Source organism: Myotis myotis, unplaced genomic scaffold, assembly GCF_014108235.1.
Source record: "Myotis myotis isolate mMyoMyo1 unplaced genomic scaffold, mMyoMyo1.p scaffold_m19_p_24, whole genome shotgun sequence".
NCBI classification, from domain to species: domain Eukaryota; kingdom Metazoa; phylum Chordata; class Mammalia; order Chiroptera; family Vespertilionidae; genus Myotis; species Myotis myotis.
The window spans coordinates 2,254,522-2,536,717 of NW_023416329.1; the positions used below are offsets into that span (position 1 = coordinate 2,254,522).

General features: G+C 45.9%; 6 protein-coding genes across 16 annotated transcripts; 4 read left to right on the top strand and 2 right to left on the bottom strand.

Moving 5' to 3' along the window:
* Nucleotides 1-4,146: 4,146 nt before the first annotated feature.
* Nucleotides 4,147-190,417, top strand: BMPR1A (bone morphogenetic protein receptor type 1A). Of its 5 annotated transcripts, none has more exons than XM_036355988.1 (14): nucleotides 4,147-4,467; nucleotides 107,529-107,644; nucleotides 127,183-127,354; nucleotides 143,211-143,432; nucleotides 150,311-150,473; nucleotides 157,122-157,224; nucleotides 157,895-157,991; nucleotides 158,156-158,255; nucleotides 170,815-170,959; nucleotides 180,970-181,162; nucleotides 182,374-182,671; nucleotides 184,895-185,070; nucleotides 186,474-186,604; nucleotides 186,691-190,417. In XM_036355988.1, the coding sequence occupies exons 4-14, from the start codon at nucleotides 143,366-143,368 to the stop codon at nucleotides 186,814-186,816; spliced, it is 1,599 nt and encodes a 532-aa protein (XP_036211881.1). In that variant the 5' UTR covers nucleotides 4,147-4,467; nucleotides 107,529-107,644; nucleotides 127,183-127,354; nucleotides 143,211-143,365; the 3' UTR covers nucleotides 186,817-190,417. The 5 variants fall into 5 exon arrangements, with proteins under 5 accessions (XP_036211881.1, XP_036211880.1, XP_036211878.1 ...); XM_036355987.1 differs by lacking the exon at nucleotides 127,183-127,354 and adding an exon at nucleotides 142,127-142,172; XM_036355985.1 differs by lacking the exon at nucleotides 127,183-127,354.
* Nucleotides 184,772-216,309, bottom strand: MMRN2 (multimerin 2). 6 transcript variants are annotated; one of them, XM_036355980.1, is made up of 8 exons: nucleotides 216,059-216,305; nucleotides 202,956-203,084; nucleotides 202,769-202,875; nucleotides 202,587-202,667; nucleotides 201,493-201,720; nucleotides 199,642-201,351; nucleotides 196,908-197,059; nucleotides 184,772-185,234 (listed from the first exon to the last, which is right to left on the bottom strand). In XM_036355980.1, exons 1-8 carry the CDS (start codon nucleotides 216,214-216,216, stop codon nucleotides 185,223-185,225), a joined length of 2,577 nt encoding a protein of 858 aa, XP_036211873.1. In that variant the 5' UTR covers nucleotides 216,217-216,305; the 3' UTR covers nucleotides 184,772-185,222. The 6 variants fall into 6 exon arrangements, with proteins under 6 accessions (XP_036211873.1, XP_036211877.1, XP_036211871.1 ...); XM_036355984.1 differs by lacking the exon at nucleotides 196,908-197,059 and having other exon boundaries at nucleotides 216,059-216,307; XM_036355978.1 differs by lacking the exon at nucleotides 184,772-185,234 and having other exon boundaries at nucleotides 195,857-197,059; nucleotides 216,059-216,303.
* A 1,501-nt stretch (nucleotides 216,310-217,810) lies between these two features.
* Nucleotides 217,811-222,192, top strand: SNCG (synuclein gamma). The gene is made up of 5 exons (XM_036355966.1): nucleotides 217,811-218,048; nucleotides 218,741-218,782; nucleotides 219,098-219,225; nucleotides 221,680-221,745; nucleotides 221,915-222,192. The coding sequence occupies exons 1-5, from the start codon at nucleotides 217,928-217,930 to the stop codon at nucleotides 221,933-221,935; spliced, it is 378 nt and encodes a 125-aa protein (XP_036211859.1). The 5' UTR covers nucleotides 217,811-217,927; the 3' UTR covers nucleotides 221,936-222,192.
* A 2,957-nt stretch (nucleotides 222,193-225,149) lies between these two features.
* Nucleotides 225,150-227,217, top strand: ADIRF (adipogenesis regulatory factor). The gene is made up of 3 exons (XM_036355967.1): nucleotides 225,150-225,305; nucleotides 226,800-226,862; nucleotides 227,023-227,217. The coding sequence occupies exons 1-3, from the start codon at nucleotides 225,245-225,247 to the stop codon at nucleotides 227,127-227,129; spliced, it is 231 nt and encodes a 76-aa protein (XP_036211860.1). The 5' UTR covers nucleotides 225,150-225,244; the 3' UTR covers nucleotides 227,130-227,217.
* A 10,919-nt stretch (nucleotides 227,218-238,136) lies between these two features.
* Nucleotides 238,137-248,629, top strand: FAM25A (family with sequence similarity 25 member A). Of its 2 annotated transcripts, XM_036355971.1 has the most exons (4): nucleotides 238,137-238,657; nucleotides 239,891-239,979; nucleotides 246,733-246,795; nucleotides 248,448-248,629. In XM_036355971.1, the coding sequence occupies exons 1-4, from the start codon at nucleotides 238,503-238,505 to the stop codon at nucleotides 248,579-248,581; spliced, it is 441 nt and encodes a 146-aa protein (XP_036211864.1). In that variant the 5' UTR covers nucleotides 238,137-238,502; the 3' UTR covers nucleotides 248,582-248,629. The 2 variants fall into 2 exon arrangements, with proteins under 2 accessions (XP_036211864.1, XP_036211865.1); XM_036355972.1 differs by lacking the exons at nucleotides 238,137-238,657; nucleotides 239,891-239,979 and adding an exon at nucleotides 245,141-245,335.
* A 5,242-nt stretch (nucleotides 248,630-253,871) lies between these two features.
* LOC118679313 (phosphoglycerate kinase 1-like) lies at nucleotides 253,872-256,193 on the bottom strand. Its single transcript, XM_036355900.1, is given in 4 exon segments — nucleotides 253,872-255,088; nucleotides 255,091-255,357; nucleotides 255,360-255,454; nucleotides 256,171-256,193. Coding segments are annotated over 4 exon segments (1,266 nt in total). The 3' UTR covers nucleotides 253,872-254,207.
* Between the last annotated feature and the right edge of the window lie 26,003 nt (nucleotides 256,194-282,196).

Genomic DNA, 282,196 nt, shown 5'->3' on the forward strand with positions numbered 1-282,196 from the left:
AATCAACCAAAAAAATGAGTTCGCGTGTCACCTCTGACACGCGTGTCACAGGTTCGTCATCACTGCCCTAGACTGACCGTTCGTAAAGATAATTGGTGCTCATTTTCATCATTGTCCACCTTAAAGTGATAATCTTTGTTGGCCTTTAGTTCACAACCTAAAAGATAGTTCTGGGGCCTCAGAGGGCTCTTGTCCACGTCCATAGAATCTTCCATGGGGTGGTAGCACGTGCTCAGGGGAGAGAGAAGGTGGACGGAGATGAATGGCTCTGTGCTGCAGAACAGACTCGCAGGACGGAATCGCACCAGGGCCAGGGGTTGGGTCTTATGGCACAGGGTTTATGGATAGTAGGGAGAGGAGGGCTGGAGACCAGGGACTAGGTAGGACCAAGTGATGGCTACTTTGCAGTGAGGGCCTCAGTAAAGTGTCTTTTAACCAAAGTAAACAAGTGCTTTGAAGCAAAGAGAAATGAAAATGGAAATGGGAAAAGAAGCAAGTTATTTAGAAGTAAAAATAAAAGGGAAAGTAAGATATACGATTATAAAGAAAAGAACAAATTTAGATTTTTAAACTTTTCTCTGTGTTGTGCACTGAGTTATATTTATATGCAATCTTTTTTTTTTTAAATATATTTTTTATTGATTTTTTACAGAAAGGAAAGGAGAGGGATAGAGAGTTAGAAACATCGATGAGAGAGAAACATCGATCAGCTGCCTCTTGCACACTCCCTACTGGGGATGTGCCCGCAACCAAGGTACATGCCCTTGACTGGAATCGAACCTGGGACCCTTGAGTCCGCAGACCGACGCTCCATCCACTGAGCCAAACCGGTCAGGGCTGCAATCTTTTTTTTAAAACATAATTTGTTTTGGTTTGGTCCTTCTAAACCATGACCATATTGTTAACCAATGATGTAGTCGTGTCCATGCTGAAAAATGTCCGTTTCCTCTACTCTTCATTATGCTTTTGTCCACTTAACACTAGGCGTGGAACCAACCTCAAGCATCCCCGCCAAGGGCATCCCTCTCCATACCCACAAAGACTTAGCACTGCCTTTGCCTCATAAAGTCTCTACAACAGGAAAATGACTTTGGATGGATTAACTTGATTTAATCTATTGAACTACTGCCTTCCCTGAAAGTAGAAGTCTCCATTTCACTGAAGAATGTATAATCCATAGCTTCCCTGACCTATCCTCATCCTTTTAAAAAATGTTTATTTTTATTGATTTCAGAGAGGAAGAAAGAGGGCGAGATAGAAATATCAATGATGAGAGACTCATTGATTGACTACCTCCTGCACACCCCACACTGGGGATCGAGCCAACAACTTGGGCATGTGGCCTGACCAGGAATCGAACTGTGACCTTCTGGTTCATAGATTCACACTCAACCACTGAGCCATGCCAGCTGGGACAACCTCACCCTTTTCAACATAGATCACGCCACCCTCTAAAACTGGGTCTTGATGACAAGGTTCAGAAATGCTTAGAGGAAACTCTATCCTTATCTCTAGGATTTTACAAGTGTGAGTATTTGTTATGTGCCAGGAACTAGGCTTTGAGGAACCAGTTGAGAACAAGCTTGGCAAGGTCTTTGCTCTCATGGAGTTTACATTCTAGTGGGGCAGAGAAATGCAGATCAGACCATAAGTAAATAACTAAATGAGGAAGGTAATTTCATAGACTAAAAAGTGGTATAAAGAAAACAAGCCCTAGCCAGTTTGGCTCAGTGGTTTTAATTCCCAGTCAAGGGCATGTATATTGGATGGAGGCTCAATTCCTGGCTGGTCAGGGCGTGTGTGGGAGGCAACCAATCCATGTGTCTCTCTCACATGGATGTTTCTCTCTCTCTTCCTTTCCTCTCTTCTTTCCACTCTCCCTGGAAAAAAAGAAAAGAAAGAAAATGAAATTGGGTGTGTTGGGGTGCTAATTTAAGACAGGTGAGCCCTGGCCAGTGTTGCTCAGTGGTAGAGCACCAGCCCTGGAACCAAAGGGTCTTGGGTTCGATTCCCCGTCAAGAGCGCATACCTGGGTTGCAGGTTCACTCCCTGGCTCCAGTCGGGGCCAATGCAGGGGGCAACCAATCCATGTCTCTCTCTCTCTCTTCACCACCTCCCTCCCTCCTACTCTCTCTAAAAGCCAATGGAAAAAATATCCTCAAGTGAGAACTGAAAGAAAAAGACAGGTGATCAGGGAAGGTGTCCTTGAAGATCTCAGAACTGTATGAGAAGGGTAATTTTCAATTCCAAATTAATGCTCTATGATTTGGGCATGCAACTACCACTCTTGGGAAACGTGCCCCAAACTAAGTGAGCACAGAAGAAAGGTCCATTTCAGCCCATGCTGTTCATCTACTTGAAAACACACACAGAACCACCAACCCCTTCACATGAGAGAACGTTAAATTTGGGCCTTGAGATGTTTGTTGTCTTTGAGTTTGGGGGCCCGACCGTTTGCCTCCTTGGTCTTCCTGGCTGCTCTCTGCATTTAGCGGGCAGGCAAACGGAGGGGCAGGCGGGCATGCAAGAGAACCCCACACCCTGCTCAATCAGCAGGCGGCAGGAAGTCCACTGAAGAAATAACGCAAAGGATTTAGGTGTGGGCACTAGGTAGTCCTTATCGAAGGAGAGCAAAAGGATGTCAGGTAAAAGTCCCAAAGACTTTAAAAGAAGACCCTTTTGTAAAGAAGAAAGACATCACTTAAAATGCGATGCCTCCTTTTCGCTCTCCCTTTCAGTGGCATGTAACCTCCCAGGCAATACTGACTGTGCCTCTCAGAAACCTGATGTCCTCAAGTTCCAGCCTGAGGCCTGTCCACTGTCCAGGCTGATCCGTGTGTCTGCACAGGGAGGTAGGCCTGAGGGCATGTGGACTCACCCGTCATGGTTTCACCTGTCGTGGCCACCACTCGCCATAAGCAGTGAGTTCTCTGGCCAACCAGGCTAACTCTCCTCGAGCAAAAGGTTCCGCTTCTCCCTAACACGAAAGCGATGTACACGTGGGAAACCGGAAAAGCGACACATTCTAGTTGATGGAAGGAAACTCAGGAACCATTCATTCCTCCTGCAGAGCAGCCCTACAGCCCAGGTCTCCGCCGCGACAGTGGAGCTCAGGATACACACACGCACACGCGCACACACGCGAATACACACGCACGCGCGCACACATACGCACACACACGCACACGCACACATACGCGCGCGCGCGCGAATACACACGCACACACGCACACACATACGCGCGCACCAGTACGCAGAACTGGAAGAGAAACGGAATTACAGCGGGAACGTGAGGCAGGAAGGACAAAGCAGGTAGAAGGAGAAAAGGGCAGAAGAAAGATGGACAGCAAGTCTTTGAGCAAGACTACCAGGGACTATTCTGGAATCTAAACATCTTAGGAAGAATGTGGATAAAAACAAATATTACTGCCCGGCACAGTCTTTCCCTTCCCTCTTTCTTTTACTCACAGTTTAAAAGGTGACTTTATAAAGGGAACTTTTTAAAAAAGTATCTTTGGTGAAGAGACTTGACACATTCTTTGCAATATTTACCAGAGTAAGGTCCCCCGGGTAGGAAAAGGGGCCTGAATCTTTCCTCACGCGCGGGGAGGGCACCGAATCCTTTCAACGAACGTCCAGAGACGCGGCTGCGGGAGCAGCAGGGACGGCCACGCACATCCCCGCGGGGCGGGCGCCTCGCCCGGCCGAGAGCCCGGAGAGGGGAGCGGGGGAGCGGGGGCGCGGGGAGGGAACAGGGAGCAGTGCGTCCACACGGCTCCTCTCCAGGCGGCCGCCGTGGGCTGCGGATTCGGGGCGGTCGGCCTTCTGGCACCCGCCGACCGACGGGCGCTCGCATGGAGCCTGCGGGTGTCGGAGGGGCCACGCGAAGGGCCCGGCCGAGCGGCTTCCAGAGACCAGCCGCCCCGGTGAGGCCCCCCTCCCAGCGCTCCCGACGGCAGACCGGCGCCCCCTTGCCGGCCGAGGGCTCTCCTCCCCGGCAGCGGGGCGCCAGGACCGCGGGTCCTTCGGGCACTTCCGCCGCGCGCTCGGCTCCTTTCGCGTCCGGGGCGGGGCGGGCGGGCGGGGTGCGCCCAGTGCGCGCGCGCAGCCGGGTCCCGCGGAGGCGCCCCCGCCCCTCCCCCACCCTCCCCCGCGCTGTGTCTGTGGCGGCCGCGGCCGAGATTGGAATCCGCCTGCTGGCGCTCGGCGCGGGCGTCCGAGGAGGAGGAGGAGGAGGAGGAGGAGGAGAAGGAGGAGGAGGAGGACGACGACGAGGGAGCCAGAAGGCAGGCCCGGCTCCGGGGCGTCCGTCCGCGCGAGACGAGAAGCGCACGCCGCGCGAGGGGCCACCGGGCCGGGGCCGCCGCACGCCGAGGGGGAGGCCGAGCCGGGCCCCGCCGCCTCCCGACGGCTCCCGCGCGCACCCCGCTTCGCGCCCGGCTGGAGGATGCGTTCCGCGGGGTCCGGGTGAGTTGGCCTCTCGGGAGGGAGGGTGCTGCGCGTCGGGGCGACCGGCCGGGAGGCCGCCGCGGACTCCGAGGAGTTTCGGGGGGAGCCGGGCGCCCCGTGGAGTCCCCGGCGCCCGGCGTCTCAGGCCGCGGCCCGCTGGGCCCGCCGTCCCGCACCCCCACCCGGGCCCGAGCCCGGCCGCCCGCCCCTCCCGGCCTCTCTTTTGTTCCCACCCCCGGGCTCCGGGCTCCGGGCCGAGGTCGGGAGGCGGTGGACGAGAGCCGCCTCCGTGGCGCTCCGTGAAGCCTTACATGGGAAGCGCTCGCGGCCCTCCCTCGCCCGCGAGCTGCGAGGCTGATGGTCGCGATTTGTCTCCTGGCGCTTCTGCCAAAAAGGGAAGAAGCGCGTCTGCTCCGCGGGTGGGGGCGCCGGGGGAGCGGCCGGCCCTCGGTTCACCTGTTGTGCTCGCGGCCGCGCTGCCATGGCGGAGCGGCTCCGCTCACCGCGTCCGGAAACTTTTCCTTCCCCGACTCTAGCGGGAAGGCTGGGAGAGGGCTGCGTCGGAGGGAACAGGGTGCCGCGCGGGGGGCGCTGCGCCTGCACTCTGCGGCGCCGGGATGTCGATCCGTCCGGGTGGAAGGCTCCCCGGTGAACGGTGAGCAGCTGCTCCGAGCGCAGTGCGACCTCGGCGCTCACCGTGCGGTCGGGGCCGGCGATGGCCCTTGTTCTGTGTTAGACGAGGAAACTGAGAAGGACGGCGGTGGCGGAGCGCGTCGGGGCCCCGGGACCGGGCCCCGGACTTGAAGTTGGGGCGCCGGGCCCGGGCCTGCGGTCGGGGCGCTGGGACGGCGAGGCGAGGCGAGGCGCGGGCGCGTCGGCACCCAGCCCTCCTGCATCGCGTTAAGTTCGGAGCACTTTTCAGTTACTGATGCTTGAAATGGTCGCTGCTTTGTTACTTGAGTTGAAAACAACTCTTTTATTGTGTTTACTTGTAGGAGAAGAACTTACGGCTAAAATCCGGGCTTTCTGAGCTAGGAATAGGTTGAGTTTCCGAAAGGCTGGCTGAAATGTAGGAACTCTTTTCCGAGGACAGAGCCGCTGCTCGCGGCGCCCCCCTCACCCCCCGCAGTCCCCGCAGCTCCGTGCAAACGCGTCCTTCTCTCTCCTCTGTCTCCGCTTCTCCAGCCTCACGGAGAGCTCCTCCCGGCACTCGCCGGAGTCCTCCTCTGGTCGGCTTCTTTCCTTCCAGCTCAGTTGGGAAAAAAATTTTTAAGTTCTTTCTATTGACAACTTTTTCATTTTTCTTTTTCCTATTTCATGGAGTATGAGTTGTCCCCTCTTTTGTCTTAGGGTTCTTGAAAGTACGAATGTGTTTAAGATTCCAATAATTCACAAGTAAGAAGTACAAATTGGCAATTACAAAATAGTCCCAGGGATGTAAAGCACAGCATAGGGAATACGGCCAACGTAATAACTGGTGTCAGCTGGGTACTAGGATTATCAGAAGAATCACTTTGTAAGGTATATAAATGTCTAACCACTATGACAGCACCTGGGACTAATATAATACTAAATGTCAGTTGTAATTGAAAACTTTAAAAATATTTAAAAATGATTCCCTCAATTTACAAACACCTTCCCTTGAGTCTACTACTTGCTATTGCTTCTCCTTTTCAAATCATATAAAAACTAAAAAATTTGTTCTTATAAAAGTAATACATGTTCATTAAAGAGTAATTGTAAAATTAAAATTGAAGTAAAATTAAAATTCAGTCCTTCATAATCCCATCTTCAGAGATTGCCAAGAATAGTCCTCTTTTTCTACTGTTACTTCCTGGCCATCTATTCACTTCTTAACCCCTTGTTATCTGGATTTCACCGCCAGCTTTCTGTAGCATTTTGAAAGCCCTTTTCTTGGCTTTCATTTATCTTTTAATTTCATTCAACAAATACTATCTTCTAACACACCATGCAAAGTAATAGGCTGCAACAACAGGTATGGCTCTTGCCCTCATGGAGCTTAGTCTAGTGGGGGAGACATACATTGCAGAATGAATTCTGTAATTAAATATGGTAATTAAAGTATAGCATATTATAAGAGCTTAAAATGGGAACCTGATCTGGTGCTGGTGATGCTGGCAGAATCTGAAAAGGCCTCCTTGAAATATGACCTTGGGACCCTGGACAGTTCTGAAGGATGAGGAAGAACTAACTAGATGAGAGGAGGGCTTCTTTGCCTTAGTACTAACTTTGTTTCTCATTGCCCCTTTTCTGCTTTCTGTTTTTCCTTTCACCTGTTTAAAATGTGTTCTCCAAGTTTCACCTTCAGTTCACTTTCCTAGATCTCTAGTCCTTTGATATTATTGTTTAGACCAGTGGTTCTCAACCTGTGGGTCGCGACCCCTTTGGGGGTCAAATGACCCTTTCACAGGGGTCGCCCAAGACCATCGGAAAACACATATATAATTACATATTGTTTTTGTGATTAATCACTTTGCTTTAATTAGGTTCAATTTGTAACAATGAAAATACATCCTGCATATCAGATATTTACATTACGATTTATAACAGTAGCAACATTACAGTTATGAAGTAGCAATGAAAATAATGTTATGGTTGGGGGTCACCACAACATGAGGAACTGTATTAAAGGGTCGCGGCATAAGGAAGGTTGAGAACCACTGGTTTAGACCCTTCTGTCTGAATAATTCTCAAATCTCTGTTCTTTCTCTTCTGCACTTGAATCCCTGTATAACCAACTGCCTATGCATGTCTCTGTCTGGTTATTCTGGTTTAAACTGAACTCTTCTTCCTTACCAAACTTGTTTCCCTGGTGTTCCTTATTTCTGTTGATGTCATACCAAACCCATTCCATCACATCTTGTCTGTAGCCAACATCTGTGGGTTCTTCTCGTTTCCTGCTAAAACTCTGGTACAGTTCTTAATACACGTTGGTCTCAAGGTTACGATAGACTTATAAAACGAGTTGGATTCTCTTTTCAGGAGCAGTTTAGACTGTGGTTATCTTTTACTTGAGAGTTTGGTGGACCTCACCTATAAGACATTCAGGTTTCAGTTTTTGTGTTTTATTTATTTTATTTTTATTTTTCCTGAAGAGGACTTTGCATCCCATTTTAATTTGTTCAGTAGTTGTTCCATGTAGGTTTTCTATTTCTTGTGTTAATTTTAGTATTTAATCCACAAATTGTTTTTGTTTATTTTCCACAAATTTATTTATTGAGTTTTTAAATTTAGTGTTACTTGGTTTTCACAGTTCTTTTTTCTTTAAAATTTTAATTTGATATATATTTGCATATCATATTATATATGTGTATATATTTGTATATTTGATACTTTCCCCTTGTCTATTTATATGTGTCTATTTCTAGCTGAATCAGGTTCTCCTCCCACCTGAACAGGTGTGATCTTCTTGCCTTCATTTCCACCTTTATGCAGGTTATCTTACGCATTTCTGCCTAAACTAATCTTGAAGCTCAGTTCTTGTCACTTCTTTACTCAGAAGTTTCCAGGGTCTTCTGTTAACTGTAGACCTTTCCATGGGATTTGCCTCCTATTTACCTTATTCTTATTCTACTATTTTTGCTTCCTGTACATGTGTCAACCCCCCCCCCCCATACTTTTCCCTCTACTTGGATTGCATATGTCCAAGTCCTTCAAGTTCCATTTCAAATTCTGTCTTTCTATGATAAAAGTGTATTAAATCCTTATCTATCAAACCAAGAAGTCAGCCCTAGCCAGTTTGGATGGGTCATTAGAACTTTGGACTGAAGGGTCTCAGGCAAGGGCAGGCTCAATCCTTGGCCCCTGTCTGGGCATGTGTGGGAGGCAACAAATCGATGTTCTCTCACATCGATGTGCCTCTCTCTCTGTCTCTCTCCCTCCCTTTCACTCTAAAAATCAATGGGGGGCAAAAAAAATCCTTCCATGAGGATCAGTAAACCAAAAAAAAAAAAAAAAAAAAAAAGAAACCCCAAGAAGTCAATAGTTGATATCTAAATTATGTGATTCTTGAAATAGAAGTTTAGTGAGCTTATTTGTAGATAGATTTTCACTAGAGGCATTAAAATAATATTGTTTAAAATTGTTATCACTAGTTAGTGACACTACAGTGGAGATGGACAGGGCATGGGTTGGTCAATTTTCTTATAGGCCGTCAGAATGCTGATATTTAACCCTGTGCATATATTACTCTGAAAAAAAATCTGCAGTTCATAATATTGTAATAACTATATGCTGACAAATGGAATTAGATTTATTGTGAGGGTCATTGTAATGTATATAAATTCTGTATCACTATGATATACACCTGAAACTAATAGGGTATCAGTTATACTTCAAAAATGTAATAAGGTAAAAAAAAATCTGCAACTCAAAGACTATGTAAGATAAAATTACAGTGAGAAAAATAAATAAATATAAGTAAACAAGTGAATAAAGTCCATCTCTCTGAAGTCGTCCCCAGTGTCTTCTGAGTAGAATCCCTTTGGAAGGAAGAGATATTTTTAAGGGATGAAGTTTTTTATCTAATATTTTCTTACTGCACTTACTCATTTGTCTTTTTAAAAGAAATCAACTCTATTGAAGTATAATTTATATACAGTGATATGCACACGTTAAGTGTGCAGCTCTGTGAGTCATTTAGTCTTTTATAACAATTTTATACAAATACTAGTTCTGCTACTAGACCAAAGATTGGGTCTGTAACTGACTTTGTTGCATATTAAAACGAATAAATGGAGAAAGGCCCCTGTCTAGCCTAGCAGTTGACATTAGTTACAGTAGTACTGACCTGACTTTTGCATCTTGGGAGCAGGGAATCAGAGAGAGAGGAAAATGGGTTTCCTCTCAGGCTTAATTTGAACTACAAAGTCTTTTCTTCTTTCTTCTTCCACCTTTTATTAGTGTGTACGCTTTTCGAATGCCTTTTTAATAACTCAAGATTCATAGCGAACAAGTCAGTTCAGCTCTTTAATTCTTAAAATATTAACTGTTGAGTTGTATTGAATTACATCAATTGAAGATGCACTATAATTTTATAGATCACTTATATAAAGAAAATATGCTTCCAGTTAACTTAAAGAAGTCATTGATTGTAGATACACCCTAACTTCAGAGATGCTAAACTATAACAAAACTATGCATATTAGGATTGATGAAAAGAGGTTCTCGTTTATCGAAACTACTAGAGGCCTGGTGCATGAAATTTTTGCATTTTGCGGGGAGGGGGTTCCCTCAGCCCGGCCTGCACCCTCTCGCAGTTCGGGAGCCCTCCGGGGATGTCCGACTGACGGCTTAGGCCGGCTCTCTGTGGGGAGCGGGCTTAGGTCCAGCCGGCAGTCGGACATCCTTAGTGCTGCCGTGGAGGCGGGAAAGGCTCCCGCTACTGTCGCTGCGCTCGCCAGCCAGTTGTGAGCCTGGCTCAGGGCTTCTGGCTGAGCGACCCTCCTCCTGTGGGAGTGCACTGAACACCAGGGGGGCAGCTCCTGCCTTGAGCGTCTGCCCCCTGTTGGTCAGTGTGCGTCATAGCAACTGGTCATTCCGCAGTTTGGTCGATTTGCATATTAGACTTTTATTATATAGGATCATTCCTTTAGGGATATTGGGAAGGAGAATTTAAATCACACATGTGGGAGTGACATAGCTTCACTATTATTTTTTAAAAAAACCATTAAAGATTTTTTTTATTTTTAAATATATTTTATTGATTTTTTTACAGAGAGGAAGGGAGAGGGATAGAGAGTTAGAAACATCGATGAGAGAGAAACATTGGTCAGCTGCCTCCTGCATACCCCCTACTGGGGATGTGCCCGCAACCAAGGTACATGCCCTTGACCGGAATCGAACCTGGGACCCTTCAGTCTTCAGGCTGACGCTCTATCCACTGAGCCAAACTGGTTAGGGCATTTTATTATAATGAAAAGTTATTTTTTAAAAGAGGATGCTTGTTAAACCTCTTTAACAAGTAAAATGTTACAAGCAGTATAGAGAAATATTTATTTTTGGATGGGGGAGCTCCCACAACAGCTTTCAGTATTTTTTCTCCTTGATTTTTTGAACTCAGATCCTCAAAGAGCTAATAGTTTTCACAAAATGGCACAAATTATGTAAAGGGAGAATTGTGGGAGAATTGTGATAGCTAATTTTATGAGTTATTTTAAAGACAATATTGAGTATTTATATAGTCATCATCAATCATATGCCTTTAAAAAAAGTAAGTATAAAAATAATTGTAAATATTTGGCTATTTTACTAACTCATAATTATGTGTATCAATTTTTGTAGCCAATATTTTAAAGGCTATCAAGTCTTTAAAAATAGAAACAAAATGATGTGCTTGGAGATCCCCAGTAGTGTTTTTTGAAGAAAACACTTGTAGTGTTTAGGGAGATGAGATGATCAGTGAGTGGAATACAACTCATGGTGGGTCCACTGGACCCCTAAACCAAGTTCATATAGATGATGAAGACATTGGATAAGGAAATTATTCTTGAATATCTTTTTTTAAGAACCAGTGAATCTGAGCTACTCTGATATGGTGGATGTTGTTACTCTTATAATTTTGTTTATACCACTAAACATCAGAAACATTGGAGCTATTGCTCTATCTCTATATTGCTCTAGCTGTATGTAATTGCTATTGACTTAAGCAGTAGGCTAGTGGTATGTCAAATGTAGGGATAAAATAATCAGATTTGCAGTTTATGGAGATTAGTCACGTAGTGGAGAATCAACTTGAAGAAAGTAAGACTGGCCTGGACTAGGATGGTGGCAGGTAAGTAGCACCTAGAATGGACAAGACTTGGTCATTCACGTGCTACTGCTCTTTCATTAGCCTACATCACCTAAATATCCTATTCTGGGTTTGAGTTCAGAATCTTTAAACCTGTTACTGTGGATGGCTTGGTTAATCGACAAAATTGTCGCATTAGGGGTTCAGAAAATCCACGAGTGATTGTTGAGAAACAAATGCATCCACAATGTGTCACTGGTGCGGATTTTGGGCTGGAGGCATCATTGGACCATTCTTCAAAAATGCGGCTGCTCAGGCAATAACAGTTAATGGTGCTTGCTATCGCGACATGATAATCCATTTACCCGATATGCTATTCCATACATAACCCTATACTGTATACTTTATGAATCAATAAAAAAATTTACAATTTTTAATTATAAACCTGTGTTTTCTATCAAAATTACTTCTTGCATGAATTTTGGGACACCTTCTATATTAGATTTCTTTAGTACAGGCCTTCTCAGGATTAACCTAGTGAAACTCCAGATAGTTTCCCTAACTGTATATTACCATAGAACCCAACTCGGTTTCTTCTGTTTACATAAGTTACACATATTTGTGGTTGAAACTTCAAACAATATGACATGGAGTAGAAAGTGAAAGGCTTCTGCAATCCTACCCCACCCCACAGGTTACAACTGTTAAAAGTACAGAGATAAATAGAACCTTTCTTTTCTATTATCTTCATTTATTTCTTTCTCTTAATCTCTTCTCCTTTCCAAAAATGGGGCTGTACTATGCACCCTTTTCTTTTTTTAAACAAAATTATTTTAAAAAGTATATATTAAATAAAATAAAACCAAAATATTTTCATTGCTTTTTAGAGAGAGAGAGAGGGAGAGAGAGAGAGAGAGAGAGAGAAACATCGCTGAAAGCAAACATCGATCCGCTGCCTCCTGCATGCTCCCTACCCAGGATCATGCCCGTAACCCAGACCTGTGATGAGCAGGACCAGCAACCTTCGATACATAGGATGACATCCAACCAACTGAGTCACACTGGCCAGGGCAAGGAAATATTTTTATTGACTTGAAAGAAAGAGGTAAAAACATTGATATGAGAGAAACCTATCGGTTGACTCCCATGTGCACTCCAACCGGGATTGAACCTGAAACCTAGGTATGTGCCCTGACAGGAAATTGAAGCCCCAATCTTTTGGTGTAAGGGACAGTGCTTCCTTTACCAACCCAACCTCCCTGCCAGGGCTGTGCATCCTTCTCTTTAAGTTTGTTTTCACTGAATATATAGGTGAACGCTTTATGTCCATAAGTGTAGCTTTCCTCATTTCTTTTCTTTTTCTTTTTGGCATTTATTTATTTATTTTTATTGTTTAAAGTTTACATATGTCTTCTTTTTCCCAATTGAGTCCCCCCCTCTCCCCTTCCCACCCCTGGGGTCAAGCCCCCACTGCCCCAGTGTCTGTGTCCATTGGTTATGCTAATTGCATGCATACAAGTCCTTTGGTTGCTCCCTGACCTCCCCCCCCCTCCCCCCCCCCCCCCCGTTTGTCTCTGGATCTATTTTTGTTTATCAGTTTATGTTGTTCATTATATCCCACAGATGAGTGAGATCATGTGATATTTATCTTTCTCCGACTAGCTTATTTTGTGTAGCATAATGCTCTCCGGTTCAATCCATGCTGTTGCAAATGGTAAAAGTTCCTTCTTTTTTATAGCGGCATAGTATTCCATTGTGTAGATGTACCACAGTTTTTTAATCCACTCATCTGCTGATGGGCACTTAGGCTGTTTCCAAATCTTAGCTATTGTAAATTGTTCTGCTATGAACATAGGGGTGCGTATATCCTTTCTGATTGGTGTTTCTGGTTTCTTGGGATATAGTCCTAGAAGTGGAATAACTGGGTCCTTTCCTCATTTTTTTTAGTAGTCAAGTAATATTTCGTTTTATTTACCAGTCCCCCATTGATTAATACTAAGATTGTTTCTTTTTTGGGGGGTGGGGTGCATTACTGTGGTGCATGCACGTATCCTGTGAGAGCATTTTTATTTTATAGGGTGAATTCTTAGACTTGCATTTCCTGTAAGAGGAGCCATGCAGATCTGAAGCAGTGCCAGACTGCTCTGGAGAGTCTGCAGCCATTTACATTCCAAGCAGCAGTGCTTGAGTGAATTCTCCCCACGCCCCCCACTCACCAACACAGTAACTCTTTGCCAGTCTGCCAGCTGAAAAAACAGTGCTACAGTTTTAATCTGTGTTTCTTTGATTGTGAGTTGAGCAGGGTTTTATATGTTTGTTGGCTCTTTGCATTCCTCTGTCCTTTGTTCATTTTTCTAATTTAGATTTTTCTTACTTATTTGTAGGAACTTTGTTTTGAGGTATGTTGTATTTCTTAAATTAGTCACTTGTTTTTTATTTTTGTTCATGGTATATATAAAAATTTCCTTGCTGCTGTAAGAATATTGAAAAACAAAAAATAAAAAGCTAAGTTATCTTATACTCTCAACTTACTATATAAGCTCTTTGGTGGCTGAATTTGCCCTAAAATATTTTGTTTAGTCAGCTAATTCAGTGCTTTGTAAAGAGTAAGTGTTCAGATAGCTGTATGTTTTGGTGGTGAATAGGTATAGAAGATGCCACTGGCATAAAAATTATTTTCAACTGCAGGCATTTGACAATAGGCCTTTCCTCCCCTCCCCTCCCCTCCCCTTCCCCCTCTCCTCTCCCCTCTCCCCTCTTCCCCCCTCCCTCTCTCCTTCCCCTTTCCCTTCTCCCCTCTCCCCTCTCATATCTGCTTTAAGGCAGATATGAGCCTCTCAGAAGAAATCATTTATCATAAATTTTCTCTCTGGAGTTTTGAGACCAGGAAATATCAACTCTCATGAATAGAGAGGAGAAGAGATGAGAAGTGGGTAGCACACCTATACTGACATTGTCATAAAGGGACCATATTTCCCATCTATTTATCTAGGGATCCTTTTATCTTTCCTAAAAGTATAAGTCCCAAATTCTAACTGCCTTCTTGAGTCACATTTTTCAGTTAACTCTGATAAGTGAATAAAAGTCAGTTTTTTCTCTTGCTAATCTGTTTTTTGTTAGTTTAATTTGCAGAGGGTAGAGTTTTTCCTTCTTGACAATGGCCAGATTAATTGTTTCTGGCTGTTGGGGCAAGGGATAAAATAAGCAAGTGGAGTTTCTATGTCTAAAACAAAGTTAAGTATCCATATATATATAAAAGCCTAAACGACCATTCGACTGTCTGTTCGATAGCTATGATGCGTAATGACCACCAGGGGGCAGATGCTCAATGCAGGAGCTGCTGAACTGTGGTGACTTGGCAGCTGCAGTTCTTGGGTGACGCATCTGGAACCAGAGAGGAGGGAGCCTGATTCCAGGGTGCGTCACCCGAGAACCACACTCTTACAATCTGGGACCCCTTGGGGGATGTTGGAGAGCCGGTTTCAGCCCAATCCCTGCATGCCAGGCTGAGGGACCCCACCAGTGCACTGGGCCTCTAGTTTTAAATATAAAGGGCATAAATCAAATTTCTTTAAGCTATATTTTTTCAAAATGTGTTCCTCAAAGTTAAAAATTTGTTAGATGAAGAATATACTCTTAGAGAAACATCACTCCCCTTCCTGAATATATTCCTACAATAATAATTGCTAGTTGTTAAGTGGCATAATTACTCTAATTGTATTGACTAAGCTTTATTCTTCCTCAAGTTCTTCTTGTTTTCTGTTTTTTCTTATCATCTTATCAATTTGCGTAGAAGATGGTGACAGGTTCTAATGGTCATGTCACAGAAGGTTAAGTAAATGAAATCTTTATACAAAGAAAATGCTAATTTCTTAAAAGAATAAAGGAATCTTGATATGATTACAGTGGCTTTTCCTTATCTGAATTCCAGATAACTAAAAAGGTTCATTAAATGTTGAATTATTTATATTTTTAGTTATCCATTTATATGTTTATTGTATTCTGTACTTTGCAGGCTTCTGTTTACTAGGTTTGTGACCTTTCACCAAAGTAATTAGTTTTTCTAAACCTTATTTCCTCATACACTAGATGAGGATAATAGTAGTGCTCTCTCCAGGGTTACTGTGGAGACTGAATGAATGGATGCAGTTAAGCACTGAACACTGCTCTTGCCACATAGTAATGCTTATTAGTAAATGTTCATAAAGGTGAATCTTTGTGTAAGAGAAGTTGAGGTCAGTGTTATCTTCAAAAGCATATTTGAGTGGCTGTGGCTGTGGACCATATATAGGGTCCTTCAAAATTAAATCTAATCCTGATTTTCTAATCCCTTTTGAAAGTATATGTTATTTTTGTTTATATTGACTTTTGAATTTGCAAAGTATCTGTATCCCAGTAGTGCTGGCAACTTGATATAGGAGGTTTTGCACCTTCTTTTGTACCTGAAGAATTCAAGGCTAATGAAGGTGAATTGTTCCACCAAGGTCAAACAAGTAAGAGCAGAAAGGATGTAGAATCAGACCCTTCTAGTTATGTGAGAATGGGACTAGGACTGTAGAGTGAAGTATAAAGGGAAGTCAAGACCCCAAAGCCCAAGCGCCTGGCTAGTGTGGCTCAGTGGTTGAGCATCAACCTATGAACCGGGAGGTCATGGTTCGATTCCTGGTTGGGGCACATGCCTGGGTTGTGGGCTCAATCCCTAGTGTGGGGTATGCAGGAGGCAGCTGATCAATGATTCTCTCTCATCATTGATGCTTTTATCTTTCTCTATCCCTTCCTCTCTGAAATTAAAAAAAAAAAAAAAGAATTAAAATAAAAAAGAAAGCCCAAGCACTTAGTGGCCTGAGTCCTCTCCAGGGCTTATTCACATGCGACAGAAACCCACCAGAAGGTGGAGGGGAGGGGACTTGTGCACAGTGTAACAGCAGCAGCTGGCTTGCCTTTGGGGAACACTGTGATTTTTGGCCCCTTCTTCCTCGTTTGGGGTAGCTTTCCCTTAGAAGCTTAGTGTGGGGAGGTCTAAGAAAACCAATCCTAAAGGTTAGGACTACTAGCTAAAAATGAAGCGGAACATTTCATTACCTAGATGATAGTCATTATGCAGTTGATTGGTTTATCTGTGCATATTTGAGCAAGGGATAAAGAAAATTGGAGGGAAATCTCAATATGGACAGAGGGGGTGGCAGTGGAAGGAACAGCCTGTATTTGTTTTGAAAATCTGTTAGTGCAGATGGGTAATACAGAAGATCTCAGCCTCTTGACAGGGCTGGCTCTGCTGGAGAAGGGAACAGAAGTAGTAGCTGTTGAGTTGAAGCAGATCTTCAAGTAGGGAAATGTGCAGTAGGTTAGAGCCCCTCAGTCACCAAAGAGCTCCAGCTTGTCCCCAGGAAAAAAGCTGTCATCTGGCTGCCTGTGACACAGATAGTAAAGCCAGTCAGTATTAGGGAAGTGGTGTCAGAAGACTACACAGTGCTTAGATGTCCAGACAGTTTATTCTGTTCTCCCTCAGGCTCCCTCCCCTCCCCTCCCCTCCCCAGTAGATCAGACCACACCCCTTTCTTAGACCAGACCAGCTAGAGTTTGCAGAGGAAGGAAATGATTGTGAGATTAAAGGTTAAATTTTTATACAGTAGTAAATTGGACTGGACTTTCTGATAACTGAAAGCTACTGGAAAGCTGTAGGAATTGTTCCAGATGTCATTCAGGGGTAGGAAAGGGAAATTGGACCAACTGGGGAGTAGAAATTAGAGAAAAATAACCTTCCTTATGATTGTATCAATTTTAGACTTTTTATTAAAGTTACATACTGTATAGTGTAAATTCCTGCTAAAGTCTTTCTGACCTAGACGTCATTCTTGTCTCTGTATAAGGCTATTAGAATAGTGTCCAGTCTTTACTGTATGCCACTGATGATAAGTTCTGCAGCTTTAAACCAAACGATGTATAACAATTTTGCCAGAGGCTTAATGATACAAACATTTTAGTTCCTATGGCATCTCATCAACGTTACAGTGACAGGACCTTGGATGAAATGACATTATTTGAGGACCTGCTGCTGTACATGGCCATTTGATCTTAATAGTTCTATTTCCAAATGTGTAACGATTCTGCTCAATATAATTTTAGCATTAAGCATATTTTATATAATTCTAACTTTCAAGTTTATAAACTATGATAATCTTTTTAATTGGACATTACAGAAAATATCTTATTCCTTAGTTTTTATGGAGTTGTTGGGGTTTATCAAACCTTGGAAACTTTAAATAAAATACAAAGCACTAATAAAATATATTAGTTTAATTTATTTTATTAATATAGAAGATTTTGAATTTATGAAGCTTTAATTTTCAGCCATTATCACAAAAAGAACAAAATAAACTGATGAGCAAAATAGGTCCAGAGGTATAGATGCATTGCACAGAAAGACCTCGGGGTGGGGGAGGTAAGTTGGTTTTATTTTAAGAAATCTAGAGCAATAAAATACAAGACTGAGGTGGATTGATTAGATAATGCCTGACATATTTTCCTTAGTATGTGCCTGGCTCTATTTTAAGCACTTTACACATATTAAACCATTTACTTCTTATAAATATTCTGTGAGGTATTCAATAGGTATTATTATCAGTTCCCTTTTACAAACAAGGAAATGGAGGTTGCAGAGGTTGAATCACTGGTCAACACAGGGAGTCTGACTTTAGAGTCTATGGTGTTGTTTTTGTTTTTGTTTTGTACTTTTTAATCTTTATTGTTGAGAGTATTACAGATGTTCTTCCTGTTTCCCCCCCTCCACCCAGTTCCCACCTTGCCCCAGGCCTTCACCACCCTATTGTCTGTGTCCATAGGTAATGCATATAGGCACATAAATCCTTCGATTAATCTCTTCCTACACCCTCTCCCCACTTCCTTATGAGATTCGTCAGTCTATTCCATGTTTCCATACCACTGGTTCTATTTTATTCAACACTTTATTTTGTTCATTAGATTCCTTTTTCGTTTATTTTTATTTTTAGATTCAATTGTTGATAGATATGTATTTATTGTTCATATTTTTTAGTCGTCTTTCTCTTTCTCCTTCTTCTTAAAGAATACTCTTCAGCATTTCATATAATACTGGTTTAGTGGTGGTGAACTCTTTTAGCTTTTTCTTGTCTCTGATGCTCATTATCTGACCTAATTCTAGATGATAGCTTTGCTGGGCAGAGTAATCTTGGTTGTAGGTCCTTACTCTTCATCATTTTGAATATTTCTTGCCACTCCTGTTTGTCCTGCAAAGTTTCCATTGAGAAATCAGCTAATAGTCATATAGGTGCTCCCTTGTAGGTAACTGCTTTTCTCTTGCCTTTTAAATTGTTGTTGTTGTTAATCCTCACTGAAGGATATTTTTTTCATTGTTTTTTTTTTTAGTTTTGTTTTTTAGAGAGAGTTGAAGGGAGGGAGAGAGACACACAGAGAGAAATATTGATGTGAGAGAGACACATCAATAGGTTGCCTTCCACACATACCGTGATTGAGGGCCAGCAATCAAGCCTGCAACGAGGGTACATGCCCTTGACTAGAATCGAACCTGAGACCCTTCAGTCTGTGGACTGATGCTTTATCCACTGAGTCAAACTGGTCAGGGCTCTTGCTGCTTTTAAGATTCTCTCTTTGTCTTTAACCTTTGGCATTTTATTTATTTATTTATTTATTTATTTAATATATTTTATTGATTTTCTGTAGAGAGGAAGGAAGAGAGATAGAGAGTCAGAAACATCGACAAGAGAGAAACATCGATCAGCTGCCTCCTGCACATCTCCCACTGGGGATGTGCCTGCAACCAAGGCACACACCCCTGACCGGAATCGAACCTGGGACCCCTCAGTCCTCAGGCTGATGCTCCATCCACCAAGCCAAACCGGCTTCGGCTAACCTTTGGCATTTTAATTGTGATGGTTCTTGGTGTGGGCCTCCTTGGGTTTCTCTTGTGCTTCCTGGACTTACAAGCCTACTAGAGGCCTGATGCTCGAAATTCATGCAAGGGGCTTGGCCCTCACGGCTCTGGCTGCCTTGTGGCCCTGCCCACTGGTCGTTCCAGAAGGTTGTTCCACTGTCTGGTCTAATTACCATATTAGCTCTTTATTATATAGGATTTCTTTCACCAGGTAGGGGAGGTTTTCTGTTATTATTTCTTCAAATAGGTTTTCAATATCTTGCTCTCTTCCCTTCTCCTTCTGGCATCCCCATGATGTGAATGTTGGTACACTTGAAATTGTCCCAGAAGCTCCTTAAACTATCTTCATATTTTTGGATTCTTTCTTCTTTTTGCTCTTCTGATTTGATATTTTTTGCTTCCTCATATTCCAAATTGTTGATTTGATTCTCGGCATCTTCTGCTCTACTATTGATTCCCTTTAATTATTCTTCATTTCAGTTAGTTTATCCTTCATTTCTGACTAGTCCTTTTTCATGTCTTTAATGTTCTCACTAAGATCCTTGCAATTCCATTAAGTCCCTTGAAACTCTCATTAAAAACCTTGAGCATTCTTATAAACATTCTTTTGAACTCTGTATCTAGTAGTTTGCTTGCTTCCATTTCATTTAGTTCTTTTTCTGGAGATTTCTTCTGTTCTTTCATTTTTGACATGTTTCCTTGTCTCCGCATTTTAGCTGCTTCCCTGTGTTTGTTTCTATATATTAGGTAGAGCTGCTATGTCTTTTGGGATTGGTAGAGTGGCTTTGTGTAGTAGGTGTCCTGTATGGTCCAGTGAGCTGGGCACACTCTAGGTGCACCCCTGTGTGCACTCTCTTGTAGTTGAACTTGATTGCCGTTGGCATCACTGGGTGGGAATTGACCTCCAGGCCAATGGTTTTTGAGGACCAGCTGCAACTGCATTGGAAGAGCTGCTGTGTAGGAGAGACCCCTATGAAATAGGACTTGCTTCAGTAGGGCTTTGGTGGTCACCAAGTCTGCTCCTTGAATGTGTCGCTCATGGATGTGTAGAGTTATAATCTGGTGTGGACTGAAGCTGTCCACTAGGTGCACTGGCTGGGGCCTCCTGGGAAGTGCAAAGTCAGCCACTGCCTGTGCTCTGCCTGGGGCAACCCGGCATAAGCTATAGAGTGATTTGCAGATGGCTGCTACTTGTGTTGAGCTTGGAGGTTCACAGGAGAGGCCATACTGTGAACCAAGGCAGACTGTTGCTAGTGCTGGGCCTGGGGCCACTTATCCAGAGGTATGTAGCATGCTGAGTCTAGCTGCTACTTGTTTGAGAGGTTTTAGGAAAGTCGGAAGCCTGAGCCAGGACAGGCCATTCATATGGGAGAGATGCTGCAAACAGCTTGGGTAGGGCTGCAAATTTGGTGGGGTGCTAGCTCAGGGAATCACCAGGGTGGGACAAACAGTATGAGTCTGATTGATGGAGATGCAGCTATAGTGCCTGCCAGTCAGCTCTGTGGTAGGGGAGGTTTCAGCATAGGAACAGTGACCTCTGCAAGCACTTTTGTCTTGGAGAAAGCTGGTCCTGAGTTCTTGCCCTGATGTCAGACAATTTAGTTCCTCCCTGTATATCTCTACTAGTGGCCCGGTGCACGATATTCGTGCACGGGGGGCGAGGGGGGGGGTCCCTCAGCTCAGCCTGGGACCACTGGCTCCTAACCGCTTAGCTGCCTGCCTGTGTGATTGCCCCTAACTGCCTCTGCCTGCCTGATTGCCCCTAACTGCCCTCCCCTGCTGGTCTGATCTCACCCCCAACTGCCCTCTCCTGCAGGCCTGATCTCACCCCTAACTGCCCTCCCCTGTCAGCCTGGTCGCCCCCAACTACTCTCCCCTGCCTCTGCCTGCCTGCCTGATCGCCCCTAACTCATCTGCCTGCCTGCCTGATTGCCCCTAACCACCTCTGCCTGCTTGATCACCCCTAAACCACCTCTGCCTGCCTGTCTGATCGCCCCTAACTGCTCCCCTACCAGCCTGATCGCCCCTAACTGCTCCCCTGCTGGCCTGATTGCCCCTAACTGCCTCTGCCTCACCACACACCCGGGACCCAGGCTTCCCTCCCTCTGGCCAGCCACAGGCACCCAGGACCCGGGCCGGCTTCACCCAGGCCAGCCACAGCTGCAGGGGACAGTGGGTGGGCAGCTTCGCCCAGGCTGCAGCCGCAGGCACCCGGGACCACAGTGCGTGTGGCTTGTTCCTCTTCTGGGCCGCAGCCTGGCTGGTCCCCATTCCTCTCTCCCCAAAGTTGATTGTCTGAGCTGTTGTGTGATGGCAAGAGGGTGTGATGACTATTTGCATATTAGCTCTTTATTATATAGGATTTTAACTTGTCAAGTGGATATTATACCACTTCACATCTTGTATAGAAACTTTACTGTAACAAAATTTCATTTTTCCCAGGCAGTCTTTGTGCTGTTGGTGTCATGTATTTTACTTTCACAGATGTTATAAAACTGACATTACATTATTATTTGTTTAAATAGTTAATTATCTTTAAATATATTTAAATAATAAGAAACTTCTATTATATTTTTTCCTATACATTTACTGTCTTTGGTGTTTTCCATTTCTTGGCATAGATGGTTATTTCTATCTGGCAAAATTTTATTTCTGCTTGCAGGATTTCTTTTAACATTTCTTACACTACAAATCTGGTGCTAAAAAAATTCAGTCTTTTATATATGAAAAATATATTTTAACTATTTTAAAAAATATTTGCACTCAGTCTAGAATTATAAATTGAGAGGGTTTTTCCCCCACTTGTGAGTACTTTAATGATGTTGCTCTACTATCTTTTCCCTTACACTGTTTCTGATGAGAAGTCTTTTGTAATCCTTATGTTTATTCCTGTCTATAGTGTGTCTCTTTTCTTCTGACTACTTAAAAGATTTTTCTTTTCATCATTGGTATTGAGCAATGTGGTGTTTATTTTAAAAAATATATTTTATTGATTTTTTTTACAGAGAGAAAGGGCAAGGGATAGAGAGTTAGAAACATCGATGAGAGAGAAACATCGATCAGCTGCCTCCTGCACACCTCCTACTGGGGATGTGCCTGCAACCAAGGTACATGCCTTTGACCGAATCGAACCTGGAACCCTTCAGTCCCCAGGCCGATGCTCTATCCAGTGAGCCAGACCAGCTAGGGCATTTCTTCTCTTTTTAATATTTAAAATTTGTTAGAAACTTTTCATGGGGAACTTTTTGATTGATACTTTATGACTTGCCTAATGTTTCATTTGCATTGTAGAGAAAATATTAAAAGGTCAGTGGAATACAGTTGCTTTTTAAATATTTATCCTGAACCCTTTCTATAAATAAGTATTTTTTAAAATAGTGTTTGATTACATATCTCATTATATATATATATATAATTGTTGATGGTGATCACACACAAGCCTTATTTTATAGCTTTACCATGGCTATTACTCTTTTTTTTTTTTTCAGAGAGGAAGGGAGAGGGAGAGAGAGAGAGAAACATCAATGATGAGAGAGAATCATTGATCGGCTGCCTCCTGCATGCCCCTACTGGGATGGAGCCTGCAACCTGGACATGTGCCCTTGACCAGAATCGAACCTGGGACCCTTCAGTCCACAGGCTGACGCAATGGCTATACAAGTTGTTGAAATTGGGTAGATATTTGCATAGCCTAGTTATATTATTTGTATTGTTTCTTAGAATACTGTTGTTGTTTTTTAAATCCTCATCTGAGGATATATTTCTTTAATGATTTTTAGGGAGAGAAGGAGGGATAGAGGGAAACATTGGTCAGTTGCTTCCTGTACGTGCCACAACCAGGATCGAACTCGAAACCTACATATGTGCCCTGACTGGGAATCGAACCTGATACCTTTTTGTTGTATGGAGGACGATCCAACCAACTTAGCCACCCAGCCAGGGCTCTTAGAATACATTTAAAATTACCCTGTGAAAGAACAGGAAGAAAAAAGATTATAAAATACTTGAGGCCTGGTGCACAAATTTGTGCACCAGTGGGGTCCCTCAGCCTGGCCTGCAGGATCAGGCCAAAACTGGCTCTCTGACATCCCCCAAAGGGTCCAGAATTGTGAGAGGGTGCAAGCCAGGCCAAGGGACCCCACTGGTGCACGATAGGGCCTGGGGAGGGATATGGGAGGTTAGCCAGCCGGGGAGGGACCACGGGGGGCTCCAGGGTGTGTCCCACCCGTCTAGGTCAGTCCTGGTCAGCCAGACCCCAGCAGCAAGCTAACGTACTGGTTGGAGCATCTGCCCTGCAGTGGTCAGTGCACATCATAGCGACTGGTTGACTGTCTGTCCCCTGGTGGTCAGTGCACATCATAGTGAGCGATTGAGCAGCCTTAGCATATCGTTAGCATATCACGCTTTGATTGGTTGAACAGATACTTAGCATGTTAGGCTTTTATTATATACGGTTGCTGTATCAATTGAAAATCAAAGGAAATAAACCTATCTATGGAACAGTTTTTGGAGCCAAATAGGTTAAGAAATGAAACCAATTTTTACCTGTCAGTGATGCTGAGATTGTCTTTTAGAATATTATTAAATTGCTTATGTTGTTCTGTAAAGTCATTTAAACATAATTTACTATGTCAGGTAGATATTAAAAATAATCTCTTTCCTTATAGGTTTCTCTTCAAAACAAAAGCCCTTTTTTTTTTGCCTCCTGATTATAAAAGTAATGCTCACTGAATAAATTTAAAACACAGAAAAGCCCCAAGGAAAAAAGTTAAATCCCTCATATTTGTAGTACTCAAAGATAACATCTGTAAACATTTTGGTATATACAATGTAAGTTAAAAATATCTTACTACTTAATATTTCTGCCATAACTTATGAATTTGAGGAAATTAGGCGAGTAAAGCTGACATTCTGTTTGTACATTAAACACGAATGTGTGAACCTAAAATATCAGAAACCTTAGAATGAAGGAGCTAAGAGGGGAGTTATTTAAATGGAACTCACTGTGTGGGAGGTGTGCTACATGAGGGGCAAGTTTTTCGCCAACACCACAGGGGTCTGTGGCCAAATGAGTGGAGTTTGTTAGCAATCCTTGTTACAAGTGAAAAAATAAAAACAGGTAAATGGAAATGGAAAGTTTTTGGAATTTGGCTGTCTTGTTCTAATTATGTGATCATCTTTTTTTCCTGTATAGCCTCCCTCCCGTTTTCATCTTTGCGTTTTTTAGGCTTTAAATAAAGCTAAGATGTTTCAAATTTGATGTATTTTTCTGTAATAGTGGACAAAAATAGAATAAGATGTGGGGAGGTAGAACCTAAACTGAGGGAGGTCAAAAACCAAATGGAAATAGAAAATTCAAACCCTCTCTAGCACAGCGGTTCTCAACCTGTGGGTCGCGACCCCTTTGGGGTTCAAATGACCCTTTCACAGGGGTTGCCTAAATACATTCTGCATATCAGATATTTACATGACGATTCATAACAGTAGCAAAATTACAGTTACGAAGTAGCAGTGAAAATAATTTCATGGTTGGGGGTCACCACAACAGGAGGAACTGTGTTAAAGGGTCGCGGCATTAGGAAGGTTGAGAACCACTGCTCTAGCAGAATGAAGCTAGAAAGAATGGAATCTAAACACTGAAACTATCCATCTGGGAGGCAGCTGTGCATCTGTCTTCACGGGGTCTGTCCCAGAAATGGCAGAGGAAACTGAGAGGAAGACAAACCCTAAGTAGACTGAGCATATATTCTTATCACTTTGATAAGTACATTTTCAGTTACACAAGTATGTGCAATTCATCTTTAAATAAGTTATTCCTTTTCTTAGGAGTTATAAATTTTATTTCTCAAAAGAACATCACTTTTGGGGGTTAAATTTAGGTTTTCTATTTTTATCACTGAATCAACATTTTATTAAATTACAGATCCAGGATTTTCAGTGATACTGAAAGAGTGTGATGTTTCCATTTGTTGTTGCTTTTCTTTTTGTCAGTATTTAGGGGGTATGTAGCACTTTAATCTTTGCTCTTCAAATATCAAGTCTTCTGAATTTGTTTAAACAAAATATTTAAATTTTAAAATGACAAGGCATTTTAAAGCAGTTGAAATTTAAAAAGGGAAAGAGCTTAAAAGAGTTTTTATTTTATTTAGTCCTAGAATGCTTTGTAATGACTAACATTTGTACTGTACAACTCTGGTTTACAAAGCAGTTTTATGTCCATTTTCCCCTGTGATTCTTTCTCATTGTCTTGTTAGCATTTTTTATCTCTTAAATTGAAAATGAAGACAGAGCACTGTCCAGTCAGTGATTATAGAACACTCTTTTGTTTTTCCTTATGAGAAAGGTGATATCTAGTCATCATTTAGAAAACATGGGAAAGTAGGACAGCAGGAAAGACATCTCCAAATCTCATAATAACCGGTGTTAATGTTAGTATGATTCTTTCCCATCTTCTTTTTTCTTTTCTTTGTGTTTTTTTCTCTTTTAATCTTTTTTATTTATATATATTTTTGCACAGTTTGCCCTGAGGATGCAATATTTGTGTTCTTTGATAATACACATCTTGCCCTAACCGGTTTGGCTCAGTGGCTAGAGCATCAGTCTGGGGACTGAAAGGTCCCAGGTTCGATTCCGGTCAAGGGCATGTACCTTGGTTGCGAGCACATCCCCAGTAGGGGGTGTGCAGGAGGCAACTGATCAGTGTTTCTCTCTCATTGATGTTTCTAACTCTCTATCCCTCTCCCTTCCTCTCTGTAAAAAATCAATAAAATATATTAAAAAAAAAAAAAAAAGCCTGGCCAATGTGGTTTAGTGGTTTAGCGTCCACCCAGTTCGATTCTTGGTCATGGCACATGCCCTGATTGCAGGCTCAATCCCCAGTAGGGGCATGCAGCTGGTCAATGTTTCTCTCTCATTGAGGTTTCTATCTCTCTGTCACTCTCCTTTCCTCTGTCTATAAGGTCAATGAAAACATATTTTAAAGAAGAAGAAGAAAAAAAGAAAATACACATCTTAAGTATTTTTGATAAAAAATTGCTCTTAACCTTTTTTAAAGGGGGGGCACTGTTTCAATAAAATGTTTATTTTATTTTATTTTGAAATATAGATTTGCAGGAAGTTGCAAAGATAACTGAGGCTCTGTGTACTCTTTACCTGGTCATCCCTCCCCCCCCCACCCCCCAAATAAAATGTTTTTTTACTTGAGGTAAAAAATTTTATCCTAGGATCTATATGTATATATCTATATGTATATATATCTTTATATCTATAGCTCTAGCTTTAGATCTAGATCTAGCTATCTATATATAGTGGTTAAGAGCATGGACTCTGCTTGGGTTTAAATTTCTGCTTATAATCTAATGCATAGTAAGCACTGTGTAAGATAAAATTTTTAATCAGGGACTGTTATTATACTGTAGACAAAAAATTAGTAAGGATATAGAAAATGGAAGACACAGTGAAAAACTTAACCTAAAAAACCCCAACAAAAAAAATTATATAGAATAACATACCCAGTAAGGACAGAATAGGATCCATTTGCTGGGTCATAAAGCAAGCCTCAACAAATATCAAAGGATTGAAGTCATTCATAGTGTTCTCTGGCCATAATGGAATTAAGTTAGAAATCAATAATGTGAAAGATGAGAAAATCTTTTAAATTAAACAGTGCACTCCTAAATAATCCATAGATCAAATAAGTTACAAAGCAATTAGAAATTATTTTGGATTCAATAATAATGGAAATATGTCATGTTAAAATTTGGGATATAGTTAATTCTATGCCTAGAGGAAATGTTACAGCTTTAAGTATATGTATTAAAAAAGTAGAAAGCCTAAAACCAACAGTTTAAATGTCCATTGTAAGAAATTAAGATGATTGGGATTTCCTCTTTCTCAATTTTGATTGTAGGGAATGTGGGGATATTTAAGTTTTATGTTTTTACATCAGATTCTTTTTTTAACAAGACAGGAGGAAAAAGATATGATTGATGGAAATCGGTTTACTTTGCTTCCCTATTAATGTGTTTGAACTCCCCCAACCCCCCAAGCTTGATTCCTAGTTTACTTGGTTTCTAGGAGGCTTTATTTTAGTACCCTTTATGATCTTTAACTTTTCTAAATAGAAAGAAACAGGTTTTCTGAGGAAGCAGAGACGAACTCTTTGAGATGATCAGTTTTAGTCTTGGTAATTTCTAAGTCTTTAAGGCTTGGAAAGTTTAAATCAACTTGATAAGTTTGTAATGACCACCTGTTCAAAAGCCAGCAGATTCTGGGAGAACCTGATCAAGAAGAAAACAAGCTCGAAGTAAACTTTAAAAGGGAGCTAGGGACCTGTCTATAAATACCAAGATAAGAATCTTAGAATATAATGTATAACTATATACCACACATCCTAGGAATTGGATGAATGGATTATTTCTTAGGAAAGTAAAAATTAGTGAAATTGTCAGAGGAATAAAAAAGCTTGATAGTCCAGTAGTTGCTGATGAAGAAATAAAAATATTGTCAAAAATATATGTACCTTTATTTATATTTTTAAAGTATATTTTGATTTTTTTACAGAGAGGAGGGAAGAGGGATAGAGTCTTAGAAATATCGATGAGAGAGAAACATCAATCAGCTGCCTCCTGCACACCTCCTACTGGGGATGTGCTGCAGCCAAGGTACATGCCCTTGACTGGAATCGAACCTGGGGCCCTTTCAGTCTGCAGGCCAATGCTCTATCCACTGAGCCAGACCGGTTAGGGCAGTGGTCGGCAAACCGCGGCTCGCGAGCCACATGCGGCTCTTTGGCCCCTTCAGTGTGGCTCTTACACAAAATACCATGTGCGGGCGCGCATGTACAGTGCGATTGAAACTTCGTGGCCCATGCACAGAAGTCGGTTTTTGGAAAGGAGATAGACGAAATAAGTATACAAAACGAGTGTGGATGGGAGAGTTAGAAGGGGTCGACCTCAGCGAACGTACCTCAATCAAATTGAGCACGTTTTTAGCAAAGGCCAGTTTAGGAGTAATTAAGTTAATAACAATGTACCTACCTATATAGTTTAAGTTTAAAAAATTTGGCTCTCAAAAGAAATTTCAATTGTACTGTTGATATTTGGCTCTGTTGACTAATGAGTTTGCCGACCACTGGGTTAGGGCATATATGTATCTTTTACAACGGTGAGATGTTTTTATAAGACTTTGATGATTCCTGTGTTACACTTTCTATTGGAAAGAAAGAAAATGCAAGGGAGATGAAAATAATAGGCAATTCCCATTTATCACCTAATTCTAAAATCCAAAATAAAATAACAGCAAACGAAATCCAACAGTATTTAAACTATAGGGTAAAGCTAGACCAAGGAGATAAGGATGATTCGACCTTAGGAAATCTATTAGCATCTACTACACTATTTTAATAAAGAAGAAAAACATAACGATCATCTCAATTGATGACAAAAATAATAAGATACTAGAAAAAATTCAGTAACCATTTCTGATAGACTAAGTTTAGGAAAAGAATAGAAGTTCCTTAACCTGATAAGGGGTAAAATTACTTGAGGCATATTATAAACCCAGTTGTTAAATATTTGCCATGCAAAAAAGAATAAAAATCATTTTTAATGCTAGTGTTCAACATTAAACTGGAGGCCCAGCCAATGCAATATGGGAGTCTGAAGAAAAAAAGTATAAATATCTCAAAGGGAAGGTCAAAACTTCTACTCTTTGCATATGCTCTTTGTAGAGCATATAAAACACAAGTGAAGTGTTTTGAAGTTTGACAAACTTCAAAAACGAAAAGTAAAAGTTCAGTAAAAGAAGGTTGAATACATGGTGAAAGAAGATACCGGTAGGTTCCCTATACACCAGTGATAGCCATTCAATTTGAGAAGCACTAGCAGTGTTGGCTACATTAGATAAGTGCCTTTTGATCCTGGCCTGTTGGCAGTTTCCTGTCCCAGACATGCCTGAGAGAGCTCTGATTTCCTGCTGGCTCAACAGAAGTCAAGTGTTTGAAGGCTAACACAAGGCTGATTGCTTTATGACAGCCCAAATAGCTAAAACGATTCCCTCCTGTGCCCAGCTCACCCTGCTATAAAAAAGTGTGGTTTGGACAGCATTCCTTGAAAGAATGTATCCATGAGTTCTCTGGGGAGCCTGGAGGCCTAGCCCTTAGTGTCCTGCAAAGATTAAAATAAGGAAATTAGAAGGGGGTTCTCCTAAAAATAACTTTGAAAAATGTAATACATGCTTGCAGTAAACAATTCAGGCAGTGCAGAAAAGCAAATGTTTCTCTTGCTCTCCTTCTCAGTTTACTTCTCATTGGTAACCACTGTTGCTATGTTATGTACCCTTCCAGAATTTTCTCTCCATTTATAAAACTATACTTTCATTCTCTGTGTGTTTTATGTTAATGGTATCTTGCATTCGATATGGCAGCTTGTCTTTTTCACATAACATTTTCTGTATCTTCCTCATTCTTTTTAACCTCACACTGAGTTTTACTCCCCGTAAGGCTCTGTATAATCTCTCTGCAGACTCTTCTCCCACTGCTCTTCAACCCCTGAAGCCTTTTCATTGGGCCTCTTTTTCTGACCATCTTGCCCTCAAGTGTTAAGTTTTTTTGAGCAGTCTGTGTCCCCTTTCTCAGACTACTGTTTTTAAATATATGAAATAAAGTCCATTGGATTACAAAGGAAACCACTATATTGAAATCCAGCTATTAAAGTCATTACAGTTTTTTGATATAGTAATATGTATGTTCTTTTATTAACTCATTAAGAAACCCAGTGATGAGCCCTGATCGGTTTGGCTCAGTGGATAGAGCGTCAGCCTGCGGACTGAAGGGTCCCGGGTTTGATTCCATTCAAGGGCATGTACCTTGGTTGCGGGCACATCCCCAGTAGAGGGTGTGCAGGAGGCAGCTAATCGATGTTTCTCTCTCATCGATGTTTCTGACTCTCTGTCCCTCTCCTTTCCTCTCTGTAAAAAATCAATAAAATATATTTTAAAAAAGAAAAAAAAAAGAAACCCAGTGATGAGTTTTAACTGCCCTTTTTTTTTAAATCCTCACCCGAGGATATTTTTTTCCATTGATTTCTAGAGTGAGTGGAAGGGAGAGAGGAGGGGGAAAGAGAAAGAAACATCAACATGAAAGAGACACACTGATTGGTTTGCCTCCTGCACACAACCCTACAGGGGCTGGGGAACCTTGCAACCGAGGTACATGCCCGAAATCGAACCCACTACTTTTTGGTCCCCCGGCCGACACTGTAACCACTGAACAAAACCACCTAGGGCTAACTGCCCTTTCTTAAAAATAATGATAAGCATAAATAATACTTTGAGTTTTCTACAACAATGTAATTTATAATGGTAATATCCAATATCTTTTGATTACAAAGTTACAGGTAGTACTAATTCTACTGTGGGTTTTCCCTACTCTCATAATGAAGTACATTTAAATTTTAGTTAGAGGCTAGCGAAACCAAAGAAATAATCCCCCCCCCCCCCAAGTTTCTGGACCTCTTGAATTTAATGAGCCCTGCTGCAACTGACACTTGGTTTGCTCTAAAGGACACCAGTTCTTCTGCCTTCCTCTCAGGTGGTAGGCTTTTCTCGTCCAGACCACTTCTGCATTGAACCTGGAGATGGGGTACCTCCTCGTCCCTCTTTGCTACTTCTTCAGCACTCTCCCTCCCACCTCATTTAATATCAAACAAAAACGTGACTTTGAATCTCCTGATCAGATGAGCACCTACTACTGCTGCTCCTTGCAGTTTCCCAGGGAACCTTGGCTGCTTCTCTCCTCCTCTCCCCTTATTCCATGAGACTTTCTCTTATGGTGCTCTCTCCACTACGACTTTATTCTAAGTCTTGATAGTTAGTTTCATCATCCAGTTGGGTACCACTTCCACTGCCTTCATGGCCTCATGGTTTCTTGACCTTCTCCAGTGTTTTCCATTCTCCTTTTGATTGAAGCACTTAATCCATTTACATTTAAAGTAATTGTTGACAGATATGTACTTATTTCCATTTTATAATTCACATTTTTAATCTTTTATTTTCTTCTTTTTTTACTTTATTTGTATTGTTGACATTATTACAGATGTCCCCATTTTCTCCTCTTTTGCCCACCTCTACCCAGCCCTCATCCTGGCCCTTTCCCTCTGGCCATCACCACACTATGGGGTGTGTCTATGGGTTATGCATAGATGTTCTTTGGCTTATAATACTGGTTTGGTGGTGATGAACTTTAGCTTTTTCTTGTCTGGGAAGCTTGCTATTTGCCCTTTGATTCTAAATAACAGCTTTGCTGGGTAGAGTAATCTTGGTTGTAGGTACTTGTTTTTCATCACTTTGAATATGTTTTGCCAATCTCTTTTGCCTGCAAAGTTTCTGTTGAAGTAGAAATCAGCTGACAGTCTTACAGGAGCTCCTTTGTAGGTAACTAACTGCTTTTCTCTTGCTGCTTTTAAGATTCTCTCTTCATCTTTAGCCTTTCTCATTTTAATTATGATGTATCTTGGCTTCATCTAATCGGCTGTTGATTCCCTCTAATGTGCTTGGGTTCATTTGTTTGGGACTCTCTGTTCTTCCTGGACTCATGTATCTATTTCCTTCACCAGGTTAGGGAAGTTTTCTGTCATTATTTTTTCACATAGTTCCTTGGTCTCTTCTCCTTCTGGTACCTTTATGATGGGAATCTTGGTATACTTGATATTGTCTCAGAGACCCCTTAACCTATTGTCATTTTTTAAAAAAATTATTTTTTCTTTTTCCTGTTCTGATTGTTTTCTTCAGAATTTCTGATTTGTACCTTGGCTTCATCTAATCTGCTGTTAATTCCCTCTAATGTATACACACACACACACACACACACACACACACACATACACATACATTATTGATTTCAGAGAGGAACTGAGAGGAAGAGAGATATAGAAACATCAATGATGAGAAAGAATCATTGATCGGCTGCCTCCTGCACATCTCCTACTGGGATCGAATCTGAAACCTGGCATGTGCCCTGATCAGGAATCTAACCGTGACCTCCTGGTTCATCCACTTGGCCACACTGTCCTGGCCCTTCTAATGCATTCTTCATTTCCGTTACTGTATTCTTTATTTCCGAATGGTTCTTTTTCATGTTTCTATCTCCATTTAGATGTTTTCTGTCTCTTTGTTGAAGCTGTCACTGAGATCACTGAGCATCCTCACAAGCAGTGTTTTGAACTCTGCATCTGATAGATTGCTTGTCTCCATTTTGTTTAGTTCTTTTCTGGAGTTTTGTTCTGTTCTTTCATTTGGGACATGCTTCTTTGTCTCCTCATTGGCTGCCTCCCTGGGTTACTGTGTTTAGGTAGAGCTGCTATGGCTTACAGTCCTGGTAGAGTGGCTTTATGTCGTAAGTGTCCTGTGGAGCCCAGTGGTGCAGATTCCTTGGTTACCTGAGCCAGGTGCTTCAGGGGTATCCCTCGTATGAGATGTGTGTGTCCTGTTGTAGTTAAGACTTGATCGCTGTTGGCATGTCAGGGGCAGGGATTGACTCTCAGGCTGATTGGTTGTGAGTCCTGGACATGACCATAGGAAGGAGCTGTTGTGCAGGAGTTGACCCTACAGAGCAGGATTTGCTTTAGCGGAATCTAGTGCCTGTCAAGTCTGCCCTTGGAGTGTACTGTTGGTGGAGGTGGTTAGGTGATGCTCTGCTGTGGTCTGAAGCTGGCCACCAGGTGCGTTGATTCTACGGCAGCCGTGGGCAAACTATGGCCCGCGGGGCCGGAATGAATAAAACTATTGAAAAAAAAGACCGTACCCTTTTATGTGATGATGTTTACTTTGAATTTATATTAGTTCACACAAACACTCCATCCATGCTTTTGTTCCGGCCTCAGGTCCAGCGGCCGCCTGTGCCCTGCCTGGGGCCACCTGGTATGAGCTACAAAGTTGTCTGCAGATGTGCTGGGCTTGGGAGGTGCCTGAGGCAGGCTATGCTGCTAGTGCTGGGTTGGGGCTGCTTAGCAAGAGGCCTGGGCCCATTGAGGCCAGGTGCTGCTTGTGTTTCTGGGTTTCTGAACCTTTGAGAAATTTTAGGAAACTCTGCAGCATGAGCCAAGAAGACTGTTTGTATGGAAAAGCCATTGGAAGCAGCTTGGGTGGGCCTACAAGTCGGGTGGGGCAGGGTCTCAGGGAATCACCAGATGGGGGCACATGGTGTTAGCTAGGCTGATAGAGATTCAGATGTTGTGCCCGCATGCCAGCTCTCTTGGTGGAGGACTAAGCAAAGGAACAATGGCTTCTGCCAGCACTTCTTTGTGGCAGAAAGCTGCCCCTTGAGCCCTTTCCCTGAACTAGACAATTCACTACCTCCCCATAAGTCCTGGTGCCTTTCTAGCTGCTTCCCTAGCTCTGGAACTCAGAGCAAGTAAATCCATGCAAGTAAATCCTTGAAGAGAATCGCCCGTGACTCCAACAACCCTCAGTCTCACTCAGCCACAATCCCCGCTGGTTTTTACAGCCAGGAGTTACAGGGACTTATCTTCCCAGCTCTGGAACCCTGGGCTGGGGTGGGACTCCTCAGGAGGGACCTCCACAGCTGAGATTTCCATCCTGAGTTTTAACTGCCAAACATGGGTGTGTGACCAGCTCATTCCGTGTCTCCACCCCTCCTGTCAGTCTCAATGTGGCTTCTTCTGTATTTCCTTAGTTACAGGACTAGACTTAAGGTGGTTCTGAATGGTGGATGTTCTGTAATTGAGTCATAAGTTTGACGTGGTCGTGGGTGAAAACAAGTACAGCATTTATTGGTGCTACCATCTTTAAAAAAATTTTGTTGTTGTTAATCCTCACCTGAGGATATTTTCCCCTTTGATTTTTAGAGAGAGTGGAAGGGAGGAGGGCGGGGGGTGGGGGGAGGGACGAGAGAGAGAGAGAGAGAGAGAGAGAAGAAAGAGGGAGAGAGAAACATCAATGTGAGAGAGATACATTGATTGTTTGCTTCCCACACCTGCCCCAACTGGGGCCAGAGATCGAACCTGCAACCCAGTTATGTGCCCTTGACCGGGAATCGAACCCATGACCCTTCAGTTTGTGGTGCTGACACTCTAACCACTGAGCAGCAGCAGCTAGGGCCGGCACCACCATCTTGACCAGAAGACCCTGTATTCATTTATTGGTGGAGTTGTAGGTTGCTTCTACTTTTTAGCTATTTTTAATAACAGTGCAGTGAACATGGCTGTGCAAATATCTCTTTGAGATCTGTTTTCACTTCTTTTGAATATATTCCCAGAAGTGAGATTGATGGATCATATGGTGGTTTTATTTTTAATTTTTTGAGGAACTTCCATATTGTTTAACGTAGCAACTACACCATTTTATAATTCCACCAAAAATGTATAGTTTTCTAATTTCTTCATGTCCTTTAAACACTTACTATTTTTTATTTTTCTGATAGTGGCCAGTTTAACATACTAAATGGTATCTTGTAGTGGTTTTGATTTGAATTTCACTGATGTTAGTAATGTTGACCATCTTTTATATATATAAAAGGCTAATATGCTAAGTGTCCAACCATCTGACCAGTCACTGGTGCCCACTGACCATCGGGGCAGATGCTCAACACAGGTGGAAACATTTTACATTTTAACTAAATGTCTGTGAAGCGTTTTCCCGTGCCTCATGTCATTTGATCCTCACAGAAGTCCTGGAGTAGGTAGATAGGAGACTCAGTGGAATCCTGTTTTCATTTAATTAGCCGGAAAATGGAGATTTAGAAAGCTTAGAAACTTGACCCAACTGAAAAGAAATGGTGGACCTTGAAAATGACTTCAGGTTTTCTCACTGTGCGGAATATAGTCAAACACTGCTGCCGTTAAATATTACGCCCTTTGTTCTCCCTGTGTGATCTACAATAATAATCTGCTTCATGTTGATATTTACTGCTGTATTGCTGACAATTACCTGAAAGAGAAGTTGGGGTGCTTCACTGGGCTGGAAAAAGTTTAGCTAAATCAGAAAGCAGGTATAATTAAGCAAGTTTATCCTATATAATAAAAGGATAATATGCAAATAGACCAAACGGCAGAACAACCAACCAATCAAAGTGTAATATGCTAATGATATGCTAAGGCTGCTCAATCACTCCCTATGACAGCCGTGGGCAAACTACAGCCTGTTTGAAATGAATAAAACTAAAAAAAAAAAAAAGACCGTACTCTTTTATGTAATGACTAGAGGCCCGGTGCACAAAAATTTGTGCATTCGGGGGGGAGGGGGGTCCCTCAGCCCGGCCTGTGCCCTCTCGCAGTCTGGGACCCCTTGGGAGATAACGACCTGCTGGCTTAGGCCTGCTCCCGTGTGGCAGAGGGCAGGCCCAATCCCTAGGTGCAGCCCCTGATTGGGCTCAGAGCAGGGCCGATTGGGGAGTTGGGGCACTGCCCCCTGTCATGCACAGAGCAGGGGGGATTGGGATGTTGCGATGCCACCCTCAGTCACGCTCAGGGTAGGGCCAATTGGGGGGTTGGGGCACCGCCCCCTGTCACACTCAAGGTAGAGTCGATGGGGAGGTTGTGGCGCCACCCCCTGTCACGCACAGAGCAGGGCCAATCAGGGGGTTAGGGCGCTGCCCCTTGTCACACACAGAGCAGGGCCCATCAGGGGGTTGGGGCACTTCCCCCTGTCACGCACAGAGCAGGGCCCATCAGAGGGTTGAGGAGCTCCCCCCTGTCACGCACAGAATAGGGCCAATAGGGGAGTTGGCACACCGCCCCCTGTCACCCACAGAGCAGGGCCGATCAGGGGGTTGGGGCGCCGCCACTGTCACACTCAGGGCAGGGCCGATGGGGAGGTTATGGCTCTACCCCATCACACACAGAGCAGGGCCTGTGGGGGGAGGAGAGGTTGGGGCGCCGCCCTCTTTCACCCACAGAGCAGGGCCAATCAGGGGGTTGGGGCGCCTTCCCCTGTCACGAACAGAGCAGGGCAGATAGGGAGGTTGTGGCCCCACCCCCTGTCACACACAGAGCCGCAGGGCAATCAGGGGGTTTGGGCGCTGCCCCCTCTCTCACTGATCCCAGTGCCGGGAGGCCTCTCAGCTCCGCTGATCCCAGTGCTGGGAGGCATATTACCCTTTTACTATATAGAATAGAGGCCTGGTGCACGGGTGGGGGCCAGCTGGTTTTCCCTGAAGGGTGTCCTGGATCAGGGTGGGGGTCCCCACTGGGGTGCCTGGCCAGCCTGGGTGAGGGGATGATGGCTGTTTGCAGCTGGTCACACACCCTTCAGGGTGGGGTCCCCACTGGGGTGCCTGGCCAGTCTGGGTGAGGGGCTGAGGGCTGTTTTCAGGCTGGGACTGAAGCTCCCAACTGCTCCTTTTTTTCTTTTTTCTTTTTTTATTCTGGGCCAGCTTTAGCTCTGAGGCTCCAGCTCTTAGGCCTCCGCTCCTGAAAGCAGGTATCTGGTTTGTTTCGGTTCTGGAAACTGTGTATCAACTCCAGCTCTGAGATCCCAGCCGGCTGAAAGCTGGTTTCTGGGCATCTATATTTGTTACAATGTTTGAAACTGCAGGCTCAGAGGCCTGCAGCGGCAGGCGGGGAACATTGGAGTCCTCTGTCACTGAAGCAAGCAAGCCTCATGTTAGTTTCAAGCTGCCTGGCTGCCGGCCGCCATCTTGGCTGACATTTAATTTGCATATTGCCCTGATTAGCCAATGGGAAGGGTAGCGGTCGTACTCCAATTACCATGTTTCTCTTTTATTAGTGTAGATGTTTACTTTGAATTTATATTAGTTCACACAAACACTCCATCCATGCTTTTGTTCCGGCCCTCTGGTCCAGTTTAAGAACCCATTGTGGCCCTTGAGTCAAAAAGTTTGCCCACGCCTGCCCTATGATGTGCACTGACCACCAGGGGGCAGACAGTCAGCTGGTCAACTGTTCACCACCAGGGGCAGATGCTCTGACTGGTAGGTTAGCTTGCTACTGGGGTCCGGCCGATTGAGTGAGATGGATTACTTCTAATGTATTCTTCATTTTGGTTACTGTATTATTTATTTCTGAATGGTTCTTTTATGGTTTCTATCTCTTTGTATAAGTTCTCACACCTATTCTTCTCCCAAGTTGATTGAGCATCCTTATAACCAGTGTTTTGAACTCAACATCTGGTAAATTGCTTGCCTCCATTTTATTTAGATCTTTTCTGGAGTTTTGCTTTGTTCTTTCATTTGGGGTATGTTTCTTTGTTTCCTGTTTTTGGCTGCCTCCCTGTGTTTGTTTCTGTGTATTAGGAGAATTGCTACAGTCTTGGTAGAGTGGCCTAATGTAGTAGGTGTCCAGTGGGGCCTAGTGGTGCAGACTCCTTGGTTACCTGAGCCAGATGCTTCAGGGGTGTCCCACCCTTGTGTCGGCTCTTCTGGTATAGTTAAGCTTTGATTATTGTTGGCACATCAGTAGGTGGAGTTGGCCCTTAGGCTGGCTGACTGCGAATTGAGAGTGACTGGAGCGGACCACCAGTTGTGTGGAGGCTGATCCCATGGAGCGGGATTCACTTCAGTGGGGCTTTGGTGCCTGGTGGGTCTACCCTTTGGAGGTGTGGTTTTTGGAGCTAATTGGGTGATTCTCTGGTATGGTTTGAAGCTGGCTGTCATGGTTCTGGGGCCTCTTGGAATGGGCTCCAATGCAGGCCCATGTCAACTGCTGCCTGTGCCATCCCAGCCACCTCATAGGAGCTACAAAGTGATCTGCTATTGGTAGCTCTTTGCGCTGGATTTGGAGACGCCTGGGAGAAGCTACTGCTGCCAAAGAGGGCAGCTGCCTCTTGGGCCAGGGGTGGTTAACAAGAGGTACAGGGCACACGGAAGCCAGCTGCTACTTGTTTGGGTGTGTGGACCTTTGAGAGATTTTAGGCAAGTCCACAGTATGCGCCAAGGCTGTCAACTTGTAAGAAACAACTACTGAATGATGTTTGGACTGGTGTGGGGGGTGTGTGGTTTGGGGGTCCCAGGCATCACCAGGGTAGGCCGAGCAGTGTTAGCCAAGTTGATTGAGACTCAGATTGGTACCCATCTATGCCTGCCAGCTGGGATGGTGGGGGTGAGACTCAACAAAAGAATAATGGCACCTGTCTACTTTTCTGCTGTGGCCAAAGCTATTTCTCCAGCCCTCACCCTGAAGCTGCTGCCCCAGTGCTGGAACTCAGAGCTAGTGAGTTTGTCAGTAAGTCTTTGGGCAGGCCTGTAAGAGGATGCCTAAGTCTATAGCAGCCCTCCCTCCTGGGATCCCTGCTGGTGTTCACAGCCAGATGATATGGGGACTCTTCTTCCCGGCACTGGTGCTCTGGGTTAAGGAGCCTAGTGTGGGCATGGGACCCCTGCTTCTCAGGGTGCATCTCTGCAGCTGAGATATCCCTCCTGATTCTTGACTGCCACATGTGCATGTGGGATCAGCCCATTCCTCTTCTCTGCTCCTACCAGTCTTGACATGGCTTCTTTTTTGTATTCTTGCTCATAGGAGTTTTGTTCAGCTAGTCTTCAGGTGATTCTGAAAGGTGGTTGTTGTATAAGTTAGTTGTAATAAAGTTGTTGTGGGAAGAGGAAAACACAATGTTCACCTACTCCGCCATCTTGACCAGAAGTCCAGTGTTGTATTCTTTTTGATACTGTTGTAAATGGGTTTATTTTTCATATCCTTTTCAGTGTGTTCATTGTTATTATACAGAAAGACAACAAATTTTTACATGTAGATTGTCTGTCTTGTAACTTTGCTGAATTTATTAGTCCTAACAGCTGTTTTTTATGGATTGTTTAGGATTTCCCACATACAATATCATTGTAAACAGAGATGATTTTACTGATTTGAATGACTTTTCTTTTTCTTGCCTAATTGTTCTGTCTAGGGCAGGGGTCCTCAAACTATGGCCCACGGGCCACATGCAAATACAAATATTGTATTTGTTCCCATTTTGTTTTTTTACTTCAAAATAAGATATGTGCAGTGTGCATAGGAATTTGTTCATAGTTTTTTTTTAAACTATAGTCCGGCCCTCCAATGGTCTGAGGGACAGTGAACTGGCCCCCTGTTTAAAAAGTTTGGGGACCCCTGGTCTAGGGCTTCCAGTGCTGTGTTCAATAGAAGTGGTGAGAGCAGTCATCTTTGTCTTGTTCCTGATCTTAGAGGAAAAGCTTTCAGTTTTCACCATTGAGTATGATGTTATGTTTTCGTATATGACCTTTATTATGCTGAAGTACATTTCCTTCTGCTAGTAGTTTGTTGAGTGCTTTTACATGAAAGGTTGTTGAAATCTGTCAGAAGCTTTTTCTGCACCAATTGAGATGACCCTATGTTTTTGTTCTTCATTGTGTTAATGTGGTGTAGTATATTTATTGATTTTCTTATGTTGAACTACACTTGCATCCCAGAGATAAACCCAATTGGGTCATGGTGTGTAATACCTTAAACAAGCTGTTTAATTCAGTTTGGTAGTATTTTGAATATTTTTGCTTCTATATTTATCAGGGATATTGGTCAATAATTTTCTTTTCCAATGATATCTTTGTCTGGCTTTGTTATCAGAGTAATGCTGAATTCATAAAATGAGTTAAGAAGTATTCTCTCCTCTTCAGTTTTTTTAGAAGACTTTCAGAAGGATTAGCATTAATTCTTCTTTAAATGTTTAGTAAAATTCTCCACTTAAACTATCTGGTCCTGGCCTTTTTGTTGTTGGGAGAGTTTTGACTCAGTCTTCTAACTAGTTACAAGTTTTTCAGGGTTTTTTTTTCTTTATTATTTAGTCTTAGTAGGTTTTATGTTTCCAAATTGTTGATGTTGATATATATATATATATATATATATATATATATATATGTATATTCTCTTAAATCATTTTCATTTCTGTGACATCAGTTGTAATATCTCCTCTTTCTTTTCTGATTTTAGTTCTTTGAGTCTTCTCTTAGTCTAGCTAATGGTTTGTCAGTTTTGTTGGTCTTTTCAAATAACAAATCTTAGTTTTATTCACTTTTTTCCTATTCTACTAGTGGCCCGGTGCACAGATTTGTGCACATTGACAGGAAATTAATTAGAAGTTGGTTGGTGGGGCGTGACTGGCTGAGATGGGCTGGACACGCCCTGGAGCCAGCCTCCCGCAGTCTGGAAGGGCATCTGTGGAGTGAGCGGAGTCCCTTCAGCAGGCCAGGTGGGTTCTCTTGGCCTGGCCTGTGGGAATCAGGCTGAAACCAGCAGTCCAACATCCCCTGAGGGGTCCCGGAATGCGAGAGGGTACTCTGCAAAGTTGCTGTTGTACAGGGTGTGGAACATAAGTATGCAGTAAACCAGATTCGGGCCAACAGTGCTCCAGCAACAACATAACCCATGGCTGAAGGTGGAATCGCACAGCCCCGAGAGGAATCAGGCTCCCTCCTCTCTGGTTTCGGGGTGCGTCGCCCAAGAACTGCCGCTGCCAAGTCACCACAGCTCGGCAGCTCCTGCATTGTCTGCCTGCTGGTGGTCATTACGCATCATACCTACCGAACGGTCGGACAGTTGGACGGTCACTTAACCTTTTGTATATATATATAGACTAGAGGCCTGCTGTACAAAATTTGTGCACTGGGGGGGGGGGGAGGAGGGGTCCCTCAGCCCGGCCTGTGCCCTCTCGCAGTCTGGGACCCTTCGGGGGATGACCACCTGCTGGCTTAGGCCTGCTCCCCAGGGGATTGGGCCTAAGGTGGCAATCAGACATCCCTCTGGCAGCCCGGGAGCCCTCGGGGGATGTCCGCTTGCCAGCGGGGAGCAGGCCTAAGCTGTAGTCTGACATCCTTACTGCTGCTGAGGAGGCGGGAGAGGCTCCCACCACCACCACTGTACTGGCAGCCATCAGCCTGGCTTGTGGCTGAGCAGAGCTCCCCCTGTGGGAGTGCACTGACCATCAGGGGGCAGCTCCTGCATTGAGCTTCTGCCCCCTGGTGGTCAGTGTGTGTCATAGTGACCAGTCATTCCCAGTCGTTCTGCTGTTAGGGTCAGTTTGCATATTATCCTTTTATTATATAGTATAGAGGCCTGGTGCACGGGTGGGGGCTGGCTGGTTTGCCCTGAAGGGTGTCCCGGATCAGGGTGGGGGTCCCGCTTGGGTGCCTGGCCAGCCTGGGTGAGGGGCTGATGGGTGTATGCAGGCTGGTCAAGCCCCTACCCCCCCCCGTGGGAACCCTCACCTCATGGAGGTCTGGCCAGCCTGGGTGAGGGGCTGATGGGTGTATGCAGGCTGGTCAAGCCCCTACCCCCTCCCCCCACCCCCCCCCCCGTGGGAACCCTCACCTCATGGAGGTCTGGCCAGCCTGGGTGAGGGGCTGATGGCTGTTTTCAGGCTGGCCAAACCCCCTTTAGGGTGGGGGTCCCCACTGGGTTGCCTGACCAGTCTGGGTGATGGGCTGAGGGCCGTTTTCAGGCTGGCCAAGCCCCCCGGCGACGGAAGCTCCCAGCCTCTCCTTTTTTTCTTTTTCTTTTTTATTCTGAGATTTATTTAACTTCTATAATTGAAACTTGGTTGCCTTCAGTGGAGCTCAGAGCTGGCCAGGACGGGCGGGAAGCTTGGCTTCCTCCATCACTGGAGCAACCAGCCTCCTGCTTGCTCCAGCTTCGTGGCCACAGCCGACTGAAAGCAGGTATCTGGGGTTTATTTATCTTCTATAATTGAAAATTTGTTGCCTTCAGTGGAGCTCAGAGCCGGCCACAGCAGGCAGGAAGCTTTGCTTCCTCCATCACTGAAGCAACCAAGCCTCCTGCTTGCTCCAGCTCTGTGGCTTCTGGCCGCCATCTTGGCTGGGTTAATTTGCATATAGTTGCTCTGATTGGCTGGTGGGCGTGGCTTTAGGCATAGTGAAGGTAAGGTCAGTTTTCATGTTTGTCTTTTATTAGATTAGACTAGAGGCCTGGTGCACAAAAATTTGTGCACTCGGGGGGAAGGGGGCGTGCCTCAGCCCAGCCTGTGCCCTCTCGCAGTCTGGGACCCTTCGGGAGATAACGCCCTGCAGGCTTAGGCCTGCTCCCGGGTGGCAGAGGGCAGGCCCAATCCCTAGGTGCAGCTCCTGGTCAGGCTCAGAGCAGGGCCGATTGGGGAATTGGGGCGCCACCCCCTGTCATGCACAGAGCAGGGCGGATCAGGAGATTGCGATGCCACCCTCAGTCACGCTCAGGGTAGGACTGATTGGGGGGTTGGGGCACCACCCCCTGTCACACTCAAGGTAGGGTCGATGGGGAGGTTGCGGCGCCACACCCTGTCACACACAGAGCAGGGCCAATCCGGGTTGGGGTGCTGCCCCCGTCACACACAGAGCAGGGCCCATCAGGGGGGTTGGGGCTCCTTACCCTGTCACGCATGGAGCAGGGTCGATCAGGGGGTTGGGGAGCTCTCCCCTGTCATGCACAGAGCAGGGCCCATCCGGGGGTTGAGGAGCTCCCCCCTGTCACTCAGAGAGTAGGGCCGATAGGGGAGTTGGGGCGTCGCCCCCTGTCACACACAGAGCAGGACGGATCAGGCGGTTGGGACGCCGCCACTGTCACACTCAGGGCAGGGCCGATGGGGAGGTTATGGCTCTACCCCATCACACAGAGCAGGGCCCGTGGGGGGGGGGGGTTTGTGGGGCTGCCCTCTATCACCCACAGAGCAGGGCCGATCAGGGGGTTGGGGCGCCGCCACTCTCACACTCAGGGCTGGGCCAATGGGGAGGTTATGGCTCTACCCTGTCACACACAGAGCAGGGCCTGTGTGTGTGTGGGGAGGGGAGGCAGGTTGGGGCGCCGCACCCTGTCACACACACAGCAGGGCCAATCGGGGTTGGGGCGCTGCACCCTGTCACACACAGAGCCGTAGGGCGATCAGAGGTTGGGGAGCTCCCCCGTATCAGGCACAGAGCAGGGCTGATCTGGAGGTTGGGGCGCCTTCCCCTGTCACAAACAGAGCAGGGCTGATAGGGAGGTTGTGGCCCCGCCCCCTGTCACACACAGAGCTGCAGGGCGATCAGGGGGTTTGGGCACTGCCCCCTGTCACGCTGATCCCGGTGCTGGGAGGCATATTACCCTTTTACTATATAGGGTAGAGGCCTGGTGCATGGGTGGGGCTGGCTGGTTTTCCCTGAAGGGTGTCCTGGATCAGGGTGGGGGTCCCCACTGGGGTGCCTGGCCAGCCTGGGTGAGGGGATGATGACTGTTTGCAGCTGGTCACACACCATTCAGGGTGGGGGTCCCCATTGGGGTGCTTGGCCAGCCTGGGTGAGGGGATGATGGCTGTTTGCAGCTGGTCACACACCCTTCAGGGTGGGGGTCCCCACTGGGGTGCCTGGCCAGCCTGGGTGAGGGGCTGAGGGCTGTTTTCAGGCTGGCGGGTGACGGAAGCTCCCAACCGCTCCTTTTTTTCTTTTTTCTTTTAAATCTTGGCCCGCTTTAGCTCTGAGGCTCCAGCTCTTAGGCCTCCGCTGCTGAAAGTAGGTATCTGGTTTGTTTCGGTTCGAAACAATGTATAACTCCAGCTCTGACTCCAGCTCTGAGATCCCAGCTGGCTGAAAGCTGGTTTCTGGGTTTTCTTTTAGCTTCTATATTTGTTAAAATGTTTCAAACTGCAGGCTCAGAGGCCTGCAAGGCAGGCGAGGAACGTTGGTTTCCTCCGTCACTGAAGCAGGCAAGCCTCATGTTAGTTTCAAGCTGCCTGGCTGCCTGCTGCCATCTTGGCTGACAGTTAATTTGCATATAGCCCTGATTAGCCAATGGGAAGGGTAGCGGTCGTACGCCAATTACCATGTTTCTCTTTTACTAGATAGGATTCTCTATTTTTTTTTTTTTTTTGCTGTCATCTCTATTAGTTTCTTCCTTATTTGAATTTAGTTTAAAATATACATTTATTTATTGCAGAGTGGAAGGGAGGGAGAGAGAGATATAAACATCAATAATGAGAGAGAATCATTGATTGGCTACATCCTGCACATCCCATGCTGAGGATCGAGCCTGCAACATGGGCATGAGCCCTGACTGAGAATTGAACCATGACCTCCTGGTTCATATGTTGCTGTTCAACCACTGAGCCACTGGGGTTTCTAGTTCTTTGAATTGTAAAAGTTAGATTTTTGATTTGTGGTCTCTCTCTCTCATCCCTCTTAAAACTGCTTTTGCCATACCCCATACATTTTGGTATATTCTGTTTTTCCCTTCATTTGTCTCACCATATTTTCTAATTTCCCTGGTGATTTCTTCCTTGAACTTTAAGTTGTTCATGAGTGTGTTGTTTAATTTCCACATATTTGTGAATTTTCCAGTTTTCCTAATATTGACTTATAGAGTCATTCTATTGTGATTAGAAAAGATAGTTGGAATGATTTCAGTATTCTTAGCTTTGTCAACACATGTTTTGTGTGGTCTAACACATGATCTGTCCTAGAGAATATTCCCTGTATGCTTGAGAGAATGTGTATTCTGCTGCTCGTGGGTGGAGTTTCCGGTATATGTCTGTTAGGTCCCCTTGGTCCATATGTTGCTCATATCCTCTGTTGTCTTATCAGTTTCCTGTATGGTTGTTTATCCATTATTGAAAGTGGGATATTGAAATCTCTTCTGGTTATTGTTTTACTGTCTATTTCTCCTTTCAGTTCTGTCAGTGTTTGCTTCTTGTTTAGGTTCTTTGATCATACACTTGCACTTTTGCTGGTGTCAGTAGCTGGAAATCAGTTTTGCTCATTGGTCTTACTTCTGGTTAGTGACCACTAAGGTCAGATGAGCTTCTTAATGTTGCTTAGCAATAGTTCCTAGTCCATGTAGTTTCTCAGTCTCTAGTCTGTTTCGTTTCCCAGTCTGACCTAGATGGTGATCATAAACTAAGGAGTGGGGAACGTCCAGCCTCCGGGCCATATAAGGCCCGAGAAATCATTTGGTCTGGCCCCGCCAAAGCATTAGGGGTGAGTTAATTAAATGTTTGACCAAATATAGCAGGCTAATTTTTAAGTTGTTAATTTTGTATGGCCCATGAGGATGTTATAATACCCAAATGGCTCTTGGCAGAAAAAAGGTTCCCCACCCCTGATTTAAACCTTCTGAAACCTCGGACACCACCTTCCACATTCTTTACTCTCAGTACACAACTTTGCTTTCATCTCACTGAGACAGTAGATGCCATCCATTAAGCTCCTGTTACTACATCCATCCGTCTTCATCTGTGCTCCATATTCTGATTTCTGTTATCATGCAGTGAGCTGACCATGTGCTGGCAGGGCCACAACCTCTGTGGTGCTCTTTCACCCCCTTTCTCACCTGATGCAGGGTGGTTATCATGAGCACCCCAGCATACTCTTTCTTCTCTCCTCTTAAATAGCAAAACCTCTGCTGTCTCTAATTTCCCTTCTAACTGTTGCTCCATTTTCTCTCTCTCTCTCCCTTTTTTTTTTTCAAAAGAAGTGTCTATACTTTGTTTCTAGCCTTTCTCTTCCAACTGTCATGAATCCTCTCATTCTAGGCTCTCCCACGCAGCACTCTGCCTCAACTGCTCTTATGAAGGCTACCCAGGACTCTCCCTTTCTCATCCTTGAATTATTTGACCTGTGAACAGTGTTTGACCCAGATGGTTACTTATTCTGTCCTCTGGAGACACTGTCTTCACTGTACGACTGCCTACTCTCCTTAGTTTGCATCTCAGTCTTTTTTATCCTGGTGTGCCTCCAGGGCTCATTCGTATCCCTCTTTTTTTAGCCATACTTATTCCCTTGTTGATCTTATCTGACCTTAAAACTTTGAAACTGTGTGTGTATTGATAATGCCCAACTTTTAATCTCTACCCTGAACCCTTTCTTAGAAATGCATATTTACACTCTATTTAGATGTCTAATAGGCAGCTGATATGCTTGTACTTTTTCTTAAAAGGAACTTAACCATTCTCTCCTCACTAACTTAATGTGTCATGCTTAGATTGTAGTATTCTCTTGTCTGAGAATACCACAAAGGCAAAAGCAAAATTATTTTCTTCTACTTTAAATATCTTACCAATCAACAAATGATTTTTGGCCTAAGGAGTGAGGTAGAGCTCAATTTCTTTTAAAGCCAATGGGTAGCCAGTTTTTCAAAGTCTTAATTGAATAGTCAGTTTTTATTTGGTTGAAATATAATCTTTATCATCCTGTGAATGATATAAGGGTTAAAAATTACAAATAAAAACACCATCTGCTGATTGCATTATAGATTTCATACTTTAAAAATAGATGTAGCCCTGACCGGTTTGGCTCAGTGGATAGAGCATCGACCTGTGGACTGAAGGATCCCAGGTTCGATTCCAGTCAAGGGCATGTACCTTTGTTGTGGGCACATCCCCAGTAGGGGGTGTGCAGGAGGCAGTTGATCGATGTTTCTAACTTTATCCCTCTCCCTTCCTCTCTATAAAAAAATCAATAATATATATATTTTTAAAAGATATAATCTCAATTCAGAGCACAACCATGTGAAGTAGAATAACTGATACTGGGTTAAAAAAACAACAACAACAAAAGAAAGGAATAATTAGCCCTGGCTCGTGTGGCTCGGTTGGAGCATCATTCCATACACGGAAATATTATAGTTTCTATTCCTGGTCAGGGCACATACCTAGGTTGAGGATTTGATCCCCGGTCCAGGTTTGTGTACAGGAGATAAGTGATCAATGATTCTTTCTCTCTCTAAAAACCAATAACATATCCTGGAATGAGGATTAAAAAGAAGAAATAAGCCCAGCTGCCATGGCTCAGTGGTTGAATGTTGACCCATGAATCAGGAGGTCATGGTTTGATTCCTGTTAAGGGCACGTGCTGGGGTTGCAGGCTCGATCCCCAGTGTGGGGTGTGCAGGAGGCAGCCAATTAATGATTCTCATCATTGATGTTTCTCTCTCTCTCTCTCTCTCTCTCTCTCTCTCTCTCTCTCTCTGTCTCTCTCTCTCTCTCTGAAATCCATAAAAATATATTTTAAAAATAAATACAATAAAATAAAGGAATAATTAGACAAATTGAATAAGAGCATAGAAATAGAGTAGTTTTTTCAATTTGTGTAATAGACCAGGAACAACACACCAGTGGAAGAAGGGGTCACGAATTAATGCTTGGCTACTTGGATTTTAGTTTGAAAAGAATAACTTTTACACTGTCAAAACCAATAAAACTAATTTTCTTAACATTTTTTTTTCCATCCTTACCTGAGGAGGCTGTGTTTTTCTTTGAATCCAGAGAGAGAGAAAGTGAGAGGGAAGGAGGGAGGGAGGGAAAAAAGGAGGGGGAGGGGAGGTGAGAGGCAGAGAGGGGGGGGAGGGAGGGAGGGAGGGAGGGAGGGAGAGAGAGAGAGAGAGAGAGAGAGAGAGAGAGAGAGAGAGAGAGAGAGAGAAACATAGATCGGGTTCCTCCCTTTTGCACTCTGACTAGAGATTGAACCCGAAACCTAGGCATGTGACCCGACTGGAATCAAACCTGCAACCTTTCAGTGTACAGGACAATGCTTCAACCAACTGAGCCACACTGGCAGGGCACCAATAAAATAAATTTAAAGTGGAAGACAGCAGTGGTGTATGAAATATATTATTGGTTGGAAGCTTTTAATCCAAAATGAAGTATACAAATTCGTTTGTAAGTACTTAGATTAGAATTAAAAAGCAATGAACAGTTAGTTTACATGGGTAGAAATATTTAATAAATCATTGCAAGTAAAAATACTATCTATGTTTCATCCCAATTAAAGGCATGGGGAAGTGAAATAACCCCAAGGTTACACTGCACATCTATTAAACTGGCATAGTTGCGTGATAGACTAAATAGCACAGTCTCATAAATTGCATCAATCTTAGGGGAAAAGGATTTGACTACAGATGCGCTTTAGGGGAAAGGTAAGTGGTGTACCATGGGCCTGAAGGTTTGGTCTTAAGTTTTCCGTTTAGTGATGGCATACTATATCCCTAGTCTACCTAGGGTTTGTTTCAAGGACCCTATGCATAAGATGAATAAACTAGTGGACTCACAGAAAAATTTCCTAGTGCTTTTTTTGGTTATTATTACTTTTGCATTAATGAAATAAAAATTTTCAAATTTTTCATTCCATTAGTGCATACATTGAATCAAATGTGTTTCATGTAAAATGGGGAATGGAAATGAACTTTTCTATTGGGCTGAGTAGTGTGGGGTGAAAAACCTGTAGGCTTCCTCTTATCACTAGCTTCATCCTAAGCCTGTCTCATTTTATTATTCAGACAATTGAAATACAAAAAAGTTGTTTACAAGTGATATTCCTTCCCGCCAGAGTTTAGGCGGCAGTAGTGTAGAGCCATGGTCGCCAGCCGGTGGTCTGCGGACCACTGGTGGTCCGTGAGGTCCGAAAGGTTGGCGACCACTGGCCAAGAGCAGTATTTAAACATTATTAGTCTTGGGTCTAAAGTGGAGAGACAGACTCCTGGAGGTACACAGGTACATGGATAGTTTTAAATGAATCAGTTTCCAGACCCTAAACTCCCATATGTGCTCTTTCCTAAAATTGATTTTCCTGTGAACCAGTCTTTCAGGTAGTTTCTTCTTTCCCACATCCCTTTCCACTATTGTCCTTTTCCATTTTACAAAAGAATGGGTGGCATAACTCTTCCCCCTGACCCTATTCATACCACGATGTATCTGCCCTGTGGTGGAAGTACCTCAGGAGAAAAAAGGATAGCAAGACAATTCCAAGACACCAAGACAGTGGTGCTGGGACAATTGGATATCAATTGCAAAAGAATGAAGTAGGACCCTACCTCACACCATATACTGTATAAAGGTTAACTCAAAACAAATCAAAGATCTAAATGTAGGAGTTAAAACTATGAAACTCTTAGAAGAAAACAGGTGTAAGTTCTTGGGTTTCTTAGATATGACATTAGAAGTACAAGCAATCAAAGGAAAAAATAGATAAGCTTGACTTCATGATTAAAAACTTATGTACATCAAAAAACACTATCAGAAAGTGAAATGATAAGCCACAAAATGAGTGAAAACATTTGCAAATCATATGCCTGGTAAGCAAAGGGAGAGTCCTTTGCTTAATAATATAACAACCAGATACATAAAGAACACTAGCTATGTAAAGAAATATGTATAGTTCTATAAAAGAATAAATAACTCACAGAATAAAACACCCTGAATTTAAAAATGGACAAAGGATCTGAATAGATGCTTCTCCAAAGATGATGTACAAGTGTTCAATAAAATAGATAAAAGATAGATAAATTGCCCTAACCGGTTTGGCTTAGTGGATAGAACGTTGGCCTGCGGACTGAAGGGTCCCGGGTTCAATTCTGGTCAAGGGCATGTGCCTTGGTTGTGGGCACATCCATAGTGGGGAGTGTGCGGGAGGCAGCTGATCAATGTTTCTCTCTCATTGATGTTTCTAACGCTCTATCCCTCTCTGTAAAAAAATCAATAAAATATATTTTTAAAAAAGATAGATAAATGGTCAGTATCATTAATGATGAGAAAAGTACTAATGAGAACCACATGGGATTACACTTCACACTCACTAGGATAGCTGTAATACAAATACAGGTAAGTGCTGTAAGGATGTGGAGAAATGAGAACCCTTAGACACTGCTGTGGGAATGTAAAATGATGCAGCTGCTTGGGAAAACAAACTAGCAGTACCTCAAAAAGTTAGACATGGAGTTACCACGTGACCCATCAATTCCACTCCTAGTTATATACCCAAGGGAATTAGAAATATGTTAAATTGCGGACAGATCATGAGAATTCTCGCTTCATATTACACAGCATTTTACAAAGTGTCATACTTTAAAATGATATTAGCTTGTAAGAACATGTAGTAAGTAACTTCAAAATGCAATGGGTATTTAATTTTAAAGCATGCTTTTAACATTTATGTAAAACATTTTTTGTACTCGTTCAATAGAAACTTATCTGGCCACTGGGTAAAGCTAGCAGTAAAATTACTGGTCCACAATGTGTTAACACAAAACTTGTACATGAAAGGTCATCTTCCTATATAATAAAAAAGAAATATGCAAATTAACTATCCCTCTGCTACGCTCACCAGCCAATTGGAGTGAGTATGCAAATTAACACAACAAAGATGGCGAGCCTGTGGGCAGTGAGCACATGCACAGGTGCTGAGTGGCTGGGGGCAGGCATCCTGCCCCGACTGATCCGGGAGGATGGGCAGCATGCCCAGGGGCTGCTCCAGGCCGGTGTGCAGCGCATGGAGGCAAGGAGCGGCCGTGGTGGGGCAGACGCCTGGCTTCCGCCCCACCCCCTCTGGGCAGGTGAGCAGCATGCTCCAGTGTCCCGCCCCGCCCAGGCTGCTCCCAGCCTGTGGGCAGTGCACAGGAGCCTCTGGGCAGGGGAGGCGGGCCAGCGGAGGGTGGCCTTTACTCCCACATGGCTGCAGTGGCAGCCGTGAGCGTGCCAAGTGGAGCCTGGGGGCCGAGCTGAAGTAGCACCTGCAGGCCATCAGTGCTGAGGAGTGGTTGCCCAAGCCCCGCCTCCTGGCCCAGAAGGTGCGCGATTGCAGGGACAGCCACCGTGGCGGGCCAGACTGACGTCTTCCTGGCCGTGCCACAGGGGTTTGTGGATCTGCAAAGCCACAGGCCTCCGTTGCACACATCCCCCCCCCCCCCCATGTGTGAACATCCCCCACCGCACTGTCACCCTCGCACGCCTGCAACATTCCTGGACCAAGGCACGCACAAGTTTCCCCCCCCGTCCCTCCGCCGCACTTCCATCAACCCCAGCATGCCTATGTCCCCCACCGGATGTACACACCTCCCCTCCGGCATGCTCACGTCCTTTGGAGAGTGTCTGGGTGTTCTGGGTGCTGAGGGTGGGCGCCTGTGAGATGACACTGAGGGGGCAGAGTGGTGATGCTCTGTTCCCACGGAGGCCAGTGCAGCGACGAGATTGAGATCACCTTTGTGGGGCTAATGCAGGTGCTGAGGCGGGAGCAGGTGGAGACAGACACACCTGGTGGGCGTGGGCAGCCCTCGCTGAGGTGCCTTCGGTCAGCATTCAAAATTTGGAACCCAGAGGAGGCGAGGAGTTCCGTCCTCTCAGTGACACGGTGGGATAGTTGGGGTGACTGCAGAGGAGGAATGTGTACTTTGGGTGCTGGCACCCATGAGCAAAGGCTGCCCTGACTGAGCCTTGCTCGCGTGGGTCCTAGTGCACTCCTGCCAGGCAGTGGGTGACAGGTCATGCTTTTCCGAGTTAATGAGAGAAAACGTTGATTCTCCCGCTGCCCGTGAAGGTGGAAAGTGAAGTGGGGAGACATGCGGGGAGTGAGCGAGGTTCCCTGTCTGGGGGTTCCAAATCCCCTGTTGGTTCCTTTCACCGCTGACCAGAGATATACAAGGTGTCCCCCCAAAATGTATACACACTTTGAATACATACTAATTCCAATGGGTTTAAACATGAAAAGAAACAAAAATGGAGCTGTCATCTGTTAAAAGTGCGGGCACAAACAGGCAGTCGGACATTTCCCGAGGGGTCCTGGATTGGAGAGGGTGCAGGCCAGACTGAGGCGTCCCCTTCCCCCCTCCCCCCCCCCCCCCCCAATCCACGAATTTCATGCACCGGGCTAGTAGTATATAATAAAAGCCTAATATGCTAAGTGTCTGGTCAACTGGTTGGCCGTTTAACCAATCAAAGCGTAATATGCTAATGATATGCTAAGGCCACTCAACTGCTTGCTATGACGTGCAATGACCACCAGGGGGCAGACACTCCGACTGGTAGGTTAGCTTACTGCTGGGGTCCAGCCAATTGGGACTGCGTGAAACAGGCCCGGACACACCTGGAGCCCTCCCGCAGTCCCTCGGCCTGGCCTGTGCCCTCTCGCAATCTGGGACCCCTCGGGGGATGTCGGAGAGCCAGTTTCGGCCCAATCTTGCAGGCCAGGCTGAGGGACCCCCCTGGTGCACAAATTCATGCACTGGGCCTCTAGTTACTTATAACAGCCAAAAAGTGGCAGTAACCCCAGTGCCCATCAACTGATAAAGAGATAAAATATGGTCTATCTATACAATGGAATATTTACCCATGAAAAGAAAAGACATACTCATGCTACAACATGGATGAACTTTTAAGACATGCTGAGTGAAAGAAAGCAGTCACAAAGGACACCATATTATATGATTTCATTTTTTGAAATGCTCAGAATAGGCAAATTCATAGAGAAAGAAATTAGTGAACTAGGTGGAGTGGGGAGGAGTTGGGTGTGTTTGCTAATGCTAATTACTAGGTTCTTTTTTTAAATGGTGATAAAAATCTTCTGGAATTAGATATGGTGATGGTTGCACAAGTTTGTGAATATGCTGGGAACCACTGATTTGTACACTTTAAAAAAATTTAATTTTATGGTATGTGAATTATTTTCCCCAAAACAAACAAAACCTCAGGGGCCCCTGGCAGTGGCAATTCCAAATTTTAATATTGAGAAAAGTGTAAGTAGTTCTAATCTTTGGGTAACAAATCCATTGATGGTTTCCAATTTTCTTCCAAGAAAATTGAAAGATTTTTCAATTCCAGTATTCAAAAATAATGAATTTGTTAGCTGCTAAGTTATTAAACATATTTTTGATGGTAAATCACTATGGGAATTTTCAATAAAAAACGCAAAAGGAATTTTGAAAATTGTGCAACACTACTGCCAAAATTCCTTCCGTTCCTGTTTACCTCTTTATATGAACAAGCAAACACAAAACACAAAAACCAAAAGGAGAAAAGTGGGAATATGCTGATCATCTCATTTTAGCAATACTTATTCAAACATTGAAATGAACTGACTTTAAAAAGCCTCATCCATCTTTTTTAAAAAAATACATTTTTTAATTGATTTCAGAGAGGGAGAGGATGAAATAGATATAAACATCAATGATGAGAGAGAATCATTGATCTGCTGCTTCCTGCAGGCCCCTCCTAGGGATCGAGCCTGCGACCCAGGCATGTGCCCTTGACCAGACTCGAACCCGGGACCCTTCAGTCTGTAGGCCGATGCTCTCTCCACTGAGCCAAACCAGCCAGGGCCTTCATCCATCTTATTAACAAACACATTATCAGTAAAATTTCTATATCTAATGTTAATTACTTGTCAAATCTTTCATATGTCATTTAAATCAATTGTATATATGAATAATAATGATAATTGAATCGCAAATAATTTTTAAACACTTAGAAGCTTACTTATGGTCAAAGATAATTGTTAAAAGATTTCTGTTTAAACTGCAGACATGTATGACCGAGTGATTAATAATAGACATAAAAATATGACATACAGGGCAAATGGAATGATAAGAGGAGCTCAAAGAGAAAAACAACAACTATGTGAAATTGTTTTAAAATGGATCATGGTGGATGTCAGATCCCAGTGTTTGTATTCTCTTGAACAGATGAGTCATGCTACTGATTTAGTTAAAATGTTGATATTTACAATATGCCAAAAATCATGTTCTTTGCAGTTATCTGACTTTTGAAAAATTTTAGATGTTAACTTAAAAATATGTGAGGAATTATGTAGGTTTTCACAATTATATCTGGGGATACTGGAGCCAGAAACACTAGTGACCAGTAGTGAGGTAAGTCCCAAGTTAGAATTGTCTGTCACTTATTGGTTGTGTTACCTTAACCTCTCTAAGCAGTTTTCCCATAACCAGAAACAAAAAAATTTTTCCCTGGACTGTGGTGAGAATTAAATAAGATCAGATAGGAAAATGTTTAGCATAGCACCTGGCACTTAGTACTAGTCACTAGCATTTATTGAATGATCCTATATAATAAGAGCCTAATATGCAAATAGACCAAATGGCGAAATGACTGGTAGAATGACCGCTCGCACAACTGGTTGCTATGACGTGCACTGACCACCAGGGGTCAGACATTCAATGTAGGAGCTGCCCACAGGCCCCAGCCAGCCAAGGTGGTTGCCAGTGGGGGGGGCCCCCCATCGCCCCACCGGTCACCCCACAGATCGGCCCTGATCGTGGCCAGGCATAGAGACCGTACCTGTGCACGAATTTTGTGCATCGGGCCTCTAGTTACTATATAATATACCAAGCACTTTTAAGAGTGCTTTACACATGTTCTCTTTAATCTTCCTCAAATCTATGAGGTAGAAATTGTTTCTGTTTTGCATAAAGGGGTTAAACAAGATGCTCACACTCTGGAGAGCAACGTAATTTACTAGTTAATTGCACTAGCTCTGAAGCCCAAATAAGGGCATTTGAATCCTTGTCTTGGCCACTTGTTAGGTGTGTTACTTTGCTAAGTTACATAATGGTCTGTGTTCAGTGTACCCATTTGTAAAATGGGATGGTAATGGCGCTAAGTCAAGGACTAATGTTCATTATTACTATGTCTAGCAAATATTCTTTGCGTTATATTCAGCACTCCAGACCCTCTTCAGTAGCCTGCTGCCTTCTTTCTGAAAACCCTTCTGCTGCTTCTGTTGGATTGATCCCATTCTTTTTTGGTCACCACTGCAGTTTCTTCCCCAGTTATTCTGTGTCCTTTGATGCTCCCTTGACTTTTGCATCTGCACGAATGCTAGTTTGGACAAGGCAAAAGAAAGTCAGTTGGATCTGTGCTTTGGGATTTCAGAATTTTGTATTTACATTTGACTTGCTGGGAAAGGAGGAAGAAGAGTTAAAAGGTGCTATTGGGCCAGAATGTCATTAGCAACAAAATCACATCCAGGTGTATAGTGACAGGTACCTGTGTTTTTATTTCATGTATAGGTGGGGCAGGATGTCTTATCTTTTTCTTCTTTCTCTTTTTTTAATCTTCACCCGAGGGTATTTTTTCTATTGATTTTAGAGAGAATGGAAGGGAGTAGAGACACAGAAAGAGAAACATCGATGTGAGAGAGACACATTGGTTCTCTCTTGCATGCACCCTGACCAGGGCTGGGGGTGAAGCCTGCAACTGAGGTACATGCCCTCGACCAGAATTGAACCCCAGACCCTTCAGTCTGCAGGCTTATGCTCTAGCAACTGAGCCACACTGGCTAGGGCAAGGATTTCTGATAATACATTTGCTCACTGACAGATTGTTGTTTGTTTTGTAAGACAGTTTTCATTTAATTTAAAATATATAGAATAGTCAATTCTCTTAGTCCATTCAGGCTTCTGTTACAAAATACCATAAACTAGGTGGTTTATAAACAACAGAAGTTTACTTTTCACACTCTGGAGTCTGAAAAGCCCAGAATCAGGATGCTGACAGATTAGGTGTCTGGTGAGTGTCTGCTTCCTGGTTCACAGATGGTGTCTGTTCACTGTATCCTCACAGGGCAGAAGGAGCAAGGGAGCTTTCCTGCATCTCTTTAATGAAGGTTCCAGTCCCATTCATAAAGGCTCCACTCTGGTAACCTAATCCGTCTCCTCCCAAAAGCTCCACCTCCAAATCATCACCTTGGGCGTCAGGATTTAACATGACTTTTGGAGGGACACAAACACTCAGTCTATAGTAGTCAATTATATGTATGGTTGGTGTAGTAGTTTCCTATTGATGCTGTAAGATAAATTTGTGCTGTTCAAACTACTGAGTTTGTGGTTTGAACAGCACAAACTTTATTACCTTACAGGTCAGTAGGTCAGAAGTCCAACACAGATTTCATCAGGTATCAGTGGAACTGCATTTCTATTCTGGAGGCTCTAGGGGAGAATTTGATTCTTAGCCTTTTCTGGATTCTAGAGGCCAACCACAATCCTTGGCTCTTAGCCTCCTTCCTCCTTTTCTTCAGAGCCAACAAGGTCTCATCTCTCTGACCCTTTGTCATTTTTTGTTTCCTCTTTCTAACCACAGCTAGGAGAGTTCTTTGCTTTTAAGATCTCATGTGATTAGATTCAGCCCAACAGGATAGTCTCCCCATTGAAAGACTTGTAACTTAATTATATCTGCAAAGTCCCTTTTTGAACCTCGTCCAGCAGGGTCAGTGGTGAACCTTGAGGAGGGTTGGTGAAGGATTAAAGAAAACTGACAAGAGAATATAGTTGGGGCCAGGTTGATCACTGCACCTGGATGAGGACACAGTGACACAGCCTGTAAGCTGAATCTTTATATTTTGTAGTCAGATCACACAAAGCAAAAATAAGAGAATGGTCAATGCCAAAACTGGTTTGGCTCAGTGGATAGAGTGTCGGCCTGCGGACTGAAGGGTCCCAGGTTCGATTCCGGTCAAGGGCATGTACCTTGGTTGCGGGCACATCCCCAGTGGGGAGTGTGCAGGAGGCAGCTGATCGATGTTTCTCTCTCATCGATGTTTCTATCTCTCTATCTCTCGCCTTTCCTCTCTGTAAAAACTCAATAAAATATATTTTTAAAAAAAGAGAATGGTCAAGATGTTTACAGTGTTCTTACAAGTTTCATATCTACTACTTTCCTGTTGTTGCAATTCTCTGCACTCTATCAAGCTTTGTTTTGGCAGCACTCGCTGCACCTCCTGCAGCCCACATCCCTCAGCTACCTAGGGATGGCTACAAGGTCAGACTATTAGGTCAAGCTTACATACAACCATAGCCTTTGGCTATAATTGTCCTGGGAAGGCTTTACCCTCCAAGCTGGAACTTGTATGTGGCTTTGCCACAAGAGGACCGGGCCCTCTCATCAGTCCGAGGCTTGATCCTGTCCAAATGCTGTAAGCCGCTCTCCACACCTTTTGCCATGCAAAGTAACATAGTCCCCTGTTCCAGGGGTTAGGGCATGGGTGCCTTTGAGAGGAGCATTATTCTGCTAACCACAGTTGGCTTCAATCAGTTACATAACATTAAACTGTTCATTTTGTTTTGATAAATTTTGGTCAGTGTATGGACTGTTGTAGTGGTCAAGTGGCAAGATTTGGAGTTGGGCCGGTTGTGGATTAGCATAGTGACCTTAGGCAGTACTGAAATGGCATTTTGAAAGGTTAAATTGCTTTCTAAATGTTGCCATGGAGGAGGAGAGAAGGAAAGCGATCAGGTTACACATTCTTTGTTGCAGAGCCTACCCTGCATTTCAGGCTTGGAGACTAGCTGGCGAGGCCGGAGTCTGCATTCTCCAGTGTCTCATGCTGCCCTGCTTAGGGAGCAAGAGACAGACATTTTCCCTGAGAGGGCCCCCAAAAGAGAACTATTTTAACAAGTACTTATAAAAAGTTACATTTTAGCCGAAACCGGTTTGGCTCAGTGGATAGAGCGTCGGCCTGCGGACTGAAAGGTCCCAGGTTCGATTCCGGTCAAGGGCATGTACCTGGGTTGCGGGCATATCCCCAGTGGGAGATGTGCAGGAGGCAGCTGATCGATGTTTCTCTCTCATCGATGTTTCTAACTCTCTATCTCTCTCCCTTCCTCTCTGTAAAAAATCAATAAAATATATATATAAAAAAAAATTCACTTTAAAAAAAAAAAAGTTACATTTTAATATTGAACTTAAACATAAATTTAACTCAAATTAATACAGTGAATTAAATTTAGAAAGCTTTTTAAATTTTATTTCGAGAAAGAATAACTTTCTTGGCATAAAATGACATGGACTGTTTGTATGTTTCAGAAACTTGATGATAAAAATGTCCCCATGTCAGTTACAGTATTTCCTTTGTTCTGTTTCCTTGCTGTTCTTAGATAAATGAAGATCTTAAAAAGGTTTTTCACATAAACACTCATAAAAATCTCAGTGCCACATTCTTAGTGTTAATTTGATCATTTTATGTTAATTTTCCCCAGTTCAGATGTAGTTAGAATATAAGCCTTTAAAAAATTTTGGTTATTAAAATTTGAATGAGGATTTAAGAAGCTTAAGCATTATTTGTAAATTTATACCTCTGTTAAACATTATCAGTCCATTAAAAAGTATTAATGTTTTCCTCATTTGTATTACTGTTCATCAATTTGTATAATACTTTCTGGAGAAAGTCACTATAATTAGTAATCAGATTATGTCAGAGAAAATAGGGTCACATTTGTATCAATCTTTTTAGTACTTTGGGAGAAGGTGTCATATTTTCTAAACAGACTATTTGTCCCAACATACTTTTTCCAAAAAGAAAAGCTACAGCTTATAAAAATTAGTGGTTGGACATTGGGACTTGATGTTCTGTTTTGGCCTGTTTATATAGGTTTTATTCTCTTTAGCTCTTGAGTTTTAAGTAATTTACATATTTTTGCTCAATAATATGATAGTGTATTTGGCTTTCTGTGTTGTGGTCCTTATTCTCCAGTCTTGTCTGTGCTTCTATTAATCCCTGCCTCCCCCCTTCTTGTCTAGATCTTCTTGGTAGGTTCAATCTAAGTCTTACTTTCTCCAGGAAGCCTCTTTACTTTCATCTGGGCTCTTGGTTATTTCTTCCTTTTCTGTGCTCTGTAGGGCTTAGAATGCCACTTTGTACTGTTATTTTTCTTCCCAAGTATTTGTTCTCTATTTCTGATTTGATTTAAAATATTTTCATTAGCTACCGTTTGCTTACCTCTCATATGCTAAGTACTGTGTCAATATCGTGGATCTTTAAAATAACCTGGCAGGTAGGTTTTAGCCTATTCCTGGGGAGAGTGGAGGTCAGTTACACTGTGCCGGAGCGCCAGTCACGTCCTTTTCTCTTAGCTGCTATCACACATGCTGCATACCTCAAACATAATTAGATTCTGAATAAATATGGGGTGATTAAATGACTCATACCTTGTTTGGTTTGTTCTTTCTCTTAAAGGTGGTTTTGGGAAGGGGCGAGAGAAGCGGAGCCTGGGATTTGTGAATTTTTCACTTTTTTAAATCACATGTCATTGTCAGGCACCATCATAGGCTTTAGTTCTTTTAAACTTCCGTGTGTAAATATGGACCTTGTTCCAAAAAAATTGAGGTGTGGCTCTCTATATTGTTAAACATTCTATGACTGCATGAAGCAGGGAAAGTTATTTGAAAGTGACTAGGGAGAATAGAGCATGCTAATGTAGGATGCTGTTATTTAAATCATTAAGTGAATAGATTTATATACTCAAAAATTAGATGTAGATAAACCTCAAAGAAATGGGAGAAATGGAGATAAGTCTCATGATACGTTTTTTACTTTTGAATCTTTTATTGATTTGAACACTGTTTGCTATATTTATTATCTTCACATGAAAATCATAATTGCTTAGTGAGATTTGAGATACATTTTTGACACATTTTCTTAAGCATATTTTGACAATTTTGGTGTCTGTTACTTATGGGGCCAACTTTTTACTAGAAAACTATGACCCGTTTTAGTGCTTTGCTTTTGTAGTTTCCTAACCTATGTTATTTTTATGTCTTTGCAAAAACCAAGTAATTAACCCATTTATCAGAGTTTCCATACTTGAAAAATCAATATATCTTTTGCATGTTATCAATAAAAGTATATTTTTAACCATCTCTACATTATTTGATGTTATTAGTCTTGTCTGCTTTTTAAAAGAAATATATAATGTGCTTTAATTATTTTAAGTGTTCATTGAGCTTTTTTTTTTTTTTTGTAAATATATTTTATTGATTTTTTACAGAGAAGAAGGGAGAGGGATAGAAAGTCAGAAACATCGATGAGAGAGATCGATCAGCTGCCTCCTGCATGCCCCCCAGTGGGATCGTGCCTGCAACCAAGGTACATGCCCTTGACCGGAATCGAACCCGGGACCCTTGAGTCCGCAGACCGACGCTCTATCCACTGAGCCAAACCGGTTCGGCTCATTGAGCTTTTGACTTAAGTCCTGGTAAGGGTTTTACTTTTTAAAATACTTTACTTTTTATTATTTATTAGAGGCCCGGTGCATGACATTCGTGCATGGGGTGGGGGGGGGGTGGGGGGGGTGGGGGGGGTCGGGGGGGGTCCCTCAGCCCCGCCTACGCCCTTGTGCAGTCCGGAAGCCCTCGGGAGATGTTCACATCCCTCTTGCAGTCCGGGACCCCTCGCTCCTTACTGCCCGCCTGCTTGCTGCTCCTTAGCACTGCCGCAGAGTGGGAGAGGCTCCTGCCACCACCACTGTGCTTGCCAGCCGTGAGCCCGGCTTCTGGCTGAATGGGCACTGACTGCCAGGGGGCAGCTCCTGAGTTGAGCATCTGCCCCCTGGTGGTCAGCATGCGCCATAGTGACTAATCGTCCTGCCATTAGGTTGATTTGCATATTAGGCTTTTATTATGTAGGATGTGTGTCTTATAGGGAAATGAATAATTTTCATTCATTTATTTATTTATTTATTTATTTATTGCTTAAAGTATTACAAAGGGTATTACATATGTGTCCTTTATTTTTTCCCTCGCCCTTGACAATCCCCTGGCCTCCCCTACCCCCCAGTGTCTTATGTCCATTGGTTATGCTTATATGCATGCATACAAGTCCTTCGGTTGAAATGAATAATTTTTAAAACATCAAAATTGCCCTGGCTGGTTTTGCTAAGTGGTTAGCGCATCGTCCCTTGCAATGAAGAGTCTTGGGTTCAATTTCCAGTCAGAGGGCTTGTGGGAGGCAACCACTCGATGTGTTTCTCTCACTTCCTTGTCCCTCAAACCCCCCCCTCCCCGCCCACTTTCCTCCTTTCTACTCTCTCTGAAAAGCAGTGGAAAAAATATTCTCATGTGAGGGGGAAAAAGCAAAACATCAAAATTGACTTAAACATAGAAACTTATGCTAGGTTATATAAAATATAAATAGAATTATGTATTTATAAGGTTTAATATAAGCCTTCAGACTGAATATTTTTAAGGAGCCTCTTAACTGGAACACAGCCGTTTGTCTTTCTGTCTTCTGAGTATATTGAGATTTTGCACAATAATGTCTTTTTACTTAAACTTACACACCTTCGTGGAGTTATTATCTATACCCCATTTAAATTTCCTTTGTAATACTTATCATGATTGTAATTAAATTACAGTTTGTATGAACCTTTCATTAAGATCTGCTTCCATTCTTAGAAACTGTCAGCACTTCGTGAGGAGAGAATCTAAGTGGGCTCGTTGTGTTAGTGGCCTAGCCCAGCGCCCCGCATTGTAAGTAACGTGTGTGGCAGCAGCTGTGATCTTTTTTTTTTTAGTCCTCTTTAATAAAAATGGTTTGGTTTTTGTAAAACTTTTTAGAGGAAAAAACATACCAACCAAAAAGCAGAGCTGACTTCAGTATTAGTTGTCTTAAAAACAGCTATGACTATTTCAATGTTTGGAAGATCTATGAAACTGATCAATTTAAGGAGTTGAAATTAAGGTTCTAGCTATTTTTTCAACACCTTTTGCATTTTTGTTAGTGACTTAAGATGGTTATAATTATTCTTTTGGTTTTTTTTTAAGGTCTGTCATCTTCATTTTATAGATGTGGGTACAGGAGTTCAGAGAACTAAGGGTACTTGCTCAGTTGCTAAATTCATGGTGAAGCAGTGTTTGGATCCAGATCTGCAAACTTCAGACCAGGGCTCTTCCCTATGGATCTGCGGGGTCAGGATTACCTGCTTGTACTTATTCTTGATTGATGGTACCTGTCAAAAGAAGAGGCTAACCATTTTTGTTTGATTCCAAATGCTGAGAAACAAACACTGAGAACTTTGTGAACTCTATCGCAGGTTGTCTGTGAAATGAGATTATTAAATACTAGAGGCCCAGTGCATGAATTCATGCACAGTTGGGTTCCCTTGGCCTGGCTGGCGATCGGGATTGATTGGGGCTGGCCGGCTGGGGGGAGGGACTGCAGGAGGTTGGCTGGCTATGGGAGGTTGGCTGTGGGAACACACTGACCACCAGGGGGGCAGCTCCTGCGTTGAGCGTCTGCCCCCTGGTGGTCAGTGCACGTCATAGCAACTAGTCATTCGGTCGCTTAGGCTTTTATGTATATAGATTCCTTGTTTTGGAGTTGTCTGACATTTTTTCATTGTTAGATTTACTCTTGGCCTGGTGCATGAAATTCGTGCATGAGGGGGTGTCCCTCAGCCTGGCCTGCACCCTCTTCAATCTGGGACCCCTCGGGTGATGTCCCTCTCGCAATCCGGGACCGCTGGCTCATAACCACTCACCTGCCTGCCTGCCTGATTGCCCCTAACCACTCTGCCTGCCAGCCTGATCGCCCCCCCAACTGCCCCCCCTGCTCTCCCCGCTGGCCTGCTCGCCCCCAACTGCCCCCCCCACCCCCGGCCATCCTGCTCGCCCCAACTGCCCACCCTGCCGGCCTGATTGCCCCTAACCACCTCTGCCCCAGCTCAGCCACCATGGCTTTTTCCAGAAGGACATCCGGAAGGTCTCCCAGTCTAATTAGCATATTACCCTCTTTTTTTTTTAATTGTTTCATTGCTTAAAGTATTACAAAGAGTATTATATATGTCTCCTTTTTTTATTCTCCCCTTGACCTTCCCCTAGCCTCCCCTACCCCCTAGGGTCTTGGGTCCATTGGTTATGCTTATATGCATGCATACAAATCCTTCGGTTGATATCTTACCCGCCCCCACAACCCTCCCCGGCCTTCCTGCTGTAGTTTGACAGTCTGTTCGATGTTGCTCTGCCTCTGTATCTATTTTTGCTCATCAGTTTATAATGGTCTTAATTATCCATAAATGAGTGAGATCATGTGGTATTTTTCTTTCATTGACTGGCTTATTCCACTTAGCATAATGCTCTCCAGTTCCATCCATGCTGTTGCAAATGGTAAGAATTCCTTCTTTTTTACAGCAGCATAGTATTCCATCGTGTAGATCAGTGATGGCGAACCTTTTGAGCTCGGAATGTCAGCATTTTGAAATACCCTAACTTAACTCTGGTGCCGTGTCACATACAAAAATTTTTTGATATTTGCAACCATAGTAAAACAAAGACATATCTTTTATATTTATTTTATATATTTAAATGCCACTTAACAGAGAAAAATCAACCAAAAAAATGAGTTCGCGTATCACCTCTGACACGCGTGTCATAGGTTCGCCTTCACTGGTGTAGATGTACCACAGTTTTCTCATCCATTCATCTGCTGATGGGCACTTAGGCTGTTTCTAGATCTTAGCTATGGTAAATTATGCTGCTATGAACATAGGGGTGCATATATCCTTTCTGATTGGTGTTTCTGTTTTCTTGGGATATATTCCTAGAAGTGGGATCACTGGGTCAAATGGGAGCTCCATTTTTAACTTTTTTAAAAAATATGTATTTTATTGATTTTTTTACAGAGAGGAAGGGAGAGGGATAGAGAGTTAGAAACATCGATGAGAGAGAAACATCGATCAGATGCCTCCTGCACACTCCCTACTGGGTATGTGCCTGCAACCAAGGTACATGCCCTTGACTGGAATCGAACCTGGACCCTGAGTCCGCAGGCTGATGCTCTATCCACTGAGCCAAACTGGTCATGGCCATTTTTAACTTTTTGAGGAAACTCCATACTGTCTTCCATAGTGGCGCACCAGTCTGCATTCCCAACTGCAGTGCACGAGTGTTCCCTTTTCTCCACATCCTCTCCAGCACTTGTCGTTTGTTGATTTGTTGATGATAGCCATTCTGACAGGTGTGAGATGGTACCTCATTGTTGTTTTAATTTGCATCTCTCGGATGATTAGTGACTTTGAGCATGTTTTCATTTGTCTCTTGGCGTTCTGAATGTCCTCTTTTGAAAAGTGTCTATTTAGGTCCTTTGCCCATTTTTTGATTGGATTGTTTATCTTCCTTTTGTTACGTTGTGTGAGTTCCCTATAAATGTTGGAGATTAAACCCTTATCGGTGATAACATTGGCAAATATGTTTTCCCACGCAGTGGGTTTTCTTGTTGTTTTGTTGATGGTTTCTTTTGCTGTGCAGAAGCTTTTTATTTTGATGTAGTCCCATTTGTTTATTTTCTCTTTAGTTTCCACTGCCCTAGAAGCTGTATCTATGAAGAAATTGCTTTGGCATATGTCTGAGATTTTGCTGCCTGTGGATTTCTCTAATATTTTTATTTTTCCCCATCTTATGTTTAAGTCTTTTATCCATTTTGAATTTATTTTTGTGTATGGTGTAAGTTGGTGGTCTAGTTTCATTTTTTTTGCAGTATTTGTCCAGTTTTCCCAACACCATTTATTGAAGAGACTGTCTTGACTCCATTGTATGTTCTTGCCTTCTTTGTCAAATATTTTTTTTTAAATATATTTTATTGATTTTTTACAGAGAGGAAGGGAGAGAGATATAGAGTTAGAAACATCGATGAGAGAGAAACATCGATCAGCCGCCTCCTGCACATCTCCTACTGGAGATGTGCCCGCAACCCAGGTACATGCCCTTGACCGGAATCGAACCTGGGACCTTTCAGTCCGCAGGCCGACGCTCTATCCACTGAGCCAAACCGGTTTCGGCATTCTTTGTCAAATATTAATTGAACATATTGGTTCGGGTCGATTTCTGGGCTCTCTATTCTATTCCATTGATTTATATGTCTGTTCTTGTGCCAGTACCAGGCAGTTTTGAGAACAGTGGCTTTGTAATACAGCTTGATATCTGGTATTGAGATCCTACCTACTTTCTTCTTCTTTCTCAGGATCGCTGCAGCTATTCGGGGTCTTTTTTTATTCCAGATGAATTTTTGGAGTGTTTGTTCTAGGTCTGTGAAATATACCGTTGGTATTTTAATGGGAAGTGTGTTGAATTTATAAATTGCTTTGGGTAGTATGGACATTGTAATGATGTTGATTCTACCAATCCAAGAACATGGTATGTTCTTCCATCTGTTTATATCTTCCTCTGTCTCTTTTTTCAACGTCCTGTAGTTTTCTGAGTAGAGGCCTTTTACCTCTTTAGTTAAGTTTATTCCTAGGTATCTTAATTTTTTTAGTGCAATGGTAAATGGGATTGCTTTTTTCGACTCTCTTTCTGTAAGTTCACTATTGGTGTATAGAAATGCCATAGATTTCTTGGCGTTAATTTTCCTGCTACATTGCTGAATTCATTTATTAAGTGTAATAGTTTTTTGAAGGAGTCTTTAGGGTTTTTTTATGTACAATATCATGTCATCTGGGAGTAAGGACAGTTTTACTTCTTTTCCAACTTGGATGCCTTTTATTTCTTTTTCTTGTCTGATCGCATTGGCTAGTACTTCCAGTACTATCTCGAACAGGAGTGGTGAGAGTGGGCATCCCTGTCTTGTTCCTGTTCTTAGGGGAAATGGTTTTAGTTTTTGTCCATTGAGTATGATGTTGGCTGTGGGTTTGTCATAGATGGCTTTTATTATGTTGAGGTATGATCCTTCTATTCCCACCTTGCTGAGAGTTTTTATCAAAAATGGGTGTTGGATTTTGTCAAATGCTTTTTCTGCATCAATTGATATGACTGTGCTTTTTTTCTTTCAGTTTGTTTATGTGATGTATCACATTTATTGATTTGTGGATATTGTACCATCCTTGCATCCCTGGGATAAATCCTACTTGGTCATGGTGTATGGTCTTTCTGATGTACTGCTGGATCCGATTTGCTAAGATTTTGTTGAGGATTTTGGCATCTATGTTCATGACGGATATTGGCCTGTAATTCTCTTTCATTTTGTTGTCTTTACCTAGTTTTGGTATTAGGGTGATGCTGGCTTTATAGAATGAGCTTGGAAGTGTTCCTTCCTCTTGAATATTTTGGAACGGAGGATAGGTTTTAGTTCTTCCTTGAATGTTTGGTAAAACTTCCCTGTGAAGCCGTCTGGCCCTGGGCTTTTGTTTGATGGAAGCTTTTTGATGACTGCTTCAATTTCTTCCATAGTTATTGGCCTATTGAGATTTTTAGATTCTTCCTGATTGAGTTTTGGAACGTTGTAATTTTCTAGGAATATGTCCATTTCCTCCAGGTTGTCTGGTTTGTTGGAGTAGAGTTGTTCATAGTATTTTTTAACAATCATTTGTATTTCTGTGGGGTCTGTTGTTATTTCGCCTCCATCATTTCTGATTTTATTTATTTGGGTCCTCTCTCTTTGCTTCTTGGTGAGCCTGGCCTATAGGTTCATCAATCTTGTTTATCCTTTCAGAGAACCAGCTCTTGGTTTCATCGATCTTATGTATTGTCTCTTTGGTCTCTATGCCATTTATTTCTGCTCTAATCTTTATTAAATCTCCTTCTGCTCACTCTGGGGTTTTCTTGTTGCTCTCTTTCTAATTCTTTGAGATGTAGCGTTAGATGATTTACTACCATTTTTTCTTGTTTTTTGAGGTAGGCCTGTAGAGCTATAAACTTCCCTCTCAGGACTGCTTTCATTGTGTCCCATAGGTTTTGGATTGTTGTATTTTCATTGTCATTAGTTTCCAGGATGTTTTTAATTTCTTCTTTGTTCTCATTGGTAACCCAATTAATATTTAATAACATGCTATTCAGCTTCCAAGTGTTTGAGTGTTTTGGGTTGTTTTTATTGTAGTTTATTTCTAATATTATGCCACTGTGGTCTGAGAAGATGCTTGGTATGATTTCAATCTTTTTGAATTTGGGGAGACTTTGCTTGTGACCCAATATGTGGTCTATCTTTGAAAATGTCCCATGTGCACTTGAGAAGAATGTATATTCCATGGCTTTGGGGTGAAATGTTCTGAAGATGTCAATGAAGTCCATCTGATCTAGTGAGTCATTTAGGATTGCTGTTTCTTTGCTGATTTTTTCTCTAGAGGATTTATCCAGTGATATCAGTGGTGTATTAAAGTCCCCTACTATGGTTGTATTGTTGTCGATCTTTCCCTTGATATTTTCCGGGAGTTTTTTTATGTATTTGGGTGCTCCTGCATTGGGTGCATATATGTTTATCAGGGTTATATCCTTTTGTTGTATCTATCCCTTTAGTATTATGAAGTGGACTTCCTTATCTCTTGTTATGGCCTTCACTTTGAGGTCTATTTTGTCCGATATAAGTATTGCTACCCCAGCTTTTTTTTTTTTTTTTTTTTCATTTCCGTTTGCCTGAAAGATATTTTTCCATCCCTTCACTTTCAGTCCGTGTGAGTCCCTTATTCTGAGGTGGGTCTCTTGTAGACAGCAAATATATGGGTCTTGTTTTTTTATCCATTCAGCCAGTCAGTGTCTTTTGATTGGAGCATTTAGTCCATTTATGTTTAAAGTTATTATTGAAAGGTACTTGATTGTAGCCATTTCTATTTTTGTGTGCCTGTTTTCTTCCTTAGCTTTTTATTTCTTCTTTTTACACCAGTCCCTTTAGCATTTCTTGCATTGCTGGCTTGGTGGTGATAAACTCCCTTAGCCTTTTTTTGTCTGTGAAGCTTCTTATTTCCCCTTCACTTTTGAATGATAGCCTTGCTGGATAGAGTATTCTTGGATTCAGTCCTTTGCTTTGCATCACTTTGTAAATTTCCGTCCATTCTTTTCTGGCCTGATGTGTTTCTGTTGAGAAATCATTTGATACTCTAATGGGAGATCCCTTATATGTAACTTTCCGCCTCTCTCTTGCAGACTTTAAGATTCTCTCTTTGTCCTGAACATTTGCCGTGGTAATTATGATGTGTCTTGGTGTGGGTCTTTTCGGGTTCATCTTGTTTGGGACTCTGTGCTTGTGTGACTTATTTCTTCCCCACCTCTGGAAGTTTTCTGACATTATATCTTCCAATAGGTTTTCTAACCCTTGTTCCTCTTCCTGTTGTTCTGGCACCCCTATTATTCGTATGTTGCTTCGTTTCATGTTGTCCCATAGCTCCCGTTGGCTCTCCTCCTGTCTTTTAATTTTTTTCTCCAATTGCAGTTCAGTTTGGGTGTGTTTTGCTTCCTTGTTTTCTAATTCGCTAATTCGGTCCTCCGCTTCTCCTAGTCTACTGTTGAAACTTTCCATGGTGTTTTTTATTGCAGCTATATCACTCTTCATTTTTTCTTGATTCTTACATAAGTTATTGATTTTTTTTTCATCCATTTCTTCTTGATTCTTACATAAATTGTTGATTTTTTCCTCCATCTGGTTTATGCACTCTAGGAGCCTTAATCTGAATTCTTTTTCTGACATGTTGCATGCCTATGTTTCTGTTAGCTGCTTTTCTGGCGAGTCCTCCTTTTCTTTCCTTTGGGGGTTTCTTTGTCTACCCATGTTTGATCTCACCGACAGATATAGATGTTGAGTCATTCAGGGGCTGCTCCTTAGGTGGCAGTGGCTTCTCGGGCTGTGGTTGCTCCTCGGGCGGTTGTGGCAGCAGCTGCTCCTCAGTTGGCAGCTGCTCCTCAGTTGGCAGCAGCTCCTCTGGTGGGTGGTGCTCAGAGCCGTGGTGGCTCCTCTGGCTGGTAGGGGAGGCTTCTCACACAGATGCTGTTCCTCAGACAGAGGGTGTGCTGATCACGAGGCTGCTGTTCCTTGGATGGGAGTGGGCTACACACGCAGCTGCTACTCCTTGAACTGGGGCCGACTGCTCACGTGGCTGCTGTTCCTTGGATGGGGGCTGGCTGCACGCTGCTTTTGTTCCTCTGATGTGGTGGGCTGCTTGTGGGGCTACTGCTCCTTGGACATGGGCAGGTTGATTACAAGGCTGCTGCTCCTCGGATGGGGGTGGGCTGCTCGTGCGGCTGCTGCTCTTCGGACGGGAGTGAGCTGCACGCGTGGCTGCTCCTCCTCAGATGGGGATGGCCCATTCACCTGGCTGCTGCTCCTCAAACAGGTGCAGGCTGTGTGTGGCTCTGCTTCATGGACCCGTGCGTGCTGCGCAGGGCTGCCGCTCCTCGGACATGGGCGGTCTGCTTGTGTGGCTGCTGCTCGAATGGGGAGGGGCTGCTCGCAGAACTGCTGCTCCTCGGATGGGGGTGGGCTGCTCACACAGCTGCTGCTCCTCGAGTTGGGCAGGCTGCTCGTGTGGCTGCTGCTGCTTGAATGAGGGCGGGCTGCGCAGGTCTGCCACTCCTCAGACGTAGACAGACTGCTCGTGCGGCTGCTGGTCCTCGGACAGGTTGGGCTGCTCGCGTGGTTGCTGCTTCTCGGACGGGGGAGCAGGCTGCTCACACAGGTGCTGCTCCTTGGACAGGGGCAGGCCACATGAGGCTGCTGCTCTTAGGCCTGGGCAGGCTGCTCGCGGGGCTGATGCTCACATGGTTGCAGTGCCCTGGACTAAAGCGTTGGGCTAGTCAGAGGGGAGCATGCTTCAGAACTCACAGGAGCCTGCACCTGGAAAGGCTGGAGACTCGGTGACCCCACAGCCGAGGTAGCAGGTCCCTGGCAGGGCTGGCTGTAGAGTCCTAGGTGTTACCTGAGGGCACCCTGGGTGGAGGTGAGGCTGGCCTCTCAGTTACATCAGCTCTCCCCTTTGAAAAGGTGAGACCTCTGAAGAAGAGCTGGCCTTCGTGTACTGTTTGCAATGGTAGCAGAGGCTGCCTAGTTAGGCTAGCCCGGTTAGCCTGTCCCCGAAGGTCCTGCGGGGTCTAACTGTGTCTCATTCACACACACACACACAGACACACACCACACCACACACACAACCACACACTCCTCTTTTGCTCCCTCGCTGAGGCCTTCTTCCTGCCTCTGTAGCTGGGTCTAGGGCAGCCATGGGCAAACTATGGCCCGCGGGCCTTTGAAATGAATAAAACTAAAAAAAAAAAAAAAGACCGTACCCTTTTATGTAATGATGTTTACTTTGAATTTATATTAGTTCACACAAACACTCCATCCATGCTTTTGTTCTGGCCCTCTGGTCCAGGTTAAGAACCCATTGTGGCCCTCGAGTCAAAAAGTTTGCCCACCCCTGGTCTAGGGTGTAATTGTCCCGTTCGTTAATGAAGTTTCCTCTCCAGGTTATGTGGCTTGCTCTCTAGCACTTTAGCCAGACAGGATAAAATTCACCTTAACAAGACATGACCCAAAGGGAACAAAGCATGAATGTACTCATGACACTGATAACCCCAATATAAGTGATCACCTGAGAAAAGAGAATTAGGGGAGAGAAAAGAGAGTACAAATGATATCTAAGAGAGAAAAAAAAGATAGGAGAGAAAAGAAAAAGGAGAATATATATATGTATGTATGTGTGTACATGTACATATATATATATATATATATATATATATAAACACCCACATATATATGTATGTATGGCAAAAACACCACAGAACCAATAGATAAACCAAACAAATACAAACACCAAACACCCAGTAAAGAGGGTGGGGGCAGAATCTGTAGAGGCTGAGCTGATATACAGGAAATAAGGTTAAGAATTGGGGAGAACCAAGATGGCGGCATAGGTTAACGCTGGAGTTTGCTGCTTTGAACAACTACTTCAAAAGTGAAACCAAAAAACGGAAGGGACATCACCCAGAACCACAGGAACGCTGGCTGAGTGGAAGTCCTACAACTAGGAGGAAAGAGAAACGCATACGGACACTCAGAGGAGGCGCAGTGCTGAAGTCAAATTCTGAGGTGCGGAGTGCGCAGAGCGGGCTGGCGGCGGAGGGCGCGGTTGGCGTTTTCAATCGGGAGGGAGTCGCAGACTCTGAGCTCCAGATCCGGGCGAGTCTTTAGGGACCCAGACTCAAACGGGAGAAGCGGGACTGTCTGGCTTCGGTCAGAGCGAGTGCAGCTTTCTCTCTGAGCTTTGCAGCGGGTGCTGGGACTCAGAGAGGCAGAGCCCCTGGGGACAGGACTGAGAGCCGCCATAACTGCTCTCTCTGGCCCACCCTGTTGATCCTGTGCAACCCGCCCCGCCCAAGCCCTGCACACAGGCATTTATCGGATAGCCTCAGGCAAATGCCAGATTAGCACCTCCCTAGAGGACAGAAGTTCTCTCACTGCTGACACAGCTGATTCTCATAGCCACTTGGCCTGGAGGTCAAACCCTCCCTGGAATTAGCTACAACAATCAAGTTTTAACTATAAGACTTCGAACAAAGACCACTAGGGGGTGCACCAAGGAAGCATAACAAAATGCGGAGACAAAGAAACAGGACAAAATTGTCAATGGAAGATATAGAGTTCAGAACCACACTTTTAAGGTCTCTCAAGAACTGTTTAGAAGCCGCCGATAAACTTAATGAGATCTACAAGAAAACTAATAAGACCCTCGATCTTATATTGGGGAACCAACTAGAAATTAAGCATACACGGACTGAAATAACGAATATTATACAGACTCCCGACAGCAGACCAGAGGAGCGCAAGAATCAAGTCAATGATTTGAAATGCGAGGAAGCAAAAAACACCCAACCGGAAAAGCAAAATGAAAAAAGAATCCAAAAATGCGAGGATAGTGTAAGGAGCCTCTGGGACAGCTTCAAGCGTACCAACATCAGAATTATAGGGCTGCCAGAAGATGAGAGAGAGCAAGATATTGAAAACCTATTTGAAGAAATAATGACAGAAAACTTCCCCCACCTGGTGAAAGAAATGGACTTACAGGTCCAAGAAGCGCGGAGAACCCCAAACAAAAGGAATCCAAAGAGGACCACACCAAGACACATCATCATTAAAATGCCAAGAGCAAAAGATAAAGAGAGAATCTTAAAAACAGCAAGAGAAAGAAACTCAGATACCTACAAGGGAATACCCATACGACTGTCAGCTGATTTCTCAACAGAAACTTTGCAGGCCAGAAGGGAGTGGCAAGAAATATTCAAAGTGATGAATACCAAGAACCTACAACCAAGATTACTTTATCCAGCAAAGCTATCATTCAGAATTGAAGGTCAGATAAAGAGCTTCACAGATAAGGAAAAGCTAAAGGAGTTCATCACCAACAAACCAGGATTATATGAAACGCTGAAAGGTATCCTTTAAGAAGAGGAAGAGGAAGAAAAAGGTAAAGATACAAATTATGAACAACAAATATGCATCTATCAACAAGTGAATCTAAGAATCAAGTGAATAAATAATCTGATGAACAGAATGAACTGTTGATTATAATAGAATCAGGGACATAGAAAGGGAATGGACTGACTATTCCTGGGGGGGAAAGGGGTGTGGGAGATGCGGGAAGAGACTGGACAAAAATCGTGCACCTATGGATGAGGACAGTGGGTGGGGAATGAGGGCGGAGGGTGGGGCGGGAACTGGGAGGAGGGGAGTTATGGGGGGAAAAAAAAGAGGAACATATGTAATAATCTGAACAATAAAGATTTAATTAAAAAAAATAAAAATAAAAATAAATAAAAAAAAAAAAAGAATTGGATAAATATGGGGAGGACCTCAATTCAGTATAGAGGAAGTAAAAAAGGGATGAGTGGATAAGAAGAGACAGAAGGGGAACAAAATAATATATTTACAAAAAGACTGATTTAAAAAAATGGTATAAAAATAGAAAATAGCAAGTAAAAATAAAAAATTGAATGATGAAAAAATGTGAAAAGAAGTAGAAAATAAAGCAACAAACAAAAAAGGAAAACAAAAAAGCAAAAAAAAAGCAACAAACAAAAGGAAAGCAAAAAAAAAAAGAGCTAACAAAATAATAATTAAAAAATAAAAATGAACAATTGAAATGTCATTCCTTTGGCTGGCTTAAGATCCCAGTTTTCTGGAATGTCCGTAATTTTTTTTTTTTCTGTTGCTGCGACTGAAGGCCTCTCCACGGTTGAGTGTCTGTATCCGAGTTGTCCTATGAACAGGGTTCAGTGAAAAAATACAAACAAACGCCGGCTGCAGAAACGGGGAAGACTGAGTCTCTCTGAGCTCCTCTCTTACCAGCACTGCATGGTCTGGTCAGTGCTTTAGGCTGCCCCCTCTGGGCTCAGTCTTCCATAATTATGGAACCCAGATCTCAAATCCCCCGGCACCAACAGTCCTGCGGATCTCCTTTCCCCAGTCAGAGGCTGTCCCTGTCCCAAAGGACACGGCTGGGTGCCGCGCAGTTTCCCTCTGACCCTCTGGGCTCAGACATCTGGCAGACTTTCCTGCCCAGATCCCTGGTTTTTGCCTTTCCAGGGGAACTCTGCCCTTCCCGGCTGCAAACTGTCTCACCAGCTGAGTCTCCTTCGCCACCTCGGGGTGGATGTTACTCATTTCAGCTGCACATTCTATTTGCTCCGGGACAAGCCTTGGGACACGTCTGCCTATTCCGCTGCCATCTTGTCTCCTCCTCTCACATATTGCCCTTTTATTAGTATAGATTCCTTGTTTTGGAGTAGTGTGACATTTTTTCATTGTTAGATTTACTAGTAGATGATGCAGAATTATGCATAAATGGTGGTGTCCTTTCTCATGGTATCACATTCAGAGACATAATATGCTTGTCCTACTTGTCATTGGTAATATTTTGATCAACAGGTCAAGGTGTTACTCAGTTTCTCCACTGTATAGTTACTATTTTCTACATAGACTGTTATGTCATCTGTAAACAAAGATAGTTTTTTTCTCTTCATTTCCACTCTACCAGTATACCATTTATTTCCTGTCTTATTCCATTAGCTAAGACTTCCAATATGATGTGGAAAAAGAGTGGTGAGAGGGAATAGATATATTGTTGCCTTGTTCCCGATCTTAGTGGGAAAGCTTTGAATGTCTCATTAAGTGTGATGCTAGCTATAGATTTTTGATAGATGTTCTTTATGAATTTGAGGAAGTTCCCCTCTATTCCTAGTTTGCTGAGAATTTTTATCATGAATTGGTGTTGAATATTATCAAGTGCTTTTTCTGCATCTACTGGTATAATCCTGTGATTTTTCTCTTTTAGTATGTTGATGTGATGTATTATTGTATGTATTGATCTTTTGAAATGTTGAACTAGCTCTGCACACCTGGGATAAATCTCACTTGGTTGAAATATATCATTCTTATACGTTGTTGGATTCTAATATTATGTTCAGGATTTGTGTGTGTGTGTGTATTCGTGGGAGATACTGGTCTGTAGTTACCTTTTTTTGTAATGTTTTCATCTGATTTTGGTATTAGGGTAATGCTGGCCTCAGAACGAATTAGGAAGTATTCTCTTGGCTTCTATCGTCTAAGTAAGAATTTAGAGACTTCGTATAATATCTCCTTAAATGTTTCCTAGAATTCACTGGAGAACCTATCTGAGCCTGCTGCTTTCTGTTTTGGAAGATTATTAGTTAGGATTCAATTTATCTAATATATATAGGCTTATTCAAGTTGTTTTTTTCATGTGTGAGTTTCAACAGACTGTGCCTTTTAAGGAATTGGTTTGTTTCATCTAAGTTATCTAATTTGTGGGCATGGAGTTGTTCATGATATTCCTTGATATATTTTTTTTTAATGATCATGGGACCTGTAGTGATATTCCCTATTTCATTTCTGATATAGTAATTTGGGTAATTTTTCTTTTTGATCAATTTTATTGATCTTTCCACAGAACCAGCTTTTGGTTTTACTTATGTTCTACTTTCAGTTCATTTGTTTTATTATTCATTTTCATCTGCTTAGCTTGGATTTAGTTTTGTAGTTCTTTTAGATGGCAGCTTAGATTACAAAGTTTATATGCATTTAATCCTATCAACTTCCTCCTAGCAGTGTTTTCAGTTTATCCCACAAATTTTGAAAAGTTTTATTTTCATTTAGTTCAAATTACTTTTAAACTTCTCTTGAGAGTTCTTCTTTGGTACATTATTTATTTATTTAGAAGTGTATTGTTTAAACTCCAAGTATATTTGATTTTTTTAGGTATTTTTCTGTTTTTTATTCTAGTTTAATTTCATTGCTGTCTAAGAGGAGACATTGTATGATTTCTATTCTTTTATGTGTGTTAAGATTATTTTATGGCCGAGTGTGGACTCCTGGTGAGTGTTCCAAGTGAGCTTGAGAATAATGTGTGTCTTCTGCCGTTGGTTGGGTGAAGTAGATGATAGGTATAAATTATTCCCAATTTATTGATGGTGCTATGGAGTTCAACTGTGTCCTCAATTATTTTCTGCCTGTTGGAGCTCCCCATTTCTTAGAGAGGGATGTTGAGGTCTTCAACTATAATAGTGGATTCACCTATTTATCTTTGCAGTTGTATCAGCTTTTGTCTCATGTACTTTGATGCTTTGGTGCTAGAAAAATGCACAATACGAATTGGTGTATCTTTTTACCATATCTGTTACACATTAAAAAAACTATTTTCAGTGGTTGCCCTAGAGCAGCCGTGGGCAAACTACAGCCCGCAGGCCGGATCCGGCCAGTTTGAAATGAATAAAACTAAAAAAAAAAAAAAAAAAAAAAAAAAAAAAAGACAGTACCCTTTTATGTAATGATGTTTACTTTGAATTTATATTAGTTCACACAAACACTCCATCCATGCTTTTGTTCCGGCCCTCAGGTCCAGTTTAAGAACCCATTGTGGCCCTCGAGTCAAAAAGTTTGCCCACCCTTGCCCTAGAGTCTTCAGTATACATTTTAATTAAGTCCACTTTCAAATACAGGCATACCTTGTAGATATTTCTGGTTTGGTTCCAGACCACCACAATAAATAGAATATCACAGTAAAGCATCCCATGATTCCCAGTGCATATAATTTCACTATGTATGTTTTGGTGCTGGTTATTTTGTGTCAGTGTTCTCAAGTATGTATTGTATGTCTTAAGTTTGTAGTTTAAAATTTTTTTCAGGAAAGTTTTCTTGAAGTAGTTTTTAGAATTTTATTATAGCTTTTATTATTTAGTTCTTCTGCTTAGGCTTTCTTCAGTGACTACTGTTGTATAAAAAATTAAAACAGTTTTTGTCACTTTCCCTAGAATCTATCTATCTATCTATCTATCTATCTATCTATCTATCTATTTATTTATTTTGAGGATTAGACTCCTTTTCACTTTCTATTTCTCTTAAGGCAGCGGTTCTCAACCTGTGGATTGCGACCCCTTTGGCGGTCGAACGACCTTTTCACAAGGGTCGCCTAAGACCATCCTGCATATCAGATATTTACATTACGATTCATAACAGTGGCAACATTACAGTTATGAAGTACCAACGAAAATAATTTTATGGTTGGGTCACAACATGAAGAACTCTATTTAAAGGGCCAGAAGGTTGAGAACCACTGTAAGGCATCATTACATGTTGTGTTTCTTTACTTCTGTGTTTCTTTGTTTTTAGGATTTATTTATGAAATAAAAAATTTTAAGTTCTAATTGTTATTTTAGTTATGTTCTCACATTTCTGGGTTTCTCCAGTTCTGATGTTGTTTTTTCATTCTTTATATAATTTCACTAACGTTTTTAGCATTCTATCAGTTTTCTGTTTCTGCTCTTCTGGCATACTTTAGTTGTGTGTAGGAATGACATTTTGCTCTTTTTTTTTTTTTTTTCCATAATAACTTGAGGTTTGGATCTGAAAACTTTTCCCATAGGTCATCTTAAAATTAGTTTTCCTGAATTTTTAGAAAGAAATACAGTGATTCAGGATGGCATATTTACTTTGATGGGATTGTTTTCCACTATGTTAAGAAGATGGCTGACTTCCTTCCAAGATCTCCTAGTTCTAGCAATGTCCCTTACTTCAACATGGGCCTTTTCTCCATTGTCCCTGTCGTCCCTTCTTGTTCCATTTTGTTTTCACCCCCAGCAGTTTCTCCTTCCATTCAAGGCTCTGTCCTTGGAGGGAGGCCTGGTTGTTCTTTTTATTAGTTCTGAGAGGCTTGACCCCATGTATTAACTTGAAACCTATTGCTTGTAAGCCCCTGGCCACCATGTGTAATTGGTGTAAAACTACCCTCCCCAGTTTTACTTGTATTTTCAAATTTGCCTAGTGTTCTTTCCAGTGAATACTTATTTCCTATTTGGCTTGTAGAGATACATGCTAACAAACTAACCAGTTTTTATTGTTCTTTGAAGGCCCCATAGTTACAGGAATCCATTTGACCTAATACAAGGATAAGAGTTAAAAGTCCCATATTAAGAACCAGTTGACCATGGAATCTAGGACTGAGACCTCATCCCACACTTGTCCCCAGTGCCTGCCTGTGGTAAGGACTTACAGTGTGCCTTCACATCCAGCTCTTCACCAGGCCTCTGGGAACATTTAATTCCTTTGTTTCCTTGAAGTGACTTTGAAGGAAAGTGTATGTTCTTTCTGGGTTGGTATAGTAAAAAGCCTATGAAGATTCTCGGCTCTGTTTCTTTACCTGGGAAGTACCTAGCCTTGTGTTTCATTTGGTAACAGGAATAAGATGGTCAGCCTAGGTCACCCATGGTGGACATCTTACATGAGACAGAAGTAAACTTTTGCTGTTTGGAACTGTTGTATCGCAAATCAGCAAGCTAGGCAAGATGTTTTAATGAGCCAGTTAGTTAGGAGTCATCTTTATTGTGCGCAGGTTCAAAGCAGATTACCTCTGTCAAATTCTGAACCCCTAAAGAAGGAAGTATTCTCTTTTTATATCTTTTCAGGTCCTTGTGTAAGTTATTTTTACAGACAATTTGTAACCTTGAGTACATATCATATCTATACAGACAGCTGGCATGGGAGTATTATCAGTATCAGTCCCTTACGTTAGATGGCTAGCTTGCAAGGTCAGACAGTTAGGTTTATCTTTTCTGTTATTTAAGCTAAAAAACAGTTATTTTACAGAATAAGAGACTATCTAAAAATAACAGGGTTGACCTACAGAATAAGAGACTATCTAAGAATAACAGAGTTCAAACAGCAGTTTTCCAAAGGAGGGATTACTATGCTTTAGAACCATTGAAGTTTTGGAGTTATTTGTTACCACAGTATAATTTAGACTGTGCTAGCTAATATGATAGCCAGTAGCCACATGTGGCTATTGAGCACTTAACATGTGGCTGGTCCTAATTGAGATGTGGTGTAATTGTAAAGTACACACCAGGTTTGGAAGTCTAAGTATGAGAAAGAATGGGCAATATCTTATTAAATTAAGTTTTTATACTTATGACATTGAAATAATATCTTGGATCCATTGGACTAAATAAACTATTAATTCAGCTCTTTCACTTTTGTTCATGAGGGTACTAGAAAATTTATATTTATCACATGTGTCATATTTGTTGGCATTATATTTATCTTGGACAGTGCAGAACTCTACCTGGACTAATTCAGTAGTCCTGGCAGAAGTTGGATGTTCAGTTGTCTAGAGCAGTGGTTCTCAACCTTGGCTGCATATTAGAATCACCTGGGAATCTATTTAAAATCCTGATTTCTGGGCCTCATCCTCCGGAAATTCTGTTTCTTTGATACTAATGTTGTGGCCTCACCCCATAACAAAGAAACAGAATTTCTAGAGGATGAGGCCCAGAAATCAGGAATTTTAAAAGATTCCCAGGTGATTCTAATGTGCAGCCAAGGTTGAGAACCCCTGGTCTAGAGCTACTACTAAGCTAGTGAAACTCCAAATTTGGAGAGAATACAGTAGAAGATTACATTGTAAATGGGGATTAAGCAAAAGTCTACTTGCTGGATCAGGAGATGTGCCCTTAATTTCTGTCCCATGTCCCTTTTCCCACTTGTTTCCCAGAGCACCGGTGGTCTTAGATGTCTTGCCTCCATCAGGCACGACTCTTCTAGACACTCGTATGTTGCTGAGGGTCTCCATATTTGCACAGGCAGGTGACTGCCTACTCACTAATTTGTAAGGCCTTCTAATTCCCACAGCATCGTCCAGGCCGTCTCCTGTGCTTCACTCTTACATAAACAGTATCCAAGTATCGCCCGATATTTTTTGCAAATTTCTAACAGGAAAGAAACTCCTTAAAGGAAAGACAATAATAACAGCGGCAGTGAGTTGTTTGTATATTAAGATAATTCAGGTAGAGAATACAAATAAAAGGAAAAAACCAGCACATAGTCTTTGTGATGAGGTGCCTCTCCAATCTCAGCCCTACACCCTTTGCCTCCGGTATGTTAAGGAGTGTGCTGAAGCATGAACAGTTCTTTGGTTATCCAATTTAAGGGAGCAAGCAAGGAGATCTGATTTCTTTTAGTTGGGTTATTTTTTAACTTTTTAAGATTAATTTTTAGAGAGGGAGAGAAAAGGAGGGGGGGAAACATCAATTTGTTATTCCATTTATTGATGCATTCATTGGTTGATTCTTTCTTATATGTGCCTTGAGGGATTGAACCCACAACCTTGGCGTGTGGGGAATGCTGCTTTAACCAACTGAGCTATCTGGCCTTGGTTATTCTTTTGTTTTAAAATTTACAAAGTTGATGGAAAGAAAAGTGTGCCTATAGTGAGGGCAACAGTATGAACAAAATGGTACAATATTTAAAATTCTCAAAGTAAGTGTGATTCTTTAAAAATATAGGTAAATGTGAAAGGTATTTCCCCTCTGTTGAGCAGTGGTTTGTATATGCTGGGATCACAGTGGGGGAGTGGAAGAACGTATTGCAGGCTGGATCCCCAGTGTGGGACGGACGTGCGGGAGGCAGCCAATCTTTCTCGTCATTGATGTTTCTATCTCTCCCTTCTCCCTTTCTCTCTGAAATTAATAAAAATGCATTAAAATAAAATAACATGAAAGTGTTGTCACTTTATAACATCCACTTCATAGATTATTACAGTGGTTGTTATCTTAGAGAGTACTAATAGAGTAACAGTTTTAAGACATACCATGGATTCTATTGTTTTTGTGTGGTGTACCTTAACATGCATGCTAAGTGTGGAGAAGAATGATTTTCCCAACTTCCTCTAACAGTGGTCGGCAAACTCATTAGTCAACAGAGCCAAATATCAACAGTACAACGATTGAAATTTCTTTTGAGAGCCAAATTTTTTTAAACTTAAACTATATAGGTAGGTACATTGTTATTAACTTAATTAGGGTACTCCGAAGGCTTAGGAAGAGCCACACTCAAGGGGCCAAAGAGCCGAGCCGCATGTGGCTCGTGGGCCGCAGTTTGCCGACCATAGCTCTAGTACTTTCTTTTATGGTGATGTGATAAAAGTGGGAATTCTTTATTGGAAGGAGAACTAAGATAAGTGTCGATGTCTGCTATGGACGTAGGCTTCAGGGTTGCTGTGTGTCCATCGTCTGGGTCAGACCATGCATTGACTGTCCTTCTCCATTGCTATAGAATCCCGGCCCCAGTGGGGGACAGTGGCCGCCCAGTGCATGTCCCTGAGCCTCCTGGCCCCTCCATGGCTCGCCCACTCCCTCTTTGCATACTGTCAAATCTGGCCATTTTTTGGAAGGCCTCTTTAAATTCAGCCCACAGTGCCCTCTTTGATTGTGAGGCAGTCGTCTACTTCTCAGTTAATCATGGTGTGTGTTGGTATGAACATATTTGTATTATCATCTGGTACTATTTAAACTTTAACGTATTTATGGCTTGAGTCCTTGAGCTTATTACATGTTCTTGTCTGTACAGAACTGTTTCTTAAATTATTTAAAATTTACTGTACTGCCCTCAACAGTATTATCAAGTGATCTTTTTTCTTTCTCTTTCAGTCTCCTTGCCTATTGATAATAGAACTGTTCTCTGAAATTGAAGCAAATCTAGCCTCACTAATTAGTCCCAAAAGTATGTGATACGTTTGTAAGAAGGTGAATAAATTAGTAGTCAGGCTATTGGGTTATGTGCATAATATTGGGACAGTTGCTTCTAATTGTCTGTCTCAAACTTCAAATCTGTTGTTGCTTCTTTTCGAAATCTTGCATGATTGCCCTGATTGTTGTTCATCCTGCATACCAGCCCCTCCCTTTTAAGCACGTGACTCGCTGATGTAAAAGACAATGCTACTCAGTACTTAACTACCTGCCTCATCATATATGGTAGAGATATGAACTTAATTGTGGGCTTCCCAGCTGAATCGTTCTTCCCTCTTGCTTACCCCCCTGCAGATGCCCATCCCTGCCTTTGGAGAAAATGTCTGTAGTCCATTTCCCCTCCCGTTGGAAGTGATTTGTTTACATGTTACTGTTCAGGTGATACATGTAATGTGGGTGCTGTTAATTGAAAATAATTTTATTTTCTGTAATTTATAGAATGCCATTTGTTTAGTCTCATTGATGCATATATTTGGATGAATGGCAAATTGGGTTTGTAGTGAAGTTAGTTTTAAGTTTTTAGTAAATAATACTTAAGCAAAATATTATGCAGCAGGTTAAATGAACTAAATTCTGACATAACCAGTACATCCCTTGCATCCTTGAAGTGTAGGTAGAATTATTTTTGTAGGAACTACCCATGTTTTAAAGGAATTTATTCCTTCTTGACTACCTTGCCTTAGCAATCCTGAAAAATACAGGGATGCATCATTAGGAAATAGGTCTGTTTTGAGAAAGAAATTTTAAAACAACCTTCTATTTGCTACCTAGGATATTTAAAAATATGTTCCAATGTACTAGTATGGTTATATCTACTTCAGCAGTATCAAGTAAAATCTTGTAAGAAATTGTTAAGCCCATATGCTTTCAGATTGATGAGGATACTGTTTCTGAAGCATAGCTATAATCTTTGACTTCTTAGGCAAGATGTAATGTTTTATCCTGTTAAACAACTTATAATTTACAATTTCTAGGAAAAATGTTTTAAAATTTGTTGATAAGAAATAATTTTTGGGACTTCCTTGTAGATCTGTCGGTATTTGATTTTAATAATCGCAGCCACACTAACATTCTTTACTAAAATTTGTGTGTAAAATTATAACTCAGAATTGGTAAAGTACATATTTCCCCCGAACGTTTTTACTTTAAAAATGTTTAAATTGTGATAAAATGTGAACAGAAAGTAAATACCCATTTCAGCTATGTTCGCTTGCTTAACATTTTGCCTCATCTGCTTTTTCTCTCTGTTTATGAAAACACACACTTTTTCTGAGCCATTTGAAAGTAAGTTACAGACATCTTGACGCCTTACCCCTAAACATTTTAGCATCTGTATCCTAAGAACTAGGTTGTTTTCCTTAAGAACTACATTATCATACCCAAGAAATACAATATTAATAGAATAATGTTATGTAATGTACTGCCCTTACTTAAATTTCCTTTATTTTTCTTCCAAAAGAGTACTTTATAGCTCTTTTGGTTTTTGACTCAGAAACCTATCAAGGAATATGTATTGCATTTGGTTGCCATATTTCTTTAGTTTCTTTTATTTTAGAATAAGCCACTATTTGCACCCCCCACACCTATTCCCTCACCCTCACAGTGGTCTTTTATGCAATCTCTAGTTGGTTTTTAAAAATAGAATATCCCATAATTTGCTTTTTGTAGTTTTTAATTTCATGACTAGATTGAAGTTAAAATTTTTTTGAATGAATACTATGTAGATTGCATTGTGTATTTTCCATTACATTATATTAGGAGGTGAAGTAAATTTTTTCATTTTATAATAGCTTAGTATTTGTTTTGACTTGTTGCTCTAAAGACTTATGATATTTTATCTTTAGATTTCAAAATACTTGTAGTGCTTTACTGTTAATTTTTTAAAAATTAAGTTCACGATAGATTTCAAAAATATAGGAAGTGGTGTACACATAGACATCTCTGTGCCTGATGCCCAGATTTAGAAAATACTAGCATTTAACCATATTAAATGATTACAATAAAAGTTTATTCTAAAATCTACCCTACATACAAGGATATAATGTAGATATACATTTTACAGAAAAATAATAAATGGATGTGTCTGTCTCCACCTTCTGTCTCAGGAATGTAGTGGCATCTTTGAACCCTCCAGACCTCAGGACAAGTTTTTCCATTACTTTTCCTTAAGTTTTTCCACTTTTATATTTTCCTTTTAATATACAATTTTACTGATTCCTGTTTTTGAGTTTTATATGAATAAAACCATACTGCATACATGGTTCTTTTTGGGCTTGATATTTATTTTCTTTTGTCCAACACTATGATTCTGAGATTTCATTTATGTTGACATATTTATCTGAGGTACATTTATTTTCACTGCTCTGTTCTAATTTCATTATATGAATGTACTACAATTTACTGTTGTTGGGTAGACAATTGAGTTTCCTCTAGTTTTTGCTATTACGAAAATGATGATGTAAATATTCTTGATTATGCTTTCTGATAGATGTCTGCAAAATGTTCCCTTGTTTATATACCTATAGCTAGAATTTTTGGCTCTTTGGATATATACACTGTCAACTTTACCAGGTAATGGAAAAAATTTTATTGCAAACAAGTTGTATATTAAGTCAAATAAAAACTTTAAGAGGTCATACTCCATGGCAAAAACTAAAACCATTTCCCCTAAGAACAGAAACAAGACAAGGATACCCACTTTCACCACTCCTGTTTGACATAGTACTCAAAGTGCTAGCCATAGTGATCAGACAAGAAGAAGAAATAAAAGGCATCCAAATTGGAAAAGAAGAAGTAAAATTGTCATTATTCACAGATGACATGATATTGTACATAGAAAACCCTAAAGGCTCCATAAAAAAACTACTAGAACTAATGAATTGGGCAGTGTAGCAGGATACAAAATTAACACCCAGAAATCTATGGCTTTTTAAAATACATATATTTTATTGAATTTAGAGAGGAAGGGAGAGGGAGAGAGCGATAGAAACATCAATGATGAGAGAGAATCATTGATTGGCTGCCTTCTGCACGTCCCCTACTGGGGATTGAACCTGCAACCCAGGCATGTGCCTTTGGCCGGAACCGAACCTGGGGCCCTTCAGTCCACAGGCTGACGCTCTATCCATTGAGCAAAACCAGCTAGGGCTCTATGGCTTTTTTTATACGCCAATGATGCACTCACAGAAAGATAAGCTAAAAACATAAATAAGTCCCACTTACCATTGCAACAAAAAAAATTAAGACACCTAGGAATAGATATAACCAAGGAGGTAAAGGACCTGTACTCAGAAAATTACAGAATGTTGAAAAAAAAAGATAGAGGAAGACATAAACAAATGGAAGAATTTACTGTGTTCATGGATTGGAAGAATCAACATCATTAAAATGTTCATACTGCCCAAAACAATCTATAGATTCAATGTAATCCCCATTAAAATACCAGCAGCATACTTCAAAGACCAGGAACAAACTCCAAAAATTCATCTAGAATAAAAAAAGACCCTGAATAACTGCAGCAATCTTGAGAAAGGAGAACAAAGTTGGAGGGATCATAATACTACCAGATATTAAGCTATACTACAAAGCCACTGTTCTCAAAACTGCTTGGTACTGGCACAAGAACAGACATATAGATCAATGGAACAGAACAGAGAACCCAAAAATCAACCCAAGCCATTATGCTCAATTAATATTTGACAAAGGGGGTAAGAGCATACATCGGAGTCAAAACAGTCTCTTCAATAAATGGTGTTGGGAAAATTGGACAGATACATGCAAAAAAATGAAACTAGACCACAAACTTACACCATACACAAAAATAAACTAAAAATGGATAAAGGACTTAAATGTAAGACGGGAAACCATAAAAATCCTAGAAGAAGCCATACATTTGGGAGAACCAAGATGGTGGCATAGGTTATATACCTGTATGTGCTGCCCCCCACAACCATATTGAAATTACAACTAAAAGACAAAACGGCTATCATCCAGAACCACGACAAAGCTGGCTGAGTGGAAGTTCTACAACTAGGAGGAAAGAGAAAAGCGCATTGAGACTGGGTAGGAGGTGCGGAGGCTCCAAGAACAGAGGTACAGAGGCGCGCGAGGTGGGCTACAACTGGGTGCTCGGTTTTTTTCAATTGGAAGGGAGATACAAGCTCCCGACTGCTCTGAACTCGTTTCCTGCGAGACTCTTGGGACCCAGACTCCTACGGGGAGAAACTGGACTGTCTGGCAGCGGGTTGGAAAGCAAGGGTGACTTTCTCGCAGAGCTGCTCGCAGGGATCATTCTTACTGTGGGGGCGTGGGACTTGGGGACGTGGAGACTCTGAGACGCGGAGACCCGGGGATGACTGACGACAGCCATCACTGTTTGCTCCGCCCTGTTGATTCTCTGAGACCCCGCCCCACCCAATTTACAACCCCACCCAAGCTGTGCACGCATCGGCGCAAACAAATCGCCTGTCTTTTGGCAGCCTAACCTAACAAACTGCAGCTGGATCAGAGAGCTCCAAAACTTCCAAACCCCAAACAAAATGGAGAAATCTGCAGATCTCGCTGTAGCTCCTGCTGGGTGGACTCACACGGTGGCTGACTTTGCACCTCCTTGGAGAGCCAGAGCCAGTGTACCCCGAGGTCAGATACCAGATTTCAACTCCTCACATCCATAAGTGACACACTCAAGAGGCAGACTCTGTGAGCACCAAAGTGCTGGGGTTCTTGTCCCAGCATCAAGAAGGGTTCAGGAATCTGGAAAAGGCTGTGCGTAGATGACACAGGAATCCAGAGACTAATAGAGTCCGGAGACGAGATATAATTTTGAAAGGCATAGGGGGTTCCTTCAGCTAAAGGAACTGAAGACTCCCTCCTTGTCTAAGACCCTTGCTTTTTATTAACACAATTTGTCCTAAGGCAAGGTAGAGATAATACACTTCAAAGGGTAAGGTTTCAAAGGGTACAGAAGCATTGTCAGTTTGCGGCAGTGGTTGACAAACCGCGGCTCGTGAGCCACATGCGGCTCTTTGGCCCCTTGAGTGTGGATCTTCCACAAAACACCACATGCAGGTGCACACGTACAGTGCGATTGAAACTTCATGGCCCATGCGCAGAAGTCGCTTTTCAGCCTGGGCGAGTCTATTTTGAAGAAGTGGCATTAGAAGAAGTGGGGGGTGTTGGTTGGGCGACAGGAGACGAGGCGCAGGGGAGGCACGTGCGATTCATGCACGAGTTGAGTGAGCCAGTCAGTCAGCAGTCTCATTGTGCAGTGGTTAGTGCTAGTCGCGTCCGCAAACAAGTATACAAGACGAATGTGGATGGGAGAGTTGGAAGGGGTCGACCTCAGCAAACGTACCTCAATCATATTGAGGACGTTTTTAGCAAAGGCCAGCTTAGGAGTACCCTAATTAAGTTAATACAGTGTACCTACCTATATAGTTTAAGTTTAAAAAATTTGGCTCTCAAAAGAAATTTCAATCGTTGTACTGTTGATATTTGGCTCTGTTGACTAACAAGTTTGCCAACTACTGGTTTGGGGGATTTAGCCTATGGCTGTTCAGGTGTTTGGCCATGTAGATTAAGAAGCCCTTTAGCCGAAACCAGTTTGGCTCACTGGATAGAGCGTCTGCCTGCGGACTGAGAGGTCCCAGGTTCGATTCCGGTCAAGGGCATGTACCTGGGTTGCGGGCACATCCCCAGTAGGAGATGTGCAGGAGGCAGCTGATCGATGATTCTCTCTCATCGATGTTTCTAACTCTATCTCTCTCCCTTCCTCTCTGTAAAAAATCAATAAAATATATTTAAAAAAAAAAAAAAAAAAAAGAAGCCCTTTAACTGTCTGGCAGCCACAATCAGTTTCCTATTCAGGTTTGGGGAAATGCCTTTAGCCATTCCCAACAGGTGACTACATGTGTGACTCAACCCTGTTGAGTCCCCAAGTCTCATCAACCTTTTGATGAAACTCTTGAAATTATGACATGCTGGAATTGGTCGCCGGCACCAAAGCCCCACTGAAGCAAGCCCTTCCCCATAAGGGTGTCTCCAGCACAGCAGTTCTTCCACTACAAACACAGCGAGTCCTCGCAGTCATTTGGCCTGGAGGTCATTTCCTCCCAGGGATACCAACAGCAATCAAGGCTTAACTACAACAAGACTGTGCACCCAGCCCAAAAAGGGGTGCACCAAGAGTGTCAACCTCAGATGATTGGGGAGGCTGAGCCACTGGCCCCTATAGGACACCTAGCACACAAAGCCACTCTATCAACACAGGGCAGCAGCCAAAATCCGGAGAGAAAGAAAGATGTCACAAATGAAAGAAATGGAGGAAAGCAAACTACTGGATATAGAGTTCAAAACCACAGTTATAAGGTTACTCAAGAATCTTCTACAAACCTCCGAGGAACTTAGTGAAACCTTCAGGGATCTTAATGAGAATGCCAAAAAAATGGAAAAGAACCAGTCAGAAATTAAGCATACACTCACTGAAATAAAGAAGAATAATATACAGAGATCCAACAGCAGACTAGAGGATCCCAAGAATCAAGTCAAAGATTTGAAATACGAGGAAGCAAAAAACACCCATCCTGAAAAGCAAAAAGCAAAAAGAATCCAAAAATATGAAGATAGTGTAAGAAGCCTCTGGGACAACTTCAAACGTCCCAACATCCGAATTATGGGGGTACCAGAAGAAGAGAGAGAGCAAGATATTGAAAGCCTATTTGAAGAAATAATGACAGTAAACTTCCCCTACCTGATGAAAGAAATAGACTTACACGTCCAGGAAGCGAAAAGAACCCCAATTAAGAGGACTCCAAAGAGGACCACACCAAGATACATCATAATTAAAATGCCAAGGGCAAAAGACAAAGAGAGGATCTTAAAAGCAGCAAGAGAAAAACAGTTACCTACAAGGGAGTACCCATACGACTGTCAGCTGATTTCTCAACAGAAACCATGCAGGCCAGAAGGGAGTGGCAAGAAATATTCAAAGTGATGAATAGCAAGAGCCTACAACCAAGATTACTCTACACAGCAAAACTATCATGTAGAATTGAAGGTCAGGTAAAGAGCTTCATAGACAAGAAAAAGCTAAAGGAGTTCATCACCACCAAACCAGTATTATATGAAATGCTGAAAGGTATTCTTTAAGAAGAGGAAGAAGAAGAAAAAGGTAAAGATAAAAATTATGAACAACAAAGTGACATAAATACATACCTATCAACAAGTGAATCTAAAAATTAAGTCAATAAAAAAGTCTGATGAACAGAATAAACTGGTGAATATAATAGAAGTGGGGGCATAGAAAGGGAGCAGACTGACAATTCCCGGGGGGAAGGGGGTGTGAGGGGTGCGGGAAGAGATTGGACAAAAATCTTACACCTATGGATGAGGACTGTGGCAGGGGGTAAGGGCATGGGGTGGGGTGGGAACCAGGTGGAGGGGAGCTATGGGGAGAAAAAAGAGGAACATCTGTAATAATCTGAACAATAAAGATTTATTTTTTTAAAAAAAGAAGCCATACATTTATCGTAGCAATATCTTTACAGATAACAGCTCCTAGGGCAATGGAAACTAAATAGAAAATAAGCAAATGGGACAACATCAAAATAAAAATCTGCACAGCAAAAGAAACCATCAACAAAACAACAAGAAAGCCCACTGCATGGGAGAACACATTTTCCAGTGTTATCTCTGATAAGGGTTTAATCTCCAACATTTACAGGGAACTCATACAACCTAACAAAAAGAAGATAAACAATCCAATAAAAAAATGGGCAAAGGACCTAAATAGACACTTGTTGAAAGAAGACATACAGAAGTCCAAGAGACATATGAGAACATGTGCAAAGTTACTAATCATCCAAGAGATGCAAATCAAAACAGCAATGAGGTACCATCTCCATCTGTGAGAATGGCTATCAACAAATGACAAGTGCTGACGAGGATGCAGAGAAAAAGGAACCCTCTTGCACTGCTGGTGGAAATGGCAGACTGGTGCAGCCACTGTGGAAGACAGTATGACGTTTCCTCAAAAAATTAAAAATGGAGCTCCCATTTGACCCAATGATCCCACTTCTAGGAATATACCCCAAGAAAACAGAAACACCAATGAGAAAGGATATATACACTCCTATGTTCATAGCAGTACAAGTTACAATAGCTAAGATTTGTAAACAGCCTAATTACCCATCAGCAAATGAGTGGATTAAAAAACGGTGGTACACTTACACAGTGGAGTACTACGCTGCTGTAAAAAAGAAGGATTTCTTACTATTTGCAACAGCATGGATGGACCTGGAGAGCATTATGCTAAGCGAAATAAGCCAGTCAGAGAAAGATAAATATCACATGATCTCACTCATTTGTAGAATATAATGAACAACATAAATGGATGAACAAAAATAAAACCAGAGTCATAGATGCATTGAGCAGACTGTCTAACCTATGAGGGAAGGTAAGAGATCAACCACAGGACTTGTATGCATGCATATGAGCATAACCAGTGGACACAGGGGGAGCAGGTGAGGGATATGTGCTGGGGTGGGGGGTGGGGGCGGCTGGGGAGAGGTCAGTGGGGGGAAAAGGAGACTTATGTAATACTTTAAACAATAAAGAATTTAAATAAAAATTAAATAACAAAAACTTCAAGAGGATTAGGTTTGTGAGAGCACGGAAAACAAAACAATGAGGTGCTTTTTTAGGTATGTTGAGTTTTAGCATCTTGTTAGAAATGTTGAATAGGCATTTGAGATGTGTTTACAGTTTTTAGCTCCACACAATTTTTGTTTTGTTTTTTCTGGGTTGACTCATTCAGGTGTCTCATTTTTCCCTTCTTGAGTAGTCTTTTAAGAATTACTATTGGAGGGAAACCAAGATGGCGGCATAGGTTAACGCCGGAGATTGCTGCCTCGAACAACCACTTCAGAGATATAACTAAAGGACAGAATGGACATCATCCAGAACCACAGGAAGGCTGGCTGAGTGGAAATTCTACAACTAGGAGGAAAGAGAATATCATACCCAGACTCAGAGGAGGCGCAGTGCTGAAGTGAAATACTCAGGTGCAGAGTGCGTGTGCGGAGCGGACTGGCGGCGAGGGCACGGTTGTTGTTTTCAATTGGGAGGGAGTTTCAGACTCTGAGCTCCAGATCCGGGCGAGTCTCTGGGGACCCAGACTCAAACGGGAGAAGCGGGACTATCTGGCTTCGGTCGGAACTCGAAGGCAGCTTTCTCTCCGAGGTTTGCAGCGGTTGCTGGGATTCTGAGAGGCAGAGCCCCTAGGGACGGAACTGAGAGCAGCCATAACTCCTTGCTCCGCCCGCCTTGTAGATCCCCAGGGACCCGCCCCGCCCAAGCCCTGTGCTGAGCCATTTGCCAGATAGCCTCAGGTAAACGCTAGATTAGCACCGCCCTAGAGATCCAGCACAGAAGCTCTCCCACTGCAGACACAGCTGACTCTCATAGCCAGTTAGCCTGGAGGTCAAATCACCCCTGGTATTGCCGACAATCAAGGCTTAACTACAACAAGACTGCGCACAAAGACCACTAGGGGGTGCACCAAGAAAAGATAAAAAAATTCGGAGACAAAGAAACAGGACGCAAATGTCAGAAATGGAAGATATAGAGCTCAAAACCACACTTTTAAGGTCTCTCAAGAACTGTCTAGAAGCTGCCGATAAACTTAGTAAGGCTAAGGCCCTCGAAAAGACTGGTGAGACCGCCGATAAATGTAGTGAGATCCTCAAGAAGTCTAATGAGACCCTCGATGTTGCGATAAAGAACCAACTAGAAATTAAGCATACACTGACTGAAATAAAGAATATTATATAGACACCCAACAGCAGACCAGAGGAGCGCAAGAATCAAGTCAAAGATTCGAAACGCGAAGAAGCAAAAAACACCCAACTGGAAAAGCAAAATGAAAAAAGAATCCGAAAATACGAGGATAGTGTAAGGAGCCTCTGGGACAGCTTCAAACGTACCAACATCAGAATTATAGGGGTGCCAGAAGATGAGAGAGAGCAAGATATTGAAAACCTATTTGAAGAAATAATGACAGAAAACTTCCCCCACCTGGTGAAAGAAATAGACTTACAAGTCCAGGAAGTGCAGAGAACCCCAAACAAAAGGAATCCAAAGAGGACCACACCAAGACACATCATAATTAAAATGCCAAGAGCAAAAGACAAAGAGAGAATCCTAAAAACAGCAAGAGAAAGAAACCCAGTTAGTTACCTACAAGGGAATACCCATACGACTGTCAGCTGATTTCTCAACAGAAACTTTGCAGGCCAGAAGGGAGTGGCAAGAAATATTCAAAGTGATGACTACCAAGAACCTACAACCAAGATTACTTTATCCAGCAAAGCTATCATTCAGAACTGAAGGTCAGATAAAGAGCTTCACAGATAAGGAAAAGCTAAAGGAGTTCATCACCACCAAACCAGTATTATATGAAATGCTGAAAGGTATCCTTTAAGAAGAGGAAGAAGAAGAAAAAGGTAAAGATACAAATTATGAACAACAAATATGCATCTATCAACAAGTGAATCTAAGAATCAAGTGAATAAATAATCTGGTGATCATAATAGAATCAGGGACATAGAAAGGGAATGGACTGACTATTCTTGGGGGGGAAAGGGGTGTGGGAGATGCGGGAAGAGACTGGACAAAAATCGTGCACCTATGGATGAGGACAGTGGGTGGGGAGTGAGGGCGGAGGGTGGGGCGGGAACTGGGAGGAGGGGAGTTATGGGGGGGAAAAAGAGGAACAAATGTAATAATCTGAACAATAAAGATTTAATTTAAAAAAAAAAAAAAGAATTACTGTTGCCCTGGCTGAGTGGGTCAGTTGGTTGGAACATTGTCCTGTGTACTGAAAGGTTGCTGGTTCGATTTCTGGCCAGAGTTTATATGGGATGTTTCTCTCTCTTTCCCTTTCCTTTCCTCCCTTTCTAACATTATTAAAACAAAACAAACGAAACACATACCCTTGAGAATTAAACAAATTTTTAAAAAACATCTCATTACACCATAAAAATTACTGGGTCATAATGGAAGATCAGTTCAGTTTTTATAATTTTTTTGATTGTGGAAATGTTTTTATTGCTTTGAGAGAGAGAGGCGGGAAGGGGGGGGAGAGAGAAAGAGAGAGAGAGAGAGAGAGAGAGAGAGAGAGAGAGAGAGAGAGAGAGAGAGAGACATCCTGTATCTACCCTCACCAGGAATCGAACTCTCAACCTTTCAGTGCCCGGGACCACACTCCAACCACTGAGGCACACTGGCCAGGGCAATGTTTTCAGTTTTTATACCCTCAGTCTCAGGCTATCATATACAGCCTTTTCTTTTTTAAAAAATAGGCCCTGAACCACAGCGCTACTAGTTTTCTGGTTCTCTGGGATGGTACAAATGAAAAGTGTAGGGAGTGCTGTTTTTATTAGCAGACATGGATAAATCAATAAACACAGCATGCTTCTGGGGCCATTTTAGAACTGGAGCAAACAGCACTTCGTTTTAATAGTCCCTGACGATTTCACTGTATTTGTTGTAGCGTAACTCTGTGATTGGTGTTCATATTGTTAATTCTAAGTAATCTTTATACTTCTTTTGAGAAGGTGCAGCAATACACATTTGAGAAGAATTGGTGAAACCTAAGCAATTTAGAATCATTTCCTGACTATTCCTGATAATAAAAATTTTACTATTTATATGTAATAAAACTAGTCAAAGGAATTTGTTCCATGCTGCTTTTACTTATCAGGGGTGGGCAAATTTTTTGACTCGAGGGCCACAATGGGTTCTTAAACTGGACTGGAGGGCCGGAACAAAAGCATGGGTGGAGTGTTTGTGTGAACTAATATAAATTCAAAGTAAACATCATTACATAAAAGGGTACAGTCTTTTTTTTTTTTTTTTTTTTAGTTTTATTCATTTCAAATGGGCCGGATCCGGCCCGCGGGCCGTAGTTTGCCCACGGCTGTATTAACTAATGAAACAAATAATCTATTCATAATTTCTCAAAAATCTACAGGAAAAAGAAATGAGTAATATAAATTTCTCTACTGACTGAATTGGATTTACTTGGAAATGGAAAGGAGATGTATCAAATAATTTAAATATCTCCCTGTGATCATTACTGTATTTATTATACAAATTCTAGAAAAAAAATGAAAACATAGAAGTGGTTTTCATGCTTCCTTAACAGGATGATTATTTAGGGGTTCTTTCTGCTGCAGGTGGCTGCCTGAAACTCATTGCATTTGCTTCTGTAGATGTAGACAGCTCGGCACTTCCCAGCCAGAGGAGAGGGAGACAGAGGGACTCGAAGGCCCAAAACTTCATCTAGGAACTGCTGGTTTCTTTAGGACCTCTATTGTGGGGACTCTTTATTCCCATAGGATACTAGAAACCACTGAAGTTTCTTAGCTGATTTGAAAAGAATAATATTTCTTGAGTAGCCTTTGAACAGTTATTTTGCTGTTTGAAATCCAATTTAAAGCAGAGATATAAAACATTTTTAGAAAGTAGAATTTGTAAAATTTAAAATTTTGAAATAACTATACATTCATAGGAAATTACAAAAATAGTAAGTAGAGATCCCTATTACCCTTCCCCTCCCCCCAGTGGTTATGTCATGCTACACATGGTACAGTATCAAACCAGAAATTGTAATTGACACATTTTGTGTGTGTGATTCTGTACCATGTAAACATATATGTAGATTTGTGTAATCACAGAATTAAGAAACACATTCCATTCCCTCAGAGGTCTCCCTGTGCTACCACACACCTTGCCCCCTGGGGCAGCCATTAGTCTCTTTTCTAGCTCTATGGTTTTGTCATTTTGAGAGTGTTCTGTAAATAGAATCTTATAGTATATGATCTCTTTTCACTCCGCCTGATTCTTTGAGATTCATCTAAGTTGTGTGACTCAATAGTTCATTCCTTTTTATTGCTGAGTAGGACTCCATTATATGGACCTACCACAGCTTGTTTTACCATTCAACAAAAAAGTTGCAAAATATATTTTAATTGATTTTAGAGAGGAAGGGAGAGGGAGAGAGATAGAAACATCAATAATCAGAGAGAATCGTTGATTGGCTACCTCCTACATGCCACTCACTGGAGATCTATCCTGTAACCTGGGCATGTGCCCTGACCAGGAATTGAATTGTGGCCTCCTGGTTCACAGATTGACACTCAACCACTGAGCCACGCTGGGCAGGCCAACCGTTTACCTTTGAAGGACATTTTGTCTTTTCCAGTTTGGGGCTATCCTATATAATAAAGAGCTAATATGCAAATGGTCATCACACCCTCATGCCATCACGCTCTAACGGCTCAGACACTCAACACTGTGGAGAGAGGAATGGGGACCAGCCAGGCACAAATGAGCTCACGAGAGAGGAATGGGGACCAGCCAGGCTGTGGCCCGGGAGAGGGACAAGCCACCTGCCCCGCGGTCTCAGGCGCCTACGGCCCAGGCAAAGCCACCCGCCCACGGTCCCCTGCGGCTGCGGCCAGCCCCGGGCAAAGCTGGCCTGGGTCCGGGGTGCCTGTGGCCAGCCAGCGGGAGGGAATCCTGGGTCCCAGGTGCATGTGACCAGCTGGAGGAGGGAATACTGGGTCTCGCGTGAGGCAGAGGCAGTTAGGGCGATCAGGCCAGCAGGGGAGCAGTTAGGGGCTATTGGCCTGGTAGGGGAACAGTTAGGGCGATCAGGCAGGCAGGCAGAGGGGTTTGGGGCGATCAGGCAGGCAGGCAGGGGAGCGGTTAGGAGCCAGCAGTTCCGCATTGCAAGAGGGATGTCCTGGATTGGAGAGGGTGCAGTTTGGGCTGAGGGACCTCCCCTACCCCCCGTGTATGAATTTTGTGCACCGGGCCTCTAGTTAAAAAATAAAGCTGCTGTGAATAATCATGTTCAGTTCTTTGAAACAGAGACCCGCGAGTATAGTTGGTAACCTATAAGTGTATATTTAGTTTTGCTTGCTTGTTTGTTTAAATACACATTATTTAATTTTTTTTAAATTGATTTCAGAGAGGAAGGGGGGAGGGGAGAGGGAGAAGGGGGGGGGGAGAGAGAGAGAGAGAGAGAGAGAGAGAAACATCAATGATGAGAGAGAATCATTGGCTGCTCCTACAAGTCCCAGATTGGGGATTGAGCTTGCAACCCGGGCATGTGCCCTGATGGGAATCAAACCCTGACCTCCTGGTTCATAGGTCGATGCTCAACCATTGAGCCACACTGGTTGGGATGTATATTTAGTTTTTAAAGAAACTTCCAAACCATTTTCCAAAATGGGCGTGCTATTTTATATTCTCACAAGCTGTGTGAGAGATTTGTTATCTTCTCATTCTTGCCAAAACTGGGAATTGTCACTTTTTTTTTTTTATTTTAGCTGTTCCATAGGTAGGTAGGGATATCTCAGCATGGTCTTCATTTGCGTTTCCCTGATGGCTAATGTTGTTGGCCATGTATTTTCATGTGCTTATTTGTCATCCAAATATTTTCTTCACTGAAAGAGCTCTTCATATTCTTTGTACATTTTCTATGTGATTTTTAAAAAATTTTGAGTTCTAAGATTTCTTATATTTTCTAGATGAGTCTTTTGTCAAACATATGGTTGCAAATATGTTTTCGCAGTCTGTACCTTGTTATTTCATCTTCTTTACAGGGTCTTTTAAAGAGCAAACATTTTGAATTTTGATGGAAGTCTAATTTACTTTTTTTCCCTCTTTATGGATTACTCCTTGAGTGTTTTTTTTCCATTACCACTCTCTACCCATAGTCCCATATAACCATTAATCTATTTTCTGTCTGTGGAATTACATATTCTGAGTATTTCATGTCAGTGGGATCATTTAATATGTGGCCTTTTGCATCTGGCTTCTTTCACTTAGCTTAATATTTTCAAATTTCATCCATGTTGTATCAGAATTGATTCTTTTTATGGCTTCATTTATTTTTTTGGCTGAGTGATATTCCATTGGTTGGATAGACCCCGATTCATCAGTTGAGGGACATTTAGGTTGTTCCCACTTTTTTGCCTACACTCAGAACAATTTGTGTGTATCCTTTTAGCCCTTCAACTTCCTCACATATGTTACTCACACACAACACTTCTTGTATGTGTACAAATTTTCTTTTAATAATGGAGGATTTGATAATTGGAACGGTGAGCTGAGGTTTTTGTCTCGCGATGCCAAAGAATGAGCTCCACAGACCAGAAGATTTAAGCAAAAGAATGGAAAATTTAGTACAAGCAGATTCAGACTCCCCTCAAGAGGAGAGGGGCCCAATAATAGGCTGCCCCCTAAAGCCTTGTAGTTCAGGGGCATATATTTGCTACAAGCCTGCTTCTATATCTACTAGAGGCCTGGTGCACGAAATTTGTGTGCTCGGGGGGCGGGGACGGGGGAGGTTCCCTCAGTTTGGCCTGCGCCCTCTTGCAGTCCGGTACCCCTCGGGGGGTGTCCAATTGATGCCTTAGCGGTCAGTCGGACATCCTTAGCTTTCCTGCCTCCACCACTGTGCTTGCCAGCTGTGAGCCTGGCTTCTGGCTGCGTGGTGCTCCCCCTGTGGGAGCACACTGACCACCAGGGGGCAGCTCCTGCATTGAGCGTCTGCTCCTGGGTGGTCAGTGCATGTTGTAGCAACTGGTCATTCCACCGTTTGGTTTATTTGCATATTAGCCTATTATTATATAGGAATAGAGGCCCGGTGCACAAAAATTTGTGCACCTGGGGAGGAAGGGGGAGTCCCTCAGCCTGGCCTGTGCCCTCTCGCAGTCTGGAACCCCTCGGGAGATAATGCCCTGCGGGCTTAGGCCTGCTCCAGGGTGGCAGAGGGCAGGCCCAATCCCTAGGTGCAGCCCCTGGTCGGGCTCAGAGCAGGGCCGATTGGGGAGTTGGGGCACCACCCCCTGTCATGCACAGAGCAGGGTGGATCAGGGGGTTGGGGCGCCACCACTGTCACACTCAGGGCAGGGCCGATGGGGAGGTTATGGCTCTACCCCATCACACACAGAGCAGGGCCTGTGGGGGGAGGGGGGTTGGGGCGCCACCCTCTATCACCCACAGAGCAGGGCCGATCAGGGGGTTGGGGCGCCGCCATTCTCACACTCAGGGCAGGGCCGATGGGGAGGTTATGGCTCTACCCTGTCACACACAGAGCAGGGCCCATGGGGGGGGGGGGAGGGTTGGGGCGCTGCACCCTGTCACACACAGAGTAGGGCTGATCAGGGGGTTGGGGAGCTCCCCCGTATCAGGCACAGATCAGGGCTGATCAGGAGGTTGGGACACCTTCCCCTGTCACGAACAGAGCAGGGTGGATAGGAAGGTTGTGGCCCTGCCCCCTGTCACACATAGAGCCACAGGGTGATCAGGGGGTTTGGGCGCTGCACCCTGTCACGCTGATCCCGGTGCCGGGAGGCCTCTCGGCTCCTCTGATCCCAGTGCCGGGAGGCCTCGCGGCTCCGCTCATCCCAGTGCTGGGAGGCCTCGCAGCTCCGCAGATCCCGGTGCTGGGAGGCATATTACCCTTTTACTGTATAGGATAGAGGCCTGGTGCATGGGTGGGGCTGGCTGGTTTGCCCTGAAGGGTGTCCTGGATCAGGATGGGGGTCCCCACTGGGGTGCCTGGCCAGCCTGGGTGAGGGGGTGATGGATGTTTTCAGCTGGTCACACACCCTTCAGGGTGGGGGTCCCACTGGGATGCCTGGCCATTCTGGGTAAGGGGCTCAGGGCTGTTTTCAGACTGGCGGGTGACTGAAGCTCCCAACTGCTCCTTTTATTCTTTTCTTTTCTTTTTTTTATTCTGGGCCAGCTTTAGCTCTGACTCCAGCTCTGAGGCCTCTGCTGCTGAAAGCAGGTATCTGGTTTGTTTGTGTTCTATAATCGAAACAATGTATAACTTCAGCTCTGAGATCCCGACTCACTGAAAGCAGGTTTCTGGGATTTTGTTTAGCTTATATATTTGTTACAATGTTTCAAACTGCAAGCTCAGAGGCCGGCAAGGCAGGCAGGGAACTTTGGAGCCCTCCATCACTGAAGCAAGCAAGCCTCATGTTCGCTTCCAGCTGCCTGGCTGCCGGCTGCCATCTTGGCTGGCAGTTAATTTGCATATCGCCCTGATTAGCCAATGGGAAGGGTAGTGGTGTTACGCTAATTACCATGTTTCTCTTTTATTAGATGGGACTAGAGGCCCGGTGCACAAAAATTTGTGCACTCGGGGGGGAAGGGGGAGTCCCTCAGCCCGGCCTGTGCCCTCTCGCAGTCTGGGACCCGTCGGGAGATAACGACCTGCTGGCTTAGGCCTGCTCCCAGGTGGCAGAGGGCAGGCCTAATCCCTAGGTACAGCCCCTGGTCAGTCTCAGAGCAGGGCCGATTGGGGAGTTGGGGCGCCGCCCCCTGTCATGCACAGAGCAGGGCGGATCGGGAGGTTGCGATGCCACCCTCAGTCACGCTCAGGGTAGGACTGATTGGGGGTTTGGGGCACCGCCCCCTGTCACACTCAGGGCAGGGTCGATGGGGAGGTTGCAGCGCCACCCCCTGTCACTCACAGAGCAGGGCCCATCAGGGCGGTTGGGGCTCCATACCCTGTCATGCACAGAGCAGGGCCCATCAGGGGGTTGGGGAGCTCCCCCCTGTCGCGCACAGAGCAGGGCCTATCAGGGGGTTGGGGAGCTCCCCCCTGTCACGCACAGAGCAGGGCCCATAGAGGAGTTGGGGCACCGCCCCCTGTCACACACAGAGCAGGGCGGATCAGGGGGTTGGGGCGCCGCACCCTGTCACACTCAGGTCAGGGCCAATGGGAAGGTTATGGCTCTACCCTGTCACACACAGAGCTGGGCCCGTGGGGGGCGGTTGGGGCATCACCCTCTATCACCCACAGAGCAGGGCGGATCAGGGGGTTGGGGCGCCGCACCCTGTCACACTCAGGTCAGGGCCAATGGGAAGGTTATGGCTCTACCCTGTCACACACAGAGCTGGGCCCGTGGGGGGCGGTTGGGGCATCACCCTCTATCACCCACAGAGCAGGGCTGATCAGGGGGTTGGGGCGCCGCCACTGTCACACTGAGGGCAGGGCCAATGGGGAGGTTATGCCTCTACCCTGTCACACACAGAGCAGGGCCCGTGGGGGGAGGGGGTTGGGGTGCCGCACCCTGTCACACACAGAGTAGGGCTGATCAGGGGGTTGTGGCCCCGCCCCCTGTCACACACAGAGCCGCAGGGCGATCAGGGGGTTTGGGCGCTGTCCCCTGTCACGCTGATCCCGGTGCCGGGAGGCCTCGCGGCTCCGCTGATCCCAGTGCTGGGAGGCATATTACCCTTTTACTATATAGGATAGAGGCCTGGTGCACGGCTGGTTTGCTCTGAAGGGTGGGGGCTGGCTGGTTTGCCCTGAAGGGTGTCCTGGATCAGGGTGGGGGTCCCCACTGCGGTGCCTGGCCAGCCTGGGTGAGGGGCTGAGGTCTGTTTTCAGGCTGGCGAGTGACTGAAGCTCCCAACCGCTCCTTTTGTTCTTTTTTCTTTTATTCTGGGCCAGCTTTAGCTCTGAGGCTCCAGCTCTTAGGCCTCTGCTGCTGAAAGCAGGTTTCTGGCCTTTGTTTACCTTCTGTATTTGAAACAATGTTGTGATCCTTCTGTCTGAAGCCCGGCGACTAAAGCAGGTTTCTGGGGTTTTGTTTAGCTTCTATATTTGTAACATAGTTGCTTAGAGTTGCAGCTCAGAGGCCAGCAGCGGCAGGCGGGGACCGTTGGAGTCCTCCGTCACTGAAGCAGGCAAGCCTCATGTTCGCTTCCAGCTGCCTGGCTGCCGGCCGCCAGCTTGGCTGGCAGTTAATTTGCATATTCCCTGATTAGCCAAGGAAGGGTTGCAATCGTACACCAATTACCATGTTTCTCTTTTATTAGATAGGATTCTTGTCGTCACCTGATTGATTGTCTCAGTTGTTCTTACCCAGCAGCAGACCTGAACTTTCCCTGTTTCTATGTGTTCTTTCTCAGTTCCTATGCTGAACTTTCTGTTTCTATGCGTTTGTACACCTTGTTGCTGTAGGCACTCCCTTGGTTTCCCATGCCTCCTGCTTTGAGTCCAAAAACATTTTATTATTTCTGCTTGGTTGGTTTCTGTGATTAGGCTGCTCAAACTGCCATGTCTGCCCCTGCCTATGTTCCACCCGCCTTTGTTTTCCACTGGACCCCTGCCCTGTCTGCCTGCGTGTCAAGTTAACCCCCTCAGTGTGACTTATTTTATACTTCTTTTAAACTTAAGGGTATTTGGGATATCTTTCTATGTCAGTACAGATAAATAAGGTATATCTCATTCTTTCTAATGACTATGGTTTTCAGTGTGATTGTTAACTGATCCTACACTAATAAACATTTAGGTGACATTAGTGACTCCCTATTTTTCATTCTTATATAACATCCTTATACACATGTCTTTGTGGTACAGAGCCCATTTTACCTATTTTAGGATTTTTCTCTTCACTGTCATTCTTAATCACTTATTTGAAAATATATAGATTGTCTTTTATATGCTGGTCACTGGACTGTGCTTAAAACACAAGTGAAGTTCATTTGGCATAAGAACAGTTTGACTTTTTAATTAGGCGAGTTTGAAGAAAGGTAGAAACTTGAAATAGCCTGGCACGTTTAAGAAATAGGAAATAGTTTCATATGGCCAGCGGGAGGCTTTTGGGCAGAGATTGAAGCAGAAAATAAAGCAAATTAAATAGATTAAAAGCAGCAATCTATGAATGCCCTCCTAAAGAATTTGGACTGCATTTTGTACATGTGTGAAAATCATTAAAATTTTAACCTGTATTTTTTTATTTTTAGTAAATTCTTAAAGTTGTTCTGTGAATATTTTGGGATATTTTGATCACTGTCCAAAATTTCCCACTTCTCACCTTATTCTAGACAACCACTGCTTTGATTTCTTTCTCTCTAAATTTGCTCTTCTCTGAACATTTCATTTACAGTCAGTTCTCACTTAATGTCATTACAAGTCTATAGGTATAATGAAACCAATTTTACTGTAGACTATTTGATATAAACAAGAATTAGGTTCCTGTGGCATCTCATCAACATTATAATGAAATGGTGTTAATTAGAGCACCTGCTGTAATAACTATAACGTAATATTTTGCGTCTATCTTTTTTTACTTAGCATATTTTTAGGGTGCGTTTATGTTATAGCATGTATCGGTATTTTGTTCCTTTTTATTACCTGATAGTATTCCACTGTGTGATTATGCCTCACTTTGTTTTGGATTGTGTCCAGTTGGGACTCTTATGAATAATGTTGAGAATGTTTGTAAAGAAGTCTTTGTATATATACATATTTTTATTTCTCTAGGGTTATTATAGAGGGAATTTGTGATCATATGGTTTAGTTTATATTTTACTTTTTAAGAAATTGTCAAACTGTTACCTAAAGTGATGGCATCATTTCACAGCAGTGTGTGAGAGCTCGTTTCTCCACATCCTCTCCGCCATTTGGTATTGTCTGTCTTTTTTATTTTGACCATTCTGATGGGTAGGTAGTGGTATCATTATAGTTTTAATGTGTATTTCCCTAACGACTTATTATGTGTATAATTTTTTTCATGAGGCACAGTTGTATTTTAGAAACACTGGTACAGTGAAGGTGATAAGAGTGGAGGCAGGCTGCATGCAGGTGAGTGTCCGCACTACATGTGTATAGAGATGAGGGAGACAGGTTTTAAAGGTAGATCAGAATTAGAATAAGCAACATTTAGTAAAGCAGACGAAGGTAGAGGTAGGGCCAGTGATCCCAAGATTTCAAACTTTGACAGTTGGGTAGATGGTACTGCCATTAGAAAATGGAATACAGAGGCATAAACACTTTTTGTGATGGCTTTTATATTAATCCTGTTGTCTTGATGTGCTACTGGAAAAATATATTTAATATAACTGTTTGGTAGTTTGAAAATATGTATCTAGTTCAAAAGAAGGATCTGGATTGAGATACAAATTTAGGGGAGTAGTCATTGTTTAAATAGCAGTTGAGTTCATGAAAATAAATGGTGTATTTGTGCTTAACTACATCCGTGGGGTCACTATTGATAATTGAAAACTATTTAAACAGTGAAGGATATAATCCTATATAATAAAAGCCTAATATGCAAATCGACCGAACCATGGAATGACCAGCTGAATGACCAGTAGCTATGATGCTCATTGACCACCAGGGGGCAGACTCTCAACGCAGGAGCTGCCCCCAGCCTGCAGGTCCCAGGCCAGCCAAGGTGGGTGCGAGCGCCCCCCCTCCAATCGCTCTGCTTGTCGCCCCACAGAGGGAGGCAACCCGCAGCAGTGGCGGTGGGGGGCGGGGCTGGCGAGCAGGTGGTGCCAGGCCGGCCAAGTCGGGTGTCAGTGGGGGCCTGCCAGCCAGGCAAATTGACCCTGATCGCTGGCCAGGCCTAGGGACCCTATGCATGCACAAATTTTGTGCACTGGGCCTCTAGTATAATATAGTTAATATAATCCTATCCAATAATAGACAAACATGGTAATTGACCGTACCTTTGCTACGACTCCCATTGGCTAATCAGCATGATAAGCAAATTAACCGCCAACAAAGATGGTGGCTAATTTGCATACTGCAGGCAGGGTGGGACAGCACCATCCCGCCTGCCCCGCTGCCATCTGGGCCTGCTATTTGCCACCCTGGGTGGTGGGGCAGGACAGCGCCATCCCGCCTGCCCTGCCGCCATCCGGGCCTGCTATCTGCGACCTGGGGCGGCAGGCTCCCGTGTGCGACCCGACCCGGGGTGGCCGGGCGGTGCAGCAGCGATCGGCTGGCCTGCCTGGCCGCCATCGGGCATCCAGTGTGCGACCCGACCCCGGGGCGGCCGGGCGGGGCAGCGAAGGCTTGAAGGCGGCTCTGGCCGGAGCGAAGGCCTGGGTCCCGGGTGCCGGAGGAAAACCGGTGCCGGCAGCCAGGGGAAGGGAAAGCCTATTGCACGAATCTTTTCGTGCAACAGGCGTATAGTATAGTATAGTACGATATAATATAATTAATATAATTAACATAATTAATATAATTAATACAATATAATAATACAAGTTAATAAAATGGTTCAAGGATTAATCTGTCTGAGCATAAGAACATCACTAAGGACCTGATTCTTTCCATCTCTCAGTGCTGCCCCTGTGTCTGCTGGGTTGGCCTCCGAGGCTGCTTCCTTCCTCATGGTCCCTAAGATAGCTGTCATAGTTCTGCTTGACAAATTCAAACCCACAGTTGCTCAGAAAAAAATGGATGTTTTCATCTGGGTGTCTTTTTTTTCATCAGCCAGGAAAACCTTTCCCAGAAGCTCCCAGCAAACTTAAGTTTCTTGTCTTATTGGCCAGAATTGCATAAGATGTGTATTGCTAAACCGCTCATTGGCAAGGGGAATGGAAGGTGCCACAACTGACTTAGACCAGAGTGTTATAACCTCAGTGTTAGCAATTTTTTCTTATCTCTTTTTTGGAAGAAGCTTTTTCCGCTTGCTTTGCTTTTTGGTTCTCTGCTATAGTTCAGATAGGTAAGGTTTTCTAGACTACTCGGTTTCACATAATTGAGTTGTTGTTATTCAATACAAATCTGCGAGTATTGTTGAAATCCTCTGTGTCATCTACTGTGTTAGATTCTAGGATACAGCAGTAAGAAAGTTACAGTATCGTTTGGAAATATGCTTAACAGAAGAGTGTTTTGATAGAATTGTGCACTAAAGTTAATTTGTATTATGGGTTTAATACCATTGTTTATATCTTTGGTTTTATGAGAAAAATCTTGAGTTTCAAATTCAAGCTTATATTTAATTAATAAAAGAATCTTTTGGAATATTTCAAACACAGTTGTTCTTAAGTTGACCTTCCCTTCTGTGTTATGTGGTCACATGCTTTATTATAGAAGTGCATGAGAGCCCTGGCTGGTGTAGCTTGGTTGGTTGAGTGTCATCCCGTGTACTGAAAAGTTGCCAGTTCCTTATCTGGGCACATGCTGGGGATTGTGGGCTTGATCCCCCTAGGGCCGTGGCTCTTCCACAAAATACTATGTGCGGGTGTGCATGTACAGTGCGATTGAAACTTTGTGGCCTATGCGCAGAAGTCGGTATTTTGTGGAAGAGCCGGTATTTTGTGGAAGAGCCACACTCAAGAGGCCAAAGAGCCGCATGTGGCTCGCCAGCCGCGGTTTGCCGACCACTGCCCTAGGGGCATGCAGGAGGCGGTCAATCCATGTTTCTCGCTCTTGATGTTTTTCTCTTTCTCCCTCTCTAAAAATCAATAAAAAATCTTTACAAAGAAAGAAGTGCATGATAAATTAACCTAAATGAAATTATTCAAGTTACTTACATCTAAAACTGTACTATGTGTTTCTGAAGCATAATGTTTTAATTTTCCATTTAATGTACCAAAGGTTTTAACAGTAATACCTTTAGTTTAAAAGCCAACTGAAATGTTTTGTAAGATATTATTTGGTAATTTGGTTCTTATTTTTATTGATTGCTTTTTTTTTTTTTTTTTTTAGAGAATGAAAGAAAGAGGGGCCGGAAGGGGGGGTGAGGGAGGGGTTTTATGTTCCACTTATGCATTCATTGATGATTCTTGTATGTGCCCTGATCTGGGATTGAACCCACAACCTTGGTGTATCAGGACAATGCACTAACCAACGGAGGTAGCTGGCCAGGGCCAGTTCTTTTTTTTTTTTTAATGGTTCTATAAATGCAGCTGTAGTGTTTACAACAGTATTTGTACAGTACGTGTGGGGTGCTTCTTATGGGTGCTAAGAGAAGGAAAATGAAGATGAGGCAGACGGGATTTGGAGTGGTGGAAGGAAAAATGTATAGTCAATATTACTGATTTTGTGAATACTAAGAAATCTATTTTTTGACATCTAGTACAAAATCAAAAATCATCTTAAAGCTTTCTTAGACTTAGTATATTTATCAAAAGCATAGTTATGCTATTATTTTCTAGAAAGTAAATCTTGTTAATATAGAAGTTAATGGGTGATGTTGTAACACTTCAGAGCTAATTGATGTTTGTCACTGATGGGCTCTTTAAAGCACTTGTGAGGTGATTTTTAAATCACCTCAGTGGTTTAAGATTTAATCACTTTAATAATTTGGAGAACCAAAAAGGATGTGTACATTTTGATGGCAAAAGAAGATATTTTGTAAAGGCAGTGTGGGTTAAAATGAACTTTCCGTATTTGTTTGTAGATGTTCACTGAGTAAAAATTCTAATGTTAGGTTTGTATTACAAAATATTAGACTGTATATTTGGAAAGGTTTAATTTTCATGAATTCTGAGTCATTAAGAAGCTCTGGCCGAAACCGGTTTGGCTCAGTGGATGGAGCGTCGGCCTGCGGACTGAAAAGTCCCAGGTTCGATTCCGGTCAGGGGCATGTGCCTGGGTTGCGGGCATATCCCCAGTGGGAGATGTGCAGGAGGCAGCTGATCGATGTTTCTCTCTCATTGATGTTTCTAACTATCTCTCTCCCTTCCTCTCTGTAAAAAATCAATAAAATATATTTAAAAAAAAAAAAAAAAAAAAAAGAAGCTCTGATGTGTTTTTAAAAGAATTACCTTTTCCTTAATATGTTCCCTAGAACTTACAGGCTTGAAATTTTAGACATTAAATCTTCGATGAAAATTGTATTACTTATACTAGCTTTAGTGTTCAGTCTTGACTGGATGTCTTAGGGTCGTTGAACACAAGTTCATCATGCTGAAAGCTTGTGGTAAATTACCTTGAAAGCTAAGTGATTAAAGTTGTTGGGGACATTTTGCCCATGTAAATCTCATTTCTGCATATGTGCGTGTTTACACCTCGGTTTATAGGACTGTAGCACTGTACTGCAAAGTAGGGAAAGCTTTTCTTCATTCACAGAATTTCTGGTTTGCAAAAAGGGATTTGCAGATCTGTACCTTCTGTGAAGCACACTCTGTCATTTTAATTGCCTTTATTTACCTCTTAGTAAAGAAGTCCAGTGTGACTTAGCTGGTCTGAAACAACCCTTAGGAAAAGTTTTCTGAAGTTTATGTTTTGTCATAGATTTGTACATGTAAGAGAATGGAGGGAGGATAGATGATTCAGGATCTTGGACTTTGAAGACAGTATATTTCCCTTTATTATAGACTTTTCAGCCTAAAGCTTGAAACTCTTTTTTCCACACCAAGGAAACTGTGTTGTAATAAATAGTGCTGTAATAAACAGTGATTGGTAAGTGGTTTGCATGTTCATTTTATTTATTATTTGATCCATTGGAAATATCTGGTGGAATTAGAATCAGTCCATATATTTTTATAGTCACTTTAATGGACTGTGTTAACCTTTATGAGAATAGGTTCATCTGCTCCACTCTCTTTTTCCATACACACTCTTAGGGAAGAATGGAGTTGTTAGCAAAGAATGAGTTTGGAGGAAAATCTTTATGCCATTTCTAAAATGGAAACACAATGTATTTATTTATTTTTAGTATAAGGGAACATTTTAAGACTGAATGTCTCAGAAAAAAATAATTTAAAAGACCTTAACACCAAGTCTCCATTCCAGCCCTGGGTCATTTTTCTGAGTGATGGTTGGAGTCTTACCCAGAAAAATGTTACGGACCTGGTTAAGTTGTAGCTAACTAGTGCATTGAGAAGACTGTTAAGGCTCCTGAACGCAGGCAAAGCATTCCTGATTGCTTTCCCTGGAGTCTGTCCACGGGTAAGATTTGCACAGCACTGCAGCAGCCTTCCTGCTGAGGGGCGACGCTTGACTGTAAGAAAGGCTGTTATCTGATATGGAGACAGGTTCAGATTGCCCATTTACATGAATTTAGTCATTATTGGTAAGACTACTTACCAAAGCTCAGTGTGACATACATGATACTTCTAAATGGACTGGAAGACAAGGGCACTTTGACCTTGCAATGGGGCATAGATAATGTTCATACAGCGTAAACTTTTCACTTTTTAAATATGAAACAGCATTTGCTGTTTGAAGTTTTAGTTAAAAGACACATTTGAAGGAACTATTTTTAAGACCTCTAAGGAAACAGCACACCTATCTTTAACATTTTTGTTTCCATTGTTTAGATTTATGAATATTGTCTCTCAATGCAGGGGTGTACTAATGCAGAAGGGTAGTCTTGTAGTTGAAACCTATCCCATGATTTAGACACGCTGTGCAATTAATTCTTAACCCTCACAATTCCTAATATTCTAGGTGGAAGTTTGACAGAAATGAAAAAAGTGTTTACTGAAACTTTGTGATAAAGAGTGAAAATAGGGCCCTGGCTGGGTGCTTAGTGGTTAGAACTTCAGCCCACGGGACTGAAGGTCATGTACCTTGGTTGCAGGTTCCCCAGCCCTGGTAGGGGTGCGTTCAGGAGGCAACCAATCGATGTGTCTCTCTCTTTCTTCCCCTCCTCCCTCTCTTCCACTCTCTAGAAATCAATGGAAAAAATATCCTCGGGTGAGGATTAAAAGAAAAACAGTGAAAAAATAGGGGTACTAGCTAGGTGTTCAAATATATTTTTGTCTAGGGAGGAATCTGAATGTTGTAGAATTATAAATGTTGGTGCTGCTTCTAGCTATTTCTGTTTTTTCAATTTGAGATGATTTTTTTTTTAAAAGGCCTGAGCCACTTCAGAAATTTTACATGTGAGTAATTTTTTCCATGGAACTATTACTTTTTTTGTTTTAAATACACATGGTTCTTTTAAATCTTCACTCAAGGATATATTTTTATTGATTTTAGAGGCGTGGGGCGGGGGAAGAGAATGAGAAACATTGATGTGAGAGAAGCATTTATCGGTTGCCTCCTGTTCTCGCCCGCCAGGGATCGAACCCAAGACCTTTCGGTGTACTGAACAACACTCCAACCATCTGGCCAGGGTCTATTTAAAGATAAAAATACTCAAAATGGGACACTTCTTTGGGTAGAGGTTGGGAAATGGTAAAGTGATAAGTTTCTTAAATACTGTCAAACTTTTCATTGAATTTACATCAAAAGTATATAGTTTTACACATGATGAATTTTTAGTATTGTTTCTGTGTGTGTCATTTTGACAAATAAAAGTTTTTTCAGTCTGAAATAAGTTCTTTTTTCCTAAACAGATTTATGAAAATATGCATCAGTTTAATACTGTCTTGGAATTCATGAGATGGAAGCATAGGTCAAAGCTGCTTGGAGAAAATTGGAAGCACAGTTTTATCTCTAGTACATCTCTGAGGTAAGGAAAAGACTTTTAAGAAAATAATTAGAATAATGTGAAACAATCATTTTTTAACAATTGAAAATAGTTCTAAATCACTGCTATACCTTTAACTCAGTTTCTTTAATCACCTTCCTTATGAATCATAAGTAGTTGTAATATATTCTCCTCTCCTAATAATGTTGAACCTCTTCAGGAATAAAAAATATTCATTTATTACTAATAACACTTTCTTTAACTGTAGAAAATAAGCATTAAATTATGTATATAATTATATACTAGATTCCTGGTGCACGAAATTTGTGCATTGGGGGAGGGTGTACCTTAGCTCGGCCTGCACCCTCTCCAATCTGGGGATCCCTCTCACAATCCGGAACCACTGGCTCCTAACCGCTCACCTGCCTGCCAGCCTGATGGCCCTAACTGCTCTTCCCTCCTGGCCTGATTCCCCTAACTGCCTAACTGCTTTCCCCTCCTGGCCTGATCCCCTAACTGCCTAACTGCTCTCCCCTGCTGGCCTGATCGCCCTAATTGCTCTCCCCTCCTGGCCTGATCGCCCTAACTGCCAATCTGTGCTCCCCTCCTGGCCTGATTCCCCTAACTGCCTATATGCTCTCCCCTCCTGGCCTGATCCTCCTAATTGCCTATCTGCTCTCCCCTCCTGGTCTGATCACCCTAACTGCCTATCTGCTCTCCCTTCCGCTCCATGCCCTTCGGACACCCGGTGCAGGCCTGCTGAGAACTCTCTGCTGCAGCCCTGCCCCTGCCCCCGCCCCCGTCCTGATTGGTCGTTATGTGACGGCATCCTAGACAATTTGCATATTCCTCTATTATTAGTATAGACTAGAGGCCCGGTGCACAAAAATTTGTGCACTCAGGGAGGCGGGAGGGTCCCTCAGCCCGGCCTGTGCCCTCTCACAGTCTGGGACCCCTCAAGGGATGACCATCTGCTGGCTGAGGCCTGCTCCCCAGGGGATTGGGCCTAAGCTGGCAATCAGACATTCCTCTGGCAGCCCAGCAGCCCTCGGGGGATGTCCACTTGCCAGCGGGGAGCAGACCTAAGCTGCAGTCGGAAATCCTTAGCGCTGCTGAGTGGGCGGGAGAGGCTCCCACCACCACCGCTGTACTGGCAGCCGTCAGCCTGGCTTGTGGCTGAGCAGAGCTACCCCTTGTGGGAGCACAATGACCACCAGAGGGGAGCTCCTGCATTGAGCATCTGCCCCCTGGTGGTCAGTGTGTGTCATAGTGACCAGTCATTCCCAGTGGTTCTGCTGTTAGGGTCAGTTTGCATATTACCCTTTTACTATATAGGATAGAGGCCTGGTGCACGGGTGGGGGCCAGCTGATTTGCCTTGAATGGTGTCGCAGATCAGGGTGGGGGTCCCACTTGGGTGACTGGCCAGCCTGGGTGAGGGGCTGATGGCTGTTTTCAGGCTGCCCGCATCCCATTTAGGGTGGGGGTCCCCACTGGGGTGCCTGGCCAGCCTGGATGAGGGGCTGAGGGCCGTTTTCAGGCAGGCCAAGCCTGCAACTGAAGCTCCCAGTCTCTCCTTTTTTCTTTTTCTTTTTTTAATTCTGGGATTTATTTACCTTCTGTAATTGAAACTGTGTTGCGGCTCCAGCTCCGAGGCCAGCTGTCTGAAAGCAGGTATCTTGGGGTTTGTTTAGCTTCTATAATTGCAACATTGTTGCATCCGGAGCTCAGAGCTGGGCCACAGCAGGCGGGGAACCTTGGCTTCCTCCATCGCCAGGGCAACCAAGCCTCATGTTAGCTTCAGCTGTGTGGCTGCCGACCGCCATCTTGGTTGGCAGTTAATTTGCATATCGCCCTGATTAGCCGATGGAAAGCGTGTCTGAGGTACGGTTAATTACCATGTTTGTCTTTTATTAGATAGGACTAGTGGCCCATTGCACAAATTCGTGCACATTGAAAGGAAATTAATTAGAAAAAAGATTCATGTGGTTATTACATTACTGCAAAAAATTACATGTCAAAATAGTATATATAGCATCCTATATAATAAAAAGGTAATATGCAAATTGACCCTAATGGCAGAATGACCAGAACAACTGTTAAACCAGTCACTATGAGGCACACTGACTACCTCTTGGTCCCTTTTCTTAGCCAGCAGGCTCCTATTGCCTGATGGCAAATGGAACCAGGAGTGGATGGCGGGGGATGCCGGTGGTGCCAGGCCAAGGCCCCCACCCCACCAGTTGCCCCACACACACAGGGCAACCCGCAGCAGGGGCAGGTCCAGCGAGCAGGCGGGAATGGCTGAACTTTTGGTTACTCCCCCCAGCCAGCAGGCTCCCATCACCCAATGGAAAATGGGGATCTGGGGGGTGATGGCAGCAGGGGTTAGGGCTGCCTATGGGCAGCCAGGGAAGATGGCTCTGATCGCAGACCAGGCCTAGGGACCATACCCATGCATGAATTTTGTGTGCCAGGCTTTTAGAGTATTATAAAATTAAAACATGTGCGTGATTGGCAATAGTGAGAGATTTATATATATCGTGCATGCGCTAGTCAATGTTTATTTTTAAATTGTCATTGCACCGATACATTGCATATGTATCGGTCGGTCGGATAGGTGAACGGTTGGTCACTTAGCCTTTTATATGTATAGATTCCCGCTAAAGATGACTAAGCAGAGTTCAGAATGGAAGATTATGTTAAAATGAATGTTTTCTGAAACATTCAGACGTTTAGATTTTAGGATAAAATTATCTTAGAATATTAGATCTTTGGAGATAGAATGTATTTAATTTAAAGAAGTAGGAACTGTAATAAGACCAGGGATAGGAGAAAGAAATCATTCTAAAAGAATATGTACAGATAAACCATATTCATTATTTTCAAATTCATTTTGAGACTCAAATTATCAGGTAGAGGTTTGAATTCTTCAGGGATCTACATTTTAAAAAATAGATAAGACATACACGTTAAAAAAAATCCTTACTGAGGATAATTTCCCATTGATTTTTAGAGAGAGTAGAAGGGAGGGAGACAAGGAGGGGGAGTGAAATAGAGAGGGAAAGAGAGAGGAAACATCAGTATGAAAGAGACACATTGAATGGTTGCCTCCCACATTCACCCTGACCGGGGCCAGGGATCAAGCCTGCAACCAAGGTATGTGCCCTTGACTGGGAATCAAACCTGTGACCCTTCGGCCTGACACTCTAACCAATGAGCAAAACCGGCCAGAGCTAAGGATATGCTTTTATTGGTTTTGAGAGAGAGACAGAGAGAGCACCGATTTGATGTTCCACTTACTATGCATTCATTCTTGGTTGATTCTTGTATGTGCCCTGACCAGCAATTGAACCTGCAACCTTGGCGGTCGCCAGCCGGTAGTCCGTGGACCACTGGTGGTTCGTGAGGTCCGAAAGGTTGGCAACCGCTGGTTTAAGGAAACCTTTGGAGCAGTGGTCGCCAACCAGTGGTCTGCTAGTAGTCCGTGAGGTCCGAAAAGTTGGCGACCGCTGCTCTAACCAACTGAGCTACTTAGCCAGGGCCTCAAAGAATATGTTTAGAGATGAGTATGCAAACAGTTCACTCTAGTGCAGTTTGGAAAGTGCTGTATGAAATTGGAAAGTGTAGTGGCATCACATAGAAAGGCTCCACCAATATTAGAGGAGAAACTATCAGGCGGAGAGGGGGCGGTGCCACTCACCCGGAAGCCAGGCTCATGGCTGGCGAGCAGAGCAGTGGTGGCAGGCGCCTCTCCTGCCTCCACAGCAGTGCTAAGGAGCAGCAAGCAGGCAGGCAGTAAGGAGCGAGGGGTCCCGGAATGCAAGAGGGACCCGCCCCCCCCCCTTGCCGCTCCAGTGCACAAATTTTGTGCACCAGGCCTCTAGTCTAGTATAATCTAATAAAAGAGAAACATGCAAATTGACCACGCCCATCAGCCAATCAGGAGCAAATATGCAAATTAAACCAACTAAGATGGCGGTTAATTTGCATACTAAGCACCAGTGGCCTGGATCCCAGAAACATCGTAGGGCACCCAGGTCACTCCGAGGAAGGCCCATGTGGGCCCTGAGCAGCCTAGGAAGGGCCTGAGCCAGGGGGCTCCTGGGTAGGGCCTGAGCCTACAGTCAGAGCTGAGGGAGCCCCTGCATAGGCCTAAGGCTCGGCCAGAGGCTTGAAGCCTGGGCAGGGGCGGAGCTGGTGATCAGAGTGGGCTAGGGGTCCCCTTCCCAAGCCTAACGCCCCGGCCAGAGGCCTGAGGCCTGGGCAGGGGCGGAGCTTGCGATTGGAGCAGGCTGGAGGTCCCCTGCCAGGCCTAACGCCCCTCTGGCCTAGGCAGGGGCGGAGCCAGCAATGGGAGCAGGCTGGGGGTCCCCTGCCCAGGCTTAACGCCTGGCCAGAGGCCTGAGGTCTAGACAGGGGCGGATCCAGGGGATTGGTGTGAACTACAGAGGAAACAACTTTTCTGACCGCTCATTGACTAAGCTCCCTGTATGCCACTGGTAATATTCTTAGTAACTTGGATAATAAGAATCCAAGAAGGTGATGTAGGGTTTTTCCACCACACTCCTGGAAAAAAAAAACGAAGGTCCACTGCTGGAGGGCTAAGAAATGTCATATCCTGCCCTAGCAGGTTTGGCTCAGTGGATAATGCCTCAGCCTGCCGACCACAGGGTCTGGGTTCAATTTTGACTAAGGGCATGTACCTAGGTTGCAGGCTTCTCCCTGGCTAGGGCCCAGGTCAGGGCTCATGCAGGAGGCAACCAGTCAAAGTGTCCCTCTCACTTTGATGTTTCTCTCTTTCCTTATCTCTTCCACATTCTCTAAAAATCAACCTCAGGTTGGGGTTAAAAAAAATAATAATAAAGAAATGTCATATCCTATGAAAGACACATCTTGAAAATGCCTAAAGATAGTTGTCATTTTTTCATGGTAAAGGGACTGGAGCCCGTGTTGATGAAAACACCTTGGTGGCTGCAGTGACTGGCAGTGGCTGCTGCAGCGGGGTGATGGAGCTGGTGCCTTCCCCTGACCAGCCCGGTCGCCTCCCACAAAGGGAGGCCAGACTGTGGCTTAGGCCCGCTCCCCTAGGGGAGCAGAGAGTGGGCCTAAGCTGTCAGTAGGACATCCGCTGAGGGCTCCCAATATGAGAGAGGGGGCAGGCTGGGCTGAGGACCCCCCCTCCCCCCATGCATGAATTTTGTGCACCAGGCCCCTAGTCCTATCTAATAAAAGAGAAACATGGTAATTGGCGTACGACCGCTACCCTTCCCATTGGCTAATCAGGGCGATATGCAAATTAACTGCCAGCCAAGATGGCAGCCGGCAGCCAGGCAGCTTGAAGTGAACATGAGGCTTGCTTGCTTCAGTGACGGAGGACTCCAACATTCCCCGCCTGCCTTGCCGGCCTCTGAGCCTGCAGTTTGAACATTGTAACAAATATATAAGCTAAACAAAACCCCAGAAGCCTGCTTTCATTGAGCCGGGATCTCAGAGCTGGAGTTGATACAGAGTTTCGATTATAGAACCTAAACAAACCAGATACCTGCTTTCAGCAGCTGAGGCCTCAGAGCTGGAGCCAAGCCTCAGAGCTAAAGCTGGCCCAGAATAAAAAAGAAAAAAGGAGCAGTTGGGAGCTTCAGTCCCAGCCTGAAAACAGCCCTCAGCCCCTCACCCAGACTGGCCAGGCACCCCAGTGGGGACCCCCACCCTGAAGGGTGTGTGACCAGATGCAAACAGCCATCATCCCCTCACCCAGGCTGGCCAGGCACCCCAGTAGGGACCCCCACCCTGATCCAGGACACCCTTCAGGGCAAACCAGCCGGCCCCCACCCATGCACCAGGCCTCTGTCCTGTATAGTAAAAGGGTAATATGCCTCCCATCACCGGGATCAGCGGAGCCGAGAGGCCTCCCGGCACCGGGATCAGCATGACGGGGCAGCGCCCAAACCCCCTGATCGCCCTGCGGCTCCGTGTGACGGGGTGGGGCCCCAACCTCCCTATCGGCCCTGCTCTGTTCCTGACAGGGTAAAGCGTGCCAATCCCCTGATCGGCCCTGCTCTGCGGGTGATAGAGGTTGGTGCCCCAGCCCCCCGACCCCACGGGCCCTGCTCTGTGGTGTGATGGGGTAGAGCCATAACCTCCCCATTGGCCCTGGCCTGAGTGTGACAGTGGTGGCGCCCCAACCCCCTGATTGGCCCTGCTCTGTGGGTGATAGAGGGCGGCGCCCCAACCCCTTGATCCTCCCTGCTCTGTGCATGACAGGGGGGAGCTCCCCAAACCCCAGATGGGCCCTGCTCTGTGTGTGACAGGGGGGAGCTCCCCAAACCCCTGATGGGCCCTGCTCTGTGCGTGACAGGGGGGAGCTCCCCAACCCCCTGATGGGCCCTGCTCTGTGCGTGACACAGGGGAGCTCCCCAACCCCCTGATCGGCCCTGCTCTGTGCGTGACAGGGGGCAGTACCCCAACCCCCTGATTGGCCCTGCTCTGTGCATGACGGGGTGGCGCCGCAACCTCCCCATCGACCCTGCCTTGAGTGTGACAGGGGGTGGTGCCCCAACCCCCCAATCGACCCTACCCTGAACGTGACTGAGGGTGACATCACAACCTCCCGATACGCCCTGCTCTATGCATGACATGGGGCAGCGCCCCAACTCCCCAATTGGCCCTGCTCTGAGCCCGACCAGGGGCTGTACCTAGGGATTGGGCCTGCCCTCTGCCACCTGGGAGCAGGCCTAAGCCAGCAGGTTGTTATCTCCCAAGGGGTCCCAGACTGCGAGAGGGCACAGACCGGGCTGTGGGACGCCCCCCCCCACCCCACCTAGTGCACAAATGTTTGTGTACCGGGCCTCTAGTCTATATATATAAAAGCCTAGTGACCGCAACCGCAGAATGACCAGAAAGACCAGTGGCTATGACGCACACTACAGCAGCCAACCAGCCTGATGGCACCCCTCCCTCCCAGGCCAACCTGCCCCCGGTCGGCCGCCAACCGCCCACAGCCCCTCCCTCCGGCCGGCCCCACCCTCGATCAGCCCCCATCAGTGGGGGCCAGCCGGACCCCACCCATGCATGAATTCGTGCACTGGGCCTCTAGTAGTGGAAATAAAAAAGATTAAATGGAGTAGATACTGTGAAGGCAGAAGAAACTGATTTGTGACTCGATTTATGAAGAGGTGATGATGTTCATATTTTTATCTTGATTGTAGGAATAGTGCTGAGCATCATTAATTGCAAACATAAGTAAATTCTTACATACAATAAATGTTTTTATACATTATTTTTCAAGCCTTAGCATATTGAAAGGTACTAGTATGAAAAAAGACAAGTATTGTCTCTTATAGAAGAGCACATTATAGAAAAATACTGTTCTGTTCATATTTATCTCTTTTGCTATAGTTTTAAATGCTATGTAAGAGTCAGTGAAATTAATGTTTAAAGTATTTCTACAGCCGTAGCCGGTTTGGCTCAGTGGATAGAGCATCGGCCTGCGGACTTAAGGGTCCCAGGTTTGATTCTGGTCAGGGGCATGTACCTTGGTTGTGGGCACATGCCCAGTATGGGGTGTGCAGGAGGCAGCTGATCGATGTTTCTCTCTCATTGATGTTTCTAACTCTCTATCCCTCTCCCTTCCTCTCTGTAAAAAAATCAATAAAATATATTTTAAAAAAATAAAAATAAAGTATTTCTACAGGTGTAAATCTGACACTTAATGAAGGATGGTATCTTGTTTTAATAGAATTACTGGTAAATGAATACGGCCTGTGGAGAAATTTATTAAAATGTGATAGTTCCACATTAACAAATAAGCGTAGTATGGTATTGTCCTTAGAGAAATACCTTGTAGTGAGTTAATAAGTTACCTTGGATAAAACTAGCTAGTTTTGATGCTTTTGTTTTTTTCAACTCAATTCATGACTTAGGACTTTGCAATATTTAGAGAAAACCCAACACTGTATATTGAAAATAAAGTAGTCACTGTTTGCCTCCTAATTGTACATTGTGTAAAATCAGAACACATTACATTGTGGAAAAAAGAAAGCATTCATGTTAAGAGAACATTGGACTTTGAACTATTATCAAAGTTATTTCCTCTCTAAATAAATTCAGTTAAATTCTCTGCCTAGATGGAGTAGTTCAGTGGTTGAGCACCAACCTATGTACCAGGAGGTTACAGTTCAATTCCTGGTCAGGGCACATGCCCGGTTGCAGGCATGACGCCCGGTAGGGGGCTTGCAGGAGGCAGCCAGTCAATGTTGGGGGGACCAGGCCAGCAGGGGAGGGCAGTTAGGGGCAACCAGGCCTGCAGGGGAGGGCAGTTGGTGGTGACCAGGCTGACAGGGGAGGGCAGTTGGGGGCAACCGGGCCTGCAGGGGAGGGCAGTTGGGGCAACCAGGCTGGCAGGGGAGGGCAGTTGGGGGCAACTAGGCCGGCAGGGGAGGGCAGTTGGGGGTGTTCGGGCCGATTGGGGAGCAGTTAGGCGTCAATCAGGCTGGCAGGGGAGTGGCTAGGGGGTGATAAGGCTGGCAGGCAGGTGAGCCGTTGGGAGCCAGCAGTCCCAGATTGTGAGAGGGATGTCCAACTGCCGGTTTAGTCCTGAAGCAGTTGGCAGTTGGACATCCCCTGAGGGGTTCCAGATTGGAGAGGGTGCAGACTGGGCTGAGGGACACCCCCCCCCCCAGTGCACAAATTTTGTGCACTGGGCCTCTAGTATATTTATATTTAAAGATCCCCTCTATCATTCTTATCTCAGAATAGTCACAATAGTTTTTCCCAAAGCGTGGAGTATATACTACTGGTAGTATTCAGAATGAGTTTAGGTAGTACTCAGGTGAATTTTTTTTTAAATATATTTTTATTGATTTCAGAGGGGAAGCGGGGGGGAGGGAGGGAGAGAGAGAGAGAGAGAGAGAGAGAGAGAGAGAGAGAGAGAGAGAGGGAGAGAGGGAGGGAGGGAGGGAGGGAGAGAAAGAAACATCAATGATGTGAGAGAATCATTAATTGGCTGCTTCCTGCATGCCCCACATTGGGGATCGAGCCCACAGCCTGGGCATGTGCCCTTGACCAGAATCAAACCCAGGATCCTTCAGTCTGCAGTCTGATGCTCTATTCCCTGAGTGAAACTGGCCAGGGCCACAGATGAATTTTTTTTTAAAGTTCATAGCTATATATTTATTTTTATAACTTCCATTGATAGTAACATTTTTTATTTAAGGTAGTGACAATATGTTCCCTTTGTTTTCTCTCTGTTTTGAACTGTGGTTCAGAAACTTGAGTTAATCAGACTTTCAGTTTATGGCAGTAAAATTACTGTCTTTGTTCTTTATAAGGTCCCTCATTTATTTATCTTATCTCTTTTATTCTTGATCTCTGCTCCCGTTTTCCTCTCTTCCTGCCAGAGCAAACCTCTCTAGTTTGTAAGCAATATGCCTTTGAATGAATATATCTTTGTAGGACATATAGTGTTGTTGGCGTGTGTATATGTGTGTAGTTGATTTAACTAGGTTTTTGCTACAAATATTTTGCACTTTTCCCGGTTTTCTTTAACACTAGAAGGATAAGATCTCTCCATGTGGCTTTGTGTACATTGTTCATGGCTTTGGACTTATGTTTAGTATCCCATACGTGCAGCACCACATGCTGCTGCTTTAAAGAGGCAACCCACTCTTGTCAAAAGCATGGATGCTGCTTCCTTTTGAACCCTGACTGCATCACTTCTCAGTTGGGGATTCTTTTGAAAGTAGAGCTTGAGATAAGGACTATGGCTGAGTAGTTTATTTGGGAGGTCATCCAATGAAGCAGAAATGAGAGAATAGGAAAAATGAGACAGCATAAACTTACATAAAGTGTGTTAATGAACTAGTTATCATTGGGCAACTGGGATTCCATCATCCTGGGGATCCTCAAAATGCACCTCAATATTGTCCCACCAGAGGACACTCACGTGGTTGTGCCTCAGTGTTACAGAAAACCCTGAAGAAAGCCTAGCAGTGCTTGGGCTCACAGTGCTCCCCAGGTACTGCCAGGTAGTGCACACAAGCGCAACGTGGCTGTAATGAGATGGCAGCTGTGCTGAGGAGGTATGTGCAGAGCACCCTGTGTGCCTGCTTGGTCCACACCTATTACTACTTAGATCACCGCATGTCCATTAAGTGTGCTCTGTCGGTGACCCTTCAAAGTGGTGCTGGTTATAATTGCTAGAAGAAATCTCTAAGGCAGGAGGTTAGTGGGACAAGCGGTAGTACCCATAACTGCTTCTAGTCCTGGACCATAGTTGTTGTTCTCTGTGAGACACTATAAACCTGGCGATAATGGAGCTGGCAATAGGATGTGCTGTAACGGGGATTGGGAGGGAGGAGGCAAGCCCACATTTGAAGTAAGTGTCCGTTCTGCACCTACATGTGTCAGTTGGCATTCCACACAGGCAGTCATTAGGTCACCTTCATCAGAAGGAACCTGTGCTGTTGGCCTGTGTAAAGCATTCCTCAGGCACTGTGGCTGCTCCACTCATGGCCATGTTGGTCAAGCTTTGAGGTGGCTGAGGTCCACCGATGAGTTATCCCATCTGTAGCTGGGATGTCGTGAAATGCCTCCTCTGTGGTTGGTGGGCATTAGCATAAGACATAAAGATTGGCACTTTGTGCATCCACATGGCTGTTCTCCAGCTTTCTTGTCTCTTTATAGTTCCTCCTTCTGTCTCCCTAATCAGTTAGCCCAGTGGTCGGCAAATTGCAGCTCGCGAGCCACATGCGGCTCTTTGGCCCCTTGAGTGTGGCTCTTCCACAAAATACCACGTGCAGGCGCACATGTACAGTGTGGTTGAAACTTCATGGTCCATGCGCAGAAGTCGGTATTTTGTGGAAGAGCCACACTCAAAGAGCCGCATGTGGCTCGCGAGCTGCAATTTGCTGACCGCTGAGTTAGCCTATCCCACTGAGAGAATTTTCTCCTGACAGTTGTCTCAGATCCATCATGTAGGGCTGGAGAGTAGTACACTCACCTGTGACTTGAATCTGATAACCAGGCCCCAGGTTTGTTTCGTCATTGGTACCAAGGACCTCCCATAGAGCCATTGGTGTGAGCAGAGTGAAGACAGGAGAGTGACACGGGTCAGTGACATGAGGCTCTAGCCTCTTGTCATTTCCTGTCCCTCTACACCTGCCTAGGTCCTGCTACAAATACACTGTTTCCACCGTACACCTGACCTTGTGAGTTGGTGGATCGTGATGGGTAGCCGTAGTCACAAAACCTTTGATGTTTCATGGTTGGGTTCTTTACTAGGGCCTAATAATCATGCAAGGAGCTATACTTTTCATACAGTGTTATAGAAGGCATGTCCTTCCATCAGAAAATCTAGAGGACTGTGTTGCAATAATCTCTTTGGGACTTGTCAGAGAATCTACACAGCATCTCTGTCTGCCCCAGGTACCTCCAGTCCTTTGGAGTCGGGGAGTCAGAGCAGCAGGCAGCTTGCCCTGGAGCTCCACATGCTGGGGCCTCTGCTCTCCTTTCTCATCAACACTGCAGCCGTTTGATTCAGCCAGTCTCATCCTTTAAAAAAGTTTTAGCCCTAGCCGGTTTGGCTCAGTGGATAGAGCATTGGCCCACAGATTGAAGGGTCCTGGGTTCAATACTCGTCAAGGGCATGTACCTTGATTGCAGGTTCCCCAGCCCTGGTCGGGGTGCATACAGGAGGCAACCAACCAAATGTGTCTCCCTCACATGAAGTTTCTGTCTCTTCCTATCCCTTCCACTCTCTAAAAATCAATGGAACAATATCTTCAGGTGAGGATTAACAACAACAAAAAAAGTTTTAAATGTTTTGGCCCTGGGCGGATAGCTCAGTTCGTTGGAACATCATCCTGGTATGCCAAGGTTGGGGGTTTGATCCCTGGTCTGGGCACATGTGAGAATCAGTGAATGAATGTGTGAATGGGTAGAACAATAAATCTATGTTTCTTTCTCTCTCTCAGATCAGTAAGGTTTAAAACATTGTTTAAATATTTTTAACTGTACCAGTCATCTTTCATTAGGTATTAATTCTGAGTTAGTGTGTGAAACGATTCAGCAAAGGTTGAGTTCCACAAGGAAGAGTGCAGGGCAGAGAAGGTCATGGTGGGAATGCAAAGTACACCCTTCATGCGGGGCCCTCTTCAGGGGTTCTGTGGAGACATTTGTGTTTGAGTTCCTTGTACAAAAAGCAGGAAAGCATGTCAGCTGCCATCACCACAGAAACGCCAGAAATGCTCCATTTTTTCACATTGACATACTTGTGGTGACACTGGTAGTAACTTGGAATGCTCAGACAGTGCCTCTGGAGGTGAGATCTCACATCAGCATCCAGTTTGGCAGCTCCTTCATTTTGACATCCACAAGTTTCTTCTCCTTCACTGGCATGACTTACGCCATCTGGGTGTCCGCTGTCACCAATGTCGACTGTTAGTTCTGCTTAAATTGAAGCCACCTGTTCTGATGTTACCTTCGATTTTGCTGCAGTTGCTGAGTTCCCTTTAAATGAATTGTGTATTTTTACCCCCACTCCTGGGGATTTGGGGATCCCTACGCACTTATTTCGTTCTGACTGGAGACATCTATCGTCGCAGGTGAAGGGTGACTCTAGGTCTGAGGAAATCTATTAGTTGCTGCATTGTAGCAAAGCAGTTAGAGCTCCAGGCTTGAGGAAAAGCTGAGCTATATCTTTCCTATTGGTCTCTCCTTGGACCCCATTAAAAATTTAGTCCCACACCTCCTCTCTTCTCTAGGGAAACCTAGACCTTGGGGTCTCAGAGACATCCTGCAGGCCTTGCCCTCAGCTCTTTGGTTAATAGGCTCCTCTGAAGGGAGACAGAAAGTTTATTCCCCTTCAGTTCAGGCTGCTTCCACTTAGCTAAGGTACCATGGCTCTTTTCTTAATATAAGTTTGGTAGATATGCTCCTGGCTTTCTTACTTGACCATTCTCCAGTTTGGATGCTTTTATGGTAGAGCCAGGTTGTTTCGTGTATTGCGTTGTATATGATACTGTGGGGAGAGCATGCCACAAGATTTATGGGAGCATCTTTCTGGTTAATATTCTGTAGCAACATTTCCATTCATAGCTTCATCCTCCATCCCAATACTTCTGTTAATATAAAAAAACATACAAACCTGTAAAGGATTTTTGTGAGTTTATTTGAGCCAAACTGTGGACAATTGCCAAGAAGCAGTATCTCAATGGATTGGGATAATGCTTTGGAGAAAGGTGGTTTTTCATCTATTTATTTTTATTTATATATTTTTTAAAATATATTTTATTGATTTTAGACAGGAAGGGAGAGGGAGATAGAAACATCAATGATGAGAAAGAATCATTGACCGGCTGCCTCCTGCATGCCCCCCACTGGGGACCAAGCCCACAACCCAGGCACTTGCCCTTGGCCGGAATCGAACCTGGGACCCTTCAATCTGTAGGCTGATCCTCTATCCACTGAGTCAGACCAACTAGGGATTCCATCTATTTTTATACATTGCAATCAAAGGAGAGGATGTAGGTGGGTTACCTGAAATCCATTGGTGATAGATTAGAGAGGCGGGAGAAAGTAAAGCGGGGAAACCCCTGGGATTGGATAAAAAGTAAAATGATAGACACATACTTAGGTGGGTGCAGGAACAGTTAACATGATAGCAATGAAGGAATTTGTGGTATCTGACCTGGTGCCCAGGCACATTAGGTTGTGCCCCAAGGGGTCCAGAAAAAAGGAAGTTACAAGTTAACCAGACATTTTAAGGATATGTTACTACAAATGCAAAAAAACAGATAGGCTCAGTTAAGGTAAAGGTTGACCTTGTCAGGGAAGGTACCAGCCTAGGATGTAACTACCCCACCATAACTGCTTTTAGTTAAGTTTAATTTCAGACCATCCTTTGTGGTTACTTTAGGTCTCTGAGTTTGCAAGACCGCCATGCAGGCCTTCCCTGAGCTTGCCAGGTTAGCATGTGGCCCCTTTTGTGCCAGGCCTCTCAGTCAGAAATTCCAGTTCCTCTGAGCACCATCTACTTCCCACTTTTTCTTCCTTTCTTCCTTTCCTCTCTCTCCCTTCACCCATCCTTTGTGAGTTAGTAGGGGAGGTCTGATTGTCTCTTTTCAGAACAACTTTTTAATTTTTAAAAGATTACATAGGCGCCGAAACCGGTTTGGCTCAGTGGATAGAGCGTCAGCCTGCAGACTGAGGGGTCCCAGGTTCGATTCTGGTCAAGGGCATGTACCTGGGTTGCGGGCACATCCCCAGTGGGAGATGTGCAGGAGGCGGCCGATCGATGTTTCTCTCTCATCGATGTTTCTAACTCTCTATCTCTCTCCCTTTCTCTCTGTAAAAAATCAATAAAATATATTTAAAAAAAAAAAAAGATTACATAGGCAAGACATGAGTAAGTACTTATATAAAACTAGAGGCCCAGTGCACGAATGTGTGCACTGGAGGGGGCGGGGGGAGCACCAGAGGTTGGCTGGCAGGCCCCGATCTAGTTGTGTAGATGTGCTGAGGTAGCGGCAAGCAAAGACCACAGACAGAGCGCCCAAAATGGCCTGAACACCAGCTACGCTCTGAGGTGGAAATACAGCTCTACTTCGCTGCCTGTGCTCAGGCCGCCTCACTCTCCCCAGGGAGGAGTTGCTGACAGACAGATAGGTTGTCTCTCCTACCTCAGCCACACATTTTTGGGGGGCTCCACGCCCAAGCATGATAGGTAGCTGACTTTGGCCAATGGTAGGAGTGCTAGCCAATCAGCGATTGGGAGCCTGGAAAGGTGTGGGGCCGAGCTAGAAGTGGCTGATGGGGGCAGAAGAGCAAGCGGCACACAGTGCAGTGGCAGAGGTAAGATGGTGATGGTGCTTACTTTAAGTCTTTGCAGTTAGGTTGCTGCCTTGCCCCTTCTGCCCCCTCTGAGCTGCTAATCTGTCTCAATTAGCGTTGGGGTCCCTCTCCTACAGGCTTTCCGGACTCAGGTTCTCCAGTGCCTGGAGCCTAAGCCGGGGGGAGGGACTGCAGGAGGTTGGCCAGCTACCGGCCGAGGCGTCAGGCCTGGGCAGGGGACCCTCATTTCCCTCCATCACTGGTTCTGCCCCCAGCCCAGGCCTGATGCCTCTGGCCCAGGCGTCAGGCCTGGGCAGGGGACCCCCAAACCCCTCCGATTGCTGGCTCTGCCCCTTTCCCGGGCCTGATGCCTCGGCCAGAGGCCTAGACCCCCATCACCCTCCGATCACCTGATCGGCCCCTTGCCCAGGCCTGACGCCTCCGCCAGAGGTGTCAGGCTTGGACAGGGGACCCCCATCTCCCCCCGATCACTGGCTCTGACCCCCGCCCAGGCCTGAGGCCTCTGGCCCAGGAATCATGCCTGGGCAGGGGACCCCCATCTCCCTCTGATCGCTTGCTCCACCCCCCGCCCAAGCCTGACGCCTCTGACCCAGGCTTCAGGCCTGGGCAAGGGGACCATCATATCCCCCCAATCCCCGGCTCTGCCCCCCACCCAGGCCTGATGCCTCTGGCCCAGGCATCAGGCCTGAGCAGGGGACCCCCAGCCCCCTGCCCAGGCCTGATGCCTCGGCCAGAGGAGTTGACCCTCATCACCCTCCGATCACCAATTACTGGATCGGCCCCTTGACCAGGCCTGAGGCCTCCGGCAGAGGTGTCAGGCCTGGGCGGGGGACCCCCAGCTCCCCGCGGTTGCAGGCTCCGCCCCTGCCCAGGCCTAACGCCTCTGGCCTAGGCGTCCGGCCTGGGCAGCGGTGACCCACAGTGGCAGCGGCCCCGCGATCGTGGGCTCCGCTTTAGGCCCAGGCAAGGGACCCCTAGCTCCCGGGACTGCCATCTTCGACCGTGCCCAGCTCCCATCGCTGGCTCCACCCCTACTTCCTGCTATCACTGGCCAGGGCGGCAAAGGCGCCTGATTCTCCGATCATGGCTGGGGGGCCGCCTTTGCCCTGCCCCCCGGCTCTTAGCTCCCCCCTGGGTTTCTGATCACTGTCAGTGGCAGGGGGCTTCTTCCTGCTTTCCCTTTCGCCTCCCTGCATTGTGCCTACATATGCAAATTAACCGCCATCTTTGTTGGCAGTTAACTGCCATCTTAGTTGGCAGTTAATTTGCATATAGCCCTGATTAGCCAATGAAAAGGGTAGCGTCGTACGCCAGTTACCATTTTTCTCTTTTATTAGTGTAGATTTTGAACAGTACAACCTAGGTTCTCCTTCACTTCCCTCCCATTCCACTGTCCTCCTCACCACCTTCCCCTTCACCCCATTTCCATCTCACTTACCTTGTAGTCAGGTTACTGGTCTATTTATATAATCTACTCCCTCGAGTTAATTTTTAATATCTTTCTAAAAAGTTACGTAATATTTCTTGATTTTCAAATTTATTCTTATAAAGTGCATAATGAGAATACTTGCTTCATAAAGTTAGTGTGAGGATTAAATGAGTTCATGTATGTCAAGTATGTAGAAGATATTAGATTTCTTATTTCATAGTATAAAAGCAGTATTTTAAGAAAAAGCTAATACACGTAGAACTAAGGGGATTTAAAATGTGGAGTAAGCCAGACAGATATATTTTGAGAAGAGGTTTTTGAGTATAGTAAGGGTCTCCATTTTATGACTCGGATCTAAATTTCTTTTCTCTGGCATCTAAAAATCACTAGAGGGCAGTGATCATGTTTGGGAGATGCAATTTTATATATCAGTATACTTATAAAGAGCTATTAAGAGTATACTGTGTGATATTATAGTAGCTTTAACTCCCTAATTATGTTTCCCTTATGAGTATAGTATTTTTTATTCCTTTCATTCATTTATTAAACATTTATTGCTTTGCTTAGTAATGTGCTGGAAATAGAGATTATAGTGATTGATGTAAAATAAGTAAAAAAGATCACCTGATTTAGTAAACCTTCTAAGTGGAGGAATCATGTCTGTCTAATCAGTGTGTGGCACATACCAAGTAATTAATAAATAGTTTTGAATACTGTTAGTGAAGAACTGTGAAATTGCTATGGTGTGTGTTCTGAGTACACTTGAAGTATAGAGGTGAGACCCTCGGTCAGACCGATGAATAGGGATCAGGGATTACTTAGAAAGATTACTCATAGAGCAAATCTTGAAAGAATGAATTACAGTTAACCTGGTGAAAAACAAAGGGAAGAGCACAAAGAATGTGCAGAGGAAGGAAGTCTTAGAGCAGCAGTTCTCAACCTGTGGGTCGCAACCCCTTTGGCGGTCGAACGACACTTTCACAGAGGTCGCCTAAGACCATCCTGCATATCAGATATTTACATTACAATTCATAACAGTAGCAACATTACAGTTATGAAGTAGCAACGAAAATAATTTTATGGTTGGGTCACAACATGAGGAACTGTATTTAAAGGGCCAGAAGGTTGAGAACCACTGTCTTAGAGGGAATGCCTGTAGAGATGGAGAGGCCACAGTGATTTCTGCACAGTCAGGTCATTGTAAGGGTGTGGTGGAATGGGTGGATATATTAGTATTAGCCCAGCAAAGGCCAGATCATAACAGCTCTTTTATGTCTTGCAAATTCCACCCTGTGAACTGAGGATATTTATAAATTTTTAAGCAGGGAGCATGACATGATCATTTGGTTTTATAAGTTAGCATTTTATTAAAAGTGACCATTTACTAGTCTGTACTAATACATTTCAAAAAGTTATATCAACCATATTTTCTGTCAATAAATGAACTTAAGTTAAAAATGAATAGCAAACAGTATATACAAACCCCACACTTGAAAATTTAAAAGTGTACCATCTGTAAATCCCATTGATCAAAAATAAAATAATTAAAATTAGAAAATACCTAGAGGTAAATAATAAAGACAATTAGGATATATTAGAACTTGTGTGACATAGGGAAGCCCTGTGTACTCATATTTAAAAATAGAAATTAAGCCCGCTGCCATGGCTCAGTGGTTGAGTGTTGACCTATGATCCAGGAGGTTACAGTTCGATGCCCAGTCAGGGCACATGCCTGGGTTGCAGACTTGATCCCCAGTGTAGGGCCTGCAGGAGGCAGCTGATCAATGATTCTCTCTCATCATTGATGTTTCCTTCCCCTCTCCCTCTCCCCCTCTGTTAAAATATATTTATAAATAAATAAATAAATACTAAATATTTATCAGCTAAGTATCTAAATTAGGAAAAGAACAACAGGAGAAATTCAAGTGAATGAAATAGATGATAAAGATAAAAGCTAACACTTGTAGAGCACTTGCTATGTACTAAATACTGTTCCATGTAATTTACAAGGTTTTTCTCATTTAATGTTTACAACAACCCTGTAATGTAGGTACTGTTGTTATTCCCATTTTACAGATGAGAAAACTAAGGCACAGAGAGAAACTTATTCAAACTTCTAACTAATAAGTGATAGAATTGGGGCTTGAAATTAATGGGGAAATTTTTCTTAAAGATTCAGTGGACAGGATTAACAAAGCCAAAACTTGGTTTCTTGAAAAGACTGGTAAAATAAACCATTTGAATGATGGATCAAGAAAAATGCAGAAAGCACAAATAGTATTGGAAATGTAAAAGGGGACATAACCTTAGATATAGAAGAGAATCTTTTAAAATAAGACAATACCTGGAATAACTATGCCAATAAATTTTACAATTCAAACAACAATTTTCAGCCCAAGGCTTTGGGTCAAGATGGCAGCATAGGTAAATGCGATACTCACATCCTCACAACCAAATCAAAAATACAACTAAACTATAGAGCAACCATCTTTCAGAACTGCCTGAAATATAGCTGAACAGAAGTCCTACAACTAAGCATATAAAAAACAAGCCATATCAAGACTGGTAGGAGTGGTAGTTAAAAAATGGGTGGTACATCTCGGCTGCAGAGGTCTCCCTGAGGAGCAAGGTGTCTCAGACTCACATCAGGCCCCTCAACCCAGGGTTCCAGTTCTAGGTAGAGAACTCCCCATAACTTCTGGCCGTAAAAAAAAGTGGGGATTGTGGCTGAGTGACACAGAGGCTGCTGGTGTCCCAGGTGTTTCTCTTAAAGGGCCATGCACACATGTACTCAGACTAACTCGCTCTAAGCTTATAGCACAGATGCAGCAGTTTACAAGGTTCCAGGTACATACAGGGAGAAACTGAATTGTCTGGCATCAGAGCAAGAGCTGGCAGGGCAGCTTTCTCCCAGACAGAAGTGCTGGTAGAGGCCATTGTTCCTTTGCTGAGTTATTCCCCCACAGAGCCAGCAGGCAGGCACCATATCAGAGTCTCTATCAACCTGGCTTACACTGTTAGCCCTGCCCTGGTGATTCCCTGAGACCCCAATCCCACCAACATGTGGGCCCACCCAAGCTGTTTCCAGTGGCTTTTCCATAAAAATGGCCTGTCTGGGGTGCAGGCTTCCTACTTTCCTAAAATCTCTCAAAGAAGCATCATCTGGCCAAGGCGTGCCCCACACCTCTCACTAAGTGACTCCAGGCCAGGCTCTAGTGTCATCCAGCCTTGGTTCACAGCTTGGCTTCTCCTGGGCCTCCACAAGTAGCAGCCATCTGCAAATCACTTTGTAACTCATTCCAGGTAGCCCCAGGCAGAACACAGGCCATGGCTGACCTTGATCTGTATGTCCTGGGATTCTCCAGAGCCAGTGCACTTGGTGGGTATCTTCAGACCACATCAGAGCACCACCCAACCACCTCCATAAGCAACATACTTAAGGAGAGGACTCAGTGGACACCAGAGCTCCACTGAAGTAAGTCTTGCTTTATGGCATGGGCCCCTGTACAGCTGATCCTCAGTGGTCGCAGCCAGTCCTCCCAGCCAATCAGCCAGGGGATAAATTTCTCCCCTTGCCATGCCAACAGCAGTCAAGGCTCAACTACAACAGGAGGGTGTACACAGCCCACATGGGTATGGTGAGTACACCTGGAGTACCCAGCTTGGGTAAACGGGGAGGCTGTGCCACTAGACCAGCCGTGGGCAAACTACGGCCCATGGGCCGGATCCGGCCCGTTTGAAATGAATAAAACTAAAAAAAAAAAAAAAAAAAGACTGTACCCTTTTATGTAATGATGTTTACTTTGAATTTATATTAGTTCACACAAACACTCCATCCATGCTTTTGTTCCGGCCCTCCGGTCCAGTTTAAGAACCCATTGTGGCCCTCGAGTCAAAAAGTTTGCCCACCCCTGGTAGTCAGTCTGTGTTCTTGGAGACCTGGTGTCTGGAAGGATTGTGTCAGCCAGGGTTCATCAGGAAAGCTGGAGCCACACTGATTATTTTAATGGAGAGAATTTGGTTTCGGGAATTGACTGCACAAGTATTAGGGGATTGGAAAAAACTAAAGGAACACTGGGCTTAACCAGTAGTAGTTGTGGGAAGCACCTGCCACCCCAGAGGTTGAACTTACAGAACCTGGAAGCTTGAAGAAAGTGTGCTCTGTGGACCCTCTCTGGGACTCAGAGCCAGCTACTGCTGGCACCCCTGGAGCTCAGGGAGGGCCCTGAGGAGCTGGCACTCAGACCCCGAGGGGTAGGTACCACTGGCTCTGAAGGCGGCAGGAGGTTGGTTCTGGGAATGTGAAAGGATCCTGGGAACTGGCTTACTGCTGCTGCCAGGGCGAAGGGTGTTGTTCAGGTGACGTCTACTGGAACAGCAAACAAGCTTAGGAAGAAGGAAGTCTCTTCTCCCCCTCCAGCTTTCTCTAGTTTCCCGCAGGCAGAACCTTCCCGGAGCCAGCTAGTGGAAGACAGGTTGGCAGTGTCCCATTCAGCATCACAAAGCGGGGGTGTGGGTCCAAGTGTGAGTTTCTGGTTTGGTTTTGTCTTTTTGTTAAAAAGTGATAGTAATCATATTAAGGAGGATGGTACCTGGGAGATGACAAGACCTCAGTTCTTTTCCTCTTGAAGGAAAGATTTCAATCAAGAGACACAGTGCAGTGAAGCAAGCAAGAATTTATTGGCTGCAGCAAAACACACTCAGGACAGTGAAACAAGAAAGGGCTTAGATTAGAAGCAACAGGAGAGCCTAGGCTGGGCTGCTTTGCTCACTGAGAAGACAGAGAAAAGGGGGCCTTAGAGACAGGTTCAGGGGGTGAGCCCGGGACGAGCTGCCACTGCCCATTGCTCTCCTGGTTGCAATCTCATGGGGTCCCTTAGAGCAGTGGTTCTCAACCTTCTGGCCCTTTAAATACAGTTTCTTATGTTGTGACCCAACCATAAAATTATTTTCATTGCTACTTCATAACTGTAATGTCGCTACTGTTATGAATCGTAATGTAAATATCTGATATGCAGGATGGTCTTAGGCGACCCCTGTGAAAGGGTCGTTGCACTGCCAAAGGGGTCGTGACCCACAGGTTGAGAACCGCTGCCTTAGAGGTTAGGGAATGCGTGCCTGTGGGGGAAGGGAATGGCACATATGTGCTCCCTGTGCCCCATGGGGAGAGCTCACACTGGATCCTTTGTATTGATGGTATTTATCTCTCTCTTGCAAGTGGAGGTGGTCTCTGGGTGGTGGAGGGGGGTCTGAATAGAATATTCATCAGCTTTCCAGGGGTGCTCTTTCAGGTTCATGGTCTCCACTGATTGGTTGACGCCAGGCAGGGGGTCATTATCCAGTGAAGCTGGTCCTTAGATAGCCAGTGTCACTTGTCTGGTTTTGCTGCTTTTCTGGGTCTGGAGCTGAAATACAGGCTAGATATTATCTTTAGAGACGAAAAGGTCAGGGGTTTCAAACCACATGACCAGCAATATGGAAGGTCCAGACCACATGACCAATGATATGAAAGGTCAGGGAGTCCAAACCATGTGACCAGCAATAACCTAAGGGAGGAAATGTTACCCTGGGGGCAAGATCCTTTCTAAGCACCCAGGGCTTTCTGCCCTGGTGACCTTCTGTACTTGGCCCGTCGTTCTTGCTCTACTCATGTCTGTCTAAATGCCTCCAGCAGTACTTTCTGTTATTTTCTCATCACCTACCAACTCCTGACTGTAGTAATGCATACTTGTTGCTTATTGGTTGTGTGCACTTTGGCAAATTGCTTAACTTTGCTGAGCTTCACTTTTTCCTTCAGAGTTGTGAAGATGAAATAGTCTTAAGTGGCTTAATACAAGTTTCCCTTTTGATGTATTTACTCCTGTACTTATGGCACCTAAAACACTCCACTTGGCATCAGAAGGCCTGGGTTTCAGTCTGTCTTCAAATTACCAGCTGTGAGAAATTCAGTAAGTCACCTTAGCTCCCTGAACCATCTTTCCTCGGTAAAAGTAGGAGTAATTTTACTTACTGTGATGGTCATATAGATGGTTGTAAAGATGGTGATGTGGTAACATAAAGTTACCATTAAATACTATACATCAGTTTTCATTTACTCTGCACAGAAGACCTAGATCCCGAGCTCTTCTGTACCACGTTAAACTGATCTTATCTCTATAAAATACTGTGCAGAAACACAGACAGTATTGTTTACCATTACCCATAATAAATCTAGAGGGATGACCACACACTGTTCCCTCACAGCCATTTCTACAACCACTGGTTGACTCTGTTTTGGACCATTGTGCTTATTCCAGAGGAGACAGAAGACACATCCAGAGCCCCTCAATTAACAGCTGTTATTAAAGAGTCTCTTCTGAGCACAGAAGTGTCAAAAATTGCTGTATAGCATCATATAGTTCTAATTATTTGTGAGTGTTTTTTGTTTAACATAATTAACAAAAAACTTTGGAGAAACTAGGTTAGGGAATTTGTAGTACAAAGTTGAATGGTATTTTGAAAGTAGATTATCTCCTGTTTTTTAAAAATACTTTAGAAACGAAGCACTTATTGTATACTAATATGTAGGCCCCTAGTAAGGGATATAAAACATAATGCCATACTAGTTTGTCTTTCCTCTCTGTTTTTGGAAGTGTCAATGTAAGGTCCAAACCTATCGAGAATTTTTGAGGGTTTTTTGTGATTTTTTTTGACCGCATATAACTGGGAGCAAGATCTGAAATGCTTCAGAGAATAGCTGTTTTGCAGGTTCTTTTATGCATTTGAAATTAAGGAAGGAACATAAGGAAGGTTACATGGAGGTGGGAGAAAGTAAAGCAGGGATTGGATTACAGGATACTCAGAAGGTTATGTGCTCTCTTTTTTGTTTATTAATCCTCACCTGAGGATACTTTTCCATTGATTTTTAGAGAGAATGGAAAGGAGGGGGAGAGTGGAGAGAGAGAAACTAGAGAACTGTGGATGTGAGAGAATAATTATGTGCTCTCTTGAGGGTAGTTAAGACTTATTTCCAAGATGTGTTAACCTAAGATGCACAGAAACAATGGACAGGGCTTGTTTAGAACCTTGCATTAAAGAAGTTAAAGGCCCGGAGCATGACTGCCCACCCACTAAGACTTGCCCAGGTAAGACTTTATGATCAGATCGCCCTATGAGGTTACTGTCCAGAGGACCCCTTTTCTTCATCCACAGAATGTATACTTGTGTTGAGGACAGTTGTCTTAGCACAGAAGGAAAGGGAAAGGTTTTGAATGAAGAGGAGATGGTTGAGCAGAAATACAAAGGTTAAATTTATTTTGAGTAAATAAGTGAGCATTGGGGAAAGGTAAAGTCCAGTTGAAAAGTAATTTCAGGGGGGATGATGAAATATGTGCCCTCTAGGTGATGAAGACAGGACAGTTTCTTCATAAAGCAAAACTTTGCCATCCCTGCTGTAAGTCAGAATTTAGGTAGGTGGTTGGTCGTTTTTACTCCTTTTTCAGACTTTTCAAAAACCTCATTATGAATGTCTCACTCATCACAGTTTCCCACAGCATGGATCCAAGGCAGGCTTTTTGGCGAGATTCCTGTGTATTACCGCACATACAATCACAGACCTGTTTATTTAAGCATGTTATTTTCTTAAGGGTTTATGTTTAGATTTGGGAGAAATTGTTTTTTACACTGATATAAAAATAACCGTGAGTAGAGTTGCTCCAGGCATATGTGTATATGTTTAGGGATTGATGGGGTGGAGGTTAGAAATGGGAAGAGAATGGATGAGTTGCTGGTTAAGGGAAAAGACTATTCTTATGCTAATCCAGGCTCTGGATAAGGAGCAAAGGAGCCATACAAACAATGGCCCAGGAGCCAGAAAGTCTGCAGTGAGTGAGCCTTCTCAGAAGGCTTGTCAGACCCGGCGCCTGGAGCTGCCGAGGGAGGGGCCTCTAGAAGCCAGTCTTTTCCTTGTGCTTGAAGGGTTTGGCAGCAGGCCAGCTTGTTGAAAATTCCCAAACCTCAGTACTAGAAAGTAAAAATCAAGGGTGTGAGCTTAACTGGAAGAGGAAAGAATGACCTTAGTTTGTTTTTTCAGCCTGCCTCACCCTTTGCCTGTTTTGTGGTGGTTTTTTAAATACTCTGATCGAACTATTGGGTCACCCTTGTTACAGTTTGCAAAGCTTTAACATTTTTTATTTTGAAAGAAATTAATTTTACAGAGTTACTTTGCCTTAATGTTATTTTCCTGAAGAAGAAACTGCACCAGTCTGTCTATGTATGTAGCAAAGGAAATTTATTTAGATGCTTATTTGGACTCTTTAATATAATATAATTTATATAATTAGGAAAATCATCAGCATTTATATTAACAACTAAAATCACAAATCTCCCCAAAATTACATAGCAGATCAATTATAGATAGAGCTGATATATGAAACTGTCGGGGCAGGGGAAATTTTCCCCTTACCCATTTAGTTCTGCAGGTCGAATGATTCAAAAGATGTATGGACTATTACTAGGAAAAAATCAAATTTTAATACGTGTATGGGGGAAATTCATGTAAGCATGAAAATTGCAAAGACATTGAGGCAAAATGAGAGATATATATGTCATTTTGGACCAAGGAGTGGGAGATAGGCAATTCACCAGTAGATGGGAAGGAGCAAACATTTGGTAAACAAATTCTGGCAGGACCACCCAGAAACAGAGGGGAATCTAGCAAACAGATTGATGCTTGAATCCTCCCTGTCTGCCACCCTCATTTCATATGTGCGGAGATGGATATGCTGAGGTTCCCTTCATGAAGCAAGTTTTTCTATCAGAATCTCTTTAGGTAGGTAAGAGGGAAGGAAAAAAAAACCCTCTTCTTGAGTTTGTTGTACTTGTTTTCAGCTTGAAATAACCTGCATGCCAGGTTGGCCCCTTTGGAGGGCACTCATTCTGACCCCCCACAAAACCAGTAGTGACATTAGAATTACCTCTCTTAAAATGCCAGGATTGTATAGGAAAAGTGCCTTTACCTAAAATACAAAACTGATGTCATCATTATGAAATCTATAGTTTAAAGAGGCAAATGTAACAGTGTATAACTAGTGGCAGTTTTTCCCACACAAAAAATGAGCCTTGAGGATCCAAGATGGTGGCAGAGTACAGGGAAGCCGCACACACCTCCTCCCAGGACCAAACTGGAATTACAACGAAATTATTGAACAGTCATCCTGAATAACCAACCAAAGACTAGTTGGAGAGAAGCATTATAACCAAGGGTTTACAGAAGAAGCCGCATCAAGACCAGTAGCTTCAATTGTAGGAAGAATGGAGATACAAAAAGGGTGGTCCTGCTCCCACAGGCGGCGGTGGAGGTTCCGGAGGGATAGCTCAGCTGCAGAGGTTCCCCAGCCCAGAAATAAACCCAGGCCTTTATGGTCAATTAATATTTGAGAATGGAGACAAGAACATACAATGGAGTAAAGACTGTCTATTCAATAAATGATGTTGGGAAAATTTGACAGGTACGTGCAAATAAATGAAATTTAGACCACCAAATTACACCATACACAAGAATAAACTCAAAATTGATTGAAGACTTAAATGTTAGACTCAAAACCATAAAAATCCTAGAAGAAAACAGGCAGTGAAATCTCAGACATTTCTTGTAGCAATATGTTTTCTGATGTCTCTCCTAAGGCAGTGGTCGGCAAACTCATTAGTCAACAGAGCCAAATATCAACAGTACAACGATTAAAATTTCTTTTGAGAGCCAAATTTTTTAAACTTAAACTATATCGGTAAGTACATTGTATTAACTTAATTAGGGTACTCCTAAGCTGGCCTTTGCTGAAAACGTCCTCATTCTAATTGAGGAACATTCGCTGAGGTCGACCCCTTGCAACTCTCCCATCCACACTCAGCTCGTGCATGAATCGCACGTGCCTCCCCCGTGCTGCGTCTCCCGTCGCCCAACCGACCAACACCCCCCACTTCTTCTAATGCCACTTCTTCAAAATAGACTTACCCAGGCCGAAAACTGACTTATGCACATGGGCCATGAAGTTTCAATCACACTGTACGTGCGTGCCTGCACGTGGTATTTTGTGGAATACACTCAAGGGGCCAAAGAGCCGCATGTGGCTCACAAGCCGCGGTTTGCCGACCACTGTCAAGGGCAAGGGAAACAAAAGAAAAAATAAACCATTGGGACTAAATCAAACTGAAAAGATTTTTCACTGCAAAGAAAACCATCAACAAAATGAAAAGACAAACCACTAAATGGGAGAACATATTTGCCAAAGATATATCTGATAAAGGGTTAATGTCCACAATTTATAAAGAACTTACAAAATTCAACACCAAGAAAACAATTCAACTAAAAAATGGCAAAGGACCTGAATAGACTATTCTTCAAAGAGGACATAAAGATGGTTAAGAGACATGAAAATATGCTCAGGGTCACTAATCATCGGACATGTAAATTAAAACCCCAATAAGATATCATCTCACACCTGTCAGCAAATAAACAAATACAAGTGCTGGCCAGGATGCGGAAGAAGAGGAACCTTTGTGCACTCATGGTGAGAATGCAGACTGATTCAGCCACTATGGAAAGCATAATGGAGCTACCTCAAAAAATTAAAAATAAAACTGTCCAGTGATTCCACTTCTAGGAATATATCTGAAGAAACTCAAAACACTAATTTGAAAAAATATATGTACCTTTATGTTCATTGCGGCGTTATTTACAATACCCAAGATTTGGAAGCAGCCCAATTGCCCATCAGTAGATGAGTGGATAAAAAAGCTTGGTACATTTATACAATGGAATACTACTTAGTCGGAATAGTAAAGAAGGAAATCTTACACTTTTGTGACATGGATAGACCTGGCAAATCCTATCTAATAAAAGAGTAATATGCAAAATAGTCGTCACTCCATCACAAAGATGGCCACACCCATAGCCACAAGATAGCGGCGCTCAGTCCCCTCAGCCCCACCGCTGAAGTGTCCGGGCCTGTTGGCCAGGCAGGGGACGGGGGAGGCAGGGAGGATGCCGAGGGGCCGAGCAAGTGATCGGAGGGGCTGGGGGTCCCCTGCCAGGCCAGAGGCCTCAGGCCTGGGTAGGGGCGGAGCCGGCAATCGCAGAGGTCTGGGGGTCCCCTACCCAGGCCTGCAGCCTTGGCCAGAGGCTACAGGCCTGGGCAGGGGTGGAGCCAGGATTGGAGGGGCAGGGGCGGAGCCGGCGATCGTAGTAAACTACAGAGGAAACACCTTTTCTGACCGTTCATTGGCTTAGCTCCCTGTATGCCACTGATAATATTCTTAGTAACTTGAGTAGTAAGAATCCAAAAAGGTGATCTAGGGTTTTTTACCACACTCCTGGAGAAAAAACGAAGGTCCGCTGCTGGAGGGCTAAGAAATGTCATATCCTGCCCTAGCAGGTTTGGCTCAGTGGATAATGCCTCAGCCTGCCGACCACATGGTCTGGGTTCAATTCTGACAAAGGGCATGTACCTAGGTTGCAGGCTCCTCCTTGGCCCGGGCCCAGGTCAGGGCTCATGCAGGAGGCAACCAATCAAAGTGTTCCTCTCACTTTGATGTTCCTCTCTCTCTTTCCCTTTCTCTTCCACATTCTCTAAAAATCAATGGAAACATATCCCCAGATGAGGATTAAAAAAAAAAAGAAAAAAAAAAGACATGTCATATCCTATGAAAGACACATCTTGAAAATGCCTAAAGAAAGTTGTCATTTTTTTATGGTGAAGGGACTGGAGTCCGTGTTGGTGAAAGCACCTTGGTGGCTGTGGTGACTGGCAGTGGCTGCAGCAGTGGGGTGATGGGGCTGGCGCCTTCCCCTAATCAGCCCGGTCACCTCCCACAAAGGGAGGCCAGACTGTGGCTTAGGCCCGCTCCCCTAGGGGAGCAGGGAGCGGGCCTAAGCTGTCAGTAGGACATCCACTGAGGGCTCCCAGTATGTGAGAGGGGACAGGCTAGACTGAGGGGACCGCCCCCCCCACCCACCCAGTGCACGAATTTCGTGCACCGGGCCCCTAGTCCTATCTAATAAAAGAGAAACATGGTAATTAGCCCTACATCTGCTACCCTTCCCATTGGCTAATCAGGGCGATATGCAAATTAACTGCCAGCCAAGATGGCGGCCGGCAGCCAGGCAGCTTGAAGTGAACATGAGGCTTGCTTGCTTCAGTGACAGAGGACTCCAACGTTCCCCGCCTGCCGCTGCCGGCCTCTGAGCTTGCAGTTTGAAACATAGTTACAAATATAGGAGCTAAACAAAACCCCAGAAACCTGCTTTCAGCCAGCCGGGATCTCAGAGCTAGAGTTGATACAGTGTTTCGATTATAGAACCCAAACAAACCAGATACCTGCTTTCAGCAGCAGAGGCCTCAGAGCTGGAGCCAGAGCTAAAGCTGGCCCAGAATTTAAAAAAAAGAGAGAAAAAAAGGTACAGTTGGGAGCTTCCGTCACCCGCCAGCCTGAAAACAGCCCTCAGCCCCTCACCCAGACTGGCCAGGCACCCCAGTGGGGACCCCCACCCTGAAGGGTGTGTGACCAGCTGCAAACAGCCATCATCCCCTCACCCAGGCTGGCCAGGCACCGCAGTGGGGACCCCCACCCTGATCCAGGACACCCTTCAGGGCAAACCAGCCGGCCTCCACCCATGCACCAGGCCTCTGTCCTATATAGTAAAAGGGTAATATGCCCCCCAGCACCGGGATCAGCAGAGCCACGAGGCCTCCCGGCCCCAGGTTCAGCGTGACAGGGGCAGCGCCCAAATCCCCTGATCGCCCTGTGGCTCTGTGTGTGACAGGGGGCGGGGCCACAACCTCCCTATCTGCCCTGCTCTGTTCGTGACAGGGGAAGACGCCCCAACCCCCTGATCTGCCCTGCTTTGTGCCTGATTGGGGGGAGCTCCCCAACCCCCTGATCGCCCTGTGGCTCTGTGTGTGACGGTGCGGCGCTCCAACCCCCTGATCAGCCCTGCTCTGTGTGTGACAGGGTAGAGCCATAACCTCCCCATCGGCCCTGCCCTGAGTGTGAGAGTGGCGGCGCCCCAACCCCCTGATCGGCCCTGCTCTGTGGGTGATAGAGGGCGGCGCCTCAACCCCCTGATCTGCCCTGCTCTGTGTGTGACAGGGGGCGGTACCTCAACTCCCCTATCGGCCCTACTCTGTGAGTGACAGGGGGGAGCGCCTCAACCCCCTGATCAGCCCTGCTCTGTGCGTGACAGGGGGCTGTGCCCCAACCCCTTGATGGGCCCTGCTCTGTGCGTGACAAGGGGCAGTGCCCCAACCCCCTGATGGGCCCTGCTCTGTGCGTGACGAGGGTGGCGCCGCAACCTCCCCATCGACCCTGCCTTGAGTGTGACAGGGGACCATGCCCCAACCCCCCAACCGGCCCTACCCTGAGCGTGACTGAGGGTGGCATCACAACCTCTCGATCCGCCCTGCTCTGTGCATGACAGGGGCAGCGCCCCAACTCCTCAATCGGCCCTGCTCTGAGCCCGACCAGGGGCTGCACCTAGGGATTGGGCCTGCCCTCTGCCACCTGGGAGCAGGCCTAAGCCAGCAGGTCGTTATCTCCCGAGGGGTCCCAGACTGCGAGAGGGCACAGGCCGGGCTGAGGGACCCCCCGAGTGCACAAATTTTTATGCACCGGGCCTCTAGTAGTATTATAAATGACATAAGCCAGAGAAAGACAAATACTATATGACTTCACTTATATGTGGAATCTAATGAATAAAATAAACTCACAAACAAAATAGAAACAGACTCATAAATTCAGAGAACAGACTGGCAGCTGTTAAAGGGGAGAGGGGAATGGGCTGGGTGAAAAAGGGGACAGGATTAAGCCCTAAAAACCCTATAGACAACAGTATGATGATTACCAGAGGGAACGGGAATAGGGAGGGAGTAGGGGAGGAAGTAGAGGGTATGAGGTGATAAGTAGTGATGGAAGGACACTTGACTTGAGACAGTGAATATACAGTACAATATACAGATGATGTATTATAGAATTGTATACCTAAAATCTATATAATTTTATTAACTGATGTCACCCCAATAAATTCAGTAAAAAAATGTTTTCTTAATGAGCCTTATTTATATAATTTTAAAACAAAAGAGCATACTTTTGGTTACTCCTTTGAAAGAAATATGTCAGTTATATTATCCAGTTCTTTAAGACTGTCTTATACTTTTATTGTTATACTAGAGGCCCCGTGCACAAATTTTGTGCACCGGGGAAGGGGGGCTGTGAGGTGGCCTGCACCCTCTCCAGTCCAATCCGGGACCCCTCGGGGGATGTCTGACAGCCTCACACAATCTGGGACCTCATGCTCCTAACGGCCTGCCTGATTGCCCCTAACCTCTGCCTGCCTGCCTGATCGCCCCTAACTGCTCACCTACCAGCCTGATCTCCCCTAACTGCTCCCCTGCTGGCCTGATCGCCCCTAACCTCCTCTGTCTTGCCCTGCACCCGGGACCCAGGTTTCCCTCCTCCGACCAGTCACAGGCACACAAAACCCAGGCTTCCCTCCATCTGGCCAGCCACAGGCACCCAGAACTTGGGCTGGCTCCACCTAGGCCGGCCGCAGCCACAGGGGACTGTGAGCGGATGGCTTTGCCTGGGCCGCAGCCGCAGGCGCCCGGGACTGCAGGGCGGGCAGCTTCGTGTTCCTCTCCTGGGCCACAGGCGCAGCCACTGGCACCCAGGACCATGGGGTAGGTGGCTTGTCCCTCCCCCGGGCCGCAGCCTGGCTGGTCCCCATTCCTCTCTCGCAAGCTCATTTGTACCTGACTGGTCCCCATTCCTCTCTCCCCAGTGTTGAGTGTCTGAGCTGTTACAGTGTGAGGACATGATGATCGTTTGCATATTAGCTCTTTATTATATAGGACTGGAGACCTGGTGCACGAATTCGTACACCAGTGGGGTCCCTCGGCCTGGCCTGCAGGATCGGGTTGAAACCGGCTCTCCGACATCCTCCGAGGGTGCCAGATTGCGAGAGGGTGCAGGTCAGGCCGAGGGACCCCACTGGAGCATGATCAGGGCTGGGGAGGGATGCGGGAGGTTGGCCAGCCGGAGAGGGACTGAGGGGGTCTCCAGGACATGTCCGGCCTGTCTCTCTCAGTCCAGATTGGTCAGATCCCAGCAGCAAGCTCACCTACCAGTTGGAGCATCTGCCCCCTGGTGGTCAGTGCCTGTGATAGCGACTGGTTTACTGTCTGCCCCCGGGTGGTCAGTGCACATTATAGTGAGTGGTTGAGGGGCCTTAGCATATCATTAGCATATTACGCTTTGGTTGAATGGCCGACCAGTTGACCGGACACTTAGCATATTAGTCTTTTATTATATAGGATTCTGACTTGAGTATGGTTTCTGGGCTTCTGTCTTTGGTTGACTGTGCAGTAACTTACAGTAATTAGGCTTTATTATTTCAGCAAATTTCTCATAACGACTGTATTATAGTAATTATCTATTGCTGCCCAATGAATTATCCCAAAACTTAGCAGCTTAAAACAACCAACATTGCTCAGCCGTCATGGCTCAGTGGTTGAGCGTCGACCTATGAACCAGGAGGTCGTGGTTCGATTCCTGGTCAGGGCACATGCCCAGGTTGCAGGCTCAGTCCCCAGTGTGGGGCATGCTGGAGGCAGCCAATCAATGATTCTCTCTCATCATTGATATTTCTATCTAGCTCTCCCTCTCCCTTCCTCTCTGAAATCAATAAAAATATATTTTAAAAAGAACAACACACACACACAAAAAAAAATTTTCTGAGGTTTGAGAATCCACCAGGGCCTTAGCTTGGATGGTTCTAATTTAGGATGATAATCAGTTGTGGTTAAGATGTCTGTTAAGCTACAGTCACCTGAAAACGTCCCTTGGGCTGGTGCATCCATCCATGACCAAGGCGACTAACTCACATGGCTGTTGGCACAGGAACGTCTCTGTGAGGCTACTTGAGTGTCATTGTGACATGTAAGCTGGCTTCCCTCAGAGTATTTCAAGAAGTCACATTCTGTTGTTTCCATTTGACTTCTTAGAAGTGGGAAATCAGGGGAGGGAAGTAGGCTTCACCTTTTGAAGGTAGTATCAGCATTTTTGGACATATATTTGATCATACGATGATCTTTCAGTAGATTTTTTTTAACTGTGAAAAAAATACCTATTGTGAACTTTAGTTTGTATTCCAGATATCGTAATATAAACTCCAATAACATTTCATGATGGATCCTGGACCATGACTTTATTTTATCGGTGAATTTCATATGAATAGAACGCTGGTGTTCTGGGCCCTTTTCCTTTTCATTCTTAGAAGGCCATCTCGTAGAGTCACAGCTTTACATATCTCCATGCTGTTGTCATAACAGACTTATCTCTTTGGTTCCAGATGTTTCCTTTAAGCTTCAGAACCAAATGCCTCGTAGAAATTCCCTTTGGTCTAAAATGGAACCCTGATCTCTTCTCTGAAAATCCACTTGTCCCTACTTCAGTTAATTGCTCATGCCAGATCTTCTTTGACCCCTCACTTCCCCACATCTGATCCATTGCCAAGTCCTATTGAGTCTATTTGTGAAGCATATTGTGAATTCAGCCACTGCACCTCCACCACCTTAATCTTAACCACCATCACCCCTCCCCTAAAGTCCTCCAGTGTCCTTACTGATGTGTTCACTCCTGTTGTCCTCTCCAGTCTAGGACACGAAACCAGATCGTTGTCTTCCCATCCACTTAGATTTAAATTCCGACCCCTTCCTACGATCTTGCCTGACCTGGTTCTTGCTTTTGTTTCTTCACCCTCATCTCCCACCACACTACCCCTTATTCAGAACATTTTAGAAACATTGCTCTTTGTTGTTCCCTGCCTCAAGATTTTGCACAGGCTGTTCCTTATGCCTAAGCCCTTCTTCCCTCACCCCCTTTCTTTTAACCTCACTAGCTCTTATTATTCAGATCTCAACTTAAGTGTCACTTCCCTTGCATACTCCATCAGTGCCTCTTGTCTCTCCGGAACCTAGCACCAGAAATGGTATAATTTGTATTGTCTTGTTTAATGACTATGAATTTTGTAAGGCTGGGTCTGTTTTGCTTTCATCACTATATTCTTGGTGGCTAATACAGAATCATGCATATAATAGGCACTTTAATAAATAATTAGTAAGTAAATTAATATTCAATAGCAAGACTACTGTTCATGCAGGATTTCAGAGTTGGGATGAATTGATAAATTAATATTAATGTATTCAAAGCAATTATAATGGTGCTGATGCAGAGTTACCGGTGACTATGTTTTAGCTATTCTCATTTAGTTCTCAAAATAATTGGGCGTTAATAATATAATTCCAGTTTTACAGATGAGGAAACTAACCAGAGACGTTGGGTTACTTCTTTAAGGCAGATCCAGTTTGAGGTGCCCAGAGTAGCAGAGTCACAGATGGTTATGTGGGAGGAACCACACATAATCCCTCTGCTCTGGAAGGTGCTTAGAGTCCTGTGGAGCACCCTGCAAGATGTCTTGGTTGTACCTTTGATGAGATTAAGACCATGTGTTAAGTTTCAATAAATTGATGAAGAAACTGACACTGAAAGATGGAATTAATCATAGCAATCCATTTTCTCACTAAGACTGAGCTTCTTGGAGCAGAAACTGTCATGTCATGCTCATATTTGTTTTTCTACCACCTTATACTTATTGGTAATATGTACTGAAAAAATGCTGTTGGTGAGTGAGTGAGTGCATTAATAAATAAGGAAAAGTGTCATGAGGGTGTGAGAGCTAGAGCTGGTGAGGGAGGCAGAAAGCATCCAAAGGTTTTGGCTTGAGTGACTGGACAGAGAGCTCCACCCTGCTCTGTGCTAGCAAGTGGAGGAGGAGGAGGAGGAGCAGGCCTAGGGGAGTGAGAAGGAAAGTTAGGCGTTTGATTTAGACAGGTGGAGTATAATCCTAGCAGAGATAGTTATAGGCACATAGAAATAGAGAGACAACAATGTTGGAAACATATTGGAAACTTGTTTGGAATTTGGAACCTGGAACAAGTTTTATAATGTCAGATTTTCCTGAGAAATGCTGTTGTCACATTGCAGGTGTTATTCTGTAATTATTTCAGACTTTGCATCTTACTCTCTCAGCACTATATAGATGGAAAGCAAATTAATTTCCTAGTAGAGAAGTGAGGAATTGCAGAGGTTTTAGAACTAAGCTGCATATAAAATGTGCAATATAAGTGACATCTCATTGTAAACCTTATTTCCTCAGTACTGGGAGTGCCTTTGGAGAGCTGGTAAAAGTGGAAAATTCTCAGGTGGGTAAAGTAGAAAGCTCAGGTTATTTATAGTAGAAATGATACCAGGGTTAATTGTGTCATCAATAAAGTCTTATTCATTCTATAATTCAGGCTGAAGTAAATAAAATCAAATTGCCTGAACCAATAGGATGGGAGCAAAACAGAATTAGGTTCATCTTTATACAAACTAGCCTTTTTTTCTGTTACCTGTTTAAATATTTTACAGTTGCTGAACCTTAATTGGAGAGGTTTTGTTTCACATCATCCATATTAAAAACTCAATTTTATTCTAGCAAAGTCATATTTACCATATTTTAGGAAAATAATTTTATTTAAGGTACAATTCTATTGGTTTTACTTTCATGATAGAGCACACGGCATATTTAAATGTGATTTTCTAGGTGGGCTTTCGCTTCTATCTATAGAATACATTATTTATTAGAAAGATTCAAGACATTTTTATCACATCTACTAGGATTTGAAAGATTATTAATGAAGAGTGTAGTATTTTAAATTCAACTTTTCCTGTTTATTCCTAAATAACTTAATTACTTTAGAGTATCCAGAAAAGACTATTGAGATTATTTAGTGTGTTTATTTGTTTACATATTGTAATCTAAGGTCAGAGTGGTGATTACCCATTACTAAATTATCTAAGCTTTTACATTACAATGCCCTTTTTAAAAAGCTAAGGTAGCTTCAGTCTTTAAAAATATATTTCATTATTTAAAGTTATGTTTGGGCCTGGCTGCGTGGCTCAGCGGTTGAGCGTAGACCTATGAACCAGGAGGTCACGGTTCCATTCCTGGTCAGGGCCGCATGCCTGGGTTGTGGGCTCGATCCCCATTGGGGGGCGTGCAGGAGGCAGCCAATCAGTAATTTTCTCTCATCATTAATGTTTCTATCTCTTCCTTCCTCTCCCTTCCTCTCTGAAATCAATAAAAACATATTTAAAAAAATAAAGTTACATTTGGGCATTTGTTTTCTCTCTTTGTTTTTAAAAACTTTTTAGAATTCAGTCATATTTATTACCTATTTCATATTTTTATCTTCCAGGAGTCAGAAGAAAGCAGTGGAAATTGGAGTCATTGTAAAGCCATTGAAAACTTTTACAAGAAAATCTCAGTGAATAAAAGTTGTTTAAATTAGTGACATAACAAAATCAGTTATTAAGGTGACAGTGTACAGGAAAGAAACATTAAAATTGAACAATGACTCAGCTATATGTTTACGTCACATTATTGGGAGCCTATCTGTCCGTCGTTTCTCATGTTCAAGGTAAATCATTGTTCATTTAAGCAATCTTACTATCTTTTTACATAATTTCTTTCTGTATATAAAGAAGCATTTATTCCTGCAACTGTTTCAGTTCCTGATCCTTTTTTGAACAGATAGGTCCAGTATAGCAGCATAAATTTTAAGTAAAGAGGCAAAGAACATGTTTCTCAAATAACTTTTGAACTTGACTATGATAGAAACATTTTCAGTATGTGTAAAATCTCAGCCTTTCTGAACTGTTCTCTTATTCATAACGTAGGCATTGCGATACGTAGCGTCAAGTCTTGTGAGGATTAAATGAGATAAAGTAACTGACCTAGTGCATGAGGTACAGGGTAATAGGTACTTAAGACTTAGCTTAGCCCAGCTGATGTGGCTCAGTGGTTGAGCTTGGACCCATGAACCAGAAAATTCCCGGTTAGAGCACATGCCTGCGTTTTGGTCTCCATCCCCAGTGGGGGGCATGCAGGAAGCAGCCAATTGATATTTCTCATCGATATTTCTATCTCTGTATCCCTCTCCCTTCCTCTCTCTCTAAAAAATCAATAAAAAAACATTTTTTTTAAAAGACTTAGTTCAAAACCCCTGTCTCCTTTAAAATACAATAAGGAGCCCTGACCAGTTTGGCTCAGTGGCTAGAGCGTCGACCTGTGGACTGAAGAGTCCCAGGTTCGATTCCGGTCAAGGGCATGTACCTTGGTTGCAGGCACATCCCCAGTAGAGGGTGTGCAGGAGGCAGCTGATCCATGTTTCTCTCTCATGGATGTTTCTAACTCTCTATCCCTCTCCCTTCCTCTCTGTAAAAAATCAATAAAATATATTTTTTAAAAAATAAAATACAATACAATAAGGAATAAATTAAATAATTAAAAAATTATTGTTATTAAGAGGCTCCAGAAATATAAATGGCACTTATGTATGTGTGCTGAATACTAATAGTTCTTCATAAACTACTGTTTTATTTGTGATCAGTATTGTAACTTTACTCTGGTGTGTTCAGAGCTTGGCACTCTCAAACAGGAAGTTACTGTGATAACTCATAGGATCAAATGGGCTGTATTTGCATATGAGCTTTTTCCTGTATGGTTTAATTAGAACAATAACTTAAACTGAAAAGAAAGTATTATTTTGCAAAAGGAATTTAGATAGAACTTATTGGTCATCTTTATTATTTTATACTTATGACCACAGATTGCTCTTTCATGTTTTGTTCACAGTGATATGGATTAAGATCTAACAAGAAAAAAATATTAACAGCATAAATCTTTTGACATTTTTACTTTAAAGCATGAGCATAATAATCCTGTAGTTTTTTTGTCCTTTGTCTTAGGTATAATACCCTCATTATTACCATGCTTGGAATACAGAGCCCTCTTGCAAGAGCCACTTGTTATTATTTATTTATTTTTAATAATTTTTATTGATTTCAGAGAGGAAGGGAGAGGAGAGAGAGAGAAACATCAATGATAAGAGAGAATCATTGATTGGTTGCCTCCTGCACGCCCCACACTGGGGATTGAGCTTGCAACCCAGGCATGTGCCTTGACTGGAATCGAACCCAGGACCTTTCAGTCCACAGGCCGATGCTCTATCCACTGAGCCAAACCAGCTAGAGTGCAAAAGCAACTTTTTAAATGAAATGCCATGTTATTTAGCATCTGTTGTTATATGCCTTGTTGATCAGCATCAACCAAAGCTGTCAGAGTTTTGAAGATGAATTAAATAACCCTTACATTGCTACCTTGCTTCCAAGTAATCTTTATTTGGTATTTTAAAAATGCTTAATCTATGCAGATCACACAGAGGGAATATGGTATAAGATTCTCATTCCCCACCCTGACTTAGCTTGTTCTATAATAAAAATTTTTAGATGAAGTAAATTGATAATTAGTTATAAGGCATAAGTGAAAAATCTTAGTATGAATTCTATTTCTCTGATAAAGAGCAAAATTTGTTATGTTTCTTTTCAAAAAAAAGAATAGTTTGTAGTTGCTTTATTTTTTAATTTTATTTTTTTATTGTTGACAATATTACAAATGTCCCCCATTTCCCTCTTTGCCCCTAATATATAGTTGCTTTAAGATAACAACATTTGTTCTTAAAGAGTGTAGCGGGGGAAATCGAATGTAGGAAAAAAATGTTATTTTTTAGAGATTACTAAGAAGGATTGCAGAGTGGTATTAATGGAGATGACTTTGACTTTGGCTCCATCTTTATCTTGAATTGTGTCTTGGGAAAGTGAATTTTCCTGTATGTTGTTTTCCTTGTTAGAAAATAGAAATAGTAACACTTATCCTAGATATAAACAGGAGTATTTTGAGCATCAAATGTTATGATACAGATTAAAGCGCTTTTACATTGAGATAAAGCTGCTCCAGTTAGAAGAATGAGACATCTCATTTTAACGTCTGATAGTCCTTGGTTTTTATTACTTGGTCATATTTTAGCTTTAAGTTAAAATTAACCAATAAACAGACTTAAAGAGAGATTAGTTTTTTGAGGAGAGAGATGGTAAATGTTTTCTGGTGTTCTTTTAGTGGTTGAGTAGTGTCAAGGTTGGCAGTTCTGTGATTTTCTTGGCATTTCCCTTAGGGTTACAGAATGGCTGCTGCTATTTGCATTGAGGAAGAAAAAATGGGGAAAGGGTCAGCCCTGGCCTCCTCTGGACTTTATATCAAGAAAGCAAAAGTGTCCCTAGAAATTAACCCGCTGCCAGCTGACTTTATCTTGTTTTATTGGCTAAATTGAGGCAGCTGCTAGGGCTACTGGAAAACTGGGAGACAGGATTGCCACAATCGGTTTAGGTTAATAGCTAAATCCATTAACTAGGGTTGGACACCCCTACCCCGACAAAATTAGAGTTCTGTTGACTAGGAAGACGGGGAAAGGGTGAGGGAATAAATATCCATTGGGCAACTAAAAGAATCTGAAACAGATTTTATCTTTTTTATCTGAAAACATTTAAGAAGTTTTCAGCTATTAAGTAACAAAAATCCAAATTAAGTGAAATAGCTAAACAATAAGAAAAATGTTAATATCACACATGGGGTGAACATAGGGGTAATCCAATTAGTTCATTGCTTGGCTCATCGAAGCCTTTCTCTGTTTGAACTGTGCTATTCTGCACTTAGCAGTTTAGCCATAGGCTAACTCACTTCATGGCCACTGTGGCTGCTGGGACGAAGCATCATATGCAGATGTAGAAACCTCAGTTGACAGCTTTCAGTGGAGGAAAAGGGTGGATGTCTTTTTTTACTTGCTTAAGAAATCTTTCCCCAGACCCTCTCCCCAGCCTCCACCTACCCAACTTCCTTGTAATTTTATTAGGCAGAATTTATTATATGCTCTTGTGTAAACGGCACGGGGAATGGAACTACAATTGTTAGATTAGACAAACAGTTATCTCTAATGAGAGTAGAGCTGTGCTTCCCTGAGTCACATGAAGGAGGGGCAAATACTTAAACACAAAAAGGGGGTGGGAGTGGGTGCCCGCATACATTGTCAGAAAGTAAAGGGGAGTAGAACAATTAACAGTAGCTGTTGTACGGCAGCCTGTTTGTCTACCTAACATCATGCATCCCCTTTCTCACATGCATATACTAAAAGTGCTAGTGTTGATATGAAATATTCAGATCTCCCCAAAGGGATTTATAACCCAGAGTTTCATTCACTTAGTACTCAGCTACTAACCCAGGGTGTTTGGATTCTATGTAGCCTTCCCCATCAGGACTCTCATGGTCCCGCAATGTATGGCTAAAAGAGAAATTACCGATGTCCAACTCACCCAGTATTCAGTGATGAAGAAGAAATATGACAAGTACTATATAAGCGTCCACTCAGGAGGAAAGCTTGGAAAAAACCTTCAGTAGTCACTGCTCCATAGCACATCGGTTACAGAAAACTGCTGTTGTTGACTACCTCCATCATGCAATGCACTGACATCCCACCGGTCTCTGCAACTCACCTGTCTTTTGCCTTCTGATTCAGTTGTAGATGTTTTTTATCTTAAGGATAGGAGAGAGGGAGTTTCTCTTCTTTATACAAAAGAATCCAATAGATTGCTGGGAAGGTAGGAAAATTTATTTAGCCAGGAATGAAAATCTAGTAAAATCAATAATGCTGAAAGTTTCTATGAAGGACAAAAGAGCATGATATAATGTTCCTATATATAGTCACTTGTATCTTTCAGCTATTTGTCTCTATTTACATATGTGTGTGTTTCTAAGCATGTAAGCTATTAAATATTTTTTACATGTGCTTGTTTTGAAATATAATCTATACCCCCAGCCCACCACAGGCCTCTTAATTTTATACTTTGTAAACAGAGGATTTGTGGATAGGAACTGACAGAAGGCCAGTGTGCCTGAGTGTGATGGAGGGAAGTGCTGTGAATTGATGTTGGAGAGGTACACAGGGTCCAAACCCTGCTGGGCCTCAGTAGGCTGGTGACAGAGGGTAGATTTATCTTGAGTACATATGAAGCCATTAATTGGTTTTAAGCAGGTGAGTGACAGGATCAGAGATCAGTGTGGAGATTTTCATCTCAAAGGAGAAAAGACAAGAGTGCCATTTTAATTTTGAGATACTTAAGCAAGCCAAGGCTGGAGGGATAAATCAAGGAACCATCAACAAAAAGATTTGGGAATGGGTGCTGTTACCTAAGGAGAGAGTGCAGAGAGGCTGCTGCTAGGTATTTTTCTTTGCATCCATAACACTACTTAGTGTAATCTTACAATTTTAAGGTATGGCTCAGTGTTTGAGCATTGACCTATGACCCAGGAGGTCACAGTTCGATTCCCAGTCAGGGCACATGCCCAGGTTATGGGCTCAATTCCCACTAGGGGGCATGCAGGAGGCAGCCAATCAGTGATTCTCTCTTATCATTGATGTTTCTATCTTTCTCCCACTCCCTTTCTCTCTAAAATCAATAAAAGTGTATTTTTTAAGAAGATATATAACTAAGATTTCATTGCTTTTGACATCTTCAGACAAGTCTGTTATTTGCTCCCTTCTTTGTTTATATAACACCTTTGTATTCTATCACTTTTCATATTGTGTTTATGTGCCTCCCCCCGTCTCCTTCCAAGGATCACATCAGTTTTCAGAACTCAGTGCCTTGCCTAAACATAGTATGCCTCTAATTAGTGCTTTGTTAAATAAATATTTGAGATGATACAAATCCCAGATGCAAATTATTGTAATTGGTATTTATCTCTTAAATTCAGATAGTTTTCTAGGAAGTTACGTGTGTTAATGATCATATAACTGAATTTTCAAGTGTCAGTGATATTTTAGTATAATCTTTATTATTAGTAATATTTTCATTTCCACATTATATTTAATTACTTTATGATATATTCGTTTGATCTGTATAAAACCTCCTGATTTGAATGCGCAGGTATTGTTACCATTTTTTATAGATAAAGAACTGAGGCTCAGAGAGTAACTTATCTATGAACATAATTGGGACTTGAACCTTTGACATTTTACTATTTCAGCACTATTTCTGCCACACTATACTACTTTTTCTATGTTATTAGATTTTTGAAAAATTAATAGCGTGATATATTATTTGCCATTTATTCTCTGTAGTTCAATTGATGCTTCCTTCTGTTACTGTAATAGGATTTTAAAGCTAGTTAAGAGACCTCATATGTCCTCTGGTCCTAAGGACTTATTGAGGAGACGAAGCCTGGAGAAGTGACGTGGCTCATCCATGAGCACCCATGGCTGAATTGTGGTAGGACCATTGTAGACCAGAATCTGGGTCTCCTTTTTTCCAGCTTTGAGGATTTCCTCCCTTTCTCCTTCCTTTGCCCCCTGACTTAATTTTATATTTGATGTTCTTAACAAAAATGAAGTCTTTAAGTTTTGTAGTAATTTAGAGGAGTAAGTGAAGATTATTAAAACTCAAGGTATGGAATCACCATAATGTACTTAATAGCACATTCTTTTCCTGTTATCAGTGTGAATATATGTGTGTTTTTTCTTTTTCAATAGTTCATTTCACCAGTATGGTAAAATTTAAAATCAGGTCTAATTATTAAGCCTTGAACCACTTATTTAACATTTATAATTAAATGCATACCCAAGTATCTTAATATTTCCTACCTATTTGGCTCTACATTTTATTCCCTTGAGATCAACCTTAGTGGATTTCAGCTGATTCGTGGGGAGGAAGGAATTACTAAAACATTGTTTTAGTTCTGGTCTGCCTTCAGCCTGAAAGATTCAGTACCAAATGTGACGGTATCTGTTATTTGAAGCTACTAGACTCTAATGGGAGAATGACCTGCAGTTTCTGGCAGCAGAGTCAAATTTGAACCAGTGACCTTGAAGATAAAAGGCACTACATACTATGATTGGTCCCCGTGCTCTCACAGTTCCCTTACTTAAGCAATTAAAGTCAAAGCAAGATGCTTAGTAATTCCACTTCCACATAAAGGCACAAATGAAAGGCTTATTTTTTTTTAAGTACTCACAGGCTTTGAATCAAAGAGTTTAAGGGGAAGAATGCCACAATTTATTTGTTTTATAATGATTGGAAACAATATCAGCCTTCCCTGAAGTTGCTTCCATGTACCTTTCTTAAAACTTAGGACCATATTCTACCTGTGCCACTCTTGTTTGTCCTTCACTAGCGCAAACATTGTGGCGTATCATCTCTGTACATCCCAGTCTCTGGAATAGTAATTCTGTGCATAATAAATAGGTTAGTAATAAATGACTCTGACTTGTGTTTATGAAATTCAATTTTAATTAAAGACACATTAGCTATAATTTCTATGATAAAAAAGCTTAGAAACGTTTCCTCATTGAAAACTAAAATCAAGGAATTAGCTTTTCAGAAATGGTTTAAATTTCATGTATGATTACAGGGCAGAATCTAGACAGTATGCTCCATGGCACTGGGATGAAATCAGACTCTGACCAGAAAAAGTCAGAAAATGGAGTCACCTTAGCCCCGGAAGACACCCTGCCTTTTCTGAAGTGCTACTGCTCGGGCCACTGCCCCGATGATGCTGTCAACAACACGTGCATGTGAGTACTTCTCCTTACAGTCAGGAGGATGGCATGGCATTCAGTGCTATTTTAACAATTGTTTACCTCGTCTGCAGCTTTTTTTCCTTTAACTTTATATCATGTCTTCCTAAGAGCCAAAAGCTTTTTGCTCTGTATATGGGAATATTTATTTCTGTTGATTGATGCTTACTTTATTTCTTTTTAATCTTTATTGTTGAAAGTATTACATGTGTTCCCCTTTTCCCCCCTATTAACACCCTCCAGCCTGCTCCCACCCCAGGCTTTCACCACCTAATTATCCATGTCCATGAGTTATGCATATATGCATACAAGGTCTTTGGTTGATTACCTCCTACATTTATGGTTTCCCAACTTACATTTAAGTCTTTTATCCATTTTGAATAACAGTGGTGAAAGCGGACATCCCTGTCTTGTTCCTGTTCTTAGGGGAAATGTTTTTAGTATGATGTTCACTGTAGGTTTGTCATATATGGCCTTCATCATGTTGAGATATGCTCCATCTATACTCACTTTGGTGAGTTTTTATAAAAACTGGGTGTTGGATTTTGTTGAATGCTTTTTCTGCACCTATTGATAAGATCATGTGATTTTTGTCTTTGAATTTGTTTATGTGATGTATCATGTTCATTGATTTGCAAATATTGTATCAGCTTTACTTCCTTAGAATGAATCCCACTTGGTTATGGTGTATGATATTTTAAATATACTAGAGGCCTGATGCACAAAATTTGTGCAAGAGTAGGCCTTTCTTCCCCTGGCTGCCAGCACCGGCTTCCCTCTGGCACCCAGAACCCGGGCTTCCTTTGCAGTCCCAGCTTTGTCCAGAAGGTTGTCCAGAAGGATAGCTGGTCTAATTAGCATATTACACTTTTATTATTATAGATAGATTGCTGGGTATGATTTGCTATTAGGATACTAGGGGCCCAGTGCACGAATTCATGCACCTTGAAAGGAACTGTGGGCCACGAGGCTGCGGTGGGCACAGGAGCAGGTCTCGGACCAACCTCCGCGCCCCCGCCTGGCCCCTCCCACTGCGGCACCTGGTCCCCTGTCCGCCAGCAGCCCTGCTCCACTGCCGCTGCTCCCACATGCTGATGGCACTGGCCCTGCTTGTACCTCCTGACGGCGCAGAGTGAGCGGGGCTGGCGCCGTCAGCAGGTACGAGCAGTGGCTGCTGCCCCGATCGCCCCTCAGGAACAGGGAGAGGTGGAGAAGCCCTCAGGGGCCATCAGGGCCGGCAGCAGGTGCAAGTGTGGCTAGCGCCGGCAGTGGATGCAAGCAGTGGCTCTTGCGCCAGCAGCAGGGCACAAGCACAAAGAATTTTCAGTAACCACCAGAGGCTCACCCTAATGCCAGCAGCCGGCACCCCGCCTTGGTCTGGCGCCACCACTCACCTGCTCCACCATCCCACCACAGCCAACGCCCGCCATGTTCCATGCTCTGCTGCCAACGCCCACCATGTTCCTCATGCGCCCCCCCTGGTGGTCATTGCACATCATAGCAACCGGTTGTTCCACCATTAGGTCTGTTTGCATATTAGGGTTTTATATATATAGATTGGCCTGTAATTCTCTTTCTTTGTAGTATCTTTATCTTGTTTTGGAATTAGGATAATGCTGGCCTCATAAAAAGAACTTAGAAGTGTTCCTTCCTCTTGCATTTTTGGAGTATTTTAAGGAGTATAGATGTTAGTGCTTCTTTGAATGTTTGATAAAACTCCCCTGTGAAGCCATCTGGACCCAGGCTTTTGTTTGCTGGGATTTTTTTAATTACTGCTTCTATTTCATCAGTTGTTATTGGCCTGTTCAGGTTTTTTGATTCTTCCTGATTTAGTTTTGGGAGATTGTATTTTTTATAGGTATTTGTCCATTTCTTAACATTGTCCAGCTTGTTGGCATATAGTTGTTCATAGTATTTTCTTACAATCCTTTGTATTTCTGTGGTGTCGGTGGTTACCTCTCTGGTTTCGTTTTTGATGTTACTTTGTTGGGTCTTCTCTCTTTGTTTTAACTGTTCATCAATCTTATTTATTCCTTTCAAAGAACTAGCTCTTGGTTTCACTGATTTTTTTTGTATTGTTTTTTTAGTCTCTATGTCATTTATTTCTGCTCTGATGTTTATTATTTCCTTCCTTCTACTTACTCTGGGCTTTTGTTGTTGTTCTCTTTATAGTTCTTTACATTGTATAGGGTTAAATAGTTTATTATTAATTTTTCTTGTTTTTTTTTTTTTTTTTTTTTTTTTTTTTTTTTTTTTTTTTTTTTTTTTTAGGTAGGCCTGTAGTGCTATGAACTTCCCTCTCGGGACTGCTTTTGCTATGTCCCAGAGATTTTGGGTTGTTGTGTGTTCATTTTCATTTGTTTCCAGGAAGTTTTTGACTTCTTTATTGATCTCATTAGTAACCCATTCATTGTTTAATAACATGCTATTTAGCCTCCATGTGTTTGAATTTTTTTTGGTGTTTTTACTGTAGTTGATTTCTAATTTCATTCCACTGTGATCTGAGAAGACATTAGATGTGATTTCAATTTTCTTCAACTTATAGAGACTTGTTTTGTGTCCTAACATGTGGTCTGTCTTTGTGAATGACACATGTGCACTTGAGAAGACTGTATATTCTGCAGCTTTGGGGTAAAATATTCTATAAATGTCAGTTAAATCCATCTGATCCAGTGTGTCCTTTAGGGTCACTGTTTCCCTGTTAATTTTTTGTCTGGAAGATCTATCCAATGAAATCAGCGTGGGTGTTAAAGTCTACTATGACTGTATTGTTGGCAATCTCTCCCTTAAAGTCCTCTAGAAGTTTTTTTCTATATTTAGGTGCTCCTATATTGGGTACATATATGTTTACCAGGGTTATATCCTCTTGTTGCATCCATCCCTTTAGTGTTATGTAGTGACCTTTGTTGTCTCTTCAAATGGCCTTCATTTTGAAGTCTGTTTTGTCAGATATGAGTATTACAACCCCAGCTTTTTTTTTCTTTTCCATTTGCATGGAACATTTTTTTCCATCCCTTCACTCTCATCCTGTGTGAGTCTTTTGTTCTGAGGTGGGTCTCTTGTAGATAGCATATAGTTGGGTCATGTTTTCATATACATTTAGCTACTCTATGCCTTTTGATTGGAGCATTTAATCCATTTACATTTAAGGTTATTATTAATAGGTACTTCTTTATTGCCATTTTAATTCTGTATGCCTAGCTTTCTCTCTCTCTCTTTCTCCTCATCACAGTAGTCCCTTTAGCATTTCTTATAATGTTGGCTTGGTGGTTATGAACTCCTTTAACCTTTTGTAGTCTGGGAACCTCTTTATTTCACCATCTATTTTGAATGATAGCCTTGCTGGTTATAGTAATCTTGGTTTCCATTACCTTGAGTACTTAATCCCATTCCCTTCTGGCCTGTAAAGCTTCTGATGAGAAACCATGTGTCAGCCTTATGGGAGCTCCTTTGTAGGTAACAGTTTGCTCTTCTCTTGCTGCCTTTAAGAGTCTCTGTCTTCAATTTTTGGCAATGTAATTATGATATGTTTGTGCATGGGCCTGTTTGGGTTCTTCTGCTTGTGTACTCTATGCCTCCTGAATTTGTGTGTCTTTTTCTTTCACCGGGTTAGGGAAGTTTTTTGCTATTATTTCTTCCAACACATTCTCTATACCTTTCTCCTTTTCTGCCTCTTCTGGCATGCCTGCTATGTGAATATTGTTAACGTTTCCTGTTGTACCATAGCTCCCTTAAGCTGTCGTCCTGTTTTTTAAATTGTTTTTTTCTTTTTGGTTCTCTGATTGAGTGATTTTTTTCAACCCTGTCTTCTAATTCACTGATCCAATCCGCAGCTTCCCCTAATCTGCTGTGTATTCCTTCTGATGTGTTCTTTATTTGTACTATGTCATTCTTTATTTCTGTTTTCATAGTTATATCTTTTCTCATGCTGTTGAGCATCTTTACCATCATTATTCTGAACTGTATATCAGATAAATTTCTTACCTCCATTTGATTTATCTTTTCTTCTGTAGAATTCTCTTATTCTTTCATTTGGGGTTTGTTTCTTTGTCTCCTTATTTTGGGTGCCAGTCTCTCTGCAGTCTCCACTTTCTGTCCTTGGCTATCAGGGTTCTCTCCAGCAGGTCTTCAGTTGATTATTCAGGAAGTTTTTCTGTATTATAGTCATAATTCCAGTTTAGTCCTGGGAGCGTGTCCTTGCGGCATCTACTTACTCTGCCGCCATTTTTCAAAATTGTGTTTCTATCTGTTGTTGTTTTTTTAATTGATTTTCAGGTTCCAGATAATGTGTCCTCCTTTTGCAAGTCTCTTTCCTGTTGCCTCCTCAGGGCTGTTCTATTGATGAATTTGTTGAGTAAGAATGAACCTATAGAGAATTTTTATAAGAGTGTATTTGAGCCCAACAAATGACATGTTGGGAAACAAGATCTCAAATGCTCCGTGATGGTTACTTTCTTAGAGTAACATTGTAATATAGCTTTTTAAACGAGATAAGAAGAATGTGATTTTTATTTAACCTTTTGAGCTTATTTAATGATCTTTTTATCATAAAATTGATTCTCATAGAAAACATTGAGATTATAAAAAAACAATAACAAACAAACAGAAAACAAAACACATGAAAATTCCACCAAAACCTTGTAATTCTAAATTGGCTGAAATATTTTACAGATATGTAAGAATGATATTGTGGGTGTTAAGCCAACTCCCTAAACCAATCTGATTTATGTAGGCATTTTCGTTTTCCTGCTTAGTTTTATGTTAGCTATTCAGCACACTATACATGACCACGTAATTCTCTTCCTACATTCGAAGAATTGTTTCACTAGCCAAAAAAGAATTCCCTTAAACAACTCAATCTAGTCAATTAATTGTCTCCTTTTTATGTCTTATTTTGTACTCTTCTGATAATTGGCTGCTCTTTGAATGTGACCAGATATAAAGCATAAATGTTTACAGTAAAATCTTGAAATTATATGATGGTTCTTCACATCATAAATTTATTGTTTGTCCTTTGGTGGTGGTTGACTTTATTGTGACAGGCTGGGTGACCTGTGTCATAGGGGATTGCTCTCCACTATGTTACCACATGGCTTCTTGCCAGACTTCTTGTCCGTAGTGCCTGCCTAATGGTATTTGTTAGTGGCTGAGTAACCCAGAGTGAAACCAAGTCATTGATTTTATCAGAATTTCATCCCTCAGTTCACATTTTCTCCTTACAGAAAATGAAAATTCTGCAAGATTCTTTTATATGTTATTGTTAATCCTCTCCCAGAGATATTTTTTCCATTGATTTGTAGAGAGAGTGGAACGGAAGAGGAGAGACACAGAGAGAGAAACATCAATGTGAGAGACACATAGGTTGGTTGCTTCCCGCACACACCCCAATGGGCCGGGGATTGAGCCTGCAACCGAGTTATGAGAATGAATCCCGTGACCCTTTAGTCTGAAGTCCAATGCTCTAACCAGTGAGCCAAACCAGCTAGGATTCTGCAAGATTATTTTATTTATTTTTTAAAATATATTTTACTGATTTCAGAGAGGAAAGGAGAGGGAGAGAGATAGAAGCATCAATGATGAGAGAGAATAATTGATTGGCTGTATTCTGCACACCCTTCCCCCCAATGGGGATTGAGCCTGCAATCTGGGCATATGCCCTCACCAGAAATTGAACCATGACCTCCTGGTTCATAGGTCGACACTCAACCACTGAGCCACGCCAGCCGGGCGTCTGCAAGATTCTTTTAAGTAGAAGCAATACACTTCCTGATAGGGACAATAAGTATAGGAGCACACAAAAAGCTTTTAGTGTTTTTTTTCTATCCATTAAAGTGTAAATGAACATATTAGGGCTCCAACATATATTATTAAAATGATAAATTTTATTAAAGACAAATACATTTATGTAAATTTCTTAAAAACTCAGCTATTCAAAAGTGCTCCCTTTTTTTTTTTAAATCATCACTAGAAGATATTTTTCCATTGCTTTTCAGAGAGTGGAAGGGGGAGAGGAAGGAAGGGAAAGAGAGAGAGACAGAAATAGAGACATCGATGTGAGAGAGACACATCAACTGGTTGCCTCCTGCATGCGCCCCATTGGGGCAGGAAGTGAACCTGAAACTCAGGTATATGCCCTTGACCGGAAATTGAACCCGCAACCCTGAGCCATACCAGTCAGGGCAAAAGTTCTCCCTTTTTTATGTTCAGTAAAACGTGCCTCTTATTGTTTGTGTACAGTATGTGAACGTTGGAAAATTTTATGGGTTAAAAAAAGTTATTTTTAAGTATATTTTAAAAAATTATGATGGTTTATCAAATTTTACAGATCAGCTCTCTGTACTCACTCACATCACTGATTAGCAAAGAGAAGTTCCATAATGATTCCTATGTGGAGCACTTGTTTAAAAAGTGCACCTTTTCTACTTGACATAGGGCTATTGGACCTTTAAGTTTTAGTTCAGATGCGATAACTTTCATTTGCCTTAAAGCCCTTGTGATTTGCCAGTAAATCCCAACAAGGTACTCAAGGCTGTCAGTAGCTGGTCACATTCAAGCACATATTCATTAGTACTTGCTGATGCTAAGTTATGTTTTGGGGGTTTTTTCCGTTTCTTAGAGGGGTTTTTTGTTTGTTTTTTCTTTCAGAACTAATGGGCATTGCTTTGCCATCATAGAAGAAGATGACCAGGGAGAAACCACATTAGCTTCAGGATGTATGAAATATGAAGGATCTGATTTTCAGTGCAAGGTAAGATCTCATTTGGGGCCCGTGAAATAAAGAAGGGAGGGGCCCATAGAAAGTACCAACTCCCTCAGAGAGGTGCCGTCTGCACAGTGCTTTATGTTCTTTAAGCAGATATGTTTGGGAAGCTTAGCTCTTGCTGCAAGTGACATGATTGTGGTAATTGAGGTTCCCAAGAACTTAAAAAAGTTTTAAATCATCCTCTTTCTAAATGAGGCTGCAAAAAAATGACACTGTCACACTTATTTGTGGATTAAAAAATTGAAAAGACTGAAAGGTGATGGGCACTAAACTTTGTATCACTCTGAGACAACTTAGAAACGGTAAGTCCTAGTGAGGAGATCTCAGTGGAGTATTTTAACAGCAGCAGCGAGGGGGCCAATTAATGATTCTCTCTCATCGTTGATGTTTCTATCTCTTTCTCCCTCTTCCTTCCTCTCCGAAATCAATAAAAATGTATTTTAAAAATAAAAATAAAAACCATTTTATAGTCTTCACTACTATAAACTATTTCAGCACAAATTCTAATTTTTAACGATTTTTTTTTTTGCATATAAAATGTTCAGGTGCTTTTCACTCACTGAATTAGAAGTTATATTTTAATGAATATTTAATATTTTTCATTCTCAACTTAGTATATCAAATAATTTCTAATTTATCATTATTCTTCCTCTAGGATTCACCAAAAGCCCAGCTTCGCCGGACAATAGAATGTTGTCGGACCAATTTATGTAACCAGTATTTACAACCTACACTGCCCCCTGTTGTTATAGGTAAGTTAGTAAAAAAAAGCAGGATTACAATTTTCAGTAAAATATTTTCTCTGCTTTTAACAATATGCAAATTTTCTAAAATTTAACACTACAAGTGATTTTTTCTTTTAATAAGATGTGAGAAAAAGACAATGTGTTTATTCATTGTTTGCTTTCACTGGCAGGTCCGTTTCTGGATGGCAGCATTCGATGGCTGGTGGTGCTCATTTCTATGGCTATCTGCATAATTGCTATGATCATCTTCTCCAGCTGCTTTTGTTACAAGTAAGATGATAATTATTTTGATGCAAAATATTTTGTTGAATAGTAGGTATAAATAGTTGTTCTTAAAGCCAGTGGGCAGAAATCGTCAATTGCTAACTGTAATTTAGAAGCCATTCCTTGTCTTCTGTTTGTCTCCTTAAATTAACTGTATTATACATTTCTTTTTTGTCGTTGTTAATCCTTACCAGAGGGCTTTCCAGAGAGAGTGGAAGTGAGAGAGGAGAGACAGAGAGAGAGAAACATCAATGTGAGAGAATCTCATCGATTGGTTGCCTCCAGCACACACTCCGAATGAGGCCAGGGATCAAGCCCACAACCAAGGTAGGTGCCCTTGACCTGAATTGAACCCGAGACCCTCAGTCCACGGGCCAGTGCTGTATCCACTGAGCCAGAGCACTTTTTTTAAGGTAAAAGAGGATCTCACTACCAATCATTTAATTAGACATAACTTTATACTTGTTATGTTCATGAGTAGTTATGATTTTCTTATTTATGGAATATTCAACTTTCTTATATCTGAATGTTTAAACCCAGTTCCACGAAACCAGTGATATTATTCTTTAGTTATTTGGGGCTTAAGAATTGTTTTACTCAGTCATGATTTCAGAAGAAGTTGTTAGAAGAGTAATAACAGGAAGGCACGAACTTCAAAAATGAAACATTATCTTACTGACATAAATTCAGAGGGGTTAGTGGAACAGGTTATTAAACCCATAAATAGATACAACTATATAAGGAAATTTAGTATAAAGGCAGCATTTCGGATCTTTAAGAAAAAGATGGATTAATAAGTAGACTTAGGAGTAGGTAGCTATATTGGGGGGAAAGTAAAGTTGAATCAATTCCCTACATGGAAATAAATTTTAATTAGATTGGAGCTAGATATATACAAATGAAATGATTAAAGTAAGAGGACAAACCATGGAGGAATTTTAAAAAATAATCTGAGAGGTTGAAGACCTTTGTGAGTCTGACACAAAATGTAGAAACAAACAATAAAATCCTTAGGCCACGGCAGGGGAGCTCAGTTGGTTAGAGCATCGTCCAGTCTCAATACACCAAGGTTGGGGCACATACAAAAATCAACCAATGAATGCACAAATAAGTGGAACAACAAATCGATGTCTCTCTCTCTCCCTCCCTCTCTCCCCCTCCCTTGCCTTTCCTCTCTCTGTAATAGCAGTAAATTTTAAAAAAATTTAAGCCCTTAAAATTAAAAAAGAAAATATTGATGGTGTCAACTACCCAAAAATAAAACTTTATTATGTGGCAGAAATCACCATAAACAATCAGAAGACGACTATCAGTGAAAAACATTGGCAACTCATATTTCAAAGAATGGATTTCTCAAATATAAAGAACTTATATAAGTCAGAAAGAAAAAACATCTAGCAAGTCCTTGGGAAAATAGGCCACAAAGATGAACATATGATTTATCCAAAAAGAAATACATGTGGCTCTTAAAATTAAAAGATGACTGAAGAATGCCCATAATATGAAAAATATAAATTAAAATCATACTGAGATTGTTTTTCACCTATTATACTGGCAAGGATTTAAACGTTTGCTAGTCGGTCTTTGAGGTAAGAGGCAGCTTGGGCCTACTACTTACTTACTTTTGCTCCCCTGACCCAACAGCAATAGCTTTTAACTTCTTTGTCCAACTAGTACAAGGAGCACGGGAAGTAACAGCAAAATCTTTGGGACCTATGAAACATGTGGATGAATAGTGACTGCAGACATAAAATATTGTAATCCCAGGCTAGAAATTGATAGCCAGGAAGCAGCCAGTTTATACTATAGAATTCCCCAAGAAGCTCAGGAATTGGTAGTCCCAATTACCTGGAAGTGAAGCAGAGTGGTAGTAAAACCAAGAAAATTACTTAAAAGTCATTTTAGAAAGTCAGAGGCTGTGTTGGCTGTCTAATACTGCATGAAGAAATCACTCCTAGCCCTAGCTGATTTGACTCAGTAGATAGAGCATCAAACCATGGACTGAAGAGTCCTGGGTTCATTTCTGGTTAAGGCATACATATAACCTCCGTTGCAGACTCGATCCCGGCCCTGGTTGGGGTGTGTGCAGGAGGCAACCAATGAATGTCTCTCTCACATCGATGTTTTTCTGTCTGTCTCTCTCTCAGTCTCTCCCCCTCCCTTCCACTCTCTAAGAATCAATGGAAAAATATCCTCCCATGAGGATCAACAACAAAAGCAATCACTCCTAAACTTGTTGGCTCAAAACAGCAGTTATTATCCCTCACTGTTTCTGTGGGTCAGGAATAGAGTGACTTGTCTGGTTGGTTCAGGATCCCACCTGAAGGTTGGGCTGGAGCTGGTAGAGCACCTCCCAAGGTGGCTTACTTCCAAGGCACAGAAGTTGGCAGGCTGCCGGGGTCCAACCCCAGCAGGTCCAGGGGTTCCCAGAGGCGTAGACGGAGTCGGCGAAGAAGGAAGGACACGGAGACAGTGTTCAGTTGATCAGCAGCCTAGCCAGGATCTCCAGCCAAGTTCTGGTCTGGATCTCCAGAGAGGTTCTGCTGTTTATTGTCTTGTTACATCCGTATTTATACCAGTTGATTTTAATCCTGTCAATTTCTATTACAAAGGTTAGGGCATTTCTTATCTCCATTCCAGGGAGTAAAGATTATGTAGCTTAAGCATGATTGTTTGTAGTTAAAGTGATTAACTACCCGCCTGGCACTTAGTTAAGGAGTTTCATCCCCTCCCTAACTTCAGGGAAAAATCCCTACCTGGGAAAACAACCTTTCTCGGAGAGGTGACCTTGGTTAAAACACACAGCGCTAAGGGGAGCAAACATATTAAGAACAGTATGCTATATACGCCAGGTCCCTTGAAACATATGCTGTGCAGATGTTTCTATCCTGCAGCGACTGTGTCAAGCAGCAAGGATGGACCGGCTTCCAGCAGCAGGCGACCTTGTTCCTCTCTGGGAGCCTCTGCATAGAACTGCATGAGTCCTCGCAGCTGCCTCAGAGGCCTGCCTCCCTGCAGAGGGAGTGACCTGAGACCTTGGAGGAAGGCAGGGCTGTTCTGATACAGACCAGCGATTTTCCACGGGGCACAGCAAGAATGTTTACGCAGTACCTGACCATTTAGTCAGGCAAGGACCTCTTTTCTCTTAAGTTGTCAAATTGGAAATTGACAGCAGCCAACACAGCAATAGCCATTTGGTGTGAATGAATCAGACTTATTGTTCCGAGCCAGCTCAGTCAAGGGTTCGAAAGCCTGAGTGAGGGTGGCAAATGGATGAAGAAATGACAAAGAGAATAAGCTGGGTCTAGGTCAGTGATGGTGAACCTATGACGCGTGTCAGAGGTGACACGCAAACTCATTTTTTTGGTTGATTTTTCTTTGTTAAATGGCATTTAAATATATAAAATAAATATCAAAAATAGAAGTCTTTGTTTTACTATGGTTGCAAATATCAAAAAATTTCTATATGTGACACGGCACCAGAGTTAAGTTAGGGTTTTTCAAAATGCTGACACGCCGAGCTCAAAAGGTTGGCCATCACTGGTCTAGGTGGATCTTCGTGTGCTTGGCTGAGGCCACAGTGAGAGATCCAGAGGCAAGCTGAGCCTTTATTTTATAGCCAGAGGTAAACAAGGAAGTGGTCACCATGGTTACAATGTTCTTGTAAGTTTCACTTGTTTTGGAAGCCCATTAGCTTCCCAGATAAGATCTAAGGAGCATTATAAGGTCAAGCCTAATTATGCTAAGAGGACTGTGCCCTCTAAACTGGGACTTGTTTGTGGCTTTGCTAACAGGTCGGTCAAAGGCTTAACCCTATTGCCACGCCCTACAACTTATATCAAATTTTTTTTTCAGATCAGCAAAAAATGTAACATTTTTTGGTGTGCCACAGAATTTTAGTAATTAGTTTATGCACCATGAGATGGAAACGGTTGGAAATCGCTGGTCTTAACGCAGAAGTCCATCCTCACTTCTGCCATGTCCTGCTGGTCCCTGGGCCAGGCCTGTGCACTGTGGAGGGAGGTCAGCATGGCATGCGTCCCGGGTGAGGATCTTCACAGGCCTCAGACATCGAGCTCCCTGCTCCTATTCTGAATAACTCGTGACTTCCCCTACCATCTCCCCAACAGAAGGCTAGAAGTGTATTCTCCGAAAGAACAAAAGTAAGATTCTCAACTGTGGAACCCTGCTATGGAGGGTGAGGTATTATAGTGAAAACACAGAGGTCACGTGAACATTTTGTACTGATTAGTGGGCCCTCAACCCTCCCAGAACTCCATCACCAGGCTTGTACCCGCAAGACAACACATGGGAAGATTCTTCTCAGGGAAATCCATGTAGCCCAGGAGAAAACCTAGCCATGCTGACATGAGCGTCCCATGAAGTGGCCCGGGCAGATGACCGTCCAGGGAGGCCTGTGGTCAGTGAGGCCCTCACACTAAGCTGCCCCTTGGGCAGTGAAGGACTTTGGTCCCTGAGAAGCAGGGAACAAGCGAGGTGAGTGATGGTTGCCCAGCATCCGGCATGAGAGCTCTGGCTGTAGGACACAGGAGAAGCCCTAGCAGCCCTGCAGTCTGGATGGAGGGATAGCGGAGAGGTGGGTAGCACAGCTTGGAGCTCACAGCACAGAGCTGGAGAGGAGAGCCTTGCAGAGAGGCTGGAGACCCGCAGAAGGTTCCTGTGAAGTATGCAGCCGAGTCTTGATCAGCGAGTACGGATGAGGAAACGATGCAAGGCTGGATATCGGGTCTGTCCCACCAGCTCTGAGGCTTGAAAGCCCACCGTTCCCCAGGCACTGGTTCAATCCTGAGAGGGTCTGGCCTCAGTATTGGGGAGTATGTAGACCTACACTGAACATGGCTCTGGTCCTACCTCAGAAACAAGACCCCAAAGGATCGGGCCTTTTTCAGGTAGCTGCGTTTCAAATGAAGCCCAAGAGCATGTGCACAGTTACAGAAATGGCCAGCACCCCACAAGTAAAACCAGTATCTGCTACTCAGTCAAAGATGGCCAGCCATGCAAAAAGCGGGGAATACAACCTAGAATGAGAGGACATTAGCAGTCAGTACCACTGACCCAAAGTTTAGGATTAGCAGACAAGGGCATTAAAACAGTTATTATAATTGCATTTAGAGACATAAAAGATATTTAAAAAGATCCAACTCAAACTTTAGGAAATGAACTCTATTATAGTACCTGAGATGAATTGTATACTGGGTGAGATTAATGGCAATGAGCATGAAGACAACAATAGATATTAACAAACATTTAAAAAGAACTCCAGCCCTGACCTGTGTGGCTCAGTGGATAGAGCTTTGGCCCACAGACAGAAGGGTCCCAGGATCGATTCCAGTCAAAGGCACGTACCTCAGTCGCAGGCTCGATCCCTGGCCCTGGTCAGGCTATGTGCGGGAGACAAACAATCCATGTGTGTCTCTCACATCGATGTTTCTCTGTGTGTTTGTCCCCCTCCCTTATACTCTCTCTAAAAATCAATGGAAAAATATTATTGGGTGAGTATTAAGAACAACAACAAAACTTAAAAAACTAAGTACTATTAAGCTGTGGTACTTCAAACCAGCATGTGTGTGTGTGTGTTGTGTGTGTGTGCACAACACACACACAACACACACACACACACACACACACACACACACACTGATCCTTTAGGTTCCCTTTATAGTTTTAAACTATTACAGAGAATCTAATGACTGCTCTGTGTGTTTAACTTTTGAATTTTATGTACTAGATTTATTTGCTTGAAGACCAGTTATTGAGTAGAGATTAGTAATTTAATGAATCATTTACATTTAGCTCAATTTTAACAAGACACAAATTTGTATCTATAGCAAGCCATAAAAGATTAAAGTTAAAGAGGGGTATATATTACTACATGTTGAGATTACTCGTTTATATATTTCATTAATATTTTCACTTTTTTTCTGATGACTCTTGTTCCAATCCAGAAAAATTTGCAAATTTATTCTTCTTGAATCTGACTTACATTCATGATAATATAGTCCTCAAAATCAGTACCTTTTCCAGAAACTCCTCTCTAGCTGTCACCTCTTTTCATTCTGGAGTAGCTCTCATTTCTGTTCCATCTGGCAGCTCTTTGTACTTTCCTCTGACGTGGAATTCCTATCATTTTTGTAAGCAATTTCTTTTACCTTAAAAAACTGGGTAGAGCCCATGATCCACACCTAAAGCATTTACTACGTCCACCTAACATTTTTTCATTTGCTTACTTGTTTATAATCATTTGCCTAAAGTCTGCCTTTCCCATTGTACAGGAACCTCAGTGATAGCAGAGGTTAACTTGTTCATTGACAGTGATGATGGCTAGCTGATAAATGACCACTTTTCTGTTTAAGTATTAAGAATGAACGTAGTGGCCCTGGCCTGTGTGGCTCATTTGAAGTGATAATAAATACTTGAAGTGGTTGAGTGTCAACCCATGCACCCAGATGTCGCCGGTTCAATTCCCAATCATGGCACATGCCCGGGTTGCAGGCTCGATTTCCAATGTGGGGTGTGCAGGAAGCAGCCAGTCAATGATTCTCTCTCATCTTTGATGTTTCTATCTCTCTGCCTCTCCTTTCCTCTCAAATCAATAAAAATATATTTAAAAAATAATAATGAACATGATGAATTTGTGTGTCTCTATCTTTGGCACACAGTAGATACTCATTAAGTTTTGTTGATCATCATCAACCTCCCCTTGACCCAGAATGTGTGCTTAACAGCAGTATCACAGATTAATTTATCAGATACAAAGTCCACTTCCAGCTTTATAATAGGCCCAACATGCTCACTGCCATTAGAGGATATCTCAGTCCCACTCAGTTCAGTATGAAAAATGCATTATTTTGAAACTACAGTAATTGCAAAAAATCTTTCTAAGTAATGTTCCATATAATAAAAAGGATGATAAACATTTATTGTGTACCTAAAAAAGAAGCTGCAAATCAGCTTTAAAGTGATAAAAATTAAGAAAAAAGACCTTTATATTCGTGTTCATTTTTATCATTTTCAGCATCCTCCATTTATTTGTTTCGTTCCAAGTTTTAGGTCCAAGTTTTCATTTGATGTGCTCCTTCTGTCTGAAGAACTTCCTCTTAATTTCCTGCATGTAGGTCTGCTGGCCACTGGAATTCCTTATCTTCTGGTTTACATGGTTTCTTTCATAATTCTCATCTTTGGTTCACTGTATGTAATTTTTTTCATGGTTTCTTCTAAGGTTTTTTCCTTCTCTTTGGTTTTAAACAAGTTGACTACAATATATTAAGGATATGTGTGTTTCTTTTTTGGTATTTACTGTCATTTGAGACTCACTGAGCTTATTGAATGTATGGCTTGATGTCTTTCATTATTTTGCAAAATTGCTATCTATTATCACTTCAAATACTTTGTTCCTTTAGCTGTCTCTTCTTTTGAGACTCTGGTTACACATATTTTAGATTACTTGATATTATCCCACAGCTCTTTTATTCTGTATTGAGTTTTTCTCATTCTTATTCCTCTTTGGGGTTTTTTTATTTCAGGTAATTCCTGTTCTGTTTTCAAGTTAGCTAGTTTTTATTTTCCTCAACTGTGTCCATTCTCTGACGAGTCTGTCACAGGAATTCTTCATCTTTGACATTATGTTTTATTTCTAGCCATTCCATTTGACTCTACCCATTTCTCTGCTGAAAATTCCCATCTTTTGAAAAGGCTTGTCCCCTTTTTCTGCTAGGTGCTTTGCCATTTTAATTGTGGTTATTTTAAGGAACCTGTTCAATGTGAGTCATCTCAGGCTGGTCCTATTTATTGATGGCCTTGCCTCCCGACAGTGGTCTGCTTTTCCTTGCTTCATAACTTTTGATTGAATGTTGTACATCATGTTTAGAATAATAGACTGAGATGTAAAATACACACACACCTAAAAACGGGCATGCCTATTCTCTTGACATGAGTGTTTTGGGTTGTGAGTCAGTTGGTTAAGAGGTGAATAGGCCTTGGGCTTTGTCTAATGTTTGGGCCCGTGCCTTCAGTGCATCACAGGTTTCACACGCCCTTGGGGCAGACGGTCTGATGTTATGTTCTGCTTGGGGCTGGGGTTTGGGTGCAGGGGCTTTTCTCTGTTTCCGCTAACCCACTCTGCCTTTGCTGCACACCTGCCCACAGCAAGGCTCTCTCTCATCCTTTGGCTCTCTCTCAGAGTCGCCTGCTGTTCCTCATGGTGTGGGGCACGGGTGGAAAGGGGCGGAGGGAATGCCTGGTCCTCCGGGCAGGCTTCTGTGTTGCTAGACCTTAAGGAGATGTTCTTAGAGTTCTGACCTTTCCTCAGCATCAGTGGCTCTTTGTCTGGTGGGAGCAGGGAAATGTATCCTACACATTTCCTAGAGGCAGCAGGGTTTGCTTCTACTCTTTCCCAAAATTAGTGAATCTTGGCCTGTGTCCTAAAGGTGGAGTGGGGGGAGGGTTTGCAGGAAAGCAAAAAATAACCATGGTATACAGTGAGATCCATGTGTGGACAGAGTTTACCTAGTCCTCGGTATGGAGACATTGAATGCTAACCTGAACAAGTACTGTGCTTATGACCATTTTTGGGAGGATCTAAGGATAAAAGTATTTCTGTTTGTGGAAGTGCTGAGGGTATTAAATGTTGAGTTAAATCCTCATCTTCTACAGTTTTAAGTCAGTAGTTAAAGCCTAAGACTGAAAAACTGAAAATGTCAGCATAAGCATGTTATTTAGTAACTAGTGGCCTGGTGCACGAAATTCGTGCACATTAAAAGGGAATTAATTAGAGGAAATATTTTAATATTGCTATTTGCCCTCTCTCTATAATAGAAGTGTCAGAGATAAAAGAAAATTAGTAAAATGTATATGAAAATCTCCCTCCTGTTAGAGTCTGGGGCTCAACGCAGGACCTAGAGTCAAGTCCCTGCCCACCACCCGCATGCACTTCCAAAACACAGGAGACCCAGACCTGGCCGGCCCCACCCTAGTCAAGCCACTCCAGGTAGGGGGCGCAGTCTCAGGTCCCCTAGCCCAGCGCTAGGTCAGGGGCACAGCCTCAGGTCCCTCAACCCAGCACCGGGTGGGAGGCACAGCCTCAGGTCCCCCATCAAGCCCCGCCGGGCAGGGGGCGTGGCCTGAGATCCCCCGGCCCGGTGCTGGGGCGTGGGGCACAGCCTGAGGTCCCCCGGCCCGGCGCTGGGGCGTGGGGCGCAGCCTGAGGTCCCCCGGCCCGGTTCTGGGGTGTGGGGCGCAGCCTGAGGTCCCCTGGCCCGGTGCTGGGGTGTGGGGCGCAGCCTGAGGTCTCCCGGCCCGGTTCTGGGGCGTGGGGCGCAACCTGAGGTCTCCCGGCCCGGTATTGGGGCAGGGGGCGCGGCCTGAGGTCCCTCATCCTGGCCAGGCGCCATGCAGCCTCAGGTCCCTGCTCTCTGGTCATGACATTACGGTGTCCAGGCTAATTTGCATATTCCTCTATTATATAGATAGATAATGAGGTAAATGTGAAGCAAATCAGCTTAGAAAAGTTGAAAATGTTTGATTTCCAGAAGTGCAGAATGGATGGGAAAGGATGAGATGAGATGGGTAGGAACTGTTGTTTGGTTACTAAGCCACAGAGAACTGCAGTGAGTCCTCACGTAATGTCCATAGGTTCTGTGACTTGTACGTGAAACAGTATAATTAAATCAGCTTTACCAAAGACTAATTGATATAAAAAAGAGTTAAGTTCCTGTGGCATCTCATCAATGCTACAATGAAACGTTATTTGAGGACCTGCTATATATAACTTAAAAATAGACAAATAGAGAAAGAAATTTGATAAAATTAAAAACAGTGTTCTAAAAGTTTTATAACCAGGGTGTGGATGAGAGTGTGCGGAAATGGGCACTTTCATACAGTGGTGGAGAGATAATAACTGGTGTAGCCTTCAAGTCAGTAGAGCATTCCATCAAAATTCCAAATTCAGTTCTGACTTGTACTGCAGATGTGCCGGAAATGGTTTTCATTTCAGCCGTGTGCGGAGCAAGACTGTTAGGGTGGGCACAGGCCTTTCTTTGTCTTTGCTTATGAGACGCACCTGGCAGTTAACCCCAAGATTGCTAGCTCCTCTAATTCAAACAGCTGAGGGACAAGATAAGCTGTAAACAATCTAAATGTTACCAGTAAGGGAGTGGTTGACAGGCATGTGATGAAATACTATTTAGCCATTAAAGAAAACAGAGGCCATTTATGCATTGCTATGGAATGACCCCTCAGAGAGAAAGCTAAGTGAGAAAGCAGGATGTGGTATACTGCCATTTCTGGAAGGAAAAAGAGCAAGGGGCATGAGCCCCAATGTGTGTGTTTTTGTTTGAGTATCACGTCTCCAGAAGGTCACCTAAGACACTGGAACTAGTTCTAGTTGTCCTTCTCGGAGATGATGGCGGGAGGAAGCTTTCTCACTGTGCACCCTTTTGTGCCTTTTGAATTTTAAACCATTTGAGTCAGTTACCCATATTAAGTTATAAATATAAAATTATAAAAATGGTTAAATATGTTCATATGGTAAATAATTTAATTTGATTTATTCTCAGATTTTTGTTCTGTACTATAAGTTCCAAATGGATTAAAGGACTAGTGAGAGAATCTCAATTTTTAAACCTTGAAAATGTATTTATGACATTAGGGGTTGGGAAGGTTGTCTTAAATAGGACACAAAAGCATATATCAAAAAAGAGGAAAGTTTGATGAATTTAATTTGACAGCATTAAAATTAAAAACTGACATAAAACACCATAAATGGAATGATATGACAATATCAACCGAGAGAAAACTGTTATAACACATAATTATCAAAGATTAAAGAATTATGAATTAATCAGAAAAAAAAAACAGATAAATCACCCCAATTGAATAATGTGCATAAACCATGAATAGGCAGTTCAGTGAAAAACAGAATTCCAGCCTCCCTCATAATCAAACAAAAACAAGTTACTGTTTGTTTCATAGCCCTCTGGCGAAAGCCAGAACTGTGGCAGTTCCTGTTTAGGGTGGAACGTGGGTGGTGGGCTTTGGGAGATGGCACGCTTGGTGGAAGTATAAAGGAGAGCAATTTGGTGGGTGTCAAAACTGAAAGTATGGTATGTGTCCCTTCAAGAAATGTTATGCATCTGCACAAGAGACAGGCCCAGGAATGGTTTTTACAGCCCTGTTTATATTAACAAACTTTTGGAAATAACCAAAATATGGCAGCAGAGTAAGTTGTAGCAAATTCATAAGCGAATTACTAAGTGCCCTTTAAATTATTTCCCTGTCAGAATAGTAATGACTAGACCGTGCATTTCTGACTTGGCCTCTGGGTTTAGATCCTAGCTTCTCCTCTTGGCCAGCTGTGCCACTCAGCAGATGAGCCTGGGAGCCACTGGTCGCTCATTGTAAAATGGGAATGTAGTGCTTACCTCTTAGGAGTTTTGTAAAGATGGAGTCACAGAATAGTGCCTGACACATGGCTTCAAAAAAATGAGCTGTTTTTTTAATAAGTATCAACATGAATAAATATGTAAAACATGAGGGTGGTTTTGTTTTTTCACTCAAAAGCAAGGTATAAATTATTACTACAATAGGCCATGTATGTAAATTTGTATCCAGAGAAACAATGTTGTTTATGAATACATACAGTTATGGTAAAAGTATAACTACATTATTGGAAAGATACGATCACTTCTAGGATAGAACTTGTTAGGAGTACAGGAGGGCAGTGGAGTTACCAGAGAAATGGTTGGAGCTTCAGATATTCCTAATGTTTATTTCTTTTCAATAGATCTAAAATAATTATAGTATTTAATATTTATTAAATGTAAATGGTATACACAGTGTCAAATCTCTACCTTCCTATATGTTTGAAATATTTCATAATTTGAAATTTTAAAAAGAGAAGCCTTCAAAAATATCAGAGTGAATGAAGAGGACTTGTTTGATTTCTTTTCCATACACTTCTTTTTCCTTTTTAAAAAAATGGAAATATATTTATTCATTTTGATACATAAATGAACTAGTATACTTACAAATTCAAATGAAAATATTGTGTAAAGTAGAAAGTTTATATTCCTACATCCCCAGAAGGCAGACATGCCAAATTTCCTGGGCTGAGTCATTCCTTCATGCAGCAGAGGACATCTTTCCCACAGATATCTGCCTTGCCTGGGGGGAAGACAGTTGACCCACCCTATTGGAAAACACCTTGCCCTGAGGCCACTTAAAGAGATTAAAAATAACAATTCGCCTTAGTTAAAACTTGCTATATATCCTTTCTGAACTTTGTAGACATATATATATATCTGTAATTTAAAACTGTGGAGTCACATCGACATGCTATTCTTTTTATTTGGCTTTCCCACTTGTCCCAGCAGCACTCAGGTTAGAATGGCAGAACCACTTCTGGAGGTTCTGTTGGGAGAGGCATGTTATCCTGGGCTAAAGCTAATTTTGATATGATCCTGTCTGAATGAAGGATAATGCTGTTGACAACCTTTAAATTTTATAGTTTTAGGATTTTAATGTAGATTATTTTCTGCTTTTTGAAAAGACATTATTGCAAGAGCATCTCAAGCAGACGCCGTTACAATCGTGACTTGGAGCAGGATGAAGCATTTATCCCCGCGGGAGAGTCCCTGAAAGACCTCATTGACCAGTCGCAGAGCTCTGGCAGCGGCTCCGGGCTGCCTTTGCTGGTAAGACGGGCATCTGTGGAAGCAGAGTCCTCACTGGGTAATGGGGCGTGGTCACAGCAGGGTGATGGGATGTGGTCATGACAGGGTGACAGGATGATGGGCATGGTTACAGTTGGTGCCTGGTCATGACAGGCTTGGGAGCATGACTGAACATGTATTTTCCTTCTTAGTTAGAAAGATGGCTGCAGTAATACGAGATGAAACTAGTCAAAAATAAGAGATATGAAACAAGGAAAATAGGCAAGTAAGGTTAGGAAAGGAAGTGTGGTCATGGAATGGTACATAAGTGCTGGAGTTAGCTTGCAAGCTTTGCTTTAACAGCCATTCTGAAGGCAAATCAGGTGTGTGACTCCTCGACTATTCCAATTCTGAACTCAAAAGTAAGTTTCTCCCACAGACCTTCACAGAGAAGACACTTCCCACAATGCGATACCATATATGAGTAATTATAAGAGGGTTATATGTAAGGAAATACTCAAGGTTAGGGATCAAGAGGACCCTTAAGATAAACACCAGATATTCAGGTAGATATTTGTTTAATTACACTTGTTTAAATACATTTATCTCTCACTTAACTGAACTAAATAATTTCTGTAATTGAATTGGAAAGGTAAAAGTAAAATGGTCTTTATATACAGACAGCATGATTGTGTAAAAAACCTCAAGGATGATACCATAAAGCTAAGACAACCAATAAGTGAGTCCATCAGAATACAAGGTCATTCTACAAAAATTACTGAATTCATGTACACTGGCAAAAAAAAATAATTAGGAATTAAAATTATAAGAGCTGTATCACTAGAAGTAGCATTAAAAAAGTTAAATATTTTGCAAGAAGCTTACCAAAATTATATAAGACTTGTACATTGAAAATTAGAAGACATTGCCAAAACAAATCAACACAGCCCTAAATAAGTGAAGATGTATATCCTGTCTGTGAGTCAGTATTAAGATGTCAGTTTTCCTAAAATTGATGAGCTGACTCTGACATTTAATATGGAAATATAAAGGACCAAAAGAGCCAAAACAACTTTGACAAAGAAGAACAAACAGGATTCACGGCCTGATTTCTGGACTTAGTGTAAAGCCATGTAACCACCATGGTGCTGCATAAAGATAAGGGGTGGGGAGTGTCGGTGAACGGCATGGAGAGCCCGGAAGTGGACATGCACATATGTAACCAACTGATGTGGGTGCCAGAGTAATTCAGTGGGAGAAAGACCGTCTGTGCAACATAGTACAGGAAAAATTTGGCATCTGTTTGCTGTAAAGTGAATCTCAATCTTTACCTTACTCCATACACAAAATTACCTTGAAATGGATCAAAGGCCTAAATGCAAAAGTTGAAGTATAAAACCTTTACAAGAAAATGTTTCAGAAAATCATTGTGACCCTTGACTTGAGCACAGATTTCTTAGGAAATCAAAAGGCATGAAGCAGTTTTCAAGATGATAAATTGGGCTTTCTCAAAATGTAAGACTTGTCTTATTTAGAAGACACTGTTAAGAAAATTAAAAAATAAATCACAAATTTGTGTTGCAGAATATATAAAACACTTTTACAACTCAGTAATAAGACAAACAATTTCATTTTTTTTAATGGACAAAAGAGTTGAATAGACACTTCTCCAGAGAAGATATGAGAATGGCAAATAAGCATATGAAAGGATAGCATCATTGGGGAAACGCAAAGTAGCACAATAAGATGCTACTGCACATCCACAAATATGGCCAAGACTGTGGATGTCAACGGGCAGTCTCAACATTGCTGATTAAAATGCAAAATAGAAATATCCACAGGGATTAAAAATGGCAACAGAACAAAAACCAAGGTGGCGGCATAGGTAAACACTGGAAATTGCTGCCTCTCACAACCACTTCAAAAATACAAATAAAAGACAAAACGGACATCATCCAGAACCACAGGAAGGCTGGCTGAGTGAAAATTCTACAACTAGAAGGAAAGAGAAAAGCACACTGAGACTCAGAGGAGGTGCAGAAGTAAAGTGCAGAGGTACGGAGATGCATGCAGAAAGGGCTGGCAACTGAGGACACAGTTGTCTTTTTCAATCGGGAGGGATTGCTCTGAACTCCAATTCCGGGAGAATCTCTGGGGACCCAGACTCATACAGGGAGAAACTGGACTGTCTGGCATCGGTCGGAACTCAAGGGTGACTTTCCTTCAGAGGTGCTTGCAGCAATTACTGGGGGACACTGAGATGCGGGCCCTCTTAGGGTAGGACTGAGGATCTGCCATAGCTGTTTGTTCCACCCTGTTGATTCCCTGAGACCCCGCCCCACCCAAGCTGTGCACAGAGGCTTTTGCATATGAAAGGCCTGGCCCTTTGCAATCTGAATATTACCTAACAAACTGCAGCTGGGTCAGAGAGACCCAGAACTTCCAAAAAAAGGCCCAAGGCCCCACAGCAGCTTGCATTGCTTCACAGCTGGGCCTCATCTGGGCACCTGCAAATCCCAAACAAAGAAGAGGAATCTGCAGCTTTCTCTGTAGCTCCTGCTGGGTAGCCTCAGGCAGAGGCTAAATTAGCACCTCCTTAGAGATCCAAGAGCCAGTGGTCAGAGTGGGACCGTCCAGATTACAACTCCTCAGATCCATAAGGGACACACTCGGGGCAGACTCAGTGAGCACCAAAGCCCCACTGAAGCAAGTCTTGCACCAGAAGGGTGTCTTCAGCACAGAAGTTCTCCCACTGTAGACACAGCTGATTCTCACAACCAATTGGCCTGGAGGTCAAATCCTCCCAGTGATACCAACTACAATCAAGGCTTAACTACAACAAGACTGTGCACACAGCCCACAAAGGGGTGCACCCAGAGTATCCACCTCAGGTAATTGGGGAGGCTGAACCACTGGGCCCTATAGGACACCTAGCACAGAAAGCCACTCTATCAACACAGGGAAGCATAAAAAATGCGGAGACAAAGAAACAAGTCACAAATGACAGAAATGGAGGAAAGCAAACTACTGGATATAGAGGTCAAACCAATCTTATAAGGTTTTTCAAGAATTTTCTAGAAATCGCCGATAAATTTAGTGAGACCCTCGAGGATATGAACAAGGACCAACTAGAAATTAAGCATACACTGACTGAAATAAAGATTATACAGAGATCCAACAGCAGACTAGAGGATTGCAAGAATCAAGTCAAAGATTTGAAATACGAAGAAGCAAATATCACCCAACCGGAAAAACAAAAAGAAGAATCCAACACATGAAGATAGTGTAAGGAGCCTCTGGGACAACTTCAAGCATACCAACATCCAAATTATGGGGGTGCCAGAAGAAGAGAGAGAGCAAGATATTGAAAACCTATTTGAAGAAACAATGACAGAAAACTTCCACTACCTGGTGAAAGAAATAGACTTACAAGTCCAGGAAGCGCAGAGAACCCCAAACAAAATGCCAAGAGCAAAAGACAAAGAGAGACTCTTAAAAGCAGCAAGAGACAAAAAGTCAGTTACCTACAAGGGAATACCCATACAACTGTCAGCTGATTTCTCAACAGAAACTATGCAGGCCAGAAGGGAGTGGCAAGAAATATTCAAAGTGATGAATAGCAAGAACCTACAACCTAGATTACTTTACCCAGCAAAGCTATCATTCAGAATTGAAGGTCAGATAAAGAGCTTCACAGATAAGGAAAAGGTAAAGGAGTTCATCACCACCAAACCAATATTATATGAAATGCTGAAAGGTATCCTTTAAGAAGAGGAAGAAGAAGGAAAAGGTAAAGATACAAATTATGAACAACAAATACACATCTATCAACAAGTGAATCTAAAAATCAAGTGAATAAATAATCTGATGAACAGAATGAACTGGTGATTATAATAGAATCAGGGGCATAGAAAGGGAGTGGACTGACTATTCTCAGGAGTGGGGGGAAGGGGTGTGGGGGGTGCGGGAAGAGACTGGACAAAAATCGTACACCTATGGATGAGGACAGTGGGGGGGAGTGGCAAGGGCAGAGGGTGGGGTGGGAACTGGGTGGAGGGGAGCTATGGGGGGGGGAGAGGAACAACTGTAATAATCTGAACAATAAAGATTTAATTTTTTAAAAAATGGCAACAGAATAGGAGGATGCTACACGGACATTCTCCCAGGGACAAGCTGGAATTACAACTGAAATATGGAAAGGCTTCCTGAATAATTAATGGAAAACTCGCAGGAGAGAACCCTGATACCCAAGGACCGAAAGTGGAGACGCATAGAGACTGGTAGAAGGGGCAGAGGCGAGAAAGGGCTGGCTGGGCACCCACAGTCGGCAACTGAAGTCCCGGAGAGATATCTCAGTTGTGGGGAGTTGCCACTGAGAACTCTGGGATCTAACCCCCAAGCTAGGCTCCCCTGCAGAGAACACCAGAACTGAGAAGGGTACCCAAGTGACATCTCTCTGTGAAAAGCAGTGGGGTGCTGTCTGCCAGGGTGTGGCAGCTGAAAGTTCAGGAACCCTTTTAAAGGGCCAATGCACAAAAATTCCCTGTGGAGCCACCCATCTTGTACTCTGGCAGAGGCAGGGTGAAGTGGACTGCAGCTGTGAGAGCAGAACCCAGGACTGGGGACTTGGGGGATAGAGCTCAGAAGGCAGACACCCCAAGTTTCCTGTGCTGAGTCATTCCTTCATGCAGCAGAGGACATCTTTCCCACAGAGACATCTGCCTTGCCTGGGGGGAAGACAGTTGCCCCACCCTATTGGAAAACACCTTGCCCTGAGGCCACTTAAAGAGATTAAAAATAACAATTTGTCTCCAGGCAGAAACAACTGCCCCACCCTGTTGAAAAAAAAACTCTTGCCACACCTGAGGACGATTGCCTGGGGCAATTCAAGTCGGAATCCTATTAGTCTGTAGACAGAGGCTGTCTCTGGAAGCTTTGAGTCTTTGCCTAATCCAATTAGTCAGAAACAGCCTTTAATACTGTCCTGCACTAGAGATTGAGAGGTGTAGAGGATCTACCTAATACATAGTCACAAACCCAAACAGAGAACCAGAATGAAGAAACAAAGAAACAATCCCCAAATGAAAGAACTAGTGAATTCTCTAGAACAGTGGTTCTCAACCTTCTGGCCCTTTAAATACAGTTCCTCATGATGTGACCCAACCATAAAATTATTTTCGTTGCTACTTCATAACTGTAATGTTGCTGCTGTTATGAATCATAATGTAAATATCTGATATGCAGGATGGTCTTAGGCGACCCCTGTGAAAGGGTTGTTCGACCGCCAAAGGGGTCACGACCCACAGGTTGAGAATCTCTGCTCTAGAAGAAGAGATAAATGAAGCAGAGATAAGAAATTTATCTGAAACAGAGTTCAGAGTAATGATGTTAAAAATGCTCAACAGTATGAAAAAGATGTAACTATGAAAAAAGAACAGTCTGAGATAAAGAATGACATAACACAAATAAACACATTGGAAGGAATATACAGCAGATTAGGGGAAGCTGAGGATCGAATCAGCGAATTAGAAGACATAGTTGAAAATATCACTCAATTAGAGAACCAAAAGAAAAAAAAATTAATAAACAGGCGGACAGCTTAATGGAGCTGTGGGACAATGTGAAACATAACAATATTAGAATAGTAGGTATGCCAGAAAAGGGAGAAAGGAATAGAGAAGGTGTTTGATGAAATAATGGTAGAAAACTTCCCTAACCTGGTAAAGGAAAAAGTCACACAAGTTCAGGAGGCACAGAGAACCCCAAACAAGAGGAACCCAAACAGATCCACGCCCGGACACATCATAATTAAAATGCCAAAAATTAAAGACAGAGAATCTTAAAGGCAGCAAGAGAAAAGCAAACTGTTACCTACAAAGGAGTTCCCATAAGGCTGACACCTGATTTCCCATCAGAAACTCTACAAGCCAGAAGGGAATGGCATGAAGTACTCAAGATAATGGAAAGCAAGGATCTGAGACCAAGATTACTATCATTCAAAATAGATGGTCAAATAAAGAGCTTCCCAGACCAAAAAAAAAAAAAAGGCTAAAGGAATTCATCACCACCAAGCCAGCATTACAAGAAATGCTAAAGGGATTGTCAAGAAGAAGAAACAGCCAAACCGGTTTGGCTCAGTGGATAGAGCGTTGGCCTGCGGACTGAAGGGTCCCAGGTTCGATTCCGGTCAAGGGCATGTACCTTGGTTGCGGGCACCTCCCCAGTAGGGGGCGTGCAGGAGGCAGCTGATCGATCTCTCTCATCGATGTTTCTAACTCTCTATCCCTCTCCCTTCTTCTCTGTAAAAAAGTCAATAAAAAATATATTTAAAAAAAAAAAAAGAAACAGAGAAACCTAGCCATACAGAACTAAAATGGATATAAATAAGTACCTCTCAATAATAACTCTAAATGTAAATGGATTAAATACTCTAATCAAAAGTTGTAGGGTAGCTGAATGGATACAAAAACATGACCAACTATATGCTGTCTACAAGAGACCCACCTCAAAACACAGGACACACAGGATGAAAGTGAAGAGATGGAAAAAAGTTTTACATGCAAATGGGAAAAAAAAAAAAAAGCTGGGGTAACAATACTCATATCTGACAAAATAGACTTTAAAAGCATCATGCTAAGCGAAATAAGCCAGTCGGAGAAAGATAAATATCATATGATCTTACTCATTTGTGGAATATAATGAACAACATAAACTGATGAACAAAAATAGAGCCAGAGGGGGAAAACATATTCTAGAATATAATATAAGTAATCCTGTTATTTGCAGACTTTTAATATTTCCTACAATATTTGTGATATCATACTTTGTTAGTACAGTTTTGGTAATACTATATTTAAAATTCTTTTATTGAAATATTGATGTTTATTGTATGTAATATTATTATATGTAAGATCATTTTTCTTGCCCTAGCCAGTTTGGCTCAGTGGATTGAGCATCGCTCTGTGAACTAAAGGATTCCAGGTTTGATTCCGGTCAAGGGCACATGCCCAGGTTGCGGATTCAATCGCTAATCAATGATTCTCTCTCATCATTGATGTTTCTCTCTTTTCCTCTTCCTTCCTCTCTGAAATTAATAAATAAATATATATATATATTTTTAAATATCATTTTTCTTTTTTTTAATATATTTTATTGATTTTTCACAGAGATGAAGGGAGAGAGATAGAGAGTCAGAAACATCGATGAGCGAGAAACATCGATCAGCTGCCTCCTGCACATTCCCACTGGGGATGTGCCCGCAACCCAGGCATATGCCCTTGACCGGAATCGAACCTGGGACCTTTCAGTCCGCAGGCCGACGCTCCATCCACCGAGCCAAACCGGTTTTGGCAATATCATTTTTCTTGAATAATTGGTGTTCATTGCATGTCACATTATCATATTTAAAATCATTTTTCTTGAAATTATAAAAAAAACACACACACACCGAAAAATAAAGCAATAAAAAAGAAATTGTCACACACAAAAAAAGATATCCACAGCCTTCACATAGCGGGGCCTGGTTGCATCTTCAGCTCACTCTGCTATAAGGACAATGTTTTCTTATGTATAATTAGAGGCCCAATGCACGAAATTCGTGAAAGAGTAGGCCTTCCTTCCCACGGCTGCCGACACCAACTTCCCTCTGGCACCCGGGACTCGGGCTTCCCTGGCAGCCCTGGCTTTGTCCAGAAGGATGTCTGGTCTCATTAGCATATTACGCTTTTATTATTATAAATGGTTATATTTGAAGAGAACTGTTTTGTGTACAGTGTGGCCAGCACACTGGAATAATAAACCATAACTGTGTACCTTTTATTTCTAAAAAAAAAAAAAAAGCAAAATGGTGCAACCACTTTGGGAAAGAGTTTGACAGTTGACTGAAAACTTAAGCACTCATTTTCTACACTAGTGAAGCAGTCCTTCTGCTAAATATTTGCCGAAGAGCTATATAGACACGCCCAGACCTGAATGTGAATGTTTATAGCAGCTTTGTGCATGGTAGATAGACATTTTAAACAGCTCAGAAGTTCATCAGTTGGTAAGTGAATAGTAAGTGCTGATACATTCAGAGGAGACTGCCTCATCAGTGAGAAGGAACAAGCCACTGGCCCAGGCGGCAGCATAAATGGGTTCGAGAGCAGCGTGTTCTGGGGATGATGGAGGCACAGAGGCATACACGTCGCAGGTTTCCATTTGTGCAGTTTTCAGAAAGGCAGGGCTGTGGGGATGGGAAGCAAATCAGCAATGCCGGGGGCGGGAGGGGAAGGGAGATTGACTTTAAAGAGAAAAGAAGGAACTTTTTTGGGTGACGGATATGTTCTCTCTCTTAATTGTGGTGTTGGTGGTTACGTGACTCTATGCATTTGTAAAGTGCAGTTCTCAAAAAGAGTGAATTTTGTTGTGTATGTTATACGTCAGTAATCCTGACTCCTGAAAAAATTATAAAAGGATCTGTAATAAAATGATACATAGAGTTAGTTCAGGTATTCACAAAATTTGGCCCATTTTAAGTACAATCTACACTGGACCTTAGTGTTCTGTTTAACTTAGAGTGACCACGAATGGTAGCAATTAACATATTACTTTCAAGAAATATTAATGAGCCCTAACCGGTTTGGCTCAGTGGATAGAGCGTTGGCCTGCGGACTGAAGGGTCCCAGGTTCGATTCCGGTCAAGGGCATGTACCTTGGTTGCAGACACATCCCCAGTAGGAGGTGTGCAGGAGGCAGCTGATTGATGTTTCTCCCTCATTGATGTTTCTAACTCTCTATCCTCCCTTCCTCTCTGTAAAAAATCAATAAAAAATATATATTTTTTAAAAAGAGATATTAATGAAAGCACTTAGTGTGTTCTCAGAAACTACCTATGTCCTGTGAGCAGGGTGGGTGGAACTCAAACAGATCTATAAGATAAACAATAAGAAACTATAATTGTGATGAGTGCGGCAACTGAGAAGTGTATGTGTGCTATGTAGATGTTAAACAAAAGAGCAGCACTTACCAGTGAAGGAAGCTGCGCGTGCACAAGGCTCTGAGACGGGAATGAGGTTGAGTAATTCTAAAAGTTGAAATGGATAAACTGACAGTGGAGACAGACTCAGGGATACAGAGAACAGACTGGCAGTCTCAGAGGGGAGGGGGCTGGAGGCTGGGTGAGAAGGGTGAAGGGATTAAGTAAAGAAAAAAAGAGACTCATGGACACGGACAACAGTATGGTGATTACCAGAGAGAAAGCGGGGGTAGAAAAGGGTAAAGGGGGGTAAATGGTGGTGGAAGGAAACTTTACTGGGGGTGGTGAACATAAAATACAATATACAGATGACGTATTGTAGAATTGTGCACCTGAAACCTGTATAATTTTATTAACCAATGTCACCCCCATAAATTCAGTAAGAAAGAAAAGAATGGTAGCAGTTAAAGGGAAAAATAAATAAAAGTAACAGTTGAAATGGAAGGGGTGAGGATGATGTGAATACAGGGAATGATGAGTCAGACTATGTCCATCTGAGAGACTGAGCTGAAGACTTTTAACTGTCATTTAGATTTCACTGCATAATAAACCACCCCAAAGAGTAACGGCTTGAAGCAGCAAACATGTCTTCTTTCTCCCGATCCAGTGGGTCTGCTGGCAGTTTTCTCCTGGCTGCGCTCAGCTAGAGTGAGGCGGTGTGGTGTGTGCGCATGCCGTGTCAGCACAGCACTGCTCATGCTCCAGAGCTCCTGGAACAGCAGGAGCTTCAGGGCTGCCCGCAGGACACCATTTCTCTAGTTCTGTTTCCAGGGCCAGTCAGGCGGCCAGCCCAGAGTCTGGAGGAGATCACCCAGAGGCTTATGTGCACAGGGAAGGCAATTACTTTGAACTTTTTTGTAAACAGTTTGTGATATCAGAATATATTGCTTATTGTGTCATCTTCTTTTAAATACATTTTAATGTTTAATACTGGAGTTGGTTATATACCATCTTGTTTGATGGGATCAACTATCAGACCACTTTCTCAGTCTTAATAGGTTCTTTTCATCAAGAACTCAAAACATTTTTTTTAATGAAGGTTCAGCGAACTATTGCCAAACAGATTCAGATGGTTCGGCAAGTTGGTAAAGGTCGATATGGAGAAGTGTGGATGGGTAAATGGCGTGGTGAGAAGGTGGCAGTCAAAGTGTTCTTTACCACTGAAGAAGCTAGCTGGTTTCGTGAGACGGAGATCTACCAGACGGTGCTGATGCGCCATGAAAACATACTCGGTGGGTACACATTCTTTCAGCCAATTCCATATTCTGACAGGGTTAGTGGGGTGCGGGCTCTGAGAGTTCTAAATGCTAACTAGCCACTGTATTTACTACGCTGCTGAGGAAACAAAGAATTTCAAAGTTTGCCAGCTTATTGGACTAACTCATATCTAACAAAAACCAAGTGTTTTATAGCTAAATTTAAGCAATTTTCTAGGGTAACTATATATGCCTTTTGTAAGCTAAGCCACCACCACCACATGATGTAGCTTAGTAGGTTTCTCCCTCCCCACCCCACAACCCCATTTATTTACACAACAGCAGAGGCATTCAGGCGTTTTTAGCTTTCCCGGCCTTTCTTTCCAGCTACTATATCATTTCCCTTCGTGTAGACATGCATAGTACATTGCCAAGAGTATAGTAGGCACTTACAGTAGTTTCTTAAGGTCACCTTAACAAGTCACCACAAATGGCGGCTTAAAATAACAGGCACTCCTTCCCTCTTAGCTTTGGAGGCCTGAGGTTTAAATCCAGGTGTCGGCAGGGCCATGCTTCCTAAAGGCTCTGAAGAAACGACCCTTCCTTGCTTCTTTCTGGGTCTGGTGACACCAGCGGTCCATGCCCTCGGCTGAGAGACGGCACTCCTGCTTCCTGTATGTCTGTGTCCACATTTCCCTCTCACAAGGACACTAGTCATTGAATTACCACCCTAACCTAGTATGACCTCATCTGGATTTGATTACATTTCAAATAAGGTCGCATTTACAGGCACCAGGTGGACATGAGTTTGGGGGCAGGGCACTACTCAGCACTTTTGCCGACCTTTTTCTGAGGGAGAGGGGAAAGGAAAGGGGCCAACATTGTGGACCTGCTCGTCAGAGAGCTGGCAGGTGTGAGGAGGCATTGATGGGCGCATGGAATTGGCTCGTTGAACATTTTTAACTTAATTTTAGTGTGTCCACTTTTCAATTTGAAATTGAGAGTCCTTTCCATGTGTCTTCTTTATAAGTTTTTCATGCTCAGATAGTCATGTAGATGATAACTCCCCCAGGTTATTATATGATATGTGATTTTCTTAGTCATACTATTATCATTTTCAGGATGATCATTAATATTATTGTAAATGTATTGCAGAAGTGTAGAGTTATATGTATCATGACCCTGGGAGCCTTCATTACTCTCCATGCCACTTCTGATAACTAACCTTGAAACTCACCCACGACCAGGTTTTATAGCCGCAGACATTAAAGGCACCGGCTCCTGGACGCAGCTGTATCTGATCACCGATTACCATGAGCACGGGTCTCTCTATGACTTCCTGAAGTGTACAACGCTGGACACCAGGGCCCTGCTCAAGCTGGCGTACTCAGCTGCCTGTGGTCTGTGCCACCTGCACACAGAGATTTACGGCACCCAAGGGAAGCCCGCAATTGCTCATCGAGACCTAAAGAGCAAAAACATTCTCATTAAGAAAAATGGAAGTTGTTGTATTGCTGACCTGGGCCTTGCAGTTAAGTTCAATAGGTAAGTGGTCTTTGCCTACTCTTTGGAATTCTATTAATCTCTAGAAGTATTTGCATGTTGGTATTTAGGACAGCCAAGGATGTGTTTGTGCTCACATAACTGCATGATTGGGGTTTTGTCCTGGTTGGTTTTGTTTACAAAAATTACATTCTACTCTACATAATTTTTTATTTCCTGTTTTTTATTGTCTTAGACATTCTTCTATTTTAGTTTATGTAGATCTACTTCATTCTTTTTCATAGTGTTGCTGCCATTTTTTCAAAACATAATTTATTTCATGACCCGACTCACAGGCATTAAAGTTGCCTATGGTTTGTCTCTATTTAAAAATACTTTAATGAACATTGTATTTTATCGATATATATTAATCCTTGCACATTTATACGAGTACTTCGTCATGATGGGTTCCTTAGAAGGGCTAGACGAAGGGCATGTGTGTATTAAATTGAGGCATATTGCACATTATCCCTTCAAAGAGCCTGCATCAATTTATACTCCCCCACCTGGAATAGACATGCCGTTTCTCATCACAACTTGTTGCTACAGTGGGACCTTGACTTACGAGTTTAATTCGTTCGGAGACCGAGCCCGTTAAGGAGCTCATTAACTCAAATTACTCTGTCAACTCAATGCAAAAATTCGGTGGAGAGACAGCTGGTATCTCAAAAAACTCGTTAGTCGGGACACTCATAAGTCAAGGCCCCACTGTACGTCAATAGTTTTAAATAATTAGAATTATAACATCTTTAGGATATTATAAACTATTGAAATCATTTTAATGTTATAGCTTCTAGAATACAGCTATTTCACATTTCAGAATTAATTTCAGGTCATAATATTAAAATACTAGTCCAGCCCAGCCAACATGGCTCAGTGGTTGACCAGGAAGGAGGTCACGGTTCGATTCCCAGTCAGGGCACATGCCCAGGTTGAGGGCTTAATTCCCAGTGTGGAGCATGAAGGCGGCAGCCAATCAGTGATTCTCTCTCATCAATGTTACTATCTCTCTCCCTCTCCCTTCCTCTCTAAAATCAATGAAAATATTTAAAAAATTTTTAAAAACCACAAAAAGACTAGTCCATAATAAAACAAATATTAAAAAATTAAATCATCTTTCCTGGCTGTTCCAGTGTTCTGATCTTGTTTGTTTTTAGTCAGTGTAGTGTTAATTGGCTCAAATATTCATCAGATGCTATATAAGAAAATATAGACTACATTAACCCTTTGAGTGCCAACCAATATCCTAGGAACTATGCTAAAATTGCCAAAGCATTTTTGCTAATTTTACAGCAGTTTAGGGGGAAAAATATGAAAATTAGGCAGATAAATGGCAGTAGTCAATTTTAGAACTACAAACATTCAGCATCATAAGTAATCTGCACTTATGTGCCATCTGTCAATAAAGAGTGAACTACTAGCACCTAATAGGAACACTGCAGGAGGCGTGCAATAGCGCTCCTGGCACTTTAGGGGAAAGACAGGAGGAGCGTGATCGCGCTCCCTGGCACTCCAGAGGTTAATCTCTGCTTTGTAGTAGTTTCCAGAACTGGGGACCTAAACAAAAAGCATTCATGTCTTCCAGCTCTAAAATTTACCTCACAAATTGAAAACCCAGTGAGCGTCACTTATTACATCAGTGTGACTATGTAGGCACCACTGCGCCCGCCCGCATCGGCTGGACCTATACGGAAGGAAATGTAACCCTGTGTCACAGGAGAATGGACAGCAAATAACTCTTCTCAGTGTCCCTTCACCTCCGCTTGCTCTGGGACACAGTTACCCACCATGTTAGCTTACGTTCGGTATTGTCCTTTTTCTTTGAGAGACACCACACTTGTTTGGTGACAAAACTACCTGTACTCATGCAAGGTATCTTGTCTTTATCCAGCTTGGTAGCAACTTCATGCTTAGCTTTCAGTGCACACGTGGTAGTAAGCTTGTGAAGTGTCCTGCTGTAGACTCTTCTGGGGAAGGTCTAGGATTGGTATCATATATTTACAGGGTATATTACTTTTATAAACTCTGAAAGATGTTAAATTTAAAAATATATTTGGCCTCAGTAGTTTCTGATAAAAGAATGTGGAGTTTTAGAAAGATAGATAGATTTTTATTATTTATTTGGGGAGGGGGGAGAGTCTGACTTTTATAAAATACAACAAAAATGGAAGAAAAACTATTTTGTTCTTAACCATCAACCTGGACATCATCTGCCTCCTGTCTCAGCGATACAAATGAAGTGGACGTGCCCTTGAACGCCAGAGTGGGCACCCGGCGGTACATGGCCCCGGAAGTGCTGGACGAGAGCCTCAACAAGAACCACTTCCAGCCCTACATCATGGCAGACATCTACAGCTTCGGCCTGATCATCTGGGAGATGGCTCGGCGCTGCATCACAGGGGGTAGGAGTGGTGGGGGTGTTTCCCGTTAGGTTTGCATCCTCCTCATTCAGAAAGTAACCGCTCCTGTTACATAGTTGAGATGTCAGGGATCCCCTGGACCACTCCCATGGTCTGTAACATCACTGGAAGGACGCACATAGTTGTCCTCACAGCTAACGTCTAGTCTAGTGAAAGGATACAGAGCAAAATCAGCAAAGAGAAACGGTGCCAGGGGCAAAGTTCAGAGGAAATCGGACAGCAGCCTCCAAAGGCCTCTCCCAGGGAAGCCACACAGGATGCACTGAATTCCTCCAGCGTGTGATGTGAGAAATGCTGCTACCTGGGAAGTAGTTAGAGACTTAGTTCTCAGTGGTTTTATTGGCAGCTGGTCAGGTAAGCGCCCTCTGCCTAGCGTGTTCCAAAATTCCATATGCAGAGTGCGAGCAGGTGCTCAGCACCAACCCTGCTGTCTGCACAAATAGTCCAGGCCCCATGCACCGCTCTCAACACTTAGGGAGCTGCCTGCCTGCAAGTTCCCAGACACCAGCACGGCAGCCTTGCAGGCCAGCCTTTCCCAGGATGGCTGTCTAAGGCCTACTGGGTTTTCTCTTTGCTACATATCAGGCTGTCTTTCTGCTGCACCTATTAGTAGGAACAATGTAGAGAAACAGATAAGTAGGTTAACATTTAGGGTAAGTAAGTGTTTCCCTTGCTTTTTTTTTTTTTTTGAATATTGTTATGTCCATAGCTATGATGGGGGTCCTGATAGGCATAGGGGAAATAATCCTATATAATAAAAGGCCAGCCACCATAAACATAACAACCAAAACAACCAGAGACCAGAACCACCACGGCCCCTTGCCGGGCTGACCCCGCCCCAAGCAAGCAGTTAGGGGCGATCAGGCAGGCAGGCAGAGTGGTTAGGGGTGATCAGGCAGGCAGACCAGTGGTTAGGGGTGATTGGGGAGGCCCGGGCCAGCCAGCCATCACACCCCACGCCTGTTGCTTGCAGAGGGAGGCCACTGGTGGCCGGGGTGGGGAGGGGGGAGAGCGCTGCACAGATGGCAAGCCGTGGCAGCGATGGGGGTGGGGCCAGCTGCCTGCAGCCGGGGGAAGGAAAGCCTTGATAGGCCCTAATCTCAGGCCAGGCCTAGGGACCCTACCTGAGGGGTCCTGGATTGTGAGAGGGTGCAGGCCGGGCTGAGGAACCCCCTCTGAGTGCACGAATTTTCATGCACTGGGCCTCTTTAGTGAGACATAAAAAAAGAGAACAACATACATTTACTATTAAAAGTGAATGACCCACTCTGTTTTTCTTCCTTATGTAGGAGTCAGTTTTAGCTCCATAGTTTAGAACGAGGCGCTGAGTAGATTGGTATATTTTGTCCGGCCACCATTTTGTGCCCGCTGTTTCCTCTCTGCAGGAATAGTAGAGGAGTACCAACTGCCATATTACAACATGGTGCCCAGTGACCCATCGTATGAAGATATGCGTGAGGTTGTGTGTGTCAAACGTTTGCGGCCAATTGTGTCTAATAGATGGAACAGTGATGAGGTACGTGGAACCCAGTCCCCTGAGGGAGGGATGATGAGTGTGGCCAAAGATGTTTACCTGCTCCCTGCATTCTGTTTGCTTTTCAGTGTCTTCGAGCAGTGCTGAAGCTGATGTCAGAATGCTGGGCCCACAACCCGGCCTCCAGACTCACGGCTCTGCGGATCAAGAAGACGCTGGCAAAGATGGTTGAATCCCAAGATGTAAAGATTTGACAGTGAAGCAATCCTGAGGAGAAACTCCAGACTGCGCTTGACCGACTTCTCCAGGGCGCGGAGGGAGTAGAGTGGGATAAGGAGCTTGAGCGGTTCGCAGGCTCTGTCCTCCCCTTACCCTCACAGGCTGCCCTGGGCACCTTCCGTGCTCTGCAGAGTATGAGCTGGGGACTCCAGAACTTCACTCTTTACCTACGGACAGCTTTACTCTAAGTGTGGTTTCTGATGCCTTTTTAAATCGGGTTTTTATGAACTGCATCGAGACTTCAGTCCTGATGGGTGAGTCTCCAGTCAAACTCTGGGTGCTGAATTACCTGCTCGTACAAGGGTGCTTTCTGTGAAAGCCTAAGAAGATCAGTGAATTCAGCAGAGTCGGAGGAATGTGTCCTTGCCTCCTGCCTGAGGAAGCGCATTGATTTGTACTCGACCTTTGTAAACAGCCTATGGATTATCATCTGTTTAGGATGCTGCGTAGTTTATGAGAAATAGTTTGTCAGGCCTTGATAATGGTGTGTGTACACACACATGCTTGCCAGGATTTCTCTGCTGCCATCGAATTAGAAGAAAATATGACTTATGACCACCCAGGAAGATATTAGAGGCTGTTGGTTTTGTGCTTTAAAAATGCATGATCTGACCAAGATTCGCCAATCACATAAAAGCCATTTACCTTGAAAGTGAGCTAGCTTCTCCACCAACTTTATTTTTAACATAAAAGTTGATGTAAAGGCCAAAAAAGCTTAAAGTGCCTGAAAATTTCGACTGTTTTTCTCCTACCACCATCTTTCCTTTTTTTGGTAATTACTATTTTGCCATAGAAAGCATCCTGTCCAAAGTTGGACCTTCCAACGCCATGATCTTGTGAGAAACACTTCTTGTTGAAGTGAGTTACTGATGACTGCGTTTGATAGCGATGCTAAGTGCCTATAACCAGGTTCTGTATTCTTTATTCTCAGTAATGTTTAAAAGGGAAGTTATTTATATTTTGTGTGTAATATGCTTTATTTGCAAAATACATGCTCCTTTTACAACCATATTTTTTATATGTACATGCATCTATACTGTTGTAGAAACCAGCTCACGTGTACCTCACACCTCATCCTTAAGGGAAAAAATAAAAGATCAGAAGAAAATGTTATAAAGTAGAACCACATATGAATTTTAGAACTAATACACTCAAAATAGTATATTAAACCCAAGAGTTTGTTCATTTCAGGCACAGACTTTCATTAAGATATATCCTCTCGACTTTTCCATTGTGAAAGGGTCCTCTCATTAGAAATTTCTATTTCAGAGATGATACAAGTTCATTAACAGCTGTTTTAGACATTTGAATTATTTGAGATTTCTGGCTTTATGATTTCTGTTCTGTAACTTGTGAAGACAATGAAGAATCCGGCACAGAGTTCACTGTCTGGTCAGTGGCAATGTCTGTACCGTGTAGCTGCTACTCCAGAAAACGCTGCGTGTGCGATGGATTCACTTAAACGTTTTATACTTCTGTAATGCCTTTAAATATCAATGCCTTCGTCTGATAAAACAACTCCTAGGCGCAGAAAGTAAGACAGTTTTCTTTGAATAGAGCATAAAATAAATGTGATTATATTGCAACATGGTCAAAACACTTTAGAGGGGGGACAGCAGAGCATGATTCCATTCATTACCAAAAATTTGACTGGCCCTGAAGGGTGAAACTTTAATATACTGACATCAAATTTCACAAACTTAAAATTTGCTTTAATAGTTTTGACTGAATTTAATAATTTTCATCTAAGATAATTTAATTTTGAAATGTTTATCAAGGTGAGTGAGTTTACGTTGGTAGGTAGTACCAGATAACTCGCTCCTTCAGAACGTTCCCATTTCCTGACAGTGAGATTCATAGATATTTTTATCTAAATTGCCATGGATTTAAGAATACTTACTAGCTTAGATCTACTTAAGCTAAGGTTAACCTTGATTTATTTTTATTTGACAAATTATAAATCTTCAAAATCATTTGTCATCTTAATAGTAAAGAAGATACATAAGAAAAGGCAAGCACTATTCTTAGAAATGTTAAAATAGTATGTGGATGCAAAACATTACAGATAGTGTTTAAGTACAAGCCCATCATAATTAATTTTTTAAATTAAATTGATTATTAAAAGTGATAGCAAGAATTTATGTTAGAGACTTGTTTCTAGTATAACATGTTTTTTAAAAAGCAGATGATGACTTATTTGAAATTTTAAAGTTAAAAAATGTTGCATGAAACTTCTTTCCTTCATACTTTTACTCTTAAATTTCTAAGTTCATCCAGTAAGTGAAATAGTTAAAGAGGAAGGAAGTATGATATAGTACCATAGTTAATAATTTGAAAAACCTTAGAAACCATTATTTGGTCTCACAGTTGAGCATTTTAAAAACATGTGGCTCCTGTCTGTCATCCTTTTAAATAATTAAAATAAAAACAAAACTCCAAAGGTACCAGAATATAACAGAAGTTAATCTTCAGTTATCTAGAGATAACTGTAAACATCTCTGGAATTAAAGGCACATTAGGATTGATTTCAGTGTCTTTATTCTAAGCTTTCTCTGTGCTTTTTTGTTGAACAAGTTTCTGAAATATAAAATTGGAATCTAATTTTCTGGAAATAGTTTCACAAAAAATATTTCAATCAACAATTCATGTTGCCTTTTCAATGTCCAGATGTATTTCTAAACTTAGAAAGTGACTTATTTTTGAAAATTATTTTCCTAGAATGTGCCAAATTATTTACTAAAAAAAAAAAAATAGCACCTTTTACCCCAGATTTTTTGTTTATGTTTAAAACAAAAATGCAATACAATTTTTAAAGAATTATGCATCTCTAAGTTAGCACAAAATCAACTTTTATATTGAATAATTTATTCCAGGGAATATTTTATAAATTCAAGTCATATTTCACTTCATACATGTTGTTTTGAAATGTTTCTAAGTATCTAAAATAATTTCAACAGCAGAAATATGCATTTTTTTAAAAGCATTGTTGCAGCTCCTGTACTGTTTAAAAGTGGTGATATTTATTATTTGCTTAGGTCAGATGTTAAAATACCAGTTCTTGCCTCAGAGCTGTTAAGAGAATCACAGTGAAAATTGCAGACAACCAACGCTCATAGAAACAGAGTAAATCTGGCAGCGTTGGTACGGCCACTGTGAGATTGTCCCAGAGGGAAAGTCTGTAAACACTGCTTTTGCAAAAGATTGACTGGGGTGTGACTGTAGATTGTGCTCCGTACTATGCTTTCAGTAGAATTATTTAAGCCCTTGTAGTGACTGTTGTCCCTGTCCGTTTAAAAATTAAAATGCAGTATATATTGTATAAAATGAAAATACCATTATAGCTTAATTAGGGAAGTTGTACATAGACATTGAAAGAAGAGTTAAGCAGTTTTATTACGCAATTGTAAAACACCAAAAATATAGATTCATCTTTGGTATGTAACACACTACATTTATTTTGTCAGCATCTGCTTTAAAAGACGCCTTATTAAGTTTACCATTAATTGCTGTGTTCTATATAGAGATTACGTCCAGTGTATCATTTTTAAGTAAATAACCTTATTTTAGTATACTTCAGTGATGTGTTTTGTGATGCTCTGCTCAGATTGTATTGTACATCAGAATGCATGTCTGGTGAGCTTTCATAAAAAGTAAGTTAGTGAACATACACATGTCCCTGAGGTGTGCACTTCAGCGACCAGAAAGCCGGGTGGGAGCAGGGGCAGGTAAGTGCCCAGACAACCAGACCCTTCGTCCTTCGTGTAGAGAGAAGGGCCATAAGCCTATTACAATAAAGGTGATTTTTCTTTTAAAAATATTTTTTCTAGTTATAAAAATATGTACTTATTGCAGAAATTTTGGAAAATATAGGAAAGAATAAAAAAGCAAATAAAATCATTCAAAATTCTATTGCCAGATGTTACCACTATTTACATTTGAATGTTTCCAATGTTTTCCTGCTGCATACTTTTCTCCAATATAAGATCATAGTGTGTCACTATGTAGCCATTGAAAGCATAACTTTTTTTTAAGTGACCATGCAATAGTCCATCAAATAGATGGAATATTTTTTTTAATTCTCCATTCAATATTTGGGTTACTTTCCATTGTTTTAGAAAATATAACCAACCAATGCATTGAACATCATTAAACAGGAATCTTTGTATATTTTCTTAGGTTACCTTTCTAAAAATGGGCCTAGTAGATAAGAACTTTTAAAAGATTGTGCCTGGAGGATTTCTCATTGACACTCCTGCTGGCCCTGGAGAGCGCCATCTGGCTGCTTCCCTCCAGCTGAGTGTGGCTGGTCCCAGGTCCTGTGACTGCCTCCTGGCACTGGGAGAGGTGTGGACTCTGCACATGGCTCTGGGAGCACAGCCCAGAGGCCACCCAATGGCAGGGCACTGTTCTGATCATGAGGACTTCAATCCCGGGAGCTCAGGGTGTGAGCAGAAACGGGCAAGTTGCCCTGAGGCTGGGAGTCAGGGCGAGGAAACTTACTCAAGTGCACAGACAGGGCTGTGCACAGTATCTCAGTGGAAGCAGAGAGCAGGGCAGAAAGGTGAATCCTTTCAGGTAGGAACTGTCATTCTCATGTTTAGATGGAATATGTGTGACCTACCTACCCCTCCTTTGAACCTTCTCTTACTGATCTTTGTCCGATCACTCTGATTGAGTGTCCCATGCACCCTTGAAGGGACGTTCAGGGCCACCAGATGCCCCAGGGCTCCCCACAGCCACCTCACCACCCAGATCCTAAACTGCATACAGGGAACCTGAAATGTTAGTAATATTTCAAAGTCAAGCCCTAGTTGGTTTGGCTCAGTGAATAGAGCGTCAGCCTGCAGACTGAAGAGTCCTGGGTTCAGTCCCGGTCAAGGGCACATGCTCGGGTTGCAGGCTCAATCCCCAGTGGGGGGCGTGCAGGAGGCAGCTGATTACAGTGATTCTCATCATTGGTGTTTCTCTCCCTCTTCCTTCCTCTCTGAAATCAATAAAAATATATATTTTAAAGTCAATATAAAATGCTGACATTGAAAGTATTTTCAAACTAGATTTTTGGATTTTTAGGGGGAAGCCATTTTATAAAACCAATTTTGAATCAGTTGAAGCCATCTGTTCTCATTTCTCTGTTCACTACACTGAAACATTATAGAAAGAATTGAAAGGCTGTGGTACACTTGTGGGAGGCACTTCAAACACTTAAAAAGCAGTTTTTATCATTCGATGCGGTCCTCCAGGGCTAGCGTTTTGGCTGGAGCTAGAATCCAATGCTGAGGGCACTGCCCCACGATCTCCCAGCACCGCATGGCCAGTGAGAATGGATGTGTTTGGTGTGTAACTTAGTTTCTCATTCACGAAGCAGAATTTTCCTTTTTGAAATTTAAACTTGCATGTCTACATATTTCCATTCTGCTAGTACTAATTAGGTTCTTTTTCACCTTTTCTTGGATCTGGAAACTTATCTTCCATTGTTTATTTCCTCCCTCCTTTTAATTTCCTCCTTCTGGAACTACCATTAGACCAATACTAGGTCTCCCGGATATTTCTTCCAAATTTCCTAGCATGTCCCTCTTATGTTATATCCTACCTGCTGTTCACCCATCTACTGAGGTGTGTGTATTTTTTAAACAATCGAATTTTATTTTAACTATTTTGAAATAATTTCAAACTTCCAGAGAAGTTGGAAAGTAGTTTAAAAAATGCCATTTACCCTTCACCCAGATTCATAAACTTACATTTGTGCGACAACTGCTCATTTTGTATATCTGTGTATAGGAAGTACAAAGGCTCCTGGAGTTTGTGGCCACATGCTTTTGTCTCAGCTACTTGGAGTACATTGCAGAGCTCATGCCGCTATCCCTAAGTACTTCAGGGTATTCTATTGTACAACCCATTATCAAAAGCAGGAAAGTTAACCGATACCATGACACTTACCTGTAATGCCCTAATCTGCCGACCTACTCAAGTTTTGCCAGGTGTTTTCATAAAAGCCATGAGCGCACATTTTCCAGTCCCACCGTCTGACTAGGATCTTGCATTTAGTTGTCATATCTCCTTACTCCCCTTCAATCTGAACCAGTTGTCCAGCTCTTGGCTTTTGTGATACTGACATTCTCTGGAGTAAAGGCCCATGAGGGGTGGACATGACGTTTGTGTGCTTCTGAGGGCATCCCACCAGCATGGGACTCGTGAGTTTTTATTCTATCCATGGGTCATATAGAGTTGCTAGGTCATTATTGGCTTTGATGTTCAAATTGACCCAGACTTCGCCATTGGGAGTTCATCACACTGGCTCCTGAGCTCTTTGACATGTGTCCATTATTTTTTGTTTTTACTGATTTCAAAGAGGAAGTGAGAGGAATAGAGTTAGAAACATTGATGAGAGAGAAACATCAATGGGCTGCCTCCTGCATGTCCCTTACTGGGGATCGAGCCCGAAACTTGGGCATGTGCCCTGACCGGAGTTAAACTGTAACCTCCTGGTTCATGGGTGACACTCACCCACTGAGCCACGCCGGCCTTTTTGGCACATGATGATGTTTCAGGCTCAGCTGCTATTTTTCTTGCTCCAGTCAGCCCCCTGTCTAAGGCATTCGGGTTCCCTTTAAGGGAGATATTTGGAGACCAGAATCTGGGTTGTAAATAAGATTTATCTTTACAATTTTCTCTCTTGTTTCTAAAGATTTACATGTTCCAAAAACTTCAGTTTGGTGAGTTTTGGGCCTTGTTCCTGATCCTAATTTTCCACAGGTGTTTGCTTGGCACTCTGGGGCTATCGCTCACAGAGTTAGTGGGTCCCTGCTCACCTTGGTTCCACATTCCTTGGACTCGTTATTTTTTCAGGGAGGAGTAGGATAATCACTGTTTGTTGGAGCAAATATCAGCAACCCTTTCCTCCTCTTTGCCTACTCGAGCGCACCAGGCTGCCCCACTCCCTTTACTTCCGCACTCCCCGCTCCCCCAAGAGGGTTGTCTTTGTCAAACCAGGTTTGGGGGAGCTTCTTGATAGAAGAGGGCGGGGGATGGTGCGCAGGGGTGTTTCAACATGGACTACAGGGGACTACAGAGGAGCATCCCGGAGGGGAGGAGAGCTTTAAGAAACAATGTTTCTAGACCATTCTATCCCCTGCGTGGTGTTTGTGAAATAAAAGTAAATGTCGGGCCTTATTTGGACATGTTGTGGACATGGAGATGTCTGATTGACTCCCTACGGTCTCAGGTCACCAGGGCGGGGGCTTCCTGCCCACTGACCCTCTGGAGGGTGTGGGGCTCAGCATTGACCTCACAGGCCACTGCCGCCCTGCTCAGCACAGGCAGGGATGGCGGCTGAGTTTGAGTTGCAACTCTGTCGAAATCACTCCCATTTCTCCAACAGTCTCACATGCTTGGGGTTATGATTTCTTATTGCTACTTCATTTTATACTTGATCCTTTCTCCTTCCTGTTGTTTTGGGGATTACTACGATTTCCCGGTCTGCTTACTCTTTTCTTGCTTCTCAGTGGTATTTTTGAATTTTTTCCGGCAGGTTGGGGAGGTCTGATACCACTGGGCACTGGGCTCAGTGAGCTGTTGCTCAGGATGCTGCGAGGGAGGCTGTTTGAACGCTGACCTGGGTAGCAGGTCTACCTGAAGGCTCTGAGAGTCTCCACCCAGAGACTTGGATCCCTAGCGCAGACGAGCAGTCTATCAAGTAAACTTTAGAGTCCGTGCTGAGCTGGAGTCCTGCTTCTACGAATGTTAAAACAGAAGATGGGCACTCAGTGTGATGTGAGGCTGGGTGAGATTTGCATGGGAAGCATCCCACCTAAAAGACCCATCGTTTCTCTAGCTTCCCCAGAAACTTGCCGGGTGACTCATCCAAGCTGTGGGCAATGCTTGCCAGGTAGCACTCCTATTTGTAACCTTGCTCTGGAGGACACGTGCCCTTTATGGAGGATATCAACTCCCTCCCTGTTACTCAGCACAATACAGTTCCACTTACTCGTTGGCACAGCTTGACCGATAGCAACAGTGAGCGGCGAGAAGGCCCGCTGGTCTCCCAGCAGCCAGGGTGCCCTGGCACTGCCTCCCGTCTGTCAGGCGTGGCCCGTACACCAGCCTTTGGTCAGGAGTGGTCTTGGCAACAAAGACTGCACTGGATGCGAGGCCCTGGCCAGAGGGAAGAGCAGGCAGCGAGGGCTGAGCCAGATCCAGTAGGCTGACCAGCTCATACTACGGATGGATAAAGTTCAAGAAAGATTGTGCTTTGGCTCACATCAAACCATCAGTGGCAGAGTGGCCTGCACACGGCTCCCCTTAGCACTGATGGCTTACACGTGGGCACGCCCACCTCGGGTAAATACACTCGGAGGGAGTCTGGAGTGATGGCCCTAGAAAGCACGGGCTGGGACCTAGGGAACCTGGACACCAGCCCCTCTCCGTCCTCATTCCCCAGCCCGGTTGATTTCCTTACGGAGAAGAATATAGCCAACCAACACTAAACACCTACCAAAACGAAACATTTCCCGACAATTAGACGACTGCTTTCTCAAGCCTGTTTGCTCTAGAACAGTGGTTCTCAACCTTCCTAATGCCGTGACCCTTTAATACAGTTCCTCATGTTGTGGTGACCCCCAACCATAACATTATTTTCGTTGCTACTTCATAACTGTAATTTTGCTACTGTTATGAATCGTAATGTAAATATCTGATATGCAGGATGTATTTTTATTGTTACAAATTGAACATAAAGGATAGTGATTAATCACAAAAACAATATGTAATTATATATGTGTTTTCCGATGGTCTTAGGCGACCCCTGTGAAAGGGTCGTTCGACCCCCAAAGGGGTCGTGACCCACAGGTTGAGAACCGCTGCTCTAGAATATGCAATTTTTTAAAAACCAAGAATAACTAACTCTGCTGGACTGTCTGATCCAATAATGTCAGTGCTCACTGTGAAGGCCTCTATGTGTATTAGGCAGAATTAACTGAACCTGGAGTAAGGTGTGTCCTAGAGTAATGGGAGTCACACTTACCGCAAACCGTTTTATTTTGCCCCACATTTCCACCCGCCACATCCTTCCCACCGGGCAGAGCTTGCTGCTTGATTCCAAAGATGATGAAATTGAGGGAGACTTTTAGTCGTCTTCCCTCCTCATCCCTCAGCTCCCTTCCTGATAGAGATGCTAATCAGAATGAGGGTGGTCAGGCGTGGGAGCGCATGAAAGGGTGAAAGCTGCACACATGTTAGCTCGCAGTTCGCACGTGGCCTTTGTCCATGTGCGGCAGGAGAAAAGGGGGTGAAGTTAAAGTTACAGGTACATTCGAGGAAGGACTGAGACTACGGAAAAGATACTAATTGTGTTTCCTTCGCCTAATACTCAGCCAGTTTTCATTTCTGACTGACAGACCTCACCGGCTGGTCTTCTCCTGCCGGCAGTGACTGGAGCCTGGTTTCCCGGATTGTCCAAAATGCCACCTCTATTCTAGTTCCCAAATTCTCTCTGGGAAAGAATGCTTTTCTAGCAGGGACTAGAAACATGAGGAAGCCGGAGAAAGGTTAGTGTTGTACAGAGGTTTTCAACCACAAGGAGCAAAACAGCAGACACTGGAGAAGACGAGCGGCCAAGAGCTGGAGTCGAGCCTCGCTGCCTCGGACGGAGGCCCACCAGGCCCAGCTTCCCGCCCAGCCCGGGCCGGCCCAGGAGCAGCTTCCAGAGGGAGGCCATTGTCTTTGCGGGTTTCCAGGGAAGAGCTAGACCAACCTGGATGGTCTCCCGGCCACCTGGTCAGAGCCCAGGGCAAGGAGAGCTGGGCACGTCCCGGCGCAGGGTCGGCTGTGCCCGGGCTCAGGTCCTGAACAGCAGGAAGCCCCCGAAGGCGGTGCCAGGCGGGCTTCCCTGCCGCACGGAGCCCTGGGTCACCTCCACCCACACGCGCTCGCCCTTCTGCAGCTCGGCCAGAGCGAAGGCCGTGGCCGCGCCTCCACCCCGCTGCTCCTCAGCGGCACCGATGGGGGTCCGATGGTGACCTCCACATACCAGCTGCCCAGCGCCTGGCCCTGGGCCAAATTCAATGCTCACTGCAAAGAGGTAGACCCCGCGCTCAGGGGCTCGGAAGTAGCCATCTTCAGCGAAGTAGCTGTTGCCAACGTTGATGTGAGCAGTGTCGAACTTCACTGTCTGCGGGGCAGCCATCCCTCCTGAAAAGCCGGCATAGAAGGCCACGGGGGAGCCTGGGGGCAGGAGGACAGTGCTCAGTGACTCACTCCCTTGGATGGGACATTAAACTCCGAGACCTGCCTTCCTCAGCCTAGTAATGATGTAGACAGGCCACTCCCGCTACCGCACCTAACGTCCCAGGAGTGTCTCAGAGTGGGGTTAGCGGGCGACTCTTAGGGTTTCACTAGTTGAAAGAGGCTGTTGTCTCTACAGGCGTAACTCTGTACAGAGCACTTTCGTGTTCGATCCCTTCTCCCTTCCCACATCCTTGAGTCGTAGTGCCTCTGACTGAGAAAACTGAGTCTGGAGTGCTTGTCAGTGGCAGGCGAGGGCGGCAGCCCAGGCTCGGACTCCCACCAGCCGCCACCTACCAAGGCCGAGTGACCCTCAGGGAGAGAGACCCGCTCCTCAGGGAGGCAGACTCACTGGTGTGCTGACTCCGGGGCAGTGAGTGCTTGCTACCAGGACCTTGGGGAGAGAAGGAAGGAGCAGGCGGGGCCAGGGATGAACCGCCTACTCAGGCCGGTCATCTGAATGTTTTCAAAAGGCTGGCAGGGCCCTGCTCACAGGTGGGAGACGCGTGTGCTCCAGAGGACTCGGTCCAGGGCTGGGAGCCGTCCTGCAGCTCCTGGTCTCCGGAGTTCTTGCACTTGAAGAAGGAAGCATGACCGGCCTCAGCAGGGTGAGTGCCACAGAGCTGGCAGGCAGGGGGCAGAGGGAGCCCTCTGCAGGGGGGAAGGTGCCGGGGAAGAACCAGCTGGCTGCCTGGCCAAGACGCTCCACAGGGCGGGAGGGTGAGTCCCCTGGGGTCCAGCATGGCGCCGGCCCTGGTACTGATGCGGTCATGCTCCCTCAACACGTGTGCACGTCCCACCCCCACCCCTGCCCCCACTTCTCAGGGCATGAAACCAAGGCCTAAAGGAACAAGTGTGCAGTTATTTACTTAGGATTCAGAACCAGCTCTTGACTTTGGTCCAGCCACAGCCTGTGAATGACAGAACGTGGCTCTTCTCTAGTTCTGGAAGATTCCTGAGATTTAAAGCTCAGACTAGCGTTTCCATTTGTGTAAGACTGTGTCACCTCAGACCCGCTCTGCCCTGCAGTTCTCCCAGTTCCCAGGAGGTGGGGCGCCCGTCCGCCTAGAGACGGCGGGCCTGGGAGCCCTCTGCCGGTGCTTGGCCCTCCTGCACCGGGTCCCACCAGCTGGGGCGGGGCTGCCGCGGGAGCCTCCAGCAGCCAGGGTGCCCACATGCCCTCAGAGGGAGGAAGGGCGCTTCCTGGTTGGCGAGCAGGCGGCCTGAGAGTGGGCTTCCCTGTAGGTGCAAACTCTAGCCCTATGGCCTTCCTGCAACTCAAATAAGAGAAATTTTCTTTTTAATTTTAAGGGAACTTTTTTAAACAAAATATTGTAGTGGTAAACTCAGACTCCTAAACCATCAGGCAGCTGAGGCCAGGCACCACTCACACGTGGACTCAAGATGGAAGCGTTAGTGCAGGTGGGCACAGTTCAGCCCTGAAAATGCTGGGAGACAGGAAGGCCCTGCTGGCTCTACTAAATGGTAAGCCTCGTGCTATTTGGGAAATGGGTCTGTTTGTCTTCACAACAGCCTTTGATATGATTCTCCCATTTTACAGATGAAGAAACCGAGACAAATGGTGCTAGAGCCTGTGCCCTGTCACCGCCACCGGGGAGACACAGGTCTCTGGGGCCACAATGGAGGGAGCCGGCTTGGGGTGGGACCTTCAGCCAGGCCTCGGCATCCCACATGCCAGGCTACAGCAGGGTTCAGGCCGCCCGGAGGGTGGCCTTTGATCTAGCCCATGTCTGGGCGCGGGGGTAGCCAGAGCCCCAAGGCCAGCCTCTGGCAGGGGGCGGTCACTTGAAGCCCAGAGCCTGGTCCCCTGCCCAGGGCCACACTAAGGAGAGCATGGGGGGCGGCTGCACATAGCTTCCGCCTCAGAACCCGGTTCCCAGGCCCGGTGTCCAGGGCCCTGCAGGGACCTGCCCCCCAGGCAAGGGCGAGGGCTCAGCGAGCAGCGCTCGGTTCAGGCTCCTCTGCCTTCACCGGCGGGGAGCCTCAGCTTCAGGTAAGATGGCGGTGATAACGCATCGCTGAGCTGCTGTGATGATTCCGTGCGACAAGCCCGGAAGGGCACTGCCGGGGGCGCGCACGGGCAGGAAGGTGGGCCAACTGTTAGCAGAAGGAGCGCCTTTCACGGTCCAGGCCTTCCCTAGTGGGGTGCGCCACGGCCAGTGACACCAGCCCCACCCACGCCCTGGATGAAGACGCGTGGCGGGTGCAGCGGCCTGAAGAGCTGGGAGGAGGCATTTGAGGTGTGGCCGCGAGGAAAGGACCCCTCCTTGCGCTATGGACAGAGGCCGCCAGGCGTGCGCCCCTCAAATGGAGGGGCTCTGCCGCCCACCGAGGGCTGGCTCTGGTGACCCGTCCCTCCTTAGGCCTCAGGCAGCTTCAGATGACCCTCCCTGACCAGAAGGCGGGCCGCGGGCAAAGCTGCGGGCAGCCACGCCCCCCACCCGCGTCTCCCTGGAGCCTCTGCGGGAGCAGCCTGGCGACAACCCGGGCCCAGGACTCACCTGCCTCCTGAGGCTCGGCTCCCAGGGCTCGTGGCACCGGCCCGTGGACGTCGGCATCGGCCAAAGGTCTCACTTGCTTCTTGTCCCTCCTCCGGGAAGCGTCGAGGGCCTTCTGCTCCTTCCTCTCTTTCCTGCCCAGCATGGCCTGCAGCTTCCCCAGGTCTAGGCTGACGTTGGCTGCCACGAGCCCTTGGAAGTTCGCAAAGAGGCTGTGGAAGAGCTGCTGGTGCCGCTGCAGGCCGAGCTGGGCGGCGGAGATGGCCCCGTGCAGGCCCTGCAGGGAGCTGTTGAGGGCGGCGGCGCCCGAGGCCCCGGCCGCGCAGCACTGGCCCAGCCGCTGCACGTCGGCGCCCAGCCGCTGCAGCTCCCGGGCCGGCCCCGCCACCTCGCCCCCGGCCGCCCCCGCCTGCTCCAGGGCCGTCACCCTGGCGGCCAGCCCGGCCCAGCCGCGCGCCTGCTCGTGCAGCCCCAGGGCCGCGTCCTGCAGGCCGACGCGGATCTGCTCGTAGCTCAGGGCCAGCGGGCCCAGCGCCTCCTCGGCCACCACGTCCTCCCCGAAGAGCGCGGCCAGCAGGGCCTCGTGCCGCAGCGCGTCCGCCAGCAGCGCCGCGAAGGAGGCGCGCAGCTCGCCCGCCGCCCGGCGCAGCTCGCCCTCCGCGGCCTGCAGCGTGGCCGCCTGGCCGCTCAGCGCCCGCAGCTGCGTCCGGAGCCTCGCCCGGTCGGCGCCCGCCTGCTGGGCCTCCACCCGCTGTTCCTCCAGCCCCCGCGACACGGCCGCCACGGCGTGCTCCAGGGCCCGCAGAGAGGAGCCATCCCCCGGGCGCCGCAGGTCCAGGCTCCCGTGGGCGCCCTCCGGGTCGCGCATGGTGTTCCCCGGGCCCTCCTGGGTACCGTCCGGGCCCACGGGGGGCTTCTGGCAGTTGCAGTCGGTGACGTACTTGATGAGGTCGGCGAGGCCGCCCTGCAGGTGCTGGAGGGTGAGGTTGAGCTCCAGGAGCTGCCGGTCCGTGTCCACCTTGTTCTCCTCCACGATGAGCGACTTCTCCATCAGGGCCACGCGCAGCTCCCGCAGCTCCTGCTGGGTTCCCTGCAGCTTCTCCACCTGCTGCTCCACCGCGCTGATCTGATCGAAGGTCTCGTCCGATTCGGAATACAACTCCTTGATCTCTTCCACGTGCCGGTCGAGGGTCGCCTGCATGTCCGCCAGGGTGCCCTGCAGCGCCTCTTCCCTGTGGCTGGTGTCCAGGTGCAGCGCCGAGAGGTTCCTCTGCAGCTGGCTCAGCCGGGCCTGCAGGCTCTCCGGCTCAGGCCGGGCTCCTGCTCCAGCCGCGGCTGCCGCCAGGCTGCTATTGGACAGGTGCTCCTGGGCCTTAAGGAGCCTCTTCAACTTGGTGTCCACGTCCACCTGGACCTCGGAAAGCGAATGCTGCAGGGAGAGCTGCTGGGCGTGCAGGCGGTCCTCCACGTCCTGCTGCAGCTGGCCCACTCTCTGGCTGTTCTCCTGGACCTTGGTCTCGAACTTGGCTCCAAGCTCCTGGAAGTCAGCCCTGGGCACAGCGCTGTCCCGGACCATGCCGATGGCCTGTCGGTTGGCCTCCACATCAAGAGAGAGGTTTCTGACGGCCTCCAAGAGGCTGTGCAGGCTCTGGTTAAAGCCGCTCCAAACGGGGCTGAAAGGCAGCACCTGCTCCAAGGACTTGCCGGGAAACTCTGCAACAGACAGACATGTTCACACCAACCTGTTGAGCAGACCCCACCCCAGGCAGGGGCTGAAAGGAGGTCCTCTGCTCCCTGCCCACTCATCCCCTGGGGTGTAATCAGGTCCTCCTCAGCCTGGAGCCTGCCTCTTACCAAGCGACTCCTCATGTGCCTCAGTCACTGCGGCTGTGAGGTTGCTTGCCGGGGCCGTCCCCGGGCCTGGGAGGCTGTCTGCCGGGTGGTGGATGTCATTCTGGAGACCTCTCAGCAGGCGTTCCTGCCGCACCCTGATGTTGCTGGTCTCTGCAGCTGGTGGTTGGAGGACACGTGAGAAAGACGCACTGAGGGCTGACTGCCCGGGCAGACCATAGGGCACCGAGACTTCGGGGTTGAGAACAGAGAGGAGTATGCTGATGGCCTCTGAGCAGCCGCTTAGAAGCCTTTAGGCCAGGGGTCCTCAGACTCCGGCCCGCGGGCCACATGCAGATACAAATACTGTATTTGTTCCTGTTTTTTGTTTTTTTTACTTCAAAATAAGATATGTGCAGTGTGCATAGGAATTTGTTCATAGTTTTTTTTTAAACTATAGTCCGGCCCTCCAACGGTCTGAGGGACAGTGAGCTGGCCCCCTGTTTAAAAAGTTTGAGGACCCCTGCTTTAGTCCCAGAAGAGCAAACACATGGTAAGTGAGCCTTCACCCTGCCATCCACACCCACAGCAGGCATGCCTGATCAGTCTTGGTACATTTTCCTCCTCGGCCACGTGGGCATGGCCTCTCGACACTATGCTAGAAGCCCTTGTCAATAGATAGGCGTTCGCCACATGATGAAACGCATTCGCCACCCCAACCTTGGTCCAGCCTTGAAAGGCCCAACCATGGGGTCTCTTGATGGTTCTCCTACGCTGACTCGAGAACAGGGACAGCATGACTTCTTGTCCCTGACTGAGGGGCGGGGTGTGGGGAGGTTTCTTCCAGGCCACGGGGACCTGTGCAGTGCAGGGGCAAGGGAGGTGCCAGGCGAAGCTGTCCTTCCTAGAAAGGGTGTCAAGAACAGGGGTGATGTGCATAGCCAGCAGGCCTGGCCTCCGAGGTATGGAGTAGGGCGGTGCAGAGCCTCAGAGGGGCCTGCTGGTTCTGGGGGCCGAGTTTTCCTGAGATGGCACTGCCTTATCAGAGGAGAAAGAGCCTGGCACACAGCTCTTCCTGTCTGCCTGCCCCTCCTGCACCTGCCAGGGAAGCCGCATACCAGGTTCCACGTCAGCCGGCCCGGCCCAGTGCTCCTGGAAGTCGTCACCCGGATCTGCGGGCTCAGGGGTCGCAGCGGGATCTGCAGGGAGGAGGCATCAGATATTGACCCTAAGTGGTCAGAGGAGCTGCATGACCTCCGGGGTCAGAGGTTGAGGTGGGAGGGGACACACGGAGCCCTACCATGGTGCTGGCAGTCAGAGCCAGCAAAGCCCGGGCAGCACCTCCAGACCACGGAGGCCAGCACCTTCTGTTTGACCTGGTACACCGGCTTGTGGGCTATGCGGTACCTGGAGGGAGACAGCCACCTCAGCAACTCCAGGTGAGCCGCGCAGGAACTGGGCCAGTGGCCTCCCCCAGCCCCACTCACATGACTTTGACTCTCTGGCAGTCCGAAGCTCCCTGCAGGCATGGCTGCTGTGAGTGAATGAGGAATTTCTCCGTTTTGCAAGCAGCTACGAAGGTGACCAGCCTGGACTTCTGGTAGGGGCACCAGTTACTGGAAAAATCAAGCAAGAGGAGAGGGCTGCTGCCATGCCTGGGCACCCACCACCCTTCCTAAGGTCAACAGGAAGCGCCAGTGCTGAGTGCCTCCCCAGTGCCATGACTGTGGGGTCCATTAACCGAGCTGGAGTGCTTGGCACTGCTCAGCCCTCAGCCCCCTAGTGAGAGCTCCGAAACCAACCCCCCCCGCCCCCCCCCCCCACACACACACACCGGGCACCTGGCCCGCCACCTTAGGGAGCCTCCCCAAGGCCAGTACAGAGAGGCCTCAGCCCTCAAAAGTCATGCAGCAAAATGACCCACGGAGGCAGGGAGAACTCACTTTCTCCTGGTGCCAGGGCGCAGCAGGGCCCAGGGGCCTGAGGAGTCCTGAGTTTGAACTCACGCTGCCTGGTGTGGCCTTGAACAGGCACTTAGAGAGCTGCCATTTCCATTTCCCCAATGGAGATTGTAACCCCTCCTCCAAGGGCAGATGAGGATCGGTGCCTGGCACGTGCTCAGCGGACGCTGCAGACTGAGCCTCCACATCACCACTCACATCTTCCCTCGCCAGGGACCTGGCCGCAGGAAGGCCCTGGCTCCCTAGTCAGGCCCCATTATGGCCATTACGGAAATAGGCTTTCAAGTAGTTACAGGGAAGGCAGCCTGCCAAGCAGTCCCTTCTCTGGGAAAGGCCGCCCACACTGAGGCCCGACAGGGTAGTGTGGGGCGTCTCCGCACCCTGAATCCCAGGAGGCAGCCTCCCGTGTGCCTTGCAGGTCCAAGAGCAGCGGTGTTCTCTGCTGACGGAGCCGGAGCTCGCTGGCCTGGTGGCAGCCTTGACGGGCTCAGCAGGCCCTTCCCCTGCAGTCAGCTCCCAGAGCAGAACTCCAGGGGGGCAAGTAGCAACGACCTCCTGGCTCTGTTCAGCTCGGCACTCGGCACAGGGGCCAGGCTCACGCGCAGAGCACCAGTGCCCACATGGAGGTGCAGACCTCACCTAGGCCCAGGCAGAGCCGGCCGTCTCCGGTGGTGTGGCAGGTGCCCTGGCCTGGAGGACTCTCAGGAGGAGGGGGCTGGGGGCTGTGTTTTCACAGAGAGGCCAGGTGAGGCACCAGGACTGACAGAGGGGGGTGGCCCCACAGAGGTGCAGGGGGTGGGGGAGGCTACTTAGGAGAGGCTTCAGAGGTAAAGAGGGACATGAAAGAGCTACCTCACTCCTTCGTGGGGACAGAAGGGACAGGAGGGGACAAGAGGTAAGTGGTTGTGTCAGGATTCCAGGTCAGAGGTGATGGCAGTGTGCACTGAACGGTGGCGGTGGCTACGGATGCCTTTACTGTCTGGGGCTGATCTCTGTCCTGGGACCACCCTGCATGGTCACACGGGGCTGCTGGGAGGGACGGAGGGATCGAGGTGGACTGAGTAACATATCCATTTTGAGTGCAGAGGCCCTCCCAGCCACTTTCTCCTCGGCTGCAGGCACCTGCCGTGCCGTTTCCCTCAGGAGGAGGCTGAGTACGCAGCAGGGAGCGACCTGCTCAGGGGGAAAGACCCAGAGGCACTGCCATCCTGGGCTCCAGGCACTAGCCCAGCAGAGCAGCTACAAGACAGACAGAAAGCCCACCAGCACTCCCAGCTTCCGGTCGGCTGCTCAGCCTCGCTGCTCTCAGGCGGGCGGACACCCAAGCCTGATCCCTGAGAAAACCTTTATTATAAAAGAGGGAGGTCAAAATGAGCAAAAGGGAAAATCAGCTTCTCCAATATAATAAAAGCCAAATATGCTAAGTGTCCACCACCAATCAAAGCATAGTATGCTAATGATATGTTAAGGTCGCTCAACCCCTTGCTATGATGTGCACTGACCACCAGGGGGCAGATGTTCTGACTGGTAGGTTAGCTTGCTGCCAATCAAGACTGAGTGAGACAGGCTGGACGTGCCCTGGAGCCCTCCCACGGCCCCTCCCCAGCTGGCCAACCTCCTGTGTCCCTCCCCGGCCCCGAGCATGCACTGGTGGGGTCCCTCGGCCTGGCCTGCACCCTCTCGCAATCCAGACTGAGGGATCCCCCCCACCCCTGAGTTCATGAATTTTGTGCACGGGGCCTCTAGTAGAAATCTAAGACTGCAGAGAGAAGACAGCTTCCCCCAGATTTGCATTAATATTAGTAGATTGGTGAGTGCTTATTGGAGCCAGTTAATTAGAAAAAGAAGCTATTAAAAAAGGGGGACAGCAAAACAACCCTTGGGCCCTGGCCCATGTTGCTAAGTGGTTAGAGCATCAGTCCATGGACCCAAGGGTTGAGGGTTCAATTCCCTGTCAAGGGCAAGTACCTGGGTTGCAGGTTCATCCCCAGCCCCAGCTGGGGCATGTTGGAAGCAACCAATCAATGTGTCTCTTTCACATGGATGTTCCTCTATTTCACCCTTCCTCACTTCCTTCCACTCTCTCTAAAAAGCAATGGAAAAAATATCCTCAGGTGAGGATTTACAAAAACAATAACAACAAAGAACACTCGGGAATTAAACATAACAGTAGAAATGCAGAAAAAATGTAATAAAAATGCTAGAGAGTAGCCATGGCCAGGTAGCTCAGCTGATTTGAGCATTGTCCTGTACACCAAAAAAGGTTGTAGGCATGATTCCCTGTCGGGGCACATACCTAGGTTAAGGGTTCGATCCCTGGTTGGGGCAAGTATGGGAGGCAACCAATGTTTCCCTCTCTCTCTAAAAATAAATAAAAACATATCCTCAGAATAAAATGTGTGTGTGTGTGTGTGTGTGTGTGTGTGTGTGTTGGAGGATAAAGTTAAAGAAATTTCCCTAAAAGAAGAGCAAAGAGAGAGATGAAAAGTAGAAGAAAAAGATTTAAAAAAATAAATAAAGAGGAGCAGTATTTGGAAATCCAACATCCAACCTGAAATCTAATCTAATAAAAGACAAATATGCAAATTGACTGTACCTTCAGTACACCTTAAGCCACGCCAATCAGAGCGACTATATGCAAATTAACCCAACCAAAATGGCAGCCGGCAGCCATGGAGCTGGAGCGAGCAGGAGGCTTGGTTGCTCCAGTGATGGAGGAAGCCAAGCTTCCTGCCTGCCATGGCTGGCTCTGAGCTCCACTGAAGGCAACAAAGTTTCAATTATAGAAGGTAAATAAATCCCAGAATTAAAAAAGAAAAAGATAAAAAGGAGAGGCTGGGAGCTTCCGTCTCCAGGGGGCTTGGCCAGCCTGAAAATGGCCCTCAGCCCCTCACCCAGGCTGGCCAGGCACCCCAGTGGGAACCCCCACCCTGAAGGGGGTGTGACCAGCTGTATGCAGCCATCAGCCCCTCATCCAGGCTGGTCAGGCACCCCAGTGGGGACCCCCACCCTGAAGGGGGTGTGACCAGCCTGCAAACAGCCACCAGCCCCTCACCCAGGCACCCCAGCGGGACCCCCACCCTGATCCAGGACACCCTTCAGGGCAAACCAGCCGGCCCCCACCCATGCACCAGGCCTCTATCCTATATAATAAAAGGGTAATATGCAAACTGACCCTAACAGCAGAAAGACTGGGAATGACTGGTCACTATGACACACACTGACCACCAGGGGGCAGACGCTCAATGCAGGAGCTTCCCCCTGGTGGTCAGTGTGCTCCCACAGCGGAGCTCTGCTCAGCCAGAAGCCAGGCTGATGGCTGCCAGCACAGCGGTGGTGGTGGGAGCCTCTCCCACTGCCTCAGCAGCGCTAAGGATGTCCAACTGCAGCTTAGGCCTGCTCCCCGCTGGCAAGTGGACATCCCCCAAGGGCTGCCGGGCTGCCAGAGGGATGTCTGACTGCCAGCTTAGGCCCAATCCCCTGGGGAGCGGGCCTAAGCCAGCAGGTGGTTATCCCCCGAGGGGTCCCAGACTGTGAGAGGGCACTGGCTGGGTTGAGGGATCCCGCCCCTCCCCCCTCCCAGTGCACAAATTTTTGTGCACCGGGCCTCTAGTATATATATATTTCAGAAGTGAAGGACTTGAATCTTCAGATTTAAAAAGCCCCACCAACCCACAATACAATAAAAACAAACTCACATCAAAGCAAAGCACATCATCATGATATTTTAGAACACTTTTCCAGAGATGAAACCAAGACACACACACACACACACACACACACACACACACACACACCCCGGTAGTTAGAATGGCCTCTACCCTCTCAGCAGCAATCCTGGAAATGAGCAGAGTGGAGAACTAACTGCCTTCAAAATACTGAAGGATCATTATCTCCAGTTTAGAATCCAATATCCAGCCTGACTGTTGGTAAGGAGGCAGAATAAAGACTTTCTTTCTTTTAATACTCACCTGAAGACACGCTTGGGGGTGTATGGACGTTGATGGTTGCCTCCCACCCCGGGGATCAAATCTGCAACCCAGGTATGCGCCCTGACCCGGAATCAACTGCAACATTTCTGTGCGAGGACGATGCTCAACCCAGGGAGCTACCCACTCGTGCAGGCGGGCATTTTCAACGCGCCAGGTTTCCAAACCCTTTGCTCCCGGCCCCATCTCATCAGGGAGCTGCTAGAGCCTGGTTCTCAGTCTCGCCATCACGTCGTCCCATCAGACCATCGGGTGGCGCTTTAAAAATTAGAGCCTGAGGCCCTGCTGCAGGCCGTTAAGTGAGATTCTGGGGTTGGGCACCGTCTGTAAAGCTCTCTGGGCCCCTTGAAGGCCCTGCCCAAGCTAAGTACCTCTGTGCCAGAAAATGCCACTGAATGAGAGAAAGGGAGAGGGGAGCCGCCGGTGGACTAGCGAGAAGCTACACTCACCCCTCCCAGGACCAACCAGGGCTACAAATAAGTCATAGAACAAAGGACTAACCAGGGGTCTTCAAACTACGGCCCGCGGGCCACATGCAAATACAAATATCGTATTTGTTCCCGTTTTGTTTTTTTACTTCAAAATAAGATATGTGCAGTGTGCATAGGAATTTGTTCATAGTTTTTTTTTTAAACTATAGTCCGGTCCTCCAACGGTCTGAGGGACAGTGAACCGGCCACGTTTAAAAAGTTTGAGGACCCCTGGTAAGCACTGGGGACTGGCCGGTGGCGCTCATAACCCAGCATTTACAAAGACGCCATGGAGGCTGGTAGGAAGTGGGGGAGGTGGACAGGCCCACCCGACGCCCACGTGCGGCAGCTGGGAACCTGGAGGGACATCTGAGCTGCAAAGGTTCCCTTGAGGAGTGAGGTTTCCACCCCACACTGGGCTCTGCAGCCCGGAGCACCAGGGCCAGAACGGGCCCAGCGGACATCTGGCTGTGAACATCAGCGAGCTCCATCCGCCAGTGCCCTCTTAAAGGGCCAGTGCACAAAATGTCCCTTTTGGCCACTTCCCCTGGGCTCTGGCCAAGGAAAGGTGGCGGGGAGCGGACGGCATCCCACTGGGACAGGCTGAGTGGTGCGGCTGTGGGGGAGGGGGCACCGCCACCAGGGCCTGTGCTGCGTCCCTCTCCCACACGCCTGCAGACACCATCTTTCCGGTCAGCACTCCCCCCACAGGGCAGCCGCCTGCGGGAAGGCACTGGCCCCACCCTCCGACCCCCGTGGCCCTGCCCTGTGAGCTCGCCCCTGGGGAGGAGTCTGCACAGGCCCAGCCTGGGTCCATGGTGCAGACTTTCTCAGAGGCTCTTGAGGGGTCCGGGCAGATTTGGGGTGTGGCTCTGGGGTGAGGGCCGTTTTCCTCTCATGCGCCCACCTGGCACCCCTGTTCTTGTGCAGAGCCCTCCCTCCACGCGGTCAAATCTTCCAAATCTTCGTTGGTGGCAGCCCGAGGAGCTCTGTTGGCCTCACCCGCAGGCTCCCTGAGTCCCCGCCCACCATAAACTGTGGGTCATTTTGTGGCTGCAAACAGGTATCCCAGGGCTGGTCACAGGCAGCCTCTGCCATTGCCCTGCACTGGAGTCCCTCTCAAGAGGCCCAGAACCAACACCCCACCAGTGGTGGGCTTCAAACCACATCAGATCACCAGCCCATGCCCCCCCAACTCGCTCCGCACGGGGCACACCCGGAGGGAAATCTCAGCGGCCCGGGGATGCACTTCACCGCTCAGCCCCACACAGCGGCTCATGCACTGTGAGGGGCCGATCCTCAGAGTCAGCCAGCCTGAGGGTCAGCCCTGCCCACGGATGGCCAGCCGCAATCAAGACAACTACACAGGAGGGTCCACAGAGCCCACCCAGGGCTTTCTTGGGACACCCAGCTCAGGCGACCTGGGAGACGGTGCCACTGCGCCCCAAGGCCTACTGCAAAGGCCTCCATGCCAAGACTGCGTGGTTGGACCTAATGGGTAGCTGCTAAGTGAAAGAAGCCAGTCAGAGAAAGACAGTACCATATGATTTCACATATCTGTGGGATCCAAAAAGAAAATAAATAACAACCAAAATTGAAACAGACTCATAGATGCAGAGAACAGACTCCTGGTTGCCAGAGGGAGGGGGTTGGGGGACTGGGTGAAAAAGGCGAGGGGATTAAGAAATACAGATTGGTAGTTGCACAATAGTCCTGGGATGTAAAGCACAGCTCAGGGAACGCAGTCACTAGCACTGTAATAAGTACATGTGATGCCAGGCGGGTACTTGAAACATCGGGGGGAACACTTTGTGAAGTATATGATTGTCTATCTGCTACGCTGCACACCTGAAAGTAATACAAAATTATATTGAATGTGAACTATAATTGAAAAATAAAATTTAAAAAAAATTTTATTCTTAACCCAAGGATATGTTTATTGATTTGAGAGAGAGGAAGGGAGAGAGAGAGAGAAACGTTGATTGATTGCCTCCCATATGCACCCTGCCGGGGATCGAACCCTAACTGAGAATTGAACCCATAACCTGTTGGTGTACTGGACAACACTCGAACCAACTGAACCACTGAGCCAGGGCAAAACTTAAAAAAAAATTTTAATTGAATTTTAGGACTCCTCGATTTTTCAAAATATTATGTGTTTAAAAAACTGGATTGTGGCCCTAACTGGTTTGGCTCGTGGATAGAGCGTTGGCCCTTGGATTGAAAGGTCCTGAATGTCCTGGGTTTGATTCCGGGCAAGGGCATGTACCTTGGTTGCAGGCTCGATCCCCAGTAGGGGGCGTGCAGAAGGCAGCTGATCAATGTTTCTCTCTCATGGATGTTTCTAACTCTCCCTCTCCCTTCCTCTCTGTAAAAATCAATAAAAAAATGTATATTTTAAAAAGAAAAAAATGGATTGTAGATTGTGATAATTCAGAAAATCTTGCTGATTTGTTACTAAAGTGAGAACTATCATTTGCAAAATAAATGTAGGGAGCTAAGAAGAAGAAGAAAGAAAAACCATTAGAGAAGAAAGAGGAAAGCACCAAACCAGGAAACAGGCGTTCCAGCAGGGAGGCCCAGGGCAGGGGTGAGGCCACCCAGATGGAGCACAGCTGCAGCTGACAGCGGCGTCCAGGTGACTGCCCCTTCATGACCCGCTGGGATAGAGTCAAACCTTCTACAGTTTGCTGAGATAGTCGGGAGGCCCAAATTTTAAAAATAAAATTTAAAAATAAAATTTAAAAAAAGAGATAGTCGGAAGCTCCACACCAAGGAGACCAGGTGACTCCTGTTGTGAGCAGCTGGCTGAGGGTATGGAATGTGACAGAAACACAGCAAAGTCACCCTGGCTGGTTTGGCTCCGTGGGTAGAGCGTCGGCCTGCGAACTGTAAGGGTCCCAGGTTTGATTCCAGTCAAGGGCACATGCCTGGGTTGCAGGCTCGATCCCCAATAGGGGGCGTGCAGAAGGCAGCTGATCAATGATTTTCTCTCATCATTGATGTTTCTCTCTCTCTCTCTCCCTTCCTCTCTGAAATCAATAAAAAATATTAAAAAACAAAAAAACACAGCAAAGTAGCAAAAGGAAAAAGGCAATTGCTTCCTCTAGGGAAAACCAAAAATTCACGGGGTGGGGATACACAGTTTTTTTCAAGTGTCAGCTCTAAGTAGCATATGCCGTCATATGACTATAAACACTCAGAGTGACAGCATGGGAAAAGGCTAGATAGGAAGTAGGTACCGTGCGTGTGTGCCCTTGCGTGTCACCCGGGCACGTTGGGGTTGGGGTATGGAGTAGGAACGCGAGCCGAATCACAGATAATACTACGTCCCAAGAAGTGGCCACATGAACATGCTAGAGGTCCAGAGGCAAACGCCAAAGAGCCACCTAAAGGGCCGAAGCCATTGTCTTTGAGGACCAGAGGGGCCTGGGGCTCCCGACTATCTCAGCAAACTGTAGAAGGCTTGACTCTATCCCAGCAGGTCATAAAGGGGCAGTCAGTACATACTAGTATTTACACAAGAGGACTAATGCGGTGCAGGGCACGGTGCAAAATGAAAATGCAGGCCAGCAACAGAGGTGCGCCCGGTGTGGGCTCCTCTCGTGCCCAGGCTGTGCAGGCTGCTTGGTCAGATGCCCAGGAAGCTGCCCCCGATTTGAAGCAGAGAACGTCCATGCAGCACTGAAACGGTGGCCCGGGAAGGTGCTGGCAGTCAGCTGGCACACACTGTTCCAAGGACCAGAAATGTGGGCCCGCCCTGGGCCCCATGGAAATTCCTGGAACGTAGGCTCAGCCCTAGAGAAAGTATTTCTCGGAACCAGTGGTTTTCAAAAGAGAGAGCCCCCCCCCCCCCCGCCTCCCATGTATTTGGCCTCTGGAGACATTTATGGTTGTCACAGCTGCGAGGGTGGGGGTGCTAATGGCATCTGGTGGGTGGAGGCCAAGAACGCTGCTCCCACCCACAGTGCACGGCCCAGCCTGCGCCACAGAGACTCACAGTCCCGAATGCACAGCCCAAGGTGGGGAACAACGTTCACTCCTCGCACCCCTCTGAGCTGTCGGCAGGTCCAGGCCTGGGTCCCGGGTGCCAGATCCGGTCCAGCCACTGGGCGTGATCAGGACTTTCCACCCAGAGCTCCGGAACTGGCAGCAGTGGCGCCACCCTTCCGCTGGGACTTTCTCTCCGACCTGCCGCTATTCTCCTGCCCACGCCCCCACCCTGGCAGCCCTCCCCTGGCACAGCGCAGGCTGCTGGCCCAGAGGCCCTGGGAACATTCCTGACCTTTGCTTTGGTTTCCTCCAGCTCTTGGCAGCTTCTCGCTGGCCCTCTGAGCACCCCCAAGCCCAGCTCGTTGAGGTGCCCATTGTTCTCCCTGCCTCTTGGTCTCCGGCCTGTGCCCTCTTTGCACCCTCCTCACCAAGGGTCCACGGAGAGGCCTAGAGAGGAGTGCGGGGTTCCGCCCGCCGTGGTGGGACTGCCCTGACCTGAGGCCCAGTCCCAGGCAGGAGAGCGGTGGCTGAGTCCTTAGAGCTTCTAATGGGAGCTCGGTGGCCTGCCCCTCCCCCGCCTGTTCTTAGGGTGACATTTGAACAAGCCTCCCCCCCCCCCCCCCCCCACACACACACACAGACCCTGGTTCTGGAAAGATGGAGAAAATTCGCACTGCTGGCCCCTCGGGGGCAGAGAGCAGGGCTATGGGGAAGGCAGAGAGCCTCTCCCAGGGCAGGGGCCTAGCCTCCTGAATTATGGATGTGCTGCAGCCACCGCCCTGGAGTAAGTGCCTCTTAACCAGCCAGTGGGAGCCGCCCCAGCGCCTGAAGCCTTCCCGGGAAGAAGGCGTGCTCTCAGCAGCCTTGCTCTGGGAGGCCTGATCAACTAGGAAGGTGACCCCCCAGGGGCGAGTCTGCAAGGCTTTGTCTCTGAGCTAGAAAGAGGCCTTGGCAGAGGAGCCTGAGCCCATGGCATCCGCCCAGAGCCAGGCTTCTCTGCCCAGGACTCTGCCCACCGGGGCTCTTCCTTGTCTATGTCCAGGGCCCTGGGCCTCAAGCAGCAGGACCGGGTGCAGGGGGTACAGTCGCAGGCCTGGGCTCCATCCTGATCCTGTGTGACTCCCAGTGAAATGCATGACTGCTCAGGTCCAGCTGCAAAAATCACAGATGCTCCATGAGCGAGGGGTCAGGCTGCTGCTGGGGCTGGGCCAGCCGAAGGCTGAGAGTGGCAGGTCTTCACTCCCCGCTCCCAGGAGGTGGGGAGGGGGAGAGCTAGGAAGAGGTCACCTGGGGTCTGCAGCCCAGCAGATGTGGGCCCAGCTCTGACCTATCTCTTAGGAGCAGGTGGCTCTGGATCCTCCCCCCCCCCTGCTCCCCCCCCCTCCCCCCGCGCCTCACAACATGTAAAGTGGAGAGAATAGTGGCGGCTGCAGGGCTGTCACAACCATGTGGATATGGGGCACCTGGTCTGGGGCTCAGCTGTCCCCTTGCAGGCTCAGCCCTTCCTCTGAGGACCTCACATGACCACCTGCCCCCCCCCCCCCCCAAGGCCAAGGAGCAAGAAGAGCCTCTTCTCTCACGGAGGCCAACACCCAGGTGGCTGGCTCACCCAGCCCTGCTCCTTGGGGTCCCCAGGGAACTGGGAAGCACCAACCACATCCCCCTCCTCCCCAGGACCTGCACGGGGTACCAAGTTGTTCTGTGGACAAAAATGGGACACGTACTAAACCCGACAAGCTCGGGGAAGGCCGGCTACAAAGTCAGAGATGGAAAGTGACCACCCAGGAGGGTCTGAGCATGAACCTTCACGGGGGTACTTCATCCAGGCCCCCAGCTTCCCTGCCAGAGGCCAGTGTCCACCTCAGGCCTGTCGGCCGTCTTTTTGCTCTAAGACAACATTCCTTTGGAATGTCAGGGCCCGCTCCTTTTCCTGACCCCTCAGGGCACCCCCACACCAGAGCACAGACCACAGAGCCCTCATTGTCATCTTGTTCCCCCACCTGCCTCTAGGCGCTGTAAGTGTGAATGTGTAAACCCTTGCCCACCAGTGTGAAAGCAGTGTCTGCTGTGCTTTTCCCCAGTCCCAGGGGTTTCCCGCTGGGCTTTCTCCCGCCCCCTAATCTACCACCAGTGGGTTTCATATGACCCACCGGCTTCCATTCTCATGTACAGAGCAAGCTGCAAGCTGGCATTCTCCGGAGCGTTTTCTCAATGTGTTAAGGTTTTCCTTCCTGGCTATTGTCAGGTCGGCTCAAACTCATCATAATTCTCTACACGTTGACATGTTCAACCTTCTTGCAAAGGGTATTTTCTGGGTCTGGCCCAGGGCCTGGCCCCGGGGCTCGCACCCCGGCATGAGGGGCAAACGCGGGGCAGGAGCCTGGCCCTGGCAGCAGGCGGGGCCCTGGCCTGGGCGCCCTGCCTGATCGCAGGAGGCCCGCCCGTTCCTGGTTCCTGCCGAGGAGGGGGGGTTGCGGCCCTCCCCTCCCAGGAGCAGGGGAAGCACTCCGCGGAGGAAGCTGTGCAGCGTTTCCTTCCTTTCTCACCAGCCCCTGCGGAGGCCGTGAGGACCTGGGCTTGGCGGTGGGAACCGCAGCTTTGGGTTGTGGGAAGGAGACCCCCCAGGCCTGCGGGGACCCCCAGGAGCCACTTAGGACTAGGGCTGGGACCCTGCTTGGGAATTCCCCGGCCGAGGTACCCTGTGCGCACCCACTCGCTCTCTGCACACACCCGGGCCACCCACACAATGGCTGAGCGAGCCCCGCAAGACAGCCCTGAGCAGCCCAGAGCCGCCGCCCCCCCACCCCCACCCCCAGCCCCGGGACTAAGGGAGTGCCGACCCTCTCACAGCCCCGGGCAGGGGAAGAAGAGGAGCGTCTCCTACTTCCTCCCATCCAGGAGACCTTCATGCTCCCTTTCGTCAAAGGAGACGGGCGCGGAGCTGATGGCTTTGGGGCTTGGGCTCCCCAAGCGTCCCCTGTGCCTCCCAGACCTGAGCAGAGCTGGGGGCAGAACAGGAATGGGGCCTCACGGGTCCATCTTGGGGCCAGCCCTTCCCTCCTGAGGGTCAGTGTGCACTCGCTTACTCTCACCCTCCGGCCTCTTCCTAATGAAATTTGCGTTTGGGAACGTGTCCAGTAAACGCATTGACCTTGAAGAGTCAGGGCTGTGCCGGCGTCCCAGGCAGACCCATTCTGAAGTCAGACAGCCAGACGGCAGACTGGGGAGGTGTGAGTTCGGTCTTCTCACTCTCCAAATCCATGTAGATCCTTCAATCGGGTTGGGGGGCTGCCAGTGGGGGAGTAGGCATAACTGAGGGCCAGGGCTGCCTGTGAGCACCCCGGAACCAGAGCATGAACTTGAGAATCAGACTCAGGTCCTGGCTCAGGCTCTCCTGAGCTGTGTGATCTTGGGCCAGCTGCTCAGCCTCTCTGAGCCTCAGGTGCCTCCTCTGTAACGGGTGCTGTTGGGAGGATGAACTGAGATAACACTTGGCAAGGTGCCCGGCCAGCCAGCAGCACCTGGTGCGGACCATGGGGCACCCTCGGAAGAACCCACGGACCTGGTCCCTCACCCAGCGGGAGGATCCCTAGCCCTGGATAAGTAAAACGCTGGCAAACAGTGTCCTGGTCCAGTGGCAAGACCACTGGGCCATCCCCAGGGGCCACGCCTTCCGCTCTGCAAATGCAGCGGGCACCTTTGGGATCGCTCGTTCTCAGAGCCAGGCCGACACCCTGCCATCCCAGCACTCAGATCAAAATCCATCCCCAGGAGTTTCTGTCCTTCATGGCTTACGGCCAGCCTCACCTCAGCTCAGCTTTCGGAACTGACTTACTTCGAAGAACAGGTGCCACTGCCAGGCCAGCTGGAAAATTCGGAACCACAGCCCCTCAGCACCCCATGCTGGCCGGTTGATGGCAAGGAGTGCTCCAGGCTTTCCCAGCCCTCAGGCCCATTCCCTGCCACAGGTCAGACAGGGAATTTCCTGGGGTGCCCAGTCCAGGCACGGGGGTCGGGGGTGGCCTCTTGAAGGGATCCTGGCACCTCATGCAGCCTCACAACTGCCCAGCCTATAGATCACATTAGCCCATTTCACAGGTGAGTCACTGAGGTCCAGAGAGCCCCGCTCTGGTTGAGCTGGGCCCAGGGCCTCCCCCAAGCCCAGGCTCCTCCTTACCGTCGGTCGCTGCCGATGTCCTCAGCCTCTGACATCCAGGCCCCAGGCAGCCGGGGGCTGTGTGGGTCAGAGAACTTGGGACCAGGGGCCTGGGCCGAGGCCCCCAGCAGCCCCCAGCCCAGGGCCCCCCCGAGGCTGAGCAGCAGTGTCAGGATCATCTTGGCAGTGGGCAGGCTCAGCCGTTGCCGGTGATTCCAGAAACTGCTTCAAGTGAAGGCTCAGAAGGAAGAGAAGGCTGGGACAACAAAGAAAGGAAGTGGCCTAGGCCGGCCCACCGGTGCATCTGGTCCAGCCACACACACACACACACACACACACACACACTCCCCACCCCCCGCCAGAGGCAGTCAACAGCCCAGCTGGTTCCCGGCCTGAGAGGGCTTGTGTCAGGGACCCTGAGGTTTGGGAGGCCCACGCGTGGTAGACAGTTACAGACAGGAGCAGAGCAAGGACGATGGGCCAGGTACAGGTCACCAGGCGGGAACCCTGGGTACCAGCAAAGGACAAATGTAGGGGGACTCGCCCCAGGGTGACCTGTCCTCCCTGGCATGCGGTGACCTGTCCTCGCTGGAGGTAACACCCAGGTCTCAGTTGTGTTTCAGCTCCAGGCCCAGAGAGGCAGCAAAACCAGACAAGTGACAGCAAGGCTGCCCTCAGGACCAGCTGGATAGCGACCCGTCAGCGGAGACTTAGGCTGAAAGGACACGTCTGGAAAGCTGCTGGATCTTCTATTGAGACATTCCCCCCTGAGACCTTCCCCTGGGACCTTTCCTAAAATCTCACCCTTAGAGCCCCTCGGATGGCGGGCCCAGCGCCTCTCCCTCCCTCCTGGGAGCAGCGAGAGCCTTTCCCCTCTTCTTCCTCCCCCTCTTCGCCTCTGCCTTCCTCACTCCCAAGCTCCAAGGGCCCTTCCGTTGCCTCTATAACTCATTTCTTAAGCCCATTTCGTCTACGAATTACTTCTTCCACTTCTGTGATTTTATAAATAAATGTCCTCTTATAGTTTGGGCCTTGGCTCTGAATTCTTTCCTAGCCCAAACTCAAGTACCGAGGTTGCCAAACCCAGGTCCCATCGGACCCGACCTGGTGCCATTCCTGCTGCACAAGGAGGTGTCCCCACTCGCCATGTCCCATGGAGTCAGGAGAGCACAGGTCGAGGTGGGGCTACAAGAGGCCGTGGGTAACTTCACCCCTGCTCAGCGCCTGTCACCCTGGGGAGCCAGCAGGTGGGGAGAGGCTCTGAGGGCCACAGTGTGTCACCAGAGGCCAGGGCATGGACAAGCCTTCGTGGGCCCCATCCCAGCTCCTCCACGTAACTGTGCACAGCAGGATGGGGCTCCCTGTGAGTGGCTGGGCAGCCCCGGCCGGTCTGGAAGGTTGGCCACTCTTGCCTGACAGGCCTACCTGGGTGCTGGGAGCACAGGCTCCTCCCTCATGGCCCAGGTGTCACAGACACAGCAGCCCCGGCCTGGGGGCACCTGGCCAGAGTGGCCCTGCAGGGTTAGGGCCACGAGGGAATGAAAGGCAGTGATGGCTAAGGATGCATCCAGACGGCTGCAGCCCCTGGGGAAGGCAGGGCAGGAAAGGAGGTGAAGCCAGCCGGACCCAGGGGACCTGGACCCTGCTGCCAGCCTCTATTCTCCCTCCCTCCCTCCTTCCTTCCCTCCCTCCCTCCCTCCCTCCCGCCCTCGTACTCTCCCTCCCCCCTGTCCCACCCCTAGACTGGCTGGGCTTCCATAGGCCAGCGGCTGCATCATCAATATTTCATCGGCGTCAATAAGAGGCAGCGGCAGCGGGGACAGCGGCTGCGGCAGCACTGCCAGCTCCAGCACAGCCTGCGGCAGAGCCGGCTCTGTTCCTGCCACCACCATGGACGTCTTCAAGAAGGGCTTCTCCATCGCCAAGGAGGGCGTGGTGGGTGCCGTGGAGAAGACCAAGCAGGGGGTGACGGAAGCGGCTGAGAAGACCAAGGAGGGTGTCATGTATGTGGGTGAGTTTGGGCGGAGCTGCTCGGGGGCTGGAGCCTGGGATGCCCGGTTACTGAGAGGATGAGGACCTGGCTGTCGCATCAGGTCTCCGGGCCCTGAAGCACCCCCTCTCCTGCCACCCCAGGGTCCATTTGGTCTTCCTCGGGGCCCCAGGAGCCTCTGGGTCAGGACAGCAAGAGGGGTGCACAGCTCTGAGACACACCTGTTTGTGCGCACGTGCACGGACACAAGCCCCTGCTCCTCATCGCACGGGCCCTTGGGCTCAGGAAGAAGCCACACGGAGCCCGAGACCCTGCCACAGGCCTCCACCTCCTCAGAGGAAGGGGTGGGACTGAGGAGCAAAGACCCAGCCCCCCTCTCCTCACTCCCTCCACGGAAGAGGAGGCAGAGCTGATGACTCAGCTCCGGTCAGCAGCCGGTCCTGCTGCAGCTTCCCAGGCCCGGGCCACACCCAGGCAGGGCCCAGACCCCCCTCAGGCCTGGTCTCTCTCATCCGCCATCCTGTCCTGTCCACTCCCATCTGACCCCTCCCCCAGACACAGCAGGAAGCAGCCTTTAAAGGGACTGCTGGTCTCGACACCGTCCTCACCCACTACTGACCCCACAGCTTGTCCGGCCGTTCTGTTGCCCTGACAGCTGCACCCCCAACACTAGGAGGAGTGGGTCTGGGCTGATGCCTCCATTTCCTCTCCAGGAGCCAAGACCAAGGAGGGTGTCGTGCAGAGCGTGACCTCAGGTGAGGAGCCCCAGGACTAGGGGATGACGGGGCTGGGACCTCCAGGGACTTCTGCACCCTGGTACTAAAGGCCCAAGCTCAGGGTCCTCCTTACTCCCAACTGGGGTCCTGAGCTGTACACAGACCCAGACCCCTCAGAACCCAGGGTTGGCCTCCCAGTCATCAGAGCCCCCCTGGCACCGGGAAGGGGCAGCCTCCGCTCTTGGGTAGAACCAGAGGCTTGAGTGCCCTGGGAAAGGGGTGCTCAGGCCTGCCTGGGGCAGGCTGCCCTGGTGGGAGGGGTCAGGGCCACCGCCAGCCAGAGTCCTCCCACAGTGGCTGAGAAGACCAAGGAGCAGGCCAATGCTGTGAGTGAAGCGGTGGTCAGCAGCGTCAACACCGTGGCCACCAAGACCGTGGAGGAGGCGGAGAACATCGCGGTCACCTCGGGAGTGGTGCGCAAGGTGAGGCCTGGCCCAGCTCTGGTCCTCAGAGCCCCGTCCTCTCCTCTGGGCCCCAGAGAGGCCAGCTGGGGGGAGACATGATCACCCGTGACATTCAGGGAACCAGAGGCCTAGGGCAAGGGTGTCTGCTAGACTCATGGGGAATCCTCACACCACCCCTGTGAGGGGGCAGTGTGAGGCCCAAAGGGAAAGCGAGTCTCAAAGCCACGCGCTCTGAGTGGTGCCGGCCTTCAGGGTGAACCACGCTTGACCAGTGACCGCGGGGCCTGTGGCCCCAGGTGGTGACAGGCAGCCAGTGGCCAGGCTTTCCTGGCCCCTGCCGGCAGCCCCTCCTCCTCCTCCAGGAGCTGGGAAGCAGCACCCCCTGGTGGTGGAGACTAGTTTGAACCCGCCCTCCTGCTCTGCCTTTGTGTGCTGTGGAGTGTGCCCCAGAGAGTGTGTGTGAAGTGTGCACGTGTGTGTCTGTGTGCTGCCCCGGCAGAGCGCACCGGAACAACGGGCACTCCCCGAGGCGGGGCTGGTGGGTGAAACATCCCACTCACCCAGGGCAGGCTCTGCGTGAAGCATCTGACACACATTCACTCCTTCAGCGGCACAAAGCGCCATGCAGGTGTGCAGATGAGGCCGAGAGGCTGTGCCGTGCCCACGCCCCATAGCTAGTCTGGGTGAGCCTGCAGGCCCAGGGCCTCCGGCTCCAAGCCTGTGCTCTGGCAGACAGCGGCGGAGAGTGGCAGGAGCAGGATCCGTTGCGGGCAGGAGGTGCTCCCTACAGAGCGTGTCCCATCCTCTGCAAAGCTCCCTCACGGGGCAGGCTGCAGGGCCGGCTCCCAGCCCTGCTCCCAGCCCTGCTCCGGGAGGGGTGTGCAGGGGCTCGGGCCTTGCAGAGACAGCCCCCTCTCCAGGTCCCAGCTCTGCCCCGTCCTAGCTCCACGACTTGGGAGGCTCCTCAACCTTCCTGGGCCTCCATTTCCTCATTATTTTTTAAATCCTCACCTGAGGTTATGCTTTACTGATTTGTTTTGTTTTGTTTTGTTTTGAGAGGGGGAGAGGGGTAGGGAGAGAGAAAAGTCATCAACCAGCTGCCTCCCATACATGCCCCCACTGGGCGATGGAACCTGAAACCCGCGCATGTGCTCTGACTGGGATTCGAACCCATGACCTTCTGGTGCACAGGATGACGCCCAACCAACGGAGCCACACTGGCCAGGGCATCTATTTCCTCATCTTTAAAACGGGAGGGGTGAGAGCATGACTTACTGGCTGTGTGACGGTGCAGGGAATGGCCCCCAGGAAGCATGAGGACAGGCCACGGTGGGCACCCAACAAAGGCCAGTGACCTCTGGGCGGGACCCCATGTGCTGCAGGACACACCAGGCCTTCCCTGGCTCCCAACACAAGAGCTCTGGGTGGGCCCTCCTCCCGCACCTTGGAGGGCTAATGACCCTTGGAGCCACCCAGGCCCTGGTGTAGAGGAGGCCGCCTCAGGGCAGTCACGACTCACCCTCCAGTGAACCACGGAAGGATGCAGCACAACCTGTCTGGCCACTCATGCCACCGATCATGCCCCTGCTCTGGGCAGCAAGACTAAGCAGGTGGCCACCCACCTCCACCAGGAGAGCCTGTGCCGACTCTGGCTGACATCAGTGCCGGTTTATGCCCCGTCCACGAAGGGGTAGGATGGTGGCACAGAGGTGACACCCTTCAGAGGTACAGGTCCTGTCCACCAGCTGTCACACAACCACCCCTAGGCCAGCCTCCACCTCAGGCAAGTATCCAGCTGGGCGTAGGGTAGGAGACAGGAAGTGAGAGGACAGTATAAATCCAGACCAGCCTGAGCCTGGAGCTGGCGTCCAGGGGGCAGGGAGAAGGAAAGAGGAGGCACTCATGCTCCTGGGGATGGAGAGGGCCTGGAGCAAGCCCCACCTGATGCCTGCAGCCCCACTGCTTTGAGCTGTCAGGCCTCAAGCTGGATGCCTGGCTCCCTGGCCTCAGGGTACCCGTGTGAACAGTGCAGTGACTGATGCTATGTCCCTTCTCCTAGTGCTTTCTGGGGACTCAGGAGGACAAGGGTGTGTGATCATGTGATTCAGGGACACTGAGGGTGGGGTGAGGCCTGGGGCTTCAGGGGCCACTGCCCACCTCCACCTACCCCACCCACCAGGCTCCTCAGGGAGGTCCAGCCAGGGGCTGCACAGGGACTCAGCATCAAGCAGAGGCTCCAAGGTGTTTGGGACCCTGAAGGCCATGGCACCATCAGACAGAGCCCTCCCTGTGGCCCTTACATGATCATCGCGCCCAGTCTGTCTGGCCCTCACACGCCCTTACCTTGGCCCATCGTGTGCAGCGGGTGCTTAGGGCCTCTGCTCACCTTTGAGGCCAGGGAGGCTGGGGCCTGGAGGCAGGCAGCCAGGCTCTGCGCCTCCACCAGGTACCATGCCCCTTCTCTCCCCACAGGAGGAGCTGAAGCCACCTGCCCCGCCCCAGGAGGATGAGGCAGTCAAAGAGGAAGCGGTAGAGGAGGTAGGAGCTGGGCCACTGAGCTATACCTGGGGCCCTGAGCAGGGACCCCCATCCCTCACAGGCTCACTGCTTCCCCCCTGGGGTATCAGAGCCCTCAGGGCAGAGGGGTAGATATGACTCCTGTCCCTGCCCCCTCAGGGCTGTGTGAAGGTCACTCTCTCTCTCCTAGGCCAAGAGTTGGGGAGACTAGAGGGCTACAAGTCCGCTGCAGAGGCCGAGAGCAACCCCCTCTGCGTGGAGCCCAGCCCCTCCGGCCACTGCATGCTAGTCAGTCCTGGAGCGTGACCTTGGGGTGGCCCTTGCTTCCTGGCAGCCCAGGCCCGTCTTCCCAAGCTACACCACCTTCATCTCTCCCTCACCCTCCCAGCCTCTGTCCTTCTAACCCCACAGATGCTGCTGTGAATTCTTTTTAATGATTTCAAATAAAACTCAAGTCCCCACACCTGGCCCTACTTGCCCATGCTGCCTCCGTATGCTGCCTCCTTCATGAAGAAGCCCTCAGGCCTCCTTGGGAAGGAAGCCAGGCCAACCTGCTGACCTGGGACCAGGTGCCTTACAGGGACACCCTGGGCATTTATGGAACCTGCTGACGGCAGGTACTGCCTTTAGGGAATTCCTCTGACCCCAACCCATCCATCATGGCCTTTGCCTGGAGGAGGTGGCCCTGCTTTGGGCTCCCAGGACAGGCCTCCAGGCCTGAGCTTTAGCTCAGCCTCGGGGACGGCTCCGGGCCATCCTGCCAGTGTTGGGCTCCAGTGTCCTTTGGAGAAAGGGACTCCGAACACCCCTGCCTGGAGTAGGTGATAACTTTCAAAATGTGCAGCCTAAACCCTTAGCCAGGCGTCTTTCATCCTCCTCCTCACAGAGGACACCGCCCGCCGGGCTCTCCAGCAGCCCCCAGCACCAGCTCCCGTCTCCCGGGGAAAAGGAGCGTATCCAGGGTCATTAGGAAACACAGCAGCAGAGATGCACAGGCATGAGCCCCCTGGAGAGAAAGCCGCAGAGTCCTGAGAGCTTTACCTCACTCAGTCCTCGGAACAAGCAACTGGTCTGGTCCCAGTTTCACCGAGAATGAACTGAAGAACAGAGAGGTTGAATAACTTGCCCAAGGGCACACAGCTAGGAAGTGTGGGGCTGAGTGGAGCCCAGGTGGCCTCCCTGCAGAACCACTCCGTTAACTGTAAAAAAAAACAAAATTCAAGCAATAGCTAATTGACTTTATTAGGAGATTCATTCCAGATTGGCTGATTACCATTATGTTTCTGGGAGAGGTTGAAACTGCAGTTAGATCAGGTCTTAAATCGAGGTTTGGTGTCATGGACTTTTGGCACAAGTGACACCATTTGGGGTCTGTGGTTTTCTCTAACGACTCCCAAGCTCTGCTGCGGCCACGGGACAGTGTGGGCCCCAGGGAGCTTGTGGAGATGCCCCCACTCCCAGTACAGGCTGGTCGCTGTCCTCCTGGAAGTGCTGTGGGCATCACAGCCTGGAGGCTTGCTCAGAGGTGGCTGAGCAGAGACTAGGGGTTCCCTCCCTTTCACACCCAGACAGTTTGGGCTCAGAGCATGCAAGTGACTTGCCCCAGGCCTCCAGCCCTGGTGCTGGCGGGCAGGGATGAGTCCACACCACCTTCCCATCCTGCCTCCGTGCTGGGGAGCAGGGGACAGGGCACTCCTGGGGGCTGGAAACCCAGCAAGCAGAGCTGAGCTGGGTGCTAACTGGTCCATGTCCAATGCTGGGCATGGACACCCACTGCTGAGGAGGCAGAGGGGGCAGGGGCCTGCTAGTCCGCCATGGGCGGAGGGAAGGGTCTAGAAGGCTCCCAGGCCGGCCCAGACATGTGCACTCAGCAGGTCTGCGCAGGTCAGGAGGAGGCAGCAGGGCCCAGGTGGGCCGGTGCGCGGTGCTTTTGGGCTGTAGGAGCAAGTGAGGAGCTAGCCCACTCAGGTGACTGCGGAGGGGCGCGGAGGCCTGGCCTCGGGGACAGCGCTCACCACGCGCTCTCCGGGCTGCGGAGAAGGTGGCGCTGTGGGCTCCGTCTGCGGGCTCCACCCCACGCACATCCCCAGGCTGCTCCTGGCCGAGGGCGCTGGGAACCCCGCGGCTTCCTGGGAGATGAACCGCCTCTCCCTGGGCCGCCTCCTGGGAGAGAGCGCCGCGCCCTGGCCCTGCGCCCGGGCCCTGGCTGAGTCTGGGGCGCCGTCAGCCTATTTCGTCCTCACGGCGCCCCGGGAGCGAGAGGACAGGATGCCCTGGGGTGGCTGCGCCGAGACGGCTGCACTCGGGCTGCTGCTTCCGGCCACTCCGAGGCCGCTGCCCTCTGCTCAGGCCTGGGCCGTGGCCGCAGCAGCCCCGCGAGCTGCCTGGACGTCGGGCTCACGGGCCTGGCGCTTCGGGGGCGCTCCGAGGGCTGGCGGCCCGGCCGGACCAGGATGGTGCCAGTCCCCCAGTCCGCCTCCAACGGCTCCGCAGAGCCTGTGAGCCGGGCCAGGCTCACGGCCCCCACCCAGCTCGGCGCAGGCCCCTTCCTCGTGCCCGGGGTTGCCCTCTTCTCCATCACCCCTTCCGCGGAGTGTGTGTGTCCGGCTTCCATACCTCACACCCGGGACTGACCCTCCCCGCCCCCCTTCCTGCCCCGCCCCCATGACAGGGCGGGCGTGGGCTCTCGGGGGACCTGGGTAGGTGGGGCCTCCCGGAGCTTCAGGATGGGGGGACGCCCACGGGGGAGCTGACGGGCCTGGAGAGGGTCGGGGGCCCGCAGAGACTCTGGGTGGGCAGCGGTGGCCTCCAGGCTCCTAATGGGCGAGGCGGGGTGGGGTGGGGGCCCGCCCTTCGCCTTTCGCCCTGCGCCCTTCGCCCTTCAATGCGGGGAGGATGTGCCTCGAGCGCCGACGTGCAGCCCGGAGGATCCTGGCCCCTCCCCACGCGCCGCTGTCCCGGGGGCGCGGGGCGGTGACTCACTCTCGGCCCGGGCCGGCTCTCCCCGCCTCTCAGCGCCGCCGCTTCTTCCCATAAACTGGCAACACCCATTTCACGAGGCTGTAAAGGTTAGAAAGCGGCCCGACGCGCCCGGCACGAGGTAAACGCCAGCAAAAGCAGCTGCTGTTGTTAATTTCTTGAGCTCCTGAGCCGGCGCTGGCCCCGCGCACGGGTGGAGGGAGCCCCTGGGCGGTGAGGGAGAGGGCAGGCCGCTGGTGCGCAGGTGTGTGCGCCCCTCCTGCCCGCAGACCCGCCCTGGCCCCTGGCCCCGTCCCCCGCAGTTCCTGCTCCCCTCGCCACCTTGGTCGGGGCCAGGCTGCGCTCCCGGGCGGCGGAGCCTGGAGGGGCCGGGTCACTCCTCCCGCCCGGGCGCTGGGAACCGCCCCGCCCCGCCCCGCCCCGCCCCTCCCGATGCGGGCGGGCCCGTCCCCGCCCTGCGGCTCCTTTTAAAAACCACAGTCGCAGCCGCCCGCTAGACCAAACGTCCTCCGCCACCCGACGACCTCGCAGATCCGCAGCCATGGCCGGCAAGGGCTGGCAAGACCTGAAGCAGCAAGTGGAGGGGACGGCGCAGGAGGCAGGTGAGGAGGCGCTGGGCGCTCGGAGCAGGGTGCAGCCCCAGAGGGAAAGTTGGCAGGAGGCTCAGGCTCGAAGCCTGCCCTCCCCTAAGAAGCGGGGACTGGCAGGACGCCCACCCCGACCAGCCGGGAGACGAGACGATCCTGGGTGTGTGGGGATGGGGGGGGGGGGCGTGGAGGGGGTGGGGGACAGCGGTGCGGAGCCCGGGCTGCACTTGGGGGTCGCTAGAGCCAATCAGGGGAGGCCCCTCAGGGTCCTTGGGGGAGGGTGAGCATGCACCCTGCCTCCCTGAGACTGGCCTCTGCTCACCGGGCTCAGCACACAGGACCGGATGGGGTGGCGGCGCCAGACCCCACTGCGCGCTTTGTTTTGAGTTTTCCTCCCCCTGAAAAAGAGTTGTTTTCACATCCAGCCAGAGGGCCTCCCCACCTCACCCAGCAGAGCAGGTGCCCAGCCTTCGTTGCTCTGCTGCAGCTCTTGACCCCTCTGACTGAGGTCACAGCCAGGGAGGGTGGGGAGAAGGCATGTGAAGGGACAGGGCCACCAGTGTCAGCTCATCTTCCCTGGGACCCCGGCTCCGGGCTCCGGCTCCAATCCTCCTGCACATGTCAGTCAACAGACACACCCGCGCCCACCCTCCCACCCGTGCCCCAGGGGCAGCCGCGCTTGCTGCCACTAGGAAGCCTCTTTCTGCAGGGCCCCCCTCTGGACCCCACTCTACCTGCAAGCTGGGTGCAAAGGCTCCTCCTTTGGGTCCTGGCTATGTCAGACCAGACCCCAGGTGTGGGTAAGGCAAGCCCTTTCCTGTTCAGAGCAAGGAGGAGCCAGATCTCTGGGGGCCGGGAGCCAATGTCTGCCCATCAAAGGCCCTGGAAACACAGGTCCCCACAGGCACAGACTCTGGTTCATAGAAGAGGGCCTGACCGGGGAAGTTTACCTCCCGTCTGCACTTTGCCTTAAGCTGCCTGCCCGGGGCAGCATTGGCATCGTCACCGTGTGCCCTCTGGGTCGAGGCACAGGAAAAGAGGTGGGGAGGGGGCCTTGAGGAAGGAGAGGCAGGCCGTGATGAACTAAGGGTGCACTAAAGGTGGGAACCCAGGCGTCTGAGGGGCTCTTGAAGGAGTCAGGGTTCTTCCTGGACCAGGCCCAGCAGCAGCCATAGCCCAGAGCCATCTCCAGCCCAGCCCAGCCCTGCCCTGCCCTGCCTGGCCCCGCCCACCTTCCTGTCAGCCATCCTGGCCATTGGATGGGAAGCAGACCAGAGGGGAGGAGCCCAGAGTTATAAATAAACAAGAACACCCCAGAGGCATGGAAACAGCTCATGCCCCTCACTGGCTGGGTGGCCTTGGCCAAGGAACTTTATTTACCTTGATGGCATCTGTCCCTAGGGCCTGGAGGGCAGACTGCTCCAGAGAACAGATGGAGGGTGGTGGCAGGGTGGGTCCCTGTGGTCCATGGGCCTCAACAGAGGCTAAAGGCAAATCTCTTTGTTTCAGTGACTGCTACGGGAGCAGCAGCCCAGCAAGTGGTGGATCAGGCAGCAGAGGCTGGACAGAAAGGTCTGGGCGCTGGGGGCGGGCTGGGCAGAGGGCAGGAGGGTGCGCAGACCCAGCACACCCTTCCCTCTGAAGTCCCGCTGCCCACACTGCATCCTGGGAGGAGACCCTGCCTGGCCTGGCTCCCCACCTGCCCTCACCTCCCTCTCCTTTCCTTCCCCAGCCATGGACCAGGTGGCTAAAACTACGCAGGAGACCGTGGACAAGACCGCTACCCAAGCCTCGGAGACCTTCTCAGGTTTTGGGAAGAAGTTAGGTCTCCTGAAGTGACGAAAGGGAGCCCCGAGTAACCCTCCCGCCCGAGCTCTGCTCAGCGGCGGCCCCTCGGCATGAGGCCTCATTAAAGCACGTGCCCCGAGCCTGTGTCCACTTCCTGCCTCCGCCAGGCTGGCCCAGGCCCGTCCAGAGCAGAGCCCACACCCCCATCCCAATTCCAAATGCGGCCACATGCTGGCGGTCTCTCACCCTTGTATCCGATGCTCCCTACAGCCCCAGCTCAGTCCCGTCTAGGCACACACCCTCCCCTGCTCAGTTCAGCAGCTGTCCTGCCCCCTCCAGGAACCCGTCCCCTGAGGAGGGGGACACTCCGCTCCCCCGCCCCCGTCTTCCGGGGCTCAGCTCTGGGCTGCAGGCGGCGCTCCCAGGGCCCAGGCCTCGGAACTGCCCTCCCATAGCGCCCAGCACAGGGCATCCCTGGGCAGGGGGCATCCCTGGGCACAGGGGCATCCCTGGGCACAGGGGCATCCTTGGGCACAGGGGCATCCTTGGGCACCGGGCATCCCTGGGCACAGGGGCATCCTTGGGCACCGGGCATCCCTGGGCACAGGGGCATCCCTGGGCACAGGGGCATCCTTGGGCACAGGGGCATCCCTGGGCACTTGGCATCCCTGGGCACTGGGCATCCCTGGGCACCGGGCGTCCCTGGGCACGGCGCCCTGTGGAGATCTGGGCTCTGGAGCTCGCAGACCATGCCGAGTCCCTCGCCTTCTGGGCCTCACCACCCACGCCCGTCCTGTCCGGTCCCGCGGGGTGTTTGTGTGCCGGATTCCTCCGGCGGTGAGTCACTCCGAAGGCGAGGACCCCGGGAACCCCGCCCGTGGACTTGTTTTCGGCGTGGCCGCCGGGAGGAGCCCGCCCACGACCCACCCCTGGGACCGCGGTTCTTCGCGGGGCGCGGCCCCCGCTCCAGCGTCTTCCCGGTCTGCGCCTCTGGCCCGACGGAGGCCTGCACCGTCTGTCGGGGCGTAGTCCCCCACCATTCTCCCTCCCCCCGCACGTGTCCGCGTGCGTGACACCAGCCCGGCCCGCCCTGCCCGTGGTGACTCACAGTTGCCACGGGATAAGGCCCCGCCCCGGAGCCGCTTTCACCCAACCCTCCCCCCAGCCAGGCTGCCGCCCCTCCCCCTGCCTCCCCTCCGCCCGCCGCGCCTTCCCCGCGGTGCCCCCTCCTCCGAGGAGTCGCCTCTGGACCTGATTACACCGGCTTCCCGGTTCCGGGAGACGGAGTGGAAACGCGTCTTTCCTTGGGATGCCGGCTAAGGGGGGGGAGGGGGCTTCCGTGGCCGCCAGCGGGGAGCTCCCGTCGGTATCCTCTCCCCTCCCGCCGGCCTGTCGGTGACGCCCTGCTCAGACCCGTCCCTTCTCCCAGGCTAGGCACCTCTCACGCTCACCCCTGCCAGCCCACTTAGTGCTTAGCTCCTGTTGCTGTCCCCCCAAAAGCTTCCTCTAGTCTGCAGATGGGCCGCGACTGGTCATCCAGCCCTGAGAGCAGGCCCTTCAAGGGACGCCTGGGCAGGAGGGGCTGCTCCCAGCATCGCCAGGAGGAGAGACCAGCTGGGGGGTGGGTGGGGCTGGACTGGTGGAGCCCCCACATCTTTTCTGGTCACTCCTGGAGAAGTCCCAATTGGCTGAACAATCTGTCTTCATCCGGATTTTAGAGGGCCAGGGGGCTTCTGGGAAAGGTTTTCACAATAAAAAAATAAACAAAACCGGAAGAAGCAGTCCAACCTGCAAGTTGGGTATGTGCCCTGACTGGGAATCAAACCATGACCCTTGGTGCAGGGACGATGCTCAAATCAACTGAGCCACACTGGCCAGGCTCCACGGTGCATTTTCATGACTGGAAATGATGCTTGAAACGGTGGCAGCCACTTTAACCATAGGGGGAATGAGCCCAAGGAAAAGCCAACTTGCTGGTTAGGACAGAGCAGAAATACAGAAAGAACCTGGGTCCCGGTTTCCTTTACGCAGCCCCTGAACCAATCTTGCAGCTGCCACATGCGCGGTGAGAGGATCCGGTTTCCTCATCCTTTGAGCCACTGTGTATCAGCCTTTCTATTGCAAACAAAAACCTCCTCACAACATCCCTTTCCCTCGGCCTCAGACATGGACCTTTTTCATTTCCCTTGACGCCTGCTCCTGCCCGCCTCAGGGTCTGCACATGCTGTTTTGTTTTTCTGTCTGGAATGCTCTCCATCCTCCCTCGTAAAGTACCCTTGTCCAGGCGGCTCCTACTCTTCCATCCTTCAGGTCCCTGACTGCCCCCCAACACGCACACTCAGAATGGGTCGACCACATACACTCACGGCCATGCTTCTTTTCCACAGTTATACTAACCAGTCACTCCTGTGTGCGTCTCTGTGACGACTGTCGATGGGGCTGCAACCAAGTCTCTTCTGATTGGAGCACGCCCTGCCTAGACTGGTGTTCCGGTAGCATCTGCTAAATTAATGCAGGCGTGGCTCCTTTGGTTCACTTACTGCATAACCAGGAGCTCACATATTGTCAGGTTCACAGTGGTGCCATCTCCTAGTGCAGTCCCTTCCACACTACCCCACCCTGTGCAGCTGGCACTCCCATGGCACCAGGCAAATACCTATTTCTGTGTCCCCCAATGTTGAGTCCTGAGGAGGAGGGCCAGGTTCCACTTGTCTTTTGCCCCATGTCTGGAACACAGTGGGCACAGCGCCCCAGGGGAGCCCATGAGAGCCTGTAGGAGCCCAGGCCTGTCTCTATGAGGTTCAGGAAGCTATTTGAGCCCAGACCAGCTGAGAAGGGGAACCCTGTGGCCACTAGACCTGCTGGGTCTCAGTCAAAGATGAATCCTTTCATTACCAATTCCCCCAAATAATTCTTAATTCTCCAAAGTCCAGTTCTCCAATTGGCAAAGCACAATCACTAGCATTACATTTTGGTTCCACTTGACTTCTCAGCTCTGATTCCCATTGGATTATAGAAGAGAAGAGAAACCAGCTGCAAACAGGATGAGCTTCACAGGAACCCAACCCACTAAACGTAGCCAGCCACAAAGAAGAAATCAATGTATAGTAGACCAAATAGTGTAATACTAGAGGCCCAGTGCACAGGATTCTGCTCTGGTGAGGGGCGTGGACTGTGGGGATCGCCTGCTGTGGGCCGAGTGGCTGTGGAGCCACCCTCTGAGTGGCTGCTCCTTCTTCACCTCTCCAGGCCAGGCAGGGGACAATAGCACTCAGTCCCGCGGTGGCCACAAACCCACCTCCCAGCCTCCGGGGTCAGCTCTGTGAGCCCAGCTGCGGCACTGCATGGCCTGCGGATGTCCAGAGGAGGCGGCAGGGGGCGAGGCGGAGGAGCCTGGGATGAGGAGGCAATGATTGCAGCCTGGGTTCCTGCTCATCGGCCCAGGGTTCACAGCAGGAGCAGCCGCTCATCCTGGTCAGCCGAGCAGCACTCCCACTGTGGTAGCACACTGACCACCAGCGGGCAGCTCCTGTGTTGAGTGTCCGCCCCCTGATAGTCAGTGCACATCATAGTGACTGGTCAAATGGTCATTCTGGTCATCCCACCATTTGGTTGCTGGGCTTTTATTATATAGGACTAGGAGCCTGGTGCACGAAATTCGTGCACTGCAGGGAGGGGGTCCCTCAACCCAGCCTGCCCCCTCTCACATACTGGAAGCCCTCAGGGGATGTCCTACTGATGGCTTAGGCCCGCTCCCTGCTCTCCTTGGGGAGCGGCCTAAGCTGCAGTCTGGCCTCCCTTTGTGGGAGGCGACCGGGCTGATCAGGGGAAGGCACCAGCCCCATCACCCCACTGCTGCAGCCACTGCCAGTCACCGCAGCCACCAAGGTGTTTTCATCAACACGGACTCCAGTCCCTTCACCATGAAAAAATGACAACTTTCTTTAGGCATTTTCAAGATGTGTCTTTCATAGGATATGACATTTCTTTATTATTTTTTTATCCTCACCTGAGGATATGTTTCCATTGATTTTTAGAGAATGTGGAAGAGAAAGGGGAAGACAGAAACATCAAAGTGAGAGGAACACTTTGATTGGTTGCCTCCTGCATGAGCACTGACCTGGGCCTCAGCCAGGGAAGAGCCTACAACCTAGGTACATGCTCTTGGTCAGAATTGAACCCAGGCTCTGTGGTAGGCAGGCCGAGACATTATCTACTGAGCCAAACCAGCTAGGGCAGGATATGACATTGCTTAGCCACTCCAGCAGCAGACCTTTGTTTTTTTCTCTAGGAGTGAGATGGAAAAACCCTACATCATCTTCTTGGATTCTTATTACCCAAGTTACTAAGAATATTACCAGTGGCATACAGAGAGCTTAGCCAATGAACGGTCAGAAAAGGTGTTTCCTCTGTAGTTCACACTGATCCCCGGCTCAGCCCCTGCCCAGGCCCGGTCCCCGATCTGCGCCCAGATCCTGCCGGTGGCATCTGGCACTGTCCGCCCCACCTGCAGTATGCAAATTTAATGGCCATCTTTGTTGGGTTAATTTGCATACTCTTCTGATTGGCTGGTGGGCATAGCGAAGGTATGGTCAATTAGCATCTTTGTCTTTTATTAGTGTAGATAAGTATTGATTGAGCCTCCCTTCTGGGAGACAGAGCTTTGGCTATAAATCCCCTGTCTCCTTTACTTGCTGCAAGTAAAAAAAACCAAAACAAAACAAAAACTACCTTGGGACAACCACTTCTCATTCTTGAATAAAACACCCAAGCAGTGAAACTCTTAAGTTCTGTAACAAGCAAAGAAGAAATCTGGGGTTGAATAATTGTTATTCATGAGTATCCATTGTTTTCTGTTTTTGTGCATGGCATTTTCTATTTTAAAAAAGGTTAAAAAGTTAAAAGGAAAAAAGGGCTTGTGTGAACCATAATCTGAGTTCTTTTTTTTAAAAAAATGTTATTGATTTTTTTTACAGAGAAGAAGGGAGAGGGATAGAGAATTGGAAACACTGATGAGAGAGAAACATTGATCAGCTGCCTCCTGCACACTCCCCACTGGGTATGTGCCTGCAACCAAGGTACATGCCCTTGACCGGAATCAAACCTGGGACCCTGAGTCCGCAGGCCGACACTCTATCCACTGAGCCACACCAGTTAGGGCCATAATCTGAGTTCTTAAGTGTGTGGTCTTATTGGTCTGTAGCCTTTATACTTAATCCTAGACTGGGTTTGAAATTTACAATCCACACTGTCTTCCTTGAGTGTCTTGTAGGTGTTGTTGCACTGCCCTCTGGCACAGAGGTTAAGCAGTCCCCAGCATTTCTAACAAGTGACTTGATCTTTTGGGCCGGCCATCTTGCTTTATTTTTTAAAGTACAATGTTTATTTTCTAGGATTTGGGTTGGTGATGATTGTTCTGGTTTAGTTTTCCATAGCATGCAATATGCCCTTTCAATATAGATTCTAGGTTTCTTTTATTTCAGGAACATTCCTGGGGGGGAGGGGGCGTGACAAAAAAAATCTCTTTTTATATTGGGACTTGGGGTATAGAAAAGAAAGCCCCTATACTGAGCCTTACTCAATGGCAGCTTCTTGTTCCCTAGGCTTAAAGAAGACTTTGAGGAAATAAAAGTTGTTTAGAAAAATACAGGTGTATGTTGTGATGGGTAGAGGGATGAAGTGAAGTGTGAAAGCCCCTCACACCCTCCATCTTCCTCAGAGTATGTCCTGAAACCCTGGGGCCTTTCAGTCCTGCTTCTTGGGGTTGTTGATGGCCACTTAGAGATACAGAACGACCCGCAGGAAGAGCCACATGTGCAGCATGTTGTGAAGACAGCGAGCTTCACATCTGCGATCACCCTGATGAGCTGGGCGTGGCTCTGACACAGCTGCGCACTAGCTCAAGGTAGCAGCTCAGGAGCACTTCCTAATTGTACCTTAAACTATTTGCTCTATTCCATTGCTCGCCTTTCTTCTTTGGGAATTTCAATTACAGACATGAAGTCTCTTCTACCTGGTTTCCACGTCTGCCATTGTTTACCAAACACTGTATCTTTTTAATGTGATTCCTTTTCTTTTCTTTTCTTTTTTCTTTCCCTTCCCTCCCCTTCCCTCCCCTTCCCTTCCCTCCCCTCCCCTCCCCTCCCCTTCCCTCCCCTTCCCTTCCCTCCCCTCCCCTCCCCTCCCCTCCTCTCCCCTCCCCTCCCCTCCCCTCCCCTTCCCTTCCCTTCCCTTCCCTTTCCTTTTCTTTCTATTCTTTTCTATTCATAGGCACTTACTGTGGTTCCTTGTAGTTTAGCCTTCATTTCTAAAATGGCTTATTTTACCTTTATTCTTCTATTTTACTCCTGAGATATGTAAGTTCCTGTTTTGCTCTGCCATCTTATCCCAGAACTCTGGTGATTCTGTTTTACAGTCTTCCAAATGCTTTATTAAGTGTTGTAAAGAAAAAATTTTGAGGAACCAAGATGGCAGCTTAGGTAAACAGTGATATCACCCCTTCCCACAACCACATCAAAATTACAACTAAAATACAGAACAATCATCATTAAGAGCCACCTGAAATCTGGCTGAATGGAAGCCCACCAACTAGAGAAGTAAGGAAGATAGCACATTGAGACTGGTGGGAGGCAAGGAGGCATGGAAAGGGCTGGTCCAACACTACATGTACCATATATCCTGGGAGGGATATCTCCAAGGTCTCCCGTGAGAAGCAGGGGGTCCTAGCCCCACACCAGACCCCCAGCCAAGGTTCCAGAGCTGGGAAGAGAAGTCCTTGTAACTTTGGACTGTAAAAACCAGTGGGGATTGTGGCTGAGTGACACGGAAGCTGCTGGAGTCTCAGGTGTTCCTCTTAAAGGGCCTGTGAACGAACTTACATGGTCTGCTTCCTCTGAGCTCCAGCACTGGGTGGCAGCTTTGGACATATGGAGAGGGTTGTTTGGCATCATTGCAAGAACTTGGAATAACTGTTTCTGTGCTAAGACATTCCCTATTGCAGAGCTCACTGGCAGTCATATCTGAGTTTCCATCAGCATGGCCCATACTGTTCACTCCATCCTGGTGATTCCCTGAGACTCTGCCCCATTCAATTTTCAGTCCCACCCAAGATGTTTGCAGCAGCTTTTCCATATGAATGGCCTGTCCTGGCTCAGGCTTCAGACTTTGCTAAAATGTCTCAAATAAGCAGCAGCTGGCGTCAGTGTGTCCCAAACCTCTCAATAAAAGGCCCAAGACCCAGTACTAGCACCAGCCTGCCTTGCTTACTGAGCCAAATCAGTTAGGCTGTTTTTGTGCATGGCATTTTCTATTTTAAAAAAGGAAAATAGCTGGGCCTCACCTGGGCACTTCCTAGACCAATACAAGTAGCAGCCATCTGCAGATCTCTCTGTAGCTCCTGCCAGGTGGCCCCAGAGAGTGGCTGACTCTCTACCTCCTGGGAAGCCCCAGAGCCAGTACACCCGGTGGCCAGCTTCAGACTGTATCAGATTACAACTCTACACATCCACAAGTGACACACTCAGGGGGCAGAATCAGTGAGCACCAAAGCCCTACTGAAGCAAGCCCTGCTCCATAGGGGTGTCTCCTGCATAGCAGTTCTTCCATTGTAGATGTAGCTGGTCCTCACAGCCAGCTGGCCTGGAGGTCAATTCCTCCCAGTGCTGCCAATGGCAATAAGCCTCAACTACAACAAGGCTGTGCACACAGCCCACACAGGGTGCACCTAGAGTGCCCAGCTCAGGTGACGAGGGAGGTTGAACCACTGGGCCCTTCAGGACACCTAATACATAAGGCCACTCTACCAATTCCAGGAGACATAGCAGCTCTACATAATACATAGAAACAAGCACAGGGAAGTAGCCATAATGCAGAGACAAAGAAACAGGTCACAATGAAAGAAATGGAAGCAAGCAAACTACCAGATACAGAGTTCAAAACAATGTTTATAATGTTACTCAAGTATCTTAATGAGAGCTTCAAGGGACTTAATGAGAGCTTTAAGGGACTCAGTGAGACGTTCAAGGATGTTAGTGAGATTGTAATGACATAAAAAGGACTAGTCAGAAATTAAGCATACACTAACTGAAATATAGAATAATTTACAGGGATTCAACTGTAGAGTAGAGGATTCTGAGAATCAAATCAATGATGTGGAATATGAGGAATCAAAAAACACCCAATCAGAAGAGCAAAAAGAAAAAGAATCCAAAAAATATGAAGATAGTGTATGGAGCCTCTGGACAACTTCAAGCATACCAACATCCGAATTATGGGGGTACCAGAAGGCAAAGAGAAACAGCAAGATATTGAAAACCTATTTGAAGGAATAATGCCAGAAAACTTCCCCTACCTGGTGAAAGAAATAAACTTAAAAATCTAGGAAGTACAGAGAGTCCTAAACTAGAGGAACCCAAAGAAGCCCACACCAAGACACATCACAATTGAAATGCCAGAAATTAAAGATAAGGAGAGAATCTTAAAAGCATCAAGAGAAAAGCAGTTAGTTATCTACAATGAAGTGCCTATATGACTGACAGCTGATTTCTCAACAGAAACTTTGCAGGCCAGAAGGGAGTGGCAAGAAATAGTCTAAGTGATGAAAAGCAAGGACCTACAACCAAGATTACTCTACCCAGCTAAGCTATCATTTAGAATTGAAGGTCAGATAAAGAGCTTCACAGATAAGAAAAAACTAAAGGAGTTCATCACCACCAAACCAGTATTATATGAAATGCTGAAGAATATTCTTTAAGAAGAGAAAGAGGAAGAAGAAGAAGAAGAAAAAAAAACACAATAAAATGGTAATATACCTATGAGCAATTGAATCTAAAAATCAAAATAAATGAACAAGTCATCTAATGAGCAAAATAAACTGATGAATAAAATAAAATCAGAGGCATGGAAACATGGAACAGATGGAGGAATCTCAGAGGGAAGTGGTGAGGGGGGTATGAAGAGATTAACCAAAGATCTACGCATAATCTATGGAGACCGACAATAGTATGGTGAAGGCCTGGGGTGGGGGATGGAAGTGGGCTAAAGCAGTCAATGGCAGGGGGGGAGGGGGGGGGGAACCTGTAATACTCTCAACAATAAAGATTTTTTTAAAATAAAAAATAAAAAACTAGATACTATTGCTTAGTAACTGGTCTTTTTTAGAACTGAAATTCCCATCAGAAGAAAAAATCCTGTGTTCCTGCCTTGCCCGCCCCTCTCCTCCCAGAATAAAGTGACTGAGGGATGTGATTAGCAAATAAAAAAGAAAAAATGTTATGTTAGAATTCAATTCATGTTAAGTAATCATTTTCATGTGATTCTTTTTTCCCAACAAGATGGATTCTGCTTTATTTAGAACATCAAAAATATAACATTTTACAGAATGGGAACCATAATATTACACAATAAAATACAGCTATAAAATATCAAACAAGTCTGACAATGCTTTTTTTAGATCATCAAAAATAAGATTCTACGGAAAAGGAACTGTAACAAGCAAATGTATAGCTGCAAATTTTCTTTTGCCGTCAATATCAATTCCCTCTAAAATATTTTGGGAATATTTTGCAGTTTCCAAGCCCAAATAAAATTTGTTGGGCAGAGTTGCTCATTCTCATTATACGAATGAAACAGTTTGCAAAAACAACTTTGCTTAGTGCTAACAACTAAAAAATGTGGCTATTGCTAACACTCCAACGTCTACTGAAACAGCCTAAGCTGCGCACAAGGTAGGGACGGCTCACCGGGAACACGGCCCCTCCTCTCCCGCCGCAGGTGGAGTGTCCAGTGGCGAGGGTCAGAGGTTGGAGGTGGTCAGGCACCCAGGAAGTGCTCCTTAACAGAGGTAGCGAGGGTAGGTAACAACTCGGATAACTGGGCCCGCCCTGCCAGAGGCCCCCGGGGTGGGCATCGCCTCTCCACCATCTCCCCAGCTCTGCCCTGGGGACCGGGAGCGCAAAGCCAGGCAGTGGCTGTTCTTCCGGAGCCACCCAAACGTGACCAAGTGGCCCCGGGGCCCCCGGGCTGGCAGGTGCCTCCCAGGCAGCGACAACAGGCGGGCCCTGGGCGGAAGCCACCGGTGCTCACCGAAAACCTGAGAGTCCACGTGGCAGCAAAGCCTCCAGCTTCTTCTCAGAAAGGACATCTCCCCAGGGGCTTCTGGAAGATTCACGATCAGGTGCAGCAAGTGTTGTGCCCCGTAAATGTGAGAGGGAGCGGGCGCTGGTCCCGGGAGAGGACCTCATGGATCGCATCAGTTCCCCTTCAAAGCTGGCCCCCGTCACGCTCCTCCCGTCACGCTCCTCCCGTGCTGGGAGGCAAGGGACCGGGAGGGTGGTCTGCTGAGCGGGCGCCGCTCCGGGCAGCCTGTCTGCGGGCCGCCCCGCCTGTGGGCCGCCAGGTCCGGCTCAGCCTCCAGCCTCTGAGGGGCTGGTTGTCCTGTGGTGGCCGGATTCCACAAAGGGAGGTGGGCTTGGGCAGAGCGCCCCCTGGTTCCGATTAGTGCTTGTGTTACTTACCTCAATCGGAAGAAAAAATCTGGACGAAGTCCCCTTTTTATACTTGACTTGTTCATATGGATACAGCGAAGCCAATGGGAGAGTGCAATCAAAGATTATTCTTTTTAAAAATATTTTTTTTTTACTGATTTCAGAGAGGGAGAGGGAGAAACATCAATGATGAGAGAGAAATGGATCGGCTGCCTCCTGCACGCCCCTACTGGGGGCTGAGCCTGCAACCCGGGAATGTGCCTTGACCAGAATTGAACCCGGGGCCCTTCCGTCCGCAGACCGAGGCTCTATCCACTGAGCTAAACCGGCTGGGGCTCAAAGAGCTCAAAGATTATTCTTTTTTTAAAAGTACATTTTATTGACTTTTTACAGAGAGGAAGGGAGAGGGATAGAGAGAAACATCGATTCAGATGCCTCCTGCACACCCCCACTGGGGATGTACCCGCAACCAAGGTACATGCCCTTGGCCAGAATCGAACCTGGGACTCTTGAGTCCGCAGGCCGACGCTCTATCCACTGAGCCAAACCAGTTAGGGCTCAAAGATTATTCTTACTCCATCTACCCGTCCCTTATCCGCCCGCCAGCCGACGCCCCCTTCTGCGGGAGACACTGCGCACTCGCGCGGGCGTGGGGGTGATGCGGCCGCTCGCCGGCTGAGAAGGCTGCATTGCCAGCGAAACGCTGCAGGCAGGCCCCGAACAGCCAGGCCGAAAGGCAGGCAGCTCCCCTGCGTCTCCTCGCGTGGGTTCCGCAGGACTCGGGTCTAGTCGGGGCTCGTTTCCTCCGCCTCCTTTCCGTGCGCAGCTCGGTGCAGCCTCGTCCTCAGCGTCGCCTTCTTCACCTACCGCCGCCTGCTTTTCTGCACCACCTTCATCGCGGGGGGGTGGGGGCGGTTGCTGGCTGAGTCTGACCACCTGCATGTTCTTCACGGGAGGCTCTGGCGGCAGACCCGGCCGCGGCGCTGCTGTCCTCCGCGTGGGTGCGCGGCGGCGCTTCCTGCCGGTTCCAGGGCGCCACGGAGGGCGGGGCAGCCCGCCGCCGGCCGACCAGTTTCCGTTCCAGCCGTCTAATGGGTCAGATAATCGGGGCCGTCCCGCCTGTCCTCTTTCCCAGCGTTGAAATAACCTGGACGTCTGCTGGGTCCTGGGGCGCAGGGCGGAGACCCGGCTCTGGCCGCGGCCTCGCGGGCGCGCGTCGCACGCGCCTTCTTTGCGGGGAAACTTTTTGGTGGATTCCTTCATATGCCATGTAGTGTTTCATACTTTTAAAAAGTATGTTCTTACTGTTAGGTAGAAAAAAGTGAGGTGCAAAGGAGCACATCTCTGGGGGCTACCTTTCCTGTAAAGGAAGGAGGCGGGTGTAAGAGGATGCACCTGGGGCAGGAAGTGCAGGGAGGATGAACCAGAATCCAGAGCCTGGTTCCTCCGGGCGGTGGGGGTGGCAGTGGGAAGAAGCGGGCACGGCACAGGCAGGAGAGAGGAGAGGACAGGGACAGCTGTCTGAGTCTGTCTGCGCATAGTTCCGACTTGAAAAAAACAGTATAATTTCCCATCCTCCCCCCCCCCCCCCCCCAAAGCAAGTGATGAAATAAATGCCCGACTGGCTTCCGCACCACGAGGCTATCCTTTCCACCACCATTGCAGAAGTCACTCTTTCCATAAAGCAAGTGATGAAAGCATCTGGAACCGAGCAGAGGGGAATCCGGAACGGAATGCGAACACTAACGAAAGATCCCAACTCTGCTTGAAATGAAGGAAACGGCCACACCAACAGGGTGAGAAAGGAAGGAGAATCCTAAACTCTTTGGAAGAGTTGCACGGGCCTGCGCCGCCGAATGGCGGGATCCGAGAGGGAAAGGCGTCCGCAGGCCATGGCATCGCAGGGGAGCGTCCCAGAGGCGCGCGCGCAGCCTGGAGGGCGCGCCCGGCGTGGGCTGCCTGGTGCTCAGGCCGCAGGCTGCACCGCGCGTCGCTGCACCAACATCAGAGATTAAATCCAGCGCCAGCGGCCGCGCACCCACCCGCGCTGGTCCAGGAAGCTGTGCGTACAAGCAGGAAGGGTGCCTTCTGCAGTGGTGGTGGGAAGGGTAGCCTCGAGGTGCGGAAGCCAGTCAGGCATTTATTACCACTGCCAAGTGCTGTGCACCGCCCATGCTTGCATGTGCTGTACTTTTTTTAATTTTTTTGCTTTAGGCTGCTTATAGTCTCCCAGCCCCACTTGACTCGGAGTCCCCTCTAGACATGGTTTGTCTGTTTGCCCTAAGGCAGCAAAGTGGATGTTGTCATTTCTTTTCTTTCTTGTTTTAGATTGCTGTACTCTTACGGGAGTGGCCGCGCAGTAGGTTTGTTTACACCGCTTCACCCCAAACACGTGAGGAATGCATTGCACTGTGAAGGTAGGCGGCTGCGAGGTCACTAGGCAACAGGAATCTGTCAGCTCCATTACAGTCTTGTGGGACCATCATCACAGACGTGACCCATCATTAACTGAAATGTCATATGTGGCATATGACTGTATTGACTGGATTTTCTAAGGCTAAAGGCAGAAATAACTACATAAATCCTGTAATCTGGCCAGTAAATGTGTTTCTCACAGGATTGTGGATTAGCAGTTCTGAATCAATATTTATACAACCCCTTATCCATGGAGGGTATGTTCCAAGACTTGAAAAAAACAAGTCTTGCCCCCCCCCCCCTGCCATTGGATGCCTGAAACCACAGGGAGTATTAAACTCTATCTATGCCATGTCTTTCCTATACACACACACCTTTTCACTTAAAGAGGCACTTTATGGCTTCTCTTCGGCATATTCTAATTGCCAGGACCAGAACTCTCATGGATATGCTGGGCAGCATGGTGCCACATCATGCTCCTCAGAACAGCATACAATTTAAAACTTAGGAACTGTTTATTTCTGGAATTTTCCATTTAATATTTAGGACCAAGGTTGACCATGGGTAACTAAAACCATAGAAAGCTAAACTGTGAATAAGGTGGGGTACTCCTGTATATACTAGAATTAAATGCATAAGTAGATATAATGTAGATTATAATTATTGCGGAAAGAAATTACAAATAATGGGGAACACTAAAGTGAATCCAGTGGTGTTGGACTGGAATCTGAGATATCAATACATACTCATGGTTTTTAATTATAAATACCGATCGATACAAATATATATATATATATATATATATATATATATATATATATATATGAAAGGGTTAGTATATATATAATTTCCTAGATCTGCTGGAAGTTCCTAGGAGCAATGATATCCCAGTAGCAATGAGCATACCTCTCACCCAAATCTTGATCTCTAATACCATTCTCTAATAAAAGGAACCAGAGCTCCAAGGAGAAGTAGTTGACTGTAGGGCTGGAGTGGGGAAAATACAGGATTAGCCTGGAACATCTTTGTAGTGCCAGAAAGAAAGGCAATGCTAAAACAGATTAGATAGATAGACAGAGAGACAGACAGACAGCAAAGATGGGGAGTTATTGAAAGAACACCAGAGCCAAACTGAAGGAGTTTCTAATGGCTCAAGCTGGATTGATTTGAGTCACAAATAAATAATGATATTATTGGGTTTTAACCTATAGAATAAGATGAATATTCTATTCATGAATCCATACTGATATGAGTAACTAATGGATTAAATGAATGTGTAGAATGGGCAACTTTTACTGCAGAATTCTAATTAATTTATTAATGTAGAAGAAATGGGAAATAGTCAATCACCACTAGGCAAACACCACAGAAATAATCATTGCACATAGGATCCACTGATGGCCGGCAGTGTGGCTCAGTGGTTGAGCCCCGGGAACATTCCCTCTTGAACTGCATTGCCCAGGCTCCCTCAGCCTCAGCCTCAGCTGATTCGGCTAATGGGGAAATAGCAGTAGGAGAGAGGGGAGAGGGATGCACAGCCTGCTCCCTCCTTGCTGGACAGGGTGTGATGGTAGCAGTGCTCTGTGCCGAGGGCTGCAGTTCCTGTCCTGTGACCTCTCCTGCAGGCACCGCTCGCCTTAGGGTCTGTGCAGCCCCTCCCCTGCCCGTCCAGGTCCAGGGAGGTGATGACTCCCGCTACTGCTGGGCTCTGGCACCTCTCCATCCCACAGCCCTTCCCTTAAGTCTGTCCACCGATGTGAACAGTTCCTCTCCTCAGGCGCCTGTGATGCGCCCTCTGATTTTCACCAGGAACCTGACTGACATCCATGGGTGTGTGGGTACTGCCATGCTGGGGAAGTCCTTCTTTGGTGACTGACACACCGTCTCCTGGGTCTGGGCTGGGCTCCCCAGTGACTGGGAGGGGTCAGTGTGTGCACGAGATGTGGGCTTGTAATATACTGTGAGCTCAAATGCATGAAGCAGAAGTCGGAGAAGCGTAGGCAGGATGGACAATCATGACACAGGACATCCATGACATCTCCAGTTTGAATCACACAAGAAATCGTCATGCTTTGGACATAAGACGGCCCCAAGTATTTAAGCACTTAAAACAGTTCCCCCCCGAATTGCTAATTGCTAAGTTGGTAAATTGCTATTTGAAAAATTGGCTCTCCTTGAGTGGATGCAGGCAACTGGTCTTTTGCCAAAGGGTTTTTGAGCAAATTCCACACGGAGAATTAGTTAGCTCCTGCCCATGCCTGATTCTCCCTGCCCCAGGGCTGGACTTGACCTTCTGACTCAGGACTGTGTTCAAGGGTTTCTTCACAGGGGTCCTGCAGGCCAGTGGGCCAGGCCCCTTTCAAGGTAGGGCGGTTGGTTTCCTCCTGAGTCATCCTCAACCTCATCCAGGCAGATAATGTTTCTTTTTAATTTTATATTTCAATTACTTTACATTCAGTTTTACTTTGTGTTAATTTTAGGTGTCCGAGAGGGTAATGTTATTCCTTGTGGGAGTTACCAGGAATCCAGCCCTGGTCAGCAGGGTCTAGCACCGCACTCCAGTCCCTGCTCCCCCTTAACGCACCGTCCTGGTGTGAGCACCGCACTCCAGTTCCAACACACCATGGCCCTAGATCTCTGGGCAAGGCTGGGTCCAAACAAATCCCAAATGCCAACAGGGAGAAAGTAAGAATTCTCGAGAGGCAAGCTGCACAGAATGACCTTGTCTGGCCTTGGCCCTGCTCCCTCTCCCTGGCCTCACAGGGTCCCAGAATGCAGGCCTTGTTGCTCTGGCCCAGGTGCAAGCCCACTTGGCCTCAGCTCCAGCTGAGACCAACGACCTATCCTGTGAGCCCAGCCCATGGCTCCCTGAGGGTAGACTCTTCCCAGCTAAAGAGCAGCGAGCAGGCAATGGTGTGTTGGAACTGGAGTGCGGTGCTCACACCAGGATGGTGCATTAACAAGGAGCAGGGCCTGGAGTGCGGTGCTCACACCAGGACGGTGCGTTAAGGGGGAGCAGGGACTGGAGTGCGGTGCTCACACCAGGACGGTGCGTTAAGGGGGAGCAGGGACTGGAGTGCGGTGCTCACACCAGGACGGTGCGTTAAGGGGGAGCAGGGACTGGAGTGCGGTGCTCACACCAGGATGGTGCATTAAGGGGGAGCAGGCTCTCCGGGGAGAGGACTGATGTGGTGAGGGCAGCAGCGGCCTGCAGGCTATAGTGGTGCGGGCTCTGGCTGGCATGGGCTCAGTTCTGCTGAGTGGCCGAGTCCTGACAAGGGCCCATGGAGGAGCCGGCGAGCTCCTGAGGAGAGGGGACTGTTAAGCGTATCTCAGGGTGGGGCCTGGAGGGAAAGGGCACAAAGAAGAGCCTGCAGGGTGGGGGACACAGACAACCTCAGAGCAAAGAGGAAAGGGGCTCTGATGGGCCCAGGGAATGTCCCTCTGGGTCTCTCAGCCCAATTCCCACCAGTCTTGTCCCAGAAGTCCCCCACCCGTGGCGCATTGCCTGGCTGCCCTGAACAGAACATTCTGGTGTTTGGCTGTAACGAGGCGAGAACAGAGTTGTGGGACCTGCTTGTGCTCCAAGGCCCTCGCACTCCCGGCCCCTCCAGTCCTCAGGGTCATCACATACATGGTGGGCGAAAGTCCGGTTACAGTTGTGAGTACGAGGGTCTATTCTTGTGTTAGTATTTAACGTATTATTTTCCACATGAATAACTGGAACCCTGCTTTGGCCCCAGCCTGCATATTTGTGGAACTCGCAGGAGCAGCAGTGTTATGTTCTTTTCTTAAGAAGACGTCGTCCCAGTAAGGCCAGCCACTCCTGCCAATGGAGACGCCACCTGTGGCCCGGAGTCCCTGCCGCTCACAGTGCCACTGCTGCCAGGGCTGGCCACAGCCTGGGGGCCACCCAGGACCATGCGGGAATGTGGGAGGGCGGCGCTGGGGACCCGGGCTGGGAAGGCCTGGCCAGGGCAGCTCCGAGGGACGAGGGAACACCCATGGGGGATGCAGCCTCAGAATCCCGCCCCAGGCCTGCACTGAAGGACCTTCCCTCCATGACTCCTGCCCAGGGGTGGAGACCCCCAGCCCGTGGCTTACAGGCAGCCTCACACCCTCACTCTTTGGCCCGCCCACTGGTGGGTCAGGCTCGCTGCCAAGGAGCCCCTCCTGGCACAGCCGTGCTGACGGGGAGGAACAGGAGTTTACCAGGAGCTTGCACACATCATCTCAACAACTATTGGTGACATGGCCAGGAAGGCATGCTGTCCCTATTTTATGGATGAGGAAACTGAGGCTCGGGTGGGGCTATTGACTAAGAGAAGGAGCACGTGGCACAGGCTTGAGGCATCTCTCCCATCCTGAGTAACTGGGGCGGCAGCCTGGCCCCTAAGCCTGTGACTGACTCATCCGGGGCTGGTGGGGCGGCTTCCTGGGGGTTCTTGCCAGGGCCTGAAGCTCCTGGTGGGGGTGTGGTGTCCCCATTTCTCCTCTGGGACCTCCTGGGGGGCACTGCTGCCCTCACAGGGCCTTCCCGAGAGACCAGGCCCCGAGGTGCAGGGAGGGCTGCTTCCCGCAGCTGCTGACTGCCCCGTGCTGGGCACTCAGGTCCCTGAGAGAGCGGGCCCGCTGACCACTGGCAGGCCTGCCTTGATGCGCCCTCCTCTGCTTGAAAGGCACCCCGGGAGCCCCCACCTGCCCCAGGGAGGCTGAGAGCCACGCTGAGGAGTTGGGCTCTGTGTGTGGGAAGGCAGTGGCCTCCACTCCGCTTGTGTTCTTGGCCTAAGGGGTCACCCCGGTCCCCAGGCCCATGGAATCCCGAGCCCCTGGCTAGGCCACACAGAGACCCTGAGCAGCAGGCTGGAGCCGCGGTTTGTCTAGCTGCCCCCTGAGCCGGGCTGCGGAGAGCTGGAAGCGGACGAGGCCAGGGCTGCTGCCCATGTCTCTTCCTCCACAGACACTCGGGCCTCTGCCGGGGAGGAGCCGCGAGCCCCAGGCTGACCTTGTCTGGCCTTGGCCCTGCTCCCTGTCCGTGACCCCACAGGGTCCCAGAATGCAGGGCACGGGGTCTCATGCTTCCAGAGGGGCAGTGCCACAGCCAGAGTATGAGGGTGGCCCCGCCCAGCCTTTTCCTCCTGCCAACGCCTGCGCTGACTCACAGCTGACCTCCTAGCTGCCCGGGTGAGGGCTGGTGCCCCAGAGTGCAGCCACCGCCAGAGTGGCTATAAAAGCACGCTGGCCTGGGCCCCAGCATCTTCCTTGGTCGTCACGGTCGCTGCGCCATGCTGGGAGGCCTGGGGAAGCTTGCTGCTGAGGGCTTGGCCCACCGCACTGAGAAGGCCACCGAGGAAGCCGGTAAGGACCTGGGGCTTAGGCACGGGGCTGGGGACCCTCTTGCCTGGGCCTCTTTGAAGCTGATCCCCGCAGCTTGGGGACAGGCCTTGATCCCATGAGGAGCTCTGGGCAATCAGACCCATAAGGATAGGATGGGAGGAGGGTGCAGAAGCTGAGGAGGGCTGTTTGGGGTGAGGCCAGGAGGGAGACCACCTCAGAGGAAGCCCCTGGTAGGGTGGGGGTGGGGATGGAGGGGAGCCCAGGTGCTGGATGAGCAGCTGGTAGCTTGGACACTTCCCTCTGGAAACCTGGGAGCCTTCCCATCCCAACAGCCTAATTTGAATATCCCATACAGGCAAAGGAAGGAGGTGTTATTTTTACCATAACATTAAGGCTGCAAAGAGTTCTCTATTGAGAAACCACATTGCCCACCTACGAACCAGGAGGTTGTGGTTCAATTCCCTGTCAGGGCACATGCCTGGGTTGTGGGGTTGATCCCCAGTGTGGAGCGTGTAGGAGGCAGCCGATCAGTGATTCTCTCTCATCATTGATGTTCTAACTCTCTCTTTCTCCCTTCCTCTCTGAAATTAAAAGAAGAAGAAGAAGAAGCCACTGAGTCTGACTCTGTTCAGTCTGCCCTGGGGTTTACACAAAGGACATTTTCAATGTTTTGGGCCCTGGAAGCCCTTTATGCATGTAGACGTCAGCAGCTCTGCTGGGGAGGGGATCCAGGCCCACCAGCTGGCATTTAAGTTTGCTGTTCTCTTTCTAAATGGCAGCAGATGTGTCCCTATTTCATTGGTTAACTCTGTGCGGGTGTTGAGTGGCCTTTTTCCGCCGACCCTCTGCACTCCTATGCCTCCCATTCACAGACAAGGAACCAGGCAGTGGGGGGGCGGTTAAGATCAGGGCCAGTTCCTTTGACTCCAGTTCCTCCGGTCCCAGCAGGCTAGCACTCACACTCAACCAACTCCAAGGTGGCACAGTCCCCTCCTACTGGAGGAACGGCTGTGGGGAACTGGTTTTGCTGGAGGAGGCGCTGGACTTGGCATTGGCTGCCGGCTCCATGTCTCCGTCTGGTTTGAGGCAGGGTAGCAGCACACCTGAGAGGGGTGTTAACCTGGGAAACCGGCTCAGCCTTGGCACCAGTTCCTGGCTGGCAGGAGGGCCTGCTCGTTGGCATTCCAGGCTGCACCAGGCTGAGGGGCATGAAGGGTTCTGTGCTCTTGTCTGCCAAACTCAGCTTCTCTCTCAGTAGCCAGACTCTGCCCCCAACATCCTCCTCAAGAAGCAAGCTGAGGGTCCTTCCCTTGAGCCAGCTGGTCCTGGCTGGGCAGCACCCAGAGCTGCCTGAGCCCTGCAGGGAGGAGGAGCTGCCTAGCGCGGGCTCTCACTCTGGGTTTGTCTTACCTTTTCAGTTCATGCCGTGGAGGGGGTAGTGAAGGAGGTGGTGGAGCATGCCAAGGAGGCTGGAGAGAAAGGTATGGTGGGGGCTGGGAAGGAGGGGAGAAGGGAAGTGAGGGGCTGGGAGCAGCCTGCTTTCTGACTACGCAGGTCAAACCCTGACCCAGATGCTGCACCCTTTCGGATGGTATGCAATTATCACACCATCTGAGGCCACAGAGCCAACTTTACTAAGGCAGGACCCAGCCTGACAGGCCTCTCTGTGGAACGTTGAGACTATTTCACAAAAGGCAGTGCGGCAGCTTGCTGGGACAAGGCATTCAAGACATAAAATTATACACTTACATAAATACACTAGAGGCCCAGTGCACGAAATTTGGGTGGGGCGGGGGGCCCTTAGTCCAGCCTGCACCCTCTCCAATCCAGGACCCCTCGAGGGATGTCCGACTGCCTCTTGCAATCCAGGACCACTGGCTCCTAACCACTTGCCTCCCTGATCTCCCCTAACTCCTCTGCCTGCCTTCCTGATCGCCCTTAACCACCTCTACCTGCCTGATCACGCCTAACCACCTCTGCCTACTGCCTGATCACCCCTAACTGCTCCCCTGCTGGCCTGATTGCCCCTAACCACCTCTACATTGCCCCGCACCCGGGACCCAGGATTCACTCCTCTGGCCGGTTGCAGGCACTTGGGACCCGGGCTTCCCTCCCTCTGGCTGGCCGCAGGCACCCAGGACCTGGGCCAGCTTCACCCAGGCTGGCCGCAGCCGCAGGGGACCGTGGGTGGGTGGCTTCGCTCAGGCCGCAGCTGCAGGTGCCTGAGGCTGTGGGTTGGGAGGCTTGTCCCTCTCCTGGGCGACAGGTGCAGCCGCAGGCGCTGGGGCCTGTGGGGCATGCAGCTTGTCCGTCTCCTGGGCCACAACCTGGCTGGTCCCCATTTCTCTCTCGCGAGCTCATTTGTGCCTGGCTGGTCCCCATTCTTTTCTCCCCAGTGTTGAGTGTCTGAGCCTTTACAGCGTGATGGCATGAGGGCATGATGACCATTTGCATATTGGCTCTTTATTATATAGGATATTTACATAAATGTTTGTATGTGTATGTGTACTGTGAGTATAACTATGTAAAAAGTATAAGTACACCTCATTCCTTACAACAAAATAAATTCCAAGTGAATCAAAGACTTAAATACAAATACATGAAATGATTAAATTGTTAGAGGAGTGCATAGGAGATTTTAGCATAATCTCAGAGTGAGGAGGGTCTTTTTTTTTTAAAAAAACTATGACAGAAAACCCAACAACAATAGAGAAAATGTTAGATAAATCTGACAATACTTCAAATTTTCCATAATAAAAAAATTATACTCTAAGCCCAAGAAAAACCACAAGCTGAGGGGAAATATTTGTAGTGGAAACGATAACCCAACATAGAAATGGCCAGGAGATACAGCGGTAGTTCATAGGAAAAGGCATGTGAGCAGGCAGCCACCCTGTGAGCAGGTGTTCAGTCTTACAACTGAAGTCAGAAATGCAAGCTGTTTGGGGAAATAAAACAAAATTTGCACACATTCCTCAGGAGCTCTGTTGCCCTCCACCTCATTGGGGATCCTCCAGGGCATGGCCCAGGAAGACAGCCACATCCCACAGGCCACTGCAGGGAACACAGCCCAGCAAGTGGCTCGAATGTTTACTTTGCTTACCCAGACATTGTTCCTCCTTCTTGCTGACAGCCATTGCCGAAGCCTTCAAGAAGGCCCAGGAGACAGGGGGCAACGTGGTAAAGGAAGTCACTGAGACTGTCACCCACACAGTCACAAATGCTATCACCCATGCAGCGGAAGGCCTGGGCAACCTGGGACAGTGACCACGCCCCAGACTCTTCCTGAATCTCAATAAAGAGCTGTGAAATGTGTACGCTGCGCCCTGGACTTATTCCCGGATAGTGGAAGCACTGTCTACGTCCTGTCACCTGCTGTAAAACATTGACACCTGCTGGGGCTCAGATAGGTCCCCTGTTGATCAGAAGTGGTGCTTTCACAATAAGTGTTACCATCTCAGCAAGGACCTCTTTAAGAATTTCTTGTGTCTTTTCTTTCTTTCTTTCTTTCTTTCTTTCTTTCTTTCTTTCTTTCTTTCTTTCTTTCTTTCTTTCTTTCTTTCTTCCTTCCTTCCTTCCTTCCTTCCTTCCTTCCTTCCTTCCTTCCTTCCTTCCTTCCTTCCTTCCTTCTTCATCTGAGGATATTTTTCCCATTAATTTTCAGAGAGAATGGAAGGGAGAAGGAGAGACAGAGAGAAACACCAAACACATCAGTTGGTTGCCACCCCCTTGCCCATGACCAGGGCTAGGAGCCTGTAACTGAGGTATGTGCCCTTGACTGGAATCCAACCTGGGACCCTTCAGTCCACAGGCCAATGCTCTATTCACTGAGCCAAACCAGCTAAGGCTGTGCTACATTTCTTAAAAGAGTCTTTTCCCAGAACTATATGTAGCTTTCAGACACCTCAGTGCTTCAGGAAGCCCATGGGAGGACCATAATTCAGCTTACATATTCTTTGCGTTTTCCTTGAAATGTTCATAGGATTCAGGAAGATCACAGACCAACCTGATTGACAGGCCAGTGGGACAGGTTCAGAAAGCTTTGAGATGCTTCATATTCTGAAAGAGGTGTTGGAGAAACTTGTCTGCTGGTCAGTCACAAAATCAGGCCAAGCAAGAATGAGGCTACATCTTGTTGGCTGTTGAAGCCACTGTCGGATCTCGCTTCTGACACTTGTGTTAGGTCTAATTGGTGGGCAAGAATACTTGGCTTTCTCTCCTTCCTGCCACAAGTGGTCAGTACCATTAAGGTTAAACATGTGTTTAAGTAGCATTTAGCTTAACATTGGATTTTTAAAAAGGAAATGAGGATGCTACACAGACATGCTCCCTGGACCAAACTGTAATTACAACTAAAATAAATACAAAAAAATTATCATTCTGAACAATCAAATGAAGGCTAGATGGATATAGAACCCTGATAACCAAGGACAGAAAGTGGACACTGCATACAGACTGGTAGGAAGGGCAGAGGCACAAAAGAGCTGGCCAGGCTCCCACAGACAGCAGCTGAAGTTCCAGAGACATATCTCAGGTGTGGGGGGTTGCCACTGAGAACTCTGGGGTCGAATTCTCAAGCTGTGCCCCCCAGAAGAGACCATCAGAACTGACAAAGGTGCCCACATATTTTTCACATGGCTATGAAAAACAGCAGGGTGGCTGTATGGCTGACTGCTGAAAATGCAGTCACCCTCTTAAAGGGCCAATTCTGTATGCAGCCACTCACCTTGTGCTCCAGCAGAGGGAGGGCAGAGTGAACTGGAGCTTTGTGAACAAAAGCCAGGGTTGGAGGCTCTGGGGTTAGACCTCAGAAGGCAGGCACCCTGGTTTCCTGTGCTGAGTCATTCCCTTATGCTGCGGAGGGCAACTTTCTTAGGTAGATCTTTGCTATCCAGGCATTTTTTGCCTGTGAGGAAGACTGTAGCCCCACCCTATTAGAAAACCTCTTGCCCCACCCTGTTGAGTTTCTGAGGCCCATTAAAAGATTGAGAATAACAATTAGCCTCCAGGAAGAAGCAATTGCTCCACCCTATTGGAAAACTTCTCACCCCACCTGTGGATCATTGTCTCAGGCTAGTAATGACTGAATCCAATCAGTCTGCAGGCAGAGGTGGGTCTTTGCCTGACCTAATTAGTCAGAAACATCATTTGACACTCTCCTGCACAAGAGATTGGAGGCATGGCAGATCCACCTAATACAGGGAGCCAAAATGGAGAGCAAAAAACAAAACAAAACAAAAAACAAACAAACAAAACAAATGAAAGAACAAGAAAATTCTCCAGAAGAAGAGCTAAATGAAATAGTGATAAGAACTTTATCAGACATAGAGCTCAGAATAATGATGGCAAAGATGCTCAACCACATGAGAAAAGATATAGTAACTATGAAGAATAATATAGCACTAATAAAGAACATAGTGGAAGGAAATACACAGCAGATTAGGGCAAGCCAAGGATCAGATCAGTGAATCAGAAGACAGGGTAGAAAAATTCACTCAATCAGAGAACCAAAAAGGAAAAAAAAAAACAATTAAAAAACAGGAGGAGAGCTTAAGGGAACTTTGGAACAACATGAAACTTAACAAGTCACATAATAGGTGTGCTAGAAGGAGAAGAAAGTTTGCATAGGATAGAGAATGTGTTTGAAGAAATAATGGCAGAAAACTTCTCCAATATGGTGAAAGAAAAGTCACACTGGTTAAGGAAGCACAGAGAGTCCCAAGCAAGAAGAACACAAACAGGCCCATGTACAGACACATCATAATTAAAATGCCAAAAATTAAAGACAAAGAGAGAATCTTTAAAGACACCAAGAGAAAAGCAAACTTTTACCTACAAAGGAGCTCCCATAAGGCTGTCAGCTGTTTCTCATCAGACACTCTGGCATGGAATATTCAATATAGGGAATGGCATGGAATATTCAAGGTAATGAAAAGCAACTGAGCTTACTGTATCTAGCAAGGCTATCATTCAAAATAAATGGTGAAATAAAGAGCTTCCCAGACCAAAAAAACCCAAAACAAAACAGCTAAAGGAGTTTATCACTACCAAACCAGCACTACCAGAAATGATAGAGACTAATGTAATGAGGAAAAGAAAGAGAGAGAGAGAGAGAGAGAGAGAGAGAGAGAGAGAGAGAGAGAGAGAGAGAGAGAGAGAGAGAGAGAGAAACCTAGGCATACAGGTTGAGGGCTCAGTCCCCAGTGTGGGGTGTGCAGGAGGCAGCCAATCAATGATTCTCTCTCATCATTGATGTTTTTATCTCCCTCTCCCCTTCCTTCCTCTCTAATATTAATAAGAAATGTATTTTTTTAAAAAAGAGCTTGGAAGTGTTCCTTCCTCTTGGGTTTTTGGAATATTTTGAGGAGTATAGGTGTTAGTTCTTCTTTGAATGTTTGGTAAAACTCCCCAGAGAAGCCATCCAGACCAGGGCTTTAGTTTGCTGGAGGTTTTTTTATTACTGCTTTTATTTCATTGGTTGTTATTGGCCTATTCAGGTTTACTGATTCCTGCTGATTCAGTTTTGGGAGATTGTATTTTTCTAGGAATTTGTCCATTTCATCCACATTGTTCAGGTTGTTGATTTTATATATTTTTTCTTAGTCTCTATATCATTTATTTTTGCTCTAATCTTTAGTATTTCCTTCCGCTTACTCTGAGTTTTTCTTGTTGTTCTCTTTCTAATTCTTTAAGTTGTAAGGATAAATAGTTTATTATTAATTTTTCTTGTGTGTGCGGGGGCTTTTTTTGTTTTTTTAGGCAGGCTTCTAGTGCTATGAAGACTGCTTTAGCTGTGTCCCAGAGATTCTGGGTTGTTGTGTGTTCATTTTCATTTGTTTCCAAGAGATTTTTTATTTCTTTCTTGTTCTCATTGGTAACCCATTCATCCTATATAATAAAAGGCTAATATGCAAATCAACCAAATGGTGGAACAACTGGTTGCCATGATGCACACTAACCACCAGGGGGCAGACGCTCAATGCAGGAGTTGTTCCCTGGTGGTCAGCGCAGTGGCAGTGGTGGGAGCCTTTCCTGCCTCTGTGGCAGTGCTAAGGATGTCCGACTGACGGACATCCCCTGAGGGCTCCCGGACTGCGAGAGAGCATAGGCTGGACTTAGGGTTGCCCCTCCCCAAGTGCATGAATTTCATGCACTGGGCCCCTAGTCTATATATGTAAGCCTAAGCGACCATTACGACCGAATGACCGGAACGACCAGAACAACTGATCAACAGTTGCTATGATGCACACTGACCACCAGGGGCCAGACGATCAATGCAGGAGCTGCCCCCTGGTTGTCAGTGCGCTCCCACAGCCAAGCTCCCACAGCCACTTCCCCCAGTCGGCCGGCAGCCTCCCACGGCCCCTCCCACTAGTCGGCCAACATCCCGTGGCTTCTACCCCCAGCCAGCTGGCTCCCCCATCAGCCCAAAATAGTAGTGGCACAAGAATAGGCATGTAGATCAATGGAACAGTACAGAGACCCCAGAAATCCATCCAAGCCATTATACTCAATTAATATTTGACGAAGGAGGCAAGAGCATACAATGGAATCAAGGCAGTCTTTTCAATAAATGGTGTTGGGAAAATTGGACAGATACATGCAAAGAAGTGAAACTAGGCCAGCAACTTACACCATACACAAGAATAAACTCAAAGTGGATAAAACACTTAAATTTAAGTCATGAAACCATAAAAATCCTAGAAGAAACCATAGGCACCAAAATCTCAGACATCTCTTGTAGCAATATGTTTACAGGTACATCTCCAAAGGCAAAGGAAACTAAGGAAAAAATAAGCAAATGGGACCACATCAAAATAAAAGGCTTCTGCACAGCAAACGAAACCAACAAAACGAAAAGGGCACCCATTGTGTGGGAGAACATATTTGGCAATGATACATCTGATAAAGGGTTAATATCCAAAATATATAAGGAACTCATACAACTTAACAAAAGGAAGACAAACAATCCAATTAAAAGATGAGCAAAGAACCTTAATAGGCACTTCTCCAAGGTGGACATACAGACCAAGAGACATATGAAAAATGCTCAAAGTCACTGATCATCAGAGAGATGCAAATTCAAACAACAATGAGATATCACCTCACACCTGTCAGAATGTGGAGAAAAGGGAACCCTAGTGCACTGCTGGTTGGAGTACAGACTGGTGCAGCCACTGTGGAGAACAGTATGGAGTTTCTTCAAAAAATTAAATATGAAACTGACATTTGATCCAGTGATCCCACTTCTAGGAATATATCCTGAGAAATCAGAAACACCAATCAGAAAGAAAGTATGCACTCTTATGTTCATAGCAGCACACTTTACAATAGCTAGGATTTGGAAACAGCCCAAGTGCCAATCAGTAGATGAGTGGATGAAAAAGCTGTGGTACATTTACACCATAGAAAACTATGCAGCGGTAAAAAAGAAGGATCTCTTACCCTTTTTTTTCCAGTTTCAATGAATATTTTTATTTATTTAACAGATCACCAACTTTGCCTCCCTCCCTCCCTACAACTGGAATTTCACCTGGTTTTCATGCGAGTAGTGAGACAATGACAAAGCTAATCATTATAAGTTACTCCAAGAAGAGAATTAAACTAACAACTTACTTTTTTTAAACAAAATGTAAATATATGCACTGTAGGATGTATAATGGTTTAGTCACTAAGAAATTCAAATGGGATCCTGAAGAATGGAAGCAAGTCCAGGGTGCAGTAAAGAAGAGCTGAGATGCTGTGCAAGCGTTTAAGTGTTCCTGGGCTGCGTCTCTTGGCCATTAGCTGAATCTTGACATGGGGGAAGATTTTAGCTAATATCAAGTAGAGATGTGGAAAGCACTAAGTTCACTAAGGGGATGTGCATAGGAACCAAAAGGCAGGAAAAGTATTAAACATTGCTGAGAGCATCCACCCCAGGAAGGACTTTACTTTCCAGGAGCTCTAAACTGGCACCAGCCCCAGTGCTCACATGGCTGACTTTATCCTCTGTGTTCCATTTGGCACAGCAAGTAGCAGTGTCCCCACCACCTATGATGGTGATGCAGCCCCTGGAAGTGGCTTTCATCACCTCGTCTATGAGGGCTTTGGTCCCTCGGGCAAAAGCTTCCCATTCAAATACGCCCGCAGGTTCATTCCACACAATCTGCTTAGCCCTAGCGACAGCCTCAGCGTAGTTTTTGCTGCTCTCAGGACCACAGTCCAAGCCCATCCAGCCAACAGGTATGCCAGAGGCCACAGTGGCTTGGCCAGTCTTGACATTCTCATCAAACTTGTCAGCAGTGACAAAGTCAACCGGCAAGGTAATCTTCACACCATTCTTCTCAGCTTTGGACATCAGGTCTTTGACAATCTTGGCTCCCTCTTCATCAAACAGAGAAGTGCCAATCTCCATGTTGTTGAGCACCTTAAGGAAGGTAAAAACCATTCCGCCACCAATAATCATCTCATTGACTTTGTCCAGCATATTATTAATCAGTTGGATCTTGTCTACAACTTTAGCTCTGCCCAGGATGGCCAGGAAGGGTTGCTCGGGGCTTTCCAACGACTTGGCAAAGTAGTTCAGCTCCTTCTTCATCAAAAAACCTCCAGCTTTCTGTGGCAGACTGACTCCCACTGTAGAGCTGTGGGCTCGGTGAGCAGTGCCAAAAGCATCATTGACATAGACACCCCCCAGCTTGGAAAGTGAAGCTTGGAAAGCTTCTATTTTAGCTGGCTCTGCTTTAACCTCGTTCCCAGAAGCATCTTTCCCCTTCCCTTCTTCTTCCACACGAAGCAAAGGTTCTCCAACAGAATGACAGACCCAGCAGCTGGGGCAGCACAAGCTTTCTTCACTTCGGGGCCCACGCAATCCTTCAAGAACAAAACATCCTTGTCCAGCAGAGATTTGAGTTCTATAACAACTGGCTCCAAAGAGTACCTGTCAGGCATGGGGACCCCATCGGGCCGACCCAGGTGGCTCATAAGAACAACTGACTTGGCTCCGTTGTCCAAGCAGAATTTTATACTTGAGATGGCAGCCTTGATTCTCTGGTTGTTATCTGGTTGTTCTTCATAGGAACATTGAAGTCCATTCTCATGATGACCCGCTTGCCCTTCATGTCCAGCTTGTCCAGAGTCAGCTTGTTAAAGAGACATCTTGGCAATACAGCAGCTCAGAGAGCCCGCAGACCAGTCAGTGACAGAGACAGCAGCAAATGTTGGATCTCTTACCCTTTGAGACAGCATGGAGGGACCTGGAGAGTATCATGCTAAGTGAGATAAGTCAGCCGGAGGAAGACAAGTACCACATGATCTCACTACATGTGGAATCTAAGTAACAAAATAAACTGGTGAACAAAATAGATCCAGAGACATAGAAGCAGGAACAGACTATGGAATCTCAGAGGGAAGGTGGGGGAGGGTGTGTGTGTGTGTGGGATCAACCAAGAACTTGTATGCAACTATGCATAATCCTTGGATACAGGGTTATGCATATAGGGTGGTGAAAGCCTGGGGTGGGGAGCAGGAGTGGTCTAAAGGGTTCAGTGTGGGGAAAAGGAGGACATATGTAATATCCTAGCTAACAAATGGGCAATATGCAAATTGACCATCATGCTGTAACAAGATGGCTGCGCCCACAGCAGAGGCAGGGATACCGTAACACAAGATAGGTGCACCCACAGCAGAGGCTGAGTTCCCGTAATGAGCCTTAACGAGCAATCAGCGGGGACCTGAGGCTGTGTGGCGCTGGGCTAGGGCAGGAGACCTGAGGCTGCACCCCACCCAGTGGGGCTTGACAGGGGACCTCAGGCTGTGGCCCATGCCCCAGCGCCAGGCCGGGGGACCTCAGGCTGTGCCCCCCTCCCCAGTACTGGGCCAGGTGACTTGAGGCCATGCCCCCCACCCAGTGGGGCTTGACGGGTGCGGGGCTGGCCGGGTCTGGGTCTCGCCCAATGGGGGTGGGGCCAGCTGGGTCTGGGTCTTGCATGATTTCGAGGCACACATGGGTGGGTGGGGACTTGACTCTGGTTCCCGTGGCGTGCCCTAGACTCTGACAGGAGGAAGATTTTCATATACATTTTCCTAATTTTCTTTCATCTTTGACACTTCTATTATAGAGAAAGGGCAAATAACAATATTAAAATATTTCCTCTAATTAATTCCCTCTTAATGTGCACAAATTTTGTGCACCAGGTCACTAGTTTTCAATAATAAATATTAAAACATAAAATAAAATAAAAATAAAAAGGAAATTATTTGAAAAGATGCAGCATTGCTTATTTATCTTGCTGAAAGTAGTTTGTTCTTAGAAGAAATTAGAAGAAAAGGTGTTTTTACAAACAAGTTTGTTGCTCCCCATATTTCTGACTTTCTTTTAGAATCGGCTTCACAAGTTTCTGAAGCTCAGGAACCAAATGCCCTGACTTGGAGCACCACCCCTGTGCAGCTCGATCTGTGCCTTGTATCTTAGTCTGGTTTCTGATGACTTTTGAAATCCCCCAATCCAAACCCATTCTCCACAGGACAAGAGCATTGTCCGTGGCACCTCTTTGGATGGCAGGCTTTACTGTTCAGGTGCATGCACAGGCCCCAAGTGGGAACAGATTCCTCATTGCATGTTTGTAACAGCAAGATATTGGAAACACCCTGAATGCTAGCCTTAATCACTTAGATGACAAGTTTTCTCTGCTGATTAAGATTGAGATACAATATAGAGATGACACCTACAATACCTAGTGTATTATAGTGTCTTAGCTTGAAAAATGAGACATGTGTCTAGCTGGTTACCAATAGGGACTACTTATGTATTAAATGGAATATGCCGTGGCTATTAAAAAAAGGAGGAAATGTACATATGTCATATGGGCACATGTGAAATAATAAGATGCAAAATATATATGTAGAATAAGTTCTTTTTTTACAAAGCAGAGCCAACACATCCTATATAATAAAACCCTAATATGCAAACCGACCAAACAGCTGAATGACTGGTCCCTATGACATGCACTGACCACCAGCGGGCAGATGTTCAACATAGGAGCTGCCTCCTGGTGGTCAGTGTGATCCCACAGGGGGAGCGCCGCTCAGCCAGAAGCCAGGCTCACGGCTGGTCAGTGCAGTGGCGGTGGCGGGAGCCTCTCCTGCCTCTGCAGTAGAGCTAAGGACCCTGTGGGAACAGGCCTAAGCCAGCAGTTGGACATCCCCTGAGGGGTCTGGGACTGCGAGAGGGCACAGGCCAGGCTGAGGGACGCCCCCCCACCCCCTGCCCAGTGCACAAATGTTGTGCACCGGGCCTCTAGTAATTGTATAAAAAATAGAAAAAGAGCCCTAACCGGTTTGGCTCAGTGGATAGAGCGTCGGCCTGCAGACTAAAGGGTCCCAGGTTCAATTCCAGTCAAGGGCATGTACCTTGGTTGTGGGCACATCCCCAGTAGGGGGTGTGCAGGAGGCAGCTGATCCATGTTTCTCTCTCATCGATGTTTCTAACTCTCTATCCCTCTCCCTTCCTCTCTGTGAAAAAAATCAATAAAATAAAAAAAAAAAGAAAAAGACAAGTAGCATATATATAGCAAACATAATTACAGTGCCCACGTCTTGGTGTCTGTGCGAATATGAGGAGTCTTCATTTTCTACATTACATGTTTCCATGATGCTTGAATTTAAGAGAAAACCAATACAGATACATTATAAATCATGGCCATGGAGGGTACCTACTAGTTTATTCAAGGTCGTTTCCTACTTGAGTGCTACTGTTTGCTGGTTTGCAAACTTTGTTACCACTGGCAACAAGGTAAGTAAAAAAACAGAACCAACTGGAGAGGGTATAGACCAGCTCAGGTTGTTCAACTTGCAAGGCAAGTTGTACATGAATTAGTCCCATGAAGTAGGACCACATACCATGATGAATTAGATTAAGAAACAAACGAGCAAACAGAAAGGGGTCCTTCCCCACAGAGCTGGGGAAGCACGGTGCTGCCCAGGTTCCCGGGCAGTATGCTGCTCTGGAATAACCACTTCCCGCTCTCATTTCCCCTGTGTGGGTTGTGCAAGGAGGGACATGACATCCAGCTAAGACAAACCCTAGATGTGCCATAAAAACCAATAGAAAGTGATATCAGAGAACATGGTGGAGCAAGGACCTCCCCAAATTCTCTCCCCCATAAAAGTAATGAGAATACTGATAAAAATATAGTCAGAATGAACTTGTTTCAGCACTCTGGAAACTAACCAAAGTCTTATGGCAATCAAGGGAGCATTTATATAAAACAAATTAAAAACAAACAAACAAAATCTTATAAAGAACAGCAAGGTTTGGGATGTTTTTAACTTGCTGATTCTGTTCTCATCTGCCCCTGAACCCCCTCCCCCAGCTCCACTGTAGCCTTGAAAACCAACAGCCTGGCAGGTACTGGAAAGAGAACTTTGGAGTTCCTTCAAAGCCTCATTCTCTGAGAACTGTCATTGTTGAACTTGACTGGTGGTTCCTAGGAAGGCCCCACTGCCAGGCTGCCTAAATAGTCTTGACCTGGAGCTCACCTAGTGCAGAAAACCTTTCCCTGTGCTGCCTGTCATGAAACACCTAGAGGCAATTTTTAAGTTGGTGGCTGCATGAGGTGTTGGATAACAGTTTGCACAAAAATAGGCTATTCAAAAGCTTAAAAGGAAAAGCTGGTGAATAACATAGCCATAGTCTTTGAAAATTCCAACCTATTCCTGGGAATCTAGAAGACCATCCTATGTGTAGGTCGCATGTGTGAAGACCCGAGAAGGCTCAAAGCACTCCCCTCTAACTAACCTTGAGGCTCTGTGCGAGCAGGAAGTGAAAATGGGAAAAAATGGTACCTGCCTGGCTGAGTGTTGAAAGGGAGGCCCAACATGAGCACAGAATCCCTTGGCACAGATGGGAGACTTACTGGTTCTAGATAGAGTGGAACTTTTGTTCTTGGACTTAATTCATTCCAGAAGGCTGTTGGAGAAACCATTTGTCCGAAAACCGAACACTTTTTCCCATTAGAAACAATGTAAATTGAATTAAGCCTTTCCAGGCCCCTATATGACTCCCTGCTTCAACCTTTCTTGTACACAGTGCATGTCTAATGTACTGTTTAATCCAGTGACGGCGAACCTTTTGAGCTCAGCGTGTCAGCATTTTGAAAAACCCTAACTTAACTCTGGTGCCGTGTCACATATAGAAAATTTTTGATATTTGCAACCATAGTAAAACAAAGACTTATATTTTTGATATTTATTTTATATATTTAAATGCCATTCAACAAAGAAAAATCAATTAAAAAAATGAGTTTGTGTGTCACTTCTGACACGCGTGTCATAGGTTCGCCGTCACTGGTTTAATCTGTAAACAAATACTTATTTTCTTAAATGTATCGAACCACCCCCTCCTAGCCCTAAAGGGGTCACTTCCAGCACTGGTTCCAGGGGTGTCTCTCTGGAGGTCAGTATGCAGCATCTTCGCTTTTTCACATTTCATTCCTCTAAAACGCTGTCACCAGCTAACTGCTTTTCATTTGTCCAAATCAACAACAGTTTTTCTACCTCTTCAATTGCCTGTGATCATAGTTTTGTGAGCACTGTTACACCCTTAGCAGCATCAGCACACTTGATGGTCTCTTTAGGTTTTAAAATCGTGCTAATTGTCCATTTCACCAGCAACAAAAGCAAGCAAACAAACAACAACATCATGGAAATATTCACAATTTCCTGAGATGTTAATAACACGAGGTTTAAATGACTCACATTCCTTCGTTTGTGGCCTGAGAGATATTTTTCCCCCTTTGTTTTATAAATTTACTAGAGGCCTAGTACACAAAAATTTGTGCACTCGGGGGGGCAGGGGAGGTGTCTCTCAGCCCAGCCTGTACCCTCTCACAGTCTGGGACCCCTCAGGGGATGTCCACCTGCCAGTTTAGGCCTGCTCCTGGGCCTAAGATGGCAGTTAGACATCCCTCTGACAGCCCAGGAGCCCTTGGGGGATGTCCGACTGATGGCTTAAGCTGTAGTTGGACATCCTTAGTGCTGTCGAGGAGGCAGGAGCATTTGTCAGCCTGGCTTGTGGCTGAGCGGAGCTTCCCCTGTGGGAGCTCACTGACAACCAGGGGGGCAGCTCCTGCATTGAGCGTCTGCCCCCTGGTAGTCAGTGCATGTCATAGCAACTGGTCATTCCCAGTCATTCCACCATTAGGGTCAATTTGCACATTACCCTTTTATTATATAGGACTAGAGGGCCAGTGCACAAAGTTTGTGCCGGGGGGGGGGTGTCCCTCAGCCCAGCTTGCAACCTCTCCACTCTGGGATGCCTCGAGGGGATGTCCAACTGCCTCTTTAGGCCCAATCCCGGTGGGCAGTTGGACATCCCTAAACGGGCAGTCGGACATCCTTCTCACTATCCAGGACTGCTGGCTCCCAACTGCTCGCCTGCCTGCCTGATTGCCCCTAACTGCTTCTGCCTGCCAGCCTGATCACCCCCTAACCACTCACCTGCCAGCCTGATCGATGCCTAACTGCTCCCCTGCTGGCCGGATTGCCCCTAACTGCCCTCCCCTGCCGGCCCAGTCACCCCTAACTGCCTCCCTGCTGGCCTGGTTGCCCCTAACTGCCCTCCCCTGAAGGACCGATCCCCCTAACTTCCCTCCCTTGCCAGCTTGGTTGTCACTAACTGCCCTACCCTTCCAGCCTGGTCACCCCCAACTGCCTTCCCCTGCAGGCCTGGTCCCCCCCCCCCCACTGTCCTCCCCTGAAGACCTGGTCCCAGAGAAACCAAGATGGCGGCATAGGTAAACACCGGAGATTGCTGCCTCGCACAACCACTTCAAAAATACAACTAAAAGACGGAACGGACATCACCCAGAACCACAGGAAGGCTGGGTGAGTGGAAATTCTACAACTAGAAGGAAAGAGAAAAGCATACCGAGACTCAGAGGAGGTGCGGTGTGGAAGTAAAATACTAAGGTGCTGAGGTGCATGCGGAGCGGGCTGGTGGCTGAGGGCGCGGTTGTTGTTTTCAATCGGGAGGGAGTCTCAGGCTCTGAGCTCCAGTTCCGGGAGAGTCTCTGGGGACCCAGACTCAAACAGGAGACGCGGGACTGTCTGGCATCGGTCGGAACTCGAGGGCAGCTTTCTCTCTGAGGTACTTGCAGCAATTGCTGGGACACTGAGAAGCAGTGCCTCTGAAGGCAAGACTGAGAGCAGCCATAACTGCTCGATCCTCCCACCCTGTTGATCCCCTGAGACCCACCCCGCCCAAGCTTTGCACGCAGGAATTTGCTGGATAGCCTCAGGCAGAGGCTAGATTAGCACCTCCCTAGAGGACAGAAGTTCTCCCACTGCAGACACAGCTGATTCTCACAGCCAATTGGCCTGGAGGTCAAATCCCCCCCAGTGTTACCTACAACAATCAAGGCTTAACTACAACAAGACTGTGCACAAAGACCACAAGGGGGTGCACCAAGAAAGCATAAAAAATGCGGAGACAAAGAAAAAGGACACAAATGTCAGAAATGGAGGAAAGAAAACTGCTGGATATAGAGTTCAAAACCACACTTTTAGGGTGTTTCAAGAACTGTCTAGAAGCTGCCGATAAATTTAGTAAGGCCCTGGAAAAGACTGGTGAGACCGCCGATAAATGTAATGAGATCCTCAGGAAATCTAGTGAGACCCTCGATGTTGTGATAAAGGACCAACTAGAAATTAAGCATACACTGACTGCAATAAAGAATATTATACAGACTCCCAACAGCAGACCAGAGGATCGCAAGAATCAAGTCAAAGATTTGAAATATGAAGAAGCAAAAAACACCCAACCGGAAAAGCAAAATGAAAAAAGAATCCAAAAATATCAGGATAGTGTAAGGAGCCTCTGGGACAACTTCAAGCGTACCAACATCCGAATTATAGGGGTGCCAGAAGAAGAGAGAGAGCAAGATATTGAAAACCTATTTGAAGAAATAATGACAGAAAACTTCCCCTACCTGGTGAAAGAAATAGACTTACAAGTCCAGGAAGCGCGGAGAACCCCAAACAAAAGGAATCCAAAGAGGACCACACCAAGACACATCATAATTAAAATGCCAAGGGCAAAAGACAAAGAGAGACTCTTAAAAGCAGCAAGAGAAAGAAAGTCAGTTACCTACAAGGGAGTACCCATACGACTGTCAGCTGATTTCTCAACAGAAACTTTGTGCAGGCCAGAAGGGAGTGGCAAGAAATATTCAAAGTGATGAATACCAAGAATCTACAACCAAGACTACTTTATCCAGCAAAGCTATCATTCAGAAGTGAAGGTCAGATAAAGAGCTTCACAGATAAGGAAAAGCTAAAGGAGTTCATCACCACCCAACCAGTATTATATGAAATGCTGAAAGGTATCCTTTAAGAAGAGGAAGAAGAAGAAAAAGGTAAAGATACAAATTATCAACAACAAATACATATCTATCAACAAGTGAATCTAAAAATCAAGGGAATACATAATCTGATGAACAGAATGAACTGGTGATTATAATAGAATCAGGGGCATAGAAAGGGAGTGGACTGACTATTCTTTGGGGGGAAAGGGGTGAGGGGGACGTGGGAAGAGACTGGACAAAAATCGAGCACCTATGAATGAGGACAGTGGGTGGGGAGTGAGGACGGAGGGTGGGGTGGGAACTGGGTGGAGGGGAGTTGTGGGGGGAAAAAAGAGGAACAAATGTAATAATCTGAACAATAAAGATTTAATTAAAAAAAAAAAAAGACCTAGTCCCTCCCAACTGCCCTCCCCTGCAGGCCTGGTTCCCCCCAACTGCTCTCCCTTGCAGGCCTGGTTCCCCCCAACTGCTCTCCCTTGCAGGCCTGGTTCTTCCCAACTGCTCTCCCCTGTAGGCCTGGTCCCTCCCAACTGCCCTCTCCTGCAGGCCATCTTGTGTCCACATGGGGATGGCCATCTTGTGTGTTGGAGTGATGGTCAATTTGCATATTACCATTTTAGTAGATAGGATTGTTTTTCCAGATACCTGGCTCTTTTTTTAAAAATTCCTTATTGTTGAAAGTATTACATATGTCTCCGTTTCTCCCATTGACCTCTCCCAGCCTGCCCCGTCCCTCCAGAGAGATACTTTTTGCCATGCTGATGTATCAGCATGAAAGGGTTGTCAGGTCAGAACTAAAGTTTCATTCAAAAACAGAGACATTTTTTTCCGGGAACAGTTTGGTCAAGAACTGAATTGTTCAAGATGGGAGATGTTTGAGAATTGAGGTTTGACTGTACTTAAATATCTGTCCAATCATTAGCTGATGACTAAGCAAACGGTGTAGAACTTCAGTGGCCACACACACACACAAAAACAGACTATAGACTTAGTTCAGAAAGGTCACTAAACAAACAGTAGCAACAATAAATCTGGGGGGAGGGTATCTGATTTCCAGAGTTGCCACATTATATTATTTAACACTAGAGGCCCAATGCATGAAATTCGTGCAAGGGGCTCGGCCCCTGCCACCACAGTTGCCGGGGGCCTCTGCCACCTCTGCTGCCTCTGCCTCAGCCCCTGCCACCGTGGCTTCGTCAGGAAGGATGTCCAGTCTAATTAGCATATCATGCTTTTACTATTATACAGATAGTCCTCAGGGTACATTAGACTCGATGTACATTGTTTCATGGTTACATCACCATCTACCATTTATTTATTTAAAAAAAGTTCTGTCATTTTGATGTATGTACATGTGTGCTTTAAATTGTTTTTTTTTTTTTTAAAAAAATATATCATTGATTTTTTTTACAGAGAAGAAGGGAGAGGGATAGAGAGTTAGAAACATCGATGAGAGAGAAACATCGATCAGCTGCCTCCTGCACACCCCCTACTGGGGATGTGCTTGCAACCAAGGTACATGCCCTTGACCGGAATTGAACCTGGGACCCTTCAGTCTGCAGACTGACGCTCTATCCACTGAGCCAAACCGGTTAGGGCTGCTTTATGTTTTTTATTATTTATTTACCACAAGTAAAGGTCAGGAATTGTTATCTTTTAAATTTTTTTTACTGTTTCACTTCATTACTGCTGTGCATGTGCTCCATGTGAGTGACGGAGGTGTTTATGTAGGTGGTTCCGACTTACGGTGAAAATCGCGTTACGTTGTGCAGTAGGAATGGATCTCTGACGTAACTCATACTGTAGATGTCCTGTTTTCAGCAAAAAAATGTCACAAGATATGCAAGGAAAGAAATTATCACCCACTTAAAGGGAGGGGAGTTGGTGGAATTGTGGCTGCAAAGGCCCAGAAATTGGACTAACTAGACAAAAATTTTAAATCAACTACAATGTGGGGCAAAAGTAGGTTTACAGTTGTTTGTATGGACAATAATACATGAATTAATAAATAATAATACAAGGATAAACTCTTTTTCACATATTCACAACTGTAAACCTGCTTTTGCTCCACCCTGTTAGTTTTTTGTTGTTGCTAATTCTCACCCAAGGATATTTTTCATTGATTTTTTCTTTTTTTTAGAGAGAGAGAGTGAAAGAGAGGGAGAGAAACAAAGAGTGAATGAATGAGAGAGAAACATCAATATGAGAGAAACACATCAATTGGTTGTTTCCCACACACCTCCCTGACCATAGCTGGGGATCAAACCTGCAACCCAGGTCCATGCTCTTGACCAGAAATTGAACCTGAGACCCTTTGGTGCATGGGCTGATGCTCTAACCACTTAGCAACACTGGTCAGGGCATCCCACCCTGTATTTTTTTAAATATATTTTTATTGATTTCAGAGAGAAAGGGAGAGGGGGAGAGAGAGAGAGAGAAACATCAATAAGAGAGAATCGTTGATCGGCTGCCTTCTGCACACCCCGTACTGGAGATCTAGCCCACAGCCTGGGCAGGTGTCCTTGGCCAGAATCAAACCTGGGACCCACCCTGTATTTTAAGCATATTCAAAGAGCTAAAGGAAAGCACATATAAAGAATTAAAGGAGCCCTAGCTGGTTTGGCTCAGTGGATAGAGCGTCAGCCTGTGGACTGAAGGGTCCCTGGTTTGATTCTGGTCAAAGGCACATGCCTGGGTTGCTGGCTCAATTCCCAGTTGGGGGTGTGCAGGAGGCAGCCGATTGATTGATGATTCTCTCTCAGCATTGATGTTTCTATCTCTCTCTCCCTTTCCTTTCCTCTCTAAAATCAATAAATATGTATTAAAAAAAGAATTAAAGGAAATATAATAGCAAAACCAAATAGAAAATACAAATAAAAAGAAGTTATAATAAAAAACAGAATAGAAATTTTAGAGTTAAAAGTACAAATGAAATAAAAAAAAATTCATTAGAGGGGCTCAACATCAGATTTGAGCAGCATATGAAAGAATTAGCAAACTCTCCAGCTGGTGTGGCTCAGTGGTTGAGTGTTGACCCATGAACCAGGAGGTGACGGTTCGATCCCCAGTCAGTGCACATACCTGGGTTGTGGGCTTGATCTGCAGTAGAGGGCTTACAGGAGGCAGCTGATCAACAATTCTCTGTCATCACTGATGTTTCTAACAGTCTCTCCCTCTCCCTTCCTCTGTCTGAAGTCAATAAAGACATATCTTAAAAAAAGAATCAGTGAACTTGAAGATAAATCAAATGAGATTATTCAACCTGAGGAACAGAAAGCAAAACATAGAAAGAAAGGAAGAAAGAACGGAGACTTAGAGAGTGGGAGTGGTGGGTCATGATTAAAGTACTACCTTATGCATAATGGGAATACCAGAGGGAAAAGAAAAGGGGGCAGAAAGATTATTTAAAGAAATAATGGCTGAAAACAAAAAATCCGATGACAATCTATACTTCCAAGAAGCTCAAGGAATCCACGTAGGTATATTCTAATCAAACTTTTGAAAGACAACGAGAGAATCCTGAAACAGAAAGAGAAAAACAAATCATCACATGAAAGAAAGCCTCTGTGAGATTAAGAGGTGATTTCTCATCAGATACCATAGAGGCCAGCAGACAGTGGGATGACTTTTCAAAGTGCTGGGAAAACAAAAGGCTGTCACCAAGAATTCTATATCCAGCAACCAAGCCTCCTCGCCTCACACAGACACAGTACACTTAACCCAGGGGAGTACCTCTCCACGCTGCCCACCCTGCCGTCACCAGGGAGACCAGCAGGGCCCCGGCTGTGTCTGTCCCACAGCTTCGTGACCTACTGCAGGGCCATAAAGGCCAAGCAGTCTCAGATTCCTGCAGCTCCCTGAGGACGTTGCTCCATGCTAGCATCTCTACTGCAGGCTCTCCAGGAGAGGGTGGCTTAGAGCCAATTAATGGACTGGCTAAAATAAGAATTTTAAATAAGAATTTTGAAGTATAACATACATCCTCAAAGAAACAGGGAGAATATTACAACATGAGCCAGAAAAAAGTGATAAGGAGGTCAAAACTGGATGTTCTGAGTATGAAATACATAATAGTTAAAATCAAAAGGGAAGCTGAAGAGCAGAGAATAGAGCCCTCTTCACTCAGCTCACAGGATAAAATTGCTGCTCACATCTGTTACCTCATAACTGTGGGCCAACTTGCTACACTCCCTGGATGGTTCCTGAGGTTCGACTTTAAGTTGTTGGTTGCTGTTTTTCCCCATCATTTTTTTTTTTAATTTATTGGTTTTAGGGAGAGAGAGAGAGAGAGAGAGAGAGAGAGAGAGAGAGAGGAAGAGAGAGAGAAGAGATAGAGAGAGAGAGAGAGAGAGAGAGAGAGAGAGAGAGAAGAGAAGAAGAGATAGAGAGAGAGAGAAGAGAGAGAGAGAGAGAGAGAGAGAGAGAGAAGAGAGATAGAGAGATAGAGCGAGTAGAGAGAGGAGATCCAGCGAGCGATCTAGATCGAGAGAGAGCGTAGTAAGAGAGAAACGAGGATCTATAAGAGCGTCTAGATCTCCCGCTCTCTTCTATCGAGCTGCCGTCTATCTCTCTCCTATAGTAGCTATCTCTCTCGCGATCCTCTATCGCTCTCTCATCTCTCGCTCTCGCACTCGATTATCGCTCTCTCTCTTCTCTCATCTCGCTATCTCTCGCTCGCGCTCTCGACTCTCTCTCTCTCTCTATCTCTATCTCTCTCTCTCTCTATCTCTCTCGTCTCTCTCCTATCTCTTTTTTTCCCCTTTTTTTTTTTTTTTTTTTTTTTTTCTCTTGCCTTGCTCCCCTGCCCCTTTGGCCTATTTTTGGATGATGTTCTAAAGAACTGAGCCACCTGGCCAGAGCCCACTATTTATCTTTGTGACGTGAGATTTATATAACATACAACTAATCATTGTAAAGTATGCGATCCAGTGATGTTTAGTGTATTCACAATGTTGTGCAACCATCACTACTCTCCAGTTTTAAAACTTTCTCACTATCTCAGAAAAATACTCCATAACTATGCACTCCTCATCTACTCCCCTGCCCTCATCAGCTTTTTCTTTTAATGGAAAAACACACCCATAAATTTATTCTATATTAACACAACTATTATTATTTTGTGTATTTCCTTACAGCTTTTTAAAAAATGGCATTCCATAGAAAAGAATTATAATTTGGTCCGCAGAGACAGAGAACTGAGTTTACCACACTCTGTAATAGAGAGCACATCAGCAGCCTGTGCAAGGCCTTTCTCACTTCATTTTATTTCTTTTGCTTTCTAATTTCACACCATTAGTCACTCTAATCTATGTTCATTGACATGTATGCATATACATATTCTGGAAAGATATCTAGTGCTGTTTTGTGTATCTGTGCTTTCATTTTATATAAATGGTATCATACAGGACTCATTCACCTTACCCTATATTTTTAAGATGCTTTCTTCAGAGCACTATTCTCTCTGCTCTTCAGCTTCCCTTTTGATTTTTTAAATTTTAACTATTATGTATTTCACTAGAGGCCCAGTGCATGAAATTTGTGCACTGGGGGAGGGGGGGTGTCCCTCAGCCCAGCCTTCACCCTCTCCAATCTGGGACCCCTTGGGGGATGTCTGACTGCTGGTTTAGGCCTGATCCCTGTGGGACATCCTCTCATAATCTGGAACTTCTGGCTCTCAACCGCTTGCCTGCCTGCCTGATTTCCCCTAACCACTTCTGCCTGCCAGCCTGATCACCCCCTAACCACTGCCCTGTGAGCCTGATCAACACCTAACTGTTCCCCTACCAGCCCGATTGCCCCCATCTGCCCTCCCCTGCTGGCCCAGTCACTGCCAACTGCCCTCCTCTGCTGGCCCGGTTGCCCCCAACTGCCCTCCCCTGTTGGCCCAGTCGCCCACAACTGCCCTCCCCTGCAGGCCTGGTCCCCCCCAATTGCCCTCCCCTGCAGGTCTGGTCCCCCACAACTGCCCTCCCCTGCCGGCCTGGTTGCCCCTAACTGCCCTCTCCTGCTGGCCTGATCGCCCACAACTGCCCTCCCCTGCCGGCCATCTTGTGACCACATTGGGGTGGCCATCTTGTGCTAGGGCGTGATGGCCAATTTGCATATTACCTCTTTATTATATAGGATACACAGATAAGGAGTTTTGACCTCCTTACCTGTGAATGCTGCATCCATTTGCGGCTAAGGTTGAAGGTCTGAAGAAGGGGCTGCACACAAATGAATATACTAGACAAGAAATATAAATTTAGAAGTCATGGGAGAGCCAGGCGGAGACCTTTCTCTGGTAGGAGAGGCTCTCTGAAACCCCACACCCATCATTTTTTATTTACTTGAATACACATTTGCCCTTTAGGAATGCAAACAGGCATATCAATGGTAAAGTTTGGTAAACAATAAAAGGATTATCAGGCTAGGGCAGTGGTCGGCAAACTGCAGCTCACAAGCCACATGCGGCTCTTTGGCCCCTTGAGTGTGGCTCTTCCACAAAATACTGACTTCTGCGCATGGGCCATGAAGTTTCAATCGCACTGTATGTGCATGCCCGCACATGGTATTTTGTGGAAGAACCACACTCAAGGGGCCAAAGAGTCGCATGTGGCTCGCTAGCCACAGTTTGCCGACTGCTGGGCTAGGGGATTGCCTTCAGCCATTCAGCCAACAGCAGGGCTATATTTTGCTGATTTTCAGCCCTGCTGAATATCAAAGTCCATTAGCCTTCCAGAGGACTTCTTGCATAATTATACTAACTATTGTTGGTCTTTGCCTCCAGCACTTATCACTCTTTTTCTGGTTCATATTTGTAATATTCCCCCTGTTTCTTTGAGGATGTATGTTGTATTTCAAAATTCTTACTTAAAGTTCTTATTTTAGCCAGTCCATTAATTTGGTTGCTTCTACTTTGTTATCTTCATTTTATAGAACTTGAGCTCCTCCTGTTGAATTTAGGGAGTGGGTTTGGTGAAGAGCCTCTGATGTTACCATCTGGGTTAGACCCTGTCCTCTTTCCATTCTTCCCTCAGCCACACTTGACTTGGTCCTTTCTCTCAGGACCTCTCTCTCTCTCTTCTGCAGGGCACTGATCTTTTCTAATAGTTGCTGCTCTCAGATTGAACCACCTAGACCTGTGGTTCTATAACTTCAGCCTCCGTCATCAGGCACCCATCTGACCTGGCCAGTCAGAGCTCAATAGAATCTTCAGGCTGCTATCCAGTCAGGGGTGGACCCTGGGACTACTAAGGAGGAGCAGAAATTTGTAGGCACAGACAGGTGGGCCAACACCTATTTGCTACTTCTCAGTTCATCCCTTTGCTTAGTCAGTACTCTCAAAGGTAAATGGGATTGCTTGTTTAGTTTCTCTTTCTGAGAATTCATTATCCTATCTAATAATAGACAAACAGGGTAATTGACCATACCTTCGCTATGCTTCCCATTGGCTAATCAGTGAGATATGCAAATTAACCGCTAAAAAGACGGCGATTAATTTGCATATGTAGGCGCGAAGCGGCGGAGAGAAGACTGAAGGCGGGTCCGGCTGGAGCAGCGAAGGTTTTGAAGGTGGTTCTGGCCAGTGCGAAGGCCTGGGTCCCTGGTGTCAAAGGAAAACCGGTGCAGGCAGCCAGGGGAAGGGAAGGCCTATTGCATGAATCTTTTTGTGCAACAGCCCTCTAGTTGGTATATAAAAAAGCCATAGGTATTGAGGAGTATAAGTTAGTTCTTTTTTGAATGTTTGGTAAAACTACCCCATGAAATCATCTGGACCAGGGCTTTTGTTTGCTGGGAGTTTTTAAAAATTATTACTGTTTCTATTTCCTCAGTTTTTTTGGCCTATTCAGGTTTTCTGATACTTCCTGATTCAGTTTTGGGACAATGAATTTTTCTAGGAATTTGTCCAATTCATTCACATTGTCCAGCTTGTTGGCATATCGTTCATAGTACTTTCTTACAATCCTTTGTATTTCTGTGGTGTCAGTTGTTACTTCTCCACTTTGATTTCTGATTTTATTTATTCAGGTCCCCTCTCTTCGTTTCTTGATGAGTCTGGCTAACAGTTCATCAATTTGTGTTTATCTTTTCAAAGAACTAGCTCTTGGTTTCATTGATTTTATGTATTGTGTTTTTAGTCTCTATGTCACTTATTTCTGCTCTAATCTTTATTATTTTCTTTCTTCTAGGCTTTTCTTGTTGTTTTTTTTCTTATTCTTTAAGTTGTAGGGTTAAATGGTTTATTATTAATTTTTCCTGCTTTTTGAGGTAGGCTTCTAGTGCTATGAACTTCCCTCTAAGAATTGCTTTTGTGTGTTCCAGAGATCTCATTAGTACCCCATTCATTGTTTAATAACATGCTATTTAGCTTCCATATTTTTGAATGTTTTTATTGTAATTGATTTCTAATTTCATTCCACTGTGACCTGAGAAGATACTTGACATAATTTCAATCTTGTTTAACTTGTAGAGACTTGTTTTGTGTCCTAATATGTGGTTTATCTTTGTGAATGACCCATGGGCACTTGAGAAGAATGTATATTCTGCTTTGTTGGGGGTGAAATGTTCTATAAATGTCAATTAAATCCATAAGATCCAGTGTATGCTTTAGAGTCACTCTTTCCTTGTCAATTTTTTTGTCTGGAAAATCTATTCAGTGAAATCAGTGGGGTATTAAAATCTCCTACTATGACTGTACTATTGCCAATCTCTCCCTTAAAGTCCTCTAGAATTTTTAAAAATATATTTAGGTGCTCCTATATTGGGTGCATATATGTTTACCAGGGTTATATCCCTTGTTGGATCAATCCCTTTAGTATTATGTAGTGACCTTTGTTGTCTCTTGTGATGGCCTTCATTTTAAAGTCTATTTTGTCAGATATGATTATCGCTACCCCAGCTTTTCTTTTTCTTTTCTATTTGCATGTAAACATTTTTTTTCTATTCCTTCACTCTCATCCTGGGTGAGTCTTTTGGTCTCTTGTAGACAGCATATAGTTGAGTCATGTTTTTGTATCCATTCAGCTATCCTATGTCTTATGATTGGAGCATTTAATCTATTTACATTTAAATTTATTATTGCGAAGTACTTATTCATTGCCATTTTTAATTCTGTATGCCTAGGTTTCTCTGTCTATTTCTTCTTCTCATTACATTAGTCCCTTTAGCATTTCTTGTAATGGTGGTGATGTACTCCTTTAGCCTTTTTTTTTTTCTTTTCTGGGAAGCTCTTTATTTGACTGTCTATTTTGAATGATAGCCTTGCTGAATATAGTAATTTTGGTTTCAGATCTTTTCTTTCCATTACCTTGAGAACTTCATGCCATTCCCTTCTGGCCTGTAGAGTTTGTGATGGGAAATCAGGTGTCAGCCTTATGGGAGCTACTTTGTAGGTAACAGTTTGCTTTTCTCTTGGTGCCTTTAAGATTCTCTCTTTGTCTTTAATTTTTGGCATTTTAATTATGGGCTTGTTTGGGTTCTTCTTGCTTGGGACTCTGTGCCTCCTGAATTTTGTGACTTTTTCCTTCACCATATTGGGAAAGTTTTCTGCCATTATTTCTTCAAACATGTTCTCTATCCCTTTCTCACTTTCTGCTTGTTCTGGCACACCTGCTATGAGAATATTAATACATTTCATATTGTCCCACAGCTCCCTTAAGCTGTCCTCCTGTTTCTTAATTGTTTTTTTGGTTCTCTGATTGAGTGATTTTTTTTCTACCCTCTTGTAATTAACTAATCTGATCATCAGCATCCCCTAATCTGCTGTATATTCCTTCCAATGTGTTCTTTATTTGTGCTATGTCATTCTTTATTTCCGACTGTTTTTTTTTCATAGTTACTATCTCTTTTGTCATGCTGTTGAGCATTTTTACCATCAGTATTCTAAACGCTATATCAGATAAATTTCTTATCTCCATATCATTTATCTCTTCTGGAGAATTCTCTTGTTCTTTCATTTGAAGGTTTGTTTGTTTTGTTTTTTTTTAATATATTTTATTGATTTTTTACAGAGTGGAAGGGAGAGAGAGATAGAGAGTTAGAAACATCGATGAAAGAGAAACATCCATCAGCTACCTCCTGCACATCTCCCACTGGTGATGTGCCCGCAACTCAGGTACATGCCCTTAACCGGAATCGAACCTGGGACCTTTCAGTCCGCAGGCCGATGCTCTACCCACTGAGCCAAACCGGTTTCGGCATGAAGGGTTTTGTTTTTGTATCCTCATTTTGGCTGCCTGTTTGGTTTGTGACTATTTATTAGGTAGGTCTGATATGCCTCTCAATCTCTAGTTCAGGACAGTGTCAAAAGCTATTTCTGACTAATTAGATCAGGCAAAGACTCAAAACCTTCAGAGTCCTGCCTCTGCTTGCAAACTGATTGGATTCAGTCTGTGTAGCCTTCAGTCAATTGTTCACAAGTGTGGCAAGAGTTTTTTCAACAGGGTGGGACAATTGCTTCTTCCTGGAGGCTAATTGTTATTCTCAATCTCTTAATGGGCCTCAGAAACTCTACACTGTGGGGCAAGGTGTTTTCCAATAGGGTAGGTCAACTGTCTTTCCCCCAGCAAAACCGCCTGGATAGCAAATATCTGCCTGAGAGAGATGACCTACACAGCATGAGAGAATGACTCAGTACAGGAAACCGGGGTGTCTGTCTTCTGAGCTCTAAACCCACAGCCCCCAACCCTGGCTTTTGCTCACATAACTCCAGGCCACTCTGCCTACCCTCTGCTGGAGCACAAAGTGAGTGGCTGCACACAGAATTTTGTGTGTTGGCCCTATAAGAGGGTGCCTGCCTTTCCAGTTGTCTTTCCGGGGCAGACAGCAACCTTGCTGCTTATCACAGCAAGATGTTATGTGGGCATGTTTCTCAGTTCTGGTGGTCTCTGCTGGGGGGCATAGCTTGGGGATTAGACCCCAGGGTTCTCAGTGGGGCAACCCCTCACAGCTGAGATATCTCTCCGGAACTTCAGCTTTTGTTTGTGGGAGCCCATCCAGCCATTTCATACCTCCGCCCTTCCTACCAATCTTTATGCAGTCTCCACTTTCTGTCCTTGGTTATTAGGGTTCTCTTTAGGTAGTCTTCAGTTGATTATTGAGGATGTTTTTTGTATTTTAGTTATAATTCCAGTTTGGTCCAGGAAGCGTGTCTGTGTAGCATTCACTTACTCAGCTGCCATTTTCAATCTCATTCATTGTGGTTTTAATGTGCAGTTCCCTGATGATCAGTGATGTTGATAATCTCTTCATATACCTGCTTTATGGGCATTAATCTGCTTTCTTTGTCTATGGATTTACTTATTATGGATATATTAAAATCATGAAATTAGTGACCTTTTGTGTCTTGCTTCTTTAACTTAGTATAATGTTTTTGAGGTTCATTCAAGTTGTAGCATGGTTCAGTATTTCTTTCCTGTTTATGGCTGAATACTATGCTTTTGTATATTCCTACCACAATTTGTTTATCCATTTGTCTGTTGATGGCATTTTGATTTGTTTCCATCGTTTGGTTATTATTAATAACTAGAGGCCTGATGCACGACATTCGTGCACTGGCGGCGGGGGCGGGGGAGTAGGGCGAGTCCCACAGCCTGGCCTGCACCCTCTTTCAGTCCAGGACCCCTCAGGGAATGTCTGACTGCCGGCTTAGGTCCACTCCCCTTGGGATCCTTAGCAGTGCCACGGAGGCGGAAGAGGCTTCACCGCTGCCGCTGTGCTTGCCAGCCTGTGGGAGTGCACTGACCACCAGGGGGCAGCTCCTGCATTGAGCATCTGCCCCCTGGTGGTCAGTGCACATCATAGCGACCAGTTGTTCTGTCGTTTGGTCAATTTGCATATAGTGTTTTATTATATAGGGTGCTTCTATATACATTCTTGTATAAGTTTCTATGCAGACATATGTTTACATTTCTGTTGTGTATCTACCTAGGATTGGAATTGCTGGGTTATATGGTACTTCTATGTTTAACATTTTTAGGAACTGACAAGCTGTTGTCCATTTTACAATCCCACCAGCAGTATATAAGGGTTCCTATTTCTTTACATCTCATTAACACATATTTTCTGATTTTAAAAATTAAAGTCACCCGAGTGGGTGTTAAATGGTATCTCACTATGGTTCTGATTTGCATTTCTTTAGCAACTAATGATATTGCATAACTTTCATGTGCTTGTTAGAATATTTGTGTATCTTCTTTGGAGAAATGTCTCTTCAATTGTTTGCCATTTTTAAAATTGGATATTTGTCTCTTTGTTATTGTTTTAAGAGATCTTTGAAGGCATGTTAAACCCTTTTTATATTTATGATTTGTGCATATTTTCTCCTATTCTGTAGGGGTTTTTTTGTTCTTTAATAACATCATTTGATGAGCACAAGCATTTAATTTTAATAAATTAGAATGTATTTTTCTTGTTATTTGTGCTTTTAATGTCAAATCTAAGGATCCATTACCAAATTTGAGGCCATGAAGATTTACCACAATGTTTTCTTCTAATAGTTTTATCTCTTGCTAGAGGCCCAGTGCACGGATTTGTGCACCAGTGGGGTCTCTCAGCATGGCCTGCGGGGATCGGGCTGAAATCAGCAGTCCAACACTGCCTGCCGCTCCTGCCTGCCACTCCTGCTCATCCCAGCCCTGCTGTGCCTGCTGCTGCCACTGCTCAGTAGGCTCGCTGCCACTCCACTATGGTCTCCAGGCTGCAGTAGCCAGCCGTGAGTGAGTCCTGTGTCTGGTGCACATTGGTCAGCTGCACAGCACTCCGGCTGTGGGAGCACACTGCACTGACTACCAGGAAGAAGCTCCTGTGTTGAGTATCTGCCCCCTGGTGGTCAGTGTGCATCATAGCGACTGGTCATTTCAGTCATTCCCATCATTCTGCTGTAATGGTCACTTAGGCTTTTATATATATACTAGAGGCCTGGTGCACAAAATTTGTGTACTGGAGGGGGGTCCCTCAGCCTGGCCTGCAACCTCTAGCAGTCCGGGAGCCCTCGGTGGATGTCCATCTGCTGGCTTAGGCCTGCTCCTTGTGGGGAGTGGGCCTAAGCCAGCCGTCGGACATCCCTCTTGCAGTGCGGGACCCTTCGCTCCTTACCACCCACCTGCTCGCTGCTCCTTAGCACTGCCATGGAGGCAAGAGAGGCTCCTGCCACTGCTACTGTGCTCGCCAGCCATGAGCCCAGCTTCTGGCTGAGTGGCGCTCCCCTGTGGGAGTGCACTCACCACCAGGGGGCAGCTCCTGTGTTGAGCATCTGCCCCCTGGTGGTCAGTGTGCATCATAGTGTTTGGTCAATTTGCATATTAGCCTTTTATTATATAGGAGTAGAGGCCGGGCGCATGAAATTGTGTGTGGGTATGGTCTCCAGGCCTAGCCTGTGATCAGGGCCATCTTCCCCGGCTGCTGGCAGCTGGCCCTGCCCTCTGCCGCTACCCACCCCGGTTCCCCGTTCGCCATCCAGCAAAGGGAGCCTGATTGCCAGGGGAGGGACGGAGAGGTCGGCCGTTCCTGCTCGCTCGCTGGCCCAACTCTTGCCATATGTCGCCCTCTGTGTGGGGGGCAATCAGCATGGCTGGGGGCTTGGCCTGGTGCCGCCTGCATCCCCTGCCACCCACCCCAGGTCCCCGTCTGCCATCGGCGATCGGAGCCTGCCAGCCGGGGAAAGGAACCAGGAGGTGGTCAGTGCACCTCAGGGTGACTGGTAGAGCGGTCATTCTGGTTGTTCTGCCGTTATGGTCTCTCGGCTTTTATTATATAGGATAGATACTTAGGTCTTTGATCCATTTTGAGTTAATTTTTGTAACCAGCCAGGGCTGTCTCAGTGCCTTTAGTTGAAGAGACTATTCTTTTCTCATTGAATAATGTTGTGTTGAACTGTGACTCCCAAAAAGATATGTTGAAGTCCTAATCCCCAGAACCTCAGAATGTGACCTTATTTGGAAATAGGGTTATTGCAGATGTAACTAATTAAGATGTCATACTGGAGTAGGGTGAGCCTTTAATCCAATTCACCTGTGTTCCTCTAGGACAGACACTCAGAGGGATGATGCCATGACATGGCAGAAGTAGAGATTGGAGTGATGCAGCTACAAGCCAGTGTCAAGGATTAATGGCCAACACTACAAACTAGGAAGAGTCAAGAATTCCCCCCTCCAGGTTTCAGAGAAAGCATGGCCTTTCAGACACTAATTTGAAGCCACTCAAACTGTGAGACAATAAAGGTCTGTTGGTTTACAGTGTAAACTTTACACCTTCCATTTTGTGGCCCTTGGTGAAGACAGCTTTAGGAAACACAGTGCTGGCATGAGGCTGAGAGCAATCAACCCTAATGTTCTGGACTCTACCACTGGTCTATATGATTGTTTGCCAGTACCAGTTTTAATTACTGTAGCTTTGCATTAAGTTTTGAAACTGAATGAGATTTCCAACTTTATCTTTTTCAATATTTTGGTTATTTGGGGCCACTTGAAGTTTCATATTGATTTTAGGATCAGATTCTCTATTTCTACAAAAGGCCATCAGAAGTTTGAATTAGAATTTTGAATCTATTGATTGCCTTAAGTAATGCCTGCTTAATAATATTAAGATTTTTATCTATAACATGGGATGTCTTTTCATCAAGTTATTCTTTAACTTCTTTTAAACTATTTTGTAGTTTTCAGTGTCAAGGGCTTTTACCTCCTTAAATTTATTCTTAAATATTTTATTCTTTTAGATGCTATCCTATCTAATAAAGAGGGAATATGATAATTGACCATCATGCCATTGCAAAGGTGGTGGCACCCGCAGACAATAAGGAGGGAATATACTAATTGACAGTCCCACCCTCAAAGATGGTGGCACCCACAGCCACAGTTGGCTGGCAGGGGAGGGCAGTTGTGGGCACTCAGGCCAGCAAGGGAGGGCAGTTGGGGGCAATCGGGCTGGCAGGTGAGTGGTTAGGGGGTGATCAGGCTGGCAGGCAGAAGCAGTTAGGGGCAATCAGGCAGGCAGGCAGGCGAGCAGTTGGGAGCCAGCAGTCCTGGATTGTGAGAGGGATATGTGGCTGTCGAATTTTGTGTACTGGGCCTCTAGTTGTAAATATAATTTTCTTTTTTTTTAAATGTTGATTTTTAGAGAGGAATAGAAACATCGATTGGCTGCCTTCTGCATGTCCCCTACTGGGGAGCGAGCCCATAGGAATCAAACAGGGGACCTTTTGGTCCATGAGTTGACATTCAATCACTTAGTCATACCAGCCAGACTAGAATTTAAATTTCCTTTACAGATGTTTGGTGTATAGGGAAAAAAAGCTGTTTTTTGTGTATTGATCCTGTACGCTGTAATTTTGCTGAACACATTAGCCCCAGGGGGTTTTGTGTACTCTATGGGATTTTTTATATATAGAATCATGTAATCTTTACATATAGTTTTATTTCTTCCTTTCCATTTCAGATGACTTGAATTTTTCTTGCCTAATTGCTCTGGCTAGGACTTAAGACAGTACAGTGTTGAATAACTGGTGAAGACAAGAATCTTTGTACCTACTAAAGGCTAGCATTGTTTTTCACCAGTGAGGCCATTTTTATTTCTGTAAATGTCCTTTATTATGTTGAAGTCCCTTATATTATGTGGTTTTATTGTTTAGAGGATCTTGGATTTTATCAAGTTTTTTTTCCGCATCTATTGAGATGATTATGATTCTCCCCCTCCCCCATTCTATTTGTGTGTATATAACATTGACTTTATGTTGAAGCACCCTTGCATTCTTGTGATAAATCCTACCTGGTCATGATGTATAATACTTATGGGCTGTTGGATTGTTAATATTTTTTTTGAATATATATATTTTATTGATTTCAGAGAGGAAGAGATAAAGACATCAATGATGACAGAGAATCATTGATTGGCTGCCTCCTGCATGCCCCCTACTGGAGACTGAGCCCGCAACCTAGGCATGTGCCCTTGACCGGAATTGAACCAGGAACCCTTCAGTCCACAGGCCGACGCTCTATCCGCTAAGCCAAACCAGCTAGGGCAGGGATTGTTAATATTTTTATATCTATATTCATAAGGGACACTGGCGTGCAGTTCTCTTGTGATCTTTGGCTTTGGTATCAGGATAATACTTCACAGATGTTAGAAAGTGTTCCCTCATCTTGTCTTTTTGAAAGGGTTTGACTAGGATTGGTGGTAGTTCCTTAAATATTTGTTAGAATCCATCAAACATATGTGACTTTGGATTAGGCATTGATTTCTTAGACAGGCATAACAACCAAAGAAAAATAACTTGAACGCTATCAAAATGATTTTGTGTCAAAGAACATCAGGAAAAAGACAAACCAATGGAATGAGACAAAAGATTTGCAAATTATGAGTCACATATCCAGACTATATAAACTCAACAAAATAATTTAAAAATAGGCAAAGGATTTAAATAGAATAAAAATAAAATTGTTCTAAGTGGTTGTCTTTGCAGATAAATTTTTTTGTCTTGTAATATGGTTATTTTTAATTTTATTCAAATGACTTTTATTGGCTTGTGTTTGTTTTTAGATCAAAGTCTCACGTAGTTTAGACAGTTTGTCAACATCAGCACTATTGAAATTTTGGACTATCCTGTGCATTGTGGGATGTTTAGTTGTGACAAAAATGTATTCAGTCAAGTTCAACATAGGGACTATATAGCCAATATTGTAATGATTATGTATGGTGTCAGATGAGTACTAGAATTATCAGGGGATTACTTCATAAGTTATGTAATTATCTAGCTATTATGCTGTATACCTGAAATAGTCACACCCTATTGAGAATTACTGGTGTAGAGCCAACCAGTTCTTACTGTGAATAGCTTGTCTCCTCTAATGCATGCCCACCTCACCATTTTTCACTCCCGAAGCAACCATTTCAAACAATTTTAAATATTTTTATCCTATTCAAATTTTTTGCCCATTTTAAAATTAGGTTTTTATTTTTTATTGTTGTGAAAATTCTTTATATAGTCTGGATATGTGATGCAGACAATTTGCAAATCTTTTCTCATTCTATTGGTCTACTTTAAAAATATATTTTTATTGATTTCTGAGGGGAAGGGAAAAGGAGAGACGGAAACATCAATGAGAGAGAATCACTGATCAGCTGCACGCCCCCTACTGGGGATTGAGCCCACAACATGGGCATGTGCCTTGATCAGGACTGGAACCAAGACCTCCTGGTTCATAGGTGGATGCTCAACCAGAGCCACGCCTGCTGGGCTGTCTACTTTTCTTGAGGATGTCCTTTGACATCATCAATATACGGCCTTAATGTGTGACAGGGTCAGGGAGCCTGCCAGGGTGTTCAGGGCGTTTAAAGCTTGTGAGTTAAGATGCCAGGCTTTTTTCTTAAATCCTCACCTGAGGGTATGTTTACTGATTTTAGAGAGGAAGAGAAACAGCCATGTGAAAGAGATACATCAACCAGTTGCTCCCCTCCGCCCACCTTAACTGGGGATCGAACCCGAAACCTTTTGGTGTAGAGGACAATGCTCCAAACAATTGAACCAGGATCAGGCTTTTTTTTTTGAAAAATAGTAAATCAGCCTTGCCGGCATGGCTCAGTGGTCGAACATTGACACATGAACCCGGAGGCCACAGTGCAATTCCTGGTCAGGACATGTGCCCGGGTTGCAGGCTCCATCCTCAGTGGGGGGCATCTGGGAGGCAGCAGATCGATGTTTCTCTCTCATAGATGTTTCTTTCTCTCTCCCTCTCACTTCCTCTCACTAAAAATCAAAACATTAAAAAAAATTTAAAAAAGTAAATCAATCCTAGTAATTAAGTTGCCAGAAACATTGCTTAAAAAAACAACAAAAAAACCTCCCCTAACTTTATCCATCAGGGTAAACTACATTCTAGTGCAGGGGTTCATGAGGCAACTTAAATTGACCAGAATTTTCTAACTCAAAAAGATCCAGGAACCAAAGTTGTTACTCGTGCTATGTTGCCTTTTTATAGCTAGCATAGACATTACACCTTTTCTAACATTAATATCAATAACACACCTCAATGCTTATTAAATCTTTAAAAAAGTTATGCCTACTCCCAGGAAGTTAGCCAAAGGCCAAGACTAAGACCTGATCATCACATGACCTGAACTTACTGTCCACCAGTGCTGTTCTCTTCTGACACTTGTTTTCAGCACCTTCTCCAGCACATCTAGTGCTCTGCCTGGGGGGCCGGCAACTAGCACTTGGGAAGGGCTCCTGGTCCATGGGGCCTACTCAGGATGAAGCAGAGTCCAGATCTGGCAGCTAAGTCATTGGTGGAAGCAGGTCTAGAATCCATTTTTGCTGATTATGGTTAGTATTGCCTTAAACTTATACATTCTGTGATTAAATAATTAAAAACAAACCCTAAGCAATGAAACCTTCCTTCATTAAAAACAGGCACTGAAGAGATTACTTCAGTGTATCAACTTGAGAGCCATTTCCTATCCTATCTAATAAAAGAGAAACATGGTAATTAGCGTACGACCGCTACCCTTCCCATTGGTTAATCAGGGCGATATGCAAATTAACTGCCAGCCAAGATGGCGGCCAGCAGCCAGGCAGCTGGAAGCAAACATGAGGCTTGCTTGCTTCAGTGATGGAGGACTCCAATGTTCCCCGCCTGCCTTGCCGGCCTCTGAGTCTGCAGTTTGAAAAATTGTAACAAATATAGAAGCTAAACAAAACCCCAGAAACCAGCTTTCAGCGAGCCGGGATCTCAGACCTGGAGTTGATACAGAGTTTCGATTATAGAACGCAAACAAACCAGATACCTGCTTTCAGCAGCGGAGGCCTAAGAGCTGGAGCCAGAGCTAAAGCTGGCCCAGAATAAAAAAGAAAAAGAAAAAAAGGAGCAGTTGGGAGCTTCAGTCACCTGCCAGCCTGAAAACAGCCCTCAGCCCCTCACCCAGACTGGCCAGGCACCCCAGTGGGGACCCCCACCCTGATCCAGGACACCCTTCAGGGCAAACCAGCCGGCCCCAACCTGTGCACCAGGCCTCTATCCTATATAGTAAAAGGGTAATATGCCTCCCAGTACCGAGATCGGTGGAGCCGCGAGGCCTCCCAGCACCGGGATCAGCGTGACAGGGGGCAGCGCCCAAACCCCGATGGCCCTGCGGCTCTGTGTGTGACAGGGGGCAGGGCCACAATCTCCCTATCCACCCCGCTCTGTTTGTGACAGGGGAAGGCGCCCCAACCCCCTGATCAGCCCTGCTCTGTGCCTGATAGGGGGAGCTCTGTGAGTGACAGGGGGCAGCACCCCAACCCCCTGATTGGCCCTGCTCTGTGCGTGACAGGGGGTGGTGCCGCAACCTCCCCATCGACCCTGCCTTGAGTGTAACAGGGGGCGGTGCCCCAATCCCCCAATTGGCCCTACCCTGAGCGTGACTGAGGGTGGCATCACAACCTCCTGATCCGCCCTTCTCTGTGCATGACAGGGGGCAGCGCCCCAACTCCCCAATCGGCCCTGCTCTGAGCCCGACCAGGGGCTGCACCTAGGGATTGGGCCTGTCCTCTGCCACCTGGGAGCAGGCCTAAGCCAGCAGGTCA

Bases quoted from the DNA above. Each gene is read 5' to 3' on its own strand.
- BMPR1A (XM_036355988.1), top strand. From the start codon at position 143,366: ATGACTCAGCTATATGTTTACGTCACATTATTGGGAGCCTATCTGTCC. The intron at 157,992-158,155 runs GTAAGTTAGTAA...TTTCACTGGCAG, and splicing joins ACTGCCCCCTGTTGTTATAG to GTCCGTTTCTGGATGGCAGC. The intron at 182,672-184,894 runs GTAAGTGGTCTT...CTCCTGTCTCAG, and splicing joins CTTGCAGTTAAGTTCAATAG to CGATACAAATGAAGTGGACG.
- MMRN2 (XM_036355978.1), bottom strand. From the start codon at position 216,216: ATGATCCTGACACTGCTGCTCAGCCTCGGGGGGGCCCTGGGCTGGGGG. The intron at 202,668-202,768 runs GTAGGGCTCCGT...TCCTCCCTGCAG, and splicing joins CTCTGACTGCCAGCACCATG to ATCCCGCTGCGACCCCTGAG. The intron at 201,721-202,586 runs GTATGCGGCTTC...TCAACCCCGAAG, and splicing joins GCCGGCTGACGTGGAACCTG to TCTCGGTGCCCTATGGTCTG.
- SNCG (XM_036355966.1), top strand. From the start codon at position 217,928: ATGGACGTCTTCAAGAAGGGCTTCTCCATCGCCAAGGAGGGCGTGGTG. The intron at 218,783-219,097 runs GTGAGGAGCCCC...GTCCTCCCACAG, and splicing joins CGTGCAGAGCGTGACCTCAG to TGGCTGAGAAGACCAAGGAG. The intron at 219,226-221,679 runs GTGAGGCCTGGC...CTCTCCCCACAG, and splicing joins CCTCGGGAGTGGTGCGCAAG to GAGGAGCTGAAGCCACCTGC.
- ADIRF (XM_036355967.1), top strand. From the start codon at position 225,245: ATGGCCGGCAAGGGCTGGCAAGACCTGAAGCAGCAAGTGGAGGGGACG. The intron at 225,306-226,799 runs GTGAGGAGGCGC...TCTTTGTTTCAG, and splicing joins GGGGACGGCGCAGGAGGCAG to TGACTGCTACGGGAGCAGCA. The intron at 226,863-227,022 runs GTCTGGGCGCTG...TTCCTTCCCCAG, and splicing joins AGCAGAGGCTGGACAGAAAG to CCATGGACCAGGTGGCTAAA.
- FAM25A (XM_036355971.1), top strand. From the start codon at position 238,503: ATGTTCTTCACGGGAGGCTCTGGCGGCAGACCCGGCCGCGGCGCTGCT. The intron at 239,980-246,732 runs GTAGGCGGCTGC...TTACCTTTTCAG, and splicing joins GAATGCATTGCACTGTGAAG to TTCATGCCGTGGAGGGGGTA. The intron at 246,796-248,447 runs GTATGGTGGGGG...TCTTGCTGACAG, and splicing joins CAAGGAGGCTGGAGAGAAAG to CCATTGCCGAAGCCTTCAAG.